General features: G+C 43.9%; 1 protein-coding gene across 1 annotated transcript; it reads left to right on the top strand.

Annotated features, from left to right (window-relative positions):
- Positions 1 to 61,211: 61,211 nt before the first annotated feature.
- On the top strand, positions 61,212 to 235,920 carry LOC138304021 (protein-glutamine gamma-glutamyltransferase 6-like). The gene is made up of 13 exons (XM_069243671.1): positions 61,212 to 61,334; positions 83,214 to 83,390; positions 127,294 to 127,536; positions 131,528 to 131,646; positions 171,094 to 171,204; positions 172,659 to 172,830; positions 181,087 to 181,219; positions 185,983 to 186,086; positions 189,027 to 189,272; positions 195,409 to 195,738; positions 225,825 to 225,982; positions 229,083 to 229,216; positions 235,509 to 235,920. The coding sequence occupies exons 1-13, from the start codon at positions 61,328 to 61,330 to the stop codon at positions 235,678 to 235,680; spliced, it is 2,106 nt and encodes a 701-aa protein (XP_069099772.1). The 5' UTR covers positions 61,212 to 61,327; the 3' UTR covers positions 235,681 to 235,920.
- Positions 235,921 to 288,358: the final 52,438 nt, after the last annotated feature.

Below are 288,358 nucleotides of genomic sequence, written 5' to 3'. Positions count from 1 at the left end.
GTAAACATATTCTTCAGTAGATACAGGTCAAGAAAAAGGTATTCAATGGCATTTAGGATAGCATTAATGAGTGACGTAAAACAATCTTCAGAACGTTCCCACAGATGTTATTTGTTAAGGAAACTGTGAACTGAAGCTGCATTTTTGGTAATGCTGCCAATAAGGTTTAAAATGCTTCAACTGAGGCACACTTATGTCTAAGAAGCCAAAATTAGATTAGGCACACAATATCCCTTGTCTCAAAAGTCCCAGAAATAAAATAGGTATTTTGAATCGATTCTAGATTTGGGTCTGCCAGGCAAGATTGACTTTGACACATATTGTAGGCTGATTGCATTTTCAAAAGCTGAGTGTCAGCTTAATAGTGAAGTGACATATTTACTTGAATAAGATATTCGTGTTCAGCAAGCAACTTTCAGATACCAGTGCAAGTTGAGCTGTCTGATAAGGAAAGGACTGCAGGGAATATTCATACACAATACACTACTGTTAGGCCACTTTATATTGGAAATGTTCAAAAGATGGTTGCTCCCAGTTATTCTTCCCTGAGGAGATCTGACTTCAGGGGTACTAAAAATACACGTCTGTTCATATGGTGTGTTGCCTACATCTGCACATAAACAATAGTTTTCCTGATGTTCCTTTGTCTAGAGTGTAGGCCTGAAGCCTCCATCACGTTGGAAAAGAAGATCAGTGAGCAATGGGGGTTGGGGTGAGGCATGCCTTGTTTCTGCCTCTGGACCAATGGACTAGAAAACGTAACAGTCACTGATAGGGGTGATTTCTGCAGAATGAAAAAACTTTTGGAACAGTGCTTAAATCCGGACATTTATCATTACTTCTGCAGTTTGGAACAAGCTCCCACTGGACATCAGAGTATCCTTCTCTCTTCATTAATTCTGCAAGAAGCTGAAGACCTGGCATTTCAATAAACCAATTCTACCCTAGGCAGAGCTAGACAAAGACACCTGCTCAGTGCTTGGATACGCTTGCGACTGATAGTGTGCTTTATAAATACACATAGCATAATATTTCACTGGGTCTCCTCCATGTAGGGCATGACTTGGGGTGCAAAGTTAACATAATTTGTTTTAAAACAAATGATTAGATTGCATTATCTATCTTTGATTTAAATTGACACATAAACTTGTTAAGTTTTTATAACTTCTTTATCAGAGGGAACTTTCCATCTCTTTTCTAGAGTACAGTAAGTACGTTTTTTCAATGATTCTTCTAAAGTGAACTTCATATAATCCAATATATTGTCCTTAGTTGACAGATGATTTGTTTTGTTGGTTGTCGAACTTTATAAATCCTATAACAATAATTATAAAGATTGATCAGTGACTAACAGTTTATAGCTTTTGGCCAAATATCTAGAGAGCAAACAAATTGTGAACCAAAAAGGCTCCTGGTTATTATTATAAAAAGCAATAAAATGAGTAAGGTCCTGATATACAAAGCATTTTCCACGTCGCAAATGGCGGATTGGGCTGTTTGCGATGTGGAAAATGCTATTTACCGAATCGAAAAAAGAGTTTGCGAGTCGCAATTAGGAAGCGGTGTTCCCTTCCTAATTGCGAGTTGCAGTTCCATGTATGATTGTTTTGTGACCGCGAATGTGGTCGAAAAACAATCGCAGTTAGCACCAGTTTCAAACTGGTGCTAACCCATTTGAAAACAGGAAGGGGTCCCCATGGGACCCCTTCCCCTTTGTGAAGGGCAGCAAAAATATTTTTTCAGAGCAGGCAGTGTTCCTACTGTTCTGAAAAAATGAAAAGAAAACTTTTCATTTTTTGTCTTTGAAATGCATCTTGTTTTCCTTTTTTTAAAAAAACTGCTTTATTTAAAAGCAGTCACAGACATGGTAGTCTGCTGTCTCCAGCAGGCCACCATCCCTGTGAGGGCGGCCAATCCCAAGGGGGTCGCAAATTGTGACCTACCTCATGAATATTCATGAGTTAGGTCATTTGTGACCCCATTGGGAATCGCAAACAGTGTCATTGACACTGTTGTACATCAGGTTTTGCGACACGCAAATTGCGAGTCGCTATGACTCGCAATTTGCGAGTCACAAAACCTGAAGTTCGTACATGTGGCCCTAGGTTTTATGCACAACAATAAATATCAAAAATCTATGACACAGATTTATTAAGTCATTGCATTGCCACTGCATCATGCATGGCAACGCAAGGCAACACAAGGGCTAAAGTAATATTTATTAAGTCACACAAAGCCAGCTTGTATGGCTCTGCTCGGCTTAGTTAATAGTGCAAGTAGCAGCTTTGTATTATTCTTCATTGGGAAGACATTTCATGGGCATTAACATGTATCCAGCTATGGATTTTGGCACATTCCTAGATTTACTAGGGGCGGTAAACCTGGGAATGTGTCAAAATGCTAAGCTATTCCAACAGAGGCATAACAAGGAGAAATACATGTATTTCCCCTCATGCCTCTGAAGATTGTTTTTGTGCAGACTTGCCTGTGTTGGTGTTAGTATGCCCACAGCGTGTCATCTCAGAGACAGCGAGCAGGAATGTGCCACATTTTAGCAAATATGGCACATTCATGCTCTCGTCATTTGACACAGCGCAGCAAGCTGTCTTGCTCCACTACGTTACATCAAAAGTTAGTAAATCTGGCCCCAAGTTCATATTACAAGGTTGGTCACACAATCAATAGATCCTATTCAGAGTAGCATGAAATATTGTCATTGTATTGCCTTATGCCAAAGAGACTTCCTCAAGACTCTTTATTATCTACTATAAATTCAACAGTTGTTCTATATCTGTCCTTCAGAATAAGTCTGTTACCCCATGATTATTATTCATTGCACATATTTAAAGTCATTTCTTCAGGAAAAGGCAGAAACATGTAGGCACATAGATGTATTTACTGATATGAAATATTCATATACAACTCGTGAGAATCGAAACTTACTGTTAACAGACAGGTGTTGTCACATTGCTTTGTTTGAGCGAGTTTTTGCTTTGTCTGAGGGAGATTTTTAGGGTCGAGCCTGCGTCACATGCGCTTGCGCATGCGTTTCATTTGCGAGACACTTTAGTAGATAGAAAAGGGCTCGGAGCCCCGTCCATGTTACGTCAATGTCTTTCATTGGTTTGTGGGCTTGCCTTTCAAAATCTGCTTGCTTTCATTAGTGGAAAGCACGCATATGTCATGCCTTTTCTGGTGGTTAGCCCTCCTCGAGTGCAGCGAGCAAGTACTGAAAACATGCGAGGCACGCTATTTCCCGTCAGATTTGTGGACTACTTTTTATCTTTTTTTCGCAGCGCAATCTTGCTCGGCAGAAGTTCAGCGCTTTGCATGACATCGACCCTCTTACATAGTTAATTCCACTTTTGCCGCTTACGTACATAATTGCACTTTTGCTGATAAGTTTCACTACGAGTAGCAGCACGATTGCACTCTTTTTTTGCATTTTTTTTTCTTTTCTACCTGCATGCCATATTTAACTGTCCTTACGAGTGAACTGTAGCAGCGCGATTGCGCTGTTTTTTTCCATTTAATGTGGCAAGAAAAGTCTGGTTGGGAGTTTACAACTGCTAATAGCTGTAACTCGGAGAAATGCGAGACCCTATTGCATTGAAAATGCTTGTATTTTAAAGCGGCTGCATTTTGAAAATGCTATCAATTTTTTATATATATATGTTTCCTGTCTTCAATGTTCAAATATGGAATTTAAAACAATTATCTCAGACTTGAGAGCAAGCACTAGTATGAACTTGAAGAACTGCAGCATCTTTACAGGCCTTGCACATCTTTCCGATACTGTTGTGTTACATGTGTTCATTGAGTGCAAAAAGTTCAAGATAGAGTCATCCTAGAATAGTGATGCAGTTGCCATTTTCCAGTGGGGTGCACATTCTAATTCCGAAACAAAAAGGAAAAGCTTAATGGTGGAATGTCAGGCCATGAAAAATTGGATCTCGCACAAGTTAATATGTTTGTTTGTTCCACTTTTTGGAGGAAAACAGATGTAAATTAGTGCTTTATGCACTACATCTAGATGTCAACATTGTGAGCCTTGTGCATAACTCACTCCGCCAAAATGTAAGTATCTACCCAGGAAGGGCTAGCCATAGTACCCTTCTATGAGGACATCTGCTGGTAGTTTAGTGCAACTGCAGCTTTTCACCTCCATTTCTGTTAAACGTTTCTGTGAGGACCCCTGGTGGTAGCAGAGTGCAACACATTTTCTATCTACATGGTACTCTTCAGTGAGGATCTCAGTTGGCAGTATAGTGAAATTGTAGCTTCCGATCTCCATTCCACTCTTATAAAAGGAAGGCAGCAGTTTCACTATTCTACCAACAGAGGCCCTCACTGATTGTACGCCTCCGTGGAAAATTCTCTTTGTAGTATACCTCAACTATTTATTTTCACCTCCATTGTGCTATTTTTTGAGGGCTTCCTTCCTTATTATAGTGGAACCTCAGGTTTACATCACCATACTATTCTCCTCTGAGGGAAAATGTTTGTAGTACAGTTCCACAGGCAATCCTTATACATTGTACTCTCTTGTGAGGATATCTGGGGGCTGAATAATATATGTTTCCTGCACTTGTCTTAGGCTATGAAACACTTAGATCTAGTTGCATGGCAGTGGTCAGGTGTCAATTTTATTAGTGCACACTCACGCCTTTGTATGGTACAAGCATGGTTTTGTATTTACACAAAAATACTACAATTGTTTCATAGCTCACTCTTCCGAATCCTAAATATGAATAGTGCAACAAGGCCAGATTTATTTTCTTTTTAGTCTGGTACTCCTATCATTCAGTATAAGTATTTAATAAAAGATTGCAAATAACAGAATACAGGGAGAGCTGGAACTGGAAGAAACATTAAGTGTTCATCCAAGGAGAGTTGTGACACTTAGCGAGTACAGCTAACCTCTGAATTTTATATTCCCCGTGTTTTTTTCACATTAACTTTTATAAAAGACTGTTTGGTTCAGCACTAGTTCTTTCTTCTCAACACATTTTTTTGATAATCATCTTTATTGAATGTCAACGTTGTATACATAGTGCATTCACCAATATATAGTATACATTGTGGATATGGCATGGAGAAGAACATTCAGGACAATGCAGTATCACAGAGGGAACCTCTTCAACATGGAAGATGTCATGGATACAGAACACAAGGGGTTATGCATTCCAGAATTCAGTAGCAGGACCCAACCATTTCCCCAATACACGTTCATGTTTGGATGGACATCCTCTGGCCTCATCCATGGGTCTGTCTTGTGTAGAGCACCAGTCAACTCCCCCCTGCCATTTGGACATCTTGGGGGGGGGAGAAGGGGGCGAGTTGTTTCCAGTGGGCAGCTATGTCTCGTTGAGCTGTCAGAGTTGCTGTGCCCAGGAATGTACTGTCAGCTCTCGTCCCTCCCACTTCCTCCATCATTCCCAGCAACAGTAGCAGCGGGGAAAGAGGTACCTCCCATCCCAGGGAGCTGGAGAGTTCCCTGACTATGGTTATCCAGTACCTCTTAATCACCAGGCAAAGCCATACCATGTGATAGAAGTCTGCCAGGGACAGTCAGGTGTGGGGAAAAGCCCCGCTCTATGTAGTCTGAAAGATTAGATCAGTCGCAGGCAGGAGGAGATCAATAAGATGCTGGGGCCATCAAGGCGTCACTCCAGCCATCGTCATCCATGAGGCCCAGGCAGTCCTCCCAGTGTCTTCTAAGACGATCCAGTGTACCCAGGAGTGGATAATGAGGGTGCAATAGATTTGTGATAATCCTCCCTTGTCCAATGATCCATTGAGGAGTTTATCCACCAGGGGGGCTGAACTCAGGGAGGGGGTGGTCGTAGGACATGTGAACATTTACGGTGTGATGCAACTGTAGGTATCTGTAAAACTGGTACGAGGTGAGAATGTAGGTGTCTTGCAGTTCTTGGAAGGAGCATAGGTGGTTCCCGGATCATACATCCCCAAGTAGTGAGATACGGATGAGTTCCCAGTGCCAAAAGCTGTCCAAGGCAGCAACGTCTCTCAGTCATAGCCACAGCGGTGTTTAAAGTGTGAGTTTTTTTATCCCACTGAGTGTATCAGAGTGCACTTCACCAAGTGTGAAAGATCACCCATGTCACCGTGTCAGGGATAGTCATGAGGGCCATATGGTATATCCATAATCTTGGGGATTTCCATGCATGCATTGCAGCTGATATTCAGGGTTCGATTATCCCTCATTAAACCATTCATTAATCAGTAGGAGATGAGAGGTAATATAGATAGGGGTTGGACATTCCTATGCCACCGTCTAATGGGGCTCGCTGACAGTGGGTGAAAGCCAGTCGGGCTCTTGATTTGTGCCAGAAAAATAACAACGCTGTCTGGTCCATTTCTCAGACCCACTGATGGGTTAGGCGCAAGGGGAGATTTCGAAAGATGTAGCAAAATCTGTAGTACCATCATCTTTTACAAGGCAATTCTGTTCTTGACGTTAAGCTGCAGAGTCTACCACCTCCGGAGGTCTTCTTTGGCCTTCCACACCAGGGGTATGAGCTCGAGCGACAAATGTGAGTGTGAGGTAGAGTGCCACTCACATCCTTAGATATTGGAAGCTGAGGTGGCGCAAAGGGATATGCAGTCTCGTTTGGAGACCAGAGGCACTATGACAAATTTAGGTGGGTTAACAATGAGGCCTGAGACTTCCCTGAAAAACTGAAGGAACCTCAGACATTGCGGGCCTCTCACCACAGGAGCTTTTAGGAAAAGGAGGACATTGTCTGCATAGAGCGTGATCCGGTCTTCATGTCTACCCTCCTATTACCATCCTCGTATCTGAGCGTTATAGCGAATGAGACATGCTAGCGGCTCAATCTCCAGGGTGAAGAGGACGGGAGACAAGGGGCATTCCTGTCGTGTTCTCCATTCGATAGGAAATACATCAGAGAGGACCCCCCATTGACACGGACACACGCCGTGGGGTTGGAGTAGAGTATGCCAAGTAATCTGCAAAAATGAGGTCCAAAGCTGGCCCTAACCAGTACCCTCCCTAGGTAGTCCCCATCGACCATGTCAAAGGCCTTCTCGAAAATCAATTGTAAGCAATGCTAGATGAGGTGGGAAAAATAACGGAGAGCCAGAGCCACATGGAGATGGTGGAGGAGGTGCTGTGTACTCCTGGAAGGTATGAAGTCAATTCGTCAGGATGTGTGAGGGTGGGAATGACCCATTTGAGCCAGGTAGCTGGGATCATGGCATAAGTTTGACTTCCCGATTTATAAGGGAAATTGGGTGATAGTCGGCATGTGAGTTTAAAGTGTGTTGTGTTTTTGGAATAACCAAAACAGTGGCGGCATCTATCTCTGTGGTAAAGAATGCTGACTTAACAATGTCCTCATAGAGCGTGAAGAGCCGGGGCATCAGGGTGTCTCTGAACTTGTAGTACTTGGTGCGAAACCCATCAGGGCAAAGGGACTTTCCTGTCGCTCCACCTGAAAATTGCCACCCCAATCTCTTCTGGTGAAAAAGGTTGTTCAAGGAGTCGAGTCTCCACTTCGGGTAGTTTAGGAAAGTGGATTCCCTGCAGCAGGTGTGGATCGGGACCGGGGTCTGTACTAGCTACTACGGCATATAGCCGACAATAATAGTTGGCGAAAGCTTGTGCAATATCACCAAAGGCATAGTGGGCTTGGCCCAGTGTGTCTATGATCTCCAGTATTATTCTATTCGCTAGAGGCAAGAGGCCAGCAGGTAGAGTAGTTTACTAGTTTTGTCTTCCCAACCATAAACCCTGGCTGTGGATGCACTCCATAGTTGTTTTGGGGTCTTGAGGGTTAAGCAGCGGATTTCTTCCCTTATTAAGTCTAGACGTTGGGCAGTTTCATCTGGATGGTGGCTGTATCCAACTCCAAAGAGAGGGCATGGACTTCAAGTTGAGTGATGGGTTGGGCCCGGGCTCTTTCCCATCACTACTTCCGGCTCTTGGAGCTGCCTCAAATGACAGCTTTGCTAGCCACCCACAGTGTACCAGCTGAGCAGACTGTGCTGTCATTCATTTGAAAGTATGCTTGAACATCTTTCTCTAATGCATTTGTATAATATTCATCCTGGAGGTACAAGGCATTGAGATGCCACATCGGGTGGTGGCTACCCATTGGGGAGCCGAGAGTAAGGAGAAGAGAAGCATGGTCAGAGATACTGCATGGGAAAAGTTTGATTTGAGACACTTCACAAGAGTGCAAGGCTGACATAACGACAAGGTTTATACAAGAATGCACAGGATGTGCTGCCGAGGTGTGGGCATATTGGTGTTGGTGAGGATTCTACACCCTCCATACATCACATAGAACAAAAACTGAGGTCCAGTCCAGAAAACGACGGGCACCAGTCCAACGAGGAACAGAGGGAGTTCCAGTGGTATCCATGTCTAGGGATTGTGCCACATCAAAGTCACCTCCCACCATTGTCAGTCCTTCTGGGACAGTAAGGAATATCTTAGAGAGGTTGTTAAGAGGGGAGTCCAGTGTGGACCGAGGTGCATAAACACATACCAGATTTATGTTTTGTCCCTCAAATGTCCCAGTAATTGCAGTGAAGTGGTCCTGGGGATCCTAGGTTTCTTGAACAACAGTCATGGGAAAGGGACGTTGGAGGAGAATCATCACCCCACGAGAGCCCCATGCATAGCTCTAGTAGAAGACCCTCTCATAACCTTGGCACCCCATGAATGGACATTTGTTCCCTAGCAAGCGTGTTTCCTGCAGCATCAGAATGTCTGGAAGGAGCGGTGTGGATATTGCAGAATAGCAGACTATTTCACTCATTTGAGTAGACCATTAACACTCCAGAACATTACTCGTATTACCCCCATGTTTCTGAATAGTCAGTCTGGATGGGTGGATTGGCTTGATGGATCCTGGTTCTTTGGGGAGGTCACCCCTGGCAGTAGTTTTGTCCATCCTGTGAGTAGTAATGTGTCTGGTGCATGTTCTAAATAAGGCTGAGTAAGTGTGTGGCTGAGTGCATTGTAAAACAGTATAACATGAAAAATTAAGCAAGAACCAAAAGAATCCCCTCATCTCAAACTTCAAGGTTTGTTATCCCATCCCCCTTGTAGTCCCCCCACCCCATACTTCTACCCTTGAAAAATCTGTCACCCCCAAACTAATAACACAAGTGCAAAACAACTTTGAATCAGAACAGGAGCGGTAGACCCCTCAAGCTTATAGAATCAGATGCAGTTTTCAGGGACAAAGTATTTCCGTGCACAATTTTAGGCAGCGCTGGTCAGTATCAAGCGCCATTGAGGCCTTGGGTCAGATCACGGGGCTTTGTGATAAGTTGGTGTCTGTAGATTGTGCATCAATGGGTGGTGGCCTCTCAGCTGGATGACCTCCCAGAGTTAGTGACAGACCTCCGAACAGAGTGGTTAAGGCAGAAGCAGTGGCGAATGAGAGCATTTTTTTCCTGCCGGGTTATGGATAGGATGAGGCCATTTGTTCAGCCCTGGGTCCCCTGCGGGAGTGGAACACATTGTAATTTTCATATGAGATTATCTGCCTTCCATTTAGAACAACTGCACACCTTCATGTTCTGTGAGGACATCTTTAGGTGAGTGCAAAGGCAGCTTTCCATTTCCATTGCATTCTGGTAGAACTACATCTTTTAGCTCTATATAGTGCAACTCCAGCTTTCAAGCTATTGCATTCTCCTTTGGCTGTATAGTTAAACTGCAATTTTCCTGGTCTCAGTTTGGTTTCCAGTTTCAACCCCATGGTGGTCTGAGAAAAAGGAGGACGGGCAATTTACGTCTTTGGGTTGTGGGGAGACTCAAGTTTCCTATTTAATTGTTGACAAAAACAAATTTTGAATATCCTTCTGCATTGCTAAAAAACATTGCTTTGTATATACAATCCATAAATGAGATATCAGTTTTTTAGAGAACAGATGGCCTATGTATGTAGTCTGTGGGGGTTTTCCCATGAGGACTACCTTTTTTTGATGGACCTTTGATGATCAGACTACATACATGGGTCGTCCGTTCGCTAAAAGACTGATATATGAGGACTGGTGTTGATATGTGTATGGAAATTCATATGATTTGGTGGTGTTTTGTAATTACTGTATGTGTTAAATTAGTTAGTAGGTTTGTTTCTTTTCCCCATAGGAATTGTTTGAGTTTGCTTGATACATAATGAGTACGGTTGACATAACTCAAATACATTGCTCCAATAATAATTAAGTGATTATTGTAGAGTGAGAAATTCCTGAATCCACTCCTCTATTTTGTTATATTTAGTTAATGACCCACAGCTTCTAGAGGATAATCGGGCAGCCCCTGTCTAGTTTGGTCAAAGGTTAGAAAAATGGAGCTTAATTTAATAAATAATACCAAAAGGACAAAATCCAATAAGTAGAACTCGAGTTTTGAATTTTTAAAGTATAAACTGGAGAAAAGCACTAAGAAGCAAGAAGCACCAATCGGGGATATCTGGTCACGCCGGACCGGGACAAAGTCAAGAGTTCAGGCTGACTGCAATGGAGCATGGGCTAGATACAGGTGACCACCTAGGCCAGCTGGACAAAAGTACCTTGATTCTGGTTGCGTCGACATCAAGAAAGATGTGAAGTGTAGCTGAGGCGACGCGTCTGTTCCAATCCAAACAGAAGGAGATGCGTCAGTTTTCTCCATCCAAAGTCAGCAATCCGTTGGTTTCCAGGGTGATGTGCTGGCCCTGAATGTGATGAGTCGGTTCTGCTCCTGTCGCAAACGATGTGTAGATTATTAGGGTGATGCACTGGTTCCAAAGGTGACATGCTGGGCCCACTCCCTGCGGTGAAGAGGATGCCCCTCTACAGATCCATGCAAATACGAAGATTGGCTGGTTCCGGTCCTTGCAACGTCATGAGGTGCTGGTTCCAATGAAGATGTGTGGGTTGACTGAAGAAGCACCTTAGGCCTCACTTCCAAGGGGCCAGGACTGGGGTGGCACTACTTGCCAATGCAGACTCACAGACGGCAGAGTCCAGGTGCAGATGGTAAGTTGGAAGTCTTTTATGTCCCTAAGACATCAGGAAACAGGAGACCAGTCAGCTGGCTCTTGAAGTCACTCTGGGTTTGAGTGGAGAGATGCAGGCCCAGTCCTTCTCACTCCCAGGCAAGGGACAGCAGGCAGTAGGTCAGCACAGCAAAACAGGCATCCAGCACAGTAGCAGTCCAGCAGAATGGCAGTCCATGTAGCAGCATAGCGGTCTCTCTTCCTGACAGACTATCCACAGGGCCAGAAGTGTACTGAAGTGGTGGTGTCGCAGGTCCAGTACTTATACCCAGTTGAGCCTTTGAAGTGGGAGAGACTTCAAAGAAAGTTATTGGAAGAGCACAGAGGTCCTCCCTTCCTGACGTGGCTCTTGACTCACTACAGGGGGGCATACAGCACTTTGTTTGGGGACAGGACACAACCTATCTAGGTGTAAGTGTGGGGCTGTGCCCAGCTTCCCCCTCCCATCCTGCCAGGATGGCCAGTCAGGATCTGGATGACCCATCAAGCTACACCTAGGCCCTCTTTGCGTATGGCTATCTAGAGGGAATCACCTATGCCAGACTTCTATTGAGAGACAAGCAGCAGGTGTCAAATGGCTAAAATAGGAAAATGCCAACTTTCTAAAAGTGATCAGAACTCAATTTTTAAGATTTGACTTCACCATAAGTTGTGATTTTAAATTGTGAGTCTACAGACACCAAAATTGAAAAACATATCTCTTCCAGATTGTGAATTATACTTATAACATGTAATAAGCTAATCCCGATGTTGTCCTTTGGGAGAGATCGACCTTGCTGTAGTGATCAATGACTTGGGAGTTTTTCCCTACCAGGACATGTAAAATTTAAAGGTATGTGTCCTGCCTTTTAAATACAGTGCACCCTGCCCTATGGGTTGTCCATGGACTACCTTAGTGGTGACCTATATGTATAAAAAAGGAAGGTGTGGTCCTTGCAACAGAGTTATTTTTCCAGGTTGACATGCAAGTGTAACACTGGACACACGCTCTACAACGACAGGCCTGAGACATGGTAAGAGGGCTACTCTAGTGAGTGGCAGAATCTGTGCTGCAGGCCTACAAGTAGCACTTAATGTATAGGTCCCGTGCACCTTTAGTGCATTTTACTAGGAATTAAATATGCCAATCTAGGTTAAGTCAATATTACTATGTTTTAGGGGAGAGAACACAAGCACTTTAGCGCTGGCTGGCAGTGGTAAAGTGCACAGAGACCTAAAGCCAGCAAAAACAAGGTCAGAAAAAGTGGAGGAGGAAGGCAAAACATTTGGGGGTGACATTGCAGCAAGGGGCATTTGCAACACATCCTCATTCTTTAAAAAAAATATATAATGCATACACAATTGCCATGAATTATATACAGTTAAGGCAAAACCTCTTGGCTTTGGTGATGCTTGTGTTTATACGATGTAGCACATTCAGAGAGACTGCTTTAAAGTAGGTTGGAGGAGGATGGGGTGCCATGAACAGAGATCATTTGACAATTAATATTCCCTTTCAAATTAATTTATACATTCAGGAATTAAACGTACCGAAACGTATATTTACTGTTTCTGCCCATCGACCTGAACCTGCCCTATCTTTTAACTCTCCCCGATAATATATGGGCGACAGACTGGGTGGCCTGCAAACCGTGGGAGATGTACTGCTTTGCAAATGTTAAGCCAAAAATGCGATGGTAAGCCCTGCATTAGTTTTTCAATTCGAAACAATCTTTACGTGCATTCTTATGTGGGTAGGACTCATTGTTTGGCTAGTTTAGATAACCCCTATGTAAGAGAGTCTAAGTAACGCAATAAGACAACTAAGCCATTAATGTCAAAGAGATAAGATTATTGCTTCAAGAAACCAAAAGGACAGTCAAATGGTTCAATGAAGTTTAACAATGCAGCATACCGAAAGGGGAGTGAACTTTTCAATGACTGCCAGATAAGGACGGAAGAAATGTAAGTAAATAGGTAGGCCGGTCACAAGTGGAGACATGAGAGGGACATACCATAACCATTGTGACATCGTGGTGGTTTCACAGCCAGTACTGCAAAACACTCTGTCATTTCTAATTATTTCTCACATACCTTTGTTATTTCTTCTGTACGTCTGCGTCCTTATATGTTTTGGAGTCATATTTGTTTTATCTTAGAGCGATACAAAAGTAGTTTACAAGTACAGTAGCTTTCCCTTAATTCCTACTAATAAGTATAGCTCTAATGTGTTTTAAAACAAAATGTGATGAGTCAAATGCAATAATAATTCTCTGCAATTACAGAGATCGGGCCTGGTCTGGCAGTTCAGGTTGGGCTGTTCTTATTGGAGTAAGACTGATTTGGTGGCGTGGTCGGTAAAGGATGTGGCTGAGATTAATTTAAGCACTCCACCCATCTCTTTTTTTGTTCCTCAGTACAATGCCTAAAGTGAGACCGGTATGACCAGTTGGCTCCAATGTTCCCTGTGTGCTAGGACCCAAGTTCCATTCTACACATGGTCCCTGTGTCCTAGGGCTCAAGTTGCATCCTACACATGAGTTCCAAATAGGCCACAACGAGTCTGGGGTACCTTGTAATTCTGTTCAGTGGAGACATGAGGCGGCAAAACTTCGGCTCAGACTGTTCTTATTGGAGCAGGACGAAAGCTGATTTGTATATAGCTGGTTTCTGCCGGAGATGTCATGACATGCAAAAAACGAAAGACAGGATAGTGGTTCAGAGTAATTACTAGTGGCTAAGATTAATTAATTCAAGCGGTGCTACGGATTTGTTTTTGTTTTTCTAATGCATTTGTTGATATTTGTTTGAATTAACCCTTAACCCTATAAATGTTTGGTTCAGTGGCACTTTCTGCCATCCCACACGTGTCCTGGGGTTATTACCACTATGAGTCTGCAAAATAGTCCATGTACACCCATTCCCTCACTTGACTTTGAAGGTATCAAGAGCAAGCCTCCAAAGGCTTCTCAGATAAGTAGTAGTGTCAGATGCAAAGACTCATAACTCAACAATCAACCAATAGACACACTAGTTCACTAGGCATTCCAGTGTGTGTATTGGGTAAAGAGAAGAGCTAGTCGTAGAAAAATGAAATACTTAAATAAAATTAGGTTCAATACAGGACTATGGGTTACCACTAGGTACCACCACTTCCAGTGCCCTCTACCTAGTTCATATGGGCTCTCCCAGGTCAGTAGCTTCTAATGGGGATAACAGAACTGAGGCTCAAGAGAGACTTTAACCAAATAATCACCATTTGTCATCAACCTCTAGTTCAGTTTGTGTGATCATCACCAAAAAGGCGTTATGGTAACAGGAGGCTGGTCTTCACAATTCAAGAAACAGTCTGTAGGGCCTATGTACAAGCTGCATTTTGTAGTACCTTTAATAACACCACAGTAGTACTACTCGTATACTACAGAATTCTGTTCACTAACCTATGTCTGAAGGTCTGCACCACCACCTCTCCTTTTTTGTCTGTGAGGAGATCTTCGCCAAGACTGCTGAGATCTCCGCACACCTTCACCTATGCTTTAGTAGTAAATGTAGGATGTACAGGGAGAGTATCTGGAAATGGGGACTACTCCCTTCAAAATGGGAGGTGTAAAGAGAGGAGTAAGGAGGATTTTGGGTGGGTTAAATAGCACTTTAGGGTGGGATATCCATCCACAAAAGATTAACCCCATTGCTATTCCTAAACCGAACCTCTGTAGTTACAATAGTAAAAAATTACCCAAAAGAGCCATGAATGTATTCTTACTCAGACTTGTAATAAAGCCAACTCCACGGATGACCAACCACGTGCACTGCAGCACCCTCCCATAGAAAATAATGGAGATAGAGACATAAAGTATAACCCTGAAGCAAATAAAATGAAAATGATTCATTTTAATTTGATGTTACAAATATTACATATATAACAAATAAATATGATTTTATTTACAAATATTTAAATTACCTTTTTAATGTACAAATACATGTAATTTATTTTTAAAAATAAAGTAATTTAAATTAATTCGATACATAACTTTTAGTACCTTTTACACAAATGGAATAAATATAACCATTTTAATTCAAGTGAGCATATTTTAAATACATATTTAAAATACATTTATTTGAATTGATTATATTTAAATTAACTAGAGATTTAATTCAGTGCTAAGTTGATTGTGAATTAGCATTTTTATTTTGTTCTACATTTTAAATAACTATATAAAATTAATTAAATATAAACTTAATTTACATTAATATGTAACATACACATATTTTAAAGGTTTTTCTTTTAAGTTTAATATACTTTGAAAGTACATTTCCTGAATATCAAGAGTGGTTTTCACAGTCGGCCTTGTAGGAATACTAGGGCATTCCTTAAATTCATCCTTAGGAGGTCTGGATACCACTATCACTACTCATGGACCAATAGATTAAAGGAGAGAAGTAAACAATAAGGGGTTGGAAGAAGGTGAAATGAATCAGTGGGCTGCACCTTTAAAGGCACTCATTCAGCAAAAACCAAACCTCATTTCTATAAAAACATATTTTCACAAACAACTGTCATTGACTAAAAGAGTGGAGAAGGTGGCCAATTTTATATCCATATGGTGGGTCCACAGTACAGCTAGTGAGCGATTCCCAGAGAGAATCAGGTTACAATGTGGATGGGAGTGTCAACAAGAGAGCATAGTGGTTCACTGATACCAGAACACACAGATGAATGCTGCATTGCCATGTGTGTGCTACTATTTAGCCAAATACCTTCCACCCAGGGAGTTAGCACTGTGTATGCTGGTGTTTTGTGGTGTTACAGTATTTTTTAAAGAAATAATGGGCCAGATGTGTGAAAGCATTTTGCATTCGTAAACGGTGCGAATGCCCTTTTGCGAATGCAAAATGCCAGTTCAGAATGTGTAAAATATATTCTGAACGCAATTTAAGGAATCGCTAAAATAACGATTCCTTAAAATTGCGACTCTCTAAATTAGAAATCGCAAATAAGGATTCCTTATTTGCGATTTCTTAGCACATGTATGAAGCAATTCCTAAATGCGATTTTGGAATTTAGGAATCGCTAATTACCACCAATTTAAAATGCATTTTTAAATTGTACATGTAAAGCACACATACCCTTTTGGCATGTGTGCACCTTACATGTCCCCCAAAAAATTTGGGGTGCAGCAGAGGGAGCCTTGGCCCCCAGCACCCTGGGGTTTTGCATTTCCAAAATTGCAATTTCTGGTTCAGAAATCGCAATTTTGGAAATGCAAAAAATTAGCAGATATGGGCCAACAGGCCCATAGCTGCGAATGGGGCTGGTATCGCAATCGGTAATAGCATTTGCGATTTTTAAGAAATCGCTATTACCGAATCGCAAATGTGATACATGGCACTTTGCGAGTCAGAAATAGCGATTTCTTAAAAATCGCTATTTCTGAATCGCAAAGGGCCGTGATGATACATCTGGGCCAATGTCCAAAAGATCATATATCATGTGTCCCAGTGCAGTTGACTGCCGTGTTACTATTGTTTGCATTAAAGACAATACTTCATTGGAACATGACACATCATACCCTTCAGTGTGAAGCACTCTTTTACTGTTTTTACCTACAACATACACCTGCAACACTTGACTTGACAATAACATGCATCTGCTAGTGCAATAATGGTGGCACATGCATGTTCCTACCTCCGTACAGAATCCTGACAATTGAAAATGGCTGGTTGTTTGCAAAAATCTAATTTGGCAGTTGCATGCCATTTAACATATATGGCCTTTATAGAATCACATCTGTCAGTGTGCATGTATTACACACACACAAATGCAGATGCTTTCATACATCTAAGTCCAAACATAACCACAAGATCACACATGTTGACACACATAAACCACATGCTCAGTGGACTCTCCTATGGTACCTTAAAACAGTAAACTTTGGATGCTTGATTTACACTTAAATACGCATAAATACTCCAGTGCCTGACTCCTCTCCTGTTACACCTTGGTTTGTGAATAGATGTTCTTAGACCAGTTCTGATGGACTGTTACACTAACTTACTCCTCTTCCCTTGCATTTTGTACATCTGTTCTAATTATCCTGTTTTGTTGTAGAATTATGGAGAAATACATTACTGCAAGTGCTGTGTCTTTAAAAGAAATATAATTTTCCGGTCTTCAGTGCTTGGAAAATCAAGGACCTATCTCTGAATCCTTTCTGAGAGTAATTAGAGACAAATGGACCACCGTCAAGACCAGCAAGCTGTGCCACAAGCTTTGTTTTGAATGTATGAATGACAACAATTCTTTAGCTTCATTTAGCCAGATTAATAGGTGATTACGACTAGCATGAAGAGATTAAAATGTCCTATGTCAGCAGGAACTGGATCCTTGCCTAAAGATGTTTTGGGAGCTTTGGGCCAGATGTATCAAGCTCCCGGTTTGCATTTCTTCAATAGCAAATTTTAAGAAATCACTATTTTAAAAATGCAAAATGGGATGTATCAAAATTGCGGGTCGATAATAGCGATTTCTTTAAATTCTCAAACGCAATTTGTGCGTTGCAAATACCGAATCGCAAAAAAATAGCGAATCGGTATTTGAAAATTGCTAATTGCAAAAACGACAAACCGGAACAGGCTGATGACATCACAACTAGGAAGTGAGTCAACCCATGCTATTTCCAGGAGCCACACCCACAGGAGCAGGCAGAGAGACACAGCCCAGCACCAGGGAGGCAGTCTTGTGAGCCAGCCAGGACTAAACAGCAACATGGCCAATGATGGGAATGTAAAGGAGAAAGGAGACAGGTAGAGCAAGCTCAAATTCAGTGAGCAAGAATTGGAGGTGCTCACTGAGGAGGTGGTCAAGAACCACAACAAACTTTTCAGGAAGAACTCACTCCAGGTACTTGAAAGTGAGAAAAGGAAACTATGATCAGACATCCAGACCAAAATATGCACAGTGGGTGTTGCGCAGCACTTTGTTGAGGAGATACGCAAGCGAGGGTGCGACTTGTGTTCCTGTGCCAAAGAGAGGGTAGCCAGCAGGCTAAAAGAGGCAAGGAGCACCGGAGGAGGACCACCCACCCAGACACCGTCCACACCAATGGAAGACATGGTGGAGTCCACACTGCTTCCTGAAGCTGTCAGTGGTGTCACTGACATTGAAATCTCAGGGACACCCAGCACCAGCAAAGATAAGGGCAGTAATGATGTGTATCACCATATGTGCATGCGCAAATGCCCCCAGAAAATAGCTATTAGCTTGATGCAGTGTGATAAGTAGTCTGTGCCACATCTTACATACAACGCAACAATGCCTTGTAGGATTGGTAATCCACATCCCTAAAGTGCAACTACCACATAAATAGCAAGTTATTGTTCAGCCACATAGAGGAACAACACTAACGACTCATAGTGACATGATGTTAGTGTACATTTATTACTATCCTGCAACATTTTGTGATATATGCAAAAATGATATACTGCACATTGTTGTTGTAGACGTTTCGGACCCTGCTGCAGGAGAAGGTGGAAATGTGGGGGATAGCGAAACACAGCCACAGTCCGACTCAAACACCGGTGAGTCCTTCATTATTGCACCAACGAGACACAGGACAAGAGTGTTACCTCTCCAAGAGTATAACCTGGACTCAGATGAAATGCCGGATGAAGTACCCACACCACCCCCAGAGGCTAGATTCAGAGGAAGACAGCAGTCCCTGTCCCAGAGTCAGTCCACTCCCCTCGGGAGGCATCACAAAACAGGCAGACAGTGCACTGATGAATGAGAGGGCCAATCACTCTTTGGCGGCCTTGAAGCTTCCATGCTGAAAGTGCAGCACCTGCAATGCAAACACATGAGGTCAATGCACAGGCAGTTGGTGTCTCACAATGAAAATATGGAAGTACTGCACAAACAGTTGGATGCACTCAATTAAAACATGGGATCAATGCAAAAGCATTTGGAGTCTCTGAATGAAAACATGTGCAAGCTGCATGAGGAACAGCAAACAGCAGCTGAAAACACAAAAGAGATGACAAACGCCATTAGGGAACTCTGCACTGAGATTCAGTAGGAGCGTGTCAGCCACGGTAGGTGCCATCACCAATTTATGGGCAGGTTGGATGGCTTCTGCAGATCGGTCAGTCAGCTCGCTAGCTCAACTGCATTGATATCACAAAGTGCTGTGGGCATACAGGTGGAGATGGCACATTGTAGTCGGGACGTTGAATAGGGATTGGTGCAAATCACCAATGTTCTTGATGCAATGCAGACAGCACAGAGTGCTACAAACAGCGAACTGGGTGGTGGGGATAGTGAGGAGCTCTCTTGCCTCAGCAGTCTCACAGCCCCTGTGATGGATCCTAAGAATCGCAGTACCAGACCCAGTACTGTCTTTGAATCTGCTACAAGAGATGCCAGTGAGGCCACTGAGCACTCAAGTTGGGTGCATGGACGTAGGAAGTAATGTTGAGGGGTACAGGGGACTAGCTTAACATGTAGCAATACAGTTATACTATGATGGCAATAGAGTGACAATGTTACTCGCACCTGTTTGTCTAAAGTGCATAGCTATGTCCTATTCACACATATGTTACTTGAAGTCAAAAGATGCTACCTACAGCAATACATAAAATAAACGTGGTATTGTCATTACTCACATCAGAAATGGTTGCACGTGATGACAGCACGTCTTTGCCTGCCTTCTGCTGCACTGCTCCTGTAATGGGTGAAGGGGTGTTAAGAGATCACCATCCTCATCTGAGTCCGGATCGTGAGTTCCACAGGTATGCCCCTTGTTGTTACAATGTTGTGCAACATAGCACATGTAGCCATGATTTTGCAGGTTGTTTCAGGGCTGTATTGTAGTGCACCATCACTCTTGTGCATGCACCTGAAGTGGCTCTTCAGCAGTCCGAAGGTCCTCTCCACAACACAGCGCGTTGTCCTCTGAGCAGCATTGTACCTCCTCTCGGCTGGCGTTTCAGGACCCAGGTAAGGCGTCAGTATAAAGGACTGCACTGCATAGCCACTGTCTCCTGGAATGAAATGGGAGTAAAATGAGTACTTGTTATATCTTACTTCACTTTTTCATCAATGCAACATTGTCAACTGTTACATTTCCCAGTAAATATCCTTCTCCAAACTCTCCAGCTAGTAGGCGTGTGTAAATTCCACTGTGGCGAAAGATGTAGGAGTCATGTGTGCTACCTGGATACCTGGCCACGAGATCGGTTATGATGTTGGAGGCATTGCTAATTACTTGTATGGAATGTGAATTTTTACGGTTCCGATAAACATACTGTGTGGCCGATGGTGGACAGATAGATACATGTGTCCCATTGATGGCACCTATGACATGTGGGAATTGGGCAATCTGGTAGAAATTGATTTTTGTCTGTAGTAATTCCTGTGGGGTGTTGGGAAAATCATATGTGCTGTTGAATTGTGCTCAGCATCGCATTGAGAAATGCATTGAGAAATCGTGAGAGGGCACTCTGTGAGACTCCTCCTGCTGCTGCTATAACCCCTTGATATCTCCCTGAGGCTAATAGGTGCAGGGAACATATTACCTGCACATGGGTGGGTATACAATTGGTCCTGTGTGTGGTGAGCTGCAATATAGTTTGTAGTTCAGCTATCAGGTCAAGTATCATTGCTGAGCTTAACCTGTACTTCTCATATATCTTCTCCTCCGTCTGGTCAAAAAGGGTTATGCGCACTCTAAAAATGCACTCCCGTCTCCTCCTCCCTCTCCTTAAACCTGCCAGGATCCTCATCCTTCTCGCCATCATGTAGAGTGCAGCCGCTGTGAAAAAGAGGTTGTGTCATTCTTGGCCTCTTTATGTAGGTTGCACCTGGTTACCACCTGATTTCAATTTGTGGTAAATTGCATGTACAACAGGCCACTCTGCGAATATTCGCTATTTGCGATTTTTTGATGCAAGAAGGAATTTGCATGTTGCAATCTGCGTATCGCAAATAGCGACATGAATTTGCGGATTGCTATCTGGGATTCGCAAATCTAGGTCACAATTTGCGTTACGCGATTCGCTAAATCAGGTCGCTACTTGCGATACGCAGATTGCGACACGCAAATTCATGTCGCAGTTGCAATTAATAGCTATTTTAGCGATTCCTTATATTTACTCTGCAAATGCCTTTCATACATAGTGAAAGGCATTTTTGCATTCCCAACGGCCGAATTTTGCAATTCGCACTGTTTGCGAAAGCAAAAAAGTTTGATACATCTGGCCCTTTGTGTTTTATACTGTAGTATTAATTTTGGAATAATGATCAAAGGAGTTATGGATACATATTTTGGTGTCTGACCTCAATATAAGAGCTCTTCAAATCTTTTTTAGCACAGTATTTTTCATTGTAGCAGCCATTCCCAAGATCCATGTGGTACTCCCCACTGAAGGGTATAATACATGATTTCACTTGTACAATGTATTAAAGGTTTTTGTGAAATACTGTCCATAACATACTTTTTTAGAGAGCTACAGGGCAGGAGATAGTGAAGTCACATAACTTCGAGTGTAGGCACATGATCACTAAAATTAGTTACAGTCCATGATGTTTATCACAAGACCATGTTGGTATGCAGGTCATAAACCATAATGTCCATTTTCAAGAATGTTATCATGTGAAATTGAAGAAATTGAATTGGCAATTACCTAGTTTTAGGCATTTGACTATGTGGGAGAGGTCCAGTATTAGAACTGCCTGCTTTAGGGGGGTGTCCCCCAAACATATTTTCCCTTTTTCCTCCATTTCTACTAACATCACTTTTGCTGGCCTTCGGACTCTATGCACTTTACCACTGCTGACCAGTGGTAAAGTGCTTATGCTCTCTCTTTTAAACATGGTAACTTTGTCTTATACCCAATTGTCACTTTTAATTTACTTATAGGTTCTTAGTAAAGTACTACTACATGTAACTAGGGCCTGTAAACAAATGCTACTAATGGACCTACAGCACTGACTGTGCCACCCACTTAAGTAGCCATTTAAAAAAGTTTCAGGCCTGCCACTGTAGCATGTGTGTGTAAGTTTAAACAGTAATTTAGATCTAGCAAACATTTATTTTGCCAAGCCAAAACCTTCCTCTTTAATACATATACATCACCCCTAGGGTTGGGCCTTGACAGCCTAGAGGGCAGGGTCCAATGTGTTTAAAAAGTAGGACATGTACTTTTAAGCTTTACATGTCCTGGTAGTGAAATAAAGGCCTGTCTCTCCCAAAGTATAACATTGGAGTGGCCCCATTCAATTTTATAAGTGTAGTTTTCAAGTGGGAAGACATAACTAGGTCATGTTTGATGTCTCTTGAATCAAATCCAACTTATGGTGAAGTTGTATTTTAAATTAAAATTCTATTAGAAAGTTGGCATTTTCTTGTCTCAGCCATTTAGTGCCTTTTGCCTATCTATGGTCCCATGACAGCTTGTAGCTGACAGTTTAGCCTTGTGTATTCCTTCTAGACAGCCACACACCATAGGGCACTTAGAAGTGCCTGGATGGGCCATTACTTGCAGAAAAGGAGGGAGGAGCTGGGCACAGTCCTACTTACACCTAAATAGGCAGTGTTCTACCTCCACACAAAGTGCTGCATTCCTTCTCTAGTTAGTCTGGAGGCAGGGCAGGGAAGGACGTATGTCTGGGGACTTCAAAGAGAAACCTCTAGAAGCTTCTCCCTCAATTCAAAGGCACAATTGGGTATAAATACTGGAACTCAGAACCCAACGTTTCAGTACACTGCCATGCCTGTGGATAATCCACCAGGAAGAAGGACTGCTGTGGTGTTACATGGACTGCCACACTGCTGGACTGCTGCTCTAAAGGAACGTCTGCCCTGCTGTGCTGACCTGCTGCCAGCTGCAACTACATCTTGAACCCAGGATCTTAGAGTGGCTCCAGGGGCTAGTCTGCTAGACTTCAGATCTGAGCCTCAGGGACATCAAAGGCTATTCAACTAGCTTCTGGACCTAGCTGCAGCAGGTTTTTCACCTCCAAGTGGTGCCCCTCAGGTCCTGAACCCCTGGTGTGTTTCAGTGAGCTTTAATCAAGCCTTTGGGATCTTTGCAACCGCAATAGGACTCTTTCATACTGACACCATGGGTCATGATACGGTTGGCGGCGTTCTACTGGTGTGGCGCTGCTGCCACCTTACCGCCATCCACTGCCATGACCGTAGCCGGAATTCCGCATTCTGGCAGGATTGTGGCTACAGTCATATTTTGGTGGACGGTTGGTAGCCACGGCGATGGTATATTGGCAGCCGTCGCCGTGGCGGTAGGTGAAATTTACTGCCAATATAATAATGGGGGCCTTATTGTTGAGGCAGTTTTGAATTCATAAGTTAGCATATTACAAATCTGTTTATTAAACTGCATTAATTAAATGTATTGCTATAATTTATTTGCATTACCCTAAGTGAGGCCTGTTAGTCTTGTAGTTTGTGACTGTGCAGGAAACGCTGATTCATTTTCATAACGTGAGCTTTCTTTCAGACCTCATTCCCATCAGAAGACTAGCTTTGGTAATAAAACCCTATTAATTAGACATGGAGAGAAATGTATCAGTGCCCTTGAAAATACATCATCTTGAGCAACGGACTAAACAAATATACAAATGTTTCAATCTTTGTGGAGCTACATGGATGGATAAGGGTCCCATGACAGACCTGGAAATAGATGTTGCTGTTGCAACCAGGAGTCGTGTGACTGATTATTATTGAATGCTGCTCCTTCAACATAATATGGACTGTCTTTCAGATTGAATCAGATTGCTTTATGAACTTTAATATGTCATTGACCAATTGACTTGGTCAGATTTTCCAGATGCTCTTTGACCAGAAGCTTTTCTGATGAAGATTCCCTGAATGCTGAGCACCTTGAAGAGGTATGTTCTTCTCTGCTTTGCCCCATTAAGTGGTCCCGCTGAGACTTAGAGATATTCTCCTTAACCCTTGCAAAAGACTCTTGATCAAGCTTCTGACATGCTGAGACTTTCCCTTTTTATCTATGATTTGCCCACCTTAGTTAGAATCCTTTCTGACCTGAGATTTCCTTTTTCCAAATTCTTTTTGTCCATTTTGTCCTTTGTATCTTTTGCCCGCAAGGGTTCCACCCCGTGCATGTTAATCCTTAATTTGGTATGGTAAGGTTTTCACTTTGCTCAGCTAAAACTGTAACTTTGGTTATTTGGAACTGACTGATGCTTGCTAAGTCTGAGCAACCTTTGATTTCTGTATCACAACTACTTTTGTTAATGTTTTGCCCTCTTCTTATTGAATGCTTAATTTTATATTGTTAGTCGGCCTGAATCTATTTCATCGCCTTGGGCAACCTGTGGTGATTCTGTATCTTTATAATTTTGCCTTGAGAGTTGTCAACATTAATTTTAGCATGTGTTTGTAATACATTCCTTAACTTTGTTCCTGTCTGGAGTTTTCCTTGTAGTGCCAAATGGGTCATAATGTGTGACTTAAGTAGTTTATGTTGAAATATTGCTGTATGGTTCTACCACACCACCAACCTTGATGAGCGTTGATTCCTGCAAAGGCTGAAAATGCTCCAGCCGATCTGGAAGAAGAGGTATGGTTTGTCCCACAAGGGGGAAAACCATTCAAGTTTAGTACTAGGGAGATAGGATTAATCCCATGCAATTACCCAGTCCAAAAAGTGCCTACCCTGAATTTTGTCCTATCGTCCGTCCTGAAGACTGATGAGGTTCCAGCTTTGTACCTACAAGTGACGAATATGTGGGTATTAATAGAGTTTTGCGCTTGCATTGATTTTGGCCTGAAGATTGCGGTAAAGTGTGATGTGAATTGTTTTGCAGAGTCATCATACTCAATTGATTGTGGTGCTTATTGCTAAAAAAAATTCAGTGGTTGTTGTTGACGGATCCATTGTGACCTGAGATCCCACGATAACAGACAAGTGTAGAAGACACTTCGGGCCATATGTATGAAAACTGGAGCGTGCGAATCGCAAATAGCGATTTTTAAGAAATCGCTATTTCCGAGTCGCAATTAGCCATGTAACAAAATTGCGATTCGGAATTAGTGATTTCTTAAAAATCGCCATTTGTGGGTTGCGAGGCCCATTTACCGAATCGCAATTTGCATTCTCGCAATTTGCATTTTTTTGGCGATTCGGTAAAAAATCGCAAATTGCAAGAAAGTTCGAGAATGCACACATGGAGGAGCCTGATGACATCACCAGCAGGACATGAGTCATCCCAGGCAGTTTCAGGTGCCACACCCAAACCAGCATCCTGAGAGAGAGCAGCCCAGCCACACAGAGCAGCACTCAACAGGAGCAGAAACACCTGAGCCAGGATGGAGACCCCAGGCACATCACAGGAGAAGCAAGAGAGGAAGCGCAAGCTTAAATTTAGTGAACAGGAGCTGGAGGTCCTGTTTGGGAAATCTTCACTCCAGGTTCCTGAGAGCGAAAAAAGAAGGTTATGGCTGGACATTCAAGGAAAAACCTGCGCCATTGGAGTGGCACAGTGCTCCATAGAGGAGGTTAAAAAAAGGTGGTACGACCTGCGCTCCCGTGCAAAGGAGAGGGTGGCAAGGAGACTTGCGGAGGCCAAGGGTACAGGTGGCGGGCCACCAACCGAAGCACCATCCACCCCATTGAAGGACCTGGTGGAATCCACACTCCTCCCTGAAGCTGTGACAGGGGTCACAGACATCGACACCTCCGGTACACCGAGTACCAGCCAAGGTAAGTGCAATGTTGTTCGTGAACCCAATATGTGTATGCACAAAAGCCCCTTAGGAATTAGCATGTAATGTGAAGTAGTGTGTGAAGTAGTCCAGTCTACATCTTAGAAGCAGCACACCAATGCATTATGGGAGTTGCGGTCCACAAACTAGTACAGACAGTAGCATAACAATGTAATGGAGCATAGTGACACCCAAGGTAACACAACACACACAACGCCATGTAGAGCAGTACCTGTACCTTTATTGCCATTTTCAGACAGATAATGTAACATACAGAACTGACATGCTGCATATTGTTGTTGCAGGTGGGCCAGGCCCAGCAGCCACACACAGTCCATGTGTAAGGGAGATGGACACCCATCAGCCCTCTGACACCAACACCAGTGGGTCCCTCCACATCTCCACTGTCCGCCGCAGGCCCAGGGCACTACCACTGCCAGACTTCAGCGGCGACTCGGATGTCCAGCAGGAAGGGCCAAGCAAACCGTCTGCACCAGACCGGCGCTGCCAGATTCTGGAGGGCAGGGGTCAGCCAGCACCACGCAGGAGTGAAACAGAATCCCAGCAGCAACCTCATGAGGCAGGTGAGGGTCCGTCCTTGTTCAGGGGCCTTGAGGCTGCTATGTTGCAGCAGCAGCACCTGCAAAACAAGCGCATACTTAGTTTGGACCAGAACCTGCGAGTCCACAACAGACACATGATGGGCCTGCATCGGACGCACTGAATACCAACATTACACAGCTGCGTGAGGGACAGGTGCAGGCTTCTGAGGACACTAGGGACCTAACTAGTGCAGTCCATGACCTCTGCCAGGAGCTGAGCCATGAAAGGGCTAGCCAGCGCAGACAGGAACACAGATTCCGGACAATGTTTGGCAGCTACTACAGGTCCTCCAACAGGATGGCGAACTCAACAGCACTAATCGCCCATCGCGCAGTGGCGGCACAAGTGCAGGCTGCACACACCAGCAGGGACGTTGTCCAGGGGGTTGTGCACATCACAAATGTGATTGAACATGTCATGGGACAGAGATCTGCCACTCCCAGTGAGGTAGCCTTGGGGGACACTGAGGACAGTTTAAGCCTCAGTAGTGTTACCGTACCTGCAGCAGACACCAGACGGTGCAGTGCCAGGCACAGCACTGCCACTGAAGGTGACATTCAAAGTGCCAGTGAGTTAACTGGGCACCCGAGTGGTGTGCGTGGGAGGAGAAAGTGACTCTTGCCTCCATTACACTGCTGTTGCCACTATGACGGAATAGTGCGTGACTCAGTACATTTGTTAATTGGAGTTTCTTACATCACCTGTTTACTTTATTTATCACTCATTCATTACCTGACGTAAGGTAATACATTTATATCACTACAGGTACAGTTGTCAGTGGATTTTTGGTATTCATACTCACGTCTGAAATGGTTGTGTGTGATGTCGGCACGCCTTTGCCTTCCCTCTGCTGCACTGGTCCTGTCTGCTGGCTGTAGAGGTGGTATGGGATCGTCATCCTCATCTGATTCAGTGTCACTGATTTCTATAGGTATGCCCCTGGTTGTAGCTATATTGTGCAAGATTGCACAAGTAGCCACTATTCTACATGTGGTTTCTGGACTGTACTGTAGTGCCCCTCCACTTTTTTGGAGGCAACGGAAGCGACTCTTCAGCAGTCCAAATGTGCGCTCCACAACGTTGCGGGTTGCCCTGTGTGCTGCATTGTATCTCCGTTCTGCTGGTGTTGTGGGATTGAGGTAGGGCATCATCATGTAGGTGCGCACTGAGTAGGCAGTGTCTCCTGGAAGGGACAGAAGGTGTGATGAGTAACTGAGCCATCTGACATGGGTTCACCATCTATGCACCAGTGTACAGAGTGACATTACCTAGTAGATATCCTTCACCAAACTCCCCAGCTAGCAGTCTTGTGTGAATGCCGCTGTGGAGAAAGATGTACGAATCATGTGCGCTCCCTGGGTACATGGCCACGAGATCAGTTATGATATAGGAGGCATTGCATATCACCTGCATATTCATCGAATGTTGGTATTTGTGGTTTTGGTACACATACTCTTTGGCTGATGGTGGACAGATTGCCACATGTGTGCCATCTATTGCACCTAGGACGTAGGGGAACTGTGCTATCTGGTAAAACTCTATTTTTGTCTGCTGTATTTCCTGTGGGGTGTGGGGGAATCGGATGTACTGTTGGAGTTTGCGTAGCATGGCGTTGAGAAATGCATAGAAAAATCTGGAGAGGGTACTCTGTGACCCCCCCCCCCCCAGCCGCTGCTATGACCCCTTGATAGCTCCCTGAGGCGAGTAGGTGTAGGGAGCATAATACCTGCACATGGGTGGGTATGCTGTGAGTCCTTAGTGTTCTGCGCTGCAGTATGGGTTGTAGCTCAGCTATCAGATCAAGTATCATGGCTGAGTTCAACCTATACCTCTCAAATATTTCCTTCTCTGTCAGGTCAAATAGTGTAATGCGCACTCTGAAAATGCGCTCCTGTCTCCTCCTCCCTCTCCTCAAACCTGCCAAGATCCTCATCCTCCTCGCCATGACGTAGAGTGCAGCCATTGTGGAAAAGAGTCTTAGGTATTCTGGGCCTCTTTATATAGGCTGCACCTGGTTACCAGCTGGTTTCACTTAGTGGTATTTTGCATGTGCAAAATGCCTTTCATGCATCGCAGACCACGTTTTCCTTCAAGTTAGTGTGAGTTGTGGTTGGTATTAAGTGAATCCTGAGTGCACATGGATATTCTATATCAATCGGAGTGGGAATTGCTGGCCAAGTTTCACTTATGGTGTAATTGTGAAAACAACAGCCGAAAAGTGTATCTCCGTACAGCTTTGAAGTTTTTGAGTTCCTACCCTGTAGTGTGCAGGCAGGTTGTTGCTCGTAACAGTTTGCATTAGAGATATGTGTGAGCAATTGTGTGAGAAAAAATTCTGAAACAAATGCAGCTGCTGAAAGAAGTGTGTGTAACATCATTTTGTGCCGCGCTGTATAGGTCAGTTGGTGTGAAGACGCACCGATGTAAGTGGACAGTGCCATGTTGCTATTGGTTTAGAACATTGTGAAAAAAGGATGGTGGGATTGAACTTACTTCCTGATTCGATTGATGGTTATTGTGATTTATTCAATTTGATTAAAAAATGAGGTTTTTTTAAGCTTTGAAGAGTGCGTTAAGGGGAGATGTATTTTTTCCATTTGAGAATTTTTGACCATTTGAGGCGAGAAACCACCTACAAGACCCACATAGTGTGAAGCTTTTAGCATTTGGGAACTCATAGCAAGAGAGAAAATTGCAAATAAATGTGAGAACATAACGCAGAAAGCAATTAAAACACTTCCAGAGGCTAGATGGGAAGCAGAGCAGAAAATGTGGAGAACAGACGTACTTGAGTCAGAATCAATCTAGCTATTTCAAACAAAGAAGGTGAAAGCACAAAACCTAAGATAGGAAAAAGATAGGAAATCCAGAACTGACAACAGAAACTGAGGATAAAAAGACAGTGACATAGGAGAGTGATTCAGATGATGCATTCATAAATCAGCCCTTGATGAATTGTCCACCTCCTTATCATTCAGTTGATATGGGAACAACAAGTGGAGCAGCACAAAATGTAATGTAATGTGCCCCAGCTGCACAGACCCCGAGTCAGGTAGTGTCAAGTACGCCAGCAAATCCAGTGACACAGCTCCTGGTGCAAATCAACCAGTTGAAAGTGGTAATATAGTTTGGCCCTTTCCAACCCCAGTTGTGAATCAGGTTGTGCAAATTTATAATGTGAATCATACAGTGCAGACACCCTATGTGAATCAGACTGTGCAAAATTGTATCCCAAATCAACCTATATTCATGTTTAGTCCAGTTTAGACAATGTCAAATATCGCCCTGAGTGTAACATTCAGTACCAGATTCAGTACTGTCCAGATTCAGTACAGATTCAGATTCAGTACTGTCCTGACAGGACAGAGTGTAGGAATGACAATTGACAATTCCTCAGAACGAGACAAACCATATGTGTCCAGATGCATTAATAGTTCCTGTAACCATAGGTCATGTTGTTTTTTTGTATGTTTCAAGTACATCTGGAACTAATGCCCATTCGATACATGTTCTGACAGTTCCTGATACACCAACAACTTCAGCTGAGATATCACCAATTGGTATGGAGAGATCAGTATGTTGCAATAATTCAGAAATGGAAAGGTCCGCTTCTCTTATCAGACTGTTAACTCCTACATAAATTGTAGATCCAAATCTAACGACAAGCCAGACAGGATTTTTGACTGATGCATGATTTCTTCAGGGAACCCAACCTCCTTTTATTCTCAGACCTGATCAGATTCAAAATGCACATTGCAGCACTCTGCAAGGAGGAGTACCTTTTAACATGCCAGAAAGCATGCCACACTTTGATTCCCTGAGTTAGCAGAATATGGGACAGCCAAGAGCAGAAGTACCACTGAGAAATAATATCAGTTTGCAAGGATTTACTGTACAGCAGCTGACAGGGTGGTTAAAAAGTTTGAATCCTCAAGGTGCAACAGGTGTAACAGATTGCAATCCAAAAACAGAAGAGAGACCCATCGAGACATAGCTCATTGAATGTGTCCAGAATAAAATTAGAATTGAATGAAATGATTTTAGGCACGTTAGACAGAACCGAATTGGAAACTTACACAGAAGATGAACTGCAGTTCGTGTGCAAAGACAATAAATAATGTACAGGACAAGCTTATGAGAGACTGGCAGAAGTAGCAGAGAAATATGATGTGGATTTAGGAAAATCAAAGCCCTTGAAGAGAAGTTACAGATTGGAGTATAGCACCAAAGACATAGTTAACGTGGTCTCTTAGAATGAAAATGCATATTAATGAATTGATTGCATATGTTCAAAAATGGGGCACTTTAGATAAGTGGGAAGGCAGATGGGCGAAGAAACAAGATCAAAAGAAAGTGAGGTCAAATGTGCCTTCGGCAGGAAAAAATCAAGCTGAGGACAACGTGAACATGATGTCCGTAAGAGAAACACTAGGTTGAGGTTATGTACATGTACCCTGGAGTAGAAGTGATATTTTGTCATTCACAAATGACTACCCGAGATTAAGAGAGAAATCAGTGGAGTGGTACAAGCAGACAGAGAGGTTTGTGAAACTTTCAAAAACCTTGTGGGAGGATTGGAACATGTTGTTTGACATTGTGGTTCCAACTGATTTGTGGAATGAATGCAAAGTGAATGTTGATTAGCTTGATTGTAAACCTCAAAAAGATCCAGTTGTGGGTGCACCATCTGAAGACATGATGAAAAAGTATTACAAGGTAATTGAGTTTTTCCAAAAAACAAAATGTCCCTGAAGGATACTGATGGGCAGAAACTTGATAAGACAGCTCAGGAGTAAAAGGAGTCGATTAATGCTTACTATGAAAGACTGATGCATGCTTTCATACAGCATAGTGGTACAGAAACAATAGAAGCTAAAGATATGGTCCATTCTGTGTTCAGATTAGTGCAAGGATTGAAACCAGATATTAGTGAGATGATTCAGCAGCACCTGATGTGTTGGCAGGACAAACTGATTGATGATACCCTATGGTATGCAAAAAAACTTCAGAGATGAATTGGAACTGAGGCACAAAACGTTGAAACAAAAGGTAATGGTAATGCTATTGAAGGCTGCATAGAAAGTTAGTCAGAGCCCACAGATGATGATGGTGAATAGTGGTGGAAAGGTGTGCCAGAGCAAGTGACAAATGTTGATGAGCCCAGAGGTAGAGGACGTGATGATAATGTAGATCAGTGTGGAGGTGTTGTTGATATTCAGGCCTTGAATAGAAACAATACGTGTCACGGTTGCAGAAATTTTGGATACTGTCATTGGAAGTGTCCCTATAATAATGTGAATAACCAAGTGCAGAATATTGAAGTTGCTCATGCACAAGGCAGTAATCAGGTTTCGATACTCAGAATTCAAAGACACCAAGTACAAAATGTGTATGTGTCCCCAGGAAAACAGATGCATGTACCACAAGCCCTGATGGCTCAACAGCAAATGGTTGTTCCTCAACAAAATCTGAACCAGATTGCCAATACAAAAATGAATCAGATAGAATCTCAGTTTCCCCTGATGGACCTGAGTGATGAAGAATTTTCATAAATTCTTCAGCCAGACAGCTCAGAGAGTGAGCATTGCATGTTATCTGCATCCTTAGAAGTAGACCAATGTGCTTCCTATATAAATGCCAACGTTTTGGGACATAATGTGTCAATCTTTTTTTTTTTTTCCTTTTGTCCTCATACGCCTCTGGCCTTTAAACCTCTCCATATTGCCCATAAAATGTTCGCCATAAATGGAGATAACTGATGCCAGGGAGAACCGAGCTTTCTCATTCAGACCTCGACCAGAGTTGATGTTTACGACACAAGAGTAACTAAGTTCATAATCATAGGGCAGAAATTAATGATAAATACATAGTACCTTATTCTGCAGTGTCCTTCTAGTTCCATAAACGTGACCAGATCTTTATTTTCTTTTCCTTATTTAATTTACTCGTCCCTACATCCAATCATGAGGGGGCCATCAAAGCATTGAGCCAGTCTATATACGTAGGGGAGGAAGAAACCATCCACTTCCTGCAAATCTCCTTCCTAGCCAAGAGTATTGCATAGAACAATATTGTACTAATATCTTTATTAAATATTTCATCCCCTTCGTGAACCAAAAAAATAACTAACGATAGGGTTGAACAAACATTTTGCCGAATAATAGCAGACAGAGCTATACACACTTCCCGCCAAAAACAAAACACCCCTGGGCAATCGAAAAACATATGAGTATGAGAAGCATCTGACAAACCACATTTTGCACATAACACTTCCTAGCCTCACCTCATCTCGGAGAGCCTATTAGGAGAGTAGAAGGCCCTATGCAACGTATAAAGATGATTCCTCCTCAATGAGGCTGGTTTAACGATTTTGAATACCCCTCGCATTGAAGATTCCCACCACACCTGCACCTGCCCAAGAGGGAACTCTTCCCCACCAAAGGTCTCCTGGCAGTCTAAAGTCACCCTCTAGGACATCCATTATTCTCCAATACCATTTTGAGACTTTTTGTAATTATGCATGATTCCTTACCAAAGTCTCTTCTAATTGATTCACGCAACCTAAAATAATTGTAGACTCACAAGACCAATTCCTTGAGAGAGATCCCTCTGTTATTTCCATAAGCTCATCCCAAGATAACAAGGCCCCTGCACTAATCAGATCCCCCAGACTTCGATTCCTGCCCTCTTAAGAGGCAAAGCCAACACATCTGTTAAACATTCATGGGTGCCTGGGGAATCCCAAACCGGAGCCCCCAGGCTATAGTAATCTATTTTTGCCACTTGACGCATCTCAAACCAGCCCTTTGCAGCATCTTGTAGTATTTTCAATTTTACTTTCTTGAAGAATTTGGGATCCCCAAGCTTGTATAAAAAATTCTTTGCACCACCTTTTTCAGTAGCAACCATAGAGTTAAACATTGTGCCCACTACTGACAAATCTGACATCCTAATATTCTTGAGATGAAACGCCCACGAATAATATTGAACATCCGGGAGCGTCAGGCCACCCTTCTCTCTTCTTCTACACAGTTTCTTCCAAGCTATCCTGGGACCCTTATGTGCCCATATAAGGGCAGTTATTTTCTGTTGGCAGACAACCAATAGTTTTTTATCCATACGCAAAGGAATGGAATTAAAGAGGAAATTTAATTTAGGCAATATTATCATTTTAATCAGATTCACCCTCCCAATGATTGTGAGCGGCAGGTGTGACCAGCCGAGCATTAACTTATTGCACTCTGTTATGACCGACCTGATGTTTACTACCGGTATTTGTTTTAAATCATGAACAATTGACAACCCTGAATACCTCATGATGTGTCAATCTTGGTTGACACTGGAGCTACATGTTCCACTGTCAGAACAGCAGACGTAGCAAATTTTCCCCTTTTAGGAACGAGAATTCAGGTTGTAGCAGTCGCAAATAAGCATTTAACCAACCCTGTACTAGAACAAGCACCTTTAAAAATAGGTTCATTTGAAGATGAGCACCAATTTGTGGTTTGAAACTCAAGTCCTGTAAATTTACTTGGATGCAACCTATGATGTAAGCTAAACTTTTCTTATAGCTGCTTACCCTGAGGAATTGAAGTACTGACAAATGAAGGTGTGCGCTATGAAATTGTGGAACAGTACCCGAGTGCCACATTGCACCCAATGCTGACATGTAATGACTTACCTGAAGATCTAAGAGACACAGTGATACCTAAGATTTGGGATTTTTCAGGAAAAGACATAGGACTCATTAAAGGAGCTGAGCCTATTAAAATTATAGTGAAGCCAAACGCAGTGTATCGAAAAACACCCCTGTATAATATAACACTGAGACAATTGCTGGAATTACGCCCCTAATAAATAGTTTAATTGAACAAGGTATCTGGAAAATGATTTTGGGAAGCCCATGTAACTCTGCCATTCTAGGATTGTGGAAGCCCAATGGAAAGTACTACATAGTTCAAGACCTGAGAAAAGTGAACAAAATTGTCGTTCCATGTTTTCTGGTGGTACTGAATCCTGCAGTGATTTTATTACACATTTCCTGTGAAGCAGGACAGGTTACTGTAATTGCTAATTGCCAGGCTTTCTTCTCTATTCTACTTCATGAGGAAAGCCCATTTCTCTTTGTGTTCCATTTCGGCAGTTGTGTTTTGGCATGTTGCCGAACTCCTCAGGGGTATACGGATTCACCATCCATTTTCAACCAGATCTTGAAAAAGAATCTGGAGTCCCTTAAAATGCCCTGTCACTCAGACTTAGTTCAATACATAGATGACCTCCTTATGCATCAAACACCCAGGAAGCATACAGGAGAGATACATTTAGTGATGAGGCAAGTCAAAGTTTCCAGTTAGCCGCTATTGATACTTGGGAAGAAGTTAACTGAATACAAGAAGAAGTGAAAGAGGAAGAACAGCAGAGCTGGGTCAGAGCAGGATGCATAAAAAGAGATGTGGTTGATTTTTGGGTTTTAAGTGATGGAAGAGCAGTGGTGCCAACTACCTTGTTGTCCCCTAAGGCTAGACATTATCATGGACAAGCACATATAGGTAGGGATGCAATGATCAGAACTTTCAGACAGACATGGCTTAACCCAAGATTCAGAATACTTGAGGAAGCCGTGTGCCACAGATGTGTCACATGCCAGCAAACGAATGTAGAGAAACACACAGTTGTCACACAGAATCATATAGGTACATCAGGAGAACCGTTCAACAGAATGCAGCTTGACTTTATAGAGCTACCTGTGTGCAATAGACTGAGGTACATCTTATTCATATTTGCATTTTTTCACATTTGGTTGAAGCCTAGCCAACCAGGAGAAATGATAGACTCACAGTAGGAAAGCTGTTACTTAGAGAGTTGATACCTCAATTTGGTTTTCCAACTTCTCTAGAGTCACACAGAAGAACTCATTTCAACAGTGAGATCCTTACATTGTTGTGTGCAGCATTACAAGTAGAGCATAGGTTGCATTGCAGCTACAGACCTGAGGCTGTAGGACTTGTAGAACCGTTTAATGGAACCCCGAAGTCCAGACTGGTGAAAATTATGCATGCACCACTTTGAAATGGCCAGACACATTTCCTCTTGTCTTGATGAGTATACATAATGCACTCAACAAAAGACTGGTTTGTCTCCTCATGAGATTATCATGGGGAGGGCCATGAGATTGCCAGGAGAGCCTGCAAATGTGCTTGTGAACATTACAGATGATTTTGTGCTGGATTGTTGCAAAGGACTGGCTGAAGTGGTTTGTTCTTTGTCTCATCAGGTTGGAGAAGCAACAGCAGAGATGCAGCAGGAGCTTTGCCATGACCTATGTTAGGCGAGTGGGTCATGATTTAGAAGCTTGTGAAAAAAATATGCTTGGAACCATGTTGGAAAGGCCCTCACCAAGTGGTTTTAGTAACCACTACAGCTGTGAAGTGGGTACATGCCAGTCATACTCACAAAGTTTCAGGTCCCCTTGATGATACAGCACCTGCTCCAGAAGGGTCTATTACTGCGAGTGAGAGGGATCAGGTTACCCAAGCTGTTGGGACTAGGCAAGTGGCTGCTACAGTGCAGGCTTGGTCTGATGGGGTTCTGAGCGAGTCAATAACTGTGGATGATACAGAAAGGTCAAGACAGAATCAGTTGACTCATGCTAGCTCGGATGCTGATGAAGGACCAGATGTGCTAGATAAAAGAGCTGTACCAGGAGACAATTGGCCTAAAAATCACCCAGTGCCAGCTGTACAAGTGACTCTGACTATTGCTGAAGAGACTGAGAAGTCAAGTCAGAGTGACAGTGATGCCTGAGGGTCGAGTAAACAGAAGATGACAAAGAAAGAGAGCACCAAGTCAAAGATACTCAGCACCTGAATGGACATATATTTTTCTGCCAATGTCTGGGAAAAAGAATTTGCAACCTTTTGCTCTAACAATTCAAATCCAGTTCAACATTCTTGAGTTTGAAATTGTGGTGGAACAAAACTTTGAAATCTCATTGCCGCATGATGAACAAAGACATTATGGCCCTCATTACAACCCTGGCGGTCAAAGACAGCCAGGGCTGTTTTGGAGGTTGCACCGCCAACAGACTGGCGGTGCAAACTCGGGTATTATGACCGTGGTGGTAACACCACGGTCGCACCGCTTGTACTGGCAGATTCCGCCACAGTGGTCCCGGCGGATTTAATCCGCCAGGGCAGCGCTGCATGCAGCGCTGCCCAGGGGATTACGAGTCCTCTTCCCGCCAGCCTTTTCATGGCGGTAAGAACCGCCATGGAAAGGCTGGCAGAAAGGGGAATTGCGGGGCCCCTATGGGCCCCTCCACTGCCCCTGCCTTTGGAATGGGCAGTGCAGGGGCCCCCTGGCACAGCCCCACACAGCTTTTCACTGTCTGCAACACAGACAGTGAAAAGCATGACGGTGCTACTGCACCCGTCGCACGGCCGCAACACCGCCGGCTCCATTTGGAGCCGGCTCCCATGTTGCGGCCCACATCCATTCTGTTTCCGCCCGCCGGCCCAGCGGGGATGTCATAATGGCCACCGCAGGAGTGCGGCTGCATTGGCTGCCGCACGGCGGTTACAACTTGGGGGGCGGCAAAGTTGTAATTAGGGCCTATATTTTGGAAGTAATTATTAGTGATTACAAGCTGTGCCTTTAATACAGATATTTGAACTTTTAGTAGAAGCTTTTCCAAGTAGAGAAATCTCTTGATGACCTTTCTAGAAGATCAAGGAACTTTGAGATTAATTTGCAGTTTTCTAAAGAGACTATTTTTGGTTATTGCTTTGCTCACAAAAAAAAGGATTGACAAGAGACAGTGATACATTAAAGCCGCTTTGCAATTTTAATGTGTGCTCTTGATTTTTGTGTTTGATTTTTTAATTCTGATTCTGTGATCTGAAATTATAGAACTCATGTAGTTGAATCGCAAAAGAGGTAGTAAACCAAAATACATATGCATAGGGTTAGTGATAGTGACAGTAATCATTATTACAGTAATGCTCTTTGGACTGAGTTTGCCCATAGCAGAGGAAGTTACATCCACAAGTGCCTCGAATTTACCAAATTCCATTGCAAATCAGGATCCCCTGTATAAAGATGAGAAATATTTACAAACTGATAATTCTAGATGTGATTTGTCAGCAAATGTGTATTACAAGCTGTTTATGAATATGTAGACACTATGGCCCTCATTACAACCCTGGCGGCCGGTGTTAGAGCGACGGTAATACCGCCAACAGGCCAGCAGTAAAAAAAATGGGATTTATACCCTGGCGGTTACCGCGATCCAACACCGCCACTTTAACACACCGTCTGCCAGGGTGGTAACAGCCGCTGGACTGGAGACTTCGGTCTCCAGCCCGGTGGCCGTCACATTCCCACCCTCGGGATTACATCCCAGCCTAACGCCATGGTTTCCGTGGTTTTGGTACCACCACAAAAACCATGGCGGTAGGCACTGTCAGTGCCAGGAATCCCTTCCCTGGCACTGATAGGGGTCTCACCTGCCCCCCCACCCCTTCCCTAGAGTCCTCCCCCACCCTCCACCACCCGTTCCTGCCCCGCACATATACACATCCAGACACGCACCCATATACACATATGCGCACACGCATACCCACCTCCGCCCACGCATTAACACATACATACCCGCACACCACAACACACACCAACATAACTTATCACACACATGCATCCACAACACACAACACTCACAATCACTCATTCACACATGCATCCAACGCGACTCGCACCCAAATGCATGCATCCCAAAACATACACACACACACACACACACACACACACACCCACATACACGCAACACCCCCCACCCCCTCAATCCGGTAGGAGAACTCGACTTACCTGCTTGCAGGGGGTCCTCCAGCTGGCTTGCTCATGATACGGTCGGCTGTGTTTTGCTGGCGTGGCGGTGCTGCTGTCAGCAGCGCCGCCTTACTGCCATCCATCGCCATGACCGGCAACGGTGTTACGCCAGATATCTGGCAGAATACCATCGTCGGTCATAATATGCGTTGCCGGCTGGTAGCCACAGCAGCTGTATGTTGGCGGCCGTCGCCGTGGTGGTAAGCGGTCAATATCTCCAATGTTGTAATGAGGACCTATGTAAGCTAGACGTTATTATATGTGCACAAAGTTGCCTTCATAAATGAGTGAAGGAATCACATTTAATTGTTTACCCTTGACCTATGGAATTTCCTGTAGTCTGTTATTAACTCTATTGTATCAGCAGGAGTATTTTCAATACTTCTATTAAAAGTATGACCTAGTGTTTTCAATTGTCCCCATCATGAAACATTTGAGTAACATTGCAAAGAAGAAGATACACAGTGGGGTGTTTCTTTGAGCCTACATTGACATTTGGAACAGTTTATGCCCATAAGAACAATTTGACCTGCATTCTTAGCCCAGTAGAAAAAGGAGTTCATTGGACAAGTTGAGGAGTGGAGAAGAGCCATGAAAGCTAAGACATATTCAGTGGCTGGAAATTAAGGATTCCTGGCCTTACATTGGCAACATGTAGGGACATTATCTGTATATAGACCTAGATTAAAGACTGACATACATTTTGTAGGAACTAGTGAATGCAGACGTGTTTTTGTTTAAGAGTGTCTGGACTTTTATTCTGAATGCCAAGAGTCAGCTGTACCAGGTGCTTATTTCATGTGTGGAAGAAATGCCTATTACAAACAACTGATAGGTTGGTATGGCACTTGTTACCTGTGAGTAGTTTTTCCAAAGATATATCATGTGGACCATTTTAATGATCCAGTCTGGGATGAGAAATCAAACTCCAGAGTCAAAAGAGGAGCGAGTGCTTCAGTAATTGCAGGAGATATTTTGTGCCATAATTCCATTAGTATGTATTATCCTGAATGATATCTAAGGGTGGGTGGTAAACTCCGCTCTGCCCGCAGAGTTTTGCCACTCTATCGAGCACGCAGTTCATCAAAAACTCTGCCTATCGCCATGTGGCAGAGTTTACTAGTGCCACCCATCTTTATGCATTGAAATCCTAAGTTGAACTGCACAATTTTCTTTGCGCACTCCCCAATATTGCTGTTTGGACTGGAGTGCACTTTTCTCCTTTGCTCCACCAGCAGCACCAACATGATTGAATCAAAGAGGCTGCCTTCCCTTCCTGTTCTCCGGGGCACTGGCACGCAATCCCAGCCGAACAGACATGGCAGAGCCCCGTGCCTTTGCACAGAAGATCAGCAACTTGCAGGTAAAGCCTGAGTCATTTGATGCACATGTCTGAATGTCTAAAATGAAAGTAATGTTGACTTTCTTCAGACTTTTTCAAAATATTCAAAAACGGTTCCATCACGTCCCAGTTGTAATGACCTTGCAGTGGGAGATTTATTTATTGCTCTCAGAGCAGGGCCCCCAGGAACCCCAGTGCTGCAAAGAGCTCTGTGGCATTCACTGCAGCCTCTCTGAATGCAGCCTTTGAGTGACACGCTTCACCCAGGACTACGATTGACATTTGAGTGTGTAAGTGGAAAATGTGTTTGTGCCATCTTCCAAAGCATGAAAATCGAGTTTACACATCCATGTAACTGTCGAACTGCTAACATTGTGAATGGGTGCCCTCTGACATGGAACCGTTGGTCCACTCCGGCCTGGCGTGTTGGTTGGTCTGTATTGCATTAAATGTGACCGAGAAGGGCATGAATTGTGAGCACATATAAGGTTTTTCTTGAGAGTAACAGATTTCATGGGTAGCGCAGTTGGAGGTATGGAGAATTCTTTATAGCGATGGATGAAAGCCGGGTTCCACCCCAGAAATAGCCCAGAACAGCAGAAGTGGCACTTGCTGAGCCAGGGCCACAAATTGTGAAGTGCATGGTCAAAAAGACCTTAACTTGGCAGCTGTCTTAATGAGCAGGAATGCCCCTACAGAAATCTCCTTCTTTCTGAGCAGCAGTGCCATGGATCTGGCTCCTGGTTCTTCATATTCAGAACACAGCAATTATGTGACCCAGGGCTAATTTGAGTTCCTTCATTAGGCAGGGTTTGATTCCATCATCTCAGCGACATAAAAAAAGAAACAAAACACTGCAGCTCAGGACCTTTGCCTGCATGCTGTTCTACAAGATACACAAGGCTAGGCAATATTAGCTTCTTCCCTAGCTAATTCCCTCGCAAAGCCCAAGATCTGTGTTTGACAGGTTTTAGTGCAGGTTAAACATAGCCACAAAGTCCCTTCCTGAATGGGGGCCTGGAGCTGGGTGAAGGGGTCTGAGGAAATTTAATGGGAAGCTGATCCAAAAGAACCTAGTGTGGCAGGGACCCCATGCAGCCTCTCCCTGCCTTTCACAGGCCCTGGACTCCTCATAAAGAACGGACCAGAAGCAATGCGCGCAAAGCCCACACTGGCACCCCCTTAGGGTTCTTGACTCATGAGTGGGCTGCCATGGTGAAGAGAAAGATACATCAATAGGGGCTGCAACAAGGAGCGTTGGAGAAAGGTCTCACCTGCTGCACTGTCCCAGCTTTGCCAAGAGTGTGATGGAGGCATAGGGAGAGAATTTTAGGGGTGTGCGAACTCAGTGGAATTGAGCGGAGTTTTTATATAACTCCGCCCACCCCTAATGATATCTATATTAGAAAGCTGTCAACTATAGTAGATAAGTTATATTCTGACACTCCAGGTGCCATATTGTTAATGGACATGCAAAGTGTTACTAGGAGATCAATGGTTTTGCAAATCAACTTGCGTTAGACATACTTATTGCAAAAGAAGGCGGAGTTTGCAAAATGTTACAAGCACAACAATGCTGCACTTACATACTTGACAATAGCCGAGAGATAAGAAAATACATTTCAAACACGCTGACCTGAAAAGGTACCTGAAAGAGTTAACAGCAACAGGTGCTTGGGAAGCAGTAGGTAGTGGTTTTTCAGGCGTTGGACGATGGTTTGGAAACTTAGGAAGAGGAATTGTGGGAACCACCTTGAGACCCCTTTTGATAATAATTTTGTGCTACAAGGGTTTTGAGCACAGATCATTTGGGGTTTGCCGTTGCCTTACCCAGACAAGGATTGTGGTTGCTGCTTTAACAGCATTCACACCCCAGTCAACCAGTAACTCAATTTCTTAGATCTGGAGTTAGAGGCAATGGGATATTCTTGCCTGACAAAGGTGCAAGACAACTTGGCAAGTCAGAGAAGTGGCATCTCAGTTTTTTCCTAAACCTTAGCAAATTATTTTTTGAGTATGGAGGAGAAGAAGTAAGGTCCAGGGGTAATAGCTTTGTACATGGAAGAATCCTTCATTATCTTGTGCTTGAGATAATATGGGTGGGGTATCATGCCCTAGTGAATACAAATATGCATTAACAGACCTTTTTTCTGAAGATGTTTCCTTCCATAGGAGAGCAAGTAGCCACACAAAGATAAGTTGTTCCAATGCCTCATGTCCAGTTTAGTTAATTGATTGATTGACATGTGGTCTTGTCATCAGAGCTGTAAAGAATTCCTTTGGCTTGCATATAAGAAATGTGGAATAAAACATATATTAAACAGATGAATAAATGGACATAAACATCTGACATGCTATATACCACAAAGACTAGATCAGTTGTGGAGACATCTCCTATGGCACACTGTACATATCTCTTCAAATGATGGACTCTGTGTAAAAATATCCCTTGGTGGCCTAGTGCAGAGTCTAAAAAACGAGCTCAATCTTTTAAAATGAAACATAAGCTCAATGGAGAACACAGGCTCAAGAGAAGGTCCAATTAGCTTTGAAATAGCTGCATTACGAGAATGATTATCCCTCCTCATCAGATGACATTTAAGCTCTTGTCCTTTTATAAGAAGTAATGTCAGACACTATGAAACTGGAATGTTACATTTATGAAATTGACCTACAAGAATATTAACTACCACTATATTCGGGTAAGCTTACAAAGGTAAATGTCGATTTACTATTCTGACCTATAAAAACTTCATTTGACAATGCAGAGATAGTCCTTGTCCAGCAGTTTGTATTCTTGTAAGTCAATGTGACCTCCAGATGCAACCAGTTAGAAACATGAGCTGGTTTCTTTATATGAACAGTTACCCTCGAAAAGGAACAAGAAAGGAGGTGGTGAAGGACATAGCCCAAATAAAGTTGGTAAGTAGCTATAAAATAAGCTAATGTTTTAAGTGCAGACAAAATGCTTGCGTAGTCACTGAACACTGACCTTTCGCATCTTGGAGGAGTAGATTGTTTAGCAATCAGTAATTTCAATTGTTGAACAGTACCCTGGTGTAGGAGGCTGGCATGGTTTGTAGTGGGCACCCTAAGTACTTATACCTTATAGAAGGTCCAGTTATCCCTTATTAGTGAAATGTAGGCAGTGTTCTAGCAGCTTAGGCTGCCTAGAGGTAGCAGAGCAACTTAGGCTGAACTAGGAGACATGCAAAGCTCCTGCAATACCACTATAGCTACATAGTACTTATACACAATAAAAGACAATACTCAATGTTACCAAAAACAAAGGTACTTTCTTTTAGTGAAACAAGGCTAAAAATAGCTTAGAGGCACTCCTTCTGGAGGTAAGTATTAAACACAATCTATACACTAGAGACCAAAATCAGTTAAGTAAATAGTCATAGAATAGTGCTAACAGTTGAAAATACAATAGAATGCAATAGGCCTAGGGGCAACACAAACCATATACTAAGAAAGTGGAATGCAAATTATGAATTTCCCCCTAGGCAAGTGTAGTGTGTAGAGTGTTGCTGAGAGTGTAAGAAAACACCAAAGGTTAGTTAAATACCCCACCCCTGAGCACAGGAAAATAGGAGTAAAGCACTGCAAGTTTCCTCAGGACATACTACAAGTTGTGACAAGAGTTATTGCAAGAACCAAGCAAGACTGCAAACAACAAATGGTGGATTCCTGGACCTGAAGACTTGTGAAGAGAGGAGACCAAGTCCAGAAGTCGCAGAAGATTCCAGGAAGGACAGGAGCCCCTGCCAACCTAGAAGATTGTGCAAAAGAGGATTGTCTGGTTAGAAGAAGTCTGCAGGTTCATGCATGGTGCAGGAGATGTCCCACGTCGAGATGTTGGATGCAGGCTGATTGCATCACTGGATTCGTCCAACAAGCCTTGGTTCAAGCAAGGTCGCGGTTTGTGTCAAAATGGTGCGGCTGGACCCAGGAGGGACCTGGGGCCTCAACTCGGACTGAGGAGGAGGAGGGGGCTCCCAACGCTGGAGAGAGCCCACAGGAGACCAGGCAGCACCCACGGGAGTCCCAGGACACGGGGAAAAAGAAGGTGCAAATTGTGGTTGGTGCAGCACAACAAAAGAAGGTCCCATGCTGCCGGAGAACAACTCAGGGAGTTGTGCGTCACAGATGGAGTGCTGGGGACCTGGGCTACACTGTGCATGAAGGATTCTTGGACAAAGTGCACAGAAGCCAAAGGAGCTAGAGATGACGCAGTGTTCAGGGGTACTGTCGCAAACCAGGAAGGCAAGCTCCTTCCTCCTCCAAATTTGGACATCTGGACCTTAGGACAGTCTGGGTCAAATAGGTCCACCACCTGTGTTTCAGGGAGCACGCTCATCATCAGGAGAGGAGTCCCAGAAAACCAGTTGTCATCTTAGAAGGTGCCTGCAGGAGCAGGGAAGGAACTCCGTCACTCCATGGGAGATTCCTTTGGTTCTTCTTTTGCAGGGTGAAGACAGGGAGTCCTCAGAGCATGCACACCTTGGAAACTGTTGCAAATGCTGGCTGGAGCTGAAGTTTCAGGTCACAGGAGTTGTCCTGGATACTTTGTTGCAGTTACAGTGGTTCCTGGAGCAGTCTATGTTTGCTCTGATGGTCAGAAGCTGAAGCAGTGGTTGCAGAGGATTCCTGGAGGAGTCTTGTAACCTGTATCTGAAGAGGAACCCACAGGAGAGACCCTAAATAGCCCTGAGAAGGGGATTGGCTACCTACCCAGGTATGCACCTATCAGGAGGGGTCTCTGATGTCACCTGCTGGCACTGGCTTCTCAGAGATCTCCAGAGTGTCCCCACACATTGGAAAATCCCAGGGACACTGTGGGGGACCTGTGGGCACCACCCCTGGGATGATGATGGACAGGGGAGTGGTCACTCCCCTTTCCTTTGTCCAGTTTCATGCCATAGCAGGGGCTGGGGGCCCCTGAACTGGTGTAGACTGGCTTATGCAAGGAGGGCACCATCTGTGCCCTTCAAAGCCTTTCCAGAGGCTCTGGGAGGACACCCCTCCCAAGCCAGTAACACCTATTTCCAAAGGGAAAGGGTTTCACACCCTCCTCCCAAAGGAACTGCTTTGTTCTGCCTTAGTGCTGCTCAAACTACAGGAGGGCAGAACCCTGTCTGTGAGGTGGAGGCAGCTGTAGCTGCAATGCAAGCCTCGGGGAGCGTGTTTGGCAGTACTGAGGGTCCATGGTGGAGCCACCAGGATGCATGGGATTGGCCTCCCAATACCAGATTTGGAATGGTTGGACAATTCCATGATCTTAGGCACCTTACATGGCCATATTTGGAGTTACCATTGTAAAGATACATGTAGGTATTGACCTATATGTAGTTCACATGTGTAATGGTATCCCCACACTCACAAAGTCTTGGGAATTGGCCATGGACAGCGTGGTGGCACCTTTGCAAGTGCAAAGGTGCCCTCACACTTAGTAACTTTGCACCTAGCCTTCAGTAAATGAAGGTTAGACATATAGGTAACTTATAAGTCACTTACGTGCAGTGAAAATGGCAGTGAAATAGTGTGTGCACTATTTCACGCAGGCTGCAGTGGCAGTTCGGAAGAAGGGTTTGGCTGATCTCCTTATGGGTGGGAAAAGAAATGCTGCCGCCCATAAGGATCTCCTGGAACCCCAATGCCCTTGGTACCTAGTACCATATACTAGGGACTTATAAGGGGTGTCATGTGTGCCAATTTGAATTGGAATATGAAGTCACTAAACTGTAGTGACTGATTTGGAAGCAGAGAGAGCATAAGCACTGAAGTTCTGGTTAGCAGAACTTCTGTGACACAGTTAAGCACTACTGGCAACACACACATAGGCCACAAACTATGAGCACTGGGGTCCTGGCTAGCAGGCTCTCAGTGAGACAGGCAAAGCACACTGACAAATAGGGTTTTAACTATGAGCACTGGGGTCCTAGCTAGCAGGATCCCAGTGAGACAGTAAAAGCACATTGACAACCACTCACAGGCCAAAAGTGGGGGTAACCTTGCTGGAAAGAGGCTACTTTCTCACACTTGGCTTCCTCCGACTATGCCATGACAAAGCTCAATCCATGAGGTTCACAGAGGTTTGATGACCTGTACTACTACATCGGCCTTTTGTAAACCAATCAGCCAGATACTTCAGGGTCTAGTGATATGAATGAGCAAAACTACAACGTGAATTTCAATGTAAATTCAAAGATACTAATTGGTAATCGTAACTGTACAAATAAGTATTGACTTGAGAGGGGAGATAATTGATGCAATTTTTTTTTAGAAATACAACTTAACACCGACAGCAAAAGCTTTTAATGTCCTGGCAGTGTAGAAATTTGTGTAACCCAAACTTGAAAAGTTTAATTCATTTTAGGGACAATCCCATCTTCATTTGTGTACTGGGATGTGATTAAGTCAGATGGTGTGTGTCGTGGAACCCATAAAAATGAGGTAGAGTGGGTAATGATGCACTGTGATGGTTTAAAATGTTGCATGCTTGGTTTCAGTCAGGTTTGGTAAGAAGTGGCACGGGAATACAGAAGACCGACTTTGTTAGGCAGTGGTGTGTTGTGACGTATTTTGATGTGTCATAGGCAGTACTTAATTTGAGCTGGTGGTTATTTTTGGGAGCCAGCTCTTATTTCTCCCCATCAGACATTTCCCAAGACCAACAGACACAGAACAAAAAGAAGGAGGAAGAGGAATTCAGAAAATCCATCACTCAGGGAGAATGCAGACACCTGTAAGAGTGAGCTAACAGGACAGGGATTGTCTGGCAGTGAACTAAAGAGCATGAGGGGATTCAGGACTGCACACCCTTGCCATTCCCGCTCTGACATATTATACTGCCAGCCACGACGCTATAAGCATCTGAGCAGCGCTTTAGGCACCAGCACTTATTATTTCACAAAATAAAGCACTGATCATAGGATGACTTACTGAGTAATCGCGGGCAATTGGATGAGGTACTGTGTGGTGGGGGTGTGAGTAGCTAAGCACTATTTAAGTAAGGTGTAGAAATGGGTTGAATGGTAAAAATCTCCTGGGATTCAGCCTGTGAAGGAGCAGAGATGAACTGAAAGCGTATTAGCCCAGCATCCTTTAATTGATATGTTTGGAGCACTGCACACCCAGTAGCCCCTCTGTTCTCTTTTCTCAACTAAAGATCGCCTGTAGGAGCCTGGCCTGGCTTATAGTGGGTACCTTGTGGTACTTACACCTTGTGCCAGGTCCAGTTATCCCTTATTAGTATAATAGAGGTGTTCTAGCAGCTTAGGCTGATAGAGGTAGCTATAGCAGAGCAGCTTAGGCTGAACTAGGGGACATGCAAAGCTCCTACTGTATAACCTATATCATATAGCACTATATCATAAGAAAACACAATACTCAGAGTTACTAAAAATAAAGGTACAATATGCCAAAAGTATCTCAGAGGATATACTCCCTTAGGAGGTAAGTAATATACACAAAATATACACTCACAAACCAAATCATGTAAGTAACAGTTAGAAAAGTAGAGCAAACAATGTAGAACCAGAATAGAATGCAATAGGGAGAAATAGGCCTAGGGGCAACACAAACCATATACTCCAAAAGTGGATTACGAACCACGAATGTACCCCAGGCCTAGTGTAGTGTGTAGAGGGTCCCTGGGAGTGTAAGAAAACACTAAGGGTGTCCAAGATACCACACCCCAAGACCATGAAAAGTAGGAGTAAAGTTACCCTACTACCCCAGAAAGTAAAAGGGTAGTAAAGTCGAGATAGGGGATTCTGCCAGGACAACAACTGACTGCAAAACACTGAAGATGGATTCCTGGACCTGAGGATCTGTAAAGGAAGGGGGCCAAGTCTAAGAGTCACGCAAGTGTCCAGGGGGGGCAGGAGTCGACTAAACCCCGGATGAAGGTGCAAAAGGGCTGCCTCTGGGTGGAAGAAGCCAAAGATTCTGCAACAATGGAAGGTGCCAGGAACTTCTCCTTTGGTCAGAAGATGTCCCACCCGTTCTGGAGAACGCAGAGTTGTTTCCACGCAGAAAGACTGCAAACAAGCCTTGCTAGCTGCAAGAGTTGTGGGTGAGGATTTTGGGTGCTGCTAGGGCCCAGGAAGGACCAGGAGGTCGCCCCTTGGAAGAGGAGACAGAGGGGGGCGCTCAGCAACACAGAGAGTCCACGCAGAATCAGGCAGCACCCGCAGAAGCACCTGAACAGGCACTTAGAAGATCTGAGCACAACGGTCAACTCAGAGCCACAAAAGAGGGTCCTGGGACGTTTGAGTCCTACTCAGCAAGTTGGGCAATGCAGGACGTTGTGCTGGGGACCTGGGCTAGGCTGCGCACGAAGGAAGTCTTGCAAAAGTGCACAGAAGCCCGAGCAGCTGCAGTTCACGCAGTACATAGGATTACTGTCCGGCATGGAGAGGCGAGGACTTACCTCCACCAAATTTGGACAGAAGGGCCACTGGACTGTGAAAGACACTTGGACCCAGCTCCTGTGTTCCAGGGACCACCCTCGTCAGGATGAGAGGGGACCCAGAGGACTGGTGATGCAGAAGTTTGGTTCCTGCGTTGGCAGGGGAAAGATTTCGTCGACCCACAGGAGATTTCTTCTTGGCTTCCAGTGCAGGGTAAAGGCAGACAGCCCTCAGAGCATGCACCACCAGGAAACAGTCGAGAAAGCCGGCAGGATGAGACGCTACAATGTTGCTGGTAGTCTTCTTGCGACTATGTTGGGGTTATGCAGGCGTCCTGGAGCAGTCAGCGGTCGATCCTTGGCAGAAGTCAAAGAGGGAAGTGCAGAGGAACTCTGGTGAGCTCTTGCATTCGTTATCTGGTGAGATCCCCACAGGAGAGACCCTAAATAGCCCACAGAGGAGGATTGGCTACTGAGAAAGGTAAGCACCCATCAGGAGGGGTCTCTGACGTCACCTGCTGGCACTGGCCACTCAGAGCTGTCCATTGTGCCCTCACACCTCTGCATCCAAGATGGCAGAGGTCTGGGACACACTGGAGGAGCTCTGGGCACCTCCCCTGGGTGTTACTGGTCAGGGGAGTGGTCACTCCCCTTTCCTTTGTCCAGTTTCATGCCAGAGCAGGTCTGGGGGGATCCTTGAACCGGTGTAGAATGGCTTATGCAAAGAGGGCACCATCTGTGCCCTTCAAAGCATTTCCAGAGGCCAGGAGAGGCTACTCCTCCCAGGCCCTTCACACCTATTTCCAAAGGGGGAGGGTGTAACACCCTCTCTCAGAGGAAATCCTTTGTTCTGCCTTCCTGGGACTGGGCTGCCCAGGCCCCAGGGGTGCCAAAACCTGTCTGAGGGGTTGGCAGCAGCAGTAGCTGCAGTGGAGACCCAGGAAAATGTGTTTGGCAGTACCCAGGCACAATGCTGGATACCCGGGATGCATGGAATTGTCCTCCCAATACCAGAATGGTATTGGGGGGACAATTCCATGATCCTAGACATGTTACACGGCCATGTTCGGAGTTACCATTGTGACGCTACATATAGGTAGTGACCTATATGTAGTGCACGCGTGTAATGGTGTCCCCGCACTCACAAAGTCCGGGGAATTGGCCCTGAACAATGTGGGGGCACCTTGGCTAGTGCCAGGGTGCCCACACACTAAGTAACTTTGCACCTAACCTTCACCAAGTGAGGGTTAGACATATAGGTGACTTATAAGTTACTTAAGTGCAGTGTAAATTGGCTGTGAAATAACGTGGACGTTATTTCAGTCAGGCTGCAGTGGCAGTCCTGTGCAAGACTTATCTGAGCTCCCTATGGGTGGCAAAAGAAATGCTGCAGCCCATAGGGATCTCCTGGAACCCCAATACCCTGGGAACCTAGCTACCATATACAAGGGAATTATAAGAGTGTTCCAGTGTGCCAATGAAAATTGGTAAAATTAGTCACTAGCCTGCAGTGACAATTTTAAAAGCAGAGGGAGCATAAAAACTGAGGTTCTGGTTAGCAGAGCCTCAGTGATACAGTTAGGCACCACACAGGGAACACATATAGGCCACAAGCCTATGAGCACTGGGGTCCTGGCTAGCAGTATCCCAGTGACACATATCAAACACACTGATAACATAGGGTTTCCACTATGAGCACTGGGGCCCTGGCTAGCAGGATCCCAGTGAGACAGTAAAATCACCCTGACATATACTCACAAACAGGCCAAAAGTGGGGGTAACAAGGCTAGAAAGAGGCTACCTTCCTAGACAGAGGAACTCTGTGAGCTCTTGCATTTGTTATCTGGTGAGATACCCACAGGAGAGACCCTAAATAGCACACAGAGGAGGATTGGCTACAGAGAAAAGGGAGCACCTTTCAAGAGGGGTCTCTGACGTCCCCTGCTGGCACTGGCCACTTAGAGCTGTCCATTGTGCCCTCACACCTCTGCATCCAAGATGGCAGAGGTCTGGGACACACTGGAGGGGCTCTGGGCACCTCCCCTTCCCTTTGTCCAGTTTTGCGCCAGAGCAGGGCTGGGGGGATTCCTGAACTGATGTAGACTGGATTATGCAAGGAGGGCACCATCTGTGCCCTTTAAAGCATTTCCAGAGGCCAGGAAAGGCTAGTCCTCCCAGGCCCTTCACACCTATTTCCAAAGGGAGAGGGTGTAACACCCTCTCTCAGAGGAAATCATTTGTTCTTCCTTCCTGGGACTGTGCTGCCCAGGCCCCAGGGGGGCAGAAACCTGTCTGAGGGATTGGCAGCAGCAGTAGCTGCAGTGGAGTCCCTGGAAATTTAGTTTGGCAGCACCCGGACTCTAAGCTGGAGACCCGGGGATGCATGGAATTGTCCCCCAATACCAGAATGGTATTGGGGTGACAATTCCATGATCCTAGACATGCTACATGGCCATGTTCGGAGTTACCATTGTGACGGTACATATAGGTATTGACCTATATGTGCAATAAATCAGACACACAATTATTAAGAATATGCTCTCTCAGGATTAAGTTATACAGGCTTTCATAGTCAGAAACTTTACTGCCATGTAACCACCCCTCCAAGGCCTTCACTGAATGGTCAACAAAGTCTACCCAGTCTTGTGAAGACTCCTTTTTGTTTTCTCTGAACTTGATCCTGTACTGTTCAGTGGTTAAGCCATAACCATCTAGGAGTGCATTCTTAAGAACTGTAAAATCATTGGCATCACTTTCCTTAACAGTAAGGAGCCTATCCCTACCCTTTCCATTGAAAGATAGCCATAGGATAGCAGCCCACTGCCTGTGAGGGACCCTCTGTACATTACAGGCCCTCTCAAGTGCAGCAAACCACTTGTTAATGTCATCCCCCTCCTTGTAAGGGGGAACTATCTTGTGCAGATTCCTAGAATCATGCTCTTTTATGGGATTACTATCTGTAATACTGCTGCTGCCACCATGGGGTCCAAACCCCAACCTCTGTCTTTCTTTTTCTAAGTCAAATGCTTGTCTGTCTAGATCCAGCTGTTGCTTCTTGAGCTTCAGTCTGGATTCCTCCACTCTCAATCTATTGAGTTCCCTTTCTAACATTCTGTCTTCAGGGAGGGTAGGTTGGGCATGCTTTGACACAGAAGAATGGTGTGAATGAACAGAGGGAGACCTGTCCCTAACAGATGGCACTCTAACAACCTGGCCTAAAGGAGTAACCTCTATACTATGATGAGAACTCACATCAGTACCAACCCTGCTAGGTGGCCTGCTAAGGGGCAGGTTGGGAAGGTTCCCTTCTAACCCTTTTACTGGGGGTGCCCCAGAATCAGAGTGGGAACCATCAGCTAATTTCTCACCAGATGTGCCAACTATGGTCTTATCCTGTTCAATGAGCATATTAACTAACAGTTCTCTTGAGGGATTCTTCCCTACCCCTAAACCCCTTTCAATGCAGAGACTCCTTGCTCCCTTCCAGCTAAGGTGGTCATAAGCAATTCTGGACAGATCCAGAGTTTGATCTGTGCCAGACATAATAGAAAAGGTTTAAGGGACAGAAAAAGAAATAAAAAGTTTCAGTACTTTTTAAGGAACAGAAAAAAACTTTTAAAACTTTTTAAGAACTTTTTGAAAGTTTTAGAGGTACTTTTCAGCACTTAGCAAAAGAGTAAGAGAAGAAAAGCAAAACTTTTTGGTTAGGTGTACATACACTGAACTTGTTTTGTATATTTTTCTCTTATGAAAAGTACAAAATGACAAAGTGGTAAGTAGTTGCAAGTACTTATCCCACCGCTGCACAACCAATGTAGGAGGCTGGCCTGGTTTGTAGTGGTACCAAGGGGTACTTACACTCTGCACCAGGTCCAGTTATCCCTTATTAGTGTAGAAGAGGTGTCTAGCAGCTTAGGCTGATAGAAAAGGTAGCTTAGCAGAGCAGCTTAGGCTGAACTAGGAGGCGTATAAAGCTCCTACTATACCACTGGTGTCATATGCACAATATCATAAGAAAACACAATACACAGATATACTAAAAATAAACGTACTTTATTTTTATGACAATATGCCAAAAGTATCTCAGTGAGTACCCTCAGTATGGGGATAGCAAATATACACAAGATATATGTACACAATACCAAAAATATGCAGTAATAGCAAAAGGAAGTAATGCAAGCAATGTACAGTCACAATAGATTGCAATGAGAGCACATAGGTATAGGGGCAACACAAAACCATATACTCTAGAAGTGGAATGCGAACCACGAATGGACCCCAAACCTATGTGAGCTTGTAGAGGGTCGCTGGGACTGTAAGAAAACAGTGAGGGTTAGAAAAATAGCCAACCCCAAGACCCTGAAAAGTGGTGCAAAGTGCACCTAAGTTCCCCAGAGAGCACAGAAGTCGTGATAGGGGAATTCTGCAAGGAAGACCAACACCAGCAATGCAACAACAATGGATTTCCTGACGAGAGTACCTGTGGAACAAGGGGACCAAGTCCAAAAGTCACGATCAAGTCGGGAGTGGGCAGATGCCCAGAAAATGCCAGCTGTGGGTGCAAAGAAGCTGCCACCGGATGGTAGAAGCTGTGGATTCTGCAAGAACGAAGAGGACTAGGAACTTCCCCTTTGGAGGATGGATGTCTCACGTTGTGAAGAAGCTTGCAGAGGTGTTTCCGTGCAGAAAGACCGCAAACAAGCCTTGCTAGCTGCAAGGCTCGCGGTTAGGGTTTTTGGATGCTGCTGTGGCCCAGGAGGGACCAGGATATCGCCAATTGCGTGAGGAGACAGAGGGGGCGTCCAGCAAGACAAAGAGCCCACTCAGAAGCAAGCAGCACCCGCAGAAGTGCCGGAACAGGCACTACAAAGTGGAGTGAACCGGAGCTCACCCGAATTCACAAAGGAAGGTCCCACGACGCCGGAGGACAACTCAGGAGGTCGTGCACTGCAGGTTAGAGTGTCGGGGACCCAGGCTTGGCTGTGCACAAAGGAAATCCTGGAAGAGTGCACAGGAGCCGGAGCAGCTGCAAATCACGCGGTGCCCAGCAATGCAGTCTAGCGTGGGGAGGCAAGGACTTACCTCCACCAAACTTGGATTGAAAAGTCACTGGACTGTGGGAGTCACTTGGACAGAGTTGCTGAGTTCCAGGGACCTCGCTCGTTGTGCTGAGAGGATACCCAGAGGACCGGTGATGCAGTCTTTTGGTGCCTGCGGTTTCAGGGGGAGGATTCCGTCGTCCCACGGGAGATTTCTTCGGAGCTTCTAGTGCAGAGAGGAGGCAGACTACCCCCACAGCATGCACCACCAGGAAAACAGTCGAGAAGGCGGCCGGATCAGCGTTACAAGGGCGCAGTAGTCGTCTTTGCTACTTTGTTGCAGTTTTGCAGGCTTCCAGAGCAGTCAGCGGTCGATTCCTTGGCAGAAGGTGAAGAGAGAGATGCAGAGGAACTCTGATGAGCTCTTGCATTCGTTATCTAAAGCATTCCCCAAAGCAGAGACTCTATATAGCCAGAAAAGGAGGTTTTGCTACCTAGGAGAGAGGATAGGCTAGCAACACCTGGAGGAGCCTATCAGAAGGAGTCTCTGACGTCACCTGCTGGCACTGGCCACTCAGAGCAGTCCAGTGTGCCAGCAGCACCTCTGTTTCCAAGATGGCAGAGGTCTGGAGCACACTGGAGGAGCTCTTGGCACCTCCCAGGGGAGGTGCAGGTCAAGGGAGTGGTCACTCCCCTTTCCTTTGTCCAGTTTCGTGCCAGAGCAGGGCTGGGGGATCCCTGAACCGGTGTAGACAAGCTTATGCAGAAATGGGCACCATCTGTGCCCATGAAAGCATTTCCAGAGGCTGGGGGAGGCTACTCCTCCCCAGCCCTGACACCTTTTTCCAAAGGAAGTCCTTTGTTCTGCCTTCCTGGGCCAAGCCTGGCTGGACCCCAGGAGGGCAGAAACCTGTCTGAGGGGTTGGCAGCAGCAGCTGCAGTGAAACCCCGGGAAAGGTAGTTTGGCAGTATCCGGGTCTGTGCTAGAGACTCGGGGGATCATGGAATTGTCTCCCCAATGCCAGAATGGCATTGGGGAGTCAATTCCATGATCTTAGACATGTTACATGGCCATGTTCGGAGTTACCATTGTGACGCTATACATATGTCGTGACATATGTATAGTGCACGCATGTAATGGTGTCCCTGCACTCACAAAGTCTGGGGAATTTGCCCTGAACAATGTGGGGGCACCTTGGCTAGTGCCAGGGTGCCCACACACTAAGTAACTTAGCACCCAACCTTTACCAGGTAAAGGTTAGACATATAGGTGACTTATAAGTTACTTAAGTGCAGTGGTAAATGGCTGTGAAATAATGTGGACGTTATTTCACTCAGGCTGCAATGGCAGGGGTGTGTAAGAATTGTCAGAGCTCCCTATGGGTGGCAAAATAAATGCTGCAGCCCATAGGGATCTCCTGGAACCCCAATACCCTGGGTACCTCAGTACCATATACTAGGGAATTATATGGGTGTTCCAGTATGCCAATGTAAATTGTTGAAATTGGTCACTAGCCTGTTAGTGACAATTTGGAAGGAAATGAGAGAGCATAACCACTGAGATTCCGGATAGCAGAGCCTCAGTGAGACAGTTAGTCATAACACAGGTAACACATACAGGGCACACTTATGAGCACTGGGGCCCTGGCTGGCAGGGTTCCAGTGACACATACACTAAAACAACATATATACAGTGAAATATGGGGGTAACATGCCAGGCAAGATGGTACTTTCCTACATAGAGCACACGTGTAATGGTGTCCCCGCACTCACAAAGTCCGGGGAATTTGCCCTGAACAATGTGGGGGCACCTTGGCTAGTGCCAGGATGCCCACACACTAAGTAACTTTGCCACTTAACCTTCACCAAGTGAGGGTTAGACATATAGGTGACTTATAAATTACTTAAGTGCAGTGTAAAATAGCTGTGAAATAACTTGGACGTTATTTCAGTCAGGCTGCAGTGGCAGTCCTGTGTAAGAATTGTCTGAGCTCCCTATGGGTGGCAAAAGAAATGCTGCAGCTCATAGGGATCTCCTGGAACCCCAATACCCTGGAAACCTAGCTACCATATACAAGGGAATTATAAGAGTGTTCCAGTGTGCCAATGAAAATTGGTAAAATTAGTCACTAGCCTGCAGTGACAATTTTAAAAGCAGAGAGAGCATAAACACTGAGGTTCTGGTTAGCAGAGCCTCAGTGATACAGTTAGGCACCACACAGGGAACACACACAGGGCATACTTATGAGCACAGGGGCCCTGAGTAGCAGGATCCCAGTGACACATAGGCAAAAACAAACATACATACAGTAAAGATGGGAGTAACATGCCAGGCAAGATGGTACTTTCCTACATTGCCCATAAATCACTTTTCATAGAGGAGAGTGTTGACAGTTTTAGAATGTGTGGGTCAACTTCAGGTCCGCAAAATAACTGTAATATGTGCAAATGCTCCCTGTTTAGGTGTGATACTCACTTATATTTTGTGAAAGTTTCTGATGCTTTTCATTGTTTTAATTTCTACTTACAAAAATACACTCCACTGTATTAAAATGTAAAAAAATACAAATCTACTTCCTTCTTTCTCAAGGTATCCTTCTTAGGACTTTCTGAACGGTGGCAGGTGTTATGGGGCGTATGTGGTTGTAGAGAACATCATACTCATGAAAACCTCTTCTAACAAGAAAAACCTCCGCAAAACCTGTTTTCATATTTATTCCAACCAACTTAGCTTTTTACCCAGATCATTTGTGGCGCTTGTAAGTCAGAGACACAGTACCCCCTCTTTCTCTCTGCCGTGTACGTCATCCCTCTGACTTATTTCTGAGGGTTACCACCCCACTTCGCCCCTCTTTTCTCTGTTCATCCGTCTATGCCTAGCCCCGCTAGTTCCTCCCCCATATTGCATGATCTATTTTGTTTCAATGTGGTTATTTTACCCTTTATCTCTATACTGTTCTTCTCTCTAACACCTTGGGTTCCTTTGTCTAGCATCAATGCAAGCATCATTCCATCATGGTATGAAGGTGCCTGCACTATAGGTAGGATTGTTTGTGTGCAGGAAGACATACCTTTGTGCAAAATAACAATCCTGAGAAGCATTTTCCTATTTCTACGTGTGCTGCAGCACACGTAGAAAGAGATAAAAATGAGAAGGAATACAGATATTTCCCCTCAATGCACCTCATTCGGGAGGTGTAACATTTTGACGCATTCAAGGGACTACCACTAATGGTAAATCTAGGCATTCGCCAAAATCAATGGATGGATGTGTGGGAACACCCACGTAACGCCCATGGGATGTCTCCCTGCTGCAGAGTAACTTAAGTCTGCGACTTGCACTGCCTTGTGTTACTCTAGATTTGCAGGGTCATGCAAGGTGGACTTGCGAGGCTTGATAAAGATCACTTAGATTTTGCGTCGCCCTTGCATCCCCTTGCGTAGCACAAAGGCTAATGTGCTACACCAAACCTTGATAAAGCAGGCCCTCAGTATTTTAATCAGTCTGACCATTCATGACATCAGTATTATCTGTGAGGAGGTTGGGGAAAACCAGTCGTGCTTCCTGTTGTCTACCACAACCAGATCCAGAGACAATAGCTGAAAGAAATATTCTTTGCGTTTTACTTGGCAAGCAGAGTGTTGATTTCCATCCTCTTTACTTTTTATGTCGCCCCAGTTTTAGCTGTATTGCCATTCTCTCGTAATCGAACAAAATCTTAACCAAAAATACATAAATGGCTTTGTACGTACATCCACCCTTTGCTTTATGCAACTGTTCACATTTTGCATCCGCCCACCAGAGCGTAAATCAGTGGTCAATATGTCAAACCCCGTTAGCCATTGGCTTCTTGCACTGTGACAGTATTTTGCCTGCTCGTATTTTGAGATTTGTCAAAAAACACGGAACAATTCGGTGTCTGGCTCTTGGAGATACATTTTGTTTTTTCAGTGTTTTTTTATCTTTCCATTCTTTTTCTTTGCTTATTTTTTTGCTGAGGTTGTGCATCTTCACATTACTGTGATTCAAAGTCAATAGTATATTTTCAATGCACCACTAACAATAATATTTTCCTGTGAAGTGGATTACAACTGTAAAGGGTTTCCCTGCCTGTTTTAAGTGTGCCTGTCTGGCAGGAAGTACCTGTAACGTTCTACCAAAATTATATGCAATCATTGTTCTTTTTTATATGTTAAACTTTTATTTAAAACATAAGATGTCTATAATTAGACTTTGAACTTTTTCTTCTTCTTTTCTGGCCTCTGCTTGCACTAAAAATAATGAAAAATTTAACCCTCTCCCTAGCTTGCCTAAAACAGAACTATTGATGTTGACAATGCTATTTCTACCGGGGTTTAGTGTATATTGTGCCCCGATCCCTTATACTGTTAAATCAGACAGCATGTCTGTATTTCTGAACCTGCCTGTACCAAGTTACAATAAAAAGGGATATTACTTTACTCCATAATCACGTCTGAGCGCCAGCCATGCCTGGTTGAGAAGCTGGAGCTGTTGCACACTATTTAAATAAAGTAATACATTTTCCCAAATGAAATACATATGTATGTATGTGTGATATTTGTATAGCAAACACCTAGGTGGAAAGCAGATAAGCAATGATCATAGACCAAACGCATAGTCAGCATGGGGTAGGAGGGGTAGCTGTTTTGTGGAATGTTACGGTACCATGGTGTACTCTAATAAGAGGTGTGTCTTTAATTCTTCCCAAATTGAAGTCGTGTTGTGGCAGCCCTAATGTTCCTGACTGCTGGTGCTTAAAAAAAGAATAAGACCAGTTACTTTTTTCCCCTTTTTTATTCTTCATTTCCAGTATGATGGTATCCTGGCTGTGGGTGTGATTTGAGCACCTGACTTGGCGATCTTTTCTGGGCACTGCCACAATCTAGATGCAATTCTACGATGACTTGACCAGCAGTTCTGTAGTGGTTATCTGTGATTAATATTTTCACTTTTTTAAGAAGAGAGAGATGCTGCCAGACTTTCTTGATTTGTTGTTCCTGTATTCCTTGATGCTAAGAGCTATGTCCAGAGTGAACCCAGGTGACTTGGCAATGGATGAAACCTGCAGTTCGAATCCCTCCATGTTCATGTTATTGAGCCAGGCTTGGAGTAGCTGTTGGAGTAGCTGTTGCTTGTTGCTCTTGGCCAAAAAGAGAAATTTCTTTTTAGTAGAATAATCTTCAGGCAGGTGCTTGACATCCAGTTCTGGGCTATAGGCAGGAAGTGTTTGAGGCACTGGATGTCTGGAGAAGAGGAGACTTTCCAATACGGTTGTGCCACCAGAGCATTGGTAGATTCTGATGTTCTTATATTTGAGTTCACTCCAAGGTACTTCCCATAGAGGTTAAATATAACATGCAGGATTAAAAGGAACCCTCAGAACTCTGCAGATAATCGGGATCTTCTAGGATCTGGAGGTGAACTGATGACAGATGAATGGGCAACTGTGAGCAAAGAAATAGCAACCAGTATGAACTGTTCAGTCTCTTGCCAGTCATAACCACTGTTTTCAAAAGAAGATCAGGGAGGTTCATGATCCTCCTTTCAAAGGTGGAGCGTCACAATCTAGGTATGTTTTAACCTTGTTATACAACAATATCGACTACATAATAGCCACTTGCACTATATCATCTAGGTAAGCAAATGCAGAGTATTTGCTGCCCTTGATGAGATAGTGGGAGTCAATAACTGTGCTGGTCGATATTTTTGCAGCCCATATTGGGACACATAATCCCAACCAAATGACAGCTCATTTCTAAACACTGCTTATGGTCAATAGCCAATTTCAAATACTAGACAAGTCCTTAAGATACATTATAAGGTTGGTGCAACCTGTAAAGGAAGAAGAAGGTATACTATAGCATAAAAATCAAGTTTACCCATAATCTTCGGGACATTAACCACTCAAATCCAGGTGAGGGAAATCCAGGTACTGATGTGGTGCAGATGGCTGGGATTTAGGCTAGAGGCACTAGTTGTTTGACTTCTCAGACACACATAAGCACAAAAGGACCAGTCATTCTCACTTTAAGCTGTCTCTTTCTATGCAGCTCCAAAGCCAGCTGAGTGAAAGACTTTTAAAGTGCAAGGCAGGGTAAGTGAATACAAAGGGGACATATCTTTGGTACTCATGCCTTTTCTGGCTGGAGTTGGGCCCGTGTTCACATCAAGGCAGGTTGAGGTTTTGGGTATCAGGAATCGGTAAGTGTGGTTAGTACCTCAGAGTTCAACAAAAGCAAAATCCAAATCAATATTGAACTCTAGCACTGTGAGGAGTGTACATGCCAGGCAGATGCAATACCTAGCTTGTAGCTGGTAGTTTTGGGGCAAATATCCTCCAGACTCTCGGAAGGGGTCTAGTGAGCTTACTTGTCCACTGTGTCACAGTTTCTGGACTTCTTAGACTGGCTGTGGGCCTCTATATGGCCTCTGATGGAGGTAGCAGAACATGAAATCAGAGATGCAATAGATCATTAAGTTTATTCCTAGGCTGGAGAAACCAGGAAGCATACAGCTCCACGTAAAGAAAACACTTCAGAATGATCTACAGCGAATATTCAGAGTTAATTGACAGCTAGCCAGCAGCCCACTGCAAGTGCATTCATAATGTTTGTACTTTCAATGATCGCATTGGGACATGTTTTCTCTCCTCACAGTGGTTCCTGGGAACGTCACGCCTTGTCATGCTCCCAGAACATCATGGGCGAGGGTGGGTGGGGGAATATATATAATCAAGTAGGTTTGGTCAGCTCCAGTCCCCCCTTTCAAGAAGTGTAATAATCAGAAAGGTTATTTACCAGGTGATGGGAAGCACCAAAAAGTATGTGAAAATATGCGGGTCCTGATTGGACCATTTTGGGATTCAAACATAGAAACGGTGGGGATGATGGAGGGATTGATTGACAATTGGATAAAGGTAATCAATCAGCAGTGAGGTGACTACTGTGTTGTGTGTTATTATGCCGAGGTGTAGCGTGACATATATCGCTTTCTTTAACAAAACGTAGGTTCAATGACCAGACTCCTGCTGGGGTGGGAAAGCAATTATAATTCCCAAAGACACATCCTGCAAACAAATGTAACAGAGAGGGAGCACAAGTGGGTGAGACGGATATCTATTTTTGTCTTTGTGGGCAGCAACCATGCTCTTTCTCGCACCCACCACCTAAACTAGAAAGATTTTTGTGATGAGGTGAGGGTAGCCTTAAACACTGTTGAATCTAAGATGATTCAAATAAAGCACAACCACTAAAGTGTATCCCACTCCAGAATCTATTTTGGTACAATTAAATTCCATGAGTAGCACTCTATACATTGTAAAAAGCAATTATTCTTTTTGTTAGACCATCACCCACTCTAGTAGTGGTATGCTTCATCATCGGTTCTCATCCAGGTTTCTATAAACCAGGATGGGCTCGACCCTGATCCAGGGAGCACTTAAGATATAAATTGCAACCGGGGTCTTCTGAAAATAAAATCACCTAGAGCAACCAAAGTATCCCTGTTCTGCATCCTGAAAGTATAAAATTTGTGCCCACAACTACTCCTAAAAATAAAAGACTATCTGACAAGCCTGTGCAGAAACATTAGAACTAAGCAATTGAATAGAAAATGTAAAAACTCACAACTCCCTTTAAAAACATATACTACCGACAGGACCATATAAATATTGCTCCCAAGCAATATGTTACATTTATGTGACTTTTTATTCCATGCAGCCCTCCAAGAGTGATAATTGACCTTTAATCCTTATGACCCCTCAAAAGTCAAAGACTAAAAGCAGGTTCTTGGCAATTGAATGAACTTGCAGTAGCATCTGAATACAGGGGTTAAAGGGCCAGCCAGCCTACTGATTACAAGGATGTCCAGTTGCTGGTTAGGCCTCAGAGAACTGGTTTGACAGCACGATATAACCAAAGATAATGCTATGAAAGATGCTAAAGATAGCAAACAGCAGAATGTACCTCCTGGCACTGCTCCTTTCCTGCCCACTGTGGTCTGGAGAAGATTAACTGACTGCTGTTATGCAAGGTTTTATTTTGCAAAGGATGACTTAATTCATTAAGATGATCAGGAACAAAGCCTATTGCCTCACCCACTGCATTCCACAGTACTAGCCTGACAGATGCATTACCTTCGGTTATAAATACAAACACTGTTCTCGAGTGGAGCACTCCTCACCCCTTAGCTGTGCTCTAAAGCAGAAGACATCCTTGCAGGCGGCTGTGGAGAGAGCACAGAAGACAGTATGGAAGGTGAGTTTGATGCGGCACATGTTTCACAGTTTCCTTGATTGCAGCGCAATATTTCTCCCAGCCAAGTTTGAATCTCTCCATCCTCACGTGCTCTTCTCCCTCAAACCAATTCCCAAGCCGTCTTGACACCAGCTTCTACTTTGCTTGCATTACAGTTACCACTGACAATACCTTTATGCTAAACAAGTTGGTCGTACGGCAATCATAGTAATGCCACCCTTATGTTGCTGTAACACTGACTAATTACAGTCGAAAGTACAAAACAGTAGTTCGTAGATGTTGGGAAAGGTTTCACAAAAGGCTGCTGCAGAAACATGTGGGAGAGTTTAGGATAAAACCGAGAAAATCCACAATAGATGCAGAGAAAAATGTCAGAGGATTTAATCGACCGGATTTAATCGAGGAGGAAAAGAGAGAAAAGTCTAAAAAAATGAATATTTCTGTTTCTAGGTTCAAGAATATTACGTCACTTACCCACTGATTGGGTAACGTGAAACATGTGATTATGTATGTCAGCAGATCTTTAAAAAGCAAAGAACACACTTCTATACCCGCAGTTGGCAGATCAAAGACCGCCATCTTGAGACAAAAGGGAAAAGTACCACAAAATAAGTCAGAATTTGAAATTCGAATTTTCCACTTGTTCACATCTGCAAAAGTATTATACATTGCATAATGCATGTAGATAAAAACAATTCAGAGGATAACTCCTGTCAACAGATCAACAGAAGGAGGGATGTAATGTATTATATTTATGAACACCAATCGAAATTTTACATGAAAACATTAGTATCGATAGGCCAGGACCATACCACTGACCTGTAAAATAAAGGAATCCAGTGCGCCGTCGAGGAGCTTATATGTGCTGGATTTTTACCAAATACACGTGACCATTTATGTACGATCAATCTAAATTAGACTATTTTACTTGATAAAGTGCTAATCTGAAAATCTTCCGATGATTTGAACTTCCACGACCCATTTGAATAATCTTTCTGTAGGGATATTGATGCCTTCTTAGCAAATAACTCAGCCAGGTAAATTCCATCATCCTCGGTTCAGGAAATGGTGAGACATTTCTTGGGCAATGAGATTTCCAAAATTGTTAAACGTACCCAGATTCCGACTGCACGACTGGACCATTCAAATAAAGGAGATGTGATAAAATACAGCTGGTAACACACACAAAAATGACTCAGTCTTATATTAGCATAATAGCATAGCAGAGCATAACGTCACATAGCACGGAATAACATAGTTTGGGCAATATAACTGAGCACAAATAACACAGTTTAAGTTATATAATATTATAACAGCAAGGTGTATAATAGCATAATAAAGCACAATAAACAACAAACCGCAGCATAACATAAAATAGCATAATATAGCACTATAGGGCATTTAGGCCCATATTTATACTTTTTGCAGCACAACTGCGTTTGCGCAGTTTTGCGTCAAAAAGTATAGCGCCTGCTTGCGCCATTTCAGGTTGCTAGCCGGGTGCCAAATTTATGGAATGGCGCAATCCGGTGCAAAGGGTGGGTTAACGTCAAGGAAAATGTCCTTAGCCGGGTGGGGGTGGCGGTTGGGGGTTTTGCAACAAAAAATGACGTTAAGCTAGTTAGAGGCAAAAAAAAATGCCTCTAACCAGCCTAGCACATTTCCTGATGCAAAACCATCCATTACTTATTCATCGCACCGTACTCCTGGAGCTAAAGAATGCTAACTTGAAGACTTGATGGAAACATTTGCCAAGAGCTACAGTTCAATGAGGTTTTCATCATTATGCAACTTCAAAAACATAATATATGGATCAGTGTTGCGGAAAGATTTGGTAAGATAAGTTACACCACATTTATCCCATTTGCAAAACCACAGGTATAAGGCAAACTCCACCATGATTAAGGCGGTCTCTAATTTATCACATATCTCTTGTACGTGGTAAGTGATCTACACGGGCTTTACATCACGTGATGTTCAGTGATATGTAAAATATATGTTAAGATCTACTTCCGGAGGCAGCTGTAAACAACGGCTCATACATTGATGACTGCAGACAGGTAGAAGCAGTTGCAGTCCCATTAAAATGTGTGCATTTCTTTACTGGATCCCCTACTGTGGTGCCCTTTCCCGATATAGTTCATCTATTTAGTTTGTAAACACTGGAACACGTATGTTAACTCCTTCGATGCCAGGCCTTTGCCCTCTCATGTGCCAGGCTTTTTTTGGCTATTTGGGGCAGTGCACGCTTAGACCCTCATTACTTGTTGTCCACATAAGCTACTCATGCCAAATTTGGGTACATTTTTTCCAAAATCCTAGGGATTCTAGAGGTAACCAGAGTTTGTGGGTTTCCCTAGAGGAGACCAAGAAATTAGCCAAAATACAGCAACAAGTGGAAAAAAAGAACTGCAGATGAAGGCTTGTGGGGTTTTCCCTGAAAATGGCATCCATGAAGGGTTTGGAGTGCTAAAATCACCATCTCCCTAGCTTTCGGGAACAGGCAGACTTGAATCAGAAAACCATATTTTTTAACAAAATTTTGGCATTTTTTACGGGGACATACCCCATTTTTACTATTTTTTGTGCTTTTAGCCTCTTTCCGGTTAGTGACAGAAATGGGTTTGAAACCAATGCTGAATCCTGGGATGCTAAACATTTCTGAAAAGTAGACAAAAGTCTGAATTCACTGAGGGGTCATTTGTGTAGATCCTACAAGGTTTTCTCACAGAAAATAACATCGAAAATAAAAGAAATATTGAAATTGAGGTGAAAAAAAAAGCCATTTCGCTCCACGTTTCCCTCTGTAACTTGTTCCTGAAATGTCAGATTTTTTAAAGCAATATACCATTACATCTTCTGGATTCTTCTGGTTGCCGGGATATATAGGGTTTGTAGTTTCACCCTGAACCCTAAGTACCCAGAGTCAATAAATGAGCTGCACCCTGCAATGGGGTTTCATTGTATACCGGGTGTACAGCAATTAATTTGCTGAAAAATAAAGAGTGAAAAATAGGTAGCAAGGAAACCTTTGTATTTCCAAAATGGGCACAGAATAAGGTGTTGAGAAGCAGTGGATATTTGCACATTTCTGAATCCTGGGTCCCCATACTGGTATGTGAATTACAGGGCATTTCTCAAATAGATGTCTATTTTACACACTGTATTACATTTGGAAAGCAAAAATGTAGAGAAAGAAAAGGGGCAATAACACTTGTTCTTCCATTCTGTGTTACCCTAGGTCTCCCAATAAAAATGGTACCTCACTTGCGTGGGTAGGCGTAATGCCCGAGAAAGGAAACGCAACATGGACACATCACATTCTTACATTGAAATCTGACGTGTTTTTTGCAAAGTGCCTAGCTGTGGATTTTGGCATCTAGCTCAGCCGGCACCTAGGGAAACCTATCAAACCTGTGCATTTTTTAAAACTGGGCACGTAGGGGAATCCAGGATGGGGTGACTTGCGGGGCTCTCATCAGGTTCTGTTACCCAGAATCCTTTGGAAACGTCAAAATTTGGCAAAAAAATACATTTTTTACTCACATATCGGTGATAGAAAGTTCTGGAATCTGAGAGGAGCCACAAATTTCCTTCCACCCAGTATTCCCCCAAGTCTCCCGATAAAAATGGTACCTTACTTGTGTGGGTAGAGCTAGCGCCCGCGACAGGAAATGCCCCTACACACAATGTGGACACATCACATTTTATCAAAGAAAACAGCTGTTTTTTTCAAAGTGCCTAGCTGTGGATTTTGGCCTCTAGCTCAACAGGCACCTAAGAAAACCTACCAATCCTGCGCATTTTTTAAAACTGGACACCTGGTGGAGTCCAGGATGGAGTGACTTGTGGGACTCTCACCAGGTTCTGTTACCCAGAATCCTTTGCAATCTTCAAAATTTGGCCCCAAAAACATTTTTTCCTCATATTTCGTTGACAGAAAGTTCTGGAATCCGAGAGGAGCCACTAATTTCCTTCCACCCAGCATTCCCCCAAGTCTCACGATAAAATAGGTATCTCACTTGTGTGGGTAGGCCCAGTGCCGGCAAACGTAAATGCCCCAAAACACTATGAGGACATGTCAACATTCTCAAATGCAAAACTACCTGTTTTTGTAGGGGGGGGCACCTGCGTTTTTGGTCCTGGGCTCAGCAGCCATAAAGGGAAACCTACCAAACCCAAACATTTCTGAAAACTAGACACCCAAGGGAATCTAGGGAGGTGAGACTTGTGTGGATCCCTCAGTGTTTTCTTACCCAGAATCCTCAGCAAATCTCAAATTTAGCTAAAAAATCAAATTTTGGGGATCATCGCACCGGGACACCGGTAAAAATGATACCTCACTTGTGTAGGTGGGCAGAGGGCCTGTGACAGGGAAGAGCCAAAAACATGTCGAAATTGAGGGGAAACCAAAGCGGGTCCAAAAGGGTAGTTTGAAAAAAAACATTTTTAGGCTGAGATGTGGGGCAGAATTATTATTGGTATAAATGAGACAATGCTGAGTGGTGGAAATTTGGTGGATTCCTGCAGATTCTGGAAGGTTCCATCAGAAAAATGTGGGAAAATGTGTGATTTCCAGCAAAGTTGGAGGTTTGCAGGGCACTGTGGGTACGAAAATGGTGCGGGTGCATGTGAAGCACACCATCCTGGACTCACCCAGATGTTTAGGCCCATATTTATACTTTTCTAGCGCTGCATTTGCATAATTTTTTGACACAAAAGCGGCGCAAACTTATAAAATTCTATTATGTTTTGTAAGTTTGTGCCGCTTTTACGTAAAAAAATAATGCAAACGCAGCCCTAAAAAAGTATAAATATGAGCCGTAGTTTTCAGATGAGTCTAGGTCTTGTGGAGTTTTCTAAATGGCAGCGTCCCAAAGTCCAAAAAGTGCAGCCCCCAACATTCCCAGTGGGACAATTTTGAGAGTTAGCCAAGCTCTCATGGCCCAAACATAAACCAAAACCCCAAATAATCAAATGTCCTCTTGTTTGCCATGGAATAAGATGTTTTGATGTGCAGGGGAGAGCTCAAAGACTGGTACCCCCTTCAGTTTGGGTGGAGGCATAACCATGCCCATATTGGTTGGCACCACCCCACTATTTTTTTTTTTTAATTCCCTGGCATCTAGTAGGCTTTCTGCCACCCCCAAGGGAGTGGATTGGGGGTAATTGCCCCTTCTGCCCACTGGTGGGCAGAACAACTTTGGCTCCATTTATTTGGGGTGGGGGCATGGCCATACCCCCACCCTCTTTTTTGAAAAAAATAATCTTCCCTTGTCTCTGGTGGGCTTTCTGGTCCCCTTGGCGGCAGATGGGCATTCCAAAAATAGGCTGATCTGCCCCTAAGGGGAGGCAGAAATGGCCAACAGTAATATGTCCCCATGGGGAGCAACCCTTGCCTAAGGGGCTGCCCCCCAAACAAAACACACACATACACACACCAATCCCTGGTGCCTAAGTGGTTTCTGCCTCACCAGGGACAGATTGACCTAATAGAAATAATCTGATCTGCCCCCAAGAGGCTCAGAAATGGCCTAAAATAAATCCCCCCCCCAGAGAGCGACCATTTCCTAAGGGGATGCTCCCCTTGCGTGAAATTGGCGCAAAGAAAAAAATCCCTGGTGCCTATTGGTTTCTAACCATAGCCGATCTGCCGACAAAGTGGGCAGAAATGGCCTAAATTAAATTTGCCCCCCAGGGGAACGACCCCTGCCTAAGGGGTCGCTCCCCTCATGTGAAACTGTCCTAAAAACAAAAAATCCCTGGTGTCTATTGGTTTCTACCCCCCCTTGGGGGGCAGATTGGCCTAATAAAAATAGGCAGGTCTGCCCCCAAGTGGGGCAGAAATGACATAAAATTAATTTTGCCCCCAGGGGAGCGACCCTTGCATAAGGCGTCGCCCCCACATATAAAAAATAAAACAAACAAAAACATAATTATCCTGGTGCCTAGAAGTTTCTTCCCCCCTTGGGGACAGATCAGTCTAATTAAAATAAGCCAATCGGCCCCCCACGGGGGCAGAAATGGCCTAAAACAAATTTGCATCCCCCAGGGGAGGACCTTTGCATAAGGGGTCGCTCCTCTCACGTGAAACTGACATAAAAACAAAAAAATCTCTAGTGTCTAGTGGTTTCTGCCCTCCTAATAAAAAATAAAATAGGCCGATCTGCCCCTGGGGGATGGGCAGAAATGGCCTGAAATAAATTTTGCCCCCAGGGAAGGACCCTTCTCTAAGGGGTCACTCCTCACAAATAAAAAAATAAAAGAAACAAAAAAAAAATGATCCCTGGTGTCTAGCGGTTTCTGACCCCCCAAGGGCCTACAACTAAATTGTTCCCCTTATTCAATAATAAAAAATAAAATAAAAATTCCCTGGAGTCTAGTGGCATTTCTGCTGTCCAGCGCATTCTGATCGGGCATCAGAAATGCTGAGAGAGACATGAAAGGAGAGGAAAGGCCTTTCCTCTCCTTTCATGCCTCTCTCGCCCCCTCCACGTGATCGGAGAAGAAATGCTTTTGCATTTCTCCTCTGATCCGCACTGGAAGCTAAGCTTCCAGCACAGAGGGGTAGGCCTCTGATGAGGTTAGCGTGCGATCAGGCACTGATGTCATCAGACACCACAGGGGGGTCAGGGGGGCTGGGGTGGAAGGGGAAGTGATTCCCCTTTCATCCCTGCCCAGGGAAGGGGGGTGTGAGGCCCCCGGGGGAGCGCTAGAGCTTCTACTGAGGGCCCCTATCTGGACGTAATGGTTACGTCCTGGGCACCTGAGCGGTGCTGCCCAGGACCGAACCTTTACGTCCAGGGCACCCGAGGGAGTAATGTTACAAAGTAAAATGTTATGTGTGTAAGACTGACCTTCCCAGGAGCAGACAATGGACTCACTTAATGGAGTATAAGCTGCAACAGTATTGACACCTGACGAGCCATGTGATGTGAACAGGAGATGAGGAGCCAATCATCGACGTGTGAACCGTGTACTAGAGAAATTGTAGATTTGAAGTTTTAATTTAATTGGACAAAAGGTAAACATGCGACTCTTTAGCCAATAGAGAATTGGGGAATAGTTTTAGGAAATTTAAGTTAACCGGACTGCATTGAGAGAAAACAGGCTATTCTATTCTGCTGCTTCACCCTTAAGCTATAAAGTTGTTGCCGTTATTTCTTTGACGTCCCGAGAGGAGACGTGTTCAACTTTTCTTAACTTTGTTGCCTAGAAGCAACGTACTATGGCCCTAATTTTGACAATGGCAGTAAATGCCGCCTACCGCCGCGGCAATAGCCACCAAAAGACCGTCGCTGCGGCTAACATCCCTCCACCATAATATGACCACATCTGGATTTCCGCCACAAAAAGGGTGGAAACATGGCTGTGGCCATGCTGGCGGATGGTGTTAAGCTGACGCTGCTACCACCAGAAGCACCACACCAGTAGACCGCAGCGAGCCGTATTATGTCAGATAATACAGCCTGATGGAGTTCTGCTGGCGGGCACTGCTGGGGATAGCAGCACCCTGTCCTGTTCCTTGCCTGAAGACCATCTGGATGCAGGTAAGTCGGGTTTCTGACAGGGGAGGGGGTTGTTGTGTGTGTTGGGGTGTGTGCATGAATGTGTGAGTGTGTGCGTGAAGTCCCCTGGGCATGGTTATTGGGCATAGTGGCATGTAGGGGGGCCCAAATCAGGCCCCCCTATGCCACAAAACAAATCGGAAACAAATACTTACCCGAACTTACCTTTCCTTACCTGGGATGGGTCCCTCCATCCTTGGGTGTCCTCCTGGGGTGGGCAAGGGTGGCAGGGGGTGTCCCTGGCGTCAGGGGAGGGCACCTCTGGGTTCCTTCCGAGCCCACAGGTCCCTTAACGCCTGCCCTGACCCAGGCATTAAAAAACGGCGCCCATCAGCCTTCCAAAAAATGACGCACATAGTGGAATTTTGACGCCCGCGGGGTCGGACGTCAAAGTATAAATATGGGGCAGGGTTTGCACCGATTGTGCGTCAAAACATTTTACGCACATTCGGCGCAAACAGAGAATAAATATGCCCCCTAGTGCTTTTAGGGCCTTGGCTGTAGTGTGTTGAAACATGAGCTGAAAACACAGAACTGTAAAAAAGCATTTGCTCAAAAATATGACTGTGAAAATCTTCAACTCAGTGTTCATTTTGTACTTCACAAATTCTGACGAGCACCTAACTAAACTACTAAATTCTTCCACTAAATATGCTAGAACCAGAGACAAACAAATACATTTCAAGCCTACAATAGGTGGGAAGTGGTTTTGGCTGGATTTAGTCATTTAAGGTAACTCAGTATTTTTGTAAGAAGAAATCTGTGTTAGCTTCAGACGCAAGTCCCACAGTTATTATCTGGGCATCATATGAGACACGCTGCATATACTTACTGACTACTGTGAACTGCTAATGAAGCCTTTAGAAGTACACTAACAGCCTGGCCCTTTTCTTCCGCTGACAAGTTAGAAGTGGTCTCTAATAGGCCACCAAGTTAGTTCCAAAATGACCTACAGTCATTGTGGTGGAGGTCTCAATTTAACAATTTTATACTGCCTCAGTGTCCTTTAAATGACTTTTGAACTGTTACATGGTTTTCAGACACCTGCACTTGTACAATGCGAGTAGCCTGATCATGATCAGCCATATACAGCTACACACCACTTCACTACTTACACCTCCAAAAAAATGAAGACCTCAATTCCACCACAAGGCAACAAACCACCAGTTCAGGCTTGGATACCCTCCCTTATAGACAGCAGCAATGCCTTGCCCCCTAAAGTCACACTATGGGCCTCATTACGACCCTGGCGGGTGGCAGTAAGCTGGCGGTGGCGGTGTTCTGCCAGCTATCATGACCATGGCACAACAGCCACAGCCATACCGACAGCCCCATCACTATACTGCAAGGCTTCTGCCTAGCGGGCATAATCCCCAGGGCAGTGGTGCAAGCACCGCTGCCCTGGGGATTATGAGTCCTGGACCGCCAGCCTGGCCACATCGGTAAACACCGCCATGGAAAGGCTGGCGGTAAGGGGGACTTGGGGTGCCCCTGGGGGCCCCTGCACTGCCCATGCACTTGGCATGGGCAGTGCAGGGGCCCCCAGGCATAGCCTCATCGCGCATTTCACTGCCCTAATTTTGGGCAGTGAAATGCGCGACGGGTGCTACTGCACCCGCTGCACATCAGCATTACCGCCGGCTCTATTGCTAGCCGGCAGCGATGTTGATGTGACTTTTCCGCTGGACCAGCGGACGGTAACACTGTTACTGTCCGCTGGCCCAGTGGAAAAGTCCAAATAGGGAGCCAGAAATACCGCCAGCGCCCGCAGCTTCAGCAGTCTTCTGTGAAGACTGCAGAAGTTGTAATGAGGGCCTACATGTTGCAGCACAGTTAGTAGCAAGCACAAGAAAATTCAGGTGATATCACTCCAATCCTAAAGCAACTCTACTGACTGCTGCTGAAAGCACATATCAATGTTAAAATCACCTACATAACACAGAAGATGGTACACTCCGGGGTCTTATTATACCTGCAAGAATAGCTCCACACCACAGGGAGCAAAAACTACCAAGCAAAAAAGCAAGACTGGCATGAGAGGTCCAAAAAACAAAAGCTTTTTCCTTCCTAGACCCCATTCTATGAAACAAAATCATAGAATTCATAGGATCAATTCCAAACCTCCTCAACTTTTGGAAATATCTTAAAACACACCTCTTTCTCCCTAATATTCTCCTCCCTTGTAGTCCTAGTTATGCTAATTTCCCAGAATTCAGTTTGAAGTTGAACTTATAAAGATATTGTATTGCACCTGAATTGTCATATGCAAGGCTGTCCACTGCTACTGTGGCTAGGGTTATTGTGAGAAATTGGGTTGTTTGTTGAGGGAGGTGTGAGCACTTCTCAAGCAACAGCCACAATCCTTGTCAAGGTGAACAAGGATCAGTCATTATGTTAACCTATGCATAACCACCTGGTAGGCTGGCACAAAAGCAGTCAGGTTTAACTTAGAGACAATGTGTAAATTAATAATGTGTTACACAGACAGTGATAAAGTGAAAACACAGCAGAAGGAAAATCGAACAGCAATTTAGAACAGTAAAGCAAATTTAATACAAACAATTTACACAAAAACACCACAAATCCAAACTGAAGCTTTGCAATTTTAAAGATTTAGATAAAGGTAGCACCAAAAGGAGCAAATCACCAACTGAGTGTATCTTGTCGCAGTGGACCAGGACAAAGTCACAAGTTCAGACCAAGCTTGATGGAGCGCAGGCCAGGCACAGGACCAAGATAGGTCTCCTGTGGATTGTACCTTTGACCTTGGTGCTTGGTCTCTATGGCATTGCTTTTCGAGGCATTGAGTCATCTGGCATCAGTTCTGGTGAAGCTTCGAGGCTTTCCGGGGCTTAGTGTCAATCTCTTCTGGTTCCAATCCGTCTGGCAGCTGTGGGTGAGGCTTTGCATCACTTGGGGTTGATACCAATGAGGCTAGCAGCTGTGTGGTGAAGCTTTGCTGAGCTTTGTGTCGCTCTGCGTCGATTCTGATGAAGAGTGAGAAATTGAGAAAGAGGAAGGAACAGAAATATAGGAAAGAGAGAAATAAAGGATGAAAAAGAAACAGCAAGATTGAGAAACAGGGAAAGTGTAGAGCAAAAGAAGCAAGAAGCATGAGAGGTAATCAAGACTAGGACAGGTCGGTAACCAGCAACTGATTCTTTCAGCATCACTATTTGTCTGCTCCTGACAAAGACTTTAGGGTCCTACACTTTAATTTTTCTTTTTTTTAACAAATCAAACACTGCTTACCCTGCACACATATTAATCCTATCAACAAAATGACTAACCAAGGAAAATGAACGTTCTCAATATCTCCCATGACCTATGAACTCTCCATTTTGTGACACACACCTGCCCGCCTTGTGTGGCACTGATTTACCAATCTCTGGTGCATCAGTTAGGGATGGAGCAAAGCTAGCCCGCTTCTGACTAGGCCAGTCTTTCTAGGAAAAGCCTTGAACTTTTGAAATAGAGGGATTTTTCTTCACAGCCTGGTGGTGCCTTTCTAAGACTGGTAGATTTGAAGATGTGTTGGTCCCAGGCAAGGCATGCCTTAACTAAGACTAACTATGTCTTCACCATATTAGACTACGAATTCACCGTCCTCCAGGGATAGGGGAGATTATTTCTTCAAAGACCAGTTCCTCTAAGAGGTAAGTTTAGGCTGACACAGTGTGGGTCACATACCCATGTAATGGTTCTGCAAATTAACTCCTTTTTTGCTTTCTGGTGAAATTATTACATATATTGTACTGCGCGGCTGCATAAACTATTTCAATGCATTTCAGAATCCATTCTTGTAGGAAAGTACCATCTTACCTGGCATGTTACCCCCATTTTTACTGTATGTATGTTTGTTTTGGCTATGTGTCACTGGGATCCTGCTAGCCAGGACCCCAGTGCTCATAAAGTATGCCCTGTATGTGTTCCCTGTGTGGTGCCTAACTGTATCACTGAGGCTTTGCTAACCAGAACCTCAGTGTGTATGCTCTCTCTGCTTTTAAACTGCAGGCTAGTGACTAATTTTACCAATTCTCATTGGCACACTGGAACACCCTTATAATTCCCTTATATATGGTAGCTAGGTACCCAGGGTATTGGGGTTCCAGGAGATCCATATGGGCTGCAGCATTTCTTTTGCCACCCATAGGGAGCTCAGACAATTCTTACACAGGACTGCCACTGCAGCCTAAGTGAAATAACGTCCACGTTATTTCACAGCCAAGTTACACTGCACTTAAGTAACTTATAAGTCACCTATATGTCTAACCCTTACTTGGTGAAGGTTAGGTGCAAAGTTACTTAGTGTGTGGGCACCCTGGCACTAGCCAAGGTGCCTCCACATTGTTCAGGCCAAATTCCCCAGACTTTGTGATTGCGGGGACACCATTACACGCGTGCACTACATATAGGTCAATACCTATATGTACCGTCACCATGGTAACTCCGAACATGGCCATGTAACATGTCTAGGATCATGGAATTGTCACCCCAACAATTCCATGCATCCCCGGGTCTCCAGCACAGAGCCCGGGTACTGACAAACTAACTTTCCGGGGTCTTCACTGCAGCTTCAGCTGCTGCCAACCCCTCAGACAGGTTTCTGCCCCCCTGGGGCCTGGGCAGCCTGGTCCCAGGAAAGCAGAACAAAGGATTTCCTCTGAGAGAGGGTGTTACACCCTCTCCCTTTGGAAATAGGTGTGAAGGGCTGGGGAGGAGTAGCCTCCCCCAGCCTCTGGAAATGCTTTGATGGGCAAAGATGTTGCCCTCTCTGCATAAGCCAGTCTACACCGGTTCAGGGATCCCCCCAGCCCTGCTCTGGCGCGAAACTGGACAAAGGAAAGGGGAGTGACCACTTCCCTAACCAGCACCTCCCAGGGGAGGTGCCCAGAGCTCCTCCAGTGTGTCCCAGACCTCTGCCATCTTGGATGCAGAGGTGTGAGGGCACAATGGACAGCTCTGAGTGGCCGGTGCTAGCAGGTGATGTCAGAGACCCCTCCTGATAGGTGCTTACCTTTCTCAGTAGGCAATCCTCCTCTGAGGGCTATTTAGGGTATCTCCTGTGGGCTATTCCTCAGATAACGAATGCAAGAGCTCACCAGAGTTCCTCTGCACTTCCCTCTTCGACTTCTGCCAAGGATCAACCGCTGACTGCTCCAAGACGCCTACATAACCGCAACAAAGTAGCAAGAAGACTACCAGCAACATTGTAGCGCCTCATCCTGCCGGCTTTCTCAACTGTTTCCTGGTGGTTCATGCTCTGAGCGCTGTCTGCCTTCACACTGCACTGGAAGCCAAGAAAAAATCTCCTGTGGGTCAACGGAATCTTCCCCCTGCAACGCAGGCACCAAACTTCTGCATCACCGGTCTTCTGGGTCCCCTCTCATCCTGACGAGCGTGGTCCCTGGAACACAGGAGCTGGGTCCAAGTGTCTTCGACAGTCCAGTGGCCCTTCTGTCCAAGTTTGGTGGAGGTAAGTCCTTGCCTCCCCACGCCAGACAGTAATCCTGTGTACTGCGTGACCTGCAGCTGCTCGGGCTTCTGTGCACTTTTGCAAGACTTCCTCTGTGCACAGCCTGGCCCAGGTCCCCAGCACTCCGTTCTGCATTGCGCAACTTGCTGAGTTGGACTCTGACGTCGTGGGACCCTCATTTGTGACTCTGAGTCGACCGCTGTCCTAAGATCTTCTAAGTGCCTGTTCAGGTGCTTCTGCGGGTGCTGCCTGCTTCTGCGTGGGGTCTCTGAGTTGCTGAGTGCCCCCTCTGTCTCCTCCTCCAAGGGGCGACCTCCTGGTCCTTCCCAGGCCCTAGCAGCATCCAAAATCCTCAACTGCGACTCTTGCAGCTAGCAAGGCTTGTTTGCGGTATTTCTGCGTGGAAACAACTCTGCATCCTCCAGCACGCCGTGGACATCTTCTGACCAAAGGAGAAGTTCCTGGCACCTTCCGTTGTTGCAGAATCTTTGGCTTCTTCCACCCAGAGGCAACCCTTTTGCACCTTCATCTGGGTTTTAGTGGGCTCCTGCCCCCCCCGGACACTTGCGTGACTCTTGGACTTGGTCCCCTTCCTTTACAGGTCCTCAGGTCCAGGAATCTGTCTTCAGTGTTTCGCAGTCAGTTATTGTCCTGGCAGAATCACCTATCTCGACTTTATTGTCTTTCTGGGGTAGTAGGGTAATTTTCCTAATACTTTTCAGGGTCTTGGGGTGGGGTATCTTGGACACCTTTAATCCCAGCGACCCTCTACACACTACACTAGGCCTGGGGTCCATTTTTGGTTCGCATTCCACTTTTGGAGTATATGGTTTGTGTTGCCCCTAGGCGTATTTCTCCCTATTGCATTCTATTGTGATTCTACATTGTTTGCACTACTTTTCTAACTGTTACTTACCTGATTTTGGTTTGTGTGCATATAATTTGTGTATATTACTTACCTCCTATGGGAGTATATCCTCTGAGATACTTTTGGCATATTGTCACTAAAATAAAGTACATTTATTTTTAGTAACTCTGAGTATTGTGTTTTCTTATGATATAGTGCTATATGATATAGGTGGTATAGTAGGAGCTTTGCATGTCTCCTAGTTCATCCTAAGCTGCTCTGCTATAGCTACCTCTATCAGCCTAAGCTTCTAGAACACCTCTATTCTACTAATAAGGGATAACTGGACCTGGCACAGGGTGTAAGTACCACAAGGTACCCACTATAAGCCAGGCCAGCCTCCTACATTGGTGGTGCAGCGGTGGGATAAGTACTTGTAACTGCTTTACCACTTTATCATTGGTGCTCTTCATGAGAAAAACATATACCAAATATTTCAATATATACACATTGAACCAAAACAGTTTTCTGTTCTGCTCTAAAACGTTCTACAAAGGTTCTGAAAAGTTCTGTAAACTTTTTAAAGTTTTCAAAAAAGTTTTACAAAGTTTTTTCTCTGTGCTTCCAAAAGTTCTAAACCTTTTTCTCTCTCTGTCTTAAACCTTTTCTATCATGTCTTCAGTAGAGCTAACTCCCAAAATTGTTCAAGCAACCTACGAGAGTTTAAACTTTAAAAGTTTGAGGGGTCTCTGCATAGAAAGAGGTTTAAGCATTGGTAAGAATCCTACAAAAGACTTTCTCTTTAACCTTCTCCTAGGAAGTGACCAGAACCAGTCTGGACCATCTCAGGAACAGGAGGTAGGAGGGGAAAGTACCCAGTCAGACTCAGAGGAGTTCCCTGAAGCGATTGGGGAGGGTTCTTACAAAGACCTGCCATCTAGCAGGCCACCTAGTGACACTGGTAGTAGGGGAGGGTAACACATTAGTAGGGCATCTTTCATTCCTAAATGCCAGGGTACTAGGGTCCAGGCAGTTAGGGACAGGTCTCTCTCTGCCAACTGCCACATCTCCCTGTATCTAAACATTCCCAAGCCTCCCACCCTGAGGATAACTTAATGGAAAGGGAACTCAGAAAGCTGAGGTTGGAAGAGGCCAGGCTGAAGCTTAAACAGCAGCAGCTGGCCTTAGACAGGGAATCCCTGGATGTAGAGAGGGAAAGACAGAGATTGGGGTTAGTTCCCCATGGTGGCAGCAGCAGTATTTCTGATAGCAATCCTGTTAGAGAGCAAGATTCCAGAGGCCTGCATAAGATAGTCCCCCCTTACAAGGAGGGGATGACATTAACAAGTGGTTTGCTGCACTTGAGAGGGCCTGTATGGTACAATTGGTCCCTCAAAGGCAGTGGGCTGCTATCTTGTGGCTATCTTTCACTGGTAAGGGTAGGGATAGGCTCCTTACTGTCAGAGAAATTGATGCTAATAATTACAAAGTTTTGAAGGATGCACTCTTGGATTGATTTGGCCTAACCACTGAACAATACAGGATAAAGTTTAGAGACACCAGAAAAGTGTCCTCTCAAGACTGGACAGACTTTGTAGACTGTTCAGTGAAGGCCTTGGAGGGTTGGTTACATGGCAATAAGGTGACTGACTATGAAAGCCTGTATAATCTGATCCCGAGAGAGCATATTCTTAACAATTGTGTGTCTGATTTGTTGGACCAGTACTTGGGAGACTCAGATCTGACCTCTCCCCAAGAATTGGGAAAGAAGGCAGAACATGGGTCAGAACAAGAGTGAACAGAAAAGTTCATACAGGGGGGGTGAAAAGGATGGCAAGAAGAAGGATGGTATGTCTTCTGACAAAGGTGGGGACAAAGATAAAAAACATTCTGAGTTTTCATCAGGCCCACATAAATCCTCTGGGGTGGTGGGTCCAAATCCTCTTCTCACAATCAGAAAAAGCCTTGGTGTTATTTATGTAAAGTAAAAGGCTATTGGGCAAGTGATTCTACTTGTCCAAAGAAAAAAAAAAAACCTCCCACCACCACAACCCCAACTGCAACCTCCAGTGCCCCTAGTGATAGCAGTGGTGGTGGGAAGTCTACTACAAATAGCCAATCCAAGGGTGTAGTTGGGCTCACTATCGGCAGTGTAGTTGGGGATGATCTTGTTAGGGAGACCACAGAGGCTGTTTTAGTCTCTGATGGTGGCATTGACTTTGCCACCTTGGTTGCTTGTCCCCTTAATATGGGTAAGTACAAGCAACTATCCCTAATCAACGGTGTTGAGGTTGAGTCCTACAGGGAGACAGGAGCCAGTGTAACTATGGTGATAGAGAAACTGGTTCACCCCGATCAACACCTACTTGGTCAGCAGTACCAAGCCACCCCATGGCTGTTGTGAATCTCAACTGGGGGGCAGGGGTTACTGGTCCAAAGAAAGTTGTGGTATCCACTGAATTACTGTCAAGCAGCAGAATGGGGATGTCAGTGATAGCCATAAGGCGTATTGGGAAGACAACCTCTTGCACACTGAGTCGAGGGACCCTAAACCTGGAGCTGCCAGGAGATTGGTTATTCCCTTGCAGTACAGAGAGTTTCTTCTTACAGTGGCACATGACATTCCTTTGGGTGGACATTTGGGCCAGACAAAAACATGGGACAGGCTTGTTCCCCTGATTCACTGGCCTCATATGTCAGAGGACACTAAAGAGTTTTGTCGCTCTTGTGTGACCTGCCAAGCTAGTGGCAAGACTGGTGGCACTCCAAAGGCCCCCTTAATCCCACTTCCAGTGGTTGGGGTGCCCTTTGAAAGGGTAGGGGTTGACATAGTTGCCCCCCTTGACCCTCCAAAAGCTTCAGGCAATAGATTTATCCTGGTGGTAGTGGACCATGCCACTAGGTACCCTGAAGCCATCCCCTTAAGGACCACTACAGCTCCTGCAGTGGCAAAGGCCCTCCTGGGAATCTTTTCCAGAGTGGGTTTCCCTAAGGAAGTGGTGTCAGACAGAGGTAGTGACTTCATGTCTACATACCTCAAAGCAATGTGGAAGGAGTGTGGTGTAACTTACAAGTTCAAACTCTTTATCATCCACAAACAAATGGTCTGATCGAGAGGTTTAAGAAAACTCTCAAAGGTATGATAATGGGACTCACTGAAAAACTCAGAAGCAGATGGGATGTCCTGTTACCTTGCCTCCTTTTTGCTTACAGGGAGGTACCCCAAAAAGGAGTGGGCTTCAGCCCCTTCGAACTCCTCTTTGGGCACCCTGTGAGAGGTCCCCTTGCTCTTGTTAAGGGGGGTTGGGAACAACCTTTAAAAGCTCCTAAACAGGACATTGTGGACTATGTACTTGGCCTAAGATCAAGAATGGCTGGGTATACGAAAAAGGCCAGTAAAAACCTTCAGGCCAGCCAGGAGCTGCAAAAGCAATGGCATGACCAGAAGGCTGTCCTTACTCAGTAACACCCAGGACAGAAGGTGTGGGTATTGGAGCCTGTTGCCCCAAGAGCACTGCAGGAAAATGGAGTGGACCTCATCTAATTGTTGAGAAAAAGAGTGAGGTTACCTATTTGGTAGACCTTGTCACTGCCAGGAGTCCCCTTAGGGTTCTCCATGACAACCGCCTGAAACCCTACTATGACAGGGCTGATCTCACCCTGCTCATGGCAACTGATGAGGGACAGGTAGAAGAGAGTGACCCTCTCCATGATCTCTTCTCCACCACTGAAGCTGATGCGCTTTTGTGAGGGCTCCCTGAGTTGCTGGGCGCCCCCTCTGTCTCCTCCTCCAAGGGGCGACCTCCTGGTCCTTCCAGGGCACTAGCAGCACCCAAAATCCTCAACCGCAACTTTTGCAGCTAGCAAGGCTTGTTTGCGGTATTTCTGCATCCTCCAGCACACTGTGGGACATCTTCTGACCAAAGGAGAAGTTCCTGGCACCTTCCGTTGTTGCAGAATCTTCGGCTTCTTCCACCCAGAGGCAGCCCTTTTGCACCTTCATTCGGGGTTTAGTGGGCTCCTGCCCCCCTGGACACTTGTGTGACTCTTGGACTTAGTCCCCTTCCTTTACAGGTCATCAGGTCCAGGAATCCGTCTTCAGTGTTTTGCAGTCAGTTGTTGTCCTTGCAGAATCCACTTTCTTAACTTTACTGTCTTTCTGGGGTAGTAGGGTAACTTTACTCCTACTTTTCAGGGTCCTAGGGTGGGGTATCTGGAACACCCTTAGTGTTTTCTTACACTCCCAGAGACCCTCTACACACTACACTAGGCCTGGGGTCCATTCGTGGTTCGCATTCCACTTTTGGAGTATATGGTTTGTGTTGCCCCTAGGCCTATTTTTCCCTATTGCATTCTATTGTGATTCTACATTGTTTGCACTACTTTTCTAACTGTTACTTACCTGATTTTGGTTTGTGTGCATATAATTTGTGTATATCACTTACCTCCTAAGGGAGTATATCCTCTGAGATACTTTTGGCATATTGTCACTAAAATAAAGTACCTTTATTTTTAGTAACTCTGAGTATTGTGTTTTCTTATGATATAGTGCTATATGATATAAGTGATATAGTAGGAGCTTTGCATGTCTCCTAGTTCAGCCTAAGCTGCTCTGCTATAGATACCTCTATCAGCCTAAGCTACTAGAACACCTCTATTCTACTAATAAGGGATAACTGGACTTCGCACAAGGTGTAAGTAACACAAGGTACCCACTATAAGCCAGGCCAGCCTCCTACAATTCTTAACTATTTTCTGTATATTTTATCAAGTCTTTTGTTTGCAATATTGAGATTTTATCAATCACTAGCTCCCCCCACTGCATTTCGAAGCTCTCATGCTTCATTTTCAGAGGGTATTATAACAATTAATTTTTGACACATTTAATGAGGCAGTTGCATTCCCTAAAGAGAAAAAACTGTTTAAATTAACCAGCAAACCAATGGAAAATGGTGCATAAGAAGCTAAATAATAATAATAATAATAATAATAATAATAATGTTGTCATAGTCATTATTAATACTAATAATGATGATCATCATCCTATTAGAATAAACACTTATAAACAAGGTAAGTACAAACGCCCTATCTGACCTGTAATATGTTTCTTTTGTTAAATCTGTGTTCTTTGAATATCTTCGGAATATAAACCACAAACCTGTACATTAATTGCATCCCATTATCACTTTTCTCTTAAACAGCCCATACAAACTTATTTCACGCAACATTTCATGAGCCATGCTATTCTTTTTTCTTAACATCTTTATTATCCAAAGTACAAAGAGTAATACTGAAATATACAAAAAGCATATGGATCCAATGTATATGTAGTCCAATAATGAAAATCAGGGACTAAGGCTCTGATTTATGCTTTTTTTGTGCCGCACTTGCATCATATTTTGACACAAAAGTGGCGCACACTTACAAAATAAATTTGTATTTTGTAAGTTTACGCTGCTGTTGCGTCAAAAAATGTCGCAAATGCTGCACAAAAAAAGTATAAATCAGGGCCCAAGTTTAAATGTTACTAAATTTCATTGATAGGAATCATTACCTTTAGAGCACTGATGAACGAAATAAGTAGGATGAGTACACAGACAAATAAAACGTTCAATAAAAAGGAGGAATAAAAAGAAACAAACATATCATAAATAGCAATACGGTTGTAGCAATACTGACGTAACAACAATAACTTCCAGATTTAACAACCATAAACAGCCCTCATGTTAAAATGGATTCAAGTGAAGGAAGAGCTTTCATAGTACAACAAACAGGCTTCAAATGTTGTTGTAAAGTACCAGTTTGCCAGAAATGAAGAATAAAGTTATTCTAAAAGAGATAACGAACATATATATATATATATCTATCTATATATATATATATAGAGAGAGAGAGAGAGAGAGAGATATCTCCAAAAGCAGGAGTCCAGGGGCTCGATCCAGAGTGGTCCGTGTTGGGTTCCGGGGGGGGGGGCAAATATTGTACAATTGATATCCACATATAAACGACGTCACGGACACCACCAGCATTCAATTTGAAAGATATTCAACCAAAGTGTCCACACCATTGTGCTTCGGCCATAGCTCTGATCATAGTAGGTTGAAAGAAACTGACGTGGTCATTACAAAGCCGATTTCATGAATATCAAATACGGACCAAATGAATTGTGAAAAACAAAACACACTCCCCCACAAACACACACACATACACACAAACACACTCCGCAAGGGCATACACATTTACATACATATACATACATATATACTCAGGCACACAGACACATATACACACAGCCACCTACACACTGGGGATATGGGGAACACCCTTTTGAAAACCTGGACTACAACTTTTTACCCCCTCTGCCAGTGTTTTGAGCGACATCTGTGACGGTGTCTTTCAACTCCAGCTTCCCCATGTTGGAAAAACCCCACTGTCAGTTTTTTTTTTCTTTTTGAATAATTCTTTATTGAGATTTTCATAGTCAGTAGCTGATAGTACACCAGTAAATTCTACATACACATGAATATGTATTACACAGATCTTGTGGGAAAATCAAAAGAATGAAGAAGCAAAAAACAAAACACATCTCTAAACTTTACCCCATAACCTAGTCACAAGGGTGCAAACTACAAGTCAGCCAGTATTGTCTCTCCCATCTATGACAACAGCAATACTGTTCATGGTTCAATCACTGCATTTTTATATCATGTCCGCAACTCATAGGTCAAGGCCAGTCGATGGCCATTGCTACTGTTTTGGTGAATAAGGGAAGCTATATTGAGATCCCCACTTTGCAACTCAGTAACTACAACACTTGTGTTGTCCCTTGCATGCATGACCTAAAATTGCTGGATGTGTACCTTTCTGCATGTATAGAATAGATCTGAGGGGGGGGGCTTTGATGGTGGAAAGCATTAAGATTCTTGAAGAAGTAAAAGGGTCCCCAAATATAATCAAATAAATGCAATCCATCCTGGAGTGTGTAAATGTGCCGGTCACATGAGGCCAATCAGTAAAGCTCCATGAACCATTTGTGGAGTGTGAGTATTGGGGGTGACCCCCAATGCCGTGGGATACAGATTTTGGCTACATATTTTGGCTACCATTTTGGCCGTCAACATCCATCTCCGCCAGTGGGAGGATGTGTCATCTGTGTCCGTCAAATTGTGTAAAAGGGCTTCTTCGGCAATGTCTTCCAAATGGATCACCTACAAACTATCGGATCAGGACAAGACCACAGTGAATAAAGCAGGTAACACCAGTAGGGCAACACCAGTAGGTATCTTTCGGAGGTAGTGGGGCCCTGGTCAATTTATAAGGGATCCAATAAAAATTATGCAGCGTCTTAAAATAGGAATACTTCAAACGCACTTCTCAAAGGGAACAGTATTGGCAATCTAGGACCTGCCTCTAGTCATCCTCCGCATAGGCTACACCTAGTCGCTCCTGCAAATAGATCCTTTATGTTGTTCATGTCATGTGTCTTGAGAGTAGAGATTATCAATGAGCATTTGGAATACATTAGAGACAGTGTCCTTGAAATGCCCCCGTGTTCTGAGATAGGTCTGAGATTGTCCAAGACAGGAACGCTGGGAGGTGGACAGGTTCATCCTAAAATAATCCATATACAGTGTGGCAGTTGCCTCTATCTCCACAGCTGTCACTGGCGTAAAATGCTCCACTGTCCTGAAGTAGGCAGGAAAATACATCTTAGTTGCCTGATCCGCATCACGTTTAGGCTCTTGGAGACTTTTAGTAAGAAATGTATTGCATATAGTTAGTTATCTTGCTTTTTATATTTATAGGTATTTGCAGTCCTACGTATGTTATTAAAACGACCTGCTTTGAAACATTAGTTCCCAAACCTTTTGCTGTATGCTCTCTAACGAATCATGTGGTGTGACTTTTTTTTTTACTGTAGAACTCCTACCTTATAAAATAAAACAATAGTGGTGCCTCAAATTACATGACTTTTTTTTTGTTTGCAGCACTTAGGCTTCTATCCGTGAACCTCCAGCTCGCATCTAATAAGATTGCCCATCATTGTGAGGACTACCAAAGCAACCCAGAGCTGATAGTAAGGAGGGCACAGCCCTTCGACGTGCTTATGAAATTCAACAGAGCACCGGTGGATGATGACAGACTATATTTCACTATGTCAATAGGTGAGCATCAGTACTATCTTAACTTTCAGACAAACAAGCAACAACGTCTGTCACAGGCATCGCACCTCTGTCACGCACCCAACCAGCAGTCTGGCAATCGTCCTGGAGCACTCCTCTCAAGGACGGGTCATATTATGTTAAGTGATGGTGTGTTTTGTTGAGTGAGTTGTTCTGTGATACGTCTCATATCATTCAACTGTTAGACGGGTGGTCTCAATTTCACTTCAAAACAATTACCACTGTAGACTTTTTTAGAAGGTAGCCTTTTTTGTTTGCATTTGTTGTACAGCGCTGCAAACCACTGGTGGTAGCCCTGAGCACTAATGTCTGTGGCACACACTTGACTCAAAGATAAAGAATATTCATTACAAACTCACATTTCAGACTGACAATTTCCGTGGTGTAACGCTCATTCCACAACTCGTGGATAGTACTGTGTTACATGAACGTACTTCATATTGGACACGTTTTGTTTTCATGCAAGCTTCTGTTAGTGCGTCAGACCCTTATTAAGTAAACTTACAAGGAGATGCGTTTAGGTCGACAAACCTTTGGACCACGTTTGGGGACTTCCAGTACGAAATATTTTCTTGGCATACTCAATCAACAACTCAATATGCAATCAACAATTACAATCACTAATTGATAACAATCAATAAGATTCAATAATTGAACACACCATGACTTTTCAGTCAAGAATAACCACACCAGTTTAATTAAGCATTAGGATATTTATTTCCCTATTAGTTACAATCTAATATCATGTCAGTTAATCTCAATATCAATAAATTACGCAAACACAATCCTAATTAGTAATCAAAGCACAACTTAATCAATGCATCAGCTATTCATTCAGCATTTAGGCACATCATCAATACGAATCAACTTAGCAGAGTCTCATTAGTACGTTTCAACAAAGCAAGAACTCAGTTATTTGTCTATTTGCATAAGATTTGTGAACCCCTTAACTAACCTCAAATTAGCATCCGCATGTTGGGCTTCATGCAAAACATTTAGTGAACACGAATTTGGCAAACATCTAAACTAAGGCCTCTATCAAAATAGAAATTGGTACCTAGAAAGAAAAGGCAAATAGACAATCACAATTTGCATCAGATAGTTACCAATCCAACAGATCATCAAACAGCATCAGTCATCGTCCTCAGGACATCAGTTGATTCACCATCAGCAGAAATAGGATGGGGCACAGTCTCAATATAGCATAGCTAGAGAATGGATGGCTTTCCCCAGATAGAGGAGAAGTTCATATCAAGCCAAGATGGGCAGAGGATGGTTTAAGGTATCAAAGCAAAAGCTGAAAGAGGAGGGGAAACGAAATGGCGAAATGGCAAAGTGGAAAGTGGAAAGTGTGTCCGTTTCTTCTTGGGTCACACCGTTAAATCAAAACTGTCTAACTAGTCCCTAATTTCTCATGGGATAAAGTTTTGTGCATCGTTATCTCTGTCCAATAATTTGGTAAGCACCTTGATAGAATTTTCCAAACTCACAGTTCTCATGTCACGGATTGGTCCATGTTATTGATGTCTTCAACGGTTGGACTGTCAGGTAGAAAATGTTACACTTCGCGCTCCAGTCAGTGTTTTCATTGTCTTCTCTCCTCTACTTGTTTTGGTCTCCTACGCATGTTTAGGAAGATTCTCACCCTTCTCCCTCCTACGGCCAGAAGAATCCTCATTCAAGCCTTAATCCTTTCCCGGCTGGACTATGGAAACTCCCTGTTCCTCAGTTCACCGCTTTATGTTATAAAGAAGCTGCAGAGAGTGCAAAATGCAGCTGCTAGGCTTCTTACTCCTCAAAATATTCGTCCGCCAAATCGGCTATTTCTACTCTCCACTGACTCCCCATCAAAGAACGGATCCATTTTAAACCTCTCTGCATTGTCCACAGGGCCCTACATGGTAAGGGTCCCATCTCTCTGAGAAAACGAATTTTCCTGCATATTCCATCTAGGAATCTACGATCCTCCTCTCTCAGGTATGCACACATTTCTCGGTCTAAGAGAGCTTGGGGCAATAACTCCTTCTCCAGCAAGGCTGCCCATCTTTGGAACGCCCTTCCCTTGGAGCTCCGCTATGAATCCTCGGAGCGACTCTTCAGGAAAAAGCTCAAAACTATTCTATTCCGTAATTAACATTGATCCCCCTACCTATTCGTGTCTTTCGTTGCTTTAGCGCTGGGATGCCTTTGGGTCGCTATGGGCTCTATAAATTCTAAAAACTAAACTAAACTTCTCCTAGTACTGTTTAACCTTGCACCTGTTACGAATTACACTGTTGCAGCTAGCCAGAACATCGCCTTGAGCAAGCCGGTTCTCATGAGAAAGAATTTACTATGGCTATTCACACATAACTTCTGGAAAAATCCAGTTTCCTGTCCTTCAGGAAAACAGCACATTACACATTTGAAAATACAGTTTAATATTAAGCCAGGCAGCTAGGCCTAGACCCTCACTAAGCTAAGGCCCTTCTTGTTAGTAAAGCAAACTCTTAACACATATGGGCCCTAATTCTGAGTCTGACGGGCGGCGGAGGCCACCCGCCAGACTTCCCCCCTCCGAAATACCGCTCCGCGGTCGAAAGACCGCGGAGGGTATTCCGAGTTTTCCCCTGGGCTGGCGGGCGGTCTTCGCAAGACCGCCCGCCAGCCCAGGGGAAAACTCCCTTCCCACGATGACGCCGGCTCGTAATAGAGCCGGCGGAGTGGGAAGGTGCGACGGGTGCAGTTGCACCCGTCGCGTATTTCAGTGTCTGCTTTGCAGACACTGAAATACTTTTAGGGGCCCTCTTATGTGGGCCCCTGCCGTGCCCATGCCATAGGCATGGGCACGGCAGGGGCCCCCAGGGGCCCCGCGACTCCCCCTCCCGCCATCCGGTTCCCGGCGGGAGAACCGCCAGGAACTGGATGGCGGGAGGGGGAGTCGGAATCCTCCATGGCTGCGGAGCGCGCTCCGCAGCCATGGAGGATTCCTACGAGCGGCGGAAAGTCAGCGGGAGACCGCTGGCTTTCCGCGTCTGACCGCGGCTAAACCGCCGCGGTCAGAATGCTCGTAGGAGCACCGCCAGCCTGTTGGCGGTGCTCCCGTGGTCGGTGGCCCTGGCGGCCACCGACCGCCAGGGTCGGAATGACCCGCATGATATACTAATACAAATTCAAAATATTATTGCATAATAATTCAGAATTAATAAACCTTTTCATAGGTCTTCGTATACATTGGTAGCCACTCCACGTGGGCACATTTCAAATGCGTGCATTATTTTCTATGTTAACACATTTTCTTAAGCGGCTTCATCACACAATATATTGCAAGCTTTTCATATTAATATTGCTTTTAAGAGACAAACTTCAACACTTCACAGAGGCGTATCAAAATCATTGTATATTAAGCTGTGTGCAAAGATTTGACATTCGTGTCCTTGACAGGAAAAGTATGACTCTGGCAATGATTTAATATCACATGAAGCCCATTATAACCAAAAAGTGTGTTTTCATGTGTTGCTTTGGTAACAACCGAAACAGATGGGGGTAGGTTTACAAAGTTTTCAGGCAACAAGGCAGTTACTGCACTCTGTTGTGTGAGAGGGACACATCATGACAGTGACATAAACTTTGGCGCTCCTGCTCTCTTCCTTACCACTGTTGCACAATCAGACTGTCAGTGCCACGCACAAGTTTGCACCATAGTGTAAAGGTGTCTGTGTGGTGTCTAGCATAGGTTTTTTATTCTGGGAGGCTACCCTTCCAGTACAAAATACTGTGCCTAAACAGATTCTTAAACTTTTCCGACTTTGGCTGTATGCTGTAAAATGCAGCAAGCATTTAAAGTCAGAAAAGGTCTCCTTTTGTAACACCAGTCTTAAAAATACATTACTTCCTGGTGCAGAGCTCTGTCTACAAATATTAGTAGAAAGGGCTTTGTGTCAAAAACAATGGTTGAGCAACAAATGATAGGACATTATTATTCCTTGGAGTCATGGTCGACGTTGCTGACATTTCATGACTCATTACTACCAGCATCCAGAATGCTATTTTTTTTTATTTTAAACTCCTCCATAATTGGTAATGATGCCCTACAAAATTAAACAGGGTAGGCTTTCTACCACATGCCCAATGACGAAGATGTATCGGAGACGGATGTGACATGATCCACATTCAGTGGAGATGTGTATGCTTGCCTAATATTGGAGGGAGGTTTGGTTGATACTCAGCGTTAGACCTGACACCCTTAAGTGGTAGTACCCCAACCTTGTTGCCTTCACCCCCCTTGTTTTGCAGAGCTGGTTATGTTAGCTTTAGGACTCTGTGCACTTTACTGCTGCTTCACCAGTACTAAAGTGCTTGTGCTCTATCCTTTAACAATGGTAAAATTGGCTCACACCCAATTGGCAGATTTCATTTCTTCATAAGCCCCTTGGGAGTGGTACTACATGTACTCAAGGCCTATAAATTAAATGTTAATAATGGCCATGATACACTTATTGTGAAACTCACTTAAGCTGATTTTAAAACCTGTCTCATGCCTGAAATTACAGCCTATGTGTGCAGTTTTAAAATGCTATTTTGACCTAGGAGAATAAACCATTTACCAGGCCTAAAACTCCCTTTTTATTACAGATGAGGCACCCCTGTGGCAGTCCCCATACAGTCCATAGAGCAGGGTGTCTTGTATTTAACAAGTTAGACATGTACTTTTAAGTTTTTCTGTCCTGGTAGTGAAAAACTCATGGATCACTGTCTCGTCTACCTCTCCCGTAGAATAACATTAGGGTAACATTGCATTTAGTAAGTGAAAACTTTGAGTGGGAGCAGGTAGGAAAATCATGCTTGGTATCCGGTGAATTGTATTTTAAAACACTCTTTATCAATAAAGTTGGATTTTAATTTATAATTCTGAAAATGCCACTTTTAGAAAATGTGTATTTTCTTGTCCTAATCATTTGGTGGCTGCAGTCCGTATCCTGGGTCACAAAGCTAAGTGTAGTTGGCAGTTGAAGATAGGTTCGTCCATATCTCCTAGGATTTGGTGCCTAACGTGTTGTGTTGGTGGCATCGTTAAGTGGTCCGAAGTGTATGAAATTGCCCTGTGTTAGAAATTGAGGTTTCTGTTTGGCTGGAGTTTGCACCTAAGCCAGGCAGAACCCACCCACTCTAGCCAGGGTGAGGGAGTTACACACCCAAGATAACCCCTACTCACCCCCTTGATAGCTTGGCACGAGCAGTCAGGCCTATCCCAGAAGCATTTGCACAACACACACAACATATGTGACGCACTATCCCCACCACAAAGGAAACACAACACCAAGTTATATAAAAGTAAACTGTATTGAACACAATATTGTTAGACCAAACACAACATGCTAATACCCTGCTACCTAAGCAGTTGTCAGAACATTATACAGTACGTTACACTGCAGAAATCAGCAGTAGTCAAATATAACACACTCATTATTAATTATTCATTATTCTTTACTCATTATTCTTCAATAGAAGCAGTAGTCAGGAAAAACAGTACTACAATAATGAATATGTCATAAGATTCTCATAAATGCCGATACCAGGAAAATCAGGAAACACATGGCAAGTCATGAGAAGAACACATCATCATATATGACCATAAAAAGAACATTAGATAGTATATGGTGCATCAGCAAAACCACATTATCATCATTGCCCATAACAGGAGCATCACGAGAACTCCTAACATCATCATCACTGTAACCCCCTAACCTGGCTGCCGCTGTGGCGAGAATAACACCCACCGAAAGATGCACAGGGCGCTGGCAGCACATTCAGGGGCCCAGTCATTATCATAAGGCACAATCGCCTACACTATACCAAAGGGGCTGTAAACCCCAGCTTTGTGGATGAAATGTAGGAGCACACATACTCCCAGTACAGGCATCCCCCTGTGGGGCACAGGGACTCCCGTGCCTCGGCGGCTGCAAATCGCACAGGGGACGGCCCAGCAAGAAGGAGTCTTCTGGTGAGGGCTCGCACCTTGTCCTACACCAGACTCCGTAGGCTCCCCCACACAGGGGTAGGTCCCAAAAATATGGAACGGGGGTGCACACACCCCTCACAGGTGGCAGGGAGACCTCTCCTAATCTTCACCACAGGATAAAAAGGTACGCATCAGGTGGCTGGAGCCTCACTGCCCGGGAGCACGCCCGGAGCTCTCCAGGGCTCCAGGATACCTCTGTGGTGGCTTCTGGGGCCACTGCCCTCCTGGCAGCAGCGCAGCGGTTCCTCTTCATGGCAGATGGCGCCTGCAGCGGGCAGGGCTGTGGCAGTAAACTTGGGCTCCTCAGCTCCATAGCAGCACTTCCAGCCCTGGGTCTTGGCGGTGACTTTTCCCTAAAAGCAGTTCCTGCTTGTGCCCCGGGGGCACTCCTTGTAGGGCGCAGTGCCCCGTGGGCACCGTCAGGGGCACAGTTGCTCCTGCCTTCACTTTCTCAGGCCCTAGGGGAACACTACACTGCATGATTTCGATGCGCTTGGCAACCACAGACGCTCGGGTCGCGGCAGTGATTTTCTCCTCCTAAAAGCTGAGGAAAGCATTCTCCAGGCACGCTAGGAATTGAAACAAAGCACTCTCAAGGCGCTCCAATGAAGTAAAGAGAAATGCTGCTCAGGCCCTAGGTACTCAGGGCACAGCGCTCCTTTGTGCTGAAAAGCAATGGAGTTCAAAGGTTTCAGAGGGCAGGGGACACAGCACCCAGCATCTGGGGACACCAAGGTGGATCACAGGGTGGCAGGGCCCAGCAACAGGCCAGCAAAAGGTGGATGCAGACAGTGGCAGTTCCTCCAAGTGAACCAGCAGGTCACAGGTCAGCACAGTAGCAGTCCATGGCAGTTCCTGGTGAGTCCTTCCAGCAGCATTCTGTGTCCCGTTACAAGTATGTTACAGTGTCTCTAGTGTCTCCCATTGTGGGGAGAAATCCCTTGTACTTATAATCAGTTTAGCAAAGATTTAACAAAGGGGGAAGAGGAGGTTCCAACCAGTTACAGCTGTTTCTGGGAGTGTCCCCTCTCTCCTTCAGCACAGGCTCCAGACATCAGTTGAACGTGTAAACGAGCCCTTTGTGTGAGGTCTGGGCGCAGCCTTTACAGAAGCATGTGTGCCCCGCCTCCCCTTCTCTCAGCCCAGAAAGACCATTCAAAATGCAGATGCACCTCTGTGACACCTCCTCCCTGTGTACAGGCTGTCTGAAAAGTATGCACAAAGCCCAGCTGTAGCTCTGCCCAGAAGTAGATTGGAGTCAAGCTGCAAAACACCAGACTCATAAGCACGAGAAATTCTCACTTTCTAGAGGTGGCATTTCTGTAACAGTAATAAAAAAATCTGTTTCCACCAGTAAGCAACATTTCTCAGCACCATCACAGCCATACCAAACATGCCTACGCTAACCCCCCTATACATAAGACAGGGCATTTCTAATGCAATCCTATGAGAAGGCAGCACTCCTAGCATTGAGAAACCAAATAGGCTGTTTGTAACTACCATGACAGGCCACACAACCTGGCACATGTCCTACATTCTACATACATAGCACCCTGCCCATAGGGCTAGCTGGGACCTACCTTAGGGGTGACTTACATGTAGTAAAAGGGGAGTTCTGTTCCTGGCAAGTAAATTTGGATGCACAAAGCCCAGCTGTAGCTCTGCCCGGATGTGGATTGGAGTCAAGCTGCAAAACACCAGAGTCATAAGCACAGAGAAATGCTCATTTTCTAGAAGTGGCATTTCTATAATGGAAATAAAAAATCCACCCACACCAGTAAGCAGCATTTTTCACTACCATTACAACTATACCAAACATGCCCACGCTACCCCTCATAAATCATACAATATCCCCTAGACATAAGGTAGGGCATTTCCAATGCAATCCTGTGAGAAGGCAGCACGACAGCACTGAGAAACCAAATAGGCTGTTTGTCTCTACCAGGACAGGCCATGCATCCAGGCACATGCACTACGTACATAGCACCCTGATCGTAGGACTAGCTCGGGCCTACCTTAGGGGTGACTTACATGTTGTAAAAGGGGCGTTCTGGTTCTGGCAAGTAAATTTAGATGCCCCGTCCCTGTGGCAGAAAAATGTGCATGCAGGAACTCGGCTAACAGGCCTGAGGCAGGTTTGAAAGGCTACTTCTGTGGGTGGCACAAGCAGCGCTGTAGGCCCACTTGTAGTATTTAATTTACAGGCCCTAGGTATAGAGATACTATTGTCCAAACGGCTTAGATGTAAATTAAATGTGCCAATTAGCTATAAGCCAATCATACCAACTTTAGAAGGGAGAGCACCTGCACTTTAGCACTGATCAGCAGTGATAAAGTGCTCAGAGTCCTAGAGCCAACAGCAAGAGGTCAGAAAAAATAGGAGGAAGGAGGTAAAAAGTCTGGGGATGAACCCGCAAAAAGGGCCAGGTCTAACAACCTGGGGATGCACAGGGTCCTTGAAAAGGATTTGGGGAGGCAGTCTTTGGAGGCATGTACTAAGGAGAGGGGTGCCCAGCTGCCCTATTAGAGGGGGACAGGATGAGGTACCCTCCATAAAGAACCCCTTATCAGAAAGTATGGCCCTACCGTAGAGAAGCATAGGCAGAAGCTTAGGGACAGCCTGAATTTGCCCCAGCAGTGCTAGGTGGGTTTTGTGTATCACCTTTGCAAGGCACTGAATTGTTGAGTGAAGGACAGTGATTTGAAGGAGTACCCAGGAATGTGCAATTTATTTGCCAGGGAGTACATGTTCAGCAATTGTTTTCCTGAGCTGCACCAACACCTATGGAACAGTAAGCTCACTGTGCCCAGGGAGTTTCTAAGGACGAAGGCAAATGGCTCAACATCAGGGTTTATGAGAAGATATTTGGGGGGGTCACCCAAAGTGTGGACAGGGTCCCCAACTGAAGAAGGAAGGGGAAGACACAAGTAAAACATATCAGTTCTTAAAAGGACCCCAAAAGAGTTACCAGTGGAAGGATTCCCAGACCAATCTAGACCAGAAGAGCTAAGGGTTCTACAGGAAGAAGCCCTCAAGTTGCGTTGTCACTATGTGTTTTGAGTGTTACTGGTAAAGGTAGTCAAAGGGAGATCCCAACTGTCCAATGAGGCAGCACCTCACTATTGGGCACACTGCAGGAATGGCAAGTGTAGTGCTCGGGGAGGAGGTTGCCCTAGTTACTATGTTGGTAGTGTAGATGTCTCCTTAGTTTCCCTGAGAGACAGAGAGAAAGTGCCCAAGACTCACATGCCTAGTAATACTAAAGCGTACAGACAGTGGGTCCCATCAATGGGCAGAGAGTGGAGACTCTGAGAGACACAGGAGCTAGTATGACTACTGCCAGGTGTCATCTAGTGTCCTCGGAGGAGGTACTTCCCAATCTAGTCCAGCAGGTGGTTACTACTAACAACCATGAGAGTCACTACCCAGTAGCTCTAGTTTTCTTTGAGTGGTATGGGGCTTCAGGTTCCTTGAAGGTAGAAAGGTAGATATGAGTCCATCCAAGTCAGTGGATTGTTATGTAACAATGTAGAGAACACAATCTGGAAGGAGGTGGAGCTCCAATCACATTTAGAGATATAACGGTTTCCTGAATGGGGGTGCCTGTCCACACGGTCCATGGACTCCCAAGAGGAAACTCCCAAGGTCCTGGAACCAGGAACAATGGCACAGGCACCGGTCATGAAGTGAAGGGATAGGGGCATGTGTAACCCACCGCCGAGATGCCCATGGTCTGAAAGGAAGCAGAACCTGAAGGAGGTACTCCAGAACCTACAGAAGCATCCATTTCTGCCCTGGGAGACCTACTTGAACTGGCCAGTTGGAAATCTGGAGGCCCCTCTCTGGCAGAATTGTGTCAAGTACAGACAGAGAGCCCAACACCCAAGGGTGCTTGGTGCCAAGCCAAAGCCCAGGCAAATGAAGACTCCTCTGGTGATCACCTCATCTACTGTGAGAATGATCTCCTGTACAGTGAGCCTAAGGTTCCTGAGCCTCGGCCAAGCCATGTGTTGGTTGTCCCCCTCTGCTACAGGGCCTGACTTGTGATGTACCTTTGAAAGGTTGGCCACCCACTTTTATGGGCCAAGGAAGAAAACAACCTCAGATGTGTTCTGTAGATCCTGTCTTACCTGTCAGGCCAGTGGGAAGACAGGGGGAAAACAGAAGGCTCCCCTGGGTCCCATTCCTAATTTTGGCACCCCATTTCAAGGGGTAGGCATTCACATTGTGGGGCCTCTGGACCCCAAGACAGCCTTGAACAACAGATTCATCCTGGTCGTGCTGGGCCATGCCATCTGGTACCTTAAATCCATCCCCCTGAGAACAGTGACTGTGCATCGCTGTGGCCAGGGCACTAATGGGGATTTTTATTCAAGTGTGTTTCCCCAAGGAGTCGGTGTCTGACCGAAGCACAAACTTCATGTCTGCAGATATGGAGCCCATGTGGGACGATTGTGGAGTAACCTACAAGTTCTCAACATCCCCAAAGCAATGAGTTTGTTGAGAGCTTCAACAAGACCTTGAAAGGCATGATAATGGGTCTAGCAGAGCCCTTGAGGCAGAAGTAAGATGTCCTCTTCTCATGCCTGTTGTTTGCCTACAGGGAGCTGCCACGGAAAGGACTTGACTTCATCCCCTTTGAACTTCTGAATAGCCACCCTGTCAGAGGGCCTATCAACCTTGTAAAGGAGGGATTGAAGCAAATGCCCAAGAAGTCTCCCCTCCCCCTTCCCACCAAGATGTAGTCAGTTACATATTGAGCTTAAGATTCCAGATGAGGCAGTTCTGGAAGACTGCCACTGAGAGCTTATCCACCAGCCAGGGAGTCATTAAAATTTGGTCTGACCAGAAGGCCACTCTGGGCAAGTTTCAACCTAATCAGAAGGTGTGGGTGATGGAGTCATTGGAGTCCCAGGCCTGGCAGGACTGGTGGACTGGCCCATATGAGATCAAAGAGTACAAAGGAGAGGTCACCTACCTGGTGGACCTCAAGGACTCCAGGAACCATTAAAGAGTCCTACATGTTAACCACCTCAAGCCACACTTTGAAAGATCTAAGGTCACTATGCTCCATATGATGACAGATTGAGGTGAGGAAGAAGAGAGTGACCTTCTCCCAGATCTCCTCTCCTCAAAGAGCACGAGAAACCAGTAGAGGCAGTGAGCCCGTCCCACTCCCTGACCACTCAACAGGAGAGAGATTGCTGCCAGGTGTTGTAGCAATTCTCTTTCCTAATCTCACTTACCTCTGGGATCATCCTTTGGTGCAGCCACGACATTGACTCAGGGGGCAACTTGCCTATGAAGAATAAGATCTGAAGGCTATCTGACAAAGTGATGGCCAGCATCAAGGAAGAAGTGTTCAAAATGCTGGAGCTAGGGGTGATTGAGCACTCCTACAGGCCTTGGTACTGAAGGCTGCCCAGCCTGGCATCAACCAGGAAATGAGTGTGGCAGTATATAACTCTCCAGGAGTAAATGGGGGGAAAATGTAAACTGGTTTGTGAGGGGCGCCCTAATCAGGAGGATGTAGGATGGAAAAAGAGAGTACTGGAGAAAGATGAGTTCACAACATCTTCAGAGGTGGTTGATAGCCCACCCTGGAGGATGCTACGAATCCTTCACACAGTAAAAGGTGGGGATCGAGCAGGGGAGGAGAGCCATGAGTATTTCAGTTTTTATGCAATGTTTTTGGGAACTGTTGTTAGAAAACATATATGATTAATCGATTGTTGTCTAATACCTATTGTCAACAGCACTGACAATTGTCCTGAGGTATCCCTTCTAAGCTTATCTGTATACTTTATATGGTACACATGTATTATTCTTTCACTCAATTCATATTGTTTATACTATGCTGTGAAGAATGAGGGGATGTCCCTGAGATTTTCGATTTTGTCAGAGTAAATAGGGATAAATAAAGTATATAAAAAAGATCAAACAAAACCATGGATGGTTGCATGAGAATGCCCATGTAAAACCCTTTGCACACCCCCTTGACGCAAAGCAGCACTAGTGCTACATGTGTTACTGTAGGGCTACTTTCCAGCACAAATAAAGTTTTGCTATCGGAAAGTCATTCCAAGTAAACATTGTAAAATATTAGCAAATCTACTCTGCAGTTTTTTGTGCCACTGTATTTTTGAGCACCTCTCAGTTGCAAATGGTGTTGCCAGCCACAAAGTCACTCAGCTGAAAAGTGATAGGTATTCCACACTTATTTCAAAAACAAGTAATTTGCAACAATAATTCACTTAACAAACATGAAATCTCTGTTACAAACTTACAGTGCAGCAGCTAATACTTGCTCAGTAACATTAACCTCTCAGGTCAGCAAGATCTATCATGAACTTTCTTTGCAGTCAGGAAATATGAGTCATTCACTTGTCTTTTACACATGCATCCTCAATTGCACACTAAGATAATAGACTGATAAAGTCTGGGTAATGCACATCACATATATCTCAGAGAGTAAATTTACACGAAACATTCCACTGAGAGACATGTATTCTGCATCAGACGTCCATACCTTGGATCACTAAAATTCAACACAGGCTAACAACACGGAGGTGTCACCTCTATGACTCAATTGCTTTGCAGAGAAGCAACATTAATCAAACACTGTTACCACTGCACTACACATTCATCTCAGGTATGGATTATGCGATTTAAATGCCTCAGAAAAAATCAGTGTACATTAGTTCCTTTACAAATATGCTCCCCATCACACATTCACCTTCCAGATACCTCAGTGAAACATAACCTTGATCACAAGTTCACCTCACTTAGTAGTGTCTGCACACAGGCACATCATACGACTCCTCCCATCATCAAACGGGCATCCCCTTTAGACGGTATGTCGCTCATGCATTCATCACTTGTAGATATTTTTTAAATTATGCATTCATCACTGATAAAGGTTATCACATTTATGCATTTATCTTCAGTGAAGGTTATCTCAGTTGTGTATGCATCATCAGTAGAGGTGTTCATAATAAGGCATTCACTGCTGGTAGGGATAACCTCAATCGTGTATTTATCACCATTACAGGTGATGTGAATCCAAGCAATCCTCACCTGTAGACATTATCTCATCATACATTTATCAGGGTGAGAGGTGACCTCAAATGTGCATAGTTGGAGTAGAGATTAAGTCAATTGTGCATTCATCAGCGGTACATGTGATCTCAGTAATGCATACATCACTGGAAAAGGATATCTCAAACATACATTCATCAATAGTAAAATTTATTTAGTTTGTGCCTTCATCACCAGTAGAGATAATCTCAATCAGGCATTCATCACCAGTAGAGGTTATCTCAATCATCAATTCATCACCTGTAGTGGTCATCTCAATCATGCATTCATCACCTGCAGAGGTTATCTCAATCATGCATTCATAACCTGCAAAGGTTATCTCATACATGCATTCATCATCTGGAGTGGTTACATCAATCATGCATTTATCGCGAGCAGAAGTTATGTCATTTCTGCATTTATCAGTAGCACAGATGACCTCAGTTATGCATTTGTCACCAGGAGAGATTATCTCCATCATGCATTCATCACCAGCAGAAATTATCTCATTTGAGTATTCATCATCAGTAGTGGAGATCTCAATCTTGCATTCTTCACAGGTCGAGGTTATCTCAATCATGCAGTTATCACCTGTTGCGATTATCTCAATCATGCATTTATCACCTGTTGTAGTTATCTCAATCATCCACTGATCACTTGCAGAAATTATCTCAATCATTTATTCATCATCTGTAGAGGTTATCTCAATCATACATCTAGCGCAAGCAGAAGTTATGCCATTTCTGCATTTATCTGTAGCTCGGGCTGTCGCGCAGGCTCTCATTATTCTAATGAGACTACTGGATTTTGAGCAGCAGGATCGTCCGCAGTGTGGGAGACTGAGTCTGACCCACGGTGGGTGACACCTGTCGCTCCAAATCCGGGTTTTGCTCCGACTAACTAGCAGTGCCTCATCTCTTCCTAAAGGTAGAGACAATTGGGCAGCCGAGCGCATGACATATCATACTTCTCAGGGAAGTCGTGCTCACTCAGGTCGCATCCGGTTCTCTCATTCACAATTCGGTCTCATATATAAATGACACTGAAAGCAGTATAAGTTTTAAAGACTGGTTTAATAAAACAACTGCATTTTAGATAGCAAAGCATGAGCTGCAATAACCAGAACAACACAACACAACAATATTAAAATGGTGACGATGAGAGTGAAGAATAAGAATAATGCTATCATATTGCCACTAAAGTCGATGGACTATTTTCTATCTGAATCATAATTTGAGCATGGCATGTCAAGCTCTAATCCTGCCTTTCAGGTTCCCCAGGGAGGAAATCAACCCTCATACCTGAGCAAAGGCCTGTAGTCTGTGTTAGCATCTGCAGCGAAGCATTCAGCATACAGTTGTGGTTCCCTGGCTGGAATCTCCCTCTTAACGTGTAATGGGACTAGGAAGTGTTTTTATAATAACACAGCTAATGTTCTAAGAAAATGTCCCTACGTAAGGATGTGTATTTTCTATGAATGTTGGAGACTAAACTTCTATAACGTTCACCGGCAAAGTACCAAACTGTAGCCTTGACTGAAGCACAAAGTGATCAAGAATGTGTTATTTGAGAACACAGTGCTGGGCTAAGCAAAGCAGTTAGATAGAAGAAATTAGCTGAGCTGAATAAAATATATCTAGGTCAAAGTGCACAGCAGCCTAGTGTATTAAACTAACGTGCTTGGAGCGATAACTAAAATGGCTACACAACAAGGCGATCTCAACTATGTATTTGTCACCAAGAGAGATTATCTCCATCATGCATTCTTCACAAGCAGAAATTTCTCATTTGTGTATTCATCATCAGTAGTGGTGATCTCAATCTTGCATTCATCACCGGTAGAGGTTATCTCAATCATGCATTCATCATCTGTAGTGGTTATCTCAATCATGCATTCATCCCCTATAGAGGTTATCTCTATCATGCATTCATCACAGACAGACGTTATATCATTTCTGCATTTATTAGCAGTGCAGGTGATCTCAATTATGCATTAGTCAGAAGGAGAGATTATCTTAATCACACATGCCTCACCAGCAGAAGTTACCTCATTTCTGAATTTATTATCAGTAGTGATGATCTCAATCATACATTCATCACTGGGAGAGGTTATATCAAACTTACATTTATCACTGGTAGATGTTATTTAATTTGTGCATTCATCACCAGTAGAGTTTATCTCAATCATGTATTCATCGCCAGTAGATTTTATCTCAATCGGCAGTCATCACTGGGAGAGGTTATCTCAATCACAGATTCATCACTGGCAGACGTCATCTAATTTGTGTATTCATCTTTTGTAGAGGTGATCTGAATCATGCATTAATCAGAAATACAGATTTTCCCTTTCATGAATTAGTCACTTGGGAGAGATGATCTCAGTCATGTATTCATCACAGTTATACATGATGTAAATCAAGCAATCATTACCTGTAGACATTATTCCCATCAAGCATTCACTGCACACAAAGTTATTCTCCATCATGAACTCAACTCTAAAACAGGTTACCTCCTGCACACACTCACTTTACAAAGATGTGCCCTTTAGCACTTACACCTATATTTCTGTTAGAAATGTTGTCTTTGGTTGGCAGTCAGGTTATCCCCTGTCCAAGCAAGGACACTCACTCTAGTTGGGGTAAAGGAGAATCATCCTCAGTTAACCCCTGCTCGCCCCCTTGGTAGCTTGGCACAAGCAGGCAGGCTTAACTTCAGAGTCTAGGTGCAAAGTAGGTCATATACAAATGTGTTTTATATGTCCTGTGATAGAAATGGGTTCTTTGGATGACAGTCAGGTTACCCCCTGTTCAAACAAGGACCCTCACTCTAGTCAGGGTAAAAGAAAATCACCACCAGCTAACCCCTGCTTGCCCCCCTTGGTAGCTTGGAAGAGTAGTAGGCTTAACTTCAGAGTGCTAGGTGTAAAGTATTTGGACCAACACACACAGTAACTCAGTGAAAACACTATAAAATGACACAACACATGTTTCGGAAAATAGGAAACATTTATCTAACCAGAACAAGACCAAAACAACAAATATCCACCATACACAAGTCAAGTTATGAATTAAAAAGCAAGAGTCTCAATTCCTTAGAAAACAGTGCTAACGCTGTTAGCGTGAAAAAGTACCTGGGTTGTCTCAACTTAACACCGCATGGGCTAGTGTGCGTCAAAAAAGGCCAGCGATGCATCGATTTCTCATTTGCAAGTGAGACCATGTGTTGTTCCTCCTCCGGATGGGTCAAAGTGCATCATTTTTCCTCTCGGCAGGACAGTGATGCATCAATCTGGACAAGCACCTCAGGTCCGGGCAGGCTTTGGGTCATTTTTTTGTGCCCAGGGAGTTTTGCAGCAAAAATCCTGCTGCACAGTATCAGAAAAACCACGTTATGTGGGTTGCGACGTTATCAGCCTCCGTCAGCGGGTGTTGCATGTTATTTCTCCAGCTGCGTGCGTCGATCTTCCATCCGCAATGCAGGTGGAGCATTGATTTCAGCCGTGAGGCTGGCGGCGCGTCATTTCTAAGTCGCATCTCGGAAGGTGCGTTGAAAATGTCCCCGCACGACGGTCTGTGTGTGGATTTTCAGTCTTGGTCTGCCAGCTTCACCTTTCAAGGCCCCAGAAACTACACAGGGAACCACTTGGCAGGGCAGGTGTCTCAGCAGAGTACATCTTTTAGTAAAATTGATTTTAAGATTGTGTGTTTATAAATGCCACTTTTAGAAAGTGAGCATTTTCTTGCTTATACCATTCTTGTGACTCTGCCTGTTTCTGGATTTCTCGTCTGGGTCAGTTTGATAGTTGGGCTGGTTGCACCTCACACTAGACAGTGACACACAGGGAGCTGGGGTGTAGTCTGCATTTCCTGATGAGCCATCTGTGCTAGGAGGGAGGGGAGGAGTGGTCACTCACACCTGAAAGGGCTGTGCCTGCCCTCACACAATGCAGTCTCCAACCCCTTGGTGAGTGTCTGGGGCCTGGCCTGGGCAATGCCGAATTTCACATTCAAGAAAACTTTGCTTTGAAATAGGCCTACTTCAAAGGAGAAATTGGGTATACGAAGGGCACCCAAAACCACAGACTTTAGAACACTTCTGGAACCAAGAGGAACCTCTGCCTGGAGAAGAGCTGAAGAGCTGAGGAAGAAGAGCTGCCCTGCTGTGACTGTGCTTTGTGGAACTATCCTGCAGTTGCTGCTTCTGCCAGAGTAAGAGTGTAAAGACTGGATTTTGTGTGCCTTCCATCTTGTGAAGAAATCTCCAAGGGCTTGATTTAGAGCTTGCCTCTTGTTATTTGAAGTCTCAGGGACAGCAAAACTTCTCTCTGCCAGCACTTGGAGTCTTTGGAGAGACTCCTACTCTGCCCTGTGGTGCCCATCCAGTTCCTGAGACCCTGAAAGGAGAAGCTGGCAGCCTAGGAGTGAGAAATACATGCACAGAGCGCCGTGCGGGGAAAAGATTGACGGGACTCCGATCTGCTGCTGAAGAAACGATGCATCGCCGGCTCTGCGGCTGAAAATCGATGCTCGCTAGAAATGCGACCGAAGAATCGGCACACGGAGCTGGAGAAACGATGCGCAGCATCGCTGACGGAGGCTGGGAGATCGCAACCCGCGCTGTGTGCTTTTCGGATCATCGTGCGGCTGGATTTCCAACGCAAACAGCGCTGGGAGTGTAAAAACAACGCAAGGCCGGCCCGAACCCAAGAGTGCTGACCGGATCGACGCATCGCTGTCCTGCTGAGAGAAGGAATGACACGCCCGACCCGACGAAAGGAGAAACGACGCAAGATCCCGGCCGTGAGTGGAATCAACGCATCACAAGCCCTTTTTGACACACACTCACCCGTGCAGGGTTATTTTTGACGCACCCAAGGTACATTTTCACGCTAACAGTGTTAGTGCGTGTTTTAAACTACATGAAGACTCTTTTTGCTTTTTAATTGATAACTTGACTTGTGTATTGTGGATTTTTGTCTTTTTGGTCTGGTTTTGTTTGTGTCATTTTGTAGTGTGGTGTTGTGTCATTTCGTAGTGTTTTCATTAAGTTACTGTGTGTGTTGGTACAAATACTTTACACCTAGCACTCTGAAGTTAAGCCTACTACTCTTCCAAGCTACCAAGGGGGGCAAGCAGGGGTTAGCTGGGGGTGATTCTCTTTTACCCTGACTAGAGTGAGGGTCCTTGTTTGAACAGGGGGTAACCTGACTGTCATCCAAAGAACCCATTTCTATCACAGGACATATAAAACACATTTGTATATGACCTACTTTACAAATCCACTGCACCCTGCCCATGGGTCTATCTAGGGCCTGCCTTAGGGGTGTCTTCCATGTAAGAAAAGGGAAGGTTTAGGCCTGGCAAGTGGGTGTTCTTGCCAAGTCGAACTGGCAATTTAAAACTGCGCACACAGACACTGCAGTGGCAGGTCTGAGCCATGTTTACAGGGCTACTAATGTGGGTGGCACAACCAGTGCTGCAGGTCCACTGGTAGCATTTGATTTACAGGCCATGGGCACCTCTAGTGCATTGTACTAGGGAATTACCAGTAAATCAAATATGCTAATCATGGAAATCCAATTACACATACATTTTACATAGGAGCACTTGCACGTTAGCACTGGATAGCAGTGGTCAAGTGATCTTTGCAATTCAGTTATCATAGAATCAACTGTTTTCACATCCCAATCATCAGAGACAATGCCTGGTATCACTATATCATTCACTGATAATTTGAACACATAAGGTATCTGAATAACTTCCGTGGGACCATATATATCAAACATTACTTTGTCCCAAACAATCCCATCAGGAATTGGCACTGCGGAAACGTTCACAAAAGATAAGTCTCTTCGGACTTTATGTGATGAAAAATGTTGTTTCCAAACCTCCTCCACCAATTCAACTGTTGATCTTTCAGGAAGAAAATGACCATGTATTAATAAGAAAAAGGCAACGACAAAACCAATCCAAAGTAGAAAGGCTAGGACACTCAAAGAGAGCCCTAAATATTTCCATGGAAAAATAAAATATGTTTCTTTAAGCCAGTTTGTTAGCTTACTTGTAGTAGACAAATCAGCTGTCGAAGAGGTGAATGAGTCTGAGAAATCATTGTTGAAGTCAGCAAAATAACCAGAGGCAGTTCTTGCAAATGGCGGAGCCGTTGTCAGTGGTAGAGTTGGTGTTTCCTGCAGTGGCACACTACAGATAGCACCATCCTTTTGTGTTGGAGTCGAGTTGACTTGGTTGAATGTTTCTAAATTAGTTGACATTAGTGGAATTAATGCAAGATCATCTTCCACCCTCCCCAAGCTCGGAAAGGTGTTGGTGTAAACAACCTTTAGAGGAACTTCTTTGCCAGTAGTGAGAGGGATTCGGGAACTACTAGATGTTCCTCTTGGTCGGCTGTGCAGGATCGGCCACATGGTGTAGTTTGACATTGTCAATTGAGACAAAACAATTATCTTTGGCACCCTCCAACGGTGGTAGAATAACAGTTCTGGTACCGTGTATCCCTAGTACAGGGACTGGTGCTCGATAAGAAGGGCCAAATTCCTTTTTCACAGCGACTTTCTCACGTACAAGATCTCCAACTCTGGGAATCCAGCCGGTAGATGTTACTGGCACATCGTTAATTCCTGTGGAGGCGGCACTGTTAGAAGAATTATCATCACGGAACTGTTGAAATTCCTGTAAGACAGTGACACCTTCATTTATGTCAGAAAGTGTTTCTGCTGCCTCCATGCCAGGACCATCAAGATCCGGAACATACATTTGAGTTCTGAACAGGCACTCATGTGAAGTACGACCCCCCGGGGACCTTCCAGGCAGGTTGTTTAGTACTCTCTGGACTCCATACAGGTGATTAAGACAACTACGTCCCGTACCTAAGACACTGGCTGTTAAGGATTGCTTTAAATCACTGTTTAATCGCTCCACAACACTATTTCCCTCGGGATGAAATGGAAACGAGTACTGGAGTTGGACCCCCAACAAAGCCATGGCGTCCCTGAATGCCCTTGAGGTGAAAGCAGGGCCCGGGTCTGAATGGAAAGCCGCAACTGCATATGTACCGATAAAGACTCGCAAATCTTTAATAACATTCCGAGCGTCAGCCGAGCGTTGTGGCTACACCCATACAAATCCGGAGCATGAATCAACAGCGACTAAAATATATTTGTATGCACTATCAGGTGTTAGGGGACCACAGTGGTCCAAGTACACACATTGTAATGGTTTGTTTGAAAATAAGACAGGTGTCTGCGGCGGGCGCTTGGCAGTGGAAACTTTGATTTGTTGACAGATGACACAACAAAGGACATACTGCTTAGTCTCTTTGTAGAGACCTAGCCACCAATAACGAGCCTGCAAGATCGAAATTATAGCCGCCACACCAGCATGGGCAGATGCCTCCCCCTCCTGCGCTGCTTTAATCAATTGTGATCTTATGTCTTTGTTGGGGATGTCTCGTACACCTACATCTGGTATCTTAACCTCAGCGTTCAGCATACCTCCCATATGATAGTGATATTTGTTAGGAAATCCTTTAGAATAGGGCTTACCATCACCCATTGCTGCCACGGCAGCCCAAATGTCTGTGTCTGGTTTTGAACTCAAACAAGTCACTGCAGCTACAGCGGCCACAGCCACTGCTGACTTTGCGGCTTCATCAGCCAGTGTATTTCCAGCAACATATATTCCAACGCGCTGGTGTCCAAGTGTGTGCACAACATGGACATTTGGTAGCGTCTCTTTCAGGTCAGCTACTTTCCCCCACAGTAGTCTGTGTGTAATGGCGTTCCCTTTGGAATCTCTGAACCCATTCTGGCGCCAATAATGCAGGTATTCATTAAAGAGGACTGGACACAATAATATGAATCACAAACAATCAGCGTAGGCTGTGCAGGATCTGTGTGTTCCAGTGCCATCAGCAGAGCTTTTAGCTCTGCAAATTGTGCTGTACAATCCCCTAGGGTTTGTGTAATGGTATGTAGAGGACAAAATGTATCGCCCTCCATGTAGCCACTTACGACTGCGCAAGCAGCATAATATTGATGTTTAGCTCCAATTGCAGGTTGTGCTGAGCCTTCGGTGTACATGACTCAATGACATTGTTCAATAGGCAATATATTTGCTGGAACTGGGTATTCTATTTCATATTGTAAAAATTCCTGAGTTTATACCTTTGGGTTAAAAATGTAGTCTACATCAGTGGCTGTCAGAGACATAGCCCATTGTATCCAACGTGGATGTAATGCTTTTGCGTTTGGAACGCTAGCTTTTGTAACAGCCTCTAGGGCTGAGATTGGAGAAACAACAATAATGCGTTTTCCTTGGGCAAGAGGTCTTTCTTTAATGACAGCCGTCTGTACAGCAGTGAGAATTCTCTCAGTGGGAGCAAAGCGTTGTTGTGCCGCTGAGTACAAGAGTGATTTGTATGCAATCGGGACTGTCTCACCTTCATTAAATGTCACATAGGTGAAACCGATGGCCCCAGCTATTACTCTGATGACCAATTGTGTTTTGTTGTCCCTCGTATGTAAATGTTGTGCTGAAAGTATATCTGTCTGCAACTCTCGAAGAATCCGTGTGTGTTCAATTGTCCAGAACTTACTTGAAAAACCGGAACGTATTAAGTCATAGAAAGGTTTTATGCGTGTAGCATAATCTGGGATGTATGTTCTGCCAACATTTAGGAAACCCAATAGATATTGGGGTTTTTTAATCGGATTCAGTGGTTGTAACTGTGCGCATTTCTCTAAGAATTGTAGCGCTAGGCTCTTCCCTTCACTTGACAGCTCATATCCTAAGAAAAGGACGCTGATGAAGGCTATTTCTGTTTTTTTTCAATTAAAGTTGTAGCCAAATTCAGCAAATCCTATAACAATGCAGGCTCCCCGTCTTAAATGTTGTAGTAATTCATCATCCGTGAGATAGATATCATCTACATAGGACAATGCTTTAGGGTCAATCTCGTGCAAAATAGCAGTGACCCGAGCTGCAAACAGACCTCGGCTGTTTTTATACCCCTGGGGTAAACAACAGAATATTTTGGGGAGCCTAGTGCACTGAAACTTGTTAAGTCTCTACTCTCAAGCGCTATATTCTGGCAGAAAAATCCTTAGGAAATGTCCAATGTTGTTTTGTATTTTTGACGCACTATGTTGCTCATTAGTGCTGTGCTATGCGAGTTTTGGATAGCATAGGTACATGTAGGACTATTTAAATGTCTGTAGTCTAAGACTATTCTGTATGAATGGTCTGGTTTAGCTATGGGGAATAATGGGTTATTCATTGGTGAGACACAGGGTTCAATCACACCCTGGTACTCTAATTGTGTGAGTATTTCCCTCACTGGTGCTTTTGCTTCATGTTTTATCAGATTCTGCGGTTGTGGCTGAGGTTCACTTTTAATTGGAATTACATGGTAGGGGGATTCTTTATCCCATCCTACATGATTTATATATAATGCAGGTGCTTGTGCCAAAGCCCATTCAATGGAATAGGTTTCAGCGAGTTCCTCTGGAACCAGGGGTTAGAAACAAGGCTTAATGACTTCTTCTCCATATGGGCAGGTACGGACAAAGTCAGGTGGCCAATCTTGTTCGGCCAACAAGACATCATATACTTTTACTACTCGATCCCAAAAGATTGCGTCTATTGTGCGTTCAATGTCTCCTTCTAACTGTAACGTTACTTTGTACACCCTATCAGGCTTGGAGACACGCATGTCCGCAGTCTCTACTTGTATACAGTCATCAGTTGCTTTCCCCTCAGATGCTCTAAAAGATTCCGGCGAACTATTGTGACCTCTGCCGCGCTGTATAGCAATGCTAGAGCCCAATTCTTGTTCTTCAAGAGGACCCTCTTCCTGTGTGGCATGTTGGACTGCAACCACTGCCACGTTTTTCTTTTTAAATTGTTGTTTTTGTAGGGTGGGTTTCTCTTCCTTTTTAACAGAAACTTCCGAAGAGCGTTGTGATTCCTGTCTCTGTTTCACGTACTCTGTTCTATGCTCTGATCGCCCACCTCTCTCATTTCTTTTTTCCGATGAGACCTGAAAGGAACGAGATTGGCGGTATCAGTATATTGATATCTAGCAGGCGATTTTATATTATCTCTGTTTCTGAGATTTTACCTATTCTGTGGGGTCTCCATACGCAGAGATTCTCCCCTTTCTTTCTTAGGAGTTTGTTGCTTTTTATCACAGCATTTCTTATTACCCTCAGGTGCTTGCTTGGGGGTATTTTTGTTCGATTTACCCTGAAATTGTGTTTTTTGTGGTCTGGCCCCTAAGCTATCTCGACCAATACTCGAATAGGTCTCAGCTATTATTTTAGACAGCTCTCATTCCTGATCCTGTTGTGGAACGTCACAAAGCCACATGCGCACTGCAGGTGCGACAACTTCCCCTTTAAGGCTACTTAAAATGATTGAGGATACCATGGCAAAATTGCCCATCAATTGCATTTCCAAATCTAGGGCCGGAGCAGCCCCGTATTCATCTTGAATTTGTTCAACACTTCCGGTAAATTGGCAAGTGTCGGTGTACCATGTGCGGTTGTATAGAGCATGGCAAATACCGTGCCCCAGGTATTACAGTTTTCTACTGTAGGGACCATCCCAGATGGCAAGCACATTGTTAGTATTCTATGTTTATCCTGAGACCCCGTATGGGGAAATACTGCCTCCAGCGTATTAATTTTCTGTGCTAACCAAAACGGAGCCTCCTCTCGTTTGGCTGGTACTTTACTCATAATGGAATGTACTGTTGCAGGATTTATACCTGGCGTAGTTGCATGTGGATGTGCTGGAACAGCACATGCTGGGTTTGTATTTAGTGTTTGCATCACAAATTGTATTAATCGTCTATATATCACTATTAATTCAATGTATAAGTGACGAACCTCAGCTACGGCTAAATTTGCAACTGCAGGATGTGGTGTATAGGTGGCCAATAAAGGCCAGGTAGGACCGTCATTACTTAGTGAACCTAACCTTACTGGTAATGTTGTGTGGGGTAGGGCGCCATCAAGCCAATTATTATGTTCTTGATAAGATAGATGTATCTCTAAATATGCGTATGCTCTGTATTGTCCAGGTGCATTTGCAGGTGTATATTGATGAAATGTATTTGTGTCCCCATCAACTGCTGGAAATGTGACCCAAGAGTAAAAAAGTTCTGTTCTATAAGCTGCATGGACGTCCACAACAAATGTGACTGGACCCGCCTGGGCCGTTAGGCCATTCGCTAACAAATGTGCGGTTAGAGGTTCTCGCATGTTAACCGCTATTTGTACCTGTTGTGGATTCGCCATGATAGTAACACTATGAGTTCAGAGAAGGCACACCAAAATAGGGTTTTTCCTTTTAAAGTTTAAGCTTGAACAACCTCCAGCTGTAGTAGGATCACCTACACAGCTGTGGTGGAAATCCTCAGCACCACGGATGTCTCTGCATACGGCATTGAGGTGTCATTATATATAATGAGACAGAGATGTTCCGGACGACCCGAAAATTAGAGCCTGACCAAGCCTTGGCGGCACCATGTCACGTAGGCTCTCATTATTCTAATGAGACTACTGGATTTTGAGCAGCAAAATCGTCCACAGTGTGGGACACTGAGTCTGACCCACTGTGGGTGACACCTGTCGCTCCAAATCCGGGTTTCGCTCTGGCTAACTAGCAGTGCCTCATCTCTACCAAAGGATAGTGATTATTGGGCAGCCGAGCGCATGACATATTAGACTTCTCAGGGAAGTCTTGGTGACCCAAGTCGCCTCCGGTTCTCTCATTCACAATTCAGTCTCATGTATAAATGACAAACAGAAGCAGTACATATTTCAATGATTGATTTAATAAAACGACTGCATCCTAGATAGCAAAGCGTGAGCTGCAATAACCAGGACGACAAAATGACAATATTAAAATGGTGACGAGAAGAGTGAAGCATAAGTATAACGCTATCATATTGTCACTATAATAGATGGATTATTTCCTAAGTCACAATTTGAGCACAGCATGTTAAGCTCTAATTCTGCCTTTCAGGTTTTCCCAGGGAGACATCAACCCTCATACCTGAGCAAAGGCCTGTAGTCTGCATTAGCATCTGTAATGAAGCATTTGGCGATCAGCATACAGTCGTGGTTCCCTGGCTGGAATCTCCCTCTTAACGTGTAATGGGACTAGGAAGTGTTTTTATAACAACACAGCTAATGTTCTGAGAAAATGTCCCTACGTAAGGATGTGTATTTTCTATGAATGTCGGAGACTATACTTCTACGCGTTCACAGGCAATGTACCAAACTGTAGCCTTGAATTAAGCACAAAGTGATCAAGAATGTCTTATTAGAGAACACAGTGCTAGGCTAAGCAAAACAGTTAGATAAATGAAAAATAAAACAAGACCGGAAACTGTTTATTGTAAAAATAACAATGTGAAGCTGAATAAAATATATCTAGGTTAAAGTGCACAGCGGCCTAGTGTGTTAAAATAATGAGCATGGAGCTATAACTAAAATGGCTACACAACAAGAGGTGCCTAGGGCCTGTAAATTAAATGCTACCTTTGGGCCTGCCGCACTGAGTGTGCCACCCACATGGGTAGCCCTGTAAACATGGCTCCGCACTGCCACTATAGTGTCTGTGTGTGCAGTTTTAAGCTGCCAGTTTGACTTGGCAAGTGTACGTACTTGCCAGGCCTAAACCTTCTCTATTTATACATGTAAGGCACCCCTAATGAAGGCCCTAGGTAGCCCCCTGGGCAGGGTGCAGCATATATTAAAGGTGGGACATGTACTGATGTGACATGTACTGATGTGTTTTACATGTCCTAACAGTGAAATACTGCCAAATATGGTAGGGGGATTCTTTATCCCATCCTACATGATTTATATATAATGCAGGTGCTTGTGCCAAAGCCCATTCAATGGAATAGGATTCAGCGAGTTCCTCTGGAACAAGGGGCGAGAAGCAAGGCTTAATGACTTCTTCTCCATATGGGCAGGTACGGACAAAGTCAGGTGGCCAATCTTGTTCGGCCAACAAGACATCATATACTTTTACTACACGATCCCAAAAGATTGCGTCTATGTGCGTTCAATGTCTCCTTCTAACTGTAACATTACTTTGTACACCCTATCAGGCTTGGAGACACGCATGTCCACAGTCTCTACTTGTATAAAGTAATCAGTTGCTTTCCCCCAGATGCTCTAAAAGATTCTGGCGAACTATTGTGACCTCTGCCACGCTGTTTAGCAATGCTAGAGCCCAATTCTTGTTCTTCAAGAGGACCCTCTTCCTGTGTGGCATGTCGGACTGCAACCGCTGCAACTTTTTTCTTTTTATATTGTTGTTTTTGTTGGGTGGGTTTTTCTTCCTTTTTAACAGAAACTTCCGAAGAGCGTTGTGATTTCTGTCTTGGTTTCACGTACTCTGTTCTACGCTCTGATCGCCCACCTCTCTCATTTCTTTTTTTCCGATGAGTCCTGAAAGGAACGAGATTGGCGTGTGTCAGTATATTGATATCTATCAGGCGTTTTTATATTATTTCTGTTTCTGAGATTATGCCTATTCTGTGGGGTCTCCATACGCAGAGATTCTCCCCTTTCTTTCTTAGGAGTTTGTTGCTTTTTATCCCAGCGTTTCTTATTACCCTCAGGTGCTTGCATGGGGTATCTTTGTTTGATTTACCGTGAAATTGTGTTTTTTGTGGTCTGGCCCCTAAGCTATCTTGACCAATACTCGAATAGGTCTCAACTATTATTTTAGGCAGCTCTCGTTCCTGATCCTGTTGTGGAACGTCACAAAGCTGCATGCGCACTGCAGGTGCGACCACTTCCCCTTTAAGGCTACTTAAAATGATTGAGGATACCATGGCAAAATTGCCCATCAATTGCATTCCCAAATCTAGGGCCGGGGCAGCCCCGTATTCATCTTGAATTAGTTTCAACACTTCCGGTAAATTGGCAAGTGTTGGTGTACCATGTGCATTTGTATAGAGCATGGCAAATACCGGGCCCCAGGTATTACAGTTTTCTACTGTAGGGACCATCCAAAAAGGCAAGCACATTTTTAGTATTCTATGTTTATCCTGAGGTCCCATATGAGGAAATACTGCCTCCAGCGTATTAACTTTCTGTGCTAACCAAAACGGAGTCTCCTCTCGTTTGGCTGGTACTTTACCCATAATGGAATGTACTATCGCAGGATTTATACCTGGTGTAGCTGCATGTGGATGTGCTGGAACAGCACATGCTGGGTTTGTATTTAGTGTTTGCATCACAAATTGTATTAATCGTCTATATATCGCTATTAATTCAATGTATAAGTGACAAACCTCAGCTACGGCTAAATTTGCAACTGCAGGATGTGGTGTAGAGGTGGCCAATAAAGGCCAGGTAGGACTGTCATTACTTAGTGGACCTAACCTTGCTGGTAATATTGTGTGGGCTAGGGCGCCATCAAGCCAATTATTATGTTCTTGATAAGATAGAGGTATCTCTAAATATGCGTATGCTCTGTATTGTCCAGGTGCATTTGCAGGTGTAAATTGGTGAAATGTATTCGTGTTCCCATCAACTGCTGGAAATGTGACCCAAGAGTAAAAAAGTTCTGTTCTATAAACTGCATGGGCATCCACAACAAATGTGACTGGACCCGCATGGGCCGTTAGGCCATTCGCTAACAAATGTGCAGTTAGGGGTTGTCTCATGTTAACCGCTATTTGTACCTGTTGTGGATTCACCATGATAGTAACACTATGAGTTCAGAGAAGGCACACCAAAATAGGGTTTTTCCTTTTAAAGTTCAGGCTTGAACAACCTCCAGCTATAGTAGGATCACCTACACAGCTGTGGTGGAAATCCTCAGCACCACGGACGTCTCTGCATACGGCATTGAGGTGTCATTATATATAATGAGACAGAGATGTTCCGGACGACACGACAATTAGAGCCTGAACAAGCGTCGGCGCCATGTCACGTAGGCTCTCATTATTCTAATGAGACTACTGGAGCTTGAGCAGCAAAATCGTCCACGGTGTGGGAGACTGAGTCTGACCCACTGTGGGTGACACCTGTCGCTCCAAATCCGGGTTTCGCTCTGGCTAACTAGCAGTGCCTCATCTCTACCAACGGATAGTGATGATTGGGCAGCCGAGCGCATGACATATTAGGCTTCTCAGTGAAGTCTTGGTGACCCAGGTCGCCTCCGGTTCTCTCATTCACAATTCAGTCTCATAAATAAATGACAAACAGAAGCAGTATATGTTTCAATGATTGATTTAATAAAACGACTGCATCCTAGATAGCAAAGCGTGAGCTTCAATAACCAGGACGACAAAATGACAATATTAAAATGGTGACGAGAAGAGTGAAGCATAGGAATAACGCTATCATATTGTCACTATAATAGATGGATTATTTCCTAAATCATAATTTGAGCACGGCATGTTAAGCTCTAATTCTGCATTTCAGGTTCCCCCGGGGAGACATCAACCCTCATACCTGAGCAAAGGCCTGTAGTCTGCATTAGCATCTGTAATGAAGCATTCAGCGATCAGCATACAGTCGTGGTTCCCTGGCTGGAATCTGCCTCTTAACGTGTAATGGGACTAGGAAGTGTTTTTATAACAACACAGCTAATGTTCTGAGAAAATATCCCTACGTAAGGATGTGTATTTTCTACGAATGTTAGAGACTAAACTTCTACCACGTTCACAGGCAATGTACCAAACTGTAGCCTTGAATGAAGCACAAAGTGATCAAGAATATCTTATTAGAGAACACAGTGCTAGGCTAAGCAAAACAGTTAGCTAAATGAAAAATAAAACAAGACCGTAAACTGGTTATTGTAAAAATAACAATGCGAAGCTGAATAAAATATATCTAGGTTAAAGTGCACAGCGGCCTAGTGTGTTAAAATAACGAGCATGGAGCTATACCTAAAATGGCTACACAACAAGAGGTGCCTAGGGCCTGTAAATCAAATGCTACCAGTGGGCCTGCAGCACTGAGTGTGCCAGGCACATGGGTAGCCCTGTAAACATTGCTCTGAACTGCCACTGTAGTGTCTGTGTGTGCAGTTTTAAGCTGCCAGTTTGACTTGGCAAGTGTACGTACTTGCCAGGCCTAAACCTTCTCTATTTATACATGTAAGGCACCCCTAATATAGGCCCTAGGTAGCCCCCTGGGCAGGGTGCAGTATTTATTAAAGGTGGGACATGCACTGATTTGTTTTTCATGTCCTAACAGTTAAATACTGCAAAATATGGTTTTCACTGTTTCAAGGCCTATCTCTCTCATAGGTTAACGTGGGACTGCCCTTAAATATTCTTAAGGAGCAGTTTCCCTTTGGGAGCAGATAGAGAATTGGAGTTTGGGGTCTCAGAACTCACAAACTAAAAATACATCTTTTAGTGAAGTAGTTTTTAGATTGTTAGTTTGAAAGTGCCACTTTTAGGAAGTAGGCATTTACTTGCTTAAACCATTCTGTGAATCTGCCTGTTTGTGGATTCCCTGGGTGAGCCAGACTGACAGTTCGGCTGTTCTTGAATCTCCTCTAGACAGTGACACAAAGGGAGCTGGGGTATAGCCTGCATATCCTGATGAAACATCGGGGCTAGAGTAGAGGGAGGAGTGGTCACTTACACCTGAATGGGCTGTGCCTGCCCTCACACAATGCAATCTCCAACCCCCTGGTCAGTATCTGGGGCCTGGCCTGGGCAAGGCAGGATCCTGTAAACAACAGAGACTTTTCTTTGAAGTTGGGCAACTTCAAAGGCAGGGAGGGGTATAAGTAATGGGCCCAAAACCCCAGACTTTAGATTTCTTCAAGATTTGCTTCTGGAACCAAGAGGAACCTCTGACATGGAGAAGAGCTGAAGAGTGGATGAGAAGTGCTGCCCCTGCTTGTGATTGTGCTTTGTTAGGCTACTCTGCAGTTGCTGCTTCTGTCTGTGAAAGGGCACAAAGACTGGACTGTGTAGTATATTCCGGCTTCAGAAGAATCTCCAAGGGTTTGGACTGAGCTTGCCCCCGTTCTGAGGTCTAAGGGCTATCAAAGACTTTCTCTGCCAGCACCTGGACTCTCTGCTGAGACTCCTGCCCATGCAAGTGGTGCCTAATCCAGTCCCTGGCCGCTTGAAAGGAGAAGCTGGTGGAAAAAACAAGAAAAAACAGGTAAACTGACTTCAAACGACTCTGGACCGATGCCGCTGCTGAATCCCGTGACTCCACCTGGAGTGCGATGACCCCGCAGGCCTGATGCCGCTGCAGCCTTGCTGAAGTCCACGACTCCGTGGAAGTCGCTGCACCATGTCGTGACCGCCGGACATCGACTCTGCTGGAGGTGCGCAGATCTGTTTCGCACCAACGCTGCCTCACCTCCACCGCTCCACAGCAAGGACCCAACACCTCTTCATGACAGCTCCACTCCTTCGCTCTGCAGCACCGGAACCGACACTGCCTCGGATCCAGCGACGCCAACATCCTTGATTCCGTGCACCGGCTTGTTTCCTCATCATCACAAGGTACTGCATCTGTGTGACTCTGTGACTGGCGCCATTGGCGTCGTATTGTTGGGAACAACTCTGGTATGAAAATGTGATATCACCTCATCAAAGTATTTGTAATTCTAAGTGCTGAATTGAAGTTTAATCTTTAAAAATTCATAACTTTGCCTATGTATGTTAGATTTTTGTGGTTTTGGTTTTGCTTTTTTAGATAAATATTTGCTATTTTTCATGGTGTTGAGTCCTTTTGTAGTGTTTTCACTGTATTACTGTGTGTTGGTACAAACACTTTACACATTGTCTCTGGGTTAAGCCATTCTGCTCGTGCCAAGCTATCAAGGGGGTGAGCGGGTTTAACCCAGTGTGTTTCTTCTTTGCCCTGACTAGACAGAGGGTCCGTGCTTGGACAACGGGTAACCTGACTGCCAACCAAAGACCCCATTCCTAATATTGGTAATCAGCAGTGAGGATTGGAATTGTATTTGTACTTGACATACACTGATTAAACGTATACTACTATTTTCATTGCAGACCATTACGTGATCACATACCACTTGTTTTATGATTTTGATATTTTTCTCTTCTTGGACTTTATCTGCTTCCATTATTTTTGATTTTTGAACTTCTCTTTGGGAACTCTTTGTTCTGCCTTGGAACTTTGCACTTTTGACTTGCCATCATGTCTCAATCTGGAGATGCACCAGCTGGAGCTGTTTTTGAGTTGGAGAAGCTGGAGAGTTATACAGTTGCTCAACTGAAACAGTTCAGGAAGGATCTTGCCTGTCACATTAGGAGCTTCCAAAGGAAGGAGGAGCTGCAAAAGGCACTGTGGGCCTGAGTGACAGCCAAGGAGGTTGGGGGCACACAGAGGAGGAGAATGAGGGTGAGGAGGTGCAAGGCAGCCATGAGGGTGTAGTAGAGGCACCTGTACTGCCTGGGGGGAGGGTCCCCAGGGCAGATAGCAGTGTGTCCTCTAAGGATCTGACTCCTGAAGAATTACAGACAGACAGGCAGAGAGGGTGCACCTGTTTGAATTAGAGAAGCTTAAGATGGAGAGGGAGATGGAACAAAGGAGGATGGTCATTGAGGAGAAAAAGATGCTCTTGGCTCATGAGTTTAGTTTGAGGGGACTAGATCAGAGGAGCCAGTCTAGTAGAGATTGTGGCAGAGGTACCACACTGCAGCCTGAGAGGAGGGTGCGCATTCCCAAAGACCTAGTTAAGGATAACACGAGGAAGGGTGACATATACTTGTGGTTTAAGGGGTATTAGTCGGCTCTCCACATGAACATGGTCCCTGAAGCACATTGTGTGGGTGGGTCTTTGGAAGCACTACGAGGTAGAAGGGATGGACACCTTGACATCCTTTGGCGATCCTCAGGGACTCACCTACACTATCATGAAGGATGCCATACTCACAAGGTATGGTCTCACCCCTGGGCAGTATAAGGACAAGTTTCGGTCATACAAGAAGAAGGAATCCCATACTTGGCTAGAATGTGTTGACTCTTTCTGCAGGTCACTGAATGGTTGGGAGAAAGACAGTAGGGCAACAACTTATGAGGGGCTTTACAACTTGATTGCTTGGGATCACTTGTACAGTCTTTGTTTTGCAGTGCTGCAACAGCACCTGATTGATAGCAAGCTGACTGACCCCAAGAAGCTTGTGCAGGAAGCGGACCATTGGAAGAGCACTAGGGTCCAAAAGAGGTATGGGGGAGACCAAGCCAAGGGTGGGCAGGGTCCCTCTCAGAAGAAGTGGGGTGTAAGGATAAACTGGGGGAGTTCTCTAAAGGGCCCCAACCTAGTTTCCAAGGCAAGGATTCCATGCCCTAGTTGGGAATAAGCCATGGTTTTCTAAAGGGAAACCTGCAGATGTGACCATCAATGGACAGAGGGTGGAAGCTCTGAGAGACACAGTAGCCAATGTGACTACTGTGAGAAGAGCAAATAGATGCCCATGTACTTCACCAAGTAGTTGTGGTAGACAACTCAGAGCACCTGTGCAGAGTGGCACAGGTTCACTTTGAATGGGGTGCGTCTCAGGTGCCTTGAGAGTAGCTGTGAGTCCAACCATGCCTGTAGATTGTCTGCTTGACAATGACCTGGAGGATTACCCTTGGAAGGAGGTGGAACACAGGTCTCACTTGGAGATGTTGGGTGTGCCGGGGTGTGTGTGTGTCCACCCAGTCAATGGCAGCTGATCGGAGTGATCAGGAGACCCTGTGGCCTGAAAGAGTGGCCCAGGTATCTGCCAGAAGGAGGAAGGGCAAGGGGCACAGGAAGCCCACTCCAGAAGTTCCCACATCCTGGGAGGAAGCTGAACCTGAGGGGGTAGCCCCGAAGCCTACAGGGGAACAGGCGGCTGAGCTAGGGGAGGTCCCTGAGCTGACTCATTGGCCTCAGGAAGGGGGACCCACCAGGGAAGCATTCTGTGAGGCACAGAAAACATGCCCTACTCTTGAGGGTTTGTGGGAGCAGGCTGCACACCAGGCATCTGGCAAGGAGTCTGGTTCACATCTCCTCTACTGGGAGGACGACCTCCTATATAGTGAGCCTAAGGTTGCTGAGCCTGGGTCAGCCCTTGTGCTGGTGGTACCCCAGTGCTTCAGAGCCTCCCTACTGGGTTTGGCTCAAGACGTGCCTTTAGCTAGACATTTGAGGCAGGACAAGACCTTTAAACAGCTTGTCACCCACTTTTACTGGCCCCAAATGCGCAGACACTCAGATGCACACTGGAGGTCTTGCCAAACTTGTCAGGCAAGTGGCAAGAGTGGGGGGAAATGTAAGGCTCCCCTCCAACCTTTTCTTGTGGTCCGCACCCCTGTGAAAGGGTTAGTATTGACACTGTGGGGCCTCTGGATCCCAAGACAGTCACGGGCAATAGGTTTATCCTGGTCTTGGTGGACCATGCCATCAGGTACCCAGAAGCTATTCCTTTGAAGTCAATCACCTCCCCTGTTGTGGGACGTGCACTGATGGGGTTTTTTACCCGCATGTGGTTCCCCAAAGAAGTGGTCTCCAGTAGGGATATCAACTTCATATCTACATCTATGAAGTCTCCATGGAAGGAGTGTGGGGTAACCTACAAGTTTACCATTCCTTACGATCCCCAAGGAAATGGTCTGGTTAAGAGATTCAGAGCCCTTGAGCCATAAATGGGACGTCCTCTTGCCATGGCTTCTGTTCACCTACATGGAGGTGCCTCAAAAGGGTCTTGTATTTAGTCCTTTTGAGTTATTGTATGGCCAACCTGTCAGGGGACGTTTGAGTCTGGTTAGGGAAGGCTTGAAGTAAGCCTCCAGTAAGGCCCCCCAGGATGTATTCAGTTACATGCTGGCTTTTAGAAACCAGAGATCCTGCTTCAGGAAGGTCCCCCAAGAGAACATGGAAGCACGCCAGGATGATATGAAACTGTGGTATGACCAGAATGCCAATCTGGTTGAGTTTCATCATGGACAAAAAGTGTGGGTGATAGCCCCAGTAGAGCCTCGTGCTCTCCAAGATAAGTGGACTGGTCCATTTGAGGTGGTGGAACGCAAGAGTGATGCCACCTATCTGGTGAACGTGAGGACTCCTGGGTCCTGCATGTGAACCGTCTCTAGCCTCACTTTGAGATGACAGAAGTGATTATGCTCTTGGCAGCAGATGAGGTGGAGGAAGAGAGTGACCCTCTTCCTGACCTCCTGTCTGACAAAGAGAAAGATGGTTCAGTGGAGGGTGTGAACCTCCCCCCTTACTGACTCTAGAGCAACAGAGGGACTGTTGGCAGGTGTTGGGACAGTTTGCCTCATTATTTGCCTTGATCCCTGGGGATCACTCATTTGTGTACACATGATATGGACACTGGGGACAGTCCTCCTGTGAAACATAAAGTTTACAGAGTGACTGACAATGTTAGGGCCAATGTTTGAAATGCCCTTTCTACAGGATCACCCACAAACGTTTTGCCTACCTCCTTCTCTTTTTCTGACCTAATTTTTGTTGGCTTTAGGGCACTTTACCACTGCTAACCAGTGCATGTGTTCTCTCCCTAAAAACATGGTGACATTGGCTCATACCCAATTGGCATATTTCATTTACTTTAAAGTCCCTTGTAAAGTGCACTACAAGTGTCCAGGGTCTGTAAATTAAATGTTACTAGGGGGCCTGCAGCACTGGTTGTGCCACCCACATAAGTAGCTCCCTAACCATGTCCCAGGCCTGGCATTGCAAGGCCTGTGTGTGCAGTTTCACTGCCACTTCGACTTGGCATCTACAAGTACTTGCCAAGCCTTAAACTTCCCTTTTTCTACATATAGGTCACCCCTAAGGCAGGCCCTAGGTAACACATAGGGCAGGGTGCAATGTAAGGTAAAAGGCAGGGCATGTACTTGTGTGGTTTACATGTCCTGGTAGATGAAAACTCCTAAATTTGATTTCCACTACTGTGAGGCCTGCCCTTTTAAAGGCTAATATTAGGGCTACCCTCATATACTGTTTGAGAGGTAGATTCTGATCAGAAAGGGGTCAGGTCATATTTAGTATCACCAGAATGGTAATACCAAAATCCTGCTTATTGGTTTAGTTGGATTTTATATTACTATTTTAGAAATGCTACTTTTAGAAAGTGAGCATTTCTCTGCACTCAAATCCTCCTGTGCCTTACAGTCTGTCTCCAATCCACGTCTGGCTCGGCTGGTTGACACCTCCCTTGTGCATTTCACCCAGACAACCACAAACACAGGATGCTCAGTTACACCTGCACACATCTGCATACTGAATGGCTCTTCCTGGGGTGGAAGGGTGGAGGGCCTGATCCTTACATTTCAAAGGACAGTGGCCTGCCCTCATACAAAGGACGGCCAAACCCCCTACTGGGACCCTGGCAGACAGGGTTGTACTGAAAGGCGACTTCAAAGCAACTCTTTTTTTTTTATCCTCATTTACCTTCCAAATTTCCCTCACATGACCGGGGGGTGGGGGGTGCAGCGACCGTTCTCATACACCTGCTCACCACCCATCTCCGACCTCGTCGGCCCTGTCTGGGACAAGCTTTCCACCAAAGCTCCAGTGCGGAAAGCAGAGGGAAGAGTATAATCATAGGATCACATCCTACCTATTCATACCTCACCCCTACCCAACCATTGCTTCAGCGGATGCCAAAATCTGACCCTCTTACAAACCTTATGACAGTCTAACTTAAGATGGTAAATTAGAGAGTTTTTCTATTTGACAAAAGTAGGGAGAACAGGGCTGATCCATTTCCTACAGATCTCCCTTCTTGCCACAAGCATCATATAAAACAACAGTTTAGCTCCATCTCTACCCATCTTCTGCGCGTCAGATGAACAGCCAAACATCACTACCAGAGATCTTACCTTTGGGCTTGTGGGAAGAATCTCCTTAGTTGCATCACCCACCTCTTGCCAAAACTTATGTAGTAGAGGGCAATCAATAAACATATGTAGATCGTCAGCTGATGCAGAACCACACTTCTTACACCTCACCACGTCATCCTGTCTCAGTCTGAACAATTTTTGGGGAGTTCAAAAGGCTCTGTAAATAGAAAATAGATGATTTCTCTTTAACGCAGCAGGTTTAACAGTATTATACAGAAGTGTAGTGGATACTTGGCAAAGGTCTTTAAGCCGCGGCTCCGGCAAGCACTCCCTCCATATTTCTTCCAGGAGGTTGAATTCACCATCCACTATGTCCATCATCAGCCAATACCATCTAGCCACTTCTTTCTTCATTGGAGTATCCAGCTACATCTGGTCCACAAGTCTGTTAGTACTTCCCACTTCCTCTGTCACATTCCCAACCCAAGTCTTCATCTGGAGGTATTTAAACTTAGACAGCCTTCCTCCTACCTCCATATTAAGGTCATCAAACTCCCTAAGTTCCCCATTATAATGGAGATGTCTTCATTGCACAAAACCTGCCTCTTTCAGAGGAATAGCCAGGGCGTCTTTAGTCCACTCCGGGGAGCCAGGAGAATCCCAAATCGGCGCATACTCATTATAAAATAACAACCTTGTGATCTTCCTCACCTCATACCACAACACTGCCCAATCATGTAATATCTTAAATCGAATTTGTTTAAAAAACTTTGGATCCCCAAACTTATACAAAAAACTTCTCTGGACCTCCTGACCTTCTATCATAGCAATTAACACCTGCCCCAGCTCTGAATGGTCTAATGTATTAAAACTCTGTCTTACATTTTTTAACAAATAAGCCCATGAGTAGTACTGCATCTCAGGAGCCGCCAGACCACCTTTTTCTTTCTTCCTCTTGAGCTTTTTCCATGATATACGAACACCTTTAGATGCCCATATAAAACTACTAATTTTCCCCTGCAATTTCTTTAAAGCAGCCTTGTTAAACACTAATGGCAATGCATTGAAAATAAAAGTTAATTTGGGAACAATCACCATTTTTACAACATTAATCCGACCTATTATAGTTAGTGGAAGATTAAGCCATTTTCTCAGTAGAAGGTCCACCTCCCTCATAACCCGAGCAAGATTTGTTTCCGCCATTTTACATATATCATGTATTACAGTGATCCCCAAATATTTAACTTCTTTCTTTACATTCACTGCATCGTTTAATTCCATATTCCATACCATAATTTTGGTCTTTTAAGTATGAACAGCGTAACCAGAAAATCCCCCAAAATCCTCCATGAACTCTTGTAGAACTGGTTTGGCCTGACTTAAATTTGCTGTATAAATCATTAAATCATCTGCATTTAAAGAAACCTTCCTGATCGGATCTCCACACCTGAAAGGAAGAATTATCATATCTCTCCTAATTCTACAGGCTAATGGTTCAATATAAAAGTCAAATAATAGTGGGGATAATGGGCACCCCTGTCTCTTCCCTCTTTCTATTTTTACCGGAGGAGTGAACATATCATTAACCAAAATTCTTGCACTTGGGTCATGACAGATTTTTTTGCAATGTTCCTATAAATTGGCCTTCAATTTTATATGATTCACATACCGTAATCAAATAACTTCAATTAACCCTGTTGAATGCTTTTGTTGCATCCACCATTACCACCCCAAAGGCATATGCATCGAAGCGGCTAAATCAATCGACCCTACCAATCCCTGTGTCAATTCATGCATAGGCCTACCCTTCAAAAACCCTTTCTGGTCTGTGCGTATGAGTTTCCCCATAACCATCCCTAGTCTATCAACCAGGAGTTTAGCAAAGATTTTATAATCACAATTTAACAGCGATATTGGGCAGTATGAATCACACTTCCTGGGGTCTTTGCCGGGTTTTAAAATTAGCGTAATAATCGCCTCTTTCCAAGAAGGAGGAAGAATCTCATCCCCCCACATAATATTATCAGATAATTGCTTAAAAACTTTAGGAGTACTACTGCCCAAAATGTGATAAACCTCCATGGGTAACCCATCTGGTCCTGATGCCTTCCCCAATTTGCCAGCTAAAATGACCCGTTCTACCTCGCTCTGCTGAAACGGATCATTAACTGCACTTCTCTCCTCTTCATTCAGAGTAGGTAAATCTAATTCCCCAAGCCACCCCTTCAATACCTTCAAAGGCGACTTCAAATCTTCTGTATGTAAGTCCTTAAAGAAATTGAAAAAACCTTCTTCCACCTGCTCGCCACCTTTTCTAATCTCACCATAGTCTTCATCTCGAATTTCTGTCACCAGATTCCTAACCCTATCTGATTTTAACTTCCAAGCCAACAATTCACTGCTGTTATCACTGTGCTCAAAATGTATCACCCTATTAGCTACACATCTCAATCTAATCCTATGGTCCAAAAGAGCTGCCAACTCCAAACTAGCTGTCTGCTAATATAAATCACCAAGTTCTTCACCCTGCTCCTTACTTAACAGTCCCTGCTCAAATTATCGTATTTTCCTCTCCAACCTGCTTATTTCTTCATTATATAATTTCCTCCTGTGTACAGCTATCCTAATCAGACGTCCCCTCAAAAAAGCCTTAAATGTATCCCAAACTATCGCTAAGGGAGCTGAACTCAAATTTATCCTAAAAAATTCCTCTGAATCCGTCCACAATTCCATAACCACCTCATCTTCCAAAAGCAGAGTTCTGTCTAAAGTCCACAGTTTTTTCCCTCCTTTTCATTGGCAACCTAAGATCTAAACTGACCACCGAGTGATCTGATAAATGGCCCCCAATATGTGCTACTGACTCAACGAAGTCCCTCAAAACAGTATCCAAAAGGAAGTAATCAATTCTGGACTGATGCCGATACTTCTTATTATTATACAAATAACCTCTCTCTGACCCCCTCTTGTCCCTCCAAACCTCATGTAACCCCCTTTGGGACATCATTACCTGAATCTGACCCTGCATTTTCTCGTTTATTTTGGACCTACTACCCGCGGATCTATCTAATTTGGGGTAATGGCTAAAATGGAATCCCTAGAAAATAATCAGAGGAGGAATAGTCTGAGGTTTCTCAGGGTACCGGAAGGGTTGTAAGAAGGTGATTTAAAAGGCTTCATGGTCCTATTGATAAAGCAGGAGGTGGATGTGGAAGAATCAGATGAGGACATTTCTAAAGATATTCAGAGGGTGCACCGGGTCCTGGCAAAAATGCCTTCCAACAGGGATAGACCAAGGAAAATGTTAGTTTATTATCAAACATACTCACTGAAGGAACGTATTCTGGTTCTGGCATTAAAAAAGAAATCATTGTCAGTAAACGGATCCCCCTTTGAAATTAGGCCAGACCTAGAGTCTGTGACTTTAAATATACAGTGGGGGCTGGGTGAAAAAATAGACATGTTGAAAAAACTGGGAGCAACAGCTCAGGTAAAATTCCCTGCTTCATTAAGGGTTATGGTGGAAAATTGAGAAAGGGAGCGGGAATGAGAAAGGTCAGACCTAAGCTTCTATTGTTTTTCTCAGTAAGGAGATTATTATTATTATTATTATTTTTTTGTTTGCGATGTCCCAAGTTAGGTACGGTAACCCCCTCTGACTTTGGTCAGGTTAATGATTGGGTGGGTTCCCTGGGAAGAAGGGGGGAATGGGCGAGGGGATGGGGGATGGTGGTGGGGAGCACTGGGTGGGGAGCATAATAGGAAAAAAAAGATCCTCATTGTGGTAGGTAGACCTGGGGGGTGGGGGAGTGTTGGGTGGGGGGGTGAAAGAAGGTAGGTGGTTTTGATGTCAGCAAATGGCAGTAAAAAATTTGAGACTCCTGTCTTGGAATGTAAATGGTCTTAGGGTGAAGAGTAGGCAGAAAAGGTTGGTGCAATATTTGAAGGATGCCCCGTTTGATGTTTTAATCCTACAAGAGACCCATCTTTCTAGGGAGGAATGTTTTTAAGTTTTCAAGTCATGCAGGTGGGTTCAGCAGAGAGCTAGCTTAAATTGTTTGAGTGGTAGTAAAGGGGTGGCTGTTCTGATTAAGAATCATGCCAATATTACTTTTCTGGAAGGTCCCATAGATAACTCAGGGAGGTGGATGTTGGGGAAGCTCTCAGATTTTGAATATGTCTTTACCTTGGTAGGATACTATTGTCCTAATAGGGATGATGTAGGCCCATTAAGGGAACTTTCAGATCTTCTTTTGCGATATTTAGATCCAATAATATGGGCAGGTGATTTTAATGTTGTATTAAACTACGAATTAGATAGATCAAAGCAACTCTTTGAAGTCTCCCCACTTCAAATTCATTTTGGGGTATATAAACAGGATCCCTGACCATACCAACTCAGACACTTCTTGGGACAGACACTCTGCACCAGAATATTTAATCTGCTAAGAGAAGCTGCCTGGCTGCCCAAAGGACTCACCTGGAGTGCTTGCTGTAAAGGGCTGCTGCCTTGCTTTTGCCCTGCTGCCTTGCTGGCCTCTGGCTCTGCTGAGAAGTGCCCTCCAAGGGCTTGGATTGTGCTTGCCTCCTGTTTCTGAAGTCTCAGGGCCAAAAAGACTTTGGTGGTCATTACGACCCTGGCGGATTACGTTCGCCAGGGCCGCGGGACGCGGTGGCACCGCCGACAGGCCGGCGGTGCCCCGCGGGGCATTCTGACCGTGGCGGCTTAGCCGCGGTCAGAGAAGGGAAACCGGCGGTCTCCCGCCGGTTTCCCGCTGCCCCCAAGGAATCCTCCAAGCTTGGGGATTCCGACTCCCCCTCCCGCCATCCAGTTCCTGGCGGTTCTCCCGCCGGGAACCGGATGGCGGGAGGGGGAGTCGCGGGGCCCCCGTAAGAGGGCCCCAAAATGTATTTCACTGTCTGCCTTGCAGACAGTGAAATACGCGACGGGTGCAACAGCACCCGTCGCACCTTCCCACTCCGCCGGCTCTATTACGAGCCGGCATCCTCGTGGGAAGGGAGTTTTTCCCTGGGCTGGCGGGCGGTCTTTTGGAGACCGCCCGCCAGCCCAGGGAAAAACTCATAATACCCCCCGCGGTCTTCATTCGGTATTATGGAGGGCGGAATTCTGGCGGGCGGCCTCCGCCGCCCGCCGGAATCGTAATGAGGGCCTTTGTCTCTGCAAAAAAACTCCTTGTGCAGTGAAAATCGATGCACAGCCTGCCGGAATCGACGCACAGCCTGCCCAGCGGTGAGAAAATCACTGTATTGCGGAACCGGAACGACGCAGCCTGGCTCCCCAAGTGGAGATTGACGCAGCACCAACATTGAGACCGGAACTTCAACGCGCAGCCCACCGTATCAACCCATCACTTAGCCGGGACGATGCAGCCCGAGTTCCTGTGAGAGGAATTGACGCAGTGCCAACCATACACAGAAACTTAGCAGCATCACCCACCAGATTGACGCAGCACCTGTGACTTCATCCTGCACTCCAAGGATTTCCCCGCATCATGCCTGGGCGTCAAGAGACCCTGCATGCGAAGAGGATTCAAGCCTGCACACTAGAATTCAACGCATAGCCCTTACTGCATGGAAAAGAATTGATGCATTGTCTGCGTGTGCCCGGAGAACCGACGCACACCTACTTTTTTCCACACATCTCCTCTTCTGCGGTCTTCGTTCGTGTAATTTCGATGCAAACCAGGTACTTTTTTCTTGCAAGAGACAATTGTTGCTCTTAAAAACTTAAGACTCTTCTTATCATTACAAAAGTGATATTTTCAACCTGTGATTATCAAATCTTGATTGTTTTGACTGTAATTTAATCAGAGAAATATCATATATTTTTCTAAACCTGTGTGGTGTCTTTTTGTACTGTCCTCACTGTGTTATTGCATGATTTATTGCAAAAATACTTTACACATTGCCTTCTAAGTTAAGTCTGGCTACTCAGTGCCAAGCTATCAAAGGGTGGGCACAGGATAATTTGGATTGCTTGTGACCTACCATGACTAGGATTGTGGTCCCTACTTGGACAACAGTGTGTACCTCTGCCAACTAGAGACCCCATTTCTAACAACCAACATTAAGGATGAGGTATCCAAAATGTTAGTTCTTGGGGTTATAGAGTTCTCCAGTAGCTCTTGGACTAGCTCTTGGGCTAGTTCTGTGGTCTTGGTCCCCAAAGCTGCTGCTCCTGGTGCCACTCCATTACTCAGTTTCTGTGTGTATTACTGGGGACTCAATGCGGTCACTAAGACTGAGGCCCACCCCATCCCGAGCTGATGAACTCATTGATCGGTTAGGGGCTGACAAATATATAAGTACATTTGATCTAACCTCTGGATGCTGGCAGAGTGCTCTGACTGAGGGGGCTAAGGAGTGGTGGGCATTTTCTACCCAAGATGGGCACTACCAGTTTAGGGTAAAAATACCCCTGCTACCTTTCAGAGGCTGGGTAACCAGGTGTTGCCTGGATTGGATGATTTCAGTGCAGCCTAGTTGGTTGACGTTCCTCCACTTGGGAGGAACACTTGCAGCACCTCTGCAAAGTGCTAGAGGCCCTGCAATCTGCTTGCCTCACTATTAAGACTAGCAAGCATCAAATAGGGCAGAGATCTATAGAGGACGGGGGGCACCAGAGGGGACTGGCCAGGTGGCACCCCTACAACCCAAGATTGACACTATTCATTTTGTAGTGTTTTCACTGTATTACTGTGTATTTTGGTACAAATACTTTACACATTGTCTCTGGGTTAAGCCTTTCTGCTCGTGCTAAGCTACCAAGGGGGTGAGCGAGGGGGGTTAACCAGGTGTGTTTCTCCTTTGCCCTAACTAGACTGCTTGGACAGGGGGTAACCTGACTTCCAAACAAAGATCACATTTCTAACAGGATTGATATAGTGCTAACTTGGATACAAAGAAAGGGAGCATTTTCAAGATATGTCAGGGGATATGGAGGAACAATGAACGCAAAAAATAAAAAAAATACTGAAATATTTATAATAGGTGAGATCTGACCAGCTATACGTTAGACCAATGTGGTCTGGGTCTCTCTTGGGCCCATGGCGCCTACTCAGGAGGTCCACAATTGCCTAGGAAGGTGTATATAAAAAAAAGGAAAACATAAAACTTTACATTTTACAACATTCTGTAAATGTGAAGAAATTAAAAACTGGAGGCTAACAAAGAAGATGGTATTCTTATATTGATTTGTGGGTACAGTGCAAGTGCATTAAGCAGAATATGATATGGGCTATGGATGGCCTCAAATTAATTTCGAAAAGCTCCATTCTTTCCATTAACATTAAACTACCATTTTGTTATATTCATTTATGAATGAAATAAAACATTTCATCTTTTGTGTGTTTATTTGAGAAATGCTTGTTTCCGTAATTTTGTGTTTCATTTTGCAGTTCAAATCATCGAAATTGCTTAGGCTAGGGTCCCTCGGTTCCAATAATGACTTACTGGGGTCTCCTGATTCCAATAATGATTCAGTTGGAGCCACTGGATTCCATTAATGATTAAGTGGGGGTCCACAGCAGTCAAAAGGTTAAGCACCACTGCATTTGACAAACACATGAATGTGATCTAGTGCATAGGCTTTCTCCTTGCATATCTATTAAAAAATAGTGTGCTGACACACATTCTCCATTTAATTTATTAACAAATCTCTGCTTCACAATAGTTTCTACCTTAGATGTCTCAGCTTTACTATTTAAATGTACACAGCAGAATATTCTAAACTTAAAATCACATATTAACGCTCTCTCACACACATGATGGCTAACACAAACATTGGCATATTTAAATAGCCAAAGTAGATGCTAGCAACACACAAGCTATTTCATACAGCCTCAAGTTATAGGTCTCGTATGTGTAAAATGAGACTTTATTGAAATTACTGTTTTTTTAGATCTGGCTTGGGTATAGTAAGATTGTGTTCTCTATATTCACTTCTGTATCACAGGGCCAAATCCGTCAGAAGCAACTGGGACCAAGCTTACCATCCCCTTGACCAATTCAGCAGCCAGCGGCACCTGGAGTGCTGTGCGTGGACCTGTTTCTGCCAACCCACTCAAGGTCACCATCACTTCCTCAGCCGAGGCCATTGTTGGGCGCTACAAGATGGCCGTGATTATCTCCTCTCTGGGCACTGTCACGTCCAGCAAGCTCTTGGACTGTATTGTCCTTTTCAATCCTTGGGTTCAAGGTAAAGCCTGACAAGATGGTATTCATTATTTCATCTGCATGTCTACAGCAGTGCTCAATGCTTACATTTAAAATGTAGAAATATTTTGGGGGCGCCACAGAAAGACAGGGATGCCACATTCCAAGGCTGTCCAGTCTTGATTCCTCCTCATGCCTCTTACTTCTACTACTAGACACTTTCTGTCGCTCATCTCATGAAAACCAAGGCTACCGAGTATTGTTTCAGCCTCTTGCCTCTTTCATCCACCACCCTCCCATTCCTGTTAATCTAGCTCTTGCAGGATCTCTTGCATCCATGCTTTCTCTTTCTGTTTTCTTTATTTCTACCATGCTTTCTGTTGGTCCGAGCCAAAGTCTGATGATAAGAAATAAGTCCTGGTACCCCAAAATTAGTGTCTGCGCCACCTACCTGCCACCAGCTGGACAAATTAAACGCTCTTCCCAATTGGTTATCTGCCTCCAAAGCCTGCCTTCTTTAGATCGCTTATTGAAAGAGTTATCGATGAGAAGTATTGAAAAGTGATCAATACATCCGCACACAGTCCAAGATGCAGTAAAATATAGCTCTTTTAAATTGGAACCGGAATTAGCAGCCACTTAAATTAAACCGACATTTCAGGATAGTACCTACCAGGGAGAGAAACCAGTTCACAGCAAATCCGTTCTGAATTTCTTATAGCAAATGGATTGACACGCCCTCTTATTCCTTATGCAATATATGGACTCCCTGTCTCTGACCTCAGAAACTACTTCGTCTGCTTTAGTCATCTGCAAATCATTCTTTAGCTGCCCAGTTCACGTACTTGAGTAAACCTTTGCTGAGAACTGCAACGACACTAACATTTTCAGCTCTCGAAGCACAATGACATGTTGCCCCTGGTCCAATCCCTGCCTACTACGAAAAGGTAATTGTTGCTCTTTTACTGTAATTTGGCATTGCTACTAGGTGACACTGCATTGCCTTACTTTGCTTTAAGAAACAAGCGCCCTGAAAGGTAGCACCCCGACAAACTTCACTCACCATGTTACAGTATCTTAACAATTTAACACATGATGTACTCGTATGGGAAGTCAAGCGAATTTGAGACTCTTTCATAAAGATCTACTCTCTGAATATTCATTTAGTCCACAGAAAGATCAGTTAGTTAGACACAATAGGTAGGTGGGGAGTGAAGCTTTATGAATTAGAGATCGGGCACAAACTGCGTTCACTATTATGGTTCGACCGTCTAAATTTTGCCAGGTGAATACTGGCACAAAGCGGAGGTCATAAAGCAAGGACATATGGGGTATATTTAGGGGAGCCGTGTTTCACGTTTGCACCATGCAAAGTGGTACATGCCTGACGCAAGGCTCGAAGTCAGATTTGAGTAGATTCAAAAATCTGGAGTAGACCAAGTCACTGTGTTGCACCATTCTAACAGGGTAGATGTTCCATGACCATTGCGGTAGGTGTTCTCACGCAACTCCTGTAGATTTTGACACATCCCCAGATTTACAAGACTTTGTAAACCTGAGGATGCACCAAAGCTTTACGCCTCCTCTCGGGAGATGCAGCGAGGATACATTTCTCTATTTCTCCTTATTTTTTCCTCTTTCTATGTGCAGCACACATAGAAAGAGTAATATGCCTGCCGGGACGGTTTATGTGAGTAAAGGTGCTCCTTCCTGCACAAAAACAATCCTGCCAGAAACAGTGCTGTAGTTGGAATCAGGACAAAACTCCAGTGTGTGCCTGCCTCAGTATTCGAATCCAGGTACTGTGCACAGCCATGATTTTTGTCCATCTAATGTTCTCTAGGTAAAACCTGGTTCAAATTAGCAAAGAAATTAGCACACAGCCACAGCTTACCCAACTAAGAAGTGGGGTTAACATGCAATATTAGCATGTTTTGACTCATTCCAAGCATGCAAACTGAAATGGGGCGCAAATTGTGGACCTGGTAAATACCAAACTATGCACAAATGGGAATAATTTGCTAAAGTGTGATACACCCTATCACATCAACCAAAGTATGTCAAGGGGAGAGAAAGGAATAGAGCCAAATCTACTACGATATGGCACAGTTTCTCTCTCCCTGTGGTCCACTTTATGTGGCCTTGCTCCACGCACTTACTGTATAGTGCAAAGCTGTATGTTTGATGTTTAATATTTTTTTTTCCCAAGGAAGGGTATCCTTCTAGTACAAAATCTTTGACCCTTTCGATTCAAAATACTTAGGGCCTCATTTACACAGAAGTGGTGCAGCACGGCGCTGAGGCAGTGTCACTCTGCGTCATTTCAGGAATGCAGGGATGCACCATATTTACTACATACGGCACACTCCTGTGTATTCCCTAGCGCTGGAACTAAATTTAGCTGCCTAGCGCCAACGCAGGCACCCTTGCATTGTAGTGCAAAGGTGTCTGCGTTGCAGGGAATGATTGTCTATGTACAGGAAGGTGTCCCTTCTTGCACATAAACAATCAATAATGGTGATGTGTTACTTCTATGTGTGCTGCAGAATGCAAATTATCATTACTTAATGATTGTTTATGCGCATGAAGGAACACCTTCCTGCACATAAACAATCATTATTGAAGTTTTGCTCATTCTATGTGTGCTGCAGAATGCAGACCACATAAAAAAAGCAAAAACGAGGAGAAATAAAAGTATTTATCCTTGTTGCACCACTCTAACTCCACCCCTGGGGTGGCGTTAGTTTTTGGTGCTTCCTCAGATTTACGATTTCTCGTAAATCTGAGGCAGTGTCAAAAGCAATGGGTGTTGCGTGGAAACTCCCAGAGCAACACTCATTACACACCCCTCTGCCGCAGAAAACTGCGTTGGGGAGCCCATATTTACAAGGCAGGGTTAAGCCATGTAAAGTGGCTTAGAGCTGCATTGTAAATATGGAAAAGGGTACAGTGCCACCAGACTGTCACTGAAAGTGATGATCCGTTGGCGCTAGGGGCTTGTAAATGAACCCCCATAGTTTAATACTTTTCCAACTTTGTATGTTTGCTGTACAGTACAGCACTCATGCAAAGTTGGAAAACTCTGGAGCAAAGAAAACCTTTCTCCAACAATATGCCTGCCTTGACGAGGTGCAATTTTTTTATGCAAATCCATGTCGACCAATGTAAGTAGATAAGGATTTAAACTAAAGTTAATATGTGATTCAAGGGAATGCCCATGTTACACATATTTGACGCGCAGTAGCGCAAACTAGTGCACAATGCTACTTTGCACTACTTTAAGGCTAACATTCTAGCACAAAACAAGTTTTGCGCTGGTAAGTAAATCCTAATATAACTCTGTACACCGAATTTACATACAATTTGTCATGCAGTCCTGGTGAAAAGTTTTAGTAAATCTGAGCCTCAGTATTTATCGTATGTGCAATTTCCTTCTGGTACCCACCAGTACTTGCAAGTTTGTCATGTTAGTGAACTAAATGTGCACAATTCTGCATTTATTGTAGTGCTCTGCAGCTGCACGACTTGTGGCATCAAAAATAGCATGGAAGGCACGTAATGATGACCTTGCATATTAAGGAGGCAAGAGTTCTTTACTGTGTGAGAAGGATGTTTTATGTTGGCTTTTGGCTAGAATTCCTGTGTATGATTATAGAGATATGAATGGCTTGCACTTTCCATGTGTCCATAAAGTCTTTTAGAATGTTGAGAGCTCCCAAAGCATAAGGATCATCAGACAGCTACGTTGTTATTCCATCACACACAATGGGAAAACCTCACTATAACGCTTTTGTTATCTTGCATGACAATAATATCACATCCACCATATCAAACTAACCACTAGTTTATGGTAAGTATATCTAAGTAGACGTTGAGGTAAGAATAGTGATTATATACTTCCCATATGACGTAGTAGTAGGTCGATATTATTGACAACAATGTATCCTCATACAAAAAGAACAACTGATTTCTTCTGTGGGAACTTGGGAACTTGGCAAAGAGGCACTAATAAATCCTGCCTTTGTCGTTTCTAGCTGACACTGTGTACCTCCCTGATGAAGATGAGCGGCAGGAGTATGTTCTGAGTGAGCATGGAATCATCTACCAAGGCAACGTGGACCATATGGCTGCCCGTGGTTGGAACTATGGTCAGGTAAAGAGATCTGTGGAAGACCATCCTAGGCTGAGAAGGGATACATATGGATATATCAATATATTGATGTATGATTCACATGCAAATGTTTTGGCAGCAATGGGAACTCGATCACAATGAGGTGAAGGAATTTGCACATAATTACATAATGTAAATATCGGGAGCAACAGGTATTAGTGTCTGACACAGAGTTCAGTGGGATTAGAAAATCTTTCAATTTCAGTTGGAAAATGCTAAATCTGGAGGAGGATACACCAACTGTGTTTTATCCAAATTACGACTTTTATGGTGGAGGAAACTAATCCGACAGATTCTCATAAGAATTTATCATACCACAAAAAATTATGATGTTTTATTACCACCAAGCTCCAAACCAGGCTCTTGTATCCAATGCATGGAACACTGCCAACGAACCACATTTGCTCACAGTAGTTAAAGTACTATGGGTCTGAGTCTTCACTGCTTTTGTGTACCTACATTCAACATAAGTGACCAAAATCATAAGGTAAATCCCACTACTGATTCACAGAATTAGTCATTGTGTGGTAGTTCACTCATGAGCAGGTTTCATAAAATGCTTCCAGGATGGTGTTAATTCTGTTTAAGCAAATCTGTTATGAAGGGCATGTTTGTGTCATGGTCAGTCCTTAATTCCAGCCTGATGTTGCAGGTGAGCCCCACCAGCACTCACCGTTGGGGACTGACAATTATTTTTCCTTATCAGACTTTGACCCAGATTAAGCTAGAAGAATAAACATACAGAAGGGGGAACAAATGAGGAAGAGAAAGGCAGAATAAATCTGACAAAAGTAGAAAGCAGGTATGAAAAAGAACCCTCAGGAGGAAGAAATATAGGCAGCGAGGGCCGTGGTGGTGGATTAATGAGACATGAGGGAAAATTAAGACTAAGCAGCATTGGTATTTGGCATGCTGACATTCAGTGGTGCCAGATGCAAACTTTTAAGCAACACTTTGGGGCCTGGTACTTATTCTTTCACTAATGAAGCTCTAGTTTGTATGTGTGTGCAGAGCCATCAACAACTTGCACGTAGATGGCCACCCAGGAAATGTTTGCAAACTTACTCCTGTCAGAGACAAGAGTAAAGATGTTTTCTTGCTGAAGTGGCATGGTGGGCAAATGAGCAATGGCTTAGAATGCTACCCGAGCAATTGCAAGTGGCGAGACTTACTGCAAGCATTCCTCCCATCACCTTTTTTGTGTGGGAATGGGTAGGAGCCACATCAAAGTGATGGAGCAATGGGGTTGTATGAGACAGTGTTTCCCCATAGATTAAAAAATGTTCAGTGTAGGCAAATAACATATAGTTTTACGCGCAACTGTACCTTATTTTATCATTCTATTGTACCTTTGTTATATTCTGTATCTGGAAATACACCTTTTAGATGCATTTATCCAAGGTTACCAGTGTAAATCTATGACTGTCCCGGTGTAAGTTACATATGAGTGACTCCTATATGCAAGTAGAATCCTACCATTTCCATTCTGTGAAGACAGAATGGATTTGTTTCTTGCTTTATTCCCGCCTACGTGACCAACAAAGTTTAAGAACTGATATGGAGTACCTCTTTGAAAAGAGCACACTATGAAGCATTGTTGAGCTGTGACTTGATGTCAAGAGTACCGCCGACCACGTTCTCGTGACCAAAGACGTTTTTAAGGCATGGGCAAAGTTGGCAATTACCCAGGGCCCCCACCTTCCAAAGGGCCCCTGTGCAAAGTGAACTTTTTCTCTTTGACCTCTGTGTATTCTATTTCTCAATCTAAAACTCTCTCCCTTTCTGCCTATTTGTACGTATGTCACTCTACCCCTTGTGATTTTAGGATTTTTAGGGTTTTTAGGCATTTTCAACTGTTTGTGTGACCATGATAACGTTTAACATATAATTTAGTACTGTTTGGCATCATGCAGGCTTGAGGCAGCAGTAAAATTCAATATATATTAAAAAAGGGCCCATAAAATACATCTTGCCTGGGGTCCCCCATGTCCTTAAGCTGATACTGTTTTTTTAGATTTGTTGGAGACTGTGTTGCTTTCTTTCATTCCCCGTTTTAAATTCCTGTCCTATAAGTTTTGTTAAAATACAGTAAGGCTTGCAATTTCGTCTCCACACCTTGCAAATTTCAGTCTTCTCTCAATGCCTTTTTAATCACAGGGTGTTGTCCTTTTCTCACTCTGTTTAGCGTCTGTCAATTAACTGTTTATCGCAACTCTTTGGCTCTTGGTAGACAACGCTGTCTTGAAACGGGGCCGCCTGCATGCACATGGCATGGATTGACGACGTACCTAACGATTTAATTACTTTTAACTCTCTTCTGCAGTCACTCCTTTATGTGTTTATCAACATTTTGCTGCACAGGAGGCTTGGTTGTTTTTCCAGTTCCTGACCTCAGTAAAAGGCATGAGACACGACATCAAGACGTTGTTAGAAAATTTACAACAGAGCAGCAAATAGTTATAATAGATGGATATTAATGCAGTGCTTTATGGCACCATTAGGATGCTTAACTGCGCTCAGGGCGAAAAGGATAGACAGAAAAGAGGGCTCAGGAAAAGAGACAAGAGGGCACAAATTGGTGGTTACAGCAGTCTTTCTTAAAACTCTATTATTATTCACCGAATGGAACAGTAGTGTGTGGGAGTATCCAGCCTTATTAATCTTAGTGAGATAGAAAAGGAGTGTTATTGGGGAGGGAACGCAGGAGCCAGAAGTGAACAGAAGGAAAGAGGCAGAGCTGATGGGGAATGGTAAGGATGACAGCGAGGACAAGGTGCTGGATATGTATCCACATTATTGAAGAAACAGAAACCATGCTGCATGACTCTATAAGATTGATCCTTCTGTGAAATGTGGTATACAATAATTCAGCCACCCCTGGGGATGTCTATAGTGGTTTGAGGTTACAAGGAACATTTTGTGCATGGATCTTTATTCTGGGTTTGTCTCCAATGATAAATGCTTTGTAGCAGCATCTCCTTAAGTGCGCTCAGTCTATGTATTTGACCATTCAAAGAGGTACCGCCTGGTTCTTTTGGGCTAAGGGAGTCATAGGTGTATTTACGTTTAGGCATGGGTTTTGATAATTTCCTGTTGTTGACGTCCATCACATCCAGCACGTCCAGCATGTTTCTGCTACATGGCTTCTCTGGACAAGGAACTTGGACGTGGAGGCTGTACAGAAGAATCTTCTTCCTAAGCACAGTAATTAAAAAGATCACAAATTCCAACAACTATGTATCTACTGTTGGAAGTGGCCTCTGTAAAGGGTCACCCCAAAACGTTTTGCCTTCCTCCTCTTCTTTTTCTGACCTCATTTTTGTTGGCTTTAGGACTCTGGACACTTTACCATTGCTAACCAGTGCTAAAGTGCATGTGCTCTCTCCCTAAAAACATGGTAACATTGGCTCATACCCAATTGCCGTATTTAATTTACTTGTGAGTCCCCAGTAAAGCCCACTACATGTGCCCAGGGCCTGGAAATTAAATGCTACTAGTGGGCCTGCGGCACTGATTTTGCCACTCACATAAGTTGCCCCTTAACTATGTCTCACGCCTGCCATTGCAAGGCCTGTGTGTGCAGTTTCACTGCCACTCCAACTTGGCATTTAGTAGTACTTGCCAAGCCTTAAACTCCCCATTTTCTACATATAAATCACCCCTAAGGTAGGCCTTAGGTAACCCATAGGGCAGGGTGCTATGTAGGTAAGGGGCAGGACATGTACAGATGTTTTTTATATGTCCTGGTAGTAGGTCTGCTCCTTTCATAGACTAGCATTAGGACTATCCTCATATACGTTTTGATTGGTAGATTCTGATCTGAAAGGGATAACCAGGTCATATTTAGTATGACCAGAATGGTAATAGAAAATCTTGCTTATTGGTGATGGTGGATTTTATATTACTACTTTAGAAATGCAATTTTTAGAAAGTGTGCATTTCTCTGCACTTAAAATCCACCTGTGCATTAGAGCCTGTCTCCAATCCACATCTGGGCTGGGCTGGGCTGGTTGACAGCTCCCTTGCGCATTTCACCCAGACAACCACAAACAGAATATACTAATTCTCACCTGCACTCATCTGCATACCGAATGGGTTTTTCCGGGCTGGAAGGGTGGAAGGGCCTGACACTTAATTTTAAAGGCTAGTGGCCTGCCCTCACACAATGGACTGCCAAACCCCCTACTGGGACCCTGGCAGACAGACCTGTAGTAAAAGGGGAACTTATGCACTTCAAAACCACTCTTTGAAGTCTCCCCCACTTCAATGGCATCTTTGGGTATTTAAACTGGGTCTCTGACCCCAGCAACTCAGACACTTTCGATCTGAACCTGCAACCTTTCAAGAAGAACTGCCTGGCTGCCCAAAGGACTCATCTGGACTGCTTTGCTGAGAAGGACTGCTGCTCTGCTGTTGCTCTGCTGCCCTGCTGTCCTCTGACTTTGCTGAGAAGTGCTCTCCAAGGGCTTGGATTGAGCTTGCCTCCTGTTTTCTGAAGTCTCAGGGCCAAAAAGACTTAATTTCTTCAGAAAACTCCTTGTTCCCCGAAAATCAACGCACAGCCTGCCGGAAAGCACCCACAGCTGTTTTTTACGACCAAGAAATCACCACACAGCCGAGGCGAAACATTGCAGCCTGACTTACAGGGTGAAGAATTGATGCAGCACCTGCCTTGCGGCTGGAAATGACACACAGCCTACTGGATCGAAGCACAGCCAAACTGGAACAATGAAGCCCGACTTCCCATATGAAGAATTGACGCAGCGCCTGCAGTGCATCAGAACATTCAACGCATCACCTACTGGATCCACGCAATGCCTGTGACTTCTTCACACTTGCCCAGGATTTCCCCGCATCGTTCCTGGGGTCAAATGGATCCCTGCATTGCAGTGAGGAACCAAGACTGCGTGCCGGAAATCGACGCAAAGCCCCTTGCAGCGTAGGAAGAAACAACACATCGTCTGTGCTGCAGCAGAAAATCTGACTCACACCCTATTTTTCATGCATCTCTTCCTCTGCGATCTCTGTGCGCATTATGTTTTATGCAAATCAGGTACTTTGTGTAAAAAAGAGACAACGGTTGATTTCTGAGATTTAAGACTCTTTTTAATCCTGCAAAAGTGATATCTCAACTTGTGCTTATTGAATCTTTATAGTTTTGTTCTTAATTTAACCAGATAAATATCCTATATTTTTCTAAACCTGTGTGGTGTATTTTTTTGGTGTTTTCTCTGTGTTACTGTATGATTTATTGTACAAATACTTTACACATCGCCTTCTAAATTAAGCCTGACTGATCAGTGCCAAGCTACCAGAGGGTGGACAAAGCATAATGTGTGACTTACCCTGACAAGGATTGTGGTCGCTACTTGGACAAGGGTGTACACCTCCGCTAACTAAAGATCCAATTTCTAACTTCTACTTTATGAGCAAAACAAATCCTACCCTGGCTAGGTTTTCTACACTTTGTTTGGCATTCTAGGAGCGCAGAGGAGGATAAGCCTCAAGCAATTATGAATGGTCTTCAGACACATCTTGAACATTTCCTGAGTCAACTTCTGGTGAATTCTTTGACAACTTGGGGTCTCTCCATTCTTTGGTAGTTGGTAGAAATATGTATTATATATTAAGCAGAGATTTGACGCCGTGATTTAAGAATGCGTCTTTTCTGTTTTACATATTATGATGATGACCAGGCCGATGACGTTTCACTGATTGGTATATCATGTATAGGTAACCACTGGCAAAGTGGCTCACTGAGTTAAATGTTCACTGCTGTCATAACCTGTGGGCTCCAGGTTTGAGTTTTAATCCTTGCAGAATCAACTCAGATGTTATCATGAAGCACTATATAAACACAAGCTGTCAGTACTTGAAAAGGAGAATATAGTTAAGGAAGTAATGCTCTGATGTCTAACTGTTCACTGCAAGATGCTTTTTCATGTTCCATTCCTAACTGTCTCCCTTCTTCAGCATTCCTTAGGGTGAGTCTTGGGGAGGGGCCACTACCCACTGTCTCATCAAAATATTGATTCACAAAAATATTGCATCCACGTTGTTGACTACCAGGAAGTAAGTCGATGTAACGTTAATAAATAGTACATTTATAATCTTCTATATATACTTAGAGCCTCATTTGCGAGAATCTGAAGCATCAGCTACGATGATTCAGATTTCTTGTGCTGCCCTACGACCCCCTAACAAGGCCTTGGCTTGGCTGTATTTATAATACAGTGCTCCATTGCAAATGTTCTCATAGAGGCATAAAAAATTCTGACACATCTGTGGCGCTGAACTGACTCATTGCTGGACTAACATAAAAAAATTATGCTACTCCAGCAATACAAGGAAGGCTCCCATAGAGAAAAGCCCTGCATCAGTTTAATGCCTGCTCTGAGCAGGCATTACAATTCTGATGCAAGAAAGTTGCAGAACGACGCAATGAAATGTTGCAAATTTCACTGCGGCAGTTCTGCATGACATTTCCCCAGGGAATGCCTACCTTGCATATATTACACCTGGCACAGGTACAATGTGATGCAAGGCTTTACAAACTGGTGCAATGTATCAGTTTGTAAATGTAGAGCAGTGTAAAGCACTGCTTGCACCACCATTGCATTACAACAGTGGCACAAAGACCTTGTAAATGAGGCCCTTAGTTTGAAGATGTTAGACCTGGCATCCTTGGCGTGGTCTCCCCTAACTTTTTGCCTTTACTTTCCAGGTTGATTCTGTGTGCTGGACTCTGTTTTTGCTGTTTTTGTTACTCTGGGCACTTTATCACTGCTGACCAGTGCTAAAGTGCAAGTGCTCCCTATATGAAATTGTATGTATTGGCTTTTTCATGATTGGCATATTTGATTTACTGATAAGTCCCTCGTAAAGTGCACTAGAGGTGCCCAGGGCCTGTAAATCAAATGCTACTAGTGGGCCTGCAGCACTTGTTGTGCCACCCACATGAGTAGCCCTGTAAACATGGCTAAGACCTGCCACTGCAGTGTCTGTGGGTGCAGTTTGAAACTGCCAGTTCGTCTTGGCATGTGTACCCACTTGCCAGGCCTAAGCCTTCCCTTTTTATACATGTAAGGCACCCCTAAGGTAGGCCCTAGGTAGTCCCTAGATAGTGCCAAATTCAGCTTTCACTGTGCAAGGCCTATCTCTCTCATAGGTTAACATGGGGCCTGCCTTTAAATATTATTAAAGCGCAGATTCCCCTTGGGAGCAGATAGAAATGTGTAGTTTAGAGTCTCTGAGCTCACAATTTAAAAATACATATTTTAGTGAAGTTTGTTTTTAGATTGTGTGTTTGAAAATGCCCCTTTTAGAAAGAAGGCATTTTCTTGCTTAAGCCATTTTGTGACTCTTCCTGTTTGTGGATTCCCTGTCTGGGTCATGTTGACAGTTGGGCTGTTTGCACCTCTCTCTAGACAGTGACACAAAGGGAGCTGGGGTGTAGCCTGCATACCCTGATGAGCCATCTGTGCTGGGAGGGAGGGGAGGAGTGGTTACGTACACCTGAAAGGGCTGTGGCTGCCCTCACACAATGCAGTCTCCAACCCTCTGGTGTGTAGCTGAGGCCTGGCCCGGGCAAGGCAGGATCTTGCAAACAAGAGAAACTTTTCTTTGAAATTTGCCTACTTCAAAGGCAAAAAGGACTATAAGCAGTGGACCCAAAACCACTGAAAATGAGATGACTTCTGGAATCAAGAGGAACCTCTGCCAAGGAGAAGAGCTGAGTAGAAGTGCTGCCCCTGCCTGTGACTGAGCTTTGCTAGGCTATCCTGCAATTGCTGCTTCTGCCTTGTGGCAGGTTCTTCCTCCTGCTGCTTGCTGTTGGCTCTAGAACCCTGAGCACTTTATCACTGCTGATCAGTGCTAAAGTGCAGGTGCTCTCCCTTTTAAAGTTGGTATGATTGGCTTGTACCTAATTGGCATACTTAATGTACCTGTAAGTCCCTTGTACAGTTGCATCTGTATACCTAGGACCTGTAAATTAAGTGCTACTAGTGGGCCTGCAGCGCTGCTGCACCATCCACTGAAGTAGCCTTTCAAACCTGTCTCAGGCCTGCTAGCGCAGGGCCAGTGTGCGCAGTTATTTGCCACAGGGACCTAGCATCCAAATGTACTTGCCAGGACCAGAACTCCTGGTGGCTGAGAAAACTGCCCCCAGCACCTGAAAGGGCTAGTTGCGCAAGAAATCATCCTGTGACCCGAGCTCATGGGAGGGACCTAGCGGGTTGAAGAGCGCATCGCTGTGCCCCTTTTCTCTGCCGCAACCCGGGCTCTCTTATTATCCGAGTGCGTCGTAGACATGCTACATTGTGTGCCCCAGGGGCACGAGGGGGAGAAGACCCGAAGCTGGTGGGTCCTGAGAGTTGCTCCCCAGAGCGAAGAGCTCCGAAGGAGGCACCTCCTGGGCAAGAACAGGCACCCACTGGTTAGCCGATCACCGTCGCAGCCTTGTGGGCTGGATTGCTGAAGTGGGAACCTGAGCGGGGGAAGGAAGCCTCATAAGGGGCTACCCCACCCCACCGGAGCCCCCTTTTTTTCTTGTGGGCGGGCAGGGGGGAAGGAATACTCATCGGAGGCTCCCCCTGCCCCTTGGAGCCCTCATTTCCATTCCATTCAGGATGAGCGGGGGAAGGAAGCCTCATCGGAGTCTCCCCCCAGCCCCACCAAGGCCCTGATTATTCAGGGCAGAGATCGCGGGCGGGTGGAAGCCTTGCAGGAGGCCCCCTGTGCCACCAGACCCCCAGTGATCGTGGGCCCCAGGAGGGTCCCGATACAAGTATCTTGCTGGCGGGTGGGGTGGAAGCCTCATCCGAGGCTCCCCGCACTGCCGGGCCCCCTATTATTGTTTTGAGGCATTGGTTGCCCCCCTTTGTTAGAGGGCGAGTGGAGGCCCAGGGATCGGTCCCCAGAGATTGCGGGCCCCAGGAGGGGCCCATTATAAACCCAGAAGGGGTACGTGTCGCCCCCTCCACCTAAAAGTGTTGTAGGGTCCCAGAGTGAGTGCACAGGGCGCCAGGGGCCCCTTTTGTTCTCCTCGTGGCACTGTAAGTGCCTTTCATCATAAATACAGGTACTATTTAAAAAGGACATATCATATTCCGATGTTCCTGTTATATGGACATTAATGATTCTTATGTTGACCTGCTTTAATCTTGATGTGCTACATATATGTTTGGCTAATGTTTCTTTTATGGACAAGCTGTGCTAATATGTTTACCCGACTTGCCACATGTTTTATAATGTTCCTAAGATGGGCATTTACGATATTTCTATGACAAGTGCATTGGTGTAGTAATGTGATTCCTTACTACTGCTTATGTTGCAGAATATTAAGTACCATGTGTTATATGTGACTACTGCTGGTTCTGCAGAGTAACTAATGTGTAATGTTCTGACAACTGCTCAGGTAGCAGGATATTACTGACATGTTGTGTTTGGTCTAATAATTGCTCTGTGTACAAAACAGTATATTTTCATATAACTTGGTGTTGTGTTTCCTTTGTGGTGGGGATAGTGCGTCACCTGTGTCGTGTGAGTTGTGCAAACGCTTTACACATTGCCTCTGGGATAGGCCTGACACCTCGTGCCAAGCTACCAACGTGGTGAGCAGGGGTTATCTTGGATGTGTAACTCCCTTGCCCTGACTATCGTGGGTGGGTTTTGCCTGGCTTAGGTGCATACCCTAGCCAACCAGAAACCCCATTTCTAACATTGTGCATTCCTGCTTGAGAAGATTTTCCAAGAGCTTGAACTGAGCTTGCCTCCTGTTCTTGAAGTCTCAGGGCCATCAAAGACTTCCCCTGCCAGCACCTGGACTCTCTGCTGAGACTCCTGCCCTGCCAAGTGGTGCCCTATCCAATTCCTGGGCCCTTGAAAGGTGAAGCTCGCAGACAAGAACTGAAAATCCACGCACAGACCGCTGAGCGGGGAAATTTACGACGCACCTTCCGTGATGCGGCTGAGAAAAGACGCGCCACTGGCTTCGCGGCTGAAATCAACGCTCCACCTGCATCGTGGCTGGAGGATCGACGCAACGTGGCTAGAGAAATGACACGCAACACCAGCTAACGGAGGCTGATAAAGATGCAAACCCCATGCAGCACTGTTTCCGGACACCATACGACTGGATTTTCCACGCATCGTCCATGGGCGTCCAAGTCAACCTCACTCTGTGCGGATCTGAGTTGCTCCATCCGGAAATCGATGCATCACTCTCTTGTGAGGCAGGAAACCGACGCATTGCCGACCCAACTAGAAAAGGAACAGACTCATGGCCACACTTGCGGTTAAGGAATTGACACATTGCTACCGTTTTCAGACACATGTTTGCGCGTGCAGCTTAATTTTTTACGCTAACCAGGTAACTTGTGTAACAACAGCATTCTCACTGTTTTCTAAAATTGTGTTTAGCCCATTTCTGCCCCCCTTGTAGGCAGATCGGCCTATTTTTATTATGCCAATCTTCCCCCAAGGGAATGTATTCATACATGAGGGGAGTGGCCCCTTGGGCAAGGGCCTCTCCTCAGTGGGGCAATTTCTGTCCCCGGTGGGGCAGAAACCCCTATACACCAGGGTTTATTTATTTTTTTTGTGTTTATTTTTTTTACATGTGGGGCGCGACCTCTTATGCAAGGGTCCCTCCCCTGGGGGCAAATTGTCTTAAGGCCACTTCTGCCCACCTTTGGGGCATATCGGCCTATCTTTATTACACTAATCTGCCCCCAAGGGAGGCAGAAACCACTAGACACCAGGGATTTGAATTTTTTTACGTCAATTTCACGCAAGGGGAGCGACCCCTTACACATTGTTATTAGGCCGATCTGTCCCCGGGGGGGCAGAAACCACTTAGGCACCAGGGATTGGTGTGTGTGTATTTGTGTGTTTTGTTTGGGGGGGCACATTACTGTTGGCCATATCTGCCAGGCTGGGCAATTACCCCCGATCCACACCCCAGGGGCAGAAAGTCTACTAGATGCCAGGGAATTAGAAGAAAAAAAAACAAATAGAGTGGTGGTGGGTACCAACCAGTATGGGCATGGTTATGCTCCCACCCCAACTGAAAGGGGTAACAGTATTCCAGCTCTTCCCCCACACACTAAAAGGTCATTTGATAATTTGGGGTTTTGGTTTTACATTTGGGCCATGAGAGCTTGGCTAACTCTCAAAATCATCCCACTTGGAATGATGAGGGCTGCACTTTTTGGACTTTGGGACGCTGCCATGTTAAAAAATCCACAAGACCTAGACACATCTGAAAACTAAACATCTGGGTGAGTCCAGGGTGGTGTGCTTCACAGGCACCTACACCATTTTCTTACCCACAAGGCCTTGCAAAACCTCCAACTTTGCTGGAAATCACACATTTTTTCCACATTTTTGTGATGGAACCTTCCGGAATCTGCAGGAATCCACAACATTCTTACCACCCAGCATTGTCTCATCTATACAGATAAAAATTCTGCCTCACTTGTCAGCCTAAACATTTTTTTTTTTACAAACTGCCCTTTTGGACCCCTTTTGGTTCCCCCTCAATTTCGACATGTTTTTCGCTCTTCCCTGCCACAGGCACTTGGCCCACCTACAAAAGTGAGGTACAATTTTTACCCGGTGTCCCTGTGCGGTGATCCAACGCAAAATGTGTTACAAATTAGATTTTTTAGCTAAATTTGAGGTTTGCTGAGAATTCTGGGTAAGAAATCATTGGGGGAAACATGCAAGTCACGCCTCCCTGGACTCCCTCGGGTGCCTAGTGTTCAGAAATGGCTGGGTTTGGTAGGTTTCCCTGTATGGCTGCTGAGCCCTGAACCAAAAATGCAGGTGCCCCCCTCAAAAACAGGTAGTTTTGTATTTGATAATTTTGATGTGTCCAGATAGTGTTTTGGGGCATTTCCTTTTGGGGGAACTAGGCCTACCCACACAAGTAAGGTACCATTTTTATCAGGAGACTTGGGGGAACGCTGGGTGGAATGAAATTTGTGGCTCCTCTCATATTCCAGAACTTTCTGTGACCGAAATGTGAAGAAAAAGTGTTTTTATGGCCAAATTTTGAGTTTTGCAAAGGATTCTGAGTAACAGAACCTAGTGAGAGCCCCACAAGTCACCCCATCTTGGATTCCCTTAGGTGTCTATTTAAAAAAAATGCACAGGTTTGGTAGGTTTCCATAGATGCTGGCTGAGCTAGAGGCCAAAATCCACAGCTAGGCACTTTCCAAAAAACAGCTCTATTTTCTTTGGGAAAATGTGATATGTACACGTTGTGTTTTGGGTCATTTCCTGTCACGGGTGCTAGGCCTACCTACACAAGTGAGGTACCATTTTTATTGGGAGACTTGGGGGGACGCTGAGCGGAAGGAAAGTTGTGGCTTCTCTCAGATTCCTGAACTTTCTGTCACCGAAATGTGAGGGAAAAGTGTTTTTTTGGTCAAATTCTGAGGTTTGAAAAGGATTCTGGGTAACAGAACCTGGTGATAGCCCCACAAGTCTCCCCATAGGTGTCTAGTTTTCACAAAAGGTTTGGTAGGTTTCCCTAGGTGCCAGCTGAGTTAGAGGCCAAAATCTACAGCTAGGCACTTTGTAACAGATTTCAATGTAAAAATGTGATGTGTCCATGCTGCGTTTCCTGTCACGAGCATTAGGCCTACCCATGCAAGTGAGGTACCATTTTTATCGGGAGACTTGGGGGAACACAGAATAGCAAAACAATTGTTATTGCCCCTTGTCTTGCTCTAAATTTTTTCCTTCCAAATGTAAGACAGTGTGTAAAAAAGACATCTATTTGAGAAATGCCCTGTAATTCACATGCTAGTGTGGGTACCCTGGAATTCAGAGATGTGCAAATAACCACTGCTTCTCAACACCTTATCTTGTGCCCATTTTGGAAATACAAAGGTTTTCTTGATACCTATTTTTCACTCTTTATATTTCAGCAAATGGATTGCTGTATACCCGGTATAGAATGAAAACCCATTGCAAGGTGCAGCTCATTTATTGGCTCAGGGTACCTAGGGTCCTTAATGAACCTACCAGCCCTGTATGTCCCCGCAACCAGAAGAGTCCAGCAGACGTAACGGTATATTGCTTTAAAAAATCTGACATTGCAGGAAAAAGTTACAGAGTAAAATGTAGAGACAAATGGCTGTTTTTTTTCACCTCAATTTTAATATTTTTTTATTCTAGCTGTTATTTACAAATTACCCCTTGCTAAATTCAGAATTTTGTCTAATTTTCAGAAATGTTTAGCTTTCTGGGATCCAGCATTGGTTTCACACCCATTTCTGTCACTAACTGGAAGGAAGCTGAAAGCACAAAAAATAGTAAAAACGGGGTATGTCCCTGTAAAATGCCAAAATTGTGTTGAAATATTGGGTTTTCTGATTCAAGTCTGCCTGTTGCTGAAAGCTGGGAAGATGGCGACTTTAGCTCCGCAAACCCTTTGTTGACGCCATTTTCAGGAAAAAAACACCTGCCTTCTTCTGCAGCCCTTTTTTCCCATTTGTAATAAAAAACTGAAATTTTCGCTGTATTTTGGCTAATTTCTTGGTCTCCTTCAGGGGAACATACAAAGTCTGGGTACCTCTGCAATCCCTAGGATGTTGGAAAAAAGGATGCAAATTTGGCATGGGTAGCTTATGTGGACAAAACGTTTTGAGGGCCTAAGCACAAACTGCCCTAAATAGCAAAACAAAGGCCTGGCACCCGAGGGGGAAAAGGCCTGGCAGCGAAGGGGTTAAAGTAGTCCTTTTATTTTAAACAGATCTAACCTAACTACTGAGAGATCACGTGTTTTGTGAAAAAACTTGAAAAAACTTGTGTCGGGTTTAAATGGGTGACTCTGTCTGAAGGGTCCTAGTGAGACATAGCTGTAATTTATAGCCTGTGTTCTTTCCTTTGGCTATTACCACGAAAGTATCTTTAAAAAATAAGCGCACATTGTGCTTACTCTGTGAAAACAACACTCTAACTGTACTGATCCAGCTTACGTTCAAATTTAAAATGCTGTCCCTTTAAGTAATTTTAATGCTCAGTTACATCTTCATTTGTGGAAATGAACAATGGGCGATTCCGGTGACTGCTTTTAAATAAAGCAGTCTTTTGTTTAAAAAAAGAAAATGAAGTTTTCCTTTCATGTCTTAAGAGCAGACAGTGGTAAGTGGGACAACAGCCTGATCTTAAAAACTGCTTTTACAGACATTCACAAAGGGGAATGGGCTCATTGGGGACCCTTACCTGTTGCAAATGTTTTGTGACCGAAATGCAGTCACAAAACATTTGCAGGTTACCACCAACTTCAAGTTTTTGGTCGCAAAACTTTCAATTCAACCACTGTGACTCGTTTTTATGAAGGGATGCGCTAAACACATCCCTTCCTAATACCTAGTACCAGGTTACTGAATCACATTTTGAATTTGGAACATGCCAGACAGTTTTTTAGCGGGAGTAAACGGGCTGATTCTGCCAATCAGACCGTTTGCGACCGCTAAATAGCTTTGATCATTAGGCCCCATATGTTTTAAAACAGGTAAAGCATCCTCTTTTTCTTAGAAATATTATAAATGTTCTTTTCACATTTCTATGTCTGATAATATTTACGTGTTGTCAATTAGATAGCATAAGCTGCACTCCTGTTCCATGTCACACATTGTGTGATTGACCACGAATCAAGCACATATTGAGGTTTTAAAATAAGCTTTTTTACTGCCTCACTGCTTGTCAGTGACAAAGCAACATAGAGCTGGGCAATATTGTGTGGAGTATTCATTTTGGCTATGTAATGTGGTCCTTGCTGTAACTTGTCTGCTGTACGCTGTAAGTGGGTAGATGTCAAGTGGAGGTGGCAAGGGGAAGAAGGAGGGTTTATGGTACCGTTAGAATTCTAAAATGGAGGAGTAGAGTATTCTTTAGAGAACTGGTCTGGAATCATTCAAATTTAGATAAATAAATTGCAGTAGTACTTCAAGTGAAGGGGAGAAGGTATGGCTAAAGTAAAAAAAACATGAATTATTGGGCAATTCCTTTAAAGTTTAGAACTAGCCATGTCTTAACTACTCACTAAATAAATTGTATGATGAGACATGAACACTGAAGGACATAAACACTGAAGGACCAGACCTGGTCAAGCATTTAGAAAGCAGGGGCTAGAAAATATTTTGCCGGAAGTGACTTTCAGTTAAACCAAATTCATTCCATCGGAGCTTAATTTGAGCTAGGGGTTGCAGATGGCAGCCACCAGCACTCATTTTTGAGATTCAGAATATATTCATCATCAACAGGCTTTCATCCAAAGAAAGAGAAGAAAAGAAAAAGAGAAAAATGAGGAGGAAGAGCAACATAGGATGATAGGGCCAGATGTACGAAAATGCAATTTTGCATTTCTTAAATAGCGACTTCATAGAAATCGCTATTTAAGAAATGCAAAATGATGTGTACAAAGACACCAATTTCCTAATAGCGATTCCTTCTTACAAGGTAGGAATCGCTATTAGGAAATCGGTATTAAGAAATTCCATTGCATTTGAGTCAATGGGCCGGTTTTGCATTTCCTTAATAGCGATTTCTTATTACTCTTATTGCTCTACTGCAATAAAAAAAGCAGCTTGGGGTGCTTTTTTTAAAATTGCACCTGGTCATCACCGACTCCAAGTAGCTGGTAATTTCAGCTCCAAACTGCCCAAATCCCATTTTGGAAATGCATGATATATCAGAATATGATATGCAAATAGGAAATCCCTATTTGCATTTCCTATTCTGGGAATAGCAAATTGCGATTTCTACAGGGTAGAAATTGTAATTTGCAATTCCTTAAAGGGCTTTGTACATTAGAAAAGCCCAGTGTGTATTCGGACCATTGAGAAATGCAAACAACCTTCGTACATCTGGCCCATAGTGATAAATCGAGAAAGGATGATAAGAATGAACTCCACAAGTGAAATAGTGGGAATAAAGTGATGATGGTGGAAGAAAAAAGCAAGGGGTAGAATCCACACTCTGTAACCTTGGTGTTCAGGAATCCGGGTCTTCAGTAGTGGTGGTAGTAGGCTCCAATGAGAACTATATGCTTCTGTCCTAAAAAAAACCAGTACTGCCCTAAATACAAGAGGTCAGATGTGCAAAAGACAGGTCCACACTGACTTTATGTGACCTGTCCCTGATTTTGCAGTGCAATCCATGTACTAATAGGTCATGCAGTGAAATGTCAAATTGCAGAGGGGATGCAGAAAGACCTGCCTCTTAAATGCATATTAAGCAGGTCGCTGTTTGCGACCCGCTGTGATTAACTACAGAATGAGGGATTGAGGCCTGCATGGATCATGGGAGTTTGAACTCCCAAACGTGAAAATGTTATTATAGCAGCCCATGTTCCTTATAGGAACCAGTGCAGCTCTAATAAAAAAATTGGGAAAATTTCAGGGAGAGGAGGCAGTTGTCTCCAGGAACAATGGCGTCTTCCCCCTAAGGTCACCCAAAAACATTCACCTACTTTGAGGTGACGGTATTAATAAATGGTTGAGGTCACACACTATTGATATTTAAAATATCTCTTCCCACCCCTTTCTAACTGCAATTTGATAAGAATTGCTAAACCTATTTTGTGAGTGGGAAAGGTTTTTCCAACTTATAAAATGGGATTACTAGTTACTTAACCCCTTCGCTGCCAGGCTTTTTCCCCCTCAGGTGGCAGGCCTTTTTTTTGGCTATTTGGGGCAGGGCGCACTTATGCCCTCATAACGTTTTTTTCCACATAAGCTACCCACGCCAAATTTGCATCCTTTTTTTCCAACATCCTAGGGATTCTAGATGTACCCAGACTTTGTGGGAAGGAGACCAAGAAATTAGCCAAAATACAGTGAAAATTTCGTTTTTTTTTTAAAAATGGAAAAAAGGGCTGCAGGCGAAGGCTTGTGTTTTTTCTCTGAAATTGGCATCAACAAAGGGTTTGCAGTGCTAAAATCACCAGCTTCCCACCTTTCATGAACAGGCAGAATTGAATCAGAAAACCCAATTTTTCAACACAATTTTGGCATTTTACTGGGACATACCCCATTTTTAAAAAATGTTGTGCTTTCAGCCTCTTTCCAGTCAATGACAAAAATGGGTGTGAAACCAGTGCTGGATCCCATAACCTAAACATTTCTGAAAAGTAGACACAATTCTGAATTCAGCAATGGGTAATTTGTGTAGCTCCTACAAGGGTTTCATACAGAAAATAACAACTGTAATAAAAAAAAATTGAAATTGAGGTAAGAAAACAGCCATTTTTCTCTACGTTTTACTCTGTAACTTTTTCCTGTGATGTCAGATTTTTTAAAGCAATATACCGTTACGTCTGCTGGACTCTTCTGGTTGTCGGGATATATAGGGCTTGTAGGTTCATCAAGAATCCTAGGTACCCAGAGCCAATAAATGAGCTGCACCTTGCAGTGGGTTTTCATTCTATAATGGGCATACAGCAATTCATTTGCTGAAATATAAAGAGTCAAAAATAGGTATGAAGAAAACCTTTGTATTTCCAAAATGGGCACAAGATAAGGTGTTGAGAAGCAGTGGTTATTTGCACATCTCTGAATTCTGGGGTGCCCATCCTAGATTGTGAATTACAGGCCATTTCTCAAATAGACGTCTTTTTTACACACTGTCTTATATTTGGAAGGAAAAAATGTAGAGAAAGACAATGGGCAATTACACTTGTTTAGCCATTCTATGTTCCCCCACGTCTACTGATAATAATGGTACCTCACTTGTGTGGGTAGGCCTAGTGCCCGCGACAGGAAATGCCCCAAAACAAAAAAGTGAACACATCACATTTTCTCAAAGAAAACAGAAGTGTTTTTTGCAAAGTGCCTACCTGTGGATTTTGGCCTCTAGCTCACCCGCTACCTAGGGAAACCTACCAAACCTGTGAATTTGTTAGCACTAGAGACCAAGGGGAATCCAAGGTGGGGGTGACTTGTGGGGCTCTCACCAGGTTCTGTTACCCAGAATACTTTGCAAACCTCAAAATGTGGCTAAAAAAAATACTTTTTCCTCACATTTCGGTGACAGAAAGTTCTGGAATCTGAGAGGAGCCACAAATTTCCTTCCACCCAGCATTCCCCCAAGTCTCCCAATAGAAATGGCACCTTACTTGTGTGGGTAGGCCTAGTGCCCGCGACAGGAAATGCCCCAAAACTCAAAGTGGACACATCACATTTTCTCAAAGAAAACAGAGGTGTTTTTTGCAAAGTGCCTACCTGTGGATTTTTACCTCTAGCTCAGCCGTCACCTATGAAAACCTACCAAACCTGTGCATTTTTTAAAACTAGAGACCCACGGGAATCCAAGATAGGGTGACTTGTCGGGCTCTCACAAGGTTCTGTTAACCAGAATTCTTTGCAAACCTGAAAATGTGGCTAAAACAACACTTTTTCCTCACATTTCGGTGACAGAAAGTTCTGGAATCTGAGAGGAGGCACACATTTCCTTCCACACAGCGTTCCCCAAGTCTCCTGATAAAAATGGTACCTCACTTGTGTAGGTAGGCCTAGTGCCCGCAACAGGAAATGCCCCAAAACACAAAGTGGACACATCACATTTTGTCAAACAAAACGGAGGTGTTTTTTGCAAAGTGCCTACCTGTGGATTTTGGCCTCTAGCTCAGCCGCCACCTAGGGAAACCTACCAAACCTGTGCATTTTTGAAAACTAGAGACCAAGGGGAATCCAAGACAGGGTGACTTGTCAGGCTCTCACCAGGTTCTGTTACCCAGAATTCTTTGCAAACCTCAAAATGTCGCTAAAAAACACTTTTTCCTCACATTTCAGTGACAGAAAGTTCTGGAATCTGAGAGGAGCCACAGATTTCCTTCCACCCAGCGTTCCCCCATGTCTCCTGATAAAAATGGTACCTCACTTGTGTGGGTAGGCCTAGTGCCTGCGACAGGAAATGCCCCAAAACATAAAGTGGACACATCATATTTTCTCAAAGAAAACAGAGGTGTTTTTTGCAAAGTGCCTACCTGTGGATTTTGGCCTCTAGCTCAGCCGCCACCTAGGGAAATCTAGCAAACCTGTGCATTTTCTAAAACTAGAGACCTACGGGAATCCAAGATGGGGTGACTTGTTGGGCTCACACAAGGTTCTGTTAACCAGAATCCTTTGCAAACCTGAAAATGTGGCTAAAAAAACACTTTTTCCTCACATTTCGGTGACAGAAAGTTCTGGAATCTGAGAGGAGGCACACATTTCCTTCCGCCCAGCGTTCCCCCAAGTCTCCTGATAAAAATGGTACCTCACTTGTGTGGGTAGGCCTAGTGCCCGCGACAGGAAATGCCCCAAAACACAAAGTGGACACATCACATTTTGTCAAAGAAAACTGAGTTGTTTTTTGCAAAGTGCCCAGCTGTGGATCTTGGCCTCTAGCTCAGCCGCCACCTAGGGAAACCTACCAAACCTGTGCATTTTTGAAAACTAGAGACCTAGGGCAATCGAAGACGGGGTGACTTGTCAGGCTCTCACCAGGTTCTGTTACCCATAATTCTTTGCAAACCTCAAAATGTCACTAAAAAACACTTTTTCCTCACATTTCAGTGACAGAAAGTTCTGGAATCTGAGAGGAGCCACAGATTTCCTTCCACCCAGCATTCCCCCATGTCTCCTGATAAAAATGGTACCTCACTTGTGTGGGTAGACCTCGTGCCCGCAACAGGAAATGCCCCAAAACACAAAGTGGACACATCATATTTTCTCAAAGAAAACAACTGGTGTTTTTTGCAAAGTGCCTACCTGTGGATTTTGGCCTCTAGCTCAGCCGCCACCTAGGGAAATCTACCAAACCTGTGCATTTTCTAAAACTAGAGACCTACGGGAATCCAAGACGGGGTGACTTGTCGGGCTCTCACCAGGTTCTGTTACCCAGAATCCTTTGCAAACCTCAAAATGTGATTAAAAAAAACACTTTTTCCTCACATTTCGGTGACAGAAAGTTCTGGAATTTGAGAGGAAGCACAAATTTCCTTCCACGCAGCGTTCCCCCAAGTCTCCCGATAAAAATGGTACCTCACTTGTGTGGGCAGGCCTTGTGCTCAGAACAGGAAATGCCCCAAAACACTATCTGGACACATCAAAGTTAACAAATAGAAAACTACCTGTTTTTGAAAGGGGGGGACCTGCGTTTTTGGTCCTGGGCTCAGCAGACATCTAGGGAAACCTACCAAACCCAGACATTTCTGAAAACTAGACACCCGAGGGAGTCAAGGGAGGTGTGACTTGTGTAGATCCCCCAATATTTTCCTACCCAGAATCCTCAGCAAACCTCAAATTTAGCTAAAAAAATCACATTTTCCCCATATTTCTGTGTGGGATCACTGCACCGGGACAAATTTCCTACCACCCAACGTTTCCCTCAGACTCCCGGTAAAAATGATACCTCACTTGTGTAGGTGGGCCAAGTGTTGGTGACAGGGAAGAGCCAAAAACATGTTGTAATTGAGGGGGAACCAAAGTGGAGCTAAAAGGGCAGTTTGAAAAAAAACATTTTTAGGCTGGCAAGTGCAGCAGACATTTTATCGGTATAGATGAGACAATGCTGGGTGGTAGGAATTTTGTAGATTACTGCAGATTCCGGAAGGTTCCATCACAAAAATGTGGGAAAAATGTGTGCTTTCCAGCAAAGCTTCAGGTTTGCAGGGCATTGTGGGTAAGGAAATGGTGCTGGGTGCATGTGAAGCACACCACCCTGGAATCAACTAGATGTTTAGTTTTCAGATGTGTCTAGGTCTTGTGGATTTTTCTACATAGCAGCGTACCAAAGTAAAAAAAAGTGCAGCCCTCACCATTCCAAGTGGGACGATTTTGAGAGTTACCAAGCTCTCATGGCCCAAATATAAAACAAAAAACAAAAATAATCAATTGTCCTCTTGTTTGCCACGGGATAAGATGTTTTAGTGTGCGGGGGAGAGCTGAAAGACTGTTAGCCCCTTCAGTTCGGGTGGGGGCATAACCAGGCCCATACTGGTTGGTAGCCACCACCCCACTATTTTCTTTTTTTATTCCCTGAAATGTAGTAGACTTTCTGTCCTCCCGGAGTGTGGATCGGGGGTAATTGCCCAATCTGCCCACTGGTGGGCAGAACAACTTTGGCCCCATTTATTTGGGGTGAGGGTGTGGCCATACCCGCAACCTCCTATTTTGAAAACAAATATTCCCTGGTCTCTGGTGGGCTTTCTGCCGGGCCTTCCAAAATAGGCCAATCTGCCCCCAAGGGTGGCTGTTATTGGCAACAGTAATGTGCCCCCATGGGGAGAGACCCTTGCCCAAGGGGCTGCCCCCTCCGAACAAAACACACACATACACACACCAATCCATGGTGTCTAGAGGTTTCTGCCCCCTTTTGGGGCAGATTAGCCTGACAAAAATAGGCTGGTCTGCCCCCAAGGGGGGCAGAAATGGCCTAAATACAATTTGCCCCCCCAGGGGAGTGACCCTTGTCTAAGGGGTCACTCCCCATACCTAAAAACATAAAGTAAATACAAAAATATATATATCCCTGGTGTCTAGAGGTTTCTGCACCCCCCGGGGGCATATCCGCCTAATTATATTAGGCCGAAAGGCCTAAAAATACCCCTCCCCCGGAGAGGCCCTTGCCAAAGGGGCTACTCCCCTTATGTGTTAATATAAAAAAAAAGAAAAATTCCCTGGTGTCTTGTGGTTCCTGCCCCCCTGGGGGCAGAACGGCATAATAATAATTTGCGCCCTCTTGGGAGCGACCCTTGCCTAAGGGGTCGCTCCCCAAACATAAAAAAATAAAAGTAAACAATTTTTTTTTTATCCCTGGTGACTAGTGGTTTTCTGCCCCCCCCCCACTTGGGGGCAGAAATGGCCTAGAAATAATTTGCCCCCGAGAAGCGTCCCTTGCCCAAGGGGCAGCTCCCCTTACTTGAAATAGCTCACAAAAAAAAATATTCCCTGGTGTCTAGTGGTTTCTGCCTCCCCTGGGGGCAGATCGCAAGGCCGATCTGACCCCAGGGGGGCAGAAATGGCCTAATAATATTTTTCCCCCCTGGAGCGACCCTTGCCCAAGGGTTGCTCCCCAAACAATAAAAAAAACACAAAAAAACAATAAATTACATTTTCCTTGGTGTCTAGTGGATTTCTGCCCCCCCGGAGGCATATTGGCCTAATAATATTGCCCGGGGGGGCAGAAATAGCAAATAAATAAATTGTCCCCCCCATGGAGCGGCCCTTGCCCAAGGAGCCACTCCCCTTATTGGAAATAAGAAGAAAAAAAATCCCTGGTGTCTAGTGGCATTTCTGATGCGATCGGGCACCAGAAATGTTCAGAGAGACATGAAAGGAGAGGAAAGGCCTTTCCTCTCCTTTCATGCCTCTCTGCCCCTCCATGTGATCGGAGTAGAAATGCTTCTGCATTTCTCTTTCGATTGGGCGCTGGAAGCTGAGCTTCCAGCGCCGGAGGGAAGGCCTCTGATGAGGTCAGTGCGCAAAAGCGCACTGACATCATCAGACGCCACAGGGGTGTCATGGGAGGGGCGGGGTGGAAGGGGAAGCGATTGCCCTTCCATTTCTGCCCAGGGGAGGGGGGTACTCTGCCACTGGGGGGAGCGCTAGCACTCCCCCCGAGGTCCCATAGCAGGACGAGCTGGTCTCATCCTCGGCACCGGGCAACCGGTGCCAAGGGCGAGACCAGCTCGTCCTGGGTTAAATTCACTTCCAACTCTATCTTACAATTAAGTGAATTATCTTTCCTGCTGCCTTAGAATCAAGCAAACGTAAGGGGGCAGCATTGTCATGCTCAACAGTCAATGATATTAAACACTATCTACTGTCATCTTCCCTCTCTCCTCCTTTACACCACCCTGTCTCTCAGTCCCTATATGTTTGTCTGAAACTGTATCAATGTAGATTTACAATAATATTGCATCCATTACTTTGCCAACACTCCAGCATTACTAACTAAACGATTGCCATCCTTACCTCCACATCTCATCACCTACCGACCCCCTGCAATAAATTGGTTCATTCGATTTAATGGATGCAGTATTTATGTCATGAGATAAAGTGCCTACAATGTACTGAGGTATATTGACAAAACCTGCAAGTTGGTTCAGCTTATTGCTGTTGGAGCTGTGGCTGGTAGAGCTTCCACTAACTTCTTGAGGCAGGCCCGTTTCTCACTTTTGGAACTTAAAAATTATTGTAAAGTAAATAGTGATAACTTGACTAGTGCTGTAGTGCAAAGGAATCCTAGCCATTATCTCAGACGGAATACTGGATTACGTGCTTTAGGCCGATGGACCGATCCGACATAGATTTGAGGGGATGTCAATTTGAGATTTGTCATAATAACATCACATAAGAAACATATAACCACAACAACACTACAATAACCACACCAGTTTCTTAAGAAGGTTAACATGTTTATTTCCCTATATTAACAATGCTAAAGTCACAAAAATAATTCTCAAACAGAAATGATACATGTAGAGAGTCATCAAAGGCGGATTCGAACACCTTATATATCTGAGTTTAATCAATGCAAGTAAACAAATTAACTCAAGAACAATAACACAAAACCATAGTACCAGAATCTGAGTAAGAGCAATTGAATATATCAGAACAACTATAAACGACAAAGCAGTAGAAACATATAAGAATGAGAAACACCTTCCCTCACTAACCACTAATTAGCATCAACATGTTGGGCTTCATGTAAAAAGTTTAGAAACACAAATTTAGTAAAACATCTAACTCAGGTTATCTAAAAAATTATGTGCAGCAATTAATCAATGAGTTGCAGCTGGTACCTGGAAAACAAAAGACACATGACAGCACATTTAATGTATTACCAATAATCTGCAGATAGCAGCAATGGAGATAACTTCATCAGAGGGACACCATCAGCAGCATCAGCTTCAGGTTACAGGATAAGGGTAATGGTTTAGAATTTGGACTATAAGACACACTAAACCATTAGAGCATTTATGATAATATAATAGCAGGAACCCATGAACCAATAGACCCACGAAGAAGTCCAGGAAAGAAGAGCCCCCAACAATGACTAATGACCCCAAAGCATTGGTGATTGAACGTTAAATTAAACTTGTCAGTGAAAATGATTGGATAAGACATACGGTGAGACTATTGTGACCAATCAGAACATTAACAGATATCTAGAAAACATGCATTTGTAATACACCAAGTTTTCTATTCGCTATAAGTTAATTTGACGTAGTTTTAACGAAATACTTTTTATATTCTTGTCTTCCTCTCTTCTGACTCATCTGTGGATCCTTTGTTTTCTTCATCAAGAATACGAACACACACGAAAAACGATTAACATTTTAGCCTCTCCTTCTACCCTGCTAACAACGAGACAGTCAACTGAGAATGACATTTTGCAACTTTCCATTAACTGAAGTACACAATGACCTTGTATCTGCATTTATTAAAACAACCTGAATAATGAAAAATAACTCCATTTAGCTTAAGTAAGCCAAAGATGGCTGCCTTTGCAGAAGTCACCCATTTTGTTAATACTTATATTAATCAAGTTAAACCACACATTAGTCTATCAAATTAATTACATAATACTCTTAAATTATTATCACTAAAATCTACACTGCCACACTAGCACAGGCCACTTTGTTAAATAAAATCGTATTCCATATTGGGAAAACCTTGGGAAAACACACTGCTGAAATTAGCCCTGCTGAATGGGCCTTCAACCCTACTCCCCAGGAGAATGCTCAGTGTCACTTTACATACTTGTTGTCCAGCCTTTAGGCAGATGGGGGCCTGCACAGTTTGTCCCTGACACACATTTGGAGTGGAGTAGCAATAGTAGAAAGGTGTTCTAGTCAGATTACTGAAAGAAGCTAACAAATTCTTGACAAAGTCAAGAGCTCCATTCTGAGGACTTGATTGTATTGTCTGCTATGTCTGCGAGGCATTACCATCGAATACACTCACAAAAACGGTCTTGGGTCCAACCAGTCTCATTTGTAAAACCTTAAGTTCAACCCTGGGTAGCTATTGCTTTGAGCAGGAAGGCTTAAACAAAGGAATTAGTGTAAAGCATTTAGTAGTACCAAACAAATAAGAAAGCCACACAACATGAAAGAAATCTAACACTAATTTATAAAAATAGATTATATTTTCATTAATGTTTAGAGACCACGATGTGCAAAATCCACCAGAGGGTTCCAGAGACACAGATTTTTAAAGAAAATGTTTATAAACTTGTGAAAAATGTGTGGGAGTTGTGTTCGGCTACTCAGGCCCAACTTGGGTGACCAAATCTGACAGGAAGGAGGTCTGGGGGCCAATAAGGTGTATTTGAACACTTACCTGGACACCAAACCATTTCCCAGCCCAGTTCCAAACTTTACTTCAATGGAGTGGTCCTGATACTGCAGATGCAGGAGATGGAAGATGCTCAAGAATGCTCTGGGTGCTCAGCGGTTGATGGAGATGCCTTTGTGGTTATTCTCTGGTCCACAGGTCATGTGGGATGACTTTAGCCAAAGAGGTAGGGGTCCCTCGGAGTCCTCTTTGAGACAGTAGAACGTCAGCTGCGACTGGACTACCAGACTCTGCTCACAGCAGTCCAAGCAATATCCCTTGGTGAAGGCTGGCATCCCTTTTTGGTGACCAATCTTGACTCTGATAACACTCCTAGGTCTGGCTGTATTGGTGCAACTTTTGGCCATCAAGGATCAGTCTCTTGGGGCACCCAGCGGCAGTCAGCAACGATTCTTCTGGAGTAGATACTGACTTGGCCGAGTGGTCTTTATGGCCTTGTGCCGGTTCCAGTTGGGTTAGTTGACTGATCCTTGGAGTGACTTCTTTGGTTTGGGGATTGAGAGTGACTTTTCTAAAACCAGGGGCCACAGGCACAGTCTTCTCTGCTCTAGCCCAAGGCATGGCAGGTGCAGTCCAACAGGTGATGCAGCCTTTCTTGCTAAGTCCAGAGGTCAGTAGGACAGTCCTACTTCGTTCCTCTTTCTAATTTCAGCCTGGTCAGAGGTTCAGGTTGCCAGTGGTACCATTTTTATGCCAAGAAAGTGCCCTGGGGGGTGATGTGGTCATTAGCCAATGTCCTACCAGGTTTCCTCCCTCTTTTTGATGGCTTTCCTGCTATGTGTGACATCTAGCAATCCCAGAGTGCACTATTCTGCCCACTCTCAAGATGTCCAACCATTTCTTCGGATGTTAGGAGCTTGGTAACCCACCCTGTAGATGTGGCTATCACTGGTTTGGGAACTGGTCTCCCCTCTCTATACCTGCCGCCAGTCTGTCAACCTGAATAAAGGGGCAGCGTCTCAGGAGTGTGATTGCCATTTGTCCACCAAAGTCGGCTTCTCCTTTGAAGCTTGCCTTTAAGGATAACACCTTGAGTTGCTTCCTGCGAAGTGGAGATGACATCTCACCTTATAGGAGGCTGCCATTGTTCCTAAGCCTGGGAGATGGCCACACTACTCCCCAGGAGGGCAGAAAGTGGTCTAGTGGCTAGTGATCATGCAAAACCACTGGAAAAATTGGGTCATGAACGGACAACTTTCTAAATGTTGCATTTCTTTGTCTTTAAAAGTGACATTAAATCCGACTTGATACCTTACAATTCCCAGTGATGTAGTCCCATTCAGAAGTTAGTTCTAGGCCTGGATGTGTGTTCCTTAGCAGCCCTAGAGTGAAATCCCTCAATAAAACAACATTGTTTGCCATAGCATTATGGAAGCTTGAAAAAAAAAAAAACTTTTCAGAGCAGAGTTAATGTTTGCCCTGATATAAATATTATGAAATGTATTCAGAAGATGAAGTTTGTGAGTGAGGAACTTAAAAGTCTTACACAGCAAAATATTGCATAGTGATATTTCTGAGAATGGGACACATTTTTCATGACATCTTTAAGAAAGCTCATGTGTCTGCATCACTTTACTTTTCCTTTATGAAGAAAAAAAACAAACCTTAGTGCAAAAACATGGTATCATGACAGCAAATTAAAATAAGTGAAGATGACCAGCACTATGCCTTTCTGATATGTTAACGCATCCAAGAAGTATGCCATTATGAAAATAAAATAAAATGTCATAAATCAGCAAATAAATTATGATATCGGCATGGTGATAACATCAAACAATTCACACTGGTGTTCAGTTAGAAACCACGCGCCATGTCACAACCACAGGCTATCAAAAGGACTACTTGATGCCCATAGCAAAACTGAAATGGAAACACAAATGAGACAATGTAACCATCCACAACATGCCAGGGACTTGGTGAACTGTCGAAACAAGCAATGGCAATCCACAGTGAAAAAACCCAAAAGCTAACAGCTCAAGGTGGCTGACCCAAAGAGTACTACTTACTCTGTACTGCTCCTTATTTTACTGTTTTGAAGAATTCATGAGACTCTCCAAACCGCTAGAACTGTCTGTAGTCAGACCTGAAAAGTAAGTCGCAGAATCCTCGAATCAATCCCAGACAGTAGTAATTATTCTATGCTTAAAGTCCATCTTCTTTTAGCTCAGAAACATTTTATCCCTTTCCATCTGATTAGCAGTTAAATGGTCACATTGCTGTGCAGCGCTGGCACGGCAGCTAGCATAGCGGTTGCTGGCATTTAACTAGTAGAGTGTTCGTCACGTCTGATAGTTGCACATTGTTGGACTTTTGCTTATGCAGGGTCATCCTGAATCTTTTTGCCTCCTGCCTCCTATTTTTTTTCTGACCTGTCGCTGTTGGCTTTTGAACTCTGAGCACTTTCCCACTGCTAACCAGTGCTAAAGTGCATATGCTCTCCGTGTAAATTGTATGTAATTGGTTTATCCGTGATTGGCCTATTTGATTTACTAGTAAGACCCTAGTAAGGTGCACTAGAGGTGCCAGGCCCTGTAAATCGAATGCTACTAGTGGGCCTACAGCACTGGTTGTGCCACCCACATAAGTAGCTCTGTACTCATGTCTCAGACCTGCCACTGCAGTGTCTGTGTGTGTATTTTTACACTGTAAATTCGACTTGGCAAGTGTACCCACTTGCCAGGCCTAAACCTTCCCTTTTCTTACATGTAAGGCACCCCTAAGGTATGCCCTAGGTAGCCCCAAGGGGAGGGTGCAGTGTATGGATAAGGTAGGACATATAGTAATGTGATTTATATGTCCTGACAGTGAAATACTGCCAACTTTGTTTTTCACTGTTGCAAGGCCTGTCTCTCTCATAGGATAATATGGGGGCTACCTTTAAATATGATTAAAGTGTAGATTCCCCTAGAGAGTAGATGGACATATGGAGTTTGGGGTCCCTGAACTCACAATTTAAAAATACATCTTTTAGTAAAGTTGATTTTAAGATTGTGCGTTTGAAAATGCCACTTTTAGAAAGTGAGCATTTTCTTGCTTAAACCATTCTGTGACTCTGCCTTGTTTGTGGATTCCCTGTCTGGGTCAGTTTGACAGTTGGGTTGTTTTTCACCTCGCACTAGACAGTGACACAAAGGGTGCTGGGGTGTAACCTGCATTTCCTGATTAGCCATCTCTGCTAGGAGGGAGGGGTGGAGTGGTCACTCTCATCTGAAAGGACTGTGGCTGCCTCTGACAATGCCGGCTCCAACCCCCTGGTGTGTGTCTGAGGCCTTGCCTGGGCAAGGCAGGATTTCACAAGTAGGTGTGAGTCCATTTTGAAGAAAGGTGACTTCAAAGACTAAAATGGGTATAAGAAGGGCACCCAAATCGACAGACTTTAGAAACACTTCTGGAACCAAGAGGAACCTCTGCCTGGAGAAGAGCTGATAGCTGAGGAAGAAGTGCTGCCCTGCCTGTGACTGTGCTTTGTGGAGCTTTCCTGTAGTGCTGCATCTGCCAGAGTAAGAGGGCAAAGACTGGACTTTGTGTGCCTTCCATCTTGTGAAGAAATCTCCAAGGGCTTGATTTAGAGCTTGCCTCCTGTTGTTTGAAGTCTCAAGTACAGCAAAGACTTCTCTCTGCCAGCACCTGGAGACTCTGGAGAGACCCCTGCCCCGACAAGTGGTGCCCTATCCAGTCCCTGGGCCCTTGAAAGGAAAGCTGGTGGAATCCAAGGAAATCGACTTCAGCCGACTCCGGACCGCCGCCGCCGCTGAATCCGGTAACGCCGCCTGCACCCGACGCCGTAACCTTTGCTGGAACGCGACCCTCTTCGCAGGCCCAACGCCACGGCAGCCCCGCTGAAGTCTGCGACTCCGTGGAAGTCGCCACACCACGTCGTGACCGGCGCCGCTCGAAGTGCGTGGATTCAACGTTTCGCACAGACGCCGCGATCCCCGACTTCGCGCATCGGCTTGTTTTCACTCTTCACCAAAGGTACTGTACTTGGGGGTCTACACGACTCCGTGTCCGGCGCCGCTGGTGTCGGCTTGTTGGGAACGACTCCGTCACGACGCCGTGTTAACATCTCATTGAAGCATTTTTGTTTCTAAGCGCTATTTTCGAGTTTAATCTTTAAAAATTCATAACTTGACTTGTGTATGTCGGATTTTTGTCGTTTTGGTCTTGTTTTGTTTAGATAAATATTTCCTATTCTTCTAAACCAATGTTGTGTCATTTTGTAGTGTTTTCATTAAGTTACTGTGTGTGTTGGTACAAATACTTTACACCTAGCACTCTGAAGTTAAGCCTACTGCTCTGCCAAGCTATCAAGGGGGTAAGCAGGGGTTAGCTGAGGGTGATTCTCTTTTACCCTGACTAGAGTGAGGGTCCTTGCTTGAACAGGGGGTAACCTGACTGTCAACCAAAGACCCCATTTCTAACACACATGCTGTGCAACATTTTTAAATATCATGTTGTGTTTAGCACAGTCAAGCCACAGAAAAACTTTGAAGATAGCAAAAAAAAAAAGGAGCAAGGTACAATGATGAGAAAAGTGCTGTTTCAGTGGAAATCATGACATATTAATACACATGCAAGGAAAACTCTGAATAAACTCTAAATAGGACTTATATGAGAAATATCATCCAGTCCAAGAAAGGAGAAACAGGGCATAGTCTAGGCTTTCCGATATTGGATTTGAATAGGTTGATCTTTTGAGGAAGTTTGTTCCAAAGTTGGATGTAAACCAGAAGAAAGCATTTTTACGAGTTATCATTCATTTTTTTAGATTGCAGTGTTTCCAAAGGTTTGTTTTTGATAGATCTGAAAATTATGCCCTTGCCCTTCTATGTTCTAGCTGAATTGGTTTAGAGGCAAGCCAGCAAATATTTAATGTGCATGCTTCCAAATGTAACTATTGAATTGTTTTCAATTGTAAGTTAGGTGGTCAGGCTCTAGGGCACCATTTTTGATTGTCGCTCTGAGCACAAAGAATAACATTCAGAGGTGCCAATGAGGACTTTGGACATCCTTACATGATTTCTACCACATGGTTTACTTTATTTCTGTCTGATCTTTAACCCCTTCAATGGTAGGCCTTCCCCACTCCCTGTGCCAAGCCTATTTTTTTGGCTATTTGCTGTAGGTTTTGCTTAGGCCTCTATTAAATTTTGTCCACATAAGGTATCCACCCCAAATTTGCATCGTTTTTTCCAACATCCTGGGGATTCTAAAGTTACCCAGGGTTTGTGGAGCCCCCTGAGAAATTAGGCAAAATACAGCAACATTTTGTTTGTTTTTTAGGAAAAATTGAAAAAAGTGCTGGGGAAGAAGGGTCTGTTTTTCCCTGCAAATGGCTCCAAAGAAGGGTTTGCAGTGCTAAAATCACAATTTTCCCGGATTTTAGGAACAGGCAGATTAGAGTCAGAAAACCAAATTTTCCAACACAAGGTTGGCATTTTACTGGGACATAGCACATTTTTCCTATTTGTTGTGCCTCCAACCTCCTTCCTGGTAGTGGTAGAAAGTGGTATAAAACCAATGGTGGATCCCGGACAGCTACACATTTCTGAAAAATGCTAGATTCAGCAAAGGGACATTTGTGTAGATATTTCAAGGTTACAGTTAAAATGAAAATATATTGAAATTAAGTTGAAAAAGAACCCTGCCATTAGTGTCTACGTTTTCTTCTTTAACATTTTCTAACTAGAGGGATATTCGAAAGCAATATCCTGTTACCTGAGCTGGACCCTTCTGGCTGCATTGATATATAGGGCTTATAGTTCACCAAGAACTTGAGTTACCCAGAGCCAATAACTGAGCTGCACCTTGCAGTGGTTTTCCAGTGTGTACCAGGTATACAGCAATTTATTTGGTAAAATATAAAGAGTGAAAAATAGGTAGCAAGGAAACTTATGTAGTACCAAAATGGGCACAAGATATGGAGTTTAGAAGCAGTGGTTATTTGCACATCTCTGAATTGGTGGGTACCTGTACTAGCAGGTGAATTAAAAGGGACTTCTTTTTTATACACTGTCTTACATTTAAAAGGAACAAATGCGAAGAAAGACAATTGGCAATAGCACTTGTTCTACTATGCTGTGTTTCTCTAAGTCTCCCAATAAAATTGTACCTCGCTTGTGTTGGTAGGCCTAGTGTGGAGAAGGGAAATTCCCCAAAACACAACATGGACACGTTACATTTTTACACTGAAAACTCACCCTTTATTTGCTATGTGCCTAGCTGTGGATTTCGGGCTCTAGCTCAGCCAGCAACTAGGAAAACCTAGCAAATGGGTAAATTGTTGAAAACTAGACCCCATGGGGAATCTAGGATGGGGTGACTTGTGTGGCTTTCACCATGTTCTCTTATGCAGAATCCCTTGCATACCTCAAAATGTACCTACCAAAAACACAATTTCCTCACATTTCCTTGATTGAAAGTTCAGGAATCTGAGGGGAGTAACAAACATCCTTCCACCCAGCATTCCCCAAGTCTCCCGATAAAAATGGTACCTCATTTGTGTGGGTAGGCTTAGTGCCTGTTATGGGAAATGGCCCAAAACTCAACATGAATACATCAAATTTTTCCACTGAAAACTGACCCTTTTTTGCAATGTGTTTAGCTCTGGATTTTGGGCCCTAGCCCAGCCGGCACCTAGGGAAAACTAGCAGACCTGTACATTTTTGAAAACTAGACACCCAGGGGAATCAAGGTTGGAGTGACCTCTGTGACTCTCATCAGGTTCTGTTTCGGAGAATCCCTTGCACACCTCAAAGTTTGTCTAAAAAACAAATTTTCCTCACATTTCTTTGATGGAAAGTTCTGGAATCTGAAGGGAGCCACAAACTTCCTCCCACCCAGCATTCCCGCCCGTCTCTCTATAATACGTTTTTAGGCTGACTCTGCTTTGGGCAACCACACAAGTGAGGTATTATTTTTATTGGGAGCCAAGCGTCTGCGACAGGGAAGGGCGAACACACGTAGATTGCCCTTGTGGACCCAGTTTTGTTCTACCTCAGTTTTTCACTTTATATGTTTTTATGTTGACTCTGCTTTGGGCACCCATACAAGTGAGGTATCATTTTTATCGGGAGGCTGAGGAGAATGCTAGGTGGTAGGAAATTTATGGCAGTGCAGTGATCTTACAACTTTCCCACACAGACGTGAAGAAAATGTAATTTTAGCTAAATTTGAGGTTTGCAGGGTATTCTGGATAGGAAAACGCTGAGAGATCCACACAAGTCACACTGCCAGCCAAGCACAAGTCCATGCACACTGCCAGCCAAGAGCCATCCACGCACACCACTAACCAAGTGCCACTCCACGCATACCACCAGGCAAGCGCCATCCATGCACACCGCCCGTCAAGTGCCATCCACGCACACTGCCAGCCAAGCACCATCCAATCACACCGCCAGTCAGGTGCCAGTCCATGCACACCACCACCCAAGTGTCATCCACTCACTCTGCCAGCCATGCACCATCCACACACACCGCCAGCCAAGCACCATCCATATGCACTTCCAGCCAAGCATCATCTGCACACTGTGCCATCCAAGTGCCATCCATGCACACTGCCACCCAAGCACCAGTCCATGTACACCGCCAGGCAAGCCCCAGTCTACACACACCGCCACCAAGTGCTAGTCCACACACCGCCAGCCAAGCGCAAGTCCACACACACTGACACCATATCCCTGGTGTCTAGTGGGCTGTCTGCCCCCCCTAGGGGCAGATTCAGTGTAATAACCATCATTTGGCCCCCGGGGGCCATTGGTATGCCCATTCTGGGCAGCCCCCCACCACTACACAAAGAAAAAAATGGTCCCTGGTGCCTAATGGGCTTTGTGCCCCCACAGGGGGGCAGATCAGGGGCTATTGTCCCCATCTGCCCCCGGGGGCCAGAAAGACTGTGCTCATTTTTGGGGGATGGGGGTATTGCCAAGCCCATTCTGGGCAGTCCCACCCCTACTCTGGCTTAAATGAATAATCCCTTTTGCCTAGTGGGCTTTCTGTCCTCCTGGGGGGCAGAAAGACTGTGCTTATTTTTTGGGAAAGGGTGGGGAAATTGTCAAGCCCATTCAGGGCAGCCCCCACCCCCACTCTGGCTAAGTAAAATACTCCTTGAGGCATAGTGGGCTTTCTGCCCCACCGGGGGCAGATCAGGGGCTATTGGCTATCGTGTGCAGAGGAAGAAATGGTTACGTCCTCAACGCATGACCACGGGTGCTCATGACGGAACCGTTCTGTCATGAGCACAGAAGGGGTTAAAACCTGAGGTCATGCCACATCCCCAACACATTTAGACAATTATTTCACTGCAGATTTGCCTCAGGATTTTCTGTTCACCTTTACATCAACATCCCAGTATAACTGAGTCTAATGCTAATTAAAGAGAGTCTGAGGCATCTCTAGCTAAGCCATTGTTGTGGCATTTTCATCCTTCGCAGGAATCAATGCTCACGGAGGCCAACTGACCTTTTGACCCAGCTATAAAGTGTGGTAGAACCATTAAGCAAATTACAATAACAAGTTAGACAGTATGACCCATTTGGCCATATAAGGAAACCTCCAATTAGGAATAAGGTTCAAGAATTTATTACAAGCTGAAAATCAAAGTCACATAAGTTATTCTCAGAATGAAGACATAAACACAAATTATCAAAAGGGGTTGCCCAAGGCCACGAAAGAAGTTTAGTCTAACTAACATTAACAAAACTAAACATTCTAGAAAAATAATACATAATATTAAAAGGAATATCTGAAATACAGAAATCGAATGTCGCTCAGAATTAGCAATCATCAATAAATTAGATTTAACAGTCATAAATTTAAGCTGGGCAGCGGAAAATCCTATGACTAGCCAAATTTGTGAAATTCATGTGTGGGACAGAACACATGCAGACAAAATACAAAGAGCACAAAGAGGACAAAACTAATTTAAAAAAATAGAATCCTGGAGTGTAGATCTCTAGGGAAGTTAGCCAAAAGAAGATAAAAAGAGGAAACGTCAGTATAGCAGAAGCTCAATCAAGAGTCTTCTGAAGGGCACATAGAAGGATTACTAAATCTAAAAGGTCACATCAAAAGGACAGGTAGAGAGGGAGATACCTCTCCAAGGAATACAGCATTCAGGGATTCTTCGTCCACAAAGCATCAGCAAGCATCAGGATGGCATCTAGGAGCTCAGTGAACTGCCCTAAAAGTCCAACTGAACAATGCTACATCAAAAAGTCACTACGCATTCTAATTCACCAAAGTCATCAGTCCATGTCACATTGAAGGGGTATCATCCAATAATAATCGATCACACTACTCCAAATTGTAAAATGATCTTCCTTTCCCAAGCTCTCCATGAGAACATCTTCCAACCGTGAGACTCCACGCAAGTTTGAAAGAATTATATACAATGACAGCACATGTCTCACACTGTTCTTTCCTTCAAGGTCGAACATATACAAGTTTGCCATTTTTAAACAATAGAACCTATTACCAAACATCTAAGCTTCTCATGGGAACATAACCTACAAGAAAGTTCATGTTAAAAAATTGAAGCAGCAGTTGTATCACAATCATAAATTACAGACTTCAACAGGCCCCACTCATGTTAACACAAGAAATTATACTAATGCATTTATTATATACATTTCAGTAAAACACATGTAATATGCACATTTATAAATTCAACATTAATAATGCTTCAATAATATTAAAAATACACTTCATTTTATACAAAAAACGTTTCTAAAGCATTTCACTAAGTATAATAGAGAAGTGCATTTCTCTCATTTTTGCACACATTCTTAATTCATTAATCATTAGAAATTCAATATTGTTTTAATATATCCTGTCCAGATTCCAAATTACATTTTAATACCACTTTTATTCTAATAACTTTCAATTACATTGAAATATGACCTAACGCAAACATTACATCATAACAAGGCACATTAATAAGCGTGTCAGTGCAGCTTTCTACATTAAAAGTATTAGTGCCCAGAATGAAAATAAGTCATATTCTGTCACATTCAAATGTCTTTTGTGGCACGAGGGGCACTCCTAAAATACAAGATCTATCATCATGCTCCACTTAAATATTACCTTCTTTGAATGTCACTTGTCTAACTTTTTGAGTCAAGGAAGCAAAACCTTTCAGCAGATCCACCTCCTTAGAACCACAATCCTCAGCCAGGATTCTGCCACTTTCAGCAGAGACAATGGTTAATCAGTGTTTGCCATTTTGTCAATGCAAGTAAAAGTATAGGAGTGGGTATCTGCAACACCCTGTGATTTTGGCTCAGGTAACCTGATGATCACAGTAAGTAAATTTGTCTGATGCCAGAATCCATATGGTTGCCATTCTCCTCTTGTATGTCACTCCTCTAGCATGACTTATCCATCAGCATCCCAAAACCGCAAAGATTAATTTCCAGAATGCTGTCCTACTATTCAATTACATTAATCGTACTGATATTGTTGTCTGTTTTAAAATTAAACAAGCTGTTTCTAGTCAGTAATGAACCGTTATGTTTACTTCTGTGGAGTATTTATTGTTTTACATTGGGTGCCACTCATTCTCTTATCTATTTTCTGCTATCTCATGTCTGGTGATGTTTTCTATTTGGTTGTCTTCTGACTTAGTCCTGCTCTCTGGTGCCTTGTTTACTTAGGTTTGGGGTTCTTGATTACCCATATATATTTACTTGAAGCAACACAGGATCACAGAAAACTCCTGAGACTATCGAAAAGCCTTAGTGTTAATTGAAAGAATCACTCTGAATTCAGAATGAAAAGTTTTTTAGCACAATTTAGCGATTGGGCCCAATTACTACTTATATCCTAAGGGGCACTGACAGGACATCTGACGTATGTTTATACAACTGCTACTCCATCTTTAGTTGACCAAAAGAAGTTTTAGCAGGAATAGGCCTACACCAAATGGGACTCACGTGGAGAAGGAGTAAAAAATGTAACACAATACAAAGAATCTGGAGCAGAAGAGGTTCATGACAGATATGAAGAGGAGGTAGTGTTAAAGTAGTAATGTTAGTGATGAGAGAGGGTAAAGTTTTACTTAAGTCATCTGATGTAAATGTAAGATTTGGTGGTGTGTTGGTGTTGATGCTCTCAAAAAGAATATGTAACAGGAAGAGGTAAGTTGACAGAGTAAAGTGAGGTTCTTCAGAACAAAAATTAGAAGTATCAGAAAAAAGAAGCATTAGGCCAGCACTATCTGTGTGTGGATGAAGGTGCAAAATGCAGCAGATCATAGAGAAAATACCACTCACAGAATAGTGAATCTCACACAAGAGGTGAGTTCCAGTCAGTATCTCATAAATGTCTAAAAGATCAGAAAATTGGGAATGAGCAGAAATAAGTGGCCAGATGTATCAAGCTTTTTTGCATTCGCAAACGGTGCGAATCACAAAATTCGGCCGTTTGCAATTGCAAAAATGCCTTTTGCAATGTATTAAAGACATTCGCTGTGCAATTTTAAGGAATCGCTAAAATAGCGATTCCTTAAAATTGCGACCCCATTTAGAGAAACGCAAATTGCAATTCTCTAAATTGGAAATCGCAAATAGAGAATTTCTATTTACGATTTCGAAAGCACATGTATCAAACATTTCCTAAATGAGAATTGGCCATTTAGGAAATGCAATTACCACAAATTAAAGTTTGATGGCAACCATGTGCAAATTTTGAAATGCATTATAAATGTATTTTTAAAATTGACATGTAGCGCACACATGCCCCTAAGGCATGTGTGTGCTTTACATGTCCGTAACAAAACTTTTGGGGTGCAGCAGAGGGGGCCTTAGGCCCCCAGCACCCTGGGATTTGCATTTCCTAATTTGTGAATTCCTAACTGGAATTCGTAATTTGGGAAATGCAAAAACATTTGCAACTATGGGCCTACAGGCCCATAGGTTCGAATGGGGTCAGATTCTCTATTTTCGATTTGGTAATAGCATTTGCGAATTTTTAGAAATCGCTATTACCGAATTTCAAAAATCATACATACCATTTTGCATTTCTGAAATAGTGATTTCTTAAAATTCGCTATTTAAGAAATGCAATTCGTTTTTTTAATACATCTGGCCCAAGATCTTCTATATTGCCAAAGTATGAACTTACATGTCAGTAGGGCTCTAAGTAGTCAAGATGCTTTCATGTGTAGATTCCAAAGAAGAGTAATAATAAAGAATTGGACATGATACAAGGAGACATTTAGGGGCATATTTATACTCCGTTTGCGCCGAATTTGCGTCGTTTTTTTCGACGCAAATTCGACGCAAAACTAACTCCATATTTATACTTTGGCGTTAGACGTGTCTAGCGCCAAAGTTCATGGAGTTAGCGTCATGTTTTGGCGTGAACACCTTCCTTGCGTTAATGAGATGCAAGGTAGGCGTTCCCGTCTTAAAAAATGACTCCCAGGCATGTGCGTGGTATTTATACTCCCGGGCAAAAATCACGCCCGGGAGTGGGCGGGGCAAAAAAACCCGCATTTGTGCCTCTTTTTAACGCCTGTGTCAGGGCAGGCGTTAAGGGACCTGTGGGCTCAGAATGAGCCCAGAGGTGCCCTCCCCTGCCCCCAGGGACACCCCCTGCCACCCTTGCCCACCCCAGGAGGACACCCAAGGATGGAGGGACCCATCCCAGGGAAGAAAAGGTAAGTTGTGGTAAGTATTTTTTTAATTTTTTTTGTGGCATAGGGGGGCCTGATTTGTGCCCCCCTACATGCCACTATGCCCAATGACCATGCCCAGGGGACAGAAGTCACCTGGGCATGGCCATTGGGCAAGGGGGCATGACTCCTGTCTTTGCTAAGACAGGAGTCATGTTAATGGCGTCTGGGCGCCCAAAAAAAATGGCGCAAATCGGGTTAAGACGATTTTTTTGCCTCAGCCTGACTTGCCCCATTTTGGGACGCCCAAACGCCATTTTTCCTTACGCCGGCGCTGCCTGGTGTACGTCGTTTTTTTTCACGCACACCTGGCAGCGCCGGTCGGCTAACGCCGGCTAACGCCGGCTAACGCCATTCAATAAATACGGCGCCCGCATGGCGCTTCAGAATGGCGTTAGCCGGCACTAATTTTTTTGGCGCAAAACTGCGTTAGTGCAGTTTTGCGTCAAAAAGTATAAATATGGCCCTAACTGTTTTGTGATTCAGAAAGCACAGAATGGAAGGGAGAAATTAGAGGCAGAGGCAGTGCTTTACTGGTAAAATAATAAGTACTGGTGCCCAAAGCACTGCTCAGTCACCTGTGGCTGGTGGTATAAAATGTCAGACTGCTAATAGCAAGGGTGCCCAGTCACTAATCCACATCCGGTCTCTTTAATTCACTGCCATGCACTCTCTTGCCTGTTATCTGACTCTTACAGGTGTCTGCTTTCTCTCTTGATGATGGACTTTCTCTATTTCGTTTCCTCTGTCTTTTCGTTTTGTTTGTTTTTCCCTCTGTTGGCCTTGAGAAATGTCGGATGTGGAGAAATAAGTGCCGGTCTCCAAAAATTGGTGCCGGTGTCCCTCACCGGCAACCATTGGCTCAAATTAAGCTCTGGGCATGGCGTAGAGCCACCTGGGGAGTGACAGCAAAAAATTTGCAAAAAGGGGTGTGAAGATCAAAGAAAGAATATTGTGGTATGAAATATCAAGGACAAAATATCGAAAAAGAAATATCAAAAGGTAAGTAACTATAGATACCTCTCCAATATGTACGTACAGGATATATTTATCTTTAAGTTACATAGATGTGGAGTTATGAATAGTAAATCTATACTTTCTCTACATGCACTCACCTTTCGATATTTTGGTCCCCGATATTTTAGCCACAATTTTTTATATCAAGATATTTCTATGTTTGATATGCAATAGAATAATTGAGAAAAAGCAGCTATGCAGGAGGCACAGAATGGTGCAGGGGCAGAGACATTGGGAAATGTGTGAACTGGTAAAAGTGAGCCCTCTTGAATAAAGAGAATATTAACAACTTGGAAAAAGGCACAATCAGTCAAATAATTTGCCTTAGGGGTCTGTGAAATGTTTACATATATTTTGTTTTGTTCCCATTTACAGTTTGAAAAGGACATTTTAAACATCACTCTTTCTTTGATGGATAAGAATTCTACGACAGACCACATGCATCGGAGTGATCCAGGATACATCGGGCGTGTGTTTAGTGCCTTGGTAAGCGATGCACACTCCTGAATCAACATGTGAACACCTACGCTTTGGTGCACTGAATTGCAAATCAGTTCAGTTTGAATTCTTCTGACCTTATAATGAGAAGTAGGGGTGAGGGTAATTTATGTAATTTGTTGTAGTGTAATGCAAAATTACAGCAAAATTATCTGGAATTACACGAGGATCGTGACCATGTATTTACAGCTGTGTTCTTAGTGCAAAATGCACCCTCGTTTCAAAAATGGACCTCAGGTTGTACTTTGCACTAAGGAAATAGAGCTAAATACAGCAGAATAGAAACAGCAACAGGTAAAAGCCACTTCTGTTCTGTTCCTCAACTTTTGGGTAGGCATTTTTGCCTGCAATTATGCCAACAGGCGTCACCACGCAACTTTGAATACATTTGCGTTACATGCGTAATGTGAAATCATCAAGATTACTCTGATTATCTGGCATAATTCAAATGTCGCCCATGCAGACCCTCGGTGTATGGATGGAACAAACAGATATTTGGTTAATTGTTCACAAAAAATTAAGACAACTAGTTTGTTTACATCCCTCCTTTGTATGCATAGCAAAAAGAGAGCTATAAAACAGTTTCATTTTTTGGAATAGTGCCAAGTGTTTTAAACGCATTCATAATTGAGTAATAGTTACAAAAAGCAACAATTATTTTCTTGTTATGGTTTGCCATTAACTCATAGACCCAGAGGGAATAGTACCATACAAAATAGGGGGATTCTCATTATCCATACAATTAAGTCGCACAAAGGTAGTCCTTTTTAAACGACCTCATGAAAATAAAGGCTGTGCGTATTCACCACGAACTGAACCGGCAACCATGAGGTCAAATACAGGTTCGAGTGGATACATCAGTTCACCTAGTCAAAAGATTCGGCTTAACAACTTTTTGTACTCGTGAACAACAGTGCCATGTTTATAAGCTTGTTCCAACCAGTCATTGAGTTGGCTGCTCACAGCCCAGAAAAGAATAAATGCTCCCCATTCATTATAATTTAAGGGAATACAACATTGTGTTTCTTTAGTACGCTACCCAAGGCCTTCCGAAGTAGACAGCAGCAACAGTTTTTAACCCTGACTTGCGTTTTGTGCCCCCTAAACTGGCATTGTTACCTCCGATCTCAGGGCTATGCTGCTAGCTTCAGAAGAGAAAGTAAACAGGGTTAACAGAGCCATGTTTGCTTTCTGCAGTTTCTACTCCTTGCTTTTCCCCTACCTCTTTAGCAGCAAATAGGTGGCTGTTGATGGGCTGAGGTTGGAATACCAATGATGCAATAGAGGAGTCAAATGGTTTGTGACTCTTTTCCTCCACTTTGGTCAATTAGGTAAATCAGTTTCAGTAACCCTTACTAAAAGTATAGCCTTCCATTTCTAATTTCGAACTTGTTAAATTACCCTGCTCTCCTATGATATTTGTCTAAATATATCACCATCAGGTCAACAGCAATGATGACACTGGAGTGTTGATTGGCAACTGGAACGGTGACTACAAAGATGAAGAAAGTCCATCCAGGTGGAACGGAAGTGTGGCGATACTCAGAAAGTTTGCCTCAACCGGACCAGTCCGATATGGGCAGTGCTGGGTCTTCGCTGGGGTGATGTGCACAGGTACGGTAAAGTGGACCAAAAGCGGACCAGCTAATGGAAGGGGTGACCTAATGTGCTCCCTCCCGTCAGTATGTTGATACTGTGTATCGAACAAATGTATTAGTGCTGGATGTGTTAGGTACACAATGAGACACTGAGTATTAATTGAAAGAATTGTAATACTTAGCAGTATTCTTCTTTACACGGAGTCCATGGCTTGCTTATTTCATGAGGGGATGAGGACTATAACGAGGAAGACAGATTATCTCCTAGATTTGTACGTAATTGTGATCGAATTCCAATTTGCAACTGCTAGAATCAGTCCAAATCACCCTACTGTAACACTCTTGATGCACATCATATGATGGACTCATTGGGATAACAATGCCACATTTTAGATTGCAATATATTGTTGGCAATATTGCCCAGGATTACGGTTGATTTTCCCCCAAACATTTCTTTTACCCCGTTTCTCTTTTTCACTTAAGCACAATTTTGAGTTGATGATCTGTGTGTCCTCTTTCAACTCCCTGGTTCATCGGTCTTTGTTGAATTATTTTGGTTAGTGTTCTTATTGAAGAATAAAGCAAACTGAAGGGGGAATTTAAGGTGCAAAATAATGGTCTATTGACATACGTTCAAACTACAAAATAGCAACTATAAGAAGAAGGTGATTTAGAATTTAATCTACTGCCCAAGTGAGGAAAGAGAGTCTGGTAGTCTGTTTATCACACATACCTCTTCTTCAGGCTATTATAATATTTCAGCAATTTCCAAGAGCTACTAGTGTGTTACAAGAGAAGTAGCAGATAATTTAGTCCCCATCACTTCTCAGAAATGTCTCCAGCCTTCTATTTCTGTTGAATGACACATTTGATAATGACCACTGGAAAGCACGTCTCCACCAGTAGGCCAACAAATCTGCGGACTTGTTCTGAATTTTACGGAAATGGCAACCGACGATATAATATTAATATCAGCTGAGCATTTTCCTGACTATTTAAATATTTGTTTTAAATGGTGGCCAACTACTTTCTTTATTAATAAAGTCTTCTACATACTTGTTTTTTTACCCCTATTAATTTATGCAGCTCTGGAATAGACACTAGGTGAATACAACATCCTGATTGTTGTACCCCTGTTTTTAATTTTTTCGTTTATCCAGTAAAATTTGTTTTTTGTTTTCACTTTAATGCTTTTCAACATTTGATGGCAATTAATTCTTATGGTTTGACTCAATACATCACATACTATCGACCCTTAAATATCTGAATTAGGCATAATCCGTTGTGTGAATGATCCCTATGTTGGCCATTTACTTCAGTTCCATCTGTTACCCAAGCTCACAAGGGGTCATTGGGTTGCCCTTCCTTTGTAACATAAGATCATTAAAGATGGTAGCACAAATACAGATGACAATACCACTTGTGGTGTTTCAGGACTACCGCCGGAGACTGAATGATTCCCTAATTGTTTATAAGCCTTTCGCAAATGATTTAGATTTGCAGAAGAAATCAGAGGGGCTAGCAAAGACAGTTTAGGGAATTAAAAACGGAGTACAAAGAGACATCCATTTGAGAGGCCATTTGTTCATGGAGTCTTTCTGAACCCTTTTTCTAATAAATGGGCTGATGGTGTCTTTTCACTCTTTCCATCACTACTTTCTTTAAGTAGATAAATGCTGTAGCTAAGAGCAGAAGGAGCATCCTTGCTTGGATACCATTATAAGCCCCTTTACAAGAGATTATTTTGTTTTTTTGCTTCCACCTCTTTTTGAGCTCCTGGCTCCTTTACTCCTTCTAAAGCCTAGACAATTACTGCTCCAAAGATTCCCATTTTAGATTCATGGTCCCAGCAGGTTAACACCCTAGCATGATTTTTTGACAGAAGCTTTGCTTCTTGTATCCATGAACCTGGGGAAAAGAGGGGTCTCTTGGCGCTTATCCTGATCTAACTGTGCAAAGCTGGTAAGCTGCCTATTACGGTGAAGCTTGGAAAAGGCAGCCAATCTGTTTTTGGGCAATTATATGGTGCGGTAGTGACCTGCTCTCAGTCCAATGAACTGCCCATTAACACTGCAGAGTTGTGAGAATACACTGTGACCTATCCTGAATTCACAGTGAAAGGTTCATCAACGGGAGCAGTCCATTCAAACACCTATTCGGGCTCCCTCCCAGCCACTTCTGTTTGGACACAAGCAGCTGGGAGAGGGCCCAAATAGGTGAATGTGTGACTACAAGGGGCATCATCCCAACCCCAGATCAGGGGCCAATTGCCCTTAAAGCTTAGGGTGCTCCAGATTTGAGTAAATGCTCAGGTAGGCCTTGAGTGTGTTATATATGAGTCTTTCACTGTGAATTCAGGATAACTCTTTTCTTCACACTATACTTAGGAGGGATCCCAGGCCCTGAAGAATGCCCCAGACCAGTAATGACTACACGTGTGGGCAGAAACATTTTGGCCGTCAGGATAAGAGCAACACGTTGAGTCATTACACTAAAAAATCTTCCCTATTTTGGTTCAAATTTACCAGCAGACACCACTATTAAATGGTGTAATTTACACTGGTGATTTGGTAGGTAATTTTCTTCATACAACTGGATCCCTATATTATCCAGAGAAAATACCATTTCAGCACTCCCTCTGGGTTCTTTAACTACAAGGTTGAGTCCGTCTAGGTGGAATTGTCCTACCTGGGTGGGGATAGGGGGCCAAATGATAAAGCATGACACTAAAATGTGTGTGACCACCTATTCCGTAAGGAAGAACCCCCGAGATAGGGCACTAATATAAGGTTATCACAACTGTTGGAAATGGCCTTTCTGCAGGGTCACCCCTAAACTTTTTGCCTTCCTCCTTCTCTTTTTCTGACCTCATTTTTGCTGGCTTTAGGACTCTGCGTACTTTACCACTGCTAATCAGTGCTAAAGTGCATATGCTCTCTCCTTAAAACATGGGGACATTGGCTCATACCCAATTGGCTTATTTAATTTACTTCTAAGTTCCTAGTCAAGTGCACTACATGTGTCCAGGGCCTGTAAATTAAATGCTACTAGTGGGCTGCAGCACTGGTTGTGCCATCCACATAAGTAGCCTCCTAACCATGTCTCAGGCCTCCATCTGCAGTGCCTTTGTGTGCAGTTTCACTGCCACTTCGACTTGGCATTTAAAAGTACTTGCCAAGCCTTAAACTCCCCTTTTTCTACTTAGAAGTCACCCCTAATGTAGGCCCTGGGTAGCCCATAGGGCACAGTGCTATGTAGGTATAAGGCAGGACATGAACATGTGTGTTCTATGTGTCCTGGTAGGGTAAAACTCCTAAATTCGTTTTTACATTGCTGTGAGGCCTTCTCCTTTCATAGGATAGCATTGGGGATACCCTCATATACTGTTTGAGTAGTAGATCCTGATCTGAAAGGAGTAGGCAGGTCATATTTAGTATGGCCAGAATGGTGATACAAAATCCTGCTTATTGGTGAAGTTGGATTTTATATTAATATTTTAGAAATGCTACTTTTAGAAAGTGAGCATTTCTCTACCCTTAAATCCTTCTGTGCCTTCCAGTCCACGTCTGGCTAGGTTTAGTTGACAGCTCCCTTGTGCATTCACTCAGACACACCCCAAACACAGGATACTCTGCCTCTCTTGCATACATCTGCATATTGAATGGGTCTTCCTGGGCTGGGAGGGTGGAGGGCTTTACACTTACATGTCAAAGGACAGTAGCCTGCCCTCACACAAAGGACTGCCACACCCCCTACTGGGGCCCTGGCAGACATGATTGAACTGAAAGGGGACCTTGTGCACTTCTAAACCACTCTTTGAAGTCTCCCACACTTCAAAGGCATATTTGGGTGTTTAAGCAGGGTCTCTGACGCTACCAATTTAGACAGTTCTGAGGTAGACACTCTACCTGAAAGACACTTCCTGGAGAAGAGAACCTGAACCAGAACCTGCATCCTGCCAAGAAGAACTGCCTGGCTGCCCAAAGGACTCACCTGACTGCTTTCTATGAAGGACCGCTGCCTTGCTGTTGCCCTGCTGCCTTGCTGCTCTCTGGCTGTGGTGAGAAGTGCTCTCCAAGGGCTTGGATAGAGCTTGCCTCCTGTTCCCTGAAGTCTCAGGACCAAAAAGACTTCATCTTTACAAGAAGGACTTTCGCCGCACAGCCTGCCTCAAACGACGCACAGCCTGCACTGTGATGAAAAATTCACTGCACGCTGAACCGGAATGACGCAGCTTGAGTTCCCAATGAGAGGATCGACTCAGTGCCAGCGTAGCGACCATAAATTTGATGCTCGGTCCACTGGATCGATGCACAGCCGAGCTAGAACGACACAGCCTGACTTCCAGAGAGGAATCGACGCAGTGCCCAACAGATCGACGCAGCCCCTGTGACCTCATCCTGTCAGCACCGTCAATCCAAGCATCACCCTCAGGGCATCCTAAAACCCCGCAACCCGAAGAAGATCCATGACCAAGCACCAGAAATCGAGGCACAGCCATCCCGGCGTGAAAACTAAACGATGCATCACCGTGTGCAGCCAGAGAAATCGATTCACACCTCCTTGTTTTCCAAGCATCTCCTCCTCTGCAGTTCTTTGCGGACATTTTGAACTCAAACCAGGTACTTGTGCTTGAAAAAGACATTTATTTATTTATTTATATATATTTATTATATATGTATTATAAAGACACTTGATATCACTTTTACAGTGATATCTCAACATATACTTTTTGCATTTTAATTGTTTTGACCTGCATCTTATCAGATAAATATTATATATTTTTCCAAACACTGTGTGGTGTATTTTTGCAGTGCTATACTGCGTTGTTGCATGATTTATTGCACAAATACTTTACACATTGCCTTCTAACTTAAGCCTAACTGCTCAGTGCCAAGCTACCAGAGGGTGGGCACAGGATAATTTGGATTGTGTGTGACTTACCCTGACTAGCGTGAGGGTCCTTGCTTGAACAAGGGGTAACCTGACTGCAAACCAAAGACCCAATTTCTAACAACAACCATGTGTCATTAAACTGGATCACGGAAAGGAGTGGTTCCACCACAGGTTGATCAGGTCCTGTGGGTTTGTTCTTTTGATCCCCCCATACTTTTTGTGTACACAGTTTTGATTTTGGGAGGCAGTATGGGGGCTGTTAGAAATGGGGTTTCTGGTCTGCTAGGGTATGCACTTAAGTCAGGCAGAACCCACCTACGATAGTCAGGGCAAGGGAGCTAACGTCCAAGATAACCCCTGCTCACCCACTTGTTAGCTTGGCACGAGCAGTCAGGCCTATCCCAGAGGCAATGTGTAAAGCGTTTGCACAACACGCACAACACACATGACACACTATCCCTACCACAAAGGAATCACAACACCAAGTTATATGAAAATATACTGTATTGTACACAACGCAATTATTAGACCAAACACAACATGCCAGTAATATTCTGCTACCTTAGCAGTTGTCAGAACGTTACACCTTAGTTACTATGCAGAACCAGCAGTAATCACATATAACACACAGGTTACTTAATATTCTGCAACATAAGCAGTAGTCAGGAATCACGTTACTACACCAATGCACTTGTCATAGAAATATAATTAATGCACATATCTGGAACATTATAAAACAAATGGCTAGTCAGGAAAACATATTAGCATGTTATGCTCATAAAAGGAACATTAGCAAACATATATGTAGTACATCATCAATAAAACAGGTCAACATAAGAATCCTTAACGTCCATATAAGGAGCCTACGACATATGTCCTGTAAAATTAACTGTATTAAGATGTGTGGGCACTTCTAGTGCCAGGAAGAAAGAAATGGGGCCACCGGAGCTCTGTGCGCTCCCTCGGGGGCCTCTTTGACGATTGGGGGAAGGAGGAGGGTGACACGCATCCCCTTGGGTTTATAACAGGCACCTCCTAGGGCCCGGGATTACTGCGGCCCCCCCTGGGCCACAACTGGCCCTCCAGAAGGGGGGCCAAAGCCAGCAGAAACGATTGGGGCCACCGTTGGGGGGCCTCACCCGACTCTCACAAGGGAGACGTGCGAGACGGGGGTCCTCCAGCGAGGCTTCCGCCCCGCGTCTCTATAGAAGATTGGGGCCTCCGTTGTGGCAGGGGGAGCCTCCGATGAGGCTTCCTTCCACCCCTCCCTGTTGTCAGGACTCCAGGGAGGGGCTCTGGTATGGCAGGGAGCCTTCGATGAGGCTTCCTTCCTCGCGCGTGTCCCTCAGAGAAACAAAGGCTTCACATGTGGGCAGGCACCGGAGCGAGTGCCTGCTTGTGCCCCGGGTGCACTCCGCAGAGCGCGTTTTGCCCTGGGGGCATGGTAGGAGCGCGCTTGCTCTTTTTCAGGTTTCACTTGTGCCCCGGGGGCACCTCAAGAAGCAAGCCCCCGACTTTGATCAGATGAGCCGCCTGGGCCGCGGAGGTGATCCTTGGCAATAGCAACATGCTTACGGGTGCTGGGGTAGACTTCCAGAGCCTGGGTCACGGCGGTGATCCTCAAAAGTGGTAGAGCACCTACCAGGACAGCAAAGAAAGCGCTCTCAGAGCTCTAGGTCAGTACTGCGTAGGGTGCCCTCCTGACGCTAGACCAGGGGAGGAGACGCCTCCTGTACTTCAGGTCGTTGCAGGGGTCAGGGGCCACGGCACCCTGCCCCTGGGGGACAATGGTCAAGAAATAGGAGCACCATTGGCTGGGCCCACCAGCAGGCCAGTGCAAGGGGCATGCAGGCAGAGGTCAGTTTCTCGTAGTGGCCCAACAGGTCACAGGTCAGCATACCAGCAGCAGTCCATGGCAGTTCCTTGTGAGCCCCTCCAGCAGTCTGTGTCCAGTTCCAGGTAAGTTCCATGAGTTCCCAAATTGTGGGTAAAACTTCCCTGGACTTATACTCAGTTTTACAGTGTGTCCACAAAGGAAGGGGAGAGGAGGTTCCAACCAGTTCCAACTGTTTCTCAGAGTGCCCCCTCTCTCCTCCAGCACAGGCTCCAAACATCAGTTGGGGGTAAATGACCCTATTGTGTGAGGCCAGGGCACAGCCTTTACAAATGCAGGTGTGCCCTTCCTTTCCCTTCCCTCAGCCCAGGATGACTATTCAGCATGCAGATGCACCTTTATGACACCTCCACCCTCCCTGTGTACAGGCTGTCTGAAAAGTATGCACAAAGACCAGCTGTCACTCTGCCCAGACGTGGATTGGAGTCAAGCTGCAAAACACCATAAGCACATAGAAATGCTTACTTTCTAGAAGTGGCATTTCTGTAATAGTAATTAAAAATCCACTTACATCAGTAAGCTTCACTTCTTACCACCATTACAACCATACCAAACATGCCTACACTACCCCTTATAAATCAGACAATACCCCCTACATATAAGGCAGGGCATTTCTAATGCAATCCTACAAGAAGGCAGCACTCACAGCAGTGAGACATCAAGTTAGGCTGCTTGTCACTACCAGGACAGGCCATGTAACCTGGCACATGTCCTGCCTTCCTCATACAGAGCACCCGTCCCATAGGGCTATGTAGGGCCTACCTTAGGGGTGACATATATGTAGTAAAAGGGGAGTTTTGGGCCTGGCTAGTAAATTTAGATGCCAGGTCCCTGTGGCAGAAAACTGAGCACACAGGCCCTGTGCTAGCAGGCCTGAGACAGGTTTGAAAAGCTACTTCTGTGGGTGGTGCAAGCAGCACTGCAGGCCCACTAGTAGCATTTAATTTACAGGCCCTGGGTATGGAGATACCACTGTACAAGGAACTTATAGGTAAATTAAATATGCCAATTGGGTATAAGCCATTCATACCAACCTTAGATGGGAGACCACCTGCACTTTAGCACTGATCAGCAGTGATAAAGTGCTCAGGGAGAGGTCAGAAAAAAATAGGAGAAAAGAGGCAAAACATCAGGGGGTGAACCTGCCACAAGGGCCAGTCCAGCAGGGGCTATAACCTTCCTTGCCTGTCTGTGTGTGTTATAACTAATAAAGTGAAATCTATGCCTGAAAAAGTGTATAAATAACCACATAATTTGGTGCTCCCCTGCAGCTAATTCCAGTGTCTCTGATTGACAATAGAATCCAGACATTTTGCTGTGCATCAAGATGTGCTCCATATCCTTTTAACATATGTCAACAGGACTTCTTTAAGAGTACCTTGTTAGCAGGGAAGATTAAAAAGGAATTGGGAATTTAACCAGATTGCTAAACAATTCTATTTTTACGTTGTTTTTCTTCTTTGTTATTTTTTTCCTCCTTAGCTCTCAGGTGTCTCGGAATCCCAACTCGCGTGATTACTAATTTCAGCTCTGCCCACGACACAACCAGCAACTTGAGTATTGATGTATTTTATGACATTGCGGGGAAATACATAGGCAGCCCTGACAGTGTATGGTAAGTGTCAGAATCAGGTTGTCTCTATGGGTTACAGAGTTAAGATATCATCCATCTCTGAAGTACCAGCTTTTCTGTGATATGCTGGAAGAACAGAAGTTGCTGGCTAAAACTATCAATAGTTCTCGGCTAATATGTCTTTGTTGCTCAGCAACTAAACTGTGGCACAGCCCTCTGGTATACCATTTTCTGAACTGTGTATATACATGTATAAACCCCTACTTATAGAGTACAGACCTACGTACCAAGCAATAGAGCAATGGACAAAAGACGTACACGCGCCTTCAGTGCAAGAATTTTAGAAACTCCAGAAGAAAACACTGCTTTTCTGTTTGTTCTGTCACATTAATCCCAGTAACAAGTCTGTTTTTAGTCCTTTTTTTCCAATATGACCATCTCGTGTGTCATTTTGCAGTGATGGAGTAACGCACATATAACTATAAATATTACTTCCTGAATTACAACGTGCCATGTCAGTTAACGTTAAAGGGTGTACAACCCAATCAGACATCAGCAAAGGGACATTCTGAAACTCTTAATACTGGTGAAGATTGCTGATGCAAGACTGGATAAGCATGAGACGTCTTCTTTTCACCTGATGTCACCTTTAAAGTCTTTATATCTAGTCTTACGGAATCTGTTTATTCCAAAACACCGCATTAATAATTTCATAGGACACCTTATTTTACCATGTGGGAATATGCCTTTGTAGCTCACCCAAATGCTCGATACGACTTTTGTGGAATGGAAGGTTTTTTTGTCACATTTTGTGATATTTTCCAGAACGTCATTATCTTCAGAGAGGTTACTGCCATGAAAATAGTTGTAAACATAATTGTGAGAATTACCAAACAATGAGAGGAAATGCTAGGCGCTGAAGTAGTTACATGAATTTAACAGACATTTCTATTAATTTCTCAGTTGAAATTGTTGCTTAATGTCTAGTTGGACTGCAGAATATTTCGGCGATTGGAATGCATATTTTTCAAAATTGTCCGAGTAATCTATACAAACTGTCGAGTAGCAATGTCCATGAAAATTTCTGCAACTGCTTGATATTCGACAACACACCAAAGATTTGGAACTAAATACTTCTGTGCCCGATCTTGGCATATGATGACCTTTCCTATGAGTTTCAGCACAGTTTGTTTTCTATAAAATTCCTTAATTCCAAATGAATGTGTCTTGCTCAATTCCTCTGCACATTGAATGCTCATGTTATTCCTGATTGAAATATGAGGCGTCACGGCGCACTGTGATCAGTCAGATGATCTTTGAACTGTCATGAAATACATTATTATGAATATCAATGTCTCCTACTAACGGTGAGTGGAGATGTCACAGTTTGACTGTGCTAAGGATATTACCTGCACAGTCTCATACACTCTTCTCCAATATGCTGTCCAAAGGGTGACATGCTGCAGATGCAGTACATAGATCTTTGTAAATCCACCAGGGTATGAAACGGAATCTAAGAGATACAGTACAGCACATCAGTTCAGTTATGAAGGTCTAGCCCATCTTGATCAAAAGGAGAGAAGCTACATAGAACAGTTTCTCATTATACAGGCAGACAAATGCTAACACCAATGGTGCAACAGGATTATGTCTATGGAGGTCATACATCATGGAGGTATGCTGCATTTGGGTTAAAAGAATGTTCTGGATTTATTAATACTTTACAGTGTGGGAAACGTTCTCGTCCATCAATGTGAGTCAGAAAGTGGCTTTCTATGGAAAGCAAGCAAATTACTCATGGGTTGGTAGAGAACACAATGCTTGCCATCTTTTGGTCCTCAAAGTGGCAGGGCATGCTGCTTTTTGTCCCACTGTTGCAGTGGAATACAGGCCCATATGTCCATCTACATGAGACAGAAAGCAGCTTTTCTCCAACCTCCACTGTAGAGAGCATGCTCAATGTATTGAAATAGATGTCATTCGATAACAAAAAAACAAAACAAGTTGAGAACATATAAATTAGCCAAGCGAATAAGTTATTGGGTCAATGACCATAACGACCAAATCAATAATTGGTCATTGAAGCATCATGTGGTGCGAAACTGACCCCTCCCATGCTGTATTCATTAATGTGCATCCTCTCCAAATTGACGCTTGTTGTTGTCTGCCCTCGTGCCTGTATATGCTAATGTATCCAGTTGCACGCTCATTTTCATAGGTAAAATACACAAGTGTTTCGATTTTGACTATTATACTCATAAAAGTGGTTGATTGTACATATTTATGCTTGCCAGCTCCACTCAAGTAAACTCTGCTTCACCAACCGGGAGTGGGATCGGGGAGTTTGTTAGCATGTCTCTTTTTGGTTCTAAAATAAGATGTAAACCAGCACATTCAAAATTAGAAGATGATTAGTTTTTATTTAAAACAGTCTTTATGATGTGCTGTATGTGTGCATCTTGCATACGTCTGCCTAGCTTGAATGTTGAATGTAAAATCCTTATGAAATGATCGACTGAAATGTGCACAACAAATTCACCTTCACAAGCCGGCTCCTTGAACACAGCTGTATCTTAAGGCCTGACCTAGAGTTGATGGAGAGAGTACTCTGTTACTACTGTGACAAAGTACCCTCTCAAAAAAACACCTTGAGCTGCGGAACTGATTTACAATCTGGCGGACCTTAAGTATTTTAGTGACGGAGGGTACTCTGGCTCCATCACTGACATACTCCTCTGACACCCCGACGTAGTAAGGTCCGCCTGCTTTAGATTGGATGTGTTACAGTTTTTTCTTTTGTTATTGATGTTGTTAACGCGTCCGACTATGTTCATTTATACACATCAGGACTCGTTTTAGGTCGATGAACCTTTTGACCCAGTGGTAGGTCTCCGTAAAACGAGATTATCAAACATCAAATATCTTTCACAATAATCATTAATGAATTTTCGGCGAATTCAATTGCTTCTGACTCAAATAACCACACCTTAAAGAAAGAATTTGTGATTTTATTCCCTATTGATTACAATCTAATATTAAACGTATTAATCTCAAAACCAAGAAGCATAAAAGCATAATCACAGAGTGGCAATTATAATGAACTTTCAATAATGCGATAATCAGAATCATAGGATAGATATATCAGCAGAGAATAGACCATAGTGCATGATAAACATCAGAATATCAGTTCAGCATAGCTTCATGTCAGTCACGTCAGTTTCGTCAGTCAATTGAATACCTCTCCTAACCTCAAATTAGCATTAGCATGTTGGGCTTCATGCAAAACAATTTAGAACATCAATTTGGAAAACATCTAACTAAGATATTTAATTAAACATACAGCAGTTGGTACCTAGAAAGAAAAGGCATAGAGATTCTATTAGCAATAATATTTACCCTCCTCAAGCTAAGTCAGCATACATGATCAGTCTTCGTCTTCAGGACATCAGTTGGTTCACCGTCAATCTATCTAAAGAGAATCAAGGGTCACTCTCCTCATATGGAGGACAGTGTAATGGGGCAGTCTATGGACTGTGATACTTTTGTCTAAGTCTCAAATCACCAAATAGAGTGACAGAGTTTCTGGATGCAATCAATGTCATCCCTTCCTAACTGAACTTCGTCCTCCGTGTCATGAGTTTTTATCCCCTTTTCTTAACCCATTCCCCCAAAATTCTATTGGTTAATAACTACACCCCATCATTGGTAACCAATCAAATTATTCATTAAGTAATGCATTTGTCATTCTTCGATATTTTCTCATCTTCCAATTGGTCTTTATAATCAGCATTTTCGTAGGTGGTGCGTCCGGGGTTACTTCACCATCTTGGCACACGTCTCGGGTCAAGAGTTCTTCTCCCCTCGTCTCATCGTCCTTGAGAGTGTCTATTACTGTTTCAAAGCACATATCTTTATACTAAAAGCTACTAGAATGCGGATGGGAAGTTTTGTTCATGTTACGATTTAATACAGAAGAGAACAATAGCTGGGTCATAGTTCTTTTGCGAGTCCGCACACAGGAAAAGCAGGAAAATAGATTTTAAATGAGAGTTACCCAGCTAGTACGCGACTCATGCTAACTTAAGACACACAATTTTAATGAATACAGTTTAGCTCGTAATACTACATATAACTGAAGATTATTATTAATTTAGCATTAACGTTCATACATGAGCAAAACTTATACTTTTATTAATACATTCTAATAATGTTTTAGTCAAATGTAAGCATTTCACGTCTATAATATATAATATTAAAACTACGCTCTCTCAATGTTCATCACCGCTGGGTAAAACCGTTGATGAGGGACAATTAAAAAATAATAATGGCACCCACACCTTACCAGGCATCCCCTATGGTGTGTGGAGGCCATTACTTTTTTTTTTTTAAAAAAACAACCCCCCTTTAGGGCTTTGAATTTAAAAAAGTAAAAACTTGTTAAAAGTTTGATGGGCGGCTGATACATTTGACAAAGCCATGACAGTGGTTTCCTCCAATATTAAAGATGACCGCAGAGCTGGCGGACTTCTCCTAATGTGGAGTATGGGTACTCCGTCAGGGCGACCAAGCATTTTAATGCAATGCCCTGATGGGGTAATTCTCATACTTTGCACTTGAAATCAGGCCCATAGTGTTCTTCATCAACTTTCTGATACTTCTAGGATTTAGTCAATATAATATATGGCAGCTTTAGTAATTCACATAGTATATCAGGTATCATCAGTTACAGCAGAGTGTTTTTGAATCTTCTTGTGATGTGCTTGAAATGACAGAAGCTGAGCAGTATCTTGTCATTTTATACATAGGAACTTCCATGTCTGGAATGAATGTTGGTTTCGACGAAAAGACCTGGGACCACAGAACGATGGATGGCAGGTTCTGGATGCCACACCTCAGGAGCTAAGTGGAGGTATATTCTGCCTATTACAGAGAAAACACGTGCTTTTATTAATAAGAGAAGTAGTTATTGAAACCTATGAAGGTATGTAGTTCCTTGAGTGAAGAGGGTCTGTAAGCAACTATCTCAAATCCCGAATCAAAGGGGGTAAAGTCTGCATTTTTATAAAACGTGGGGTTAAAGAATTATTTGAGGACAACTAGAAAATATCCAATTTTGATACGGAGAAAGTACCTAAAGAATTTGCACCTGCGTTGCCTTTCGGTTTCAGAATCATGAAAGGAATGAGCCAGTAACAGGTATGTGGAATGGGGTGACTTTTAATGAATAGTTACAACGGCCTTTGGAGCAAGGGCAGGGGAAACCCTGTAGCCCTTTACCCATCTGTGCAGAGAACGCTTACGGGGCGCAATTAGCACATTTCGGACGCGTAGGAAATAGTGGAGACAATAAGCCTATGCAATTTGCTTTTTCACGTTTGGCGATCTACTCCCGGGAAAAGATAGGACTATCTTCACATCCACTAAATAATAACATGGGGCCAGTGCAGTATATTAAACGAGAATGTGAGAGCAGTGAACATATATAGAGTTGACCGATTAAAAATGGGAATTTAAAAAAAAAAACCTGATTGAGCACTGAAAAATTCACAGTTTTCAGATGACAGGTGAACATGACTACAATTAGCAGACCTGGTGCAAAAACTAAAGTAAGTCTGAGATCAAGCCGCACATCCGTACTTCTTAAAAGTGTGCAGTGAGTCACAATAGCTGGACATTGAATGAGTATTCCAGCTATTCAGTTAGCATTAAATACAATTTGTATATAACCCTGCATTATGTGCTGTTCTCTGGGCTACTAGATGTGCCATTTTGTGCTCATGGGAGCGATGTATCTTCTAACTGCTAGATTCCTATTTAGAGGACCTTTCAGCATGGGCAACATTTAGGGGTCGCCAGTGGTCGCACTGCCTTTGCGACCCCTGACCTCATAGGAGGCAAAACCAGTGCCAGGAACAAAGGGGCAACTCGTCCTTATGGAGGTTGGTTGGGACTTCACTTGCTTTTTACTCTCTCACTTTTGTATTACACTAGTAGTGAATAATGCTAAATTCTTCACAATTAGTGTAATCAAAAATGGAGTACAATTATCAGGAATATGACCCTCCCTGGTAGCTGAGGTAACTAAAAAAAACTTTTAAATGTATGTTGTGTGCACTCTTGTGGGTGAGATTGTGTTTATATGTGAACGTATTGGTATGTGTGTGTGAGAGTGAATGTAAAGGTCAAACGATGTGCAATGGCACTTCTACTACTCCTGGCATTTTGGTGAATTGACATCCATGCTTTCAGAAGAACAATTACTCTGCCACAAGGTGGCCCTTTATTTGTGTCCCTGGGTAGGAAAAAGATACCTTGAGGCTTGTACATCAAAGAAAGCTGTTTCAATGGTCAACCATAGGCATATAGGTTTACAGTGGGCACACAGAGCAGAGGAAGACGTTGGAGACTAAGACATTAGTCAAAGATTTTGAAAGGTGAAAGTAAATGCTGTTGTTTAGAGGTTAACCCATCTTTCTAGACTATTTTGACTAATATGTTCTAGGGAGATAGAAGTGAGAGGGGAGGCCATATTAAGGTTTAAAAGTGGGATCTCAATCTGTTCTTTATAGGTTGTGAAAGCAGACGCTGAACTGGAAAATAAAAATGCTAATCTAGATGCTTACATTTTTCAGGACTCTATAATATCTTTTATCTCCCAGGGCACTTTCGTCATTTTACTAGGAGCCATGCCTAATAGTGAACCAGAAAGAAACCAAACCTGTACTTTGTGAGAACACAAAGTCAGTGCACCAATGTAACCTGCTTGAATGTACCCAAATCACTGTGCCCAAGCTGATGAACACTTTCAATTCTAATCAGTTTTATTACTTTGACTAAAAGAAAATTATAGCTTGTGTTTCCCAACATTAATTCTGTTCTTAGATCCATCAGTTTGGAGATTTGAACATATCAAGTATGTCCGTATCTCAATGAATTTCAAGGTAATTAAAGGTCTTTCACTGTGGAGTATGAAAGCAAATGCCTTCTTGCATGTTAAAATAATCTGTAAAACTCAACGGATACAATACTAGTCCATAGTAGTCATCTTAACCTGTCCTAAAAATGAAAGATAATGGTTTGTAGTTTTCACAAAATGCAGGTTGAGATGGACTCTACCCACTGGGAGGGCTGGAACTGGGAGTGTGCTAATTTATATATAAAGCAGATAAAGTGATAGAAAGACTGCAAGTCCATTAGAGCATGTAAAAGAGATCAATGCTAGCATGGAATCCAATATATTCTCAAACTTGCCAACTCAAATGGTGCCACCATGTGTCACACGATATTGGCTCCCTTAACATGGTGAGGAGCTGATTTCACAAGGTAGATGGGAAGATGAGCTGGAAGCCACTGCACAGAGCGGATTTCCTGCTGGTCTTAGACGACTCTGAACAGCTAATATCGGTTAAGGGGTGTGAAAACACCCCAAAATATCAGGGGCAGCCTCAGAAAGTTACTATTTACTTTGGAGTGGGGGGAAATGTGGTAGTGGGTTTGAGGATGCGGGGAACAGAAATGCCTCCAAATACACTGTTGGCATGAAGCCACAACTCTTTCAGGGTCCAGCCCCTCCCGTCATGTGGTGACATTTCTTTTAAAGTTGGAAGGTCTGCAACTTACACCCATTTGGCCAGAGATGAGATACACTCATAATGAATCCTGGAGGCCACATGGGAGAGAATCAATTGAAAACTTGCTGATGCATGAGGATATCATTAACTACTTTCATTAAGCCCCTAGGAAATTACTTATCCTGACTGGACACAAGTTGTTGCATCTCTCATAATCAGCCTTGATTCATTGCAACCATACAATATTGCTCTTACCACTTTCTTTCTCTCCTCCATAGGAATATACCAGCTGGGACCAACATCTGTCAAAGCAGTCAAGAACGGTGATGTTGGTTTACCATATGATGGTCCATTTGTATTCTCCGAGGTGAATGCAGACCGCAAAATATGGGTATACGATCAAGAAAATGAACATTTAGAGCTGATTTATTCTGATACCCTCTCTATCGGCCAGTGTACCAGGACCAAGGCTGTGGGCAGCGACGATTTTGAAGATGTCACTGGAAATTACAAACATCAAGAAGGTAATGCAGCATTCATAGTATATAGAATAATGCACTCTTAAGTTTTCTTATCTGCGAACATTGTGCATCTCCACACACTGTACTATACTCATGTCTGCTTCACCGTCCACTAAATGCCATAATGACAAAAACAACAAAAGAAACAAGGGCCCATATTTATACTTTTTGACGCAAAACTGCGCTAATGCAGTTTTGTGTCAAAAAAATTAGCGCCGGCTAACGCCATTCTGAAGCACCATGCGGGCGCCGTATTTATTGAATGACGTTAGCCGGCGTTAGCCGCCGGTGCCGTCTGGTGTGTGTTAAAAAAAACGACGTACACCAGGCAGTGCCGGCGTAGGGGGATATGGGGCTTGGGCGTCAAAAAATGGGGCAAGTCAGGTTGAGGCAATTTTTTCGCCTCAACCCGATTTGCGCCATTTTTTTCACTCCCAACCCCCATAGAAATGACTCCTGTCTTAGCAAAGACAGGAGTCATGCCCCCTTGCCCAATGGCCATGCCCAGGGGACTTCTGTCCCCTGGGCATGGTCATTGGGCATAGTGGCAGGTAGGGGGGCACAAATCAGGCCCCCCTATGCCAAAAAAAACAAAAAAAAACTTACCTGAACTTACCTTAATGTCCCTGGGATGGGTCCCTCCAGCCTTGGGTGTCCTCCTGGGGTGGGCAAGGGTGACAGGGGGGTCCCTGGGGCATGGGAGGGCACCTCTGGGCTCCTTCAGAGCCCACAGGTCCCTTAACGCCTGCCTTTTGCAGGCGCTAAAATACGGCGCAAAAGCGGCCGTACGTCATTTTTTTTGACCCGCCCACTCCCGGGCGTGAATTTTGCCCGGGAGTATAAATCCGACGCACATGCCTCGGAGTCTATTTTTTAGACAGGAACGGCCTACCTTGCATATAATTAACGCAAAGTAGGTGTCCACGCTAAAAAATGACGCAAACTCCACGGACTTTGGCGCTAGACGCGTCTAACGCCAAAGTATAAATATGGAGTTAGTTTTGCGTCGAAATTGCGTCAAAAAAAACGACACAATTCCGGCGCAAACGGAGTATAAATATGCCCCAAGGATCTTATAAGGACACCTAAGAAATCTCAATGGATGTTGAACAGTATTCTCGTGCTAAACATCCTAAGGAGATTTAAGCGCTGGGATGCAATTTAAATCTGAAACATACATACATCATCCTTATGAATAACACACAGAAAGCCCTCCAAGCACCGAAAAGGCAAACAGATACAGGAGAATTTAATGATAGGACATGAGAAGCAGCCCTCATATATGTTTGACAATTTCCCGTAAATCCAACCATCAGATTATTACAATTCACATTTTTATACAGCGTATAGTATACTAGAGGGCAAATGATAAAGTTCAGTAGGAAAAAAAACGATAAGCGCCTGGGAAAATGTTGGCAACAGGGCACCTTCGCACATATACAATGGGAATGACTAGTGATTCAGAAAGAAGTTGTCTAATATGTGGAGAAAAATTGAGATGATGCTAGGATGCTAGAGACAGGCCTCACATTACAGGACACACGTGCAACACGAGGTATTGCAAAATACCAGAAAAAGCTAATAAACCTTCGGTTGGTCTGGGTAAACCATGATATAGCACAAAGATGGAGCAGCACAGAACCACCCACGATAACAGAATCACATACAAATATGGATTGGTGTATGGGAATGGAGTAAGATGTATATATAGGAAACCCCCTAAAGTTCGAACAGATGTGGGGACGTGGATGGTGCACTATGTAGCATAAATTGCAGCAATGAGCCCGAAAGAAAAGAACATGCTGCAACAAACATTGGGAACGTTAATCAAAGCCTACTAATGAAAGAAGTAACAACCACAAAGAGTATTTTAGATAGTCGCTACCCCATATATGAAAATATATTGGCCAAACCAAGGGACCGGTAGGAACATGAAGGCAGTATGACGCATGACAATGAGAAGGAATTGATATTACCAGAAAGGTGATGCGTTTCTGCTGTGCTATAATGTTTATATAGGAGTAAAAAATTAAAATTTATACAATTTGTTTTTTAAAAAACCCCGCATGTTAATAGGCTAGAGCAAGCAAAAGAGCCGAGTCTTGCACATGGATGACAATGGATAGCTGTCAGTGCACCTACTGGAAAGCATAGAAAATGTATTTAAGCAAAAAAATACATGCAGCAGAGCATGGATAATGTAAAGCATTGGTGAGGGTGTAGGTTTAGGTGTCTGGGTAGAGGGCAGGGATAAGGGTAGGATTTACTCTTTGGTTTAGGTTTAAGATGTTGATATGTTCTTATGGATAGGGTTGGGGTTCAAGGTCAGATGTAGCGTCTAAGGGGTAGTATGGCACAACCAAAAACCCTCAACAGTTTTGCAGTTTTGAACCGGGAAAAACCTGCAACATTTCTGCGCCCTCTCCCTTACTAAACTATGGACCATATTATGCTGTAGGACATGTAACTCTCAGTATTGTTATTAAGTGGTACTACTTTCAAGTGTTTCAACACACCTTCAAATCAAGCATTACGTATGTTAATTTCCCCTCAAAATACCTTAAAACTAAAGGGATTTTGAAAACCCTACTTTAAGACTGTATGGACAAGAAGCCACTGAATTAGGATAAGTTTCTAACATCTGCCTAGCACCGTCCAAACATTTGTGCACTTTTATCTAAGACGTTGTCCACAAACCTGCCTTCCCTTCCCTTCTAAGTTTGTAATAGCTTGAGAATTCCACATCTTCATGTATTGAGGTTTTGAGTAGAAAGAAAGATGGTAAGATTTACTATTTAAGATATTTGCCGTATTCAGGGTTTTCCATATTCGTTTTTATTGATTTACAAAGACAGGTATGGATTGATACACCGTGCTCCCTGATTGCCAGTGGTTAACACACCGGGTGCTCTTCCCCCAGAGTTTTGCCCCTATATCCCCTTTATGTAGTGCAATTCAAAACATTATTTGAAAGCACTCCCTACTAGAAAGTATAATAACTATCATCTCTTATACTCTACTAACACAGGCCACAATTAATTAATTATTTCTTTGGTTCAAATTCAATGAAAAATTGCAGTCACCACAAGTTCAGTTCCCTTTTACTTAATCTTTTGTTGTTTGTAAATCATTCCATAAAACAACACTTCAGCTCAACCAACAGATCTGTTCCCACACTAGAATCCTTGTGTATCCAAAGATTAGGGCCTGGATTTCATAAGATCGCATGCAACATAGCACAGCAAGCAGGAGAAGTTGCCTGTTGTGTTGTGTGAGAGGGAGTGAACAGAACTGCGCTGTATTTGTAAACATATGGTGGAGTTCTGCTCTCTCCTAGAGCTGGTGAGGTTGTGGCTGCTTAACGCTCATACAGGCACGCTTGTGTCATGGCACAAGGGCGCCTCACAAAAACTAACCTCTTTGTATGTGTGCTGAAAAATTCAGCACCCATGCAAATAGGAAGTTATGTGGAAAAATAAATATATTTCTCCTCGTTATGCTGTCCCTGTATATTTGCATTATTTTGGTGCAAAGGCATATTTACATGTCTTTGTAAATATGGGTTTGCATTAAAAAATATGGCTGTGTGAATGGGACCACATATGGTCCACCCCTATATCACCTACCTGATGCTAGGTAACACAAGGCGGGGCTGAACTCTTTGTTGCATTTTTTTTTTTAATAAAGCTATGCAAAGCTTTGCAAATTGATCTTTGCATAGCTTTGTAAATTTCAAAATAGATTTAATGTCAGGCCTACGACAAAAAAGGAAGGCAACCACAATGGAAAATCTTAGTATTTTGGGTCCTAACCTGAAACTCTTATGTATGTATGTATGTATGTATGTATGTATGTTTGTTTAAGGGAAATTTCTATAGCACAAACCTAGCCAAAAGGCTGAGGAGTGCTGTATATGCATAAAAGACAAGCATAAAGTCAATGAATAATAGGAGAGGTAACTGGGTTCCGGATTCTTAATGCATTGTGAAGTAGTGCTCATCTCTTTCCTACATTAGAGCACTGTTGCAGTGGTCCTGATGGATATGGGGAAGTTATTCTACATCCTGGGTGCATAGACGGAAAAAGCTGACTTTCCTATTTTTTCTTTTCTTTACACTTCTTAGTCAGCAGTCTGATGGTTTCCTGGTTGCTAAGAGCAACCAGAGATAGATGGTGAGCTTGTCTGAAAGATAAGTAGAGGTGCTGGTTATGATGGTTTTTTTGAATTATGCAGCTGGTTTTGACAAAGATTTTTGTGGGATGGCAAGGGGAGCCAAAGGATTTCACCTGGATGAGGGTATTGTGATAATATTTCTTTAGGTCCAGGGTGAGATGTGCTGTGGGATGTAGGGGCCCCTTAAGGGATGCAAGTGTGATGGCTGTGATGCCAGGGAGTATAGGTAATTACCACTATCCAGATGCAAGAGAACGAGGGCTTGAACAACAATTCTGAAGTCCCCTTCTGGAAGTAACAGTTTGACTTTCTTTTGAGGATAGAGCTGGCACTAGGCAATCTTTTATTTTTTGTCATTGTATTTCTTTACAGTAAAGTTGGGGTCAAAGGTGAATCCAAGTGACATGACATTTGGTGAAAGTTGAGGTTCAAAGCATTCAAGGTTCATTTTATTGAGGGAGGTTTTTATTGTGAAAATTCATCTAGTAATCCCAATTTGAGGCAAATACATCTGTTGTAATTCTTATCTATACCCAATGTGTTTTCACGTGTACTTTGTTATATAAGGTATCTGTACTAGTGGGTTTAAGTAGCAGATGGTGTTTCATTTTTAAACTTCTGTAAATTAATCTAGGCCTCTACTATTTAGGCAGCCAATGGAGTACATTTCCCTTTGTGCCCATTTCCCACCATATTTTACTGAAGTCACATTTAGTCCAAGTATTATAGATTTGCACTGACAAAATAATAGTATAAATGTAGGTACTTTATTTTGCTTTATTAGCAGGTTAACAATTTCCATTCAGAAATTGTATTCAACTAGTGGGGAGCATTTACAAAGATTTGAATATTAGTAGTCAAATTGAGGATTGCAAAAAAATCACTAATGGACCAAGCTGGGAGAATGAAAGACAGATTCAACAAGTATCTGGTGGCTGGTGATCAGCTTTAAGTGTTGGGTTGAGGACAAATATCCAGGAGGGTATCCTGAGGGTCTTAGCAAATTTATGTTTTCTGAATTGCATTCTCCAAAATCTTGAGAGCAGTACCCATGGTTTGCTAAATAACGTACGTACCAGAAGGCTAATCTGCATAAGTTATTATGGCAGACAGCTGACATTTCTGACACCTGTAATGTAGACATTTCTACTCTAAGTTATTCTTATAAGGAGATACGTGTAATCAATAAAAAGAAGGCTGCATTAGATGCATGGAAATGTCTGTAGGGATCAATTGATATACATGAGTGCAGAAGGTTTTACCTTATGGTGGTTTAAGGGTCAAGAAGAAGTCTAGAAGAAGAGAAGTGCGCAAGTTAGTAGTCAAGGCTTAGTGGATCACTCCTTAGACTTTAAAGGTTAAAGGTCATATCCATGCTCACATTTACATTTTCACAACTAAGTTAGGGCTGAGAAACAGATTTGTAGAGCACAATTCATGCATATCATAAGAATGAACTATGGGGTCTGCAGTTCAGACAGGGGATATTGCCCTGTAACAGCTGTGTGTCAAATCAGTATGGTACCAGATTGTTGTGGCCTAAATATCGTATGATACAAATATAGTGCCCTAAAAAGTGTTTAATAAAAATCAACTCATTGGAGTTAATAATAGAACACCCACATCTCCTGATACGCACCAGATAGTAAAATGTTCATAAAAGAATGATGGGTGTGGGCAAGCCATATTGCATACATGCACTGCATTTTTCCCATGTGGTAATTCTCTTTTGATCTTGATGTTCTCTATTGGAAAAGGCATTCACATACAAACCTTTCCCAGAATCATGGGTGAATTACTAACCAAGGCAGTTGGTCAGCCATCCACTGGAGCAAGGTGAGCTATTGAAGTATAGGAATATGCAAATTCTGAGCAAATGTTCATTGAAATGAAATGGTGGTAATGTTGATGGATGTTTGACAGAGGCATTTCTTTGAAAGTAATGCTATGTTGTCTTCCAACCAGGTTCTGAAGAAGAGAGAGTTGTGTATGAAAAGGCTACTGCAAAACTTTTTGGAGACGTGTTAACGGCATTTAGTGCAAGTGGAGACTCTGGCAGGGTAGCAGCTAGGGCACCGACAGCAGCACCAGAGCCAGAAGTTACCTGCAAGTTCATAAAGAACGAGTCTCCAGTAGTCGGTGAGGATGTCAACTTGGTCTTGAAATTGACAAACAGCAGTTCTTCTGCCAAGGCTGTAAAAGTTAACATTGATGCAGCATGCACCACCTACACAAGAAGAGAGATGAAGTCATTCATGTCCAACTCCAATGCTGTCACTCTGGGTCCCAAGGAAGGTATGAAGTCATCAAACTTTACAAGACAAAATGCATGGTCTTGCTTTCATTTGCATAATCTTTACATATGAGTGGACAAGGATGGTGTAAGGGATCAATAATTAGTGACCTCACCAACCATGAGACATAAATATTAATTTGGGCTACATTTATGTAGACATAAGGCACGGAATGAAGAAGGAAAAATCTGAGCTGTGTGATAGCTGAAGATAACATGAACCCAAAGCTCCTATTAGAACTCTTGTGTTGGGTTCTATAAAAAATAAAGACCCTAATTAGAGTTTGGCGGACAGGCGTACTCCATGGCAAACATGACTGAGTACTCTACCCACCAAACACTTGATCCTTCCACACATCCAGAAAAGGGTGTATCTTAACTTTTCTGTTGATGGAGCCCTATTGGCTCCACTGACAGAATATTTCTCCCTTTGGCCCAATTGAGAAGGTATGGCCAAAGGAAGGACATTACACCATCCACCATATTTAGGGTGGATGTTGTAAAGTCTGCTTTTCCCATCTGTCATTACCAGAAAAAACCTGATAGAGAGGGACAGGAACAAACAAAATAGTCCCCCACATCCTGGGCGAACACTCCCAGAGTTTGGAGATAATAATTTTTGTTTTTGTTTTTCAGAAGCAAAACTCCCACATTGGGAGTTTATTTCTGGGAAACAAAAAATGTAAAAATTTAGTGGAAGGTAATCGTAATGGAAGCAGGCGTCCATTAAACTTTTAGTGCATTGAAAGGAAACACCGTGATGGTCATTCCCTTCAATCTACACCTGGAAGCTATCTATAAATTTGGTGGGCAGAGTACCATTGAGATGGCAGAGGTAATATTCTCCACCATCCTGACGGACACTAAACCACCTGCCAAACTCAAAATCAGGCCCTTAGTGTTTATAATATCCACCCGCCCTTGAACTGACTGCACATTATTGACTGCCAACATATCCCCACAGTAAGAAGATGAAGTAAAGGATTGTAAATCTAAGCTTCCCTACGTATGCTTACCATGTTGAGTTGTAGGTATAGGATATTATGGATTGGATATAAGTGTGATATCAAGAATACTGCCAGAAAAGTTTGACATACAACACTCTTGTTGGAACCCTATTTATTCATGTATGAACTACACAGTATAAAAACTTGACAGCAGTCATATGTGCAAAATTTACATAATTGTGAGGTTTTTTAAGCTCAAAATAGACTTTAAATATGTGGAACTGAAGGTTTGTGTTATATGATGCTTTATATTTTGTGACTAGCAATCTAGCATGAGGCCTTGAATGTAGTAGTAAGATACGTATAGAATCATATGAGTAGAATGCTGTCTTTTGTTTGATGCACTGGTGTTTCAGTGGCATTTTGAGTGGTCTGGTATTTACTGACTTTGGTGCTGACTTTCTCATTGGAATAAACACATCTTTAAGAATATTTCTGTTCTTAAGTGTGATGTTCATCAACACATAATTTGGCAATGAGCATGTCTAGTCAGCACCATTTGATAAACCTACATCCATCAACTTCACTTTCTTGTGCTGCAGTAGGCTGACCAGATGTACGCTTAGAACCGGACATACATATATGGTAAGACTTTGCTGTTATATTATTGTACAGTCGCCATCTCAGGATTATTGCGGTTTGTTTAGGGATCATGTCCAATGGTGTTTTGTCAGTGCATGAAATACTTTGCCATACATTTTCTATTTGAATTTATATTACACAGAACCTTTGGACATTAGCTGGTGTCAGTTCGATGTTCAGGCGAGGAGCAAAGGAAATTTCACACACAGATGATTGCTGTTGAGGAGTGGTTGACCCGTGAACAATTTTGACTCTGCCCAAACCTTATCTCATTTTGCAGCGCCTTAAGGTGACTCACGGACAGGGTTCTCAAAGCTACATTTTCCACGATCCTTAATTTAGACTAGGCACAAGGAAGGGGCAAGTGCGCTTCTACATTAGAAAAAGGATCTATCAGCTGTCGAAATCACACGTGCAAGGACGTCGGGAGGCCATCTTGGAAGATTGGGATCTTATGTATTTTGCATCATCAAATGCGAGGAGTGCAGCACAGCAACAAGCAAGCTTACACATAGCCTGTAAGTTGGCATTTATTGGCCGACAGGCATGCTTGCATAAACATCTGGCTCTGAATTCAGTGATGGAGTACAGTACAATGACAGGCACACTTACAAGTGCTTATCAGTTAAAATTAATAAAGCAAAAAGAATGCTGACAAATCCACGTAGTGAAGCCATATTTACAAGTTGCTTGTCAGTTGGCTTGTCAGCTGCAGGCACGCATGTACAAATAACTCCCTGTGGATTCAGTGATGGGCACTCTCACAGGTACTGAACCTATAACTAGACAGATTAGTTAATTATTTGAACATTGCATCATTCCTGAAAGATATAAAGGGGAGGTATCTTATGCAAATTTACAATTGCAAAACAGTAAATTTTATTTGCCCCACTTGTTATTCTGAAGTGCAACACTCATTGTGGTCATGGAAACTGCGAATTTGCCAGTAGCTTTTGTACCAGAACCTGGTGCCCCTAGATTAAAATAGCACCATTGGTACAAATCGCTTGAAAGATATTTAGTGGCTATTTATGGTTTACATTTCTCAGCCACCAAAAAGAAAGTGATTCTGTACAATTGCTTGGGGCCAGGGGGACAAAGAATTCTTGACTATCAATCTCAGTTTCTACCTTCATCATCAGAGCAGTGGGATGTGTTTACTGCAGCAATACCAATTTTAGAAAATCATTTTAAGGATGATCTCAGTATCATAGTGGAAAGACATACATTTTTCACAAAGAAACAATTGCAGCATGAATCGGTTGATCATTTACTGTCAGAATTGATACATTTAGCTGCCACATGTCAATTTATAGGGCCATTGGATCACTGTTTGAGAGACCAGTGGTGGTAAATTGCTATGATGCTAGGATACAAGAGAACATTTTATGTTGCAGAAATCCCATGTTAAACGAAACTCTAGAAATGGCTAGGGAAGTTGAGCACTCTGTAATAGCATGGAAAGAATTGAGTAAAATGAAAAATTCTCCTTGCTCCACACAAATCGTATTGTCCGATTTGACTGCTGAAATATATCTTTTAGAGAGGTCTGACTTAACCTTCCATGCTAGTAGCTTACTGCAACCTTCTCCATATTCATGGTGAGCATATCGGCTAGCTTCCCATTTTAACTTACTGCGATTTTCCAAAAAAGCCTCTAGCTTAGTCCGAACATTAACCTCTTGACATATCAAGTCCTCTAATAAATTGACCTTCTCTTCTGCTCGTGCTTTATGGATTGCAGCTTGCAAGGTTCTTAGAGATAATTCCATATCTCCCAATTTCTCTTTTTCTTCACGATGTTTGTATATTGCCAGGCTCATAAGCCTCCCTCTAATATAAGCCTTAAAGGCGTCCCAAACACACCATAAACTTGCCGTACCTTGGTTCAAAAGAAAGAAATCTCTTGTGTCTTTTTTTAATGCTTCTACTATAGAGTCGTCTAATAGTATAGCGCGATTAATTATACATCTAATACCTTTATTTACGACCCTGATATCCAAGTGTAATTTTACAGCTGAATGATCTGAGAGGTGAGCTGGATTGTGGGCTACCTTTCTGACCTCTGGGCATAAACTTTTATGTATTAAAAAAAAATCTATTCTAGATCTATGCCCATATTTTTTATTGTAAAATGTATATCTGTCTCCTTCGCCTCCTCTGCAGTGCCATATGTCTACCAATCCTAAATCTTGCATGGCTTGTTTCACCTGTGCCCTCATTTTAGGAGAGTTATCCGTACCTCGAGGGGTTGACTTATCGTGTACAGGGTCTAACAAAATGTTGAAGTCTCCGCCTAGTACCACTGGATATCTAGCTAGAAGTAAAATATTGAATAACTCTTGAAATGGTGTGGGATCATCTAGGTTAGGTCCATAATAGCCTGCCACCGTGACCCAATAACCACATACGCACAGTTCTACCACTACCCATCTCCCTCTAGGGTCAACTTGCACCGATCCTATCCTAAGCTTTATGGATTTTTTGATGAGAACTGCCACGCCTTTTATCACACTAGTTTGGGAGGAGCATACGCTAAGAGAAACCCAATTCAACCGTTTAACCCAGGTCTCCCACTCTGTTTGTTGGAGATGAGTTTCTTGCAATATGATAATCTCCTCTTCCGCCAATCTTAAATATTCAAAAATCTTCCTCCTCCTGCTTACCACTCTTAAACCATTCACATTCCAAGAAAGAAATTTCAATCTTAAATTCCCATACTTAGACATATCTGTCAGGAGAAAAGGAAAACGTCATAAGCACAGCGCACCCCCCTCCTAGGTAAACAACATATGAGGACTTTCTTATTTTTATCCTTTCAACCCACCTAACCCACCTAACCCAACCCAAACCCCCACACCCAGTGCCTTCCACCCCCTCCACCAACACCAACCCCAACTCCCACCCAAACCCAACCCCCCTACCCTGGGGAACCCTCCCTGATTCTACTAGGATAACCATCCTGTTATCCTAAATTCGAACTCCCCATCGGACGAGATACTTCCACTAGATCTTATTGTGACGCCTTAATCTGGTCTATAAATGCGCTAACCTCCCCCGGATCTCTCATGTTATACATTTTGTTCTTCCACATGATCCGGAGTGCTGCCGGAAACCTTAGCTGTACGGTAGCCCCAAGAGAACGAAGCTCATGCATAAAATTTCCCAATTCCCACTGTCTATCTAACGTTGCTTTAGACAAGTCCGATCTTATCCTGAAGGCCCAATCCCCCTTGGAAAAAACACCAACTTTAAGGGCTTCAGACAGAATTTTTTCCTTGATAGAGTACGTATTGAAATTTATCAGAATCCTCCTGGGATTCTTCCTCCCGGGATTTTTCTTGAACGGGTCACGATGGACTCTTTGAATATCCTCTTCCAGGTTAAACCCTGCTGTATTTGGGATAACCTCTTTTATCAAAGCAATCACATAGCCCTTAATATCTTCCCCTTCCAATCCCTCAGGAACACCCAAAAGCCTGATATTATTTCTCCGCATGTTATTTTCCAAAATCTCTAGTTTGTCCTGTAACAACTTTTCTCCACGTTTTAATTGTGAAATATCCTCAGATTGAGCTGCCACCCGCTCCTCATGGGCCGCCACCACAGTCTCGAGTTTACCCATCCGATCTGTTAACAAAGTGATTTTATTTTCCAAAGCCTCACATACTTCCCGAATCCTTGTTTGGTTATTTTCTGATGTCTCAAATTTTTCCCTAATCTCTTTAGTAAGAGAGATTAGCAGGGCCTGTACGTCCATACCATAAGACATTGTACCTCTGAGAGGGTTGCTCTCCACTTCTAACAAAGCCGATAATTTAGAGGAATCCTCTCCCTGTCCATCTAGATCCTTGTCTAATGGATTTAGGGGCGACCGCCTAGCCAAACGCATAGCTAAATTTGACATTTCTAAATCATCTGAGGTTAGTTGACTATTTGCCATATCCTGCGATGGAAAGGTAGTAGTCCGAAAATATCTTGTGATCAGTGATTCACTCCTCCCCAGAAGTTCTGGTTGGCCTTCCCCCAAGAGAGGGATAAGAGGGCCCACAGATGACAAAATTTGATCAGTCCCCTTTAAAGAGACTTCGCCGTGAGTCTTATATCCAGGATTTGTAACTGCTACAGTCTCTGATGAATAAACCTGGGGCTTATCACTCACACCCAGGGGGCCGGGCTTACAAGTCCTTGCACCAACCAGGTTTTTAACCTCTGCCCGTGCAACCCTGGGGCGGCGTTTGATTGGAGACATGCACCGAGAGGCTCTGCTGGTATCACGTTCTCCTCCCACCTTATTCCTGTTCAAATTACTCCTAGTGGAAAGCCCCGGAGTCTCCGGTAAACTCCCACGAAGAGAACAGCGAGAGGTATAAGATCTCCCTCGTCGCACACCCCTCACTGCTTCAGCCCAAATACTGGAATTTAAAGCTTGATTCCAGGGGACCCCCTGACCACCTCTCGCCGAAGCAATTTCGCCCCCCTCCTTGTTCGCCGTGATTTTTAATTAAATCTCCCGACCTGGGGCGGGGAGATCAATATAAACAAGTACACTCCAATAGTAACGTATTCCGAGACTGGATTTTCTAGGATCCTTCCGAGTCCTTCAAATAGCTACTCCAAGCCCGATAGGCAAATGATGCCCAGTGATGCCCAACTCGGTCTAATTCAAGGAGTAGAAACAACGTTGGAATAACTCTTAAAGCAAAGAGACAATGCTCAAAGTTAATGATAAGAGAGTTTAACATCAAACCTCTGTGGGTGACAGAAGAAGTCTAAAAAAAAAAAAAAAGAAAGGCTCAAAAAAAAAACAATCCTATGCAGATTCAACCTGCGATTGTTTTTTAAAGATCCGATGTTCAGGTTAATTAACGATTTATGGTATTCCTACCAATCTGGATTTATCAGTGTGTATCTCTCACGCAGGGAGCTCTGTCAACCTCAACACCGAGAGAGAAAAAAAAAAAAAAAAAAAAAAAAACGCCATCAACAGCTCTTCCCGGCAAGAGGGACGACTCACCCGGGGCGCCGGTCTAGGAGCCCTGCACAATCCCAGTCTCTCCCCTAGTCTCTTCCCCGGCGTCTCTCCTCCAAACCTCTTCCTCGTCACAACAAGGGGGCCCCTCTACGGCCGCGGTGATCCTCTCGCGCGTCGATCCAACTGCGGGACTGCTCCGGCTCTCAGCGCGTCGTTTCCAGGTCAGGGGTCGCAGGTCGCGTCTCTCGTCCGTGTCTCTCGTCCGATGGGAGTTCGCGGTCAGCGCTTCAACCGGCCGCCATGTTCCCCCTATAGGCCTGACCAGAGGCTGAAAAGAGACGCTGTCCGATTTCACTGCTCCTCAATTTGCATCTGGCTGGAACTGCTGCTCTCATTGAGATTGAGGGGGCATTTGTATCTTTTTTCCAAGACGTATACTCAGAAAGCCTGGTTAATTCAGACGAGTCGATTAGTGATTTTCTAGAAAAACTACACCTTCCAGCTCTAGAAGATTCTGAAAAGACCCTATTAAATTGTAAAATAAATGAGGCTGAGCTTATTGAAGGCATAAAAGCGTTAAAAAAAGGAAAGGCCGCTGGTCCAGACAATCTACCTAATGAATTGTACAAGGTCTTGGGGGAAGTTATTAGTCCTTTTTTATTAGAATTATTTAATTCTATGCTGGTTGAGGGGGCTCAGACGCCTAAATCCTGGAGAGAGGCTATAATTTGTCTAGTTTTAAAGCCAGGTAAGGACCCAATGTCTTGTGCATCTTACAGACCCATCTCCCTGTTGAATGCCGACTACAAACTTTATACAGGGATTTTAGCCAGGAGATTAGGGAGTGCCATAGGCAATCTGATTCATACGGATCAAAAGGGTTTTATGAAAGGGAGGTATCTCCAGGATGTAACACATGAGTTATTTGCTGCAATAGATCTGGCGGAACAAGAAAAGACCCCTCTGGCGATCCTGACTTTTGACGCAGCAAAGGCCTTCGATCGGGTCAATTGGTCCTTTTTGAGGTTAGTGCTGGAAAAAGGAGGCTTGGGATTTCCTTTTGTTAGGACAGTCAGGGAATTGTATAGATGCCCCTCAGCGAGAATTCTGGTCAACGGCCAGTTATCACAAGAATTTAGGATTTGGCGGGGTACGCGACAGGGATGTCCATTGTCTCCCTTGCTTTTTAACTTATATATTGAGCCTCTGGCAATTTCTCTTAGGTTAAGTAAGGAAATTACTCCATTTCAAAGTGGGGACTGGGAAAAAAAAAAGTAGCATTATATGCGGATGATCTTATGCTATACACCAAGGATGTTAGTTCTACCCTACTAGCGTTCAATACTTTGATGGAGCAATTTGGTAAACTTTCTGGTTACAGCGTAAACACAGAAAAGACAGAAATAATGTGTTGGAATTTGACTTATGCTTCTCCTTTAGTCAAACAAGAGATCAGATATTTGGGTATACGATTAACAAATGATCTAAATGAGGTACCTAAACTAAATTTTAACATAACATACAGAGAAACCAAAAAATTGCTAAAGACGTGGGCCGCTCTCCCTCTTTCCATAATTGGAAGATCCAACATTTTGAAGATGTGTATTCTCCCAAAATTCACCTTTTTATTCAACACTATTCCACTAGAGTTTAAGAACTGCTGGTTTAAAAAACTACAGGGGGATTTATCCTCGTTTGTATGGGCCTCTAAAGGAGTAAGGATCTCGTGGAAAAAGATGAGTAAAAAAAAAGAGTGGGGGGGCATTGCGTCTCCAGATTTCTTCAAGTATTATCTGGCATTTCAATTAAAAAACATTAGAAACCTATTGAATAAGAAGTCAGAATATGATCCGGCGTGGAAAGCCTTAACGGCACACCTCGAGGAAAAAGCAGATCATTTTCTATATAAATTCGGCCATCCTAAGTACTTCAAGAAGGTACGCTTGAAGACACTCAGACATGCATGCAACATTTGGATGCACTTTCGGAAGGTGCTAGAGATACCCTATTTTTGCAGCTCTTCCCCCATTTGGGATTCACCTGGCACTCCTGAATGCCTCACTGATAAATTATCAATTCCTTTGAGAGTGAGTGGGATTGTAAGATGGGGCCAGATAATGGAAGGACCAGAACTGTTAAGCTGGTCGACACTTTATGAAGGGACTGGAGGCACAGTCTCCAAATTCAAGTATCTTCAGATAGCTAGTTGGGTTAAATCGCAACAAATAGGAGAAATAGGAAGGAATGTATGGGAAGGGAAATTAAACCAGAAAATCATTAATAAGGAAGTTGCTCTGCGGTACCATGCTCTGTTGGAAGCAACAAGGGATGGGACATCCCTTCCCTTGTCGAAGTGGGGGGGGATCTTTCCAACTCTAGATGTGAAATCTTTATGGAATAGGTCCTGCTCAGAATTGTGGTTCACGACCAGCCCGGCAGAGTTGAAGAAAAACCATTTGTTCACACTTCATAGGGTTTACTGGACGCCGGCCAGATTAACAGCTATCGGGAAAACTCAGAAAAACTGTCCGAGGTGTGGTGACGATAAGGCAAACGATATACACATGTTTTGGCAATGTTCAAAGTTGTGGGAATATTGGGAGGAGATAGGAAACACTTTAAAGATAATATTTAATGTGAACGTAAAATTGGATCTTTCTATGGTGGTGTTTGGGGTCAGTGAACAGGGTATGAATTATCAAAAATTGTCAGCACATCAGGAGCACCTGTTGTTTGTATTAATACTTTTGGCTAGACGAGAAATTTGTCGTAAATGGGTTGACCCCTTTCCCCCCCGTTCTAAGGATTGGCAAATATCTGTAAATCGAATGTGCATAATGGAACAACGAGGTCCCCTTTCTAGAAGGGATAACTTCTGGATGAACTGGAAAAATGTCTACCAATAATATTACTGTTTTGCTGTCTGGTCTCCTCCTCGTGCAACTTAAGTCCAATGATTAGTACTCCCCTTACCCAATACTGGGCGATGCTTTGGTTATGACTAGGTTTCATAGAAAATAGTATATCCTGGTTGATGGCATACGATTGGGAGAATAATAAAACGTAGACCAAACGGGACGACCCAAGGGTTACGTTTCCCCCGTCCGGTACCATTTTTCCTCTACCAAAGCATGGGTGATAATTATGAGGACGAAATAAAAAAAATAAAAAAAAAAAAAAAAAGAAAAATTCTCCAATGGAAAATATAAGTACAATTACTTCAAATTTGAATAATACAAATGAACCTAAGAAAGCAATCAAAGCCATAAGCTGTTATAGATGCAGATCTAAACCACACGTAGATAATGCAGACACTTGTCCAGCCATAAGAAAGACATGTTTAAAATGTAAGAAGCAAGTTCATCTTGCACGTGTGTGCAAAAATGCAGAAACATAATGCTAGTGGAACCACAATGTCACACACAACAAGAACCTATTGCACAAGATAATAATGATTACTTTGATTTTGCAAAGAAATGTATATTGTCAGTTAATATGTTGTCTTCCCTTGATACGCTGCATAGAAATATAACAAGTTCTACTAAGGATCCTGTCTGTGAATTGAAAAATAAGGGAGGCAAATATGAAAGTTAGAGTAGACTCAGGATCACCCATTACAATTATTTCTGATGTGTTATACCTTACAAATTGGAAGATGGTCACATTATTGTCTCCGGACATCAAAACCATTGCATTTGGGGGTCAGGATATAGACATGATGAGTTATTTTGAAGAAAATGTTCACTATCAACATAAAACCAATAATGCAAAAATGTATGTAGCAGAGATAGGCTACAGCATATTAGGATGGAGAGATCAGGGAGAACTTGGGATGGTACTTAGGCCTGGTACTTATCATATCATCACTTTGGTAGAGAAAATTGGGGTGAAAATGGACTCATTGACAGATGTTCTTGACAAACGTAAGGCTATTTGGAAGGACAAATTGGGAATAGTGAAAGGGTATGAATGCAAGATAGATTTCAAGCCTGATGCTATTCCCATAAGCTTTGTAACATGCTGTTAAGCATCAAAACAAGCCTTAAGGAACATCTACACAGTTTAAGCGTTGACGGAGTTATTGAGAGTATAGAATTGTCTCAGTGGGTGTCACCTATCATAGTGACACTTAAAAGGAGTGGTGGTCTAAGATTATGTGTGGATTGTTGATTTCTTAACAAGAATATTCAAGTGGATTGCTTTCCCTTATCCAAAATTCAAGATATGAAGGCACACTTAGGGGGGTAAGAAGATATTTTTCATTATAGATCTAAAGCGGCCTATCATCTGGTAGAACTCAGTAGTGAATCCCGTTCCCTGACAGCATTCATCACACCTTTTGGAGCTTTTCACTATTTACGGATGCAGTTTGCATTAGTTTCAGCGGCATCTGATTTTCAAAAGCTTATGCAAAAGTTGTTGGGCAATGAGAGTGGTGTGCTTGCTAATCAGGATGAAATACTAATATACACCGAGTCTGTGCAAGAGCACCTAAAAAACGGACAAGGTGTTAAGCATTCTGGAAGAATGTGGATCACTGTAAAAAAGGAGAAGTGTAAATTCATGATGCACACAGTGGATTATTTAGGACATAACATTTTAAAGTCAGGTGTTTCGCCCAAAGAATATCTGGTGATGGCTTTTGAGAATTGTCCATCACATTCTGACAAAGATCAATTAAGATAATTTCCTGGCCTTTGTGAGTATTACTCATGATTTGTTCAGAATTTTGCATTTCAGGCAGAACCTTTGAAGAGGTTATTGAGAAGTAGAGTTTAACTTACATGGGAAGGAGAGCAGGAACAAGCATTCAAGATACTAAAATCACTAATGAAAATGCCCCAGTATTACAACTGTTCAGGGATAATGCATTGTCTGTACTTACTGTTGATGCTAGTGGAGTAGAAATTGGTGCCATTTTGAGTCAGGTAGCAGAAGGCAAGGACAACACTATCACATGTGCATCTATGTCTCTTTTGATGACTGAGATGAATTAAAGCATCAGAACGAGGGAAGCCCTAGCATGTGCGTGGGGAACCTGCCATTTTGCTATGTATCTATGGGACAGAGAATTTGTTATAGCCACAGATCATAAACTATTGGTGTATCTCTAAAATGATAATACATTTAGTGAAACCAGTCCTAGATTGGCTAGATTGCTATCTAGAGTGTATGACTTCAACATTAGGATGAAATATGTACCAGGTGGAAGAAATTGCAGAGCAGACTCTTCATGATATGTCCTGGGACTGGGACAGCAGAGGAAATAAGATACGAAGATGATGAAGTTGTCATTGGAATAATAAATGGAGTTTCTGTGTGGGGAGAGGTTACTTCACAACAGTGTTGGAAGGAGATTGCTAGTAAAGATCATTGGCAAAATATCATTCAGCAATTCATATGCAAGGGGTGGCCTAGAGAGGGACTACTTGCTGAAGAGACAAAACCATACTTTAAAATAAAGGAGGAATTAGGTGCATAAGATAGGTTGTTGATGCGAGGGCAGCGTTTGATTCCCCCTAGTGAATTAAAAAGGAAATAATAACTCTAGCCCACAAAGAACAAGTAGGCTTTACAGGTACTAGGAAGCAATTGTGATTATACCATTGGTGGCCTGGACTGGATAGAGAGGTTGAAATGATGGTGATTAATTGTGAAGAGTGTAGGCATGCAGACTAAAAGATGAGAACTTGCAATTTGTCTTAGTGCCCTACACAGGTTCCGGGAGAAGATTGGAATGGATTTTGTAGGGCCTATTGGGCGTTTATGTGAAGGTAAGAGATACATTCTAATAGCAGTAGATTATCATTCAAAGTGGATGACATATACATTTCTAAGAGAACCAAACAGAAAATGTAATCAAATTCTTGAAGGAATTATTCCATAGTGAAGGTATTCCTGCTTTTCTAGTCACAGATAATGGAGTACAGTTTGTGTCGCATTGGATGGTTCAGTTTTTGAGGAGCATGAATGTCAAACACTTGACTTCTATCCTATATAGTCTGCAAGGAAATTGTCTGATTGAGCGTGTGAATAGAATTTTTAAAGAAACCATACAAATAGGTAATGCTTCTGGAAGATTGGCACAAGATGTGGTGGCAGAAAGAGTATAGTGTTATCATAGTACAGCACATTCTACTACTGGTTGTAATCCTTTTGTAATGTTGAAGGGTAGAAATTCTTGTAATGAACCGGCTCCTAAGTGGGTGGTGCAGGAGACACAGGTAGATACAGGTGTTCCAAATATTGACCAGGTGAGGTTGAGAGTGGAAAGATTGCAACCTGCTAACAAGGGCAGGTGTGATATACTCAAAAAGGTAAAAGATGAGCAATTCTCGGTGGGAGAGAAAGTCAGGGTGAAGAGACCTCAGAGTAAGTATGGATCAGGATAAAGATTTTACCCTCCAACTAAATTAGTGAGTGTCTCTAAACACGCTGTAAGGGTGGAAAATGGTAAATGGTGGAACAAAAGGGATGTTGCTAAAGTTCCTGTTCAAATCAAAAATGTCCTCAAGAATCAGTTTGTGGCTAAACAGATGTGCATAGTCACAACAAAGAGGGCTTTATGATTGGCATGCATGCTTATATAAATTATCCTATCAGCTGTGTGCCTAATGGAGGGGATTATGTGGAGAGTGGGGGACAAGGTGAAGGTTGAAATGTGGATCTGAGGCTACAAGAAAGGATGGTGTACAGGGTGCAGGGCATGGAGAGGGTTCTAACGCAAAAGTTGATATGGGACAAAATGCATGATTTAGTTGGAGATTGTCAATGCATGAAGTGAAGAAGTTCATACACAAACCGTTGATGATGCTACATCTTGTGGGGAGACAACAATAAGACCCAAAAGGAATGTTAGTAAACCCAAATATTTGGTTGATTATGAAATGTTTTGAGACAGATAAATAAGTTGTAGTTAATGTATTCTTGTTTCATCTGTGAAGGGTAAGATGTGTTATTTGATGCATTATATATTGTACCTAGCGATCTAGCGTGAGGCCTTCAATGTAGTAGTAAGATAAATATAGAATCTTATGAGTGGAATGTTATCTTCCGTTTGATGCGCTGGTGTTCCAGTGACGTTTCAAGTGTGCTTGGAGTTACTGACTGTCAGAGCCTGGAGCAGCCGCTGCGGATGTTGGTGTTGACTTTCTTATCAGAATAAACTAATCTTTTAAGAATATTTCCGTTCTCAAGTGTGATGTACATTGTAGAAAGGCAGCCTCTTTCTAGCCTTGTCACCCCCACTTTTGGGTTGTTTGTGAGTGTATGTCAGGGTGTTTTCACTGTCTCACTGGGATCCTGCTAGCCAGGGCATAGTGCTCATAGTGAAAACCCTATGTTGTCAGTGTGTTTGATATGTGTCACTGGGATCCTGCTAGCCAGGACCCCAGTGCTCATAAGTTTGTGGCCTATATGTGTTCCCTGTGTGGTGCCTAACTGTATCACTAAGGCTCTGCTAACCAGAACCTCAGTGTTTATGCTCTCTCTTTGCTTTAAAATTGTCACTGCAGGCAAGTGACTAATTTTACCAATTCTCATTGGCACACTGGTACACCCATATAATTCCCTTGTATATGGTACTTATGTACCCAGGGTATTGGGGTTCCAGGAGATCCCTATCGGCTGCAGCATTTCTTTTGCCACCCATAGGTAGCTCAAGCAATTCTTACACAGGACTGCCACTGCAGCCTGAGTGAAATAACGTCCACGTTATTTCAAGCCATTTTTCACTGCACATAAGTAACTTATAAGTCACCTATATGTCTAACCCTCACTTGGTGAAGGTTGGGTGCCAAGTTACTTAGTGTGTGGGCACCCTGGCACTAGCCAAGGTGCCCCCACATTGTTCAGGGCAAATTCCCCGGACTTTGTGAGTGCGGGGACACCATTACACACGTGCACTACATATAGGTCACTACCTATGTGTAGCGTCACAATGGTAACTCCGAACATGGCCGTGTAACATGTCTAAGATCATGGAATTGTCACCCCAATATCATTCTGGTATTAGGGGGACAATTCTATGATCCCCCGGGTCTCTAGCACAGAACCTGGGTACTGCCAAACTGCCTTTCCGGGGTTTCCACTGCAGCTGCTGCTGCTGCCAACCCCTCAGACAGGATTCTGCCCTCCTGGGGTCTGGGCAGCCCCATCCCAGGAAGGCAGAACAAAGGATTTCCTCTGAGAGAGGGTGTTACACCCTCTCCCTTTCAAAATAGGTGTGAAGGGCTGGGGAGGAGTAGCCTCCCCAGCCTCTGGAAATACTTTGATGGGCACAGATGATGCCCATCTCTGCATAAACCAGTCTACATCGGTTCAGGCATCCCCCAGCCCTGCTCTGGCACGAAACTGGACAAAGGAAAGGGGAGTGACCACTCCCCTGACCAGTACCTCCCAGGGGAGGTGCCCAGAGCTCCTCCAGTGTGTCCCAGACCTCTGCCATCTTGGATTCAGAGGTGTTGGGGGTACACTGGACTGCTCTGAGTGGCCAGTGCCAGCAGGTGACGTCAGAGACCCCTTCTGATAGGTTCTTACCTCTCTTGGTAGCCAAACCTCCTTTCTTTGCAGTCAAACCTCCTTTTCTGGCTATTTAGGGTCTCTCCTCTGGGCTATTCCTCAGATAACAAATGCAAGAGCTCACCAGAGTTCATCTGCACTTCCCTCTTCGACTTCTGCCAAAGATTGATTGCTGACTGCTCCAGGACGCCTGCACAACCGCAACAAAGTAGCAAGACGACTACCAGCAACATTGAAGAGCCTAATCCTGCCGGCTTTCTCGACTGCTTCCTGGTGGTGCATGCTCTGAGGGCTGTCTGCCTTCACCCTGCACTGGAAATCCTGAAGAAATCGCCCGTGGGTTAACGGAGTCTTCCCCCTGCTAACGCAGGCACCAAACTTCTGCATCACCAGTCCTCTGGGTCCCCTCTCATCCCAACGAGCGTGGTTCCTGGAACACAGGAGCTGGATCCAAGTGACCGCCACAGTCCAGTGGTTATTCAGTCCAAGTTTGGTGGAGGTAAGTCCTTGCCTCCCCACACCAGACAGCAAACCTGGATACTACATGATTTGCAGCTGCTCCGGCTTCTGTGCACTTTTCCAGGACTTCCTTTGTGCACAGCCTAGCCTGGGTCCCCAGCACTCCATCCTGCATTGCCCAAATCGCTGAGTTGGACTCCGAAGTCGTGGGACCCTCCTTTGTGACTCTGAGTCGACCGCTGTCCTCAGATCTTCCAAGTGCCTGCTCCGGTACTTCTGTGGGCGCTGCCTGCTTCTGTGGGGGCTCTCCGAGTTGCTGAGCGCCCCCTCTGTCTCCTCCTCCAAGGGGCGACATCCTGGTCCTTCCTGGTTTCCAGCAGCACCCAAAAACCTCTACTGCGACCCTTGCAGCTAGCAAGGTTTGTTTGCTGTATTTCTGCATGAAAATACTTCTGCAACATCCAGCACGCCATGGGACATCTTCATTCCAAAGGAGAGGTTCCTAGCCCTTTTCGTTGTTGCAGAATCTTTGGCTTCTTCCACCCGTAGGCAGCCCTTTTGTACCTTCATCCGGGGTTTCCTGGACTCCTGCCCTCCCTGGATACTATCGCAACTCTTGGACTCGGTCCCCTTCCTTTTCAGGTCCTCAGGTCCAGGAATACCTCTTCAGTGTTTTGCTGGTGCTTGTGGTTCTTGCAGAATCCCCTATCATGACTATTGTGTCTTTCTGGGGTAGTAGGGTAACTTTACTCCTACTTTCTAGGGTCTTGGAGTGGGGTATTTTGGACACCCTTACTGTTTTCCTACAGTCCCAGCGACCCTCTACAATCTCCCATGGGTCTGGGGTCCATTCATGATTCGCATTCCACTTTTGGAGTATATGGTTTGTGTTACCCCTAGACCTATGTTTGCATATTGCATCCTATTGTGATTCTACATTGTTTGCACTACTTTTCTTGCTGTTACTTACCTGTTTTGGGTTTGTGTACATTTAATTTGTGTATATTACTTCTCTCTGAGATACTTTTGGCATATTGTCACTAAAATAAAGTACCTTTATTTTTAGTAACTCTGAGTATTGTGTTTTCTTGTGATATTGTGCTATATGATATTAGTGGTATAGTAGGAGCTTTGCATGTCTCCTAGTTCAGCCTAAGCTGCTTTGTCATAGCTACCTTCTATCAGCCTAAGCTGCTAGAAACACCTCTATTCTACTAATAAGGAATAACTGGACCTGGCACAGGGTGTAAGTACCACAAGGTACCCACTAAAAGCCAGGCCAGCGTCCTACATACATCACAACAGGTTGTTTCTAACTCGAAGGTGTAAAACCATTGCTTAGTTTTTTTTTAAAAAGGAGTGCCCAAAGCTCTGCTCAGAAGCCACTGGCCAGCGCAATTAAATGTGCACACTGAATATCAAGGTCAGTATTCTTTTGGCCACTACCACTCCCTTTCTCTCGCTGTTGCAGCTTCCTGCTTTCTGTTTGTGATGGTTGTGCCATCTTTTTCTTCCTCTGTGCTCCTGTTCTGTGCGTTTTTCCTCCCCTTGGTCTCAGGTAATGTTTGATGAGGAAAAATACATGCGAGCCCCCAAAAATAAGTGGTGGTGACTCCATTGGCAACCACTAGCTCAAATTAAGCACTATGTAGAATTCAAACTCATGCAATGATTTGAAAAGCCCACAATGCTGATATATCCCAGGTGTATTATTGTTGCACCAAAATACCACCAGGCTCAGAATGATGCCCAAAGTCTTTAACTTTCCCAGGATAGGGAAGTGTATAGTGCCATTGGAACAGATGACTGAGTATAAAAGTGGACAATTTTAAATAAGCCAATTTGCAACAAACTGGGTAAGTCCTGTTGACATATTTCTGTAAAATGAGTCTAATGATGTATTGTAAACCACATTGTAATGGTAACATTGGTCAAAACTGGATATAAATGAAAAAAAACTGAGCTGGGAAGATGTTGTTTCTTCTCCTAGGAATCGTTGAGACCAAAAAGAGAAAGGATATAAGGAAAATAGTTCATTTCAAAACATACAACACTAGTAAAACTTGATTTAACAACAACTATTTGAGAGATTTGCCACTAATGGAGCTTGAGAAGCAAGCCTGCATCAACCACATTTGGATGTAGTTAGAATTAAGGTGTGAAGGCAAATAGTATTTGTAACTGGTACATGACACAACCAGCTCCCTAAAGTCGGCCCAATAATCACTACTATCTCTGAAAAAGCCCACAAACGGACATGGGCTGCTGCACACAGACATGTTGGCACAGGCAAAAATGCACATAAGCACCTTAACAAACAAAGACAGACACACAAACTGGCACTAATATAAGCATTCTCACAACAAGCACACATAGAGCTCAAGCTGCCCGTGCCCGCACACACACACACACACAGACTCACACATACAAACAATGGAGCTGTCCAATTTTCCAAGCACCACAATCCACTCACCACCTTACGACCACTGTGTGGGTAAGAGACCCACATTGGTAGAAATAGTGATCTATAAAGTTCAAACCACTAACCTTTAGCCATGGTGACAGTTTCCACAGGATGCAGGCATGCTTTGGGTGGTAAAGAACACTGAAGCAGCATTGGTATATGCTGTGGCTGAGAGGTTGAGCCAAGTTGTTGCTGATTACTGCACTCAGCTCCCTATCATGCAACACTAATTTGGCAAAGTCATGCATATGTCAATAAAAAATAGTACACACTGGCCTTTTGAGCCTGTTTCTCATTCACTTGTGACTAGCCTCTTACTATTTGCCTTTCTTGGCTGGCCATGCCTGTACAATAGCCACTCCTTCCTCTTACTCCAAGACTCTTCTCCTGTGTGTGGGAATGACCCTTGCACCTCCTTTTCTCCCCACAGCTGTGCCTTCACCTCAGTTTCTCCCCTTATTCCGACACACCAATGCCCTTTGCTGTCCTCTTCCAATGGCTAGCAAAGCCTCCCCCTAATTCCTGGAATCTTCACCTATCTTCCAATTTGAATACTTCATCCAACCTCTATGGTACCCTCACACCATTCCTTTGACTCTCTAGTCCCTAGTCCCTTTTCTCTCATACCCAGCATTCACATTAGCATCATACACTGCACCTGAGTACTCAATAATCACTCTGCTCACTAATTCGCACACCAGCCTTGCTTTCCCTCTTCTCCTACTCCCCCACCCTCTCACCTTCATTCTCTCAGCTCCCCTCCCCTGACTGTACGGCCCCTTCTCTTCCTTTAATGCCACACCAAGTCATTGATCCCCCATTTCTTTTACTACACAACCTCTGTCTGCCTAACAGCCCCCCATTATCCTATACACCCCACTCTCCAGCCCCACACAGAACCCACATCCTAATTTTCATGCATATCCACTGGATCGTTCTCCTTTAGCTTGGCATCTCACTGGCTCTTTTCTTCTACAGTATTCCCCCCTTTCACTGAATTTACTCTCCGTCTTTCTCTCTCTCTCTCTGTCCCTCTCTCTCTCTCTCTCTCTCTCTCTCTTTTCTCTCTTTTTTTCCCCACTTGTAAACCTGCATAGATTCCAGTTTTACCTGCCTCTTTTGATGTGTTCCAGCATCTCCCCTTTCCTATGACTCTCCAGCCTCAATTATCATGCTTTTGTTTGTGTGCCCACTTAACCTAATTCTGTACTTCTCCCTGAGTTGTATCTGTCCTCTCCTTTTCTCTTGCCTCCCTGCTCCGTCTTCATCTGCATCCTCCCCTTGCTATACAGTCTCTTGCTCTTCACGTAAGTCTCCCGCCCTATGTCAATCCGTTGCCCTAACCCTGACTCACCAGCATTACCCTCAACCTCTCCAATGCCTCTGCCCCTTTGCTACAGCCTTGTTTCCTTCCCACTCCTTGTTCCGTTGGTTCTTTCATCGTTATTGTTAGAAATGGGGTTTTTGGTTGGCAGTCAGGTTGCCCTCTGTCCAAGAAAGAACCCTCACTCTAGTCAGGGTAAGTCACACACAATCCAAAATCAGCCTGTGCTCACCCTCTGGTAGCTTGGCACGAGCAGTCAGGCTTAACTTAGAAGGCAATGTGTAAAGCATTTGTGCAATAAATCATACAACACCATAGCATAACACCACAAAAATACACCACACAGTGTTTAGAAAAATATATAATATTTATCTGGGTATCTTCAGGTCAAAACGATCAAAGTTGCAATACGAATTTGTAAAGATATCACTGAAAAGTGATAGAAAGTGTCTTAAGTCTTTAGAAAGTAAACAAAGTCTCTTTCAAACACAAAGTACCTGGTTTCTGGTGGAAAATCTCCTCAGAGGGCCACAGGAGAAGAGGTGCGTGGAAAACTGGTGTGTGCGTCGATTTCTCCTCAGCACACACGGACTTGCGTTGTTATTTTCCACGCGGGGAGTCGTGCGTCGTTTTCCGGCGCGCCGACAGTCTCTTACTGTGGTTTGCGGGGAGTACCAGATGTCCCGGGTCTGTGCGTGGATTTTCCTGCTTGTTTTCCCGCTGCGCGTCGTTCTGCGGGGCTGCGCGTCGAAGTTTCGATCTCACGGCAGGCGTTGCGTCGATTTCTCCTGCGGAGTTGGGCGGCGTTGTCCTTGCGAGGCCGTGGGTCAAAGTTTTGATCTCACGGCAGGCGTCGCGTCAATTTCTCTTGGGAAGTCGGGCGGCGTTGTCCTTGCGAGGCCGTGCGTCAAAGTTTCGATCTCACGGCAGGCGTCGCGTCGATTTCTCCTGCGGAGTCGGGCGGCGTTGTCCTTGCGAGGCCGTGCGTCAAAGTTTTGATCTCACGGCAGGCGTCGCGTCGATTTCTCCCATGGAAGTCGGGCCGCGTTGTCCTTGCGAGGCCGTGCGTCAAAGTTTCGGTCGTCCCGAAGACGTCGCGTCGATCAGCGTCGGTGTGCGGCGTTTTTCTTGCCGCGGAACAAGCTGTGCGTCGAAAAGTTCGGCGCACGGAGCGTCCAAGAGGAAGAGAGAAGTCTTTTTGGTCCTGAGACTTCAGGGAACAGGAGGCAAGCTCTATCCAAGCCCTTGGAGAGCACTTTTACAGCCAGACAAGAGTTCAGCAAGGCAGCAGGCCAACAACAAGGCAGCAGTCCTTTGTAGAAAAGCAGACAGGTGAGTCCTTTGAGCAGCCAGGCAGTTCAGCAAGGCAGCAGGCCAACAGCAAGGCAGCAGTCCTTTGTAGAAAAGCAGACAGGTGAGTCCTTTGAGCAGCCAGGCAGTTCTTCTTGGCAGGATGTAGTTTCTGGTTCAGGTTTCTTCTCCAGCAAGTGTCTGATGAGGTAGGGCAGAGGCCCTGTTTTATACTAAGTTGTGCCTTTGAAGTGGGGGTGACTTCAAAGAGTGTCTAAGAAATGCACCAAGCCCCCTTTCAGTTCAATCCTGTCTGCCAGAGTCCCAGTAGGGGGTGTGGCAGTCCTTTGTGTGAGGGCAGGCACTCCACCCTCCCAGCCCAGGAAGACCCATTCAAAATGCAGATGTATGCAAGTGAGGCTGAGTACCCTGTGTTTGGGGTGTGTCTGAGTGAAGGCACAAGGAGCTGTCAACTAAACCTAGGCAGACGTGGATTGAAGGGCACAACAAGATTTTAGTGCAAAGAAATGCTCACTTTCTAAAAGTGGCATTTCTAGAATAGTAATATTAAATCCGACTTCACCAGTCAGCAGGACTTTATATTACCATTCTGGCCATACTAAATATGACCTTCCTGCTCCTTTCAGATCAGCAGCTGCCACTTCAACAGTGTATGAGGGCAGCCCCAATGTTAGCCTATGAAGGGAGCAGGCCTCACAGTAGTGTAAAAACGAATTTAGGAGTTTTACACTACCAGGACATATAACTACACAGGTACATGTCCTGCCTTTTACCTACACAGCACCCTGCTCTAGGGGTTACCTAGGGCACACATTAGGGATGATTTATATGTAGAAAAAGGGGAGTTCTAGGCTTGGCAAGTACTTTTAAATGCCAAGTCGAAGTGGCAGTGAAACTGCACACACAGGCTTTGCAATGGCATGCCTGAGCCAGGGTTAAGGGGCTACTGAGGTGGGTGGCACAACCAGTGCTGCAGGCCCACTAGTAGGATTTAATCTAACTGCCCTAGGCACATGTAGTGCACTCTACCAGGGACTTACAAGTAAATTAAATAGTCAATCATGGATAAACCAATCAGTAGTACAATTTACACAGAGAGCATATGCACTTTAGCACTGGTTAGCAGCGGTAAAGTGCCCAGAGGTCAAAAGCCAACAACAACAGGTCAGAAAAAATAGGAGGAAGGAGGCAAAACGTTTGGGGATGTCCCTGTCAAAAAGCCAGGTCCAACATGACCCCCTACCAGCCTAAAGCCAGGGGAGAACAATCACTATCCTGATGTACTTCCCTGTTTGAGGCGACAGAACAAGGACCCAGGCCCACAACAGCAGGGGCATGCTCCAGTTCTTCGCCTTCCTGACTCCAATTGGATCCCTCTGTCCATACTCTCAGGGCCCACTAAGCCAACCCATGGGGAACCTTTCTCCTTACCTGCAGATCCCATCTGTGCAGCACCTAACCTTACTTTGCTCACAGATGTATCCCAGGAGCAGGATAGTACCACCATGACCAACACAGTGGTGTTGCCCACTCTACCCCTGGGGTGTGACACTTGTCCCCTCCCCAGGGATAACTCTGTCCACCCGGACAGCAAGCCACAGTGATTACTGACAGCTGCCAGGGATGAGAGCCAGGCCCCAGGCCTCTCAAAGCTCTCCAACCACTGTGGCTGTGGAGAGTGGAGGGCGGTAGCCCCAGGTGCTGGGCACCCTTTAACCACTCTCCCTTCCACCAGGTCAGGGATGACAGCCTGAACCTGGTCCTCCCCTCTGGGGCTCTGTACCCTCCCTCCTGGAACGGTACCCCCAGAGTCCAACATGGTCAGGGTGCTTACAGAAAGTCGCCCTGTACCATTCCTCCACCAGTGCAGGGCTGTTAAGCTGCAACTGGCCCTCCAACCTGGGGTCTGTACCTTCAGGTTGGACTAGGGCCTGGGGTGAGGCTTCCCTCCCCCTGCCCTCCCTTCTGGGGTCCAGCACCCTCCAACTCGGAGTGGCCTCCTCAGAAGACAACATGGTAGGGGCACTGTTATCAGTAGCCCCTCCCTCCAGGTCCGGGGGGACACCCTGAACCTGGTCTTCCAGCCCAGGGTCTGTACCCTCAAACTGGATCACTGCCTGGCAAACCAGGACTTTCTGGGAGGCACACCTACCCCCCACCAGGTCAGAGTTTAACCTCTGCACCTGACCATTCAACTCAGAGTCACCACCCTGAAGTTGAACAATTGCCTGGCACGCCAGGACTTCCTGGAGGGCACACTGACCCTCCACCAGGTCAGAGTTTAACCTCTGAACTTGGCCATTCAACTCAGAGTCACCACCCTGAAGTTGAACAATTGCTTGGCGCACCAGGACTTTCTGGGAGGCACACCTACCTCCCACCAGGTCAGAGGTCAACCTCTGAACCTGGTTCTCCAACCCAGGGTCACCACCCTGAGGTTGAACAATTGCCTGGCATGCCAGGACTTTCTGGGCGGCACACCTACCCCCCACCAGGTCAGAGTTTCACCTCTGAGCCTGGTTCCCCAACCCAGGGTCACCACCCTGAGGTTGGGCAATTGCCTGGCACGCCAGGACTTTCTGGGGGGCACACCTACCCCTCACCAGGTCAGAGTTTAACCTCTGAACCTGGTCATCCAACCCAGAGTCAACACCCTGAGGTTGGACAATTGCCTGGCACAGCAGGACTTCTTGGGAGGCACACCTACCTCCCACCAGGTCAGAGTTTAACCTCTGAACCTGGGTATCCAACCCAGAGTCACCACCCTGAGGTTGAACAATTGCCTGGCACGCCAGGACTTTCTGGGGGGCACACCTACCCCCCACCAGGTCAGAGTTTAACCTCTGAACCCGGTTATCCAACCCAGAGTCAGCACTCTGAGGTTGGACAACTGCCTGGTATACCAGGACTTTCTGGGGGGCACACCTACCCCCCAACAGGTCAGAGTTTATCCCCTGAACCTGGTTAGCAAACCCAGAGTCACCACCCTGAGGTTGAACCATTGCCTGGCAGGCCAGGACTTCCAGGGAGGCACACCTACCTCCCACCAGGTCAGAGTTTAACCTCTGAGCCTGGTTCCCCAACCCAGGGTCACCACCCTGAGGTTGGGCAATTGCCTGGCACGCCAGGACTTTCTGGGGGGCACACCTACCCCCCACCAGGTCAGAGTTTAACCTCTGAACCTGGTCATCCAACCCAGAGTCAACACCCTGAGGTTGGACAATTGCCTGGCACAGCAGGACTTCTTGAGAGGCACACCTACCTCCCACCAGGTCAGAGTTTAACCTCTGAACCTGGGTATCCAACCCAGAGTCACCACCCTGAGGTTGAATCTTTGCCTGGCATGCCAGGACTTCCTGGGGGGCACTCTCACCCCCACAAGGGACACACCGTCCCCAAGGGCCACACAAGAGTCTGGTTGGCACAGGTCTCCCGACCTCTGCCCATCCGGCAGAGTCTGGGTTTCCCCCAAACCAGAAACAGTTTCACCTGGGTCATTCCTGGGGGCTCTGCTCTCAGAGCTGTCCCCTGTCTCTCAAGTTCCTCCACTGGGGTCTGCAACCCCCTCTCAACCCTATGTCTGGACTTCTGCACCCCCTCACTAGGAGGGGTACTGCCAGACACCAGAACTGTTGGGATGCTGGCTACAGTCACCCCCCCCAAGTTCTTCTGACACTGCGGGGCTTCCCTCAAAAGGTGGCCCTACGGTACAGGCTAGGCTTCCCTCCTGGTGTTCCCTCATGGAACCCTCTAGGACCTGGGACTTACCTGGGACACTACAATCCTTTCCCACCTCACTCGGTTGGGAACCACCTAGACCACTCCCTTCAGGAGCACCCCCAAATGCCTCTTCAGACTCTCTGGTACTCACCCAGAAGTCTGCCTCCATTGCATGTTCCCTGGGGTCAGAGAACTCACACTCCACCTGGTGTTGGCGTAGCTCTGGAAAATAAGGACCAGACATATGCTCTACAGCAATTACATCACTCTGCCCTTCCCATGTATTAACCACAGTACCCTTCACCCAACCACCCAGTAACTCAACCTTGGAAAAGCACTCTACCTCACCCTCCTGAGACTGGTGAGACAGTATCTGTCTGTCCCTGACACTCAACCCATACTCTTCTGGGATGTCTCTACACTCTATATCCAGGACGTCCACCAGGGGGGAACCCTTTTCTCTGTCACTCTCTGCTAGAGTCAGTAAAGTGTCCCTCCCCCCAGTAGGAATATGACTCCCTGTGCCAGTTCCCCAATCCTTCTCAGGGACCCTGTGCATAACGGGAACTACCTCATACCCTTGAACCGCCTGGGGTGTGTCAACTCCCTTCTTCAAGTTGGGCACCACATCTCTGGGCTTGTGCCCTTCTTCAGCAGTACCGGATGCAAGATTTTTGCTGCCACCATCTCAACTGGACTCAGCCCTTCCGGCCTCCAGTTTCAGCTCTTTACAGCTCAGCTCTTGAGCTGCAATCTTTTCTTCTTCCAGGGCTAAGAGTCTTTTTGCCTCAACCTCTGCAAGATACTCCTCTAATTGTTACTCCTGTCGCCTTTGACCTCGGAGCCATTCATCTATTCCTGGGTCACTGTCCTCATCTGAGTAGTCTTCCTCCTCATGTGAGCAGTCTTCCTCCTCATGTGCGTAGTCCTCCTCCTCATCTGAGGGGTACTTAGTCATTTGGTTTCTTGCTGCCTCTCTCTCTGCCCATCTTTCCTCCCCCCAGACTATGTAATTATGTAGCATTTCCGCCTTAGTAGATCTCCTTGCTACAGGAAGGCCCCATTTTCTGCAAAGCTTCCTTAGGTCAGCCTTAGTGAGGTGGTCAGTACGAACAAAGAATGAGTAGGTACACAATCCCATTCTGATAAGATCTTACCAGCAAAAACCAAAATCCAAAGTCCAAAATATCAATAGTATATCCAGGAGGACATCAGAGAACCAAAAGCCAAAAAAGATGAAAAATCAAGTTGACCTTCAACTGTGGGTAGGTAGTGAAATACTTAGCTACTGTATGTCACTGCACAAACACAAGTCCTATCCTCACCGCTGATCACCAATGTTAGAAATGGGTTTTTTGGTTGGCAGTCAGGTTGCCCTCTGTCCAAGCAAGAACCCTCACCCTAGTCAGGGTAAGTCACACACAATCCAAAATCAGCCTGTGCTCACCCTCCGGTAGCTTGGCACGAGCAGTCAGGCTTAACTTAGAAGGCAATGTGTAAAGCATTTGTGCAATAAATCATACAACACCATAGCATAACACCACAAAAATACACCACACAGTGTTTAGAAAAATATATCATATTTATCTGGGTATCTTCATGTCAAAACGATCAAAGTTGTAATACGAATTTGTAAAGATATCACTGAAAAGTGATAGAAAGTGTCTTAAGTCTTTAGAAAGTAAACAAAGTCTCTTTCAAACACAAAGTACCTGGTTTCTGGTGGAAAATCTCCTCAGAGGGCCACAGGAGAAGAGGTGCGTGGAAAACTGGTGTGTGCGTCGATTTCTCCTCAGCACACACGGACTTGCGTCGTTATTTTCCACACGGGGAGTCGTGCGTCGTTTTCCGGCGCGCGGACAGTCTCTTACTGTGGTTTGCGGGGAGTACCAGATGTCCCGGGTCTGTGTGTGGATTTTCCTGCTTCTTTTCCGGCTGCGCGTCGTTCTGCGGGGCTGCGCGTCGAAGTTTCGATCTCACGGCAGGCGTCGCGTCGATTTCTCCTGCGGAGTCGGGCAGCGTTGTCCTTGCGAGGCCGTGCGTCAAAGTTTTGATCTCACAGCAGGCGTTGCGTTGATTTCTCCTGGGAAGTCGGGCGGCGTTGTCCTTGCGAGGCCGTGCGTCAAAGTTTCGATCTCACGGCAGGCGTCGCGTCGATTTCTCCTGTGGAGTCGGGCGGCGTTGTCCTTGCGAGGCCGTGCGTCAAAGTTTTGATCTCACGGCAGGCGTCGCGTCGATTTCTCCCGGGAAGTCGGGCGGCGTTGTCCTTGCGAGGCCGTGCGTCAAAGTTTCGGTCGTCCCGAAGACGTTGCGTCGATCAGTGTCGGTGTGCAGCGTTTTTCTTGCCGCGGAACAGGCTGTGCATCGAAAAGTTCGGCGCACGGAGCGTCCAAGAGGAAGAGAGAAGTCTTTTTGGTCCTGAGACTTCAGGGAATAGGAGGCAAGCTCTATCCAAGCCCTTGGAGAGCACTATTACAGCCAGACAAGAGTTCAGCAAGGCAGCAGGCCAACAACAAGGCAGCAGTCCTTTGTAGAAAAGCAGACAGGTGAGTCCTTTGAGCAGCCAGGCAGTTCAGCAAGGCAGCAGGCCAACAGCAAGGCAGCAGTCCTTTGTAGAAAAGCAGACAGGTGAGTCCTTTGAGCAGCCAGGCATTTCTTCTTGGCAGGATGTAGTTTCTGGTTCAGGTTTCTTCTCCAGCAAGTGTCTGATGAGGTAGGGCAGAGGCCCTGTTTTATACTAAGTTGTGCCTTTGAAGTGGGGGTGACTTCAAAGAGTGTCCAAGAAATGCACCAAACCCCCTTTCAGTTCAATCCTGTCTGCCAGAGTCCCAGTAGGGGGTGTGGCAGTCCTTTGTGTGAGGGCAGGCCCTCCACCCTCCCAGCCCAGGAAGACCCATTCAAAATGCAGATGTGTGCAAGTGAGGCTGAGTACCCTGTGTTTGGGGTGTGTCTGAGTGAAGGCACAAGGAGCTGTCAACTAAACCTAGCCAGACGTGGATTGAAGGGCACAACAAGATTTTAGTGCAAAGAAATGCTCACTTTCTAAAAGTGGCATTTCTAGAATAGTAATATTAAATCCGACTTCACCAGTCAGCAGGACTTTATATTACCATTCTGGCCATACTAAATATGACCTTCCTGCTCCTTTCAGATCAGCAGCTGCCACTTCAACAGTGTATGAGGGCAGCCCCAATGTTAGCCTATGAAGGGAGCAGGCCTCACAGTAGTGTAAAAACGAATTTAGGAGTTTTACACTACCAGGACATATAACTACACAGGTACATATCCTGCCTTTTACCTACACAGCACCCTGCTCTAGGGGTTACCTAGGGCACACATTAGGGATGACTTATATGTAGAAAAAGGGGAGTTCTAGGCTTGGCAAGTACTTTTAAATGCCAAGTCGAAGTGGCAGTGAAACTGCACACACAGGCTTTGCAATGGCATGCCTGAGCCAGGGTTAAGGGGCTACTGAGGTGGGTGGCACAACCAGTGCTGCAGGCCCACTAGTAGCATTTAATCTACCTGCCCTAGGCACATGTAGTGCACTCTACCAGGGACTTACAAGTAAATTAAATAGTCAATCATGGATAAACCAATCAGTAGTACAATTTACACAGAGAGCATATGCACTTTAGCACTGGTTAGCAGCGGTAAAGTGCCCAGAGGTCAAAAGCCTCAACAACAGGTCAGAAAAAATAGGAGGAAGGAGGCAAAAAGTTTGGGGATGTCCCTGTCAAAAAGCCAGGTCCAACAGTTATCAATTCTACTTCTACTGATTCCTCATCATTTACCCTCTCATCTTACTCTCTCTCTGCCTCCTGATTCTTTACATGTCCCAAGCTTCTCGTCCTCCATTAACTACCAAACCTACCTGCCTTCACCTCATCTGAACTCATCCATCACTCTCCACACATTGTACCTGCTTGTTTGTTTCTAGCTTGAGAGAGGCACTGCATGGAGATATGAGGAGTGCAACAGCCAGGCCACTGTACAGGAAGACAGAAGACAGCATCTAGAGATTTAGGGGCATATTTACAAGCTCTCTCTGCCACTGGAGCATCAACGTTTTTGATACTGTGGCAGGGCAGACTGCAGACCCATATCTATGAGGCCATGCAAAGCCACTTTGCATGGCTTTTCATGGCCACATTGATATAGAGTAAGGCAAGGCAGTACAGGTTGATGTGTGGCTTTACTCTGCCTCTGGGGGGATGGAGTTCCATGGGCGTTGCGGTGGGTTTTCCAATGCAACACCCAATGGGTTTTGACACATTCCCAGATTTACAAGGACTTTATTTCTCCTCATTTTTTCCTCTTTCTATGTGTGCTGCATTCTGCTGCACACACACTCCTCCATGGATTGTTTCTGTGCAGGAAGGTGCCCCTTCCTGCACAAAAACAATCCTGCCTCCCGTCCTGCACAAACTCAATTCTGCATGCTGCGGAGGCACCCTTGCACCATGGTGGAAGGGTGCCTGCGTTGGCGCTAGGCTGCCAAAATGGTGACAGCGCAGGGGGAAAGGAAAGGAAAACACCCTATTCAAAAAATACAGTGCATCCCTGTCCTTTCCCTGTGGTGCCGGGCTGCGCAGCAAGGTAACTTCTTGTGCTGCCTCCCACCACTTTCCTTGTAAATATGCCGCTTAATATCACCTGTACACAGCTGCTGGGCATGTGCATGCTGACCCAAGCCAGCTAATATTTAACCATGTATAACGACTTACTGGGTTGTTACATCAATGCTAGAGGATATGTGAGCTTGCTTGTGTGCACAAAGGTACCATAGATGCTGCTGACTGATTTGTGGATATTTCACCAAACCACTCTTGATGGAGGGGTTTACCCCACGGTAATTTTTCTTTTTTTCTTTTTTCGTGAGGTCTCCTTCACCTTCTCAACCCCACCCAGAGGCATTTCGCCACTTACAACTACAGTCACTGCAGTGCAGGCAGCCAAATGTCAGTTGAAATGTCGGTCGACAAAAAAAAGGGTGGCACAAAGTCTGCAGAAGAGTCATTGAAGTGTCTGACATTGTGTGTATGCGTTTGATTCCTAGTCTTGGTGATTCTGGCAGCTAGTCCTCATTGCCCTGTTGGGAAAAGGCATATGAGCCTAGGCTTCATACTCCAGAAACCAGATACAGGCCTGTCAGGTTCTGTCTCTCAGAGAATGCCCTATGGTCTGATTGGCCAGTTCAAAACTGGAAAATGGTGAAATGAGCAAAACAGAGAAGGGCTATGAGATCATGAACACATGATTAAAGGTATTGTCATGGAAGGGATAAGTGTGCTCAAACAGCAGGTTGAACAGGTCTTTCCTGGACTTTAGGGGACTCTTCAAACAATGTCTGCAGTGAGAGACTTGGGCCCATATTTATACTTTTTTAGCGCCGCATTTGCGTCATTTTTTGGCGCAAAAGTGGCGCAAACTTACAAAATACCATTGTATTTTGTAAGTTTGCGCCGCTTTTGCATAAAAAATCGGCGCAAATGCGGCGCTAAAAAAGTATAAATATGGGCCTTGGTCTTTGCTCATGTCAACGTTGCGCACTACCATCAGCGTTCTGCTTGAAAGGATTAATATAAATGTGCATGTCTGCAGTCAAGTTTTACCCAGTCACTATCTGGTTTTCAGATAATGCTATGTATTATCACATCCCCTCACTTTAGATATGATAAAGTAATGATAAATACTCTGACTGATGTTCTGTTTCACTTTTGCAGAGAAGGAGCTTCCAGTGAATATTCCATACGGACAGTATAGGCTATCTTTAACGGATGATAATGTCATTGAAGTGTCAGCGCTTTGCAATGTTGGTCAAGGGGGAAAAGTGATGGCTAGCCAGACCGTCACCCTGAAGAGCCCCTCCATCAACATTAAGGTAAATATCTATGCATCCTGCAGTTTCCATAGTAAAGACTATGGTCCTGATTTAGAGATTTGTTTTTCTTCTTGGAAGGAATCAGTGAGAGGCGGTCGGCAGTCGCATTGCCTTGTATTGAGGGAACCATTCTTCCTTGGCGTTTAAGGAACTATGCGGTCCATGCCGGTACTTTCTTTTGTAGTCTGGGTATTCTCTTCTCTGACTAAAATAAATTAGTTCAATTTTCCCAAGTGGTTGCATTACACTTGGAATTCTCTTTCAGTATTATCTGGATGGGTGATGGTCCTCATATCATATTAGGTCCTGATTAGACTCAGTCGTCCTTTCTTCCAGGTTGCAACGTCATCGACAAAGTAGAACAAACAGACAATATGGTGCCAATTCAGGCTGATGGACTATTTTGGTTAACCTTATTTTGTTGTTTGTTTCTTGTAACACATAAGTGATTTTATACTGCATAACAGGTTACATATACTCTTTTTGGTTCTGCTGCATTGGGGGCACTATACACTTTATGTGTCTGTTTTGTATGGTTGTCTTTTGTAATTGTGTATAAACATGCATGTTGATGTACATTATAAATGCATTTTTTAAAGTGCTTTGGTGGTTATATGCATGAATTTATCATTTTGCGTCAGATTCGTGTGGTTTTTTAGCCATCTAAATTTCAATTGATTTCATTAAATGATGCCTGTGAGTGCAATAATTTTTCTTTAGTAATTAAAAACGGATTTAGACTTTGGCAGATGGGTACTCCATCACAAACAGAACTCATATCCAGGCAGCCTCATTATGAGTGCCAGAAGCTATAATGCACTTGTAATGAGGCGGACAGGATATCTGTCACGTTTGTGACAGGATATCCCATCTGCCAATCTCTAAATCAGGCCCTGTGTTGGGATATGTTGGATAAGGTGATTGACTTATCTTCCAGAAGTAAAAGCTTCAAAACAAAATGAAAGTTCACTGAAAGAATCTTCAAAAAACAAAATAAACGTTATGAAACCAATAGGTCTGACTTTCTTGAAGTACACTGAAGGGGATATGGTAAGAGGATACACTGAAGAGAGTATTTTATAAACACATCAACATATCTTTGAAATACGAAAAAGTGAAGCTATACAAAGGGTGGAATTATATTTTGTGACTAATTATGCTTTTTAGGTTTGTCTTCCCTACCATGGTTTGCTACACTTAACTTCACATCTATGTATAATGACAATACAGATATCTTCACATGACATAACTTTGGCGTTAAGAATGGTTAATCCATACTTACCTAAATATAGTTTGCTTCACAATATGTTTGATAATATTACTGCTACCTTATATTTGTTGCAAGATATTTTTTGGGTAGAAACTCAGATATTCTAGCTTGCACTTAAGGCTGTGTGCGTAGGACGGTGAAAATGTAAAACGACACAGCCAACACCTTTTGCTATAAGCTATGGGTTTCTTTGTAAAGGAAAGCCGACAATACATCTCACAGATTTACTTTGATTAACTGGAAATATTTTTTCTTTCTTGACAATGTGGTGGCTGCCAGGTCTCTCTGGGACTTAGCTGACAACAGCAGGGAGAGAAACGTAAGCCCTCCACAAACTAACATCATCCTTCTGAGAAGTATGGGGGCTGCTATTGGTTCGTTAGCTAATATTAGCACGTTAATGGAATAGCATTGAGAAGACTGAAAACCCAGCGCATTCCACCGTTGTAAAAAGAACATTAACTCCTCACTGTGCCTCAAACATTGCACAGCTGCCTATTTTAACTTTTCACAAAATAGGACAGTGGATACATCACTAGTGAAACCCCAAGAAGATCCATCCTATTGCCGCAGCATTAAATCTATCTTGTCAAAAAGGCACACTAGCCAAGAAAGAGCAACCAGTTCACTCTTTTAACCCTTAGCATGTGTGTTGGAATAGAGTCCATTATTATACATGCATTGTGCTGATGCGAACGCAAAATCTCCTTTCAACCAGACCTATAAACCATGCATAACTAAGGGGTTTGTGGAACAGCAGCAGGGCAGCAACAAGCAAGCAGGGATAATAATGTGAACTTTATGGGACCTGGGTCTACCCTTCTTTACTTATCCTCTTCAACTCTTTCATGTTCTTCTATTTAAGTGTAAAATATGCTTTAGTTATAACTGCCATACCACTTTGTCATATGCAGCAGTTTGCGAAGTTAGCAATCTCCGAAACTGCCAGAAATTAAACGTTTCTTTTAAAAACCTGGCTATATTTGGCAACATTATCACAATTTTAGAAAGGTGGTTGACAGTGCCCAACATTAGCATCTGTTTGTAGGATAAATCCTACATAAACGTACATTTAAATCAAGAACTAAGCCATGCGTATGCTTTTCATGTAGAATTCTTCAGTTCAACATTTTAGGTGCAAGTTAAGTTTTGTGGATTCTACAAACGTCACAACTTCACAAAGTTGTGACGTTATTAACGTCTACCTGCTATGCAAGTGAAAGGTACATTCAACACATTCCTAGTTGTTACTCTTTGGCCATTGTGATTTTCTAAATGTAGGTGTCTCATCGTTCAGAACGGTAGTGCCCAGTGCAGTATAGTGGATGCAAGCTCCTAATACGCAATGCACATTTGTGGGTTGCTATCTATGGGCCACATGCCATTACGGTGGGTTGGTGCTCACTGGATTCAGGGCAGAGCATTAGAGTTCCTAGGATGAACTGAAGCAGGATTCATCCAGGGTATTTACTGGAATGGGACTCTGGGACTCTTACAGTTTTCCATCACTGGCCTTACATGAAGGGCACGGCATTATAAGCTTCTTTACTTCAGATGAGTGTTGGCCCTTAAAACACAGCTGCACTTGCAAACAGTTTTAATCTTAAGCCTTTGCACTGACCACACGCAGTTTCATAAACGGGTCATATGTTTTTTTGTAAAAACAGGTGTATAAATTCTGATTGATAATTAGAAAGTATGATATGTGCGGACCAACTTTAGACACCCACCATGCTTCAATGGGCAACTGTGATCTAATGAATACAAGGGCCTGTGGGAGTAGGGATGTTAACCACACACCTTTTGACTCATTCTTATCTCTCATCTTAGGTTGTTGGCCAGGCTGTGGTGAATGAGAAATCTCGGGTGGACCTAACATTTTCTAACCCTCTCTCCGAGGAGCTCAAGGACTGTGAGATGCATGCCGGAGGCAGTGGTCTGTTTGCACACGAAGTAACGAAACTGTAAGTTTTCTTGCGTGGCTTTTTGCCCAACATTTTCTGATTGGTTGAATCTCCTGCTGATAAAGTTCTACCCCTTCTTGATTGAGGTTTAAAGGCCCGGATGGACATCTGAACATGTAACCCTTACAATGTCTTCTAATGGAGCATGTTTCTAATACCTTTTTTTGTTCCAAGCATCACTTCTGACGCTTTATACTTCATTATTCAATGTTTCTTGTGGTATGTCTATGTCGCTTTTCTTCTGATATCACATACTGTTATCATTCCCTATTATTTCTCTTATGCTCCCTTTATGCCAATATTTTCTTATTTCTCACTTCTTATTTTATTCACGGTAAATATGTTGTTCATTAATGTATTCCACGTTTTTTTTTATTTCCAATTTCTTCTTTCCTCTGACTTATTGGCCTCCAACTTATTCTTTATGTGCTCTCCTTCTTCGCCCTGTTTCTCTCAATCTTGTGTCGTCCTTATTTTTTTCATATGTCATTGATTCTTGCAATTCATATTTTATGGCCCAGGAGCCACTGTCTTTTTCACCGTTTCCTACATGCCCTCAACTATTCTAACTAAATCTGGCTCCCCTTTGGATCCTGCTCCCCCGCCTATTCTTATAAAAGCCGCAGATGTTGTTATTCCTTCTTTGACGAAAACTCTAAATGCTTCTCTCACTGCAGGCCTCTTCCACCAATTGCTCAAACACGCCTTTATAAAACCTCTCCTTAAAAAGCCCAAACTTGACCCCTTGGTTCTGGATAATTACAGACCCATTGCTCTTCTCCCCATTCTAGCTAAGATACTAGAGAAGCATATAAATCTACAGCTTATGAACTATCTGCAAAGTAATGTGCTCCTTCACCCCCCCCAATGGGTTTTAGAGCACAACACAGCACTGAGTCTGCGCTTCTGACGGTGACCAAATCTGCCCGTCATCTATTAGATAAGGGAGGACATGTAGCCATTATTCTCCTGGACCTCAGCGCAGCTTTTGACATGGTTCACCACTCTCTTCTTCGTGATAGACTCCGTAAGATAGGCGTGGGAGGCCTTGCACTTTCTTGGCTGTTCTCCTTTCTTACTGGAAGATCCTTTCAAGTTTTAGACCGCTCTTTCCTGTCTAATGTCGTTTCTTCAGTATGTGGAGTCCCTCAGGGATCCTCCTTAAGTCCTACCATCTTTAATATCTATCTAACTTCCTTGGCCAAAGTGGTTGCCCCACACAATCTTTCAGTGATCACCTACGCCAATGATACTCAATTAGTCGTCTCTCTCTCCAGTACTGCAAAGTCTCCCTCTGCAAAGCTATCTGTCTGGATGAAGGACATAAGTGACTGGATGATTCAATCCAAGCTTAAATTCAACAACGGCAAATCTGAAGTACTCATTTTAGGCAATGGCTCTCCTGCCTCCCCTTTATCTTGTTACTCAGAGACCTTTGCCAGTCTTCCGTCCCCTAAAAGCCTAGGTTTTATACTGGATACCCGTCTTACGATGGACTCACAAGCTAAGAAAATCTCGTCGGTTTGTTTTGGCCTTATCAGATCGCTTAGGAAGATTCTCAATCTTCTCCCTCCTTTGTCCAGAAGGATCCTGGTCCAGGCATTAATTCTTTCCCGCCTGGACTATGGGAATTCCCTCTACCTCAGCTCCCCGGAATACGTGAAAAGGAAGCTGCAGATTGTTCAGAACGCTGCAGCTAGGCTCCTTACGGACTGCCCGAGACATTTATCTGCCAAGCCGGCTCTTGTGGCTCTCCACTGGCTGCCGGTCAAATATCGCATACATTTTAAATCCATGTGCATCACTCACAGAGCCTTACATAACAAAGGACCTTCTTTTTTAGAAAACACATTTATATTCACGCCCCTCGAAGACACCTTAGATCTTCTTTAGCCCGGCAGATTCATATACCCGTGTCTATAGAGCATGGGGTGGAATCTCCTTTACTATCATTGCTGCCCATCTTTGGAATGCCTTACCTTCTGAGCTTCGCCATGAACCTTCTGAATCCTTTTTTAGGAAGAAACTGAAAACCATTCTTTTTAATCATTAGTTGTGTCTTTTCATGTGTCTTGGATGTCTCTGTACCTTTAGCACTGGGATGCCCTAGGGTAGCTATGCGCTTTATGAAAATGTATAAACTAAACTATTTGTAAAAGCTCTGATCTTCTTTAGACCGTGCGTTCTACTTTTTTCTTGTTTTCTTCTGGTCAGAGCGTTTTTCTTCCGTCGTTCCTGGTTTGTTGATTAGATAAGTCTGCCATTTGTTTTTTATTCTAGCCTTTCTTTATAACAAGTTTTTTGACTTTTCTCTTTATCTAAGGTATTATCGAGGTGGCTGCTTCACAAATAGAATGAGAAAGCACATGCTTTTCTCACTTTTTTTTATAAGTGAACAATAAAACATCAATTACTGTTTCACAATTTGATGACGAGAGGAAATGCGCAAAATTATATTTAGAGAATAATTAACTATTTTGGTGTGGTGTTGACAACAGTGCTGTATTCCTTATAAAACAAGGAGGGCAAATTAATTGTGAATGATTTAGCGGCATTCTTTACTTCTTGATTAGGTCTGATGAATCTTTCAAGGAATCCCGAGGGGCAAAGAGAAACACCTTCACTCACAACAAGTTATTTAAGTGCAACCCATTTGGTTATACATACAATCTCAGAGAATAATTTGAAGATTAGAAAGGGCTTTATTACAAACTCAAAGCCAAATTTATATAAAAGAGCCTTGAAAATATAGAGGTATATTTAAGGGCCCCTAGCACCACCTCAGCGCTGCTATAGAGTCACTTCTTTAATGCTAAGGCAGCACTAAAGTGGCTTTTCTGCGGCACCATATTTACAAAGTGGCGCAATGCATCCATTGCTCCACTTTGTAACTCCTTGTGTCACATTATGCATGCACCAGGCATAATGGATGCAAGGGGGGTGTTCTAGCACTAGGAGGCCCGCAAAAATGGAGCAGTGAAATTTAAAAGATTTCACTGCGCCATTTTTGGCATCATGTTTAACTCCTGCTCAGAGCAGACATTAAAATGATGCTCCCATAGTAACCAATGGGCCTCCTAGCACTTTGGTGCACTAGAATCAACATTCTTGATGCTAGTGTTGCAAAGGGCCAAGATAGCATCAGAAATGTTGACGCTATTGTGCTAACAACCGTCATGGTGTGCCATATTATAAATTTGGCACAAACATGGTACCGTTAGGTGCTGGTAGAGGGGGCACCAAAAAGTGGCACATCATAGCTGATGCACCACTTTTCCTTAAATATGAGCCATAATATAAATGTATGTGATCACCAAAGGAGAATTAAAACATTGAAAATGTTAAATTTCACTAACATATAAAAGACAGATATTCAGTAGTGATAATGCAGAAGATAAGGAAAAGCATATGATGCTTTGAATTCAGACTCAGAGTTTCCTGCCTAATCATCAAATCTAAATTCCAAACTATTCTAATAATCTAAAGATGAACAGAGAGACAAACATCAGGATCACAGGGAACTTTGGTAGAAGTCCTGTTGAGAGAGATGTGCCTAGCAAAAAGCCACTTAGTCTAATAAAAAAGGAGATCTATCTTTCTCTAAGGCTAGTCAAAGGGCAAAGGAAATCTAAATCTGTAACTGGCTAAACAACACTATAATCAGCCTCAAAACCTTCCAGTAGCTGAAATCATACCGAAGGAGATTCCCACTAACAAAACACCATTGTGAAATATATCCAATTAACTTTTATCTTCTTTTGAACACAACAGCTCAGCCTGGGATTACATCCATGCTCAGGAATCCAAAGGAGAGTCTGTTCTTATGGCTCCTTGCTACCGATTCTGGTCCTGGGCAACCCAGCTGCTTCCTTATCTATCATCTGCAGAGGAAAGAAAAATAAGGAACTAAGAAAACAAGATTCATGTTGAAATTAAACATGGGAATGATGTAGGCCTTAAATCCAGCATGAACAACAGAAAGGAAATACATATTTTAGTTGTAATTTTACAAATAAAAGTCTATTAAACACAATAAATGTAGAATGATTATGAAACCTATCATTCATTAAGATACTAAAGTATAAATTCATTTGATAAACATTACATGAAGGCAGTTTACACGTCACACATGTATTTTCACTCATAAAGGCACTGTATTGTGGTGCAGCCAAGATATGTTCTATTATGCATGTGCATTAATCTTGCTCCAACCCGAAATGTAAAACTCCATTACAGAAATCCATTAGCTTCTGAAGTCTACCGTCTTTATCCTCTTTAAGAGCCCTGAAGTGAGCCTACATAAACAGATGTGTAAATTAAGCTTAGCAAGAAGTTTGGAAAATGCTGTCTTAGTAGCAATATAAAAAAGTCAGAAAATTAGATTGTAACCATTTGTTATTCCTTGTGCTTCTGTCTTTTTCTGTTTCTGCAAGTTTCGTTATGTCTACTGTTTCCAGGTAAAGCAAATCCAATAAAGACACTGTGAGACTAAGGTCTGTGGAGAACAGATCTTTTTGAAGGGTTTCTAAGTCTGGCTATACTGCATCCGCACAATAAATGACTGTGGTCAGCCATCATTTACCTACGGTTATCCCTGAATGGGGTGTGACCTATGATTGGGTTAGTGAATTTTCGTCTGCAAGGTCAAAAGAGAGACAATAGACTGTTGACCTCTACTGGCCATCAAACTGGGCTGTGCGGGATGGTGTCTCCGCAGGAGATACCACTGCACACAATCCCTAATTTTACTTGGTGTGGAATTACTAGTCATAATGAAATCTGTGCAAATAGAGAGACTAATGTCAAATATGTAAGCATAACAGTTGGTTAAAGGTTATAAATAAACTTAGCCCTGCTTAAGAGAAATACACATCCCTCTTTGAATGGGTGATGGCTATGCAAAAACATGACAATAATGTGGCTATTTCATGTTCATTAGATTCTATGCTCTAAAGTGTGGCACACAAGGAAAATGAAGTGACCTAAAGGCCAGAGTTCCAGGCATTGGAAATGGGAGGCAGTTTCAAATCCTAGCCTCAGCTCAAACACCTTTCATTTTGTACAAATCACTTAATCTTCCTGCACCTCGTAATCTGGTGCCAGATATGTCAATGTTAGGAATAGCGATAACATAATTGCGATTTTCTGCAAACAGCAATTAAATAATCGTTATTCCTGATGTATGAAACTCATAGTTTCACTTAGTGATTCAGAGTGGATCACATATCTACCTACCCCATTAACATTAATGAGGTAGGTCGCAATTTGCAACACATTAGGAAATTCAGCAATCACTGGGATGGTGGCCTGCTAGGCTCAGCAGACCACCATGTCTGTGATTGCTTTTAAGTAAATCAATCTTTTAAAAAAAAAACAAAATGCAGACTGCTTTTCTTAAAGGAAAATGGGATGCATTTAAAAAAAAAATGAAAAGCTTACTGTTCATTTTTTAGTGGCTAGTGTTCTGTGGGACCACTGCCTGCTCTTAAAAAATGTTATTACAAACATTCAAAAGTTTACTTGTCATTTTTTAGCAGGCAGGGATCTGTGGGACCTTTGCCTGCTCTTAAAAAATGTCATTTCAAACATTCACAAAGGGGAAGGGGTCCCTTGAGGATCCCTTCCCATTTGAAAATGGGTTTCCACCTACTTAAAGTAGGTGGTAAAATGAAAATGTTTTGCGACTGCATTTTGGTCGCAAAACATTATTACATACCACTGGGATTCGGTACTAGAAAGGGACACCCAAAACACACCATTTCCTAATACTGAATAGGACTGTATTTGCAATTCCAAACTGTGATTGGATAACGTGTTTCCAAATTGCAATTTGGAATTAATACATACCAAAATGCATTTTCCTGGTCGCAAATGGGCCGATTCTGCAAATCAGGCCGTTTGAGACCGGAAAAATGCATGATATGTCTGGCCCCTTGTTCTCTAATACCCAAGGGCCAAATATTATAATAAAAAACACTGGCATTACCTCACTTTGAATAGCATTGTGTTTGTGACTTTGACCTATTTGTCCCAGCAACAATCAGACAAGACCTAGGGCCTGATTTAGATTTCAGCAAATGGGTTACTCCATCACACGGTGACGGATTACCTGTCCACCAAAATATGTATCCCATAGGAAATAATGAGATTTCTATTTCGGAAGGCTGGATATCCATCACTGTTATGATGGAGTAACCCATCAGCCGAAATCTGAATCAGGCCCTAAGTCTATTGTGTCCCAACATGGGACACACTTTCTCTAAACTTGAGGTTTGTTTCTTCTTTTTTCCAGACTGTCCTTGAAGCCTAAACAGACGATGCGTATCCACCTTGACTTCACCCCTACCAAGAAGGGCAGCAGACAGCTCCAGGTCTACATCAAGTGTAACAAGTTTTTGAATATGAAAGGGTTCCTGACCATCAGTGTGGCTTCACAACTGCATCAAGTTAAAGCTCAAGCATGAATTCCAAGACACATTTATAGAGTAATAATCAGTCTGATGAAACTCGCTCAAGGAGAAATGAAGCTTTGGTTTTGTATTACGAATAATGCTCTATGTAGTGTTTAAATATATTCATACGATATCTAAAACAAATCTGTAGTCATAATTAAATTGTGGGTGTGAAATGGTAATGGAACATGAACATTTTATAATCTTCTGCTTTCATTTAAAACTCTCAAATAAACAAAGAAATGCAATGTCCTTTTGTCTATGTCGAATAATGTGGACAGGTACAGACTATTTAATCTTGATAAAGATGTAAAAGCAGTAAACTGCAAAGTGGCAGGATGTGCTGCAAACAATGACGATAATGTCAATGCAACAGTGGCTGAGTCCTTTATCCTTCGTAAGAAAGTTGAACTGCTTCCTTTCTTTGTGTACTTAACAATTCGTTTTGGCTGTGCTTAGAATTTATTGTAGTGAGATAGGATTTCATGGACTATTTATGGATTGCCCATAAATAGAGGTAGATCACTTTATACCTTGTTGATTGCATAATATGATTTAGGACTGCAAATGGGTAGCTAGATTATTTACATTCATTACACTTTCAATGTACAATGGAGCAGGACTAGAATATAATTCTACATTTTGCACCGTAGTGATGGGAACATTGGGAGTGTTGGTGAACACAATATGTGCTGCATCCTGCGATCGTAAGACCATATACCACCCATCTCATGCTTCCCCTCTTTCCCTTTCCGAGCCTCGCTGAGTTAATTAGTCCTTTCGTTGTATGTGAACGAGTTGAAAGGCATGGCAAGTGGGTCTGGACCATAGCTGGTGTGCAGTCGGGAGAAATTGGGGATTTGCAGACCTGGAAATTCCTTGTCCAGGAACACCTGACCACTCAAAATCGCACAGAGTGGAGCCCATCCAGGTGATAATAGTTCAGGTGACAAGTAATGAAGCCCATATTCTTGACCTGAAAGAGGGTATTTCAACAGTGAGACTCTTTTATGATATAAAATTCACAAATCTCCAAGACAGTTACCAAATGCTGCAACGCGAGTTTAGTGAGTGCTGAAATTACAAAGCTCCTTGGGCAGCTATATTCAAGAGCCCTGCCCCAAGACATTCTATAGTGCAAGACAAACATACACGGAATGGTCCATGTGGCTGCATTGAACATTTACTTCAATGTGACATCCTTCCATTTAGAAACAGGATGCTAATGTACCACGAGGATCTATCATGTAATGTACAAGGAACCTCAAGGCCAGATACCTCGATGATGATCAAACAAATCCACTGGTTAACATTAGCAGTAAAAGACATTAAACGTTTACCAGTTGGAACAAAATGAGTGAATGGAGGCTCTTTGGAGCAAAAAGATTCTGTCATCAGTATAGATTTGATATGGGTTCTTTACACAGCTGGTCAATAACATTATTTTGCATGATAATCGATGATTAGGAAGCAATCTTGGCACAACAATGTCATTGATTCTGGTGCAGAGAGTATGGGATCTTTGCAGTAAAGTATTCAAAGAACGATGTAGTGGCTAGCCCACACCACCTCTAGAAATCTCTAATCAAACGCATTAATGCTGGCGATGAGGAGTAGTGTTGTTAGGTACAGAGTAAAAGTGGTGTCTTATTCTTAGTAGTGGAAGGCACCACGCCTATGTAGCACAATGTTAAAAGTTTTGAAATCCTTCAGCACGAACTGAGTAGTCTAGGTTGTAGAGATCCCAACATCATAGAAATATCTGATGTGTAAAATGAGCATGTCAAAACGTTTCTTAGAGTCCTGAGCAAATTAGCTATTATTGACTTATATCCACAACACATATTATTATTTACTAATAGGTGTCTATGGATTTAAGCAGTATTACAATGAAAAGTATAACTAAGACTCTTTTTTTATGTTTCACGCTCCTTTACTTGCTTCGTTAAACACTCAGGCCTTACCTTAGGTGGTGTTGAATAGGTCCAAATATAGAACAAAATACTAAGGATGTCGTGTTGCAATGAATAAATCATTATCTATAAACAGGAAAATAGTGAAGATAAAAAGAGGACCAAAACAAACCTGAACGTCCCAGAACCTCCAGAAGTCGAAATGTAACACAAAAGTTGGTTGTGTGCCTATCCACAACTAACTCTTCAGTTTGTTCTTCATATGTTCACTCAATGTAGATCTATGGCACATGCATCACCAGGACTAAGCAGTCTTCGGAACCCCACAGGCCCTTCAGGAGCAAGATGTGCTTCAGAAAGTGACTGTCAATCAATGAGTCAAGATGACAAACTGAGAAATGCTGCAACATTGCAACAGGACATGTTCGGCCTTCCCCCTAGCTGGAGTTTCCAGAAAGACAGGTACAAGGGTAGTTCTGTGGATATGGACATAGGGGTAGCACCCATCTAATATGCCAAGCAAGATGTACAACCAATACCCATACATTCAATGGGATTGTTTGATTTTAGTTGGTAAAAATAATATTCACAAGATTCAGAAATTATGGATGAAAGGTTTTTCTGAACCTTATGATTTCTAGGACCGAATGGAAAGGGGCACTCAATGCAGCTTAAAGCAAAAGCTCAATGTCTCATTGATCAAAAGTTTAATTTAATTTTTCCAAGGTGTGCTAGGAGACAGGTTAGCACCTCGCATGGTACCTCACATCTGGTACAACTGACTTAGGTTTTCCTTATTCTTAATCAAACTTGTAGTGGTATAGTACACGTTAAACACAGTTTTACATTGCTATGACTTAACACACCAATTTCCACCATCTCTGCTTTTATCACAGTAATATTTAGGGTTGAGATCATGAGATACTTTAGAATGGTACTTCCACCATTTCTAAGCAATGCTTCCCAAGTTCTAAGGAACAGAAGACCTTTAAGATGAATATTGTTCTTGAACAATTTCGGTAGACAGTTTGCAAAATAGTACAAAATAAAGTTTAGCAGTAAGCCAGAATCTAGGTTTATGGAAATATGTTTATCTAAAAATATTTAAACATAATCCTCTTAGGCAAATAATATTGTGAACCAAGATCCACATCAGAAATGAAAAATAAAAATAAAGTCCAATGTAATTACTATAATTGATATTACCCACATAACATAATTTGACCCATATAGATTGTATAAAATCAGAAGGTGCTGCAGCTCGACCTAAAAGATGGCTAAAAGATGCACCAATGTGCCCCAGATTTGCCGTGGTATATAATACCAAATGGATTAAATCTAGGTTTAGTCTGTGCATTATTTTGTCTGAATTTAGGTTGTTTGAAGTCGAACACACAATCTTGTCAATGTCTTGGATTTTATTTCGAATGGAGGGCATGACACTTTCAAAGCATATTAAAACCACTGCTTTTGGATAATAGGAACAGTATTTCAGGTATACGGGTGGTTTGAAAGGGTGTTATTGAACATATGCAAAAACGGCTGAGAATACATACATATGAATTAAATCATGAAATTAAATCAATAGTGCCGTTGGTGGAAAAGGGAAAACTGCCTTGCCAAACTTAATTTTGTAACTCTTTAGAATGATTTGCATTTGCACAGATAAGGTCTCTTACACCAGTTTGTCCCAATTTGTAAACCTAGGTGTAAATCTATATTTCATTTTTTTTTTAATGAAAAAGCCGCCATCTGATCCAGTGAAATGTATTGTTGGCTTCTAACAAGTGAAGAGGGTTATGTTGTTCCTTAGTGTTGTCTAATAGTAATAATCCTTTAGAAACAATCTTCCTACTGACCTTCATTGATGACTGGCCATCACAATGTTAATGCTAGGCACTTCAGCATTGTCTCAGTTAGCCACAAGTGGCTGTCACCCTCCTTTCCTTCTCCCTTGAACGGTAGCTTAGTACTCTAATGCATGATAAAAAGGAGTGAGAGACTGACCCACTGCTTTAGGGTTCACACCACCCAATCCTGAGTTAGGCACAAGTTGATGCTCTACAATGTCCGGAATACAGTTAATAACATCATACTCATGTGACTCAGTCAAAGCTGGCAAAATAACACAGCCATGTGTTGAAGCCGTTCCTAAGATCTGAGCTGAAATTCACCTAAAGTTAGGAAAACAGCAAAATCACTACATAAACATTAAGGGGCATATTAATACTCTGTTTGCGCCGAATGTGCTTCAAAAATTTTGACGCACATTCGGCGCAAACCCTGCCCCATATTTAAACACTGACGCCCGACCACGCGGACGTCAAAATTCCACCCTGTGCGTCATTTTTTGGAAGAAGGAAACTGCCTTGAATTAATGATATGCAAGGTAGGCGTTCCCTTCCAAAAAATGACTTTAAGGCCTGTGCGCCTTATTTACACCCCAGCGTCATTTTGACGCACAGGAGGGGGTGGGCCTTAAAAAACAGCGCACAGCCTGTTGTGCGCCATTTTTTAACGCCTGGGTCAGGGCAGGCGTTAAGTGATCTGTGGACTCAGAAGGAGTCCAGAGGTGCCCTCCCCTGCCCCCAGGGACACACCGGCCACCCTCGCCCACCCCTGGAGGACACCCATGGATGGGGGGACCAATCCCAGGTAAGTAAAGGTAAGTTCAGGTAGGTATTTTTTTATATTTTTTTTAAGTGGCATAGGGGGGCCCAATTTGGGCCCCCCTACATGCCACTATGCCCAATGACCATGCCCAGGGGACAGAAGATCCCTGGGCATGGCCATTGGGCAAGGGGGCACGACTCCTGTCTTTGCTAAAACAGGAGTCATGTCAATGGGGGTTGTGCGTCAAAAAATGGCGCAAGTCCAGTTTGAGGCATGATTTTTGCCTCAGACCTGACTTGTACCATTTTTTGACGCACAACCCCCATTCTCCCCTACGCCGGCGCTGTCTGGTGTGAGTCATTTTTTTTTTACTCAGATCAGTCCGCAGTGCCGGCTGACGTCATTCCATAAATAAGGCGCCCGCATGGTGCGTTGGAATGGCGTTAGCCCGCTGTGAAATTTTTTACGCACAACTGCGTTGGCGCAGTTATGCGTCAAAAAGTATAAATATGGGCCTAAATTAGCTACTTTTCTGGAGAGACGGACCTGATTTTAGTGGATAGATTGACATAAAACGGACTAGTAAAATAGTCTGGATGGCTTTCTGTTAGCGTGTCAGACCTTATTAAGTACATTTACAAGGGAGACACGTATAGGCTGATGGACCTTTTGACTGCGCTTCGAGTAGTTCCCATCATATAACCCAGGACCAATACAAATCAATAGCAGTAACAATCAATGACATAAATAATCAATAGGAGTCAGTAATTTCAACACCATCCCCTTGCAATCATAAATAACCACTCCTTTATGTAAAAGTTAAAATGTTTATTTCCCTCTATTAACAATGCTTTTGTAACATAACTTAGTATCAAAATCAAATGATAAACATACAGAAATAATACTGGCTGCCTGAAACGGCAAAAGAATCGCAATCTAATCAAAGCTTGAGCCACTACACCTAGAAAAGACATCAACTGTTATTACATATCACGAACTTCATCAGTGAGAAGCCTAACTAACAACAGATTTGAATAGCATGTTTGGGCTTCAAGCAAAACAACTTAGTCACACAAATTTGGAAAAACATCTAACTATGGCTCTGTCAAATTAGCGGTTGGAACCTAGAAACAAAAGCAAATCGACATAACATTGTCTTATACCTTGCCTTAGTATGGCTCAGCAAGCTGTGTCATTTTTCATTAACAGGATGTCAGTCACTAGATCCTCGGGGTTTGTGCACATTCCCAACACGTCCACCACAAGACAGCTCCGATACTCTGATTAGAATGTCACAGAGTCTAAGAGAGTCCAAATGAGGAAAAATGAATTAGGTAGGGAACAGCGGGGGAAGGAGACCTGTAGGAAGCAAAAAGGTTAGAACACACAATAACAAGATTATATTAATCATCACTAGGCTATGACTCTAAGCATTGTCATACTGGACACATGGATAACTCAAGCATGGACTTAAATAACTAGGCCTCAAAATGACTGGATACCTGTGAGGGAATCAAGAAAGATTAATACAACTTTCCAATGAACCACTCAATGAAATGTTACACATGGATTAAAAACATCAGAACCTTCTAGAATTAAGCTTTCAAATTCAAGCATAGACTTTTGCATGAGGACCAAAAATAATCTGAATAATTTCTATAACACCATATGAATTGTACTTGAGGGACTTATTCTGCACATACAATATAACATCTAGAATTCTAACACTTTAGTTTTCTTAAAATGCAGGAACATGAATTGCGCACATTGCAGATTTCCACAAAGGTTTGTAAATGCCATGAAATGATTGTGCACAAAGAAAACATGAGTTAGACATGAGAAATGAATTGCGCGTCTTGCCGATTCGAAGGTCACCAAGTAAATGCCATGAAGTGGTAACACACAATGGATATCATGTATTAAACGCAAGAAATGAATTGCGCGTCTTGCCGATTCGGAGGCCACCATGAGAATCCCAAGAAATGGTAGCCCACACTGAATATCATGAATTTAACACATGTAATGAATCGCTCGTCTTGCCGATTCGAAAAGCCACCATGTGAATGCCAAGAAATGGTAGCACACACTGAATATCATGAATTAAGCACAGGAAATGAATTGCGCATTTTGCCGATTCGAATACCACCATGTGAATGATATGGAATGGTTAAGCACAATGAATATCAAGAATTAGACACAAGAAATGAATCGCACTTCTTGCCGATTCGAAGGCCACCATGTGAATGTCAAGGAATGGTAGCACGCACTGAATATCGTGAACTACACACAAGAAATGAATAGCGCATCTTGCCGATTCGAAGGCCACCATATCAATGCTAAGAAATGGTAGCGTACACTGAATATCATGAATTTAGCACAAGGAATGAATTGCGTGTCTTGCCGATTCGAAGGCCAACATGTGAGTGCCAAGAAATGGTAGCATACAATGAATAACATGAATTAAGCACAGGAAATGAATTGCGCATCTTGCTGATTCGAATGCTACCTTGTAAATGCCATAAAATGGTAGCACACAATGAATATCAAGATTTGTACACAAGTAAAGAATTGCGCGTCTTGCCGATTCGAGTGTCAGCATGTAATTACCATAAAACATCAAGCGCACATTCACACGCACAAGAGCAAAATAGTTTTATCATGCTAATAGGCCCAAGAACTCGAAATCCTTCGAGAACGGGATCGGGGCCCCACCCGACCTCCGTCTTACCAGCCTGATCAAGAATCACCGAACAAAGTGAAAGGGCGAGGCCTGGAAAACCAAAGTAGGCCTCCAGAACAGGAGTTAAGGAAGTTCCTGCTGCTCTGCACCGGGACCCCTGAATAGTGAGCAGGTGGAGTTGGGCTGGCTCCCTTATATAGAGTCTTGGCCCAGCTCACAAACCACACCTAAGCAGGCTGCAGGGAAAACTTCTACGAGACCCTGGAAAGGGACCACACCCTGACACACTCTGAAAGCCTGCAACATTACATTGCAAATGAACATTATTTATACGCACCTTGAATATAAGTCTTCAGGATTAAACACTGCAATGCAAAAGGTTAAACAACAGCATATCAGCACAATGCATAAATTACGTTAACTTGAAAGTGCTAGGTTTTTGCATTCTAATCACCCGTGTTGACACAGGACATCAGTTCGGTCAGCATGGCATCAGGAATTCAGCATTAAAGTTGAGAAAAAGCAAAGTCTATTTCTGCAGTTCAGAGAAGAATAGCTAAACACTCAAGAAGAATGCGGAGAATGGCCTTCCAAGACAGTTTGGAAGAATAGTGCTAATGGCAAAGTGAAAAATGGTGTCCTCCTCCCGGTGCAGTCTGGCCAAGTTAGATTTCCTAAAACTTCTTACCACGTCCTTATTGGTCAAAGAATCGCATGTTTACACTTAGTCCAATGAAAATAAAACCCCAAATCTAAATTTTTACTAGTGAACGGTTCACATGTCCATGATTGGCTCCTCTTCTCTTGTTCCCATCGTTTCGCTTGTCAGGTATCAATATTGTTGCTGCTTGTACTCCAGTCAGTCCATCCATTGTCTTCTCCTGGGAAAGTCAGTCTTACACATACTACGTTATACAATGTATCACGAGCTAGTACAGCATCTTCTAGCAAGAAGCTTCTCATAAGAACTAACTTCAGCTACGAGCACATGGTCAGTACAGTGGAAAATAACAATTCATTTCTCCAAGCAGCCATTTTATCAATCTCCTAAGAAAATGCAGCTTGACATGAGGCCGTACAACTAGGCCCAAGACCTCGCTAAGTAAAGGCCTACAATGAATAAATCTAATACATAATGCGTAACCCTCAACATGACAAATTACTACATTAATCAAACGAAAGCTCAACATTGTACATTAATAAGCTATTAAAAAGTACACTTTGTGAACATTGACGGCCACTCAGGTGGGCGCAACTTCAAATGCGTGCATTAACCCCTTCGCTGCCAGGCCTTTTCCCCCTCCTGTGCCGAGCCTTTTTTTGGCTATTTGGAGCAGTTCGCGCTTAGGCCCTCATAACTTTTTGTTCACATAAGCTACCCATGCCAAATTTGCGTCCTTTTTTTCCAACATCCTAGGGATTCTAGAGGTACCCAAACTTTGTGGGTTCCCCAGAAGGAGGCCAAGAAATTAGCCAAAAAACAGTGAAAATTTCATTTTTTTAAAAAAAATTGGAAAAATGGGCTGCAGAAGAAGGCTTGTGGTTTTTTCCCTGAAAAGGGCATCAACAAAGGGTTTGCGGTGATAAAATCACCAGCTTCCCAGCTTTCAGGAACAGGCAGACTTGAATCAGAAAACCCAATTTTTCAACCCAATTTTGGCATTTTACTGGGACATACCCCATTTTTACGATTTTTTGTGCTTTCAGCCTCCTTCCAGTCAGTGACAGAAATGGGCATGAAACCAACGCTGGATCCCATAAACCGCAACATTTCTGAAAAGTAGACAAAATTCTGAATTCAGCAAGGGGTAATTTGTGTAGATCCTACAAGGGTTTCCTACAGAAAATAGCAACTGAAAAAGAAAAATATTGAAATTGAGGTGAAAAAAACATCAATTTTTCTCTAAGTTTTACTCTGTAACTTTTTCCTGCAATGTCAGATTTTCGAAAGCAATATACCGTTACGTCTGCTGGACTCTTCTGGTTGCGGGGATATATAGGGCTTGTAGGTTCATCAAGAACTCTAGGTACCCAGAGCCAATAAATGACCTGCACCCTGCAGTGGGTTTTCATTCTATGCCGGGTATACAGCAATTCATTTGCTGAAATATAAAGAGTAAAAAATAGCTATCAAGAAAACCTTTGTATTTCCAAAATGGGCACAAGATAAGGTGTTGAGAAGCAGTGGTTATTTGCACATCTCTGAATTCCGGGGTGCCCATACTAGCATGTGAATTACAGGGCATTTCTCAAATAGACGTCTTTTTTACACACTGTCTTACATTTGGAAGGGAAAAATGTAGAGAAAGACAAGGGGCAATAACACTTGTTTTGCTATTCTATGTTCCCCCAAGTCTCCCGATAAAAATGATACCTCACTTGTGTGGGTAGGCCTAGCGCCCGCGACAGGAAACGCCCCAAAGCGCAACGTGGACACATCACAGAAAACAGACCTGTTTTTAGCAAAGTGCCTACCTGTAGATTTTGGCCTCTAGCTCAGCCGCCACCTAGGGAAACCTACCAAACCTGTGCATTTCTGAAAACTAGAGACCTAGGGGAATCCAAGATGGGGTGATTTGTGTGGCTCGGACCAGGTTCTGTTACCCAGAATCCTTTGCACACCTCAAAATTTGGCTAAAAAAACACATGTTTCTCACATTTCTGTGGCAGAAAGTTCTGGAATCTGAGAGGAGCCACAAATTTCCTTCCACCCAGCGTTCCCCCACGTCTCCCGATAAAAATGATACCTCACTTGTGTGGGTAGGCCTAGCGCCCGCGACAGGAAACACCCCAAAGCGCAATGTGGACACATCACAGAAAACAGACCTGTTTTTAGCAAAGTGCCTACCTGTAGATTTTGGCCTCTAGCTCAGCCGCCACCTAGGGAAACCTACCAAACCTGTGCATTTCTGAAAACTAGAGACCTAGGGGAATCCAAGATGGGGTGATTTGTGTGGCTCGGACCAGGTTCTGTTACCCAGAATCCTTTGCAAAGCTCAAAAATTGGCTAAAAAAACACATGTTCCTCACATTTCTGTGGCAGAAAGTGCTGGAATCTGAGAGGAGCCACAAATGTCCTTCCACCCAGCGTTCCCCCACGTCTCCCGATAAAAATGATACCTCACTTGTGTGGGTAGGCCTAGCGCCCGCGACAGGAAACGCCCCAAAGCGCAACGTGGACACATCACAGAAAACAGACCTGTTTTTAGCAAAGTGCCTACCTGTAGATTTTGGCCTCTAGCTCAGCCGCCACCTAGGGAAACCTACCAAACCTGTGCATTTCTGAAAACTAGAGACCTAGGGGAATCCAAGATGGGGTGATTTGTGTGGCTCGGACCAGGTTCTGTTACCCAGAATCCTTTGCAAAGCTCAAAAATTGGCTAAAAAAACACATGTTCCTCACATTTCTGTGGCAGAAAGTTCTGGAATCTGAGAGGAGCCACAAATTTCCTTCCACCCAGCGCTCCCCCACGTCTCCCGATAAAAATGATACCTCACTTGTGTGGGTAGGCCTAGCGCCCGCGACAGGAAACGCCCCAAAGCGCAACGTGGACACCACCAAAATTTTGGAAGAAAACAGAGGTGTTTTTTGCGAAGTGACTACCTGTAGATTTTGGCCTCTAGCTCAGCCGGCACCTAGGGAAACCTACCAAACCTGTACATTTCTGAAAACTAGAGACCTAGGGGAATCCAAGGAGGGGTGACTGGCGGGGCTCGGACCAGGTTCTGTTACCCAGAATCCTTTGCAAAGCTCAAAAATTGGCTAAAAAAACACATGTTCCTCACATTTCTGTGGCAGAAAGTTCTGGAATCTGAGAGGAGCCACAAATGTCCTTCCACCCAGCGTTCCCTCACGTCTCCCGATAAAAATGATACCTCACTTGTGTGGGTAGGCCTAGCGCCCGCGACAGGAAACGCCCCAAAGCGCAACGTGGACACATCACAGAAAACAGACCTGTTTTTAGCAAAGTGCCTACCTGTAGATTTTGGCCTCTAGCTCAGCCGCCACCTAGGGAAACCTACCAAACCTGTGCATTTCTGAAAACTAGAGACCTAGGGGAATCCAAGGAGGGGTGACTGGCGGGGCTCGGACCAGGTTCTGTTACCCAGAATCCTTTGCAAAGCTCAAAAATTGGCTAAAAAAACACATGTTCCTCACATTTCTGTGGCAGAAAGTTCTGGAATCTGGGAGGAGCCACAAATTTCCTTCCACCCAGCGTTCCCCCAAGTCTCCCGATAAAAATGATACCTCACTTGCGTGGGTAGGCCTAGCGCCCGCGACAGGAAACGCCCCAAAGCGCAACGTGGACACCACCAAAATTTTGGAAGAAAACAGAGGTGTTTTTTGCGAAGTGACTACCTGTAGATTTTGGCCTCTAGCTCAGCCGGCACCTAGGGAAACCTACCAAACCTGTACATTTCTGAAAACTAGAGACCTAGGGGAATCCAAGGAGGGGTGACTGGCGGGGCTCGGACCAGGTTCTGTTACCCAGAATCCTTTGCAAAGCTCAAAAATTGGCTAAAAAAACACATGTTCCTCACATTTCTGTGGCAGAAAGTTCTGGAATCCGAGAGGAGCCACAAATTTCCTTCCACCCAGCGTTCCCCCACGTCTCCCGATAAAAATGATACCTCACTTGTGTGGGTAGGCCTAGCGCCCGCGACAGGAAACGCCCCAAAGCGCAACGTGGACACATCACAGAAAACAGACCTGTTTTTAGCAAAGTGCCTACCTGTAGATTTTGGCCTCTAGCTCAGCCGCCACCTAGGGAAACCTACCAAACCTGTGCATTTCTGAAAACTAGAGACCTAGGGGAATCCAAGGAGGGGTGACTGGCGGGGCTCGGACCAGGTTCTGTTACCCAGAATCCTTTGCAAAGCTCAAAAATTGGCTAAAAAAACACATGTTCCTCACATTTCTGTGGCAGAAAGTTCTGGAATCCGAGAGGAGCCACAAATTTCCTTCCACCCAGCGTTCCCCCACGTCTCCCGATAAAAATGATACCTCACTTGTGTGGGTAGGCCTAGCGCCCGCGACAGGAAACGCCCCAAAGCGCAACGTGGACACATCACAGAAAACAGACCTGTTTTTAGCAAAGTGCCTACCTGTAGATTTTGGCCTCTAGCTCAGCCGCCACCTAGGGAAACCTACCAAACCTGTGCATTTCTGAAAACTAGAGACCTAGGGGAATCCAAGGAGGGGTGACTGGCGGGGCTCGGACCAGGTTCTGTTACCCAGAATCCTTTGCAAAGCTCAAAAATTGGCTAAAAAAACACATGTTCCTCACATTTCTGTGGCAGAAAGTTCTGGAATCTGGGAGGAGCCACAAATTTCCTTCCACCCAGCGTTCCCCCAAGTCTCCCGATAAAAATGATACCTCACTTGCGTGGGTAGGCCTAGCGCCCGCGACAGGAAACGCCCCAAAGCGCAACGTGGACACCACCAAAATTTTGGAAGAAAACAGAGGTGTTTTTTGCGAAGTGACTACCTGTAGATTTTGGCCTCTAGCTCAGCCGGCACCTAGGGAAACCTACCAAACCTGTACATTTCTGAAAACTAGAGACCTAGGGGAATCCAAGGAGGGGTGACTGGCGGGGCTCGGACCAGGTTCTGTTACCCAGAATCCTTTGCAAAGCTCAAAAATTGGCTAAAAAAACACATGTTCCTCACATTTCTGTGGCAGAAAGTTCTGGAATCCGAGAGGAGCCACAAATTTCCTTCCACCCAGCGTTCCCCCACGTCTCCCGATAAAAATGATACCTCACTTGTGTGGGTAGGCCTAGCGCCCGCGACAGGAAACGCCCCAAAGCGCAACGTGGACACATCACAGAAAACAGACCTGTTTTTAGCAAAGTGCCTACCTGTAGATTTTGGCCTCTAGCTCAGCCGCCACCTAGGGAAACCTACCAAACCTGTGCATTTCTGAAAACTAGAGACCTAGGGGAATCCAAGGAGGGGTGACTGGCGGGGCTCGGACCAGGTTCTGTTACCCAGAATCCTTTGCAAAGCTCAAAAATTGGCTAAAAAAACACATGTTCCTCACATTTCTGTGGCAGAAAGTTCTGGAATCTGGGAGGAGCCACAAATTTCCTTCCACCCAGCGTTCCCCCAAGTCTCCCGATAAAAATGATACCTCACTTGCGTGGGTAGGCCTAGCGCCCGCGACAGGAAACGCCCCAAAGCGCAACGTGGACACCACCAAAATTTTGGAAGAAAACAGAGGTGTTTTTTGCGAAGTGACTACCTGTAGATTTTGGCCTCTAGCTCAGCCGGCACCTAGGGAAACCTACCAAACCTGTACATTTCTGAAAACTAGAGACCTAGGGGAATCCAAGGAGGGGTGACTGGCGGGGCTCGGACCAGGTTCTGTTACCCAGAATCCTTTGCAAAGCTCAAAAATTGGCTAAAAAAACACATGTTCCTCACATTTCTGTGGCAGAAAGTTCTGGAATCCGAGAGGAGCCACAAATTTCCTTCCACCCAGCGTTCCCCCACGTCTCCCGATAAAAATGATACCTCACTTGTGTGGGTAGGCCTAGCGCCCGCGACAGGAAACGCCCCAAAGCGCAACGTGGACACATCACAGAAAACAGACCTGTTTTTAGCAAAGTGCCTACCTGTAGATTTTGGCCTCTAGCTCAGCCGCCACCTAGGGAAACCTACCAAACCTGTGCATTTCTGAAAACTAGAGACCTAGGGGAATCCAAGGAGGGGTGACTGGCGGGGCTCGGACCAGGTTCTGTTACCCAGAATCCTTTGCAAAGCTCAAAAATTGGCTAAAAAAACACATGTTCCTCACATTTCTGTGGCAGAAAGTTCTGGAATCTGAGAGGAGCCACAAATTTCCTTCCACCCAGCGTTCCCCCATGTCTCCCGATAAAAATGATACCTCACTTGTGTGGGTAGGCCTAGCGCCCGCGACAGGAAACGCCCCAAAGCGCAACGTGGACACATCACAGAAAACAGACCTGTTTTTAGCAAAGTGCCTACCTGTAGATTTTGGCCTGTAGCTCAGCCGCCACCTAGGGAAACCTACCAAACCTGTGCATTTCTGAAAACTAGAGACCTAGGGGAATCCAAGATGGGGTGATTTGTGTGGCTCGGACCAGGTTCTGTTACCCAGAATCCTTTGCAAACCTCAAAATTTGGCTAAAAAAACACATGTTCCTCACATTTCTGTGGCAGAAAGTTCTGGAATCTGAGAGGGGCCACAAATTTCCTTCCACCCAGCGTTCCCCCACGTCTCCCGATAAAAATGATACCTCACTTGTGTGGGTAGGCCTAGCGCCCGCGACAGGAAACGCCCCAAAGCGCAGCGTGGACACATCACATTTTTTCATTGAAAACAGTGCCTACCTGTAGTTTTTGGCCTGTAGCTCAGCCAGCACCTAGGGAAACCTACCAAACCTGTGCATTTCTGAAAACTAGAGACCTAGGGGAATCCAAGATGGGGTGACTTGAGGGGCTCTGACCAGGTTCTGTTACCCAGAATCCTTTCCAAACCTCAAATATTGGCTAAAAAAACAAATTTTTCACACATTTCGGTGACAGAAAGTTCTGGAATCTGAGTGGAGCCACAAATTTCCTTCCACCCAGCGTTCCCCCAAGTCTCCCGATAAAAATGATACCTCAGTTGTGTGGGTGGGCCAGGTGCCTCCAACAGAATAAGGGCCAAAACTTGTAGAGATACAGGGGATAGTACTGCGAGTTTATAAGGACATATTCTTTTATACATCTTTAGACTGACTCTGCTTTGGGGACCCACATACGTGAGGTGTCATTTTATTTGGGAGACTGAGGGGAACACTGGGGAGTAGGAATTTTGTGCTGGAGTGGTGATCGTACGAAGAAAAGTCAGGAAAATATGCTTTTTTTAAGCACATTTTGAGGTTTACAGAGGAGTCTGGGTAAGAAAATGTTGGGGGATCCACGCAAGCCACTCCTCCCTAGACTCCTTGGGGTGTCTAGTTTTAAAAAATGTCTGGGTTTGGTAGGTTTCCCTAGATGAAGGCCGCACACAGGACCAAAAACATAGGTGCCCTCTCCCCCCCCAAACACAGGTAGTTTTGTAATATATCGTTTTGATGTGCCCACATACGTCCGTGATGTGCCAAACACTAAAATTTTGAAAAGAAACACACTTAGGTTATGTGAAAAAGACCCCTCACCCACCAACCAAGTTGGTGGCATGCTTCATCATCGGGGTCCCACCTGAGGCACCTAGCGTGTCATAGGTGTGCTGCGACGCCTGATTACAGCGGAGCAGGTTTGGTCATTTTTACCACACATACTGGTTGGATTTGGCACGAGGGTGAGTGATGGTTCAGTGGATCAAATTTTACTAACAAGAGCTTTCACAAAAATGAAAAGCACTGTTAGTAACTGAAAGGCAAAAAACTGAACCAATGACTCACAGCTCGTGAGCTGTAAAGCCGCGACAAGGCACCAACCGCTTTACAGTCCATTCACACAACTTTCATACATGACACACACAAGGCCATTCACACCGCCAGCCACGGGCCCAGCACATTACAACACTCACATCGACAGACAGCGCCACTCAAGGGCCCATCACTTACATACGCCCACATGCCTGATACAACAATCACACCAGCTGATGGGAGTGTGTGGACTGGTGTTTGGCTGGCAGTGTGTTGCAGTAGCCAACATCAAGTCAATATGTACAGTCTCAGCCAAGCCCCACTCCACACACAAAGGCATCATATTTTATTTTATTTTTTTAAACAGAGGAACCCCTAACTAAGTAGAAAGAATTACAAAACAACAAACACAAAAGCTATAACTAACAACATGACAGAAATGCTAACCATGAAACTAAACACATGAAAATACACTCATGGTTGTTCCCAGAAATTCTTCTGGGTGTGGTAATTCTTAAAACAAGCACCGACACACAGCCCAGGCTTTGAAGGACAATCTGGGCAGTACATTTGAGACTCCCTCCGGATACCTCTTCGAAAACACACTCTACATTTCTTAGCTGGAAAGTCTTTTTTGGGTGTGGGAGGAATGTGCTCAGCAAAGTGGCGATCTTTCAATCTAGCCACATCCTCCACCACTGCTTCTCTAGGAACTCTGGCCTGTTCCACCACAATAAGGCTCTCTATCACTGACTCCTGAAATTTCACAAATGTCATCTTTGAGTCTGGAGACCTATCCCTAAACACAATAAAAGCATTGAAGGTTGCTAAGTGGAAGAGGTGAAGCGCTAACTTCTTATACCAAACATAAGACTTACGAATAGCAGTATAAGGTTCCAACCTCTGGTCAACTCTATCTACACCTCCCATGTGCTTATTATAATCTAAAATGCACACAGGTTTGCGCACTTCAGCAACCTGGCCCCAAACAGTCACAGGGGAAGTACTCTCATCATGGATGGTACTTAGCATGTAGACATCCCTCTTGTCTGAAAATTTCAAAGCTAGCAGCTCCTCGTTCCGCAAGGCACAGCACTGTCCCCTCTCAAGTTTTTTACAGACAAGCTCCCTTGGATAGCCTTTCCGGTTAGAACGGATTGTGCCACAAGCAACTGTGTCCACTCTAAACAATTCCTTGAACAACTGCACACCAGTGTAGAAGTTATCTACATACAAATGGTGACCTTTGTTGAACAGTCGTCTACCAAGATCCCACACTATTTTCTCAGTAACTCCAAAAGTGGGAGGACAACCAGGGGGGTCAATATTGGAATCCCTACCAGTGTACACACGGAAACTATACACATATCCTGTCCTACTTTCAGACAGCATATACAATTTAATTCCATATCGTGCCCTTTTGCTAGGAATGTACTGCCTAAAAACCAAACGACCCTTGAAGAGGACCAAAGACTCGTCCACACTTATCTCTTTGCCTGGAACATAGACCTCCGAAAACCGATCTACAAAATGATCAAGGACAGGCCTAATCTTAAAAAGACGGTCAGAATCTGGGTGATCTCGTGGCAAGGCTAATGCATTGTCAACAAAATGCAGCATCCTAAGAAGAAGCAAATACCGATTACGACTCATGGTAGCTGGAAATATAGCTGTTGCCATCAAGGGACTAGTAGACCAATAAGAAGCCAGTGACGGCTTCCTTATCAACCCCATCAAAAAAGTCAAACCCAAAAACTTTTTTAGCTCCTCCAAATTTGTGGGAATCCACTGGGCAGCTCTAGAGTGTGGCCTAAGTCTAGCAGCGTTGTCCCTCAAATGCTGCTCCGCATACAAATTAGTCTGCTCAACAATCTCTTCCAAAAACACATCATCCATGAATAACTCAAAGAAATTGATAGGCATAAAGTTCTCTGTATTGGCGTTACACCCCGGGAGACCAGTAAAGGCAGGCAACTCTGGCTGCTCCATGTTTGGGGCAACCCAGACATCAGGTCTTCTAACGGGAAACCTTTCAGCCCCAGGTTGCTGCACTATTGGCACATCAATGTCCTCCTCTAAAACAGAACCTTAATCTGCACTGAGTGTGGCTTCATCATCAGAAGATTCCCCTCCAACAGAAACATCACTGCCAGAATCTCTGACTTCCTCCTCTGCCTCAGATGCAGAGTCCGTCTCATAGTCATGATCAGACTGTGACTCAAAAAGCATACCAACCACCTGCTGAGCGGTCATCCTGCGGCTAGCCATGATCTCTCCTGCTAAAATTAACTGGACAAATTCACCACCAACAACCAGCACTGTGTAAGACAAGTAACAAAGTGTAGCTTTGTTAGTAAGAGTTACAAACTCAAAAACTATACCGCTCACTTGCCTGAAAAAGCTTGATTCACCAGCAACTACACAGCAATCACCAATGATATCCCACTAAAAAGAAAGAAAGAAAGGCAAATTAGAAATAAGACAAAACAAATATCATTGTGCACAAACCTAAGGACAATTTCACACACAATCCTGCATTTAGTACACCCCCTACAAACATGTCATTCATGCATGGCAACAATACTCCTTTGGAGTAAATTGTTTTTACTTACCTAAAACATGCAACTGTGCAAACTGCAGGTCAACCACCGCCAAAACCGCAAGGAGCCACAGCAAATAAAGCAAAAGCTTTGAACTAGAACAAAAAGGAGGAAAACATTTTTTATCACAAATGCAAAGACTTCTTCAGTTGACAAACACCCCACCATCAAACATTTTAGAAATTGGTGCCTAAGTGGATTCTGCCATAGGGGCAGATGGGCCTACTAAAAAAATAGGCCTGTCTGCCCCAAGGAAGCCAAAAAATACCTTTAGTACTGTGTCCCCATGGAGAGCGACCCTTGCCAAAGGGGACAGCCCTCAAACAAAAAAAACACACACAACACTATCCCTGGTGCCTAAGTGGCTTCTGCCCCCTTGGGGGCAGGTGGTTCTAGAAAAATAGGCCCATCTGCCCCCAGGGGGGGCAGAAATGGCCAACAGGTCAATGCCCCCCTTGGGGGGGCGCCCCGTGCCCAAGGGGACGCCCCCCCCACAAAAATAAACACATAAAAAAACATCCCTGGCGTTCTAGTGGTTTCTGCCCCCCTTGGGGGCAGATCAGCCTAAAAATAATAGGCTGATCTGTCTCCAAGGGGTGCAGAAATGGCCTGGGTACATGTGCCCCCAAAGTGGGGGGCGACCCTTGCCCAAGCCCCCCCCCCATCCACTAACACACACACACACACACACTATCCCTGGTGTCTACGTGGCTTCTGCCCCCCTTGGGGGCAGGTGGGTCTAGAAAAATAGGCCCATCTGCCCCCAGGGGAGGCAGAAATGGCCAACAGGTCAATGCCCCCCTTGGGGGGGCGCCCCGTGCCCAAGGGGACGCCCCCCCACAAAAATAAACACATAAAAAAACATCCCTGGCGTTCTAGTGGTTTCTGCCCCCCTTGGGGGCAGATCAGCCTAAAAATAATAGGCTGATCTGTCTCCAAGGGGTGCAGAAATGGCCTGGGTACATGTGCCCCCAAAGTGGGGGGCGACCCTTGCCCAAACCCCCCCCCCATCCACTAACACACACACACACACACACACACTATACCTGGTGTCTACGTGGCTTCTGCCCCCCTTGGGGGCAGGTGGGTCTAGAAAAATAGGCCCATCTGCCCCCAGGGGGGGCAGAAATGGCCAACAGGTCAATGCCCCCCTTGGGGGGGCGCCCCGTGCCCAAGGGGACGCCCCCCACAGAAATAAACATATAAAAAAACATCCCTGGCGTTCTAGTGGTTTCTGCCCCCCTTGGGGGCAGATCAGCCTAAAAATAATAGGCTGATCTGCCCTCAAGGGGGGCAGAAATGGCCCTAAAAGACATGCCCCCCAAAGGGGAGCGACCCTTGCCCAAGGGGGCGCCCCCCCATCCACTACACACACAATCCCTGGTGCCTAAGTGGCTTCTGCCCCCCTTGGGGGCAGATGGACCTAAAAAAAATAGGCCGATTTGCCCCCAAGGGGGGTAGAAAAGGCCAACAGTTCTCTGCCCCCTTGGGGGGGGCGCCCCTTGCCCAAGGGGGCACCCCCCCCACATAAATACACATAAAAATAAAAAACCCTGGTGATCTAGTGTTTTCTGCCCCCCTTGGGGGCAGATCTGGCTAAAAAGTAGCCAATCTGCCCTCAAGGGGGGCAGAAATGGCCCTAAAGGACATGCCCCCCACAGGGGAGCGACCCTTGCCCAAGGGGGCGCCCCCCATTCACTACACACACAATCCCTGGTGCCTAAGTGGCTTCTGCCCCCCTTGGGGGCAGATGGACCTAAAAAAAATAGGCCGATCTGCCCCCAAGGGGGGCAGAAAAGGCCAACAGTTCTCTGCCCCCTTGGGGGGGCGCCCCTTGCCCAAGGGGGCACCCCCCCCAACATAAATGCACAGAAAATAAAAATCCCTGGTGATCCAGTGGTTTCTGCCCCCCTTGGGGGCAGATCCGCCTAAAAAGTAGGCCAATCTGCCCCCAAGGGGGGCAGAAATGGCCGTAACAAATTGCCCCCACAAGGGGAGCGACCCTTGCCCAAGGGGCCGCTCCCCGCCAACAAGAAACAGAAAGTACAACAAAACAAAAAAATCCCTGGTGTCTAGTGGGCATTCCTGCTGCCCGATCGCAATGCGATCGGGCAGCAGGAATGCTCAAAGAGACACCGGGGGAAAGGAAAAGCCTTTCCTTTCCCCCGGTGCCTCTTTAGCCCAAACCCCCCACCCACCGGGAAGAGGAACTCACCTCTTCTCCGTTCGCCGCACAGGAAGCAAATGGCTTCCTGTGCGGCGAAATCCCCATAATGAAGTCAGCGCGCGATCGCGCGCTGACGTCATTATGGGGGGGTGGAGTGGGCGGGGGTGGAAGGGGAAGGGCTTCCCCTTCCATCCCTGACTTTGGGGGGGTGGGGGGAAGCACACAGAGGGAGCGAGAGCGCTCCCTCTGGGCTGTGTGCCGAGGACGTAGTGGTTACGTCCTCGGCACAGCAGCACTGTGCCGCGGGACGTAACCACTACGTCCGCGGCACAGAAGGGGTTAATTCTCTAAGATTATTTATTTTCTATGCAAATTCAACACTCAGAATACATGAATATTCATTAGTGAAATTCAGCGTTAACAATCCCTCCTCTGATGACTAAATGAGTCATCACACTAAATCTTCCTACACAAAATTTTCCTTTGCTTCAGCTTAAAATTTTGTCTTCTCTATCCCCTTAAATCTTCGTTCCCTTTGTGAATATTTTCTAAATAAAGTTTCCCTTTTCATTTCTTCCCTCCTCTGATAATTTTTCATTTTCTTCAATTTAATCAATCTATACAATTTATATATTCCCCATGCTTCAATTATGCAAATCACAATAATCAATACCCTTGTATTATTTTCAATATTATCCCTTCCCCAATGTTGCAGAGCCAATTTCCCACTGAAACAAATCCCTTGCCAACTTTCTCCGAAAACATGGTTCTTTCAACTCTTTCAAATCAGCATTTTCATTAGTCAGATTATTAAGTACGCTTCTAATTTCCTTACTATTATTAGGAACGTACAAGCAGCAATGCCTCAAATTAAGCATTTTGCAAACTCCACCTTCCTTTGATAAAAGAATGTCTAACGCAAGGTGGTTCTGAAGAGGCATAGCTCATTCCGCAGCCAATTCTGTATTCATTAGGATTATGCCTCCTGAAAAGTTTGTCAGCGTGTTATCTACAACAGTAGACAACTTTCAAATCTTTATAAAATTCAAAACAACTCCTACTGAAGGAATCATTGCTCCAAATATATCTCCCACTGTACAAGAAGGAGACTGTCTCTTTTCTCCACTGTGATGTAATTCAGTCAATTTCATTCATCTTTTCAAGTCATCAAGTTGGAATATCTTTGGGAAAACTATCCCCAAGTAACATGTGCCATACCATCCTCTTGGTAATAAATATTGTGTCCACAAATTTAATATATACCATGAATTGCTGGATCCTGTCCAATCAACATAAATGTCCATTTACTCTGAAACAGAAACACATGCCTACATTCACTTGTTCCCTCAAACAAAGTGCCAGTGTGAGATTTAGGTCTATACACACACAAAGCTTCTCTACGAGTTGTGCATCTAAAGCTAGTTTCCCTTGTGTTTTCATTTCACTAAAAGCATAATCATTTCTAAATGTCATTTTCTCTAAACACTTTTCTAATCCCTCCTTTAATGCCTTTCTCCCGTCATCTGTCTGATCTAAGAAGCTCTTTTTTACTGGTGTAAGCAAGCATGTCAGATTATTTTTGTGTGCATGTGCTGTTTCAAGTAGGTTAAAAGAAACCCCTTACTGATACTATGTCATTGTCCTTAGCTACTCTACCCAGATATCTAATTATGGGAACAAATGAAAACACAACATCGTGGTTTGAATAGAAATATTGAATGTGCTCCTGGTTATAAAATATGATAGATAAGTCCTTCTTTGACTGATAAAGGAGTCTGCGTACACACAAAACAATTTCTCACATCCATCGTTTCAACATACTCACTCGATAAGCAATAGAAAACATTCCCCTTGTGTATTGTCTATGTGTACTTCTCATTTAACCCAAACTTCTCTACCACAGTTAATGCAGTAGTTGTCTTTAAAGCTGAAGTATGTTTGGCTTTACTTTTGTCAAAAACAGTCATACACACAATCAATATCACACATAATATCACAAACATAAATGCCAAACCAATACTCATGTATTTACAGCATCTGTTCTTCCTGTCCTGCTGGCTAATGTTACTCATGGTCTGTATAGAATCAGAAAGTAGAAGAGAAAAACTTATAACTGTGCAACAAAAATCAAAAACAAAAATCTTCGATTTTCTTTCAGCAGTTATTTACAGCTGATAGTCTCACTTCCAGGATCCTTTGTCAAAATCAGTTTAGCAGCTTGTCCTATCAGGTTTTCTTTGTCAAATCAGGTTATCAAAGTATTTTCTCAGTTCCTTTCAACAGTTTCATTCTCTTTGTACCTTTCTCAATTTGTCTCAGTAGTTCAGTTTATTAGCTCCTTTGAAGTGCCAAAATATTTACATGGAACGTCTCAATCAAAACAAAAAGATAAAAAGTCTCTCTGCTGTTCACTTCTTATTGCATACACCCATACAGGACCTGTGTATCTTTGACTTGCTATCCTCTTTCTTTTCAACTTTCGGTCTCCATTTAATTCTTCTTCACTTGGGTCTTCCCTTCTTGTCGTGTCTACCTCTTCCTCGATTGTTGTCACAACAACTTCTTTCTTTCTCTTTGCTTGTGACTCCAGCAACTTATCTCCTTTCAGTGGACCCTTGGTCAATGTTCTTTTCAGTGTTGAACTTGAAACTTCTTCTTGCTCTGCAGTATTTTCTCTTGACGGTACTGCAACTGGGTCAGGAGTGGTCAGACCACATTGGCTTTGATCTGCCTCAACTCCTTCCCCTTCCCCTTCGGGGTCTGGCATTTGCTCTAATTGTCTCTCAAAATTGTCTACTTCTGGGCGAGCCCTTCTCTGACTAGACTCTCCTGCTGCCTAAGTCGAGATTTCTTCACTGTGACTCTCCTGGAGGTCTTCTCCTTCATCTCTCACAGGAGTGACTAAACCGTTCTGAACTCGCTCAGATCCGGTCTCAATTCCCATTTCTTTTCTTCCCGACTCTGAGGCTTGTCTGGTCATTGTTGGTACTCTCAACAACTCTTCTTCATTGTCCAAACGACATCCCACTCTTCTCGTGTGGTTTGTGTGGATCTAGTTCGGAATTCAAGCACACTTCCCAGCTGTGATAGTGATCAAATCTATCTGGAAAGGGTCTTTCCACCGAGGTTCCAAACATGTCTTCCTCATGTGTTTTTGGGCCACAACCAAGTCATCCACTCTACAGGTTGTGACCTTGATCTTGTGACGGTTGCAGTGCGATGGCTTCCACCTGCTGAGAGAAAGAGTAAACCACATCAGCCAGGCCTTTGCAGTAGTCCAACACCATATCATCTGTTATGTTCTGTTACACTTTTCAGCCTTGGCGTGGTCTCCCTTAACTTTTTGCCTCTGTTTCCCAGGTTGCTGATGTGTGCTTGACTCTGATTTTGCTGTTTTTGTTACTCTGGGCACTTTACCACTGCTAACCAGTGCTAAAGTGCAAGTGCTCCTTTACAAAATATATATGTAATTGGCTTATATATGATTGGCATATTTGATTTACTAGTAAGTCCCTTGTAAAGTGCGCTGGAGGTGCCCAGGGCCTGTAAACCAAATGCTACTTGTGGGCCTGCAGCACTGGTTGTGCCACCCACATAAATAGTTCTGAAATCATGTCTCAGACCGGCCACTGCAGTGTCTGTGTGTGCAGTTTTAACTGTAAATTCGACTTGGCAAGTGTACCCACTTGCCAGGCCTAAACCTTCCCTTTTCTTACATGTAAGACACCCCTAAGGTAGGCCCTATATAGCCGCAAGGGCAGGGTGCAGTGTATGTTTAAGGTAGGACATATTGTAATGTGTTTTATATGTCCTGACTGAAATATTGCTAAATTTGTTTTTCATTGTTTCAAGGCCTGTCCCTCTCATAGGTTAACATGGGGGCTACCTTTAAATGATTAAAGTGAAATTCCCTTTGGGAGTGGAGAGACATGTGGAGTTTGGGGTCTCTGAGCTCACAATTTAAAAATACATCTTTTAGTAAAGTTGTTTTTGAGATTGTTTGAAAATGCCACTTTTAGAAAGTGAGCATTTTCTTGCTTATACCATTTCTGTGACTCTGCCTGTTTGTGGATTCCCTGTCTGGGTCAGTATGACAGTTGGGCTGGTTACACCTCTCACTAGACAGTGACACAAAGGGAGCTGGGGTGTAGCCTGCATTTCCTTATGAACCATCTGTGCTAGGAGGGAGAAGAGGAGTGCTTACACCTGAAAGGGCTGTGCCTGCCCTCACACAATGCAGTCTCCAACTCCCTGGTGAGTGTCTGGGGGCTGGCCTGGGCAAGGCAGGATTTCACATTCAAGAGAGACTTTGCTTTGAAGTAGGCCTACTTCAAAGGAGAAATTGGGTATAAGAAGGGCACCCAAAACCACACACTTTAGAATAATTCTGGAAACCAAGAGGAACCTCTTCTTGGAGAAGAGCTGAGGAAGAAGAGCTGTCCTGCCTGTGACTGTGCTTTGTGGAGCTATCCTGCAGTTGCTGCCTCTGCCAGAGTAAGAGGGAAAAGACTGAACTTTGTGTGCCTTCCATCTTGTGAAGATCTCCAGGGGCTTGATTTAGAGCTTGCCTCCTGTTGTTTGAAGTCTCAAGGATAGCAAAGACTTCTCTCTGCCAGCACCTGGAGTCTCTTGAGAGACTCCTACTCTGCCAAGTGGTGCCCATCCAGTTCCTGGGACCCTGAAAGGAGAAGCTGGCAGCCCAAGAGAAAAAACTCCATGCACAGTACGCTGTGTGGGGAAAAGATTGCCGCAACTCCGATCTGCGCCTGAAAAATTGATGCACTGCCGTCTTCGCGGCTGAAAATCGACGCTCGCCTGCAATGCGATGGGAAGATCGACGCACTGAGCTGGGGAAACGACGCGTGGCATCGATGACGGAGACTGGTGAGATTGCAACCCGCACTGCGTGGTTTTTGGATCATCGTGCGGCTGGATTTCCGATGCAAATACTGCAGGGCGGGTAAAAACAACGCAAGGCCTGCCCGGACCCGAGAGTGCTGACCGGATCGACGCATCACTCTCCTGCGGAGAGAAGAAATGACGCACCCGACCCAACAAAAGGAGAAATGACCAAGGTCTCGCTCGTGAGTGAAATCAACGCATCGCAAGCCCTTTTTGATGCACACTCGCATGTGTGGGGTTATTTATGACGCACCCAAGGTACATTTTCACGCTAACAGTGCTAGTGTGTGTTTAAAACTACATGGAGACTCTTTTTGCTTTTTAATTGATAACTTGACTTGTGTATTGTGGATTTCTGTCATTTTGGTCTTGTTTTGTTCAGATAAATATTTCCTTTTTTCTAAACCTGTATTGTGTCATTTTCTAGTGTTTTCATTAAGTTACTGTGTGTGTTGGTAAAAATACTTTACACCTAGCACTCTGAAGTTAAGCCTGCTGCTCGTGCCAAGCTACCAAGGGGGTAAGCAGGGCTTAGCTGAGGGTGATTCTCTTTTACCCTGACTGGAGTAAAGGCCCTTGCTTGCATAGGGGGTAACCTGACTGCCAACCAAAGACCCCATTTCTATAATGTTCACAAGAGCATTTACAGGAACCGCTGGCAACCTCATTGCTCTGCCCATGAGGATCTTGTGCGGTGGCAATCCTGTCATCCTGTCGGGTGTGTTTCTACTTGTCATCAAGACTATCAGCAGCGCGTCAGGCCATTTCAAATTCGTGGAGGCACACCTTATTGCCATTCTTGATTTCAAGGGATCATTCATCTGTTGTTCCACTAGTCCTGATGCTTCAGGGCAGTAACTACATTGCAACTTCTGCTCAATGCTTAAGGCTGCAGATAGTAATTTGACTACTTCATTGTTGAAGCGACTTCCCCTATCTGATTCTAAAGAAATCGGAAACCCACAACGTGGTATCCATTCCCTAAGCAGTAATTTTGCTACTGTGGGCCTGTCATTTCTCCGTGTAGGGTGCGCTTCAATTCAATGACTAAAGATGTAGACACTCACCAACACGTATCTCAATCCTCCAACACACAGGCATCTCAATAAAATCCATTTACATTCTGCTGAATGGACCTCCTGCTCTTCCAATGTGGCTCAAATGAACCACAGTCCCTTTTCCCCTTATTAATTTGTTGACAAATGACACAACAATGGCAAACTGCTTCAGCAACTTGTCTAAACCTCGGATTGAACCAATTCTGCTTGAACAATAAAGTCACTGCATCCCTCCCACCATGTGCTTGACCATGTTAAACCTAGCAATTTGAGACAACAGATTGTTCGGCAAAACCAATTGACCCTCTTCTAAAACCCACAATTCATCCTTCTGCTGTACACATTTCATTTTGCTCCATGATCGTTTTTCCTTCCTGTCACCATAATTCTGCAGTGATCTCAATTCTTCCAATGTAACATGTAATGCATATCTTGACAAGTTTCATCTTATTCATGTAACAATTCCCACTTATCCTTGAATGTTATACAGTTCAATGCGCAAAACCTTGCGACTTGATCCGCATATCTATTTCCCATTGACACACAGTCTTGCGATTTCAGATGTGCACTGCATTTCACCACTGTAATCTTTTCAGCTGGATAGCTTACAACAAACCTCAAATTCTCTCACCATTTCTCACTGGTGAACCATAAGAGGTCATGAAACCTCTCTGTGACCACAACTGGTCAAAGTCATGAACTATTCCAAGTCCATACTGGCTATCTGTATAGATAATAACTTTAAGCTGAGCAGAAACATGGCACGCTCTAGTAAGGGCTACCAGTTCCTCTACTTGTGCAGAATATACTCCTCGAAGCCAGGACGCTTATAGTATACCAGTTATTGTGTACACGGCATATCCTGCTTTCAGTGCTCCTCTATTGTCTCTTAGGCAGGAACCATTAACAAAGATAATTTAGTCATTTTCTTCCAATTGGGTGTCTCTAATATCAGGTCTTGGTTTTGTGCACAGATCAGTTACTTCAAGGCAATCATTTGGAAGTAAGGTTGCCAGGTTAAGCTCTGTACATCTTTTAAATAACACATTTGGTGACCCCAAAATACTCGTCTCATAACGCATCAATCTGGCACCTGTCAGGTACTGGGTTTTGGTTCTGTTAAGTAAAACTTCAACTGAGTGAGGTACCATAATTGTTAAAGGGTGCCCCATCACAATGCCTTTAAATTGTGTGAGGTTCTGTCCAACTGCTGCAACTGCACACAAACAGCCAGGTAAACCTGCTGCGACTGGTCCAAAGTAGCTGAAAAATATGCTACTGGGCAGCTTACACTTCCATAGACCTACGCCAAGACAGACAAAGAACATGCATCATGCTCGTGACAAAACATCGTGAAAGACCTAGGGGCAGATTTATGGAAAGTGACCCCTGAGCAACCCCCTACCGCCACCATGTGTGTGCCATATTTAAAATACAGTGCACCATGGCGCAGGGTAGGGGGCAATAGTGTCATTTTTATGACACTATTGATGTATTCCGCAGGAGTAGTGCCAAAATATTGGTGCTACTCCTGCAGAGTACATAGGTGCCCATTCTAAAGAATGCAAGCCCCCTTTTAATTCCTGCTCTTAAAAGTGCCGTAATAAATGGTGCAAGAAATTCTCATAGATTTCCTTGCACCAATTTACCGGCTCCCCTAAAAGGAGACGCCCCATTTGAATGCATTATACCTTGTGCAGGCATAATGTAGTGCAAAGGGTTACAGAGTGGTGCAATGCATGCATTGTGTCACTCTGTAAATCTGGCATGGGACTTTTGGCCTTGTTGGGTCACATGAACATAAAAATAAATTACGCTGATGTGGCGCAAGGTGGCGCGGGTGCCTATAAATAGGCCCCTTAGTGTAGTCAGGCATACCCACAGCTGGAGCTTTGCACAGACTCTCTCTCTTAACACAGAAAACACTTTCATGCAAGCCTGATCTAACACTAGGGGATCAGTGACTTATTTGTGAGTCAGCGTCTGCATTGGTTTGGAAATGACTAAAAAATTGGGAATCTATTGGCGGCAGTAGACTACCGTCCTTAGGATAATTCTGACATCTCTCTGTGTGGCTGGGGGGCTCATCTGCAGTATGGCTGTGACCCCTTCTCTGGGTATTTTCCTTATTCCTTTCTCAATTTGGTGACCCAAGTATTTCACTTCTTTTTGACAATATTGTAATTTAAGTGGAGACACTTTATGACCATTCTTTCCAAAATGGTTCAGCAAGGCAATTGTGTCACACATGCAGTCTTCCTTTGGTTTTTGATGCAATCCACAAATCATCAATGTACTGTACCAATATCGATTGGAAAGGCAATTCCAATGACTCCAAATTCTTTTTTCAAGATCTGATTGAATATGGAATATGGAAGGTGACTCTGAAAACCCTTGATCAATTCGAACCAACAATAAACTTGGTCTAAAAATTTGAAACAAAAGAAAAATTGACTATCCTTGTGAGGAGGCACAGAAAAGAAGGCTTGTGACAAGTCTATGACAGTGAACCATTTAGAATCACATGGAATCTGGAACAGAATCACGGCTATAGTTTGGCACCACAGGGCAACATTTGATCACAATGTCATTTATTTTTCTCAAATCCTGGACAATTCAAACTTTTCCACAGGGCTTTTTTAATCCCATTATCGGTGAATTACATGGGCTGCTCAACAACTCTTTTAAGAACGCTTAAAATTCTGCAATAATGTGAGCCACCTTCATAATGTCCTGTGGTATGTGATACTTGGGGAATCCGAGGAAAATTTGTGTTCGGCTTTACAGGAACTATAAGTGGCTCAACTCCCTTTATCAGGCCAATCTCTTTCCCTATCATATCCCACACTCTCTCTTTAACTGTTTCCTGTAAATCAGGAGGAAGTTCCTTCACAATGAACACTAGAAAGAAATGAATCAGGTGGTACTCCTAATTTATTGTCTCACACTCTTTCTCTGGTTCCTCCTCATCATCACTATTCGTATGTATCTCGATTCCATCGTTCAAACAAATAATCGAGCATCTGGCTTTACACAGCAAGTCTCTTCCCAGTAGGGATACCGGACTTGAATCACAGCCTATAAATTTGTGTAATCCTTTAAAGTTACCAATTTTAATCTGAACTGGTTCTGTAATTGGGTTGGTCAAATACTGATTCGCTACTCCTAGAATCTGGACTGTCTTTCCTGAAAGGGACAAGTTTGGAACTTATGCAGTTCCCACTGTAGAGCATGTAGCTCCCGTGTGAACCGAGAACGGAACCTTGTGACCCATCACCTTTCCCTTCACATATGGGCCTTTCTGATCTACTTCTAAAGAAACTGCAAGCACACATTCCTCTTCATCCGAACTCTCTCTCACCCAATCATCGTTTATTCCATTCTCTTGTGTAACTGGAATTGGTGTACTGTGTTATTACTTTGGTTAAACTTCTGACCTGTGACCTGTTGAGGAAGCATCACCTGCTACTGTTCCACTGGGGTTTGAGGTACTTGAATTTGCTGTCTAGGTACCATCTGAACTTGCTGTTGCATTGGGTGCAATTGTGTCATTTGTACATGTGGCATTTGCACCTGCTGTGTGGGTTGAAAGTTCTGCATTTCAGTCACATTATTATGAAAATTTGGATTATGACCTCTCATTTTCGGTCCTCTCATGTTTTGAAATGAGTTGATGTCAATTGTTTGCTGATCAACACCTTCCTGTACCATCATCAGACACTCCCGCTTCCAATGTCTGACTGCTCCGCAAGCGTGACAAGGCAACACTCTCTTTATTCCCTGCACATCATTCTGGACCACTACAGTACTCAAATTGGGGCTACTGTTTCCATTACCAATTCCTCCCCGTCCTCTACCTCTCATCTGATTTTGAAACACATTTCCCTGCTGCTGCTGTGGAAAATTTCCCTGCATCCCTGCTTGAGCTGCTTTAACCTGCATCACCATTAACCTTTTCTTTCCACTTTCTCAGCTTCAACTCAATCTCGTCACTACAGTACTTTGCATTCTGTATCACCTCATCAATCAATTTTGCTTGCCAGCAAATCAAATGACTCTTAATCATCTGGGTAATTTCAGGTCTCAACCCTTCCACAAATCTGAACACAAAATGAAACATGTCTTTCGGCTCAATCTTTTCTGTACCACTGTAATGCCTAAATGCCTGCAACAATCTCTCATAATAGGCATGTATTGACTCCTTTGCTTCCTGAGCTGTCCTGTCTATTCTCTGCCAGTCAATGTTTATGGGCGAGATTCTCGTTTTAAAAAATGAAATTACTTTATAGTAATATTTCATTACTTCAGGAGATGATGTACCCGTATTCGGATCTCTCTCTGGTTCTTTTGTCGGCCAATCTATACTCCTCTGACCCTCCAGCCCCAAATCAGCTAGAACTATTATCTCTAATAGAGTGTTCAAGTCTTCCCACAGGCACTTGGCAGGTTTCACAAACCTGTCTGTCTGCTGGTATCATTCCACTGTTTTCTTTCTCAATCTTGGGTAGTCATTTGTAAAAGACAGAGGGCCTGATTACAACTTTGGAGGAGGTGTTTATCCGTCCCAAAAGTGAGGGTAAAGTGACGGATATACCACCAGCCGTATTACGAGTCCATTATATCCTATGGAACTCGTAATACGGCTGGTGGTATATCTGTCACATTTGAGACGGATTAACACCTCCTCCAAAGTTGTAATCAGGCCCAGAATGTTACTTCTGCTACACGGGACATTGACAAAATTCCCTCCTGGAATCTCTCTCATTGGTAAGATTTTCACCAGATCCTTGCCCTGCTGCATACTTGCAGTCAGCTCCACAGAATCCCTTTTTCTCTTTTCTCTTTTGTTTGCCCACCTGCTTTCCCATTTGTCTAATGTTCCCCATGTCTTGACACTTTGGAGTAATTCCCTAAGATGTGCCTTCATTCCTGCAGATCTCATTTGCTCAAAATACTTTGGGCCTGATTACAACTTTGGAGGACAGTGTTAAACCGTCCCAAAAGTGACGGATATACCACCTACCGTATTACGAGTTCCATAGGAAATAATGGACTCGTAATACAGTAGGTGGTATATCCGCCACTTTTGGGACGGTTTAACACCGTCCTCCAAAGTTGTAATCAGGCCCTTTGTGTCAAAATCTAACCTGTAACTGCTTTTCAACTGCTTTGTTTTTTCTAATTCTATGCCATACTTCTCTGCCAAGTCTGCTAGCCTTTGATGCACGTTGCTCACTTCCCTCATAATTTACGGGCACTGACATCTCAACTCTGCTTCTGTGTAGGACTCTAATCTGTTCACACCCATAGTTCCTTCAATGAGCTCACCCGCTTCCATTCCAAATCTCATATAGTTCAAGTACTGCTCTCCCCTAGGAGCACTCTGCTGTGTATTCAGCTTATCTAACCATTCAGTCAATTGTTGGGCAGTCAAGCCTTGCAGCGAAATAGTGTTGGTTTGGGCATGTGGCACTTGTTGCACCACTGTATTCGGGGACTGCAGCAGCAGTAATTTCAGGCTCTGACTAACATTCGACCCTACAACAGTATCCGGAGGAACTCCGTATGGACTAAGGTCTAGAAATGATCTTGGTCCGTCAACGGTGTGTCTCACAGGAGAGACTGCTCGGATATTCTCATTAAGCCTCCTGTCATTGAAGTCGGACTCAAGACTTCCTGTCCATTGCACTGTTATTTTCTTGTTGAAACAAAGGTACAACTGGACCAATGGTAACAGGTGCAAATACAGCATCTGGGCTTGGTGTGATACTCAAGTTCTGTGGGTGCATAGTTCCTGAATTCTGGTCCATCAATACTGACGTCTCTGTCTGGGTCCCAGTTATCAGAGTGTACTTTGGCATTACTGCACTTGAGGCAGTAAAAGTGGAGTTGGCTCTGTCTGAAAACCTGTCCTGTTGATACTACTAGGTTTGTGGCAGTTTCCACTACGGGTTCTTCAGGGTAAGTTCTTGGGACATTCGACTGTGGCACCTGGGTTTGTGCTACCGGAGTAATAGGTGTATTGAGACTGTTCTGCATTGGGCTCTGTGTCATGCTAGGATTAACCTGCACTGGACTCATTGTTATATTAACCTGTGTCGGAGCTGAAGGATTTACACTAGTGCTTGGATCATTCTTCTGCGCTGCATATGGTGGGGAACGATTTATCCATAACTGTAAAATGAATTCACCATCGTCTGACTCTTCCTCAAGAGTGAAAGAGCATCTAGACTCCTTTGATCTCCGCTCTCTACTCTCGGAAGGGCTCCTGTTTGTTTTTCTGGTAGATTTCCTTCCTTCTCTCTCGCTGTCTTGTGTAACCACCAGAATCAACTTAATCCCCTGTAAAGTCTTGGTTCTCCAAAATTTCTGATCACTGTCCCATCTAGCCTCTGCTAGTCTCTACTCTGCCTTTCTCATCATCCTTTCAAATTTATGTTGCTGTTACTGTCTAGCTGCTAATTCCCATATTGCTAATGCCTCAAACTGTACTGGTCTTGGAGGGGTTTTCAGATCATACAGCACCCTCATCAGATTCTCCAAGCTCCTCAAATTAATTTTTTTGTGGCCAGTAAATGCTAAATGCCCATCTTTCTGTGATACTTTGCACTACTGCTCAACCAAAGACATGGTGCAACACCCTGTTCTTCAATTACAATGTAAGCTGGTGTGCCTTCTGGTGGTGCAATATCCCTTATACTCTTTAAAGCTTTGAAAAATGTCATTTTTGCAACCTTTTTGTGATTTAAAATCAAATCAGGAATTTATGTTTAATCCCAGAATTCTATTCACCCACCTTCCTGACCAATTGCACTTCACAGATGGCTACCAATCCGTGCGCAACCCCTCTCACTAGCCAACCTATCACAATGCGGCTCTAGTGACGTCACACTTCCACGCAATGTGGCTGGGAAAGTCTTACGGCTTGTCCCCCCAAACTCAGATTCACACAAAACTAATGCAAAATTATTATGAGCGTTAAACAAAATCAAAACCCAATTTGTCTGTTTACTACAGGTAAGGTAACACAATTGCTTCAGAAACTTTACAGATCTTTCACTTACGGCCTTTGCTCTAGAAGCTACTCCTTCTTTTTCAGTTTCCCTGATTCGCAAGCAAAATTCGACCCACAAATTTCACTCTCAGCTGATCAGTGGGTCTGTCCTGGTGCACATAGGACTCGCCAGATCTCAGTCGAAAAATGCTTCCGCTCACATGCTTCCTATTGAACAAGACAAATTACAACAAAAACCATGTGTCTCATACACTTTTCAATATACTCCGGAGTCTTAGACCACGCAGGGTCCGTATACCAACAACCACTTGGACAATTTTTTTGAGCTCACACATGTGAAGTTCGACGCCTTCGCTACTCTCACACTTCGGAGTCCACATACTCCTTCTACAACTTCATTTGGAGTACACAAACTCCCTAAACCCTCACAAACATCACAATTCACCTGTGATTTGCATAAGCTGTGCAAGCGATAACCCTACTTCATTCACACCGTCACTAGAATGCCTAAAATAATCATTAGCAAACTCCAAGATTCTAGGAAAGTCATTTTAGGTTCTTAGGGGCACATTTTCTTTCCACTTTGTATCATCAAATCTAAAAAACGAAAAATAAATACAAATCTGTTGTAGTAAATCCTAGTTCGTTTTAATGGGATAGCAGGAGTTAGCTTAGCCGCTGGCTTGTAGACTCGTGCCCCGTCACTTAGTGACTTTTAACCTACTTAGCTTGCTCTGTCTTAGCCCATTTAATTATTTATTTCTTCTAAGATGGCTGCCTTGTTTATAGTTAGGCCACTTGTTATGAGTTTCATTATCAGTGTCACCGCGCCAAGGCGTCAAGATCAAGCACCAAAGACAAACAAACAGTAGGTGTTCACACTTAGGGATTTTCCCTCTCTATACTTTCAAGGGATTGTTGATATTAATTGCCGTCCCAAGCATGCCTGTTATCTATTGTTTAGGAATACACTTACGTCAGGGGACCTTGTAGATCTGTATAAATACATCACACTTTAGACAGATAATCAGAGGGATTCCAACCAGAGGGCATTGCCACCATCGCTGATACCGATGCTGTAGTCGTCTTGACGCTGACCCAGTCTTCGTGTCCCTACGGAGTCTGAGATAGAGACCTCATTCCAAGGTAACGAGGGTTGGGGGGCTCCTCTCATGGATACGGCTTTGGCAGATTAGGTTTAGCAAACTCAGCTCTCCTTTAGGTAGGAGGTTAGGCCTATTCACATAAGGGTAATAGGGCATATTCCATCTTATATATCTTTTTCATATATTGCAAAATGGTGGGGGTCTTCATAACAATGACTCTCTTCTTCACAATACTGTTACTTGCTATATTCATTATCCTAATCATTGCAGTCCATGCAACTTATCGCAAATTGCAGTTATGTTAAATAAAAAGCTATTATAACTTTACTGCATCTGTGTCATTGCCTGTGTTTGTATGATACATAATATATCTGTGAGAAAAGGGTAATCTCCGTTTAACCACGACATACCCTGAGATATCTTACTTTGAGTCCATGCGTAAGCGACTGCCATAAATCACCTTTTACTATTGTGTTTCTGGTGAGGTACTGCTAGTGAGCCGGTATGGTTGGGACAACAGTTGCGACTTGTTGTAGGAAAGACTCAGTCACTTACAAACAAAAGTACTGTTATCCTTAAACCAGCAGTCTTGCTCAGAGCAAGAGTCCAAACTACGACATGGCGCCACCAACGTTGGTGTTTAGGCACTAATTTACGGATACCCTGAATATCACTGTCTCACAGACAACAGCTACCCTAAGTACCATTACACGGAGACGTCCATGGTCTTTGGGAGAATCCTCCTCGGCTGAAAAGGTAACACCTAATTAAGCTGTAAGTTGTTCGCGCTCGAACTCATAAAAAGGAAATACTTCCCCATTTGGTGTTCCGTTTCTCTAAACAACTATGACAAATACCATAGATATTCCTGCAAATGCTAGACATGTACTTACACAACATTTATTAGCACATGGCCTTACAGACGAGGGCGGGGATGTTACTCTGATTATAGAAGCAACTGAAGCATACCAAACAGAAACGTTTTACTGTTGGGTCACCTTTCCTGAGGTTGACCAGAGAACGCACACATTTCACACATATGAAGTTGCGAACGTGCCTGTACGGTACGAAGCATACCATTATCATGAAATATCGCTCACATATCAAGAGCATCAGAACTGGTTTGAAGGCGCCCTACCACATGTACTACAAAGAGTGAGGTTAGGTCCCTTAAGTAATGAGGGTCCTACATTGCCTATGTTCGCCACATATACACCTCACCCAGGCATTCAGAATATGCCGATAGCAGATTTACGGGTTTTATATAATGAATTAGTGGCATTATATAGACGAATGGTTCAGTTCGTAATGCGTACATTGAACACAACACCAATGCGTCCAGCACCGCCAGTAGCTGGTGGTTATCAATTGGCTACTGGGATTAATCCACAAACAGTACATACTATTATGGGTAAAGTGCCCACGGAATGGGAAAAAATACCGTTCTGGATAGCCCAGAAAACTAATCAGCTGGAAGCTGTGTTTCCCCACACGGGACCACAGGAAAAACATAGACTGCTCATAATGTGCTTGCCGTTTGGGATGGTTCCCCCGGTGGATGACTGTGCCACATGGGGTACAGTCTTCGCTGCCATATATACTACTACACTTGCCAATTTACCGGAAGTGTTAAAACAAATACAAAATGAACATGGGGCTGCACCAGCCCTGGATCTGGGGCTGAAATTAATGCGTAACTTTGACGCCGTCTCCTCAATAATACTGAGTAATATTAAAGGGGAAGCGGTGGCACTGGCAATACGCCAGCGTCTCCGGGAAACTCCAAATTTGGAACAAGACAGACAGCTACCGAAAATAATTTCCGATACCTACACTAGTATAGGACGGGATAGTTTGGGAGCCAAACCTAAAAAATTGGAGTTACAAGGTACTTCCCATAAGGAGGGTACAAAGCAGGCACAAGAGGGCTCTAAAAAGCGCTGGGACAAACAAAAAGATTTCAAAGAAAAAAGAAATAAGAGAGCTGATTCTCCACACCCGGAGTACTCCGAAAGGAGATATAATCTCAGAAATAGGGAGAACATTAGAACTCCAGACAGATATACTGATTCACGTCCCTCTCGTTCCTTTCAGGACGCACCGGATAGACGTAGCGAGAGAGGGGGCCTTCAAGATTGACGTCCGGGATACGTGAAAGAAAAAAAAGACTCACCACAGTCTACCATTAAAAAAGAACAAAAGACTCCTCAGCAAAAGCCACAGTTTAAAAAGAAAAAGGTGGCAGCACTGACAGTTAAAAATGCCAGTAGTATTGAGAACGCTGTTGAGGAACAAGACATGCGCAGTGACTCTGTTAGACAGTGCAGCAGAGGTCACGATATGTCGCCAGAGTCTAAAAGATCATCTGAACGCGACAGCAACTAGCGATTACATTGCGGTTGAAACAGCTGATAGACGCATTCTTCCCCCCGATAAGGTTTATGATTTAGCGATTCAAATAGAGGAGACGTGAAACGCACTATTAGTGTGATATTTTGGGATTAACTTACTAGTGATATCCTATTGGCCGAGAGAGACTGGCCACCTGAACGCGCCCGCAAGCTCCCGCATGGGGAAGATGTCATTTTGCCTTCTTTCTCCGATCTTGTTCCAGAAGCAGCAAAAGAAGCCTATGCTGTTGAATGGGCTTTAGCGCAGGCACCTGCTCTATACCGCAATCATGTAGGTTGGGACAAGGAGTCTCCTTGGCAGGTTATTCCCGTTAGGTCTACTCCCCAACGGCAGCCACAATACCCTGTTAAACATGAAGCAAAAGCTCCGGTGAAGGAGATCCTGTCACAACTTGAGTACTAGGGAGTAATAGAGCCCTGTACATCTGCGATGAATAACCCATTATTCCCCGTTGCAACGCCAGATCATTCATATAGAATAGTGGTTGATTATAGACACTTAAATAGTCATACACGCACATATGCTATACAAAACTCACACAGCACAGCACTGATAAACAATATAGTGCGTAAAAAATATAAAACTACATTGGATATATCTAATAGATTTTTCTGCCAGAATTTAGCGCATGAAAGTAGGGACCTAAGTGCATTTTCATTTGGCTCCCAGAAACGCTTTCGTCGTTTACCTCAAGGCTATAAAAATAGCCCAGGCCTGTTTTCAGCCCTTGTAACATCAATTGTGAACGAGATTGATTCCGATTCATTGTCCTATGTGGATGATATCTATCTCACTGACGACGCCCTCGACATTCATCTTGCGAGGGTCGATCGGATCATTTTGGGATTTGCAGACCTTGGTTTTAACTTTAATTTTAAGAAAAGTAAAATAGCCTTTCTTAGTGTGTTGTTCCTGGGATATGAGCTATCAAACGAAGGGAAAAGCCTGGCCCCGCACTTTCTAGAAAAGTGTGCTCAACTGCAGCCTCCCAACACACTTAAGAAATTACAGTCATTACTGGGTTTCTTCAATTTTGGCAGAACATACATTCCAGATTATGCAGAACGCATAAAGCCACTTTATGACTTAATTCGGCCCAATTTTTCTAGCAGGCGATGGACGAAAGAGCACACACACATCCTTAGAGCCATGCAACGGGACATGCTAGAAGCAAAACACTTACACACTTGTGACAATAAAACAAATTAGGTCATCAGAATAATTGCTGGTGCCCTTGGGTTTACTTATGTCACCTATAATGAGGGTGACACAGTGCCGATAGCATATAAATCACATTTATACTCAAATGCTGAAAAACGTTTTGCACCTACAGAAAAGATTCTGACAGCAGTCCAGATGGCCGTCATAAAGGAGAGGTCACTTGCCCAGGGGAAACGCATTATTGTTGTCTCCCCGGTGCCGGCCTTAGAGACTGTCACTAAAGCGAGCGTTCCGAACGCTAAGGCATTACATCCACGCTGGATTCAATGGGCAACGTCACTGACCGCCACTGATGTCGATTATGTTTTCGATCCAAGACTTCAGACACAAGAATTTCTCCAGTATGAACAGGAGTACCCCGCTACTCTAAATATCTTGCCACTAGACAGTTATAATACTATCATTTATACTGACGGATCGGCACAACCTGCTGTAGGTACTAAACATCAATACTCGGCAGCTTGCGCAGCCGTGTGCGGAGTAATGGAAGATGGAGTTTTCCACCCTCACAATACCTACACGCAGACCTTAGGGGACTGCACAGCCCAGTTGGCTGAACTTAAAGCTCTTATTCTAGCGCTCGAACATACAGAGGCAGGGAGCCAGAGTTTGATAGGCTGTGATTCATATAACTTCGTCCAGTCATACAATGAATACCTCGATCATTGGAGACTGAACGGGTTTAGAGAATCTAAGGGGAAAACCATTAAACACAAAGTATTGTGGGGAAGGGTGGTTGATCTTAAGGATAAGCTACCATGTGTCCATGTAGTTTATACATTGGGACACCAACGTGTAGGAATACACGTTGCAGGTAATACGTAGGCTGATGAGGCGGCCAAAGCATCAGTAGCTATGGCTTCTGTGGCTGCAGTGACTCGTTCTCGGACGAGATTGGATAATGAAATATTGATTGCCGTTAAAGCTTTGGCTGCAGACAAGACCCTTCCGAAAGGATACCCTACGAACTACACTTACCATATCAGTGCACAGAATGTTGCTTATACAACGATTCCTGGGGTTGGAGATTGAGTGATCCCTAATGAAGACCAGAGATTAGAGCTGATTACAGCCGCACATGAGGGTGTCGCTTCTGCACATGCTGGTATACTGGCCACGTTAACAATTCTTCAACAACGATACTGGTGGCCTGGTCTATGCAGACGAACTAAGCAGTATGTCCTTTGCTGTGACATTTGCAGCAGATTAAGGGCTCTAATATCAAACGCCCTCCACAGACATCCCTCTTAGTGTCAGACAAGCCACTTCAGTGTGTGTACCTAGACCATTGTGGTCCCTTACAACCTGATAGTGCATACAAGTACATTCTTTATCGGTACATATGCGGTTGCAGCATTCCATTCGGACCAGGGCCCTGCATTTGCCTCTAAAGCATTCAGGGACACCATGGGGACGATGGTGTTGAACTCCATTACTCCTCACCATACCATCCCGAGGGAAATTCGGTTGTGGAGAGGCGGAATCCTGATCTAAAGCAGTCCTTAACAGCTTGAGTATTAGGTTCAGGCCTTAGTTGGTTACATCACCTATATGGGGTCCAGAGAGCACTGAATAACTGCCAAGACGGTCCTTGGATGACGCTCACCATATGAGGTTCTCTTTGGGATACCTATGTATGTCCCAGATCTTGATACCCCTGGGATGGTGGCAGCAGAAACACCATTTGACATAAAAGAACGTCTCACTGTTTTACAGGAGCTTCAACAATTTTGTGATGATAAATCATCTGCAAGTGCTGCCACCTTAGGAATAAGGGAATTGGCGAAAACTTTGACTGGCTGGATTGCTAACGTTGGGGATCTGGTTTGTGGGAAGATCGCTGTGAAGAAGGAGTTCAGTCCATCGTACAGAGCACCTGTACCAGTTTTGGGAATAAAAGGTACCAGGACTGTCATCTTGCCACCACTGCCTGGTTCTAAATTGAACAGATTCATCTCCATTGATGACATCAAATTACACCATGTGGCCGATCCTTCACAGTAGACCAGGAGGTCCCTTGGGTGGTTCCCGATCCCCTCTCACTGCCCAACAGGACATCCATCTACACAGTAGGATGAACATCACTACTGACTATGCAACTATGTCAACTGCTGTTCCAGACACTTCCTCGACCATGGGGAGGGCGGAAAATGAACTTTTGTTGGTTCCGGTCACATCTTCAGTGACCACCCCGCTTCAAGATTTGGCTGTATTTTACACAAACACTTCCACGACTAATGACGTTGTCTATCAAGAGCCTCCACGTGCGATGGATCAGAATGTACCGGCTCCTGTGTTTGCAGAGACTACCTCTGGCTATTTCGTTGACATTGATGATTTTTCTTCGGATTCATCCTCTACATTAGTTGATGACATTTCAAAAAGTAGTAAGCTGTATCGATGGCTTAAGAAGAACTATTTGATCTGCCCATGGAACTATTTATGGCTCTGTTTGACATTTATTGCATTATTTTTATGGGTTGGATTTGTGACTGTTTTCTTTTTGCTTATAAATGGTCACTGTATTCCTGATCGTTCCTCAGTGGAGCCTGTTGATGAAATTTTAACACCTCATCATTCTTCACATAAGGTCCGGAGAGATTTGTCCCCTGTAAATATTACAGCAATACCAATTACTGATGGGATTGTGTGGGACAAAGTTCCGTTTGATATATACGGGCCTACAGAGATTATTCAAATACCGTACGTGTTCAGAATTTCAATGTCTGATGTTATTACACCTAATGTTGTCTCTGATGATTGGGATGTCCAAACAGTTGATTCCATGCTAACTGAAATGAAGGACTATTCCGCTTTTGAAAGTGATGATGTATATGACTAGACAATGAATTATGGGGAAATGTTCTGCTATAACAATTGGGGACATCACTACCTACACGTGCCACTAGATATAGGCCTCTCTTGAATTACACACAGTGGGAACACTGTTCAACACCACAGGTGGGGAGTCCGAAATATTATAGAGATAAATTTACATACTTTTCTGGGCAAGATCCAAGAAAAGCAGAGTCGTATTATTTTAAAATACCTCAGGCACAAATTAGGAAAATTTTGCTAACAGATACAAAACTGATTTACTCAGATCCCTTTGTTTCCCGCTCTTGATTGAGGGTTACGAATATTGGAAGAGCACTATTGACTTGAAAAGTGTATGGGGAACACAAGATTGGCAGATACAGGGTAGGGAGGCTTTGTTTCGAGCATGCCTGATTCCTGTGCAAATGATTTTCTTAAATGATACTATTGAGCAGACATCCTGTCTGGGATTAGCAAAAATTAAAGATCTAAACACGCCCAGTATCCCTACTCCGACAAAATTTTGAGATTGGCAACACTTCCTTAACATCACAGAGGACAGGCTAGATGCAATGGTTAAGGCTGGTACCTATAATTCTTCACTTTCCAGTCCCGGCGGGTGGTTGGTATGGCCCACAGATACTAATGAGTGTCAAAAGCGTTTCTTGAACTCTTCAGGTTTTTTTTCGATAAATAGACCTGACCCTTGTTTTCTATCAGGACAACATACAGGTATAGTTACAACATACAGTGTGGGTAAGCTGTGCAAGCAATGGGTACAAACAAACATGTTAACAGCGGTTAAGAAACACCTGAACACTCTTTCCAACAGTATAGACTTACAGGATTTTCTGCTAGGTCCTAGAAAACAGCGCTCAAAAAGGTTTTTATATGCTATGTACACTGAAATTTGGAAACTTTCCCAGATTGAGGCTGCTGCGCGTTTAAGGCAACTAGATAAAGACAATTTGGAAAAAACACTAGCTGTTGTCGACAATGGCATGAACACGCTGCCCAACAGGATTTATTCACTATCGAATATAGGGCCTCATTCCAACCCACAGGCTGGCGGTGCTTCATTGCCCATTCTGACCGCGGCGGTAAAGCCGCGGTCAGAAAAGGGGATCCGGCGGTTTCCCGCCGGATTTCCCCTGGCTGGGCTGAATCTCCATGGCGGAACGGGTGTCGTGGGGCCCCCTAACAGGGCCCAGCATGATTTTCACTGTCTGCATACAGACAGTGAAAATCGCGACGGGTGCAACTGCACCCGTCGCACCCCTGCAACACCGCCAGCTCCATTCGGAGCCGGCTTCTGTGTTGCAGGGCCTTTCCCGCTGGGCTGGCGGGCGCTCCCTTGGCGGGCGCCCGCCGGCCCAGCGGGAAAGTCTGAATGGCCTCCGCGGTCTTTTGACCGCGGAGCGGCCAAATGGCGGTGACCGCATGGCGCGGTCAGAATGACCGCCATAGTGTTGTCTGCCATTGATATTACTCAGACTGACTTATCCCGGTTATATCATGGGCAAACACAGCTACGTTCCATCATGCAGCTGGGTTGGACATTGCAGACACTGAAAAGTGGCCACATTCCATTGAGGCATATTAATGGGAGTGAATTCTTCACTGCTTTTAATTTTTCCAGGGAACAAGAGACAATGGCTAAAAGGGAGGCTACTTTCACCCTGCTTCAAGTTGAGAAATTAGATAAGTTGCCCTTCACAGTAGCAGAGAGTCCTTCGACTATCTGGCTCCTACACGGCATTATTAATTTACCGATTTCGACTTTTTGTTTCTCGAGCTGCCTGAAACATCTTGCAGTGGGACGATATGAGCAACTAGGAGGTAGCTTTATTAAGGAAGAGTGGGATTTGCCCTTTGATTATAGATGTCTGAATGGTGAAAGGGAGGTCTTTCTTAGCGGAACTGAATGTGAGACTGCCGTTCGTCATTCTATGATATGCAAACAGGTGTCTCTTCATGGTCTTTGCAATGCGGGGGTTGCGAATTTGGCCTGTTTTCTGAAGGGTACTCCCGTCCCCTTGATTCATCCAGTGTTTCATGTACTTTCCAATGGAAGTTATGTACTCCTGAACGATCATGCGGCTTGCGACCTGCAATTGCCTACACAATCTCGGTCACGAAGGTCGTTACATGTTGTGGACATGTTTTGTTTCCCCCCACACGAGAGATAAAAGTATCTGAAATGTGGCCCCACATAGATACTATTAATATGAACTATGACAAGCTGAGTAGGCTAAAGGCGCTATTGTTTCAGAAACAGGTCGCCTTGACATCCGCAAAAGAGACGTATGCTCTCCAGATTGCGAGATCATCAGCCGAGATACAATCCCTTTTAAATACCAATTCCCCCAACCACTTTGGAGATCTGGTATCCAGAATATTCAATGCTTCAAGCGCCACTGGGATTGTTCATTTCTTTAAGGCTGTTGGGTCTGGTTTCGTGTCCATCTTCCAGACTGTCTTCGGAGTCATCCCGTCAGCCATCCATTCTCTCTTTTCAAGTGTGTTTGGTGGCTTTCCAATTATTTTGGCTTTAATTGGCAGACTACTACTGCTATTTCTTCTGATTCGCAGTGGTTGTTTCTTTCCAGCAACGCAGAGCAATGGAGCCGCTCCCGCCAACTCCACTGTGCCGTGAGCGCATGGTTCAGATCTTCAGGGCACCTTTGCTGGTGGAACTGGAGTTTGACTGGTCGTTGTCATTTCGGCCACTTCTCTGGTGTGTACAACCAGTCTTCCGCTGCATATGGTGTCTCTTTGAACATCTGCCTATGGTCTGTCTTGCTGTTGCACCGACATCTCCTGTGGACCACGAACAGCTGATGTCCCCGATGAGGGTTCATACACGGTCATGCCCCTTGAGACTGAGGTTGCTTCGCGAGGCCACCTACGAGCCTTCCGTTATGAGATCTACCATGGATGAGGACACTGCAACAAGTAACGATACACCCGGAAATATGGCTCACTTCTACTCTGTGGATCCGTTTGTCTGCCCATCGCTAGACTTAACTTCGGACGATGTTGACTCATTTTTGAGGTCCTTGACTGGTGACTTCGATGACATTCTTCAAGATCATGCGTATAACACATAATTTGATGAATTGACTTTCCATTCCCGATTCCAAATTATGCAATTAAATAGACATTTGCTGTTGCACGCTGTACTTGTCATAGTTGATGTTAACATCTCTGTATGTATTTTTAGACAGATTTGTTTTAACATACTTTTAACACATGCGAATGCTTTTTTGCCTTGTTTTAGCATTTAGCTTTTTAGTTCAGGAGCAATTTTTTAGCTTTTTGGGTTCCTGTACCTTCATCATACCTGTTACGGCAATGGGGAGGGTGTAGTGAATCCTAGTTCGTTTTAATGGGATAGCAGGAGTTAGCTAAGCCACTGGCTTGTAGACTCGTGCCCCCGTCACTTAGTGACTTTTAACCTACTTAGCTTGCTCTGTCTTAGCCCATTTAATTATTTATTTCTTCTAAGATGGCTGCCTTGTTTATAGTTAGGCCACTTGTTATGAGTTTCATTATCAGTGTCACCGCGCCAAGGCGTCAAGATCAAGCACCAAAGACAAACAAACAGTAGGTGTTCACACTTAGGGATTTTCCCACTCTATACTTTCGAGGGATTGTTGATATTAATTGCCGTCCCCAGCATGCCTGTTATCTATTGTTTAGGAATACACTTACGTCAGGGGACCTTGTAGATCTGTATAAATACATCACACTTTAGACAGATAATCAGAGGGTTTCCGACCAGAGGGCATCGCCACCATCGCTGATACCGATGCTGAAGTCGTCTTGACGTTGACCCAGTCTTCGTGTCCCTACGGAGTCTGAGATAGAGACCTCATTTCAAGGTAACGAAGGTTGGGGGGCTCCTCTCATGGATACGGCTTTGGCAGATTAGGTTTAGCAAACTCAGCTCTCCTTTAGGTAGGAGGTTAGGCCTATTCACATAAGGGTAATAGGGCATATTCCAACTTATCTATCTTTTTCATGTATTGCAAAATGGTGGGGGTCTTCATAACAATTACTCTCTTCTTCACAATACTGTTACTTGCTATATTCATTATCCTAATCATTGCAGTCCATGTAACTTATCGCAAATTGCAGTTATGTTAAATAAAAAGCTATTATAAATTTACTGCATCGGTGTCATTGCCTGTGTTTGCATGAGACATAATATATCTGTGAGAAAAGGGTAATCTCCGTTTAACCACGACATACCCTGAGATATCTTACTTTGAGCCAATGCGTAAGCGACTGCCATAAATCACCTTTTACTATTGTGTTTCTGGTGAGCTACTGCTAGTGAGCCGGTAAGGTTGGGACAATAGTTGCAACTTGTTGTAGGAAAGACTCAGTCACCTACAAACAAAAGTACTGTTATCCTTAAACCAGCAGTCTTGCTCAGAGCAAGAGTCCAAACTACGACACTGTGAATTACTTTGCTCTTTGTAGGATATTAACCCTTATCCCACTGTCATCTCTGGGAACACCTGTTATTCCTCGCTTACAGTCTCTGGGACAAACATTGTACTACCCATCTTTGGACTGTATGATGGGCTCTTAAGGAGACAAACCATGTACTGGGCACCTATGATGGGCTCTTGAGGAAACAAACAATCAGTCTCTGCTACACTCTCTGTTAACGTGTCGGACCTTATTGAGTAAAATTAGAAGGGAGACGCGTATAGGCCGATGGACGTTTTGACTACAATTCGAGTAGGTCCCACCATATAACCCCGGGTCAATACAAATCAATAGCAGTAACAATCAATGACATTAATAATCAATAGGAGTCAGTAATTTCCACACACCATGACATTGTGATCATGAATAACCACACCTTTATGTAAAAGTTAGAATGTTTATTTCAGTATATTAACAATGCTAATGTCTTGTTACTTAGGCCCTCATTCCAACCGCGGCGGTCAATGACCGCCGGGTTGGTGGACCGCGGGAGCACCGCCGACAAGCCGGCGGTGCTCCAATGGGCATTCCGACCGCGGCGATAAAGCCGCGGTCGGACCGGCAACACTGGCGGTCTCCCGCCAGTGTACCGCCGCCCATTGGAATCCTCCAAGGCGGCGCAGCTAGCTGCGCCGCCGAGGGGATTCCGACCCCCCCGACCGCCATCGAGTTCCCGGCGGTTCTCCCGCCGGGAACCGGATGGCGGTAGGGGGGTTGCGGGGACCCTGGGGGCCCCTGCAGTGCCCATGCCAATGGCATGGGCACTGCAGGGGCCCCGTAAGAGGGCCCCTAAATGGATTTCACTGTCTGCTGGGCACACAGTGAAATACGTGACGGGTGCAACTGCACCGGTCGCACAGCTTCCACTCCGCCGGCTTCATGCAAAACAATTTAGTCACACAAATTTGGAAAAACATCTAACTATGGCTCTATCAAGATAGCATTGCCTTATACCTTGCCTCAGTATGGTTCAGCCTACGATTAATAAAGCTAATACATAATGCATAACCATCAATATGACACATTACTTCATTAATCAAATGAAAGCGCAACATTTTACAATAATAAGCTATTAATAAGTACACTTTGTGAACATTGACGGCCACTCAGGTGCGCGCAACTTCAAATATGTGCAATAATTTTCTAACTTGATTCATTTTCCACGCAAATCCAAACCTCAGAATACATGAATATTCATTAGTAAAATTCAGCATTAACACTCTTTTACCCAGCAGGAGATGGAACAAGAACAACAACATATTTCAGAAAGAAATAAAAGATATACCATCAGTGAATGTCTTTTTAATTGTTGATGAATCTCCTCATTCAACAACAACAAATGCTAAAAAGAAGGATGAGGTCACATCGATGTTTTAACAAGTTACCTATCAATAAACTAGTGAAAAGAAACATACTTTCAACCGTGAAAGCGGATTTGAAACCCACATCTTAAAAACGGTGTAAACATGTGCATTTTCTGATTTACCCTTTGTTAAGGATAAACTTGCACAATTTGTTTTATGCGTCAGTTTTCCGTGCACTATTTATAAAAGATGTAGGCCCAAATTTATCAAGGGCCTAGTGCCTAGCGCCAACTATCGCCATATTAATGTTATTTTTTTTTACACTAATGTGGCTATAGTGTGGCAGAAACGTTGAGCCATATTTACAAAATGGAGCAATGCATGCGTTGTGCCACTTTGCGAACCCTTGCACCAAATTATGACTGCGCCAGGCATAGTGTATGCAAGGGGTATGTTCCCCTGTTAGAGGGCCCGCAAAAATGGCACAGTAGAATCTAAGGGATTCCACTGTGCCATTTTTAGCCACATTGTTAATGACTGCACAAACCAGGTGTTAAAAGTGGGCATGCCATTATTTATAATGGGCCTCTGTGTACTTTGCAGAATTAGCAGCAACATTTTTGGCGCTAATCCTGCAGAGTACTACAATAGCGTCAAAAATTATGATGCTATTGGCCCTAACATGCGCCATGGTGCACCGTATGTTAAATACTGCGCACACATGGTGGTGTTAGGGGAGAGCAGAAAATTATTTTGATAGAATGGAAAAAGGCAGATTAGAACAGATGCGTCTTGAATCTCAACATGAAATAAATCAGTGATTGGACATGGCGAATGTGCCTGGGCAGGCCATGCATAAGGGTCTACAACAGAGAATTGTTAATTTCCTGTGTTTCAGAATCTGGTTTTGAGTGTGATCAGGAGACCCAGAGCATAGGATGCAAAGCAATTATTGTGTAAATAGTTCCTGTATGTTTTTGGTGGGTACATCTTTGAGACATTTGGAAGTGAAGTTCAGGCTTTTGAGGTGTGCTGGTAATTGTTTGTGACTTTGTAGTCAAAGTCATGTCTTCCTTCAGATTTTTTAACCCTTTCAAATCTTCTGATTTGCAGGATTAAAGCACGTGGTACAAGGTAGCGCTAAAATGGGGGTACATACAGCTAATTATTAAAAGAATAAACACAATTGTTTTTAGATAGTCAGAAGGGATCATATTTTTCTGTTAAATTTTATCAATCAAATAACTTTAAAAGTGAGAAATAGAGGCCCTTACTTTCAGGAGATCAAACATAAACATTATAAAACATTATTGGAGTAAATTCTCCAACTCAGGAACTCAAAATCATAAACTTTCCATTATACATTTATCCCAAAGATCATCTATTAGAAATTGGGTTGTTGGTTGACTGTTGTATGTGCCTTGACCAAGGAGCAGCCACTATCCTGGTCACGGTAAGTGTCAGTCAAACCCTAAATTAAACTGTGCTCACCCTCTGGGAGCTTTGTACAGAGCAGTCAGGCTTAATTTAGAGGCAATATAACAGTAAAGTCACAAAAAGAAGTCTATACTAGGTTAGAAAAATAGAACATAAATTAATAAATAAAACAAGACAAAAGCAACAAAAATCCAATAAGTTGAACTTGAGTTATGATTTTTTTAGAATAAACTGTTAAATGGCTCTTAGAAGCAAAAAGCGCCAACCGGGGATATCTGCTTGCGCCTGACCAGGACAAAGTCAAAAGTTCAGCCTAATCACAAAGGAATGTGGGTCAGATACAGGGACCAAGGTGGGTCTGCAGAACCAAGGAACCTTAAATCCTGGTTGTGGAGTGTTGCGTCAGTTCTGAACCATGTAGTAGAGGGGATGCGTTGATTTTCTCCATGCAACAGTGGCGATGCGCTGGTTCCAAGATTCAGGGGCATTAGAGTGTGAGTTTCTACTGTGTTGAAATTGAAGACCCAGGTGCCTGGGCTTGAGATTTGAAAGATGTGAAAGCTGGGGTCAAGGATGTATTGTGCAGTCAAGCCAATGTGTCAGCTGAGATGAGCGCGGAGCCAGCGATGCAGACATTTTGCATAGTTGTCAAGGCTGTCGTTAATAAGGATGCGAGGACCTTGTTCTGAGAAAAGTGTCATAGAGGTGGTAGCAAAGGGGATACACTGATTCTGTTCCATGCAACAGTGGAGATGAGTCGATTTTGTTCCCACAGCAGAGGATGCATCGGTTCTGAAGAAGCAAACACTTTAGGCCCATTTCCAAGAATCCAGGACTGATGTGGCACCATTTGGCAGGGCAGACTCACAGATGGCATAGTCCAGTTGTAGGAGCAGCGTGGTTGGAAGGATGTCTTTTATGTCCCTGAGACTTCAGATCTCACACTTTAGACAGATAATCAGAGGGTTTCCGACCAGAGGGCATCGCCACCATCGCTGATACCGATGCTGCAGTCGTCTTGACGTTGACCCAGTCTTCGTGTCCCTACAGAGTCTGAGATAGAGACCTCATTCCAAGGTAACGAGGGTTGGGGGGCTCCTCTCATGGATACGGCTTTGGCAGACTAGGTTTAGCAAACTCAGCTCTCCTTTAGGTAGGAGGTTAGGCCTATTCACATAAGGGTAATAGGGCATATTCCATCTTATATATCTTTTTCATGTATTGCAAAATGGTGGGGGTCTTCATAACAATTACTCTCTTCTTCACAATACTGTTACTTGCTATATTCATTATCCTAATCATTGCAGTCCATGTAACTTATCACAAATTGCAGTTATGTTAAATAAAAAGCTATTATAACTTTACTGCATCTGTGTCATTGCCTGTGTTTGTATGAGACATAATATATCTGTGTGAAAAGGGTAAACTCCGTTTAACCACGACATACCCTGAGATATCTTACTTTGAGTCCATGCGTAAGCGACTGCCATAAATCACCTTTTACTATTGTGTTTCTGGTGAGGTACTGCTAGTGAGCCGGTAAGGTTGGGACAATAGTTGCGACTTGTTGTAGGAAAGACTCAGTCACCTACAAAAGTACTGTTATCCTTAAACCAGCAGTCTTGCTCAGAGCAAGAGTCCAATCTACGACACTGTGAATTACTTTGCTCTTTGTAGGATATTAACCCTTAACCCACTACCATCTCTGGGAACACCTGGTATTCCTCGCTTACAGTCTCTGAGACAAACATTGTACTACCCATCTTTGGACTGTATGATGGGCTCCTAAGGAGACAAACCATGTACTGGGCACCTATGATGGGCTCTTGAGGAAACAAACAATCAGTCTCTGCTACACTCTCTGTTAACATGTCAGACCTTATTGAGTAAAATTAGAAGGGAGACGCGTATAGGCCGATGGACGTTTTGACTACAATTCGAGTAGGTCCCACCATATAACCCCGGGTCAATACAAATCAATAGCAGTAACAATCAATGACATTAATAATCAATAGGAGTCAGTAATTTCCACACACCATGACGTTGTGATCATGAATAACCACACCTTTATGTAAAAGTTAGAATGTTTATTTCACTATATTAACAATGCTAATGTCTTGTAACTTAGTCTCAAAATCAAATGATAAACATACAGAAATAATACTGGCTGCCCGAAACGGCAAAAGATCACAATCTAATTGAAGCTTGAGCCATTACACATTCTAATGTTACAATACAAATTAATAACACGAATAACTGCGCAAACGAAATAGCATACATTTAGATTCAGCAAAGAAAAGACATTAACTCTTATTACATGTCACGAACTTCATCAGTGAGAACCCTAACTAACATCAGATTAGAATAGCATGTTTGGGCTTCATGCAAAACAATTTAGTCACACAAATTTGGAAAAACATCTAACTATGGCTCTATCAAGATAGCATTGCCTTATACCTTGCCTCAGTATGGTTCAGCCTACGATTAATAAAGCTAATACATAATGCATAACCATCAATATGACACATTACTTCATTAATCAAATGAAAGCGCAACATTTTACAATAATAAGCTATTAATAAGTACATTTTGTGAACATTGACGGCCACTCAGGTGCGCGCAACTTCAAATATGTGCAATAATTTTCTAACTTGATTCATTTTCCACGCAAATCCAAACCTCAGAATACATGAATATTCATTAGTAAAATTCAGCATTAACACTTTTACCCAGCAGGAGATGGAACAAGAACAACAACATATTTCAGAAAGAAATAAAAGATATACCATCAGTGAATGTCTTTTTAATTGTTGATGAATCTCCTCATTCAACAACAACAAATGCTAAAAAGAAGGATGAGGTCACATCGATGTTTTAACAAGTTACCTATCAATAAACTAGTGAAAAGAAACATACTTTCAACCGTGAAAGCGGATTTGAAACCCACATCTTAAAAACGGTGTAAACATGTGCATTTTCTGATTTACCCTTTGTTAAGGATAAACTTGCACAACTTGTTTTATGCGTCAGTTTTCCGTGCACTATTTATAAAAGATGTAGGCCCAAATTTATCAAGGGCCTAGTGCCTAGCGCCAACTATCGCCATATTAATGTTATTTTTTTTACACTAATGTGGCTATAGTGTGGCAGAAACGTTGAGCCATATTTACAAAATGGAGCAATGCATGCATTGTGCCACTTTGCGAACCCTTGCACCAAATTATGACTGCGCCAGGCATAGTGTATGCAAGGGGGGTGTTCCCCTATTAGAGGGCCCGCAAAAATGGCACAGTAGAATCTAAGGGATTCCACTGTGCCATTTTTAGCCACATTGTTAATGACTGCACAAATCAGGTGTTAAAAGTAGGCATGCCATTATTTATAATGGGCCTCTGTGTACTTTGCAGGATTAGCAGCAACATTTTTGGCGCTAATCCTGCAGAGTACTACAATAGCCTCAAAAATTATGATGCTATTGGCCCTAACATGCGCCATGGTGCGCCGTATGTTAAATACGGCGCACACATGGTGGTGTTAGGGGAGAGCAGAACATTATTTCAATAGAATGGAAAAAGGCAGATTAGAACAGATGCGTCTTGAATCTCAACATGAAATAAATCAGTGATTGGACATGGCGAATGTGCCTGGGCAGGCCATGCATAAGGGTCTACAACAGAGAATTGTTAATTGCCTGTGTTTCAGAATCTGGTTTTGAGTGTGATCAGGAGACCCAGAGCATAGGATGCAATGCAATTATTGTGTAAATAGTTCCTGTATGTTTTTGGTGGGTACATCTTTGAGACATTTGGAAGTGAAGTTCAGGCTTTTGAGGTGTGCTGGTAATTGTTTGTGACTTTGTAGTCAAAGTCATGTCTTCCTTCAGATTTTTTAACTCTTTCAAGTCTTCAGATTTGCAGGATTAAAGTACGTGGTACAAGGTAGCGCAAAAATGGGGGTACATACAGCTAATTATTAAAAGAATAAACTCAATTGTTGTTAGATAGTCAGAAGGGATCATATTTTTCTGTAGAATTTTATCAATCAAATAACTTTAAAAGCGAGAAATAGAGGCCCTTACTTTCAGGAGATCAAACATAAACATTATAAAACATTATTGGAGTAAATTCTCTAACACAGGAACTCAAAATCATAAACTTTCCATTATACATTTATCCCAAAGATCATCTATTAGAAATTGGGTTGTTGGTTGACTGTTGTATGTGCCTTGACCAAGGAGCAGCCACTATCCTGGTCACGGTAAGTGTCAGTCAAACCCTAAATTAAACTGTGCTCACCCTCTGGGAGCTTTGTACAGAGCATTCAGGCTTAATTTAGAGGCAATATAACAGTAAAGTCACAAAAAGAAGTCTATACTAGGTTAGAAAAATAGAACATAATTTAATAAATAAAACAAGACCAAAGCAACAAAAATCCAATAGGTTGAACTTGAGTTATGATTTTTTTTTTAATAAACTGTTAAATGGCTCTTAGAAGTAAAAAGCTCCAACCGGGGATATCTGCTTGCGCCCGACAAGGACAAAGTCAAAAGTTCAGCCTTATCAC

The sequence above is a fragment of the Pleurodeles waltl genome, chromosome 7 (genome assembly GCF_031143425.1).
Source record: "Pleurodeles waltl isolate 20211129_DDA chromosome 7, aPleWal1.hap1.20221129, whole genome shotgun sequence".
Taxonomy (NCBI): Eukaryota; Metazoa; Chordata; class Amphibia; order Caudata; family Salamandridae; genus Pleurodeles; species Pleurodeles waltl.
This window is presented reverse-complemented; position numbering and strand designations above follow the sequence as displayed.

Bases quoted from the DNA above. Each gene is read 5' to 3' on its own strand.
- LOC138304021 (XM_069243671.1), top strand. The intron at 181,220-185,982 runs GTAAGTGTCAGA...TTTTATACATAG, and splicing joins GGCAGCCCTGACAGTGTATG to GAACTTCCATGTCTGGAATG. The intron at 225,983-229,082 runs GTAAATATCTAT...CTCTCATCTTAG, and splicing joins GCCCCTCCATCAACATTAAG to GTTGTTGGCCAGGCTGTGGT.